The sequence below is a fragment of the Amblyomma mixtum genome, chromosome 4 (assembly GCF_055824585.1).
Source record: "Amblyomma mixtum isolate Tamu chromosome 4, ASM5582458v1, whole genome shotgun sequence".
NCBI classification, from domain to species: domain Eukaryota; kingdom Metazoa; phylum Arthropoda; class Arachnida; order Ixodida; family Ixodidae; genus Amblyomma; species Amblyomma mixtum.
Genome location: NC_143015.1, coordinates 130,819,027 through 131,107,384, shown reverse-complemented (window position 1 = coordinate 131,107,384; position 288,358 = coordinate 130,819,027). Strand labels below are relative to the sequence as shown.

The 288,358-nt window shown below is 47.8% G+C and overlaps 1 protein-coding gene across 1 annotated transcript; it reads right to left on the bottom strand.

Annotated features, from left to right (window-relative positions):
- Positions 1-111,412: 111,412 nt before the first annotated feature.
- Positions 111,413-269,514, bottom strand: LOC149348223 (uncharacterized). Its single transcript, XM_089588015.1, has 4 exons — positions 269,300-269,514; positions 207,519-207,658; positions 149,179-149,332; positions 111,413-112,848 (listed from the first exon to the last, which is right to left on the bottom strand). The coding sequence occupies exons 1-4, from the start codon at positions 269,366-269,368 to the stop codon at positions 112,804-112,806; spliced, it is 408 nt and encodes a 135-aa protein (XP_089444141.1). The 5' UTR covers positions 269,369-269,514; the 3' UTR covers positions 111,413-112,803.
- Between the last annotated feature and the right edge of the window lie 18,844 nt (positions 269,515-288,358).

Here is a 288,358-nt window from a genome sequence, read left to right as displayed (position 1 = left end):
TTGGTCTCTAGTTCCTGGCATTCGCACCCTGGAAGTTGTGCTGAATGAGGCTGCTGTACGAGCTTGCCGCACACACGTGCCCCTGAACGAGTGTATCCATTGATTAAGGGTGAAATAAGTTTAGTAAACATCTCCGGATATTAACCTTCATTGTGTGCAACGTCTCCACCAATGAGGCGCTGCCTAGAGCGTCGACGAATGAGTAACGGAAGACAGCTTTCACGCTTCATAACTCTCGTGCCGTGAACGTCTGCATACGATTCAACGAAAGCCTAAATGCAAACATACAGGGTATGCACAGTATAACGAGTAAACAAGCGCGAATACACTAAACCAACCTATGGTTCTGCGGCGCCATCGGCACTGACATGCGCGCCGTCTAGCGGCCAGCCATAAAGCTAAACACAGACGTTCCAAGCGCTAACACGGAAGGCAGTGAAAAAAAAAGAAAGAGAATACGACGAAAAGATGTATCGCGATTTTCTACGGCGCATCGTCTCAGCATAGACGAGCGGGCGAAACAGCGCCGCGCGTCGCTTCGCCGCAAGTGTAAACGCGTTAATGGCCTCCACGCTGATCGGAGGGCGTCGACAGGCGCGCCACCCCTCGGCCGTCGTCAGAGCGCCTAGAAGGCGTCTTCCGTTTACGGTGCCTCACTACAGGGGAAGGAGGACGCGAAGGAGGAAGAGGTCTCGTCGAGCGCGGAGGTCTGCTTAACGTCGGGTTTAGATGCCGCGCGCTGGGGAAAGAAGGCCCGACAATGGCGGGTCCCTGTGAAGACTGTATACGACGGCGATGTGGCGGCGGTGGTCGCCATCGTCGCTGCCCCCCCCTCCGCTAGGAGGCGAGGGATACGATACCGGCGCCTGCCCGCGCGTGTTGTGTGTGTATGCGAGGATCCTATACGCCTCGAGCGCGCGCGTTCTCATATCAAGGCGAGTTCCTTGTTTGGCCGCGTGGCGGCCGGAAAACAAGGACACCTCTTTGAGCCCGCGCTTCGAGGCCTGTCCCATAGCTCCTCGCCGGCCTGAGGGCCGGCGCGTCGGTGCAGTGTTGTTCAGGAAGGCCCGCGTGTGTGTGCGTGTGTGCGTGAGTTGGAAACGGGCTTGAACCCTGCGATGCGGCCAACCAGCTAGGCACCCGACCGGCCGGCCAGTCAAACTAGAGTAGCCGAGCCAATCCAAGCAAGCGAGTGAAGTAAAGAATGACGACGACTTCCGCCGGAAGTGAGGAGAGGGGGTGGGTGGGTGGGTTTCGTTCTCCCGAGAAGCTGGAACGAAGCACGCGTCCGCTGTCTCCTTTCTGCTTACGCTTGCATGGTGATCTTCTCCGGGAGGATGTTCTGGTTTGTGGACGGCAAGGGCAGTTCGGTCTCGCGGCGAAAGTGTGCGCGCCCTCGATGATCGGTGACCGCGAAGTGTGTAGCGTAGACTCCGCGGTTCGGCAGGAGTCTGTTGATTTTGTTTTGTTGTTCCTTGTTTTCTTAGGTGCTATTTCCGGAGCCTTTTGCTTGAATCACTCAGCTTGCAGCTGCGCTTTAGCGACGACGAGGTGTGGTGCGAAAGAGCTGGAGACCGTAACTTTTGCCGATGCCTTTTGAGGACGGCTTTCACCGCGTGGTGATTTCTTCATGCTCCGAACAGAGAACGGCGCTGGAACGAGCCACGGCATTCGTCTCTAACGGCCTGTTTGGTTTGTTGCGAGTGAAACCTTAATGAGAACTTTTAAATTCTTACATCCGCCGCCGCATCACCAGTCTGTGCCTGCTCCTTAAGGGTCTCATTGTCCACTCAAGCATCCCCTTAGAAAGACCCACCTGCCCTCATATCCCACCGCTATTGGCGTCCCCTTCGAATTGCTAGACTATTTCCTAGAACCGTAGTATTCTGGTTTGTTCCCTTAACAGCTGTCGACCGAAACGACCTTTATCTTGACGTCGCAGCTATCATCTGTCGATCGATATCTTTGAAGACCATGGCTTCTCAAATTCAGGACTGGTAGTCAGCATCATTTTGTAACCACACCTTTTTGCATCTCCCAAAAGCGATTTTCATTTATTGACGTAAAATAAATGTGGAATGAACATTGCGGGGCTACCGCCTGAGATCTTTCCAAGCAGTCCACTTAGTTTACTGAGAGAAAAATCATTAATGCGGAAGCATTATATGTCTCATTAGCACGAAAGCCGTCGTACGCCATCCGTCAGCGCCTATGGCACGAAATTTTTCAGTGACGTCACCATGATCTCGCATGATGTCAGCAGTAGGTCATAAGACAGTGGCGTGAACAGCAAAGAGGAAAAAAGAAATTTGTTCTGAAGGTGCAGGGAATTGAACCAAGGCCTTTCAGATTGTAAGGTGAGCATGTTAACCGTTGGCCTCAAAACCGCCTTTTTTTTTCTTTATTGCCGGTCTTCGACACAGTACACAAAACGGAAATTTACATTGTACGCCTTTCAGGTGGGCATCTCACACTCAACCATCCGCTGCTGGCTTCGTCATGTTAAGTCCCTAAGGGACACCACGGGCTCTATCCTCGAGAGCCATTCAGGAACGTGATCAGCCGTTTTTTGTATTTCAAGAAACCATTGCGCACTCTCACGGAAGAATATTCCGACAGGCCTCGCATACGGTTCACAGTGGTATCTAACCACTCGTGAGCGCCAAATAGGGTGGAGACCCAACAGCAGTGTTGTATCATAAGGCACGCCTTCTTCATTTTTTAGAGAGAGATGCCGTATTCCATACGTATCTATAGAGGCAAGTCTTTCTTAAGTGTTCTTTGCAAGACGTCCCAGAAGTAGACGCCTCCCCTGCAGTGCAAAAATGCAGGATCAATTGTCTCTGGCTTCTTGCAAATCAGAGGCGTCAAAACCGCTTCTATTTTAAACATGGCATTTATTACAATGACGTATTGTTCTATGTACATGAAGTATTTGCAAAGAGTTTTGGAACCGGTACGAAAGACATCTCAAAAGGAGAGCAAAAGATAGAGGCGGGAGCTAAGACTGAGACATCACCAAGCGGTAGTGCCACTCTGATTTAAAGTGGGTCGGTTCATACACTTCCCTCAAATTAACAGCCATTTGGCAGAAATTAGACTTTGTCGAAACAGTTGCTTCACAGTGCCGGCTCATCCTAATTTTCCATAAGCTGTGCAATCCAGTCAGAAAATCTTATCAAGAGGTTCATCAACTAACTGCACTTCGGTGAGGTATCGTATCGTATGAAAAGTTTAATAAATACGCTTTTTTAGGGTCCACTTCAAGGCATCCCAGAGCAGAATTGCGTCCTTACAAAACATGAAGCGATGTTCAATTGTTTCGGGAACATCGCAGAAGCAGCAGTTCACAGATGACAGAAAAATGCCCTTTTTCTAAAGCCAAGTCTTCGCGGGCGATGTTTCCGTATGCAGCTTGTAGAAGACACTCTGAACCTATTGTATTCGTTTCCTTACGACTGTATGCTAATGAATAGGTGCGACAATAAAAAGGAAGAAATCTATTGAACCCCGCAACAGAGCTCACGATGAAACGATGCCTTTGTATTCAAAGCACGTAAGCAGTGTTAAGTGTTCTCTGCAATTTTTTTTCTCAGCAAGGAAATAACAGTAGGTTAGGATATAGCAGCGCACGCCTATTCTTCTGTTTTATTTTGATGCTGGAGTTGACGGCTGTCCGTCAAAGTGACCGAAGTCATCTTCGAAAAACGTAGCGCGAAAAACAAGACACAGGTAAGGTGTAGACAGGACACGAGCGCGTTCTCACGACTGAATTTTTTAGTGAGATGGTGTACCTCCAATCGGTTGTCAAGTAACAGTGCACGTGTTTTTTATGTTGCTATGCTGTGTACACTCTTCCATCGCCGGCCTTTTATCTCCTCGTCTTGTTCCTTTTTTGAGTTGTTATTTTGTTTTTCCTTCTTTCTTCTTCGCTTCCATATCTATGGTATATATTCTGATATCCTTCCTAATAAAAAATTCAGTCGTGAGAACGCGCTCGTGTCCTGTCTACACCTTACCTGTGTCTTGTTTTTCGCGCTACGTTTTTCGAAGATGCAATTGCTCCGACTAGCCCAGTTTAGCTTACTTGTGCAGACCGAAGTCATCTTGGGGTGTGAGTTAGGTATTAATTATCGCGCCTGTGATAACGCGTGAAGAACCTTCTTCCAAGTGATATCCAGAAAACATAAACATTTGATGGATGATCACTGCAATTGATCCGGCTTCGCTGCGATCATTGGCTTTTACTGATTTCGCTTTTGCGGCATTATTTGTCTTTTGGCTGGGGCAGTGTGTTCGCGAAGGGGGTGCCGCAGCTGTGTGGGGTTTTCGTGTCAGTGGTGACGGGTGACAGATCAAGACTTTCCTGTACTCTTCCTCCCACGGGGAGTCGCAAATTCTTCTCCGTCTTTCAAACTCATCTGGATAAAACGGATAGCATGGGGCCATATTATGCAAGAATACAGCACACAATATATCGTAACAAATATGAACTCTGGAAAAAATTTCGCCGGTCTGCGTAGAAACCTTGAGGTAATTTGTTACCGACAACTCTCCGTAAATCATAAAATGAAAAACTTGAAAAAGAAAAACGGACAATCTGTACAACGAATTCCGTGTCTCAAACGACAGAAATTACGTTTTGTTGTGTACCGCGGCCAGTACGTAACATGGACGATAGGAAACAATCTGTAAAATGAATTCGGTATCCCAAATTACGGAAGTCACGTTTTTTGTGTACAGAAGCCAGTACGCAACACGGACGCTGGTAAACGGACAATGTGTAAAACGAATCCTGCATCTAAAAATGACTTATCACTTTGTTAAATTTAGGGGTATAGCAGCCAATACGTAACCCGGTCGCTGTGAATTAAATTACTGAGTACGTGAAACTTTCAGAAAAAGCAGATGAACTCAATATCAGGCCTTCATACAATACAAATGACCTACAAAGGAAAATCAATGGGCCATGCTTGCTATGTATGAGCAAGCTAACATTTTTCTAATGTGTATTCATGCAAGCATGTAATGAGGAATAGAGTCTTAAAACCAGAGAGATTGAAATTACATAGCAGGGGCCGCATTTTCTAACGATTTATTTCGTTTTAATTTCACACAGTCCTCTTTCATTGGCTGCTGCTCTCAGTGACGTGAACCGTCGGGATTGACGTCGCTCTGGCCGTGGCTGAAACGCCATAATATAACTTACTTGCTTAGCGCACATTTGAGGAGCGGCGTCGGCGCTGATGAATGGCGGAGCACGACGATGCGTTTGACACGCCTGGCCAGTTTTCACGGCGCCAGTCCCCACATGGGAAAGGAACTGCGCGGTGACTGCGTGACCGGTTGGCGCAGCCCATGTCTCGGCCGGATTGGATGTTATGACCAAATAAAATGAAAACGAATATTCTCGTACTTAGTCAGCCATGAGTACAGCGTATATGCTTACAAAAGAAGTTGGTGCCATTACTTTTCTATCGAGAATTAGCTCTGAAGTACTTATGCAATATCGGCTCCGTAAAAATCAGTCGTAGAATCCTTAGAATGCAATTCTTCATCGTAAACGTCCTGGCATGCTTACTCGCTTGTATGTGTCAATCACAAACAAGCCAATCTTTTCTTCCCTATCAAAAGCAAAGTATTATGTTGTACCACATAACCTTCAACAGCGCGCTGCCGCAGTGACAGGAGGCGCTTCCTCAAACACACACGCGCCTGCTCCCACACTCGCACATACATGCTCCAAGCACAAACACCGCATTTGTTCGTAGCACGAGACAAGCACCGTGCGAAAAAAGCGAGCCGTCATTTCCTGCCCAGCAAGACAGCGCTCAGGTCGAGCCCCGCTTTGAACGAGTGGTGCCGTCATCGTATACACACAAATCTCATCGTCACTCGAGGAACGCCGTCTTGTCGGGCATTCCTCGAGGCTTTCGTCGCTCGGGACGATCAGCGGTTTCCTTTGTGAGCATGTTCGTGGTACTACGAGATAGGAGGGTAAGCAAGGCGAAGACGACCGCGTACCGCTAGGAATGCGCCCTTTCTGAACCCCCTGGGCCCCTAGAGCTCCCTCCTACACAACCCACACTCAGCTGGCAGCTGCCGACTTCCTGTCCCAGGCCAGTATGGCGGCGCTAGGCCATCGTTGTAGAAGACTCAATTTTTCACTAGCAGAGCAGCTGCAGCGGGCGAGTGTTTTCCCTTCTCAAAGCCGGCGAGCCGCCTTAACATTCTTCATAGCATGAGCGAGGTCCCACGCTCCGCCCACTTCCACCAAACGGAACCGGCGTCCAGGATTGAGCTAAGCCTAACGCTTCAGAGCTGATGGTTTCTTCCGGCGGGAAGCTCCAACGCGTTTCCGAAAGCGACCTCTCATATCCGCTTCGCCTTCAACACACATCGTCGTTCTCTCCTCCGGCACACCTCAAACGGCGAGGAGGTACAGCTCCTCGTGAGGTCCTCCTCCATCGTGACGGTCTTCGAGGGTTGCGTCCCGAGAATCCTCAAGACTCCACCGGCGCCGTTGCTGTGTCTTCTCCATCGAAGCAGGGTGAAGCCGCATATATGCTGGAAGCGTGGAGGGTGGGGAAGTGGGCGAGGCAGAGTTTGGGAAAGGAGTCGCTAGCACGCAGGAGCGAAGCGTCTCGAGCGCCTCAGCCGACGACGACGTAGACGACGTTGACTTGCCTTCCCGAGTGTCTCGTCGCGCGGTATGGCGAGAGGACACAAGGCAAAGGTCTTGTATACATAGTGTCTCCGGGAAGGATGGGGGTCGACGGTGGTGTGGGGGCGCCCCAGGAATGGAGACGGAGGAGGAGATCCGAGGAATGGAGCGTGCCATCGTGCAATGGGCCCTCGGGTGGAAGGGGATTCGGACCCCGGGCTCGCATGCGAGCCGAGTCTCATTCATCAGTGTCACAGCCACGGGCGGTTGCCTTGGCACGCAGCGCGAGCCCGGACAATGGGCCCCTGTCTTCTTCCTCGCCGCCGTGCATCGTCTGAGCTCCCACAGGCCCCGGGATACTCTGCGCCTCTCCCTCTCTCCTTCTTTCTCACTCTCTGGCAGTGTCTTCTCCTGAAAGCAGCGGTCGGGCCCTCTCTGCTTCGGATGGCCCTCGCGGCTCAACCAGCTCTTGCGCGCCCTGGGAGTGCAAGAGAAAGGGAGGTGTATTCCTGGAAAAAACGCCGTGCGCGCGGCTACCGGACCTGACGGCGTTTGAGAAGCACGCCCAGCAGCACGGACGGGCAGTTGCGTGCGCAAAGCTTGCTCTGAACCTGCCGTAGTTGAAGATTTATGCCCTCTCTCAAGCTTCGCGTGTATTTCCGTGGGACATTAGTGGTAGCTACTGGCACTCCGCTTGACTCGAACAACGAGAGCGAGAAAAAGAGGAAACACATTTGAACAGTGCGCATTGCTAGATCCTACTTGTTGTTGTCGAGCTTACTTGTGGTTCCTGAGGTACCTACCATTGCGAAAGAGTTAATGACGTTTCTTCTTCCGCGGCCGACCGCAGCGGTGGCCTACTGCTTGAGTATCCGCCTCGCATGCGGGAGGTGTGGGGTTCGATCCCCTGTGCCGCCGGGTACCCATTGGTGACGGGTACCAGCTTCCCCAGGCCTGGTGCTCGGCTTAATCAGGGTTAAATGCTTGTGAAATGGGTCTTTGACCCCACCTTGAGCAAACAAGAGTACCTTCTGCCATGACGCTCTTTGGCCGCTCTTTGGCCCTTGCACCATAAAATTCACTCTAATCATCTTCCGTAGCCTTACTTTACTCCACAGTGTTCACCACTGACCACAGACACGTGTCACTGTAGATGGTCAGCAGAAGATTCTCGCAAGGTATTCACGTTAATGTAGGCCCTGTCGATACATCTGATACATCTGGCTGATTAAATCGATGTTCACTCGTTTTCCATTTTCTCTCTCAGGCTAGACAACGAAGTGCCGGCAACACCTTTGACGCAACTAATGTTTCCGTTCCCCTCAGTGCGCCCGATCCCTGTGACCACATGGCCATAAGGAAAGCATACTGAAGAGTGTCCAATACCCTGGTGACATTTCCAATGCCGCTCTGGCCCACCTGGGCAATATTGTGTTCGACGAGATATCACGACAGCAGTACCTATGTATATTACGCCGGCGAAGGTCCTTCTTTACAGGTACGACCGTAATAACCGGCGTATATTTTGTGGGCATGAAGTTTGTTTCTTAAATCAGCAGCTCTATAGGGAGCTTTCCCTGGCGTAAATGGCATCAGTATACTTTTTCACAACCAAAACTGCCACGCTCCCCTTTCCGCTAATGATGACGATGATGAATATTAATGGCGTAAGGACTGCTTTGGATAAACAACGCCTTGGTAAAAGGTGTTGTGTCTACACAACACGGGCTCAAAGACCTACTTTCCAAGCATTTCACCCCTGAGAGGTCGAGTGCAAGATAGGGGGAAGCTTTTACCCACTGAAAACCGGTGGCACCTGGCGGCACTGGTACCTGCGGTGGTACCTGGCGGTACCACGCATCCTCCACTTATTAGGCTGGTGATAAAAACACTAAGCTTCCGTTGCGGTATTTCGCTAATGTGAATGCTATCTAAGTAAGCCAACAAGTAGGCGCTTCTAAGAATGCCCTGGGGGTGTGTATAGTTAAAAAGGGCAGGGGCATTGTGAGCATTTGAGTGACATATGGGCATTCTTAAAAAGCATGGCGGCATGTGCCAGTGCATTGGACCGCAGCAATTATTAGAACCCTATTACATGGAGCCTATTAGCGCATGGGACCATCTTAGTTGGCACTTGTTCGTACCAGGGGATTGCTTAAAGTTTGGGGCTCTTCTTTGCTTTTCTTTTTTGCTTAACGTGTTAGCCTCAGTAGGCAGCAACACATGTCAGCCTGCGTTCACGGCATTCAAAAATCCATTACTGGGACGCAACCACATGCAGACACGATCTCCAGCGACAACACTGCAAGCAACAAGCTTGCTGTTACTCGATGGCTTCGGCTTCTGGCGGCCGGAGGCACAACAAGGTTCCATGGGATCCCACGCCGACTCAAAACAAGGCTCACCGGTTGTCCTTGTAAAAGGCCCCTCCCTCAAGTCGACATGGGTGTTCCACCTCTCCTCCACATCCCTCTCCCATCTTTCCCCGCTGTCGGCGTACTTCTCAGGTCCCGAAAGAAAGCTTCCCTCATCCCCTGGCTGAGGTCTTCCTTTGTCGTCGTCGACGGCTCACGGGGCGCGAAGTTCTTGCACCGCTCTGGCGTCTGCGACCAACAACGACGGGCTCGAGCGCGCAGTTGGGGCCCACACCCGAAGTTTTCGTCCGGGAGCTGGGAATCGTCATGAGTGGACTGGCTTTGTCCCGCGGGGCGGTGTTCAAACCCTTTTTACGGCGGGAGGGACGGCTCTTTCCAAGGGGGTGATGACATCTGTGGTCTTTTCTGGTCCACGAGTGTCACGGTGGCGTTTACCGTATACAGGAGAGTCTTTTTATTGCATTCTCACTTCTTCACGCTGCGCACACACACCGCTCCTCTGTTTCTCTTCGTATAAATACCGCCTGCTTTCATTCCGGGCTTACGAGCTTTTCCAAGCGCGATATAATGGCCGGCAATTGTTTGGATCGTTTAGGGACGCCGCGCTGGTGTTGACGTGCACGCGTCGCTTACAATGCTGTGGCACGCTCAGCTCGCTAAAGGACCACCTCTGATAGTTGCAGTCACAGTAGCCCCTGGACGCATATTCTCTATCCCGCCGCTCAATTCGTTCTTTCAGGCTACTGTAACACTGATAGATGAACTCCGTTCCGTCAGGTTTGATAACTGGCTAGCTGTTTATGTCGCTGGCTCTGGGTCAAGGATGGCAGAGAGTGGAAAGAAATGAATCATTAAAAGAGCGTTGATAAAATACGGCTTCTTGTTGCTGGCTTTGTTTCGGCTTTCCTGGGTTGGAGTGGTGTGTGCTGGGCGGAGTTTGTTGCGAATTACGAAGGGTTATTCTGTCTTCAATGCACTTACTGAGTCCCTTGTGTGCTACGGTTATTAAGCTGTGGAGGGTTATGTTATATAAAAAAAGAAAACCTAAAATACACGATGCTTCGAGAACGTGTAGGATATAGTATTCAGTTCACAGAGTTCGCAATTAAATGCTTACACTTCAGCCGAGGCGTCTGGGAACATTGTCCACGGTCGGAAGCCGAGGTAAGGAGGAATTAGTTTTTTATTTAGTTAGCATTAGAAGTCTTATTAGGTCAAAATGCCGCATCGGTCATAAAATTCGCGTATTCGCTGGAGGTAATGACGTCCCTTCTGGTAAAGCATCAACAGCTTCAAATGATATCACATTGCCAACATATAATGTAATTAAGTATCCCTGTGAATTTTTAGGCGTTTTGTTTAGAAAGCTTTATTGCTAATTATTCCCTAGTAAACGACGTGCAATTTACATTCGGCTAGACTATGTGCCCTTCAAAACCAATGAAAACTGACTTCTAAACACGCCAAGCTCTTTCATGAAAGGCAGCTTCGTTGAACAATACCTTGAAAGTAAGACTCAGAATAACCCTGTTTAACTTTCGTGGCCCCGATGATGTTTTTCGGCAGCAAAAGGACTTAGTGGCGAGAAGGCTAGATTTAAGAAAAAAAAATGCGTAGGGTTTTAACGTAGTTAAACCGATTAGACGTGAGAAAGCATGTGTTTAGCCTGTGTGGCTCATGGTTTTGCTTTTCTGGGTCGTCGGCACGTATGGCGGCAATATTACTTCGATAATAGTGATGGGTGGTTTATTGGAACGTGGGAAGCACCGGCAACAAAGACTCCTGCACAAGTAATCGATGATTTTGTGGGGCGAAAGGCAGGCTCACAAGGAGCAGTTCCCAGCACGAGCGTCAGCCGGCCGCCTCAAGATGTTCGTCGTGGTTGGCATCGGTGTATAATCGTCATCGTCATTCCAGTATTAGTAGTTGACGAAGATGACGATGTCCAATGTACAGCGTGAAAATTGGTTGCAGTTCAACACGAAACCTGATTGGCTGCAGCGAGAGCATAGGGCTGTTGTGCAGTGGCCAGCGAAGCTGATCTGTTCGCGCCACCACGGGTTCGAATCCCAGTCGCGGCAGTATTTATTTATTGCTTGGCCAAGGTCATCCTCAAGGTCAAGCTTCACACAAACTCGATGAGCCGGTTTGACCTCGTAAAGTAGTGCTTTCGCCTAAAATTTTCCCGTCCCTCGATTCAAACTGATGGCGCCCATAGAGAAAATGACTCCGTGATCATCGTTTTAAATATATAGCGATGTGGTCTATAGCCTCAGGGATCTCCGGATAAAAAAAAATTATTCCTGTCGAGGCACCGCAATATACTTGTTAAATCGGCTGGTGATGGTGATACCTGTATTTCCTACCTCGGCCTTTTCCAGCTTATAAAGACTTCCTTTTTTAGTGAAAGTAGTGCCTTCCCTTATAAAAATGGTCTATAGACTTTCTATAGACTTTTTATAGACTCTATAGACATCCTATAGACCTTTACTTTTGTCTATAGACAGTCTATAGAAAGTCTATAGACTAAAGTCTATAGCTGTCTCAATTTCCTTTTGTCTATAGACTGTCTATAGACTCTCTGTAGACTAAAGTCTATAGGAGCCTCAATTTCTTTTAGTCTATAGACGGTCTATAGATTCTCTATAGACTTAAGTCTATAAATACCTCAATTTCTTTCGTCTATAGACGGTCTATAGACACTCTGTAGACTAAAGTCTATAGCTGGCTCAATTTCCTTTTGCCTATAGACGGTCTATAGACTATCTATAGACGAAGGTCTATAGCTGTCTCAATTTACTTTCGTCTATAGACGGTCTATAGACTATCTATAGACGAAGGTCTATAGCTGTCTCAATTTCCTTTCGTCTATAGACAGTCTATAGACTCCCAATAGACTTAGGTCTATAACTACCTCAATTTCCTTTCGTCTATAGACGGTCTATAGACTCGATATAGACTAAGGTCTATAGCTGTCTCAATTTCCTTTCGTCTATAGACGGTCTATAGACTCCCTATAGACTTAGGTCTATAACTACCTCAATTTCTTTTCGTCTATAGACAGTCTATAGACTCGCTATAGCCTAAGGTCTATAGCTGCCTCAATTTCCTTTTGTCTATAGACTCTCTATAGACTAAAGTCTATAATTGCTTAAATTTCCTTTCGTCTATAGACGGTCTATAGACTCGATATAGACTAAGGTCTATAGCTGCCACAATTTCCTTTTGTCTATAGACGGTCTATAGACTCTATAGACCAAGGTCTATAGTTGCCTCAATATCTTTTTGTCTATAGACGTTCTATAGACTAAAGTCTATAGCTGGCTCAATTTTCTTCCGTCTATAGATGGTCTATAGACTGTCTATTGACTAAGGTCTATAGCCTCAATTTGCTTTCGTCTGTAGACGGTCTATAGACTCTCTATAGACTAAGGTCTGTAGCTGCTTCAATTTCCTTTCGTCTATAGACGGTCTATACACTCTCTATAGACTACAGTCTACAACTACCTCAATTTCCTTTCGTCTATGCGCTGTACACTATAGATAGTCTGCTGTCTATAGACCAGTCTATAACAATCCTAATTTTATCTAACAATGTTCGATACACTGACTTTCGACTAAGTATAGAACAATGTCAATTTTTTTTTGCACTGCATGCTGCGGGGACCTGCATCTGGTGACCGCAACTATGTCGGGAGTCCTCCACCTCCTTCGCTATTACGGAAATTAAAAAAGTATTGCGTGAGGACATTACAACACCCTCCTGTATATTTTCAGGAGCCTTGACAAGCTCCTTTTCGTTATATCGTGACGTATATTGTCAATACAGTTAAATATTTAATGCTAACAAGTAAGCCGCGGAAAGGCAGCCGTTCCTGAAGTAAGGGCGCCGCAAACTGTTTTACATCAATGAATACGCTGTCCCTTAGAGTAATCGCTCGACACAATTCCATTCCATCTTTCGATCGTTACTGTCCAACGCGCTGAAATCAGAAACATTTCATCAACGCTTCTACATTTATCTTTAAAATGTCCTGAAAATAAAGGGGGAAAGACGGGTGTGAGAATTCAAGGAAGCGCCCATCCCTTAGAAACACCTCAGAATAGTCCTCTGTGCGATTAACATCTCCCATTTATACCTTTGCAGTTGTATTCACGTGAATAAGTGCACCGACGCAACAATCACAAAGCCAGTATTTTTTCGTTCCTACCCTTGCACCTGTTGCTTCGGAGCCGATGACACGCTGATGTCGAGCATATCAGTTTTCTAAACACGAACACACGCAAGAAAGACGTTATGCTATGCAACATTATAATTATTATTTGAGAATTGTACCACATACTATTCGGTGGGAGATGCGGCGCGTATACGGTCAAGCAGTTAGATTTCGGTCCTGTTTTCACGAAAACAATAAGGTTTTTAGAGGGTATGCGAAGAATTTACGCTTATAAACCAGTTGCCTTCTGTGGTCTTGGATATCAGATCAAGCTGCACACGGCAAGAGTGCGAGCGATAAAGATACGACCGTGAAATGGGTTTCTGTTTCACGTTTTACCGTTTTACCGCGAGACGGTGGAAAATCATTCGGGCTGCAAACAACCCTGTGCGTGGCTGCAGCGGTGGCGTCGGCGTTTTGTTCGCGGATTACGTTTTCTTCAAAATCCAGCTTCATCGTCCGCTTACGGTAAGTCTATACGTTTATATTTTATTCATTTGGTCTCCTAAACCACTCTAAGCAGAGTTGTGTGTGCAGAACAGATTATGTGCGCAGTGACAAACGTTCTATCTTCGTCTCTAAGGCGGAAGCCATCGGGTTCTCGACTAATGCCGCTTATCTCTGTGCCGCTGTCTTTACTAACGCGCAGAAAGGCAGTCTGTGCGATACCCTTGATGATAAGCCGCTCCTCGCGAGCTGTCTGCTAGAGTTTTCGTGTTTCAAGGTAGATGCGCGGCCAGAAATGTCGTTTAGCCTGTGAATGACGGCCGAAATGGAACTGTGCGTTAGTTAGCGCCGTGGGAGCTCAATTTACTTTGCACCTCCGAAAAAGTACTTACATACACTCTCGTTCTGTGGTGGATTACGTTTATTTTCTAATCTTTGTGTTATCGCCTGTCTGGACCTTGGAGTGCGGTTCTTTTTGAGGTGTGCATTTCCTTGCCACGTATGGACGCTCGCTCGGTGCGCGTCGTGGACGCCGACGTTTCAGCAAAGGTGTCTTGTAACGCTACAGACTGGAGCGCGAGACGCTTGTCAAAGTTGTAGTCAAGCGGCGCTGGAGGAATGCTTATAGCGTGATGTTATAAAATTCATTGCCGGTGCGAATGGCCGGCGTGCTCAAACACCGCGAAGAACCCACGAGCTCCATCCCGTCTCCCCTTCGTTGCACACGTACGGATTCCTCCATGTCTGTCATCAGAGCCGTTGGCCGCCCCCGCTTGCCTGCGGGCACTTCATTTTGAAAGCTGGGTAAAGGTCGGCTCGACAAGAGGTGGCTTACATTTCGTTCCGAGTAGTTCGTTCATGAATCCCGCTCACGCGTGCTCAGATTTCTCTAATACCATTGCGCGCGAGAGGCAAAGTATGTGTTTCTGATTTCAGACTGCTAAGTTACGAAAGCGCCGATGTAATTCGCCGCTTATTTGCGCCTAAAATTAAATTAAGCTCTCGTGTTATTATAGCTGCGCCTGTTTAAGGCGTTAATTGTTTCATTTAAATACTTCCTACTTTGAGCGCGTTCAATGCTTTCGTTGATTTTTCTAGCAGCGTTGGGTTAGGCTACCTCCATGCAAGAAACACTCCTCTTTACTGCGCTGTTGGGGCTGCACTTGAAGGAAAAACTAAGTGAATTTCAGGCGGTATTTTATCGTGACAGTAATTTGTTGTCTCAAACTCGCGACTGCTTTTGAAACGGCGCAGCTGCAGCCTCTGTGTGCTGTATGAGTTTTGTGAGCGCGGCATGGAAGCGCTGCAACCCGCTTGTTTCTAAGATCGCGCGCAGATGTATGAGTATGCTGTTCCATCTTTGTGCTTCAAGTTATAGGCGCAAATCTGTGGTGGACTGGTTGCTTCTGCCTGCCTGGTTTTGTATAGCTTGTGCCCGTTTGTGTATCGGCTTGCGTACACCCGGCCAAATCTTTAACTGGCTCTGGTGTTGCATCGATAAATGAACCTTGTAAAAAAGGTGCCTTTTGGCTGCACTGCTGGAATATTCATGTTGTAATTTGACACGTGAGATGGGATTTCATAGTTTCTTTTTGTTAAGATAGCGTTTGAGTGGAGTACTTGCGTGTTTCGATCAAAGTTATCAGAAATGTTCATCGTCTGCTGCTACGAACAGCCGAAACAAGCGGAATACGCAGCAATGGTTCTGGTGGCGCATTTGCGCTTACTCTGGGTAAACGACTTGTCCGCCATGAATGGAGTGGTAGTTTACCCAGAGGATGAGGCCGTATGGACCAGATTCATTGCTGCGTCTGCCGCTTGTTTCAGCTGTTCGTAGTGGCAGACGAATATTTCTGATAACGTTGATCTAATCACGCAAGTACTGCACTCAAACATTATATGAACAAAAAGGAACCATGAAATGACATTTCACTCGTCAAATTACAGCATGAATATGCCAGCAGGTGCCTAAAAGGCACCTTTTTTACAAGGTGCATTTAGCGATGCAACACCAGAGCCAGTTAAAAATTTGGCCGGGTATACCAGGCTTCACGCAGGGTATTTTGAAGTGCTTCTTCTATAGCGGTTATAAGAATAAATGCTGCAATATTCTCCTTTTTGGATCCCTGTGTAAGGTGCACTAAATCTGTATTTTATGAAGGTGGCATTCTTAACAACTCCTTGCGAGTCAATGCAGATATGTGGCACAATTGTTCGAAGTCTTCTGTTACAAATAATGTAAAAGGATTTATTGCCATACAGAAATCAGTATCAGTACTGGATTCAGAGTAGAGTGCTCCAGGGATTATGGGTCTTTGTTACAATGTTTTATGAAGACACTTATAATCTGTCGTGTATTTACTGAATTTATTGTGCCGGCGTGATAGCTCAGTGGCTATCATGTTCGTCTGGCGACCTGAAAGATGCAGGTTCGATTCCGGCTTAGGCGGTCGCATTTTAATGGAGGCAAAATGCTAAAGGCCTGTGTACTCTGCACAGTTGGCTGAAACTATTCCGCAGCCTTTCACGCAGCCTGTCGCCTTGGGTCTTTGAACCCCATAAAACCAAACCAAAAGATCAAGATTGCCTTTCTAGAATGGCATAGCCAGGATATGCCTTGCATTGTAAAGCACATGTGTAGAGATGGAATGGGAATTTTTTTTTCAGTTCCTCTGTTATTTTTTTCCTTTGTGCTGTACAGGTGAACATGCCCGGATGATTGACTGCAGACAACAGGCCGCAAGAATGCTTCTGAGGAAACTAGCCGGACTGTTACTTTCAACATTTATGTTATTGTGGTGCATTCTTATGGTCCATGTATTGCATATTCCCAGCCTGGATAGCTTGGAAATAAAACTAAATTTGTAAGTATATTGATTGTGTCATTTGTGAACTCTGTCTGGTGACTTTTTTCAACGGTTGTAGACTGTCTATAGGCAGTTTATAGATAATGGTCTACTAATAGTTTAGTAGACAGAGGTCTATAGACTGTCTATAGACAATGGTCTATAGCACTGCCAGGCCACACACCTATGGAATGTCTATAGACAGTCTATAGACATATGTCTACTGGACCAGTAGACTTTTGTCTGTAGACTGTCTATAGACCGTAATCTACAGGAAGTCTCTGGCCATAAGTCTATAGGTCGTCTATAGTCCGTCTATAGACAAGTGTCTATAGACGGTCTATAGACAACTCTATAGGAAATGTATGACCATGAGTCTATAGATCGTCTATAGACTGTCTATAGACATGTGTCTATAGACTTCCTATAGACCTATAGACTTTCAGTAGACATTTGTCTATAGACTGTCTATAGACAAAAGTCTACTAAAAGTGTATGGCCATAAATCTATAGACTGTCTATAGACCAGTCTAAAGGATTTGTCTATAGACAGTCTATGGACTTCATAGACTAAAGTCTATAGACAGTCTATGGACTTTCTATAGAAATTTTTATAAGGGTTTGTCGTTAGAACTGGTAATCAGTTTGTCCCCCAGTGTATCTTTAAATATTACAAAAACCAGTGATTTGCAGCCGCTCACACAGTGGGATATTGCCAACAAAGCACAGCAAAAAGTATATGAACTATTAGCTGCATGAATAAAGTGCCATGCACAGAACATCTCTGAGCAAATATTTCTATTTTCTGGTAGCTCCTTCGCAAAGACTATTTCACTTTTGCTCTGTAAGCACTGTTTCACTGAAGCCTGCCCGCACAGAACTTTAAAGTAAGACAGAAGTGGCTTCAATATTAAAGGGAACGATCACTTCGCACACAATAACGAATCCTGTTGCTAATGTTGAAAATGATTGATGTATATTATCCATCCAGACGAAGACTATGCTGAAAAAAGGAGTGTGGTTCACACTCACTCTTATGGAGCAGTCGTTGGTTGAACGAGGATCGCCTGTTCATTTTGACATTGAAGCTAACTGCATCCTTTACACATTTAAATGGCTTCAAATGGTGTTCCTGTAATAGCAATAGAAAGAGAAAGGGAGAGAGAAAATAGAGAGTGTAACCTGCAGAACAAGGTTTCGTCTGCCTGCCCGACACTGGGGGAACGAAAAAAATAAAGTGTGGTAAGGCGAAAGAGGGAGCAATGGGATGAGGTATGAAGCGAGGACGTCGATTTAGGACGTACGTGATGCAAAGTCACCGCATAAGCTGCCGATTTCTTGTTAGCCGCAACCTCGGTGCCTGGGCGAGTACGGGGTGCAGGAGTGCTGGCGCAGAACAAGGCTAATTGGAGATCAATGGGGGATGAACTTCTACTTTCAGCTGATGACAGTGATTATTAATATTCTTCTTCTTCGAGCAGTGATGACGATTGGACACCGAAACAAGGAAAAATGCTTAATATGCGCTGTATGTACAAATCCAGGAACTGTGCACAAATGTTTTTCGTTTTCAAGGATGCCACCAAGTGCATTAAGGATAGTTGCCGGGCCAGTTGGTACATGATCACACCGCTGTGTGTGTGCGTGTCTTCTTTCTTCGTCCCGTGTAAGCGCGCTGTTTTGCGGTGTGACCACCAAGTGCCGCATGACACTGAACACTCAAAACAAGCGCGGAAATTTCGACTGTTTGGCAAAGAGCATTGATATTTAATGGCCGTCAGAAATAGTTGTCGTGAGCTCGGAAAGCATTCCATAGGTCAGATTTTGCTGCGAGGACGAAGAGTCGGCCATAATAGACACTACGTTCGCTCGGAGCCTCTCGAGGCTCTAGTTTTATCAACATAACAAATTCAAAATATCCTCATTGAGTTACGCGGTGTTCGCTACTGACGGCCAAAAGATGGCGCTAGCTGTTGAATGTCCGGGAAAGCTGGAAATGATAGCAATGCAAATGATGATGATTATGATGCGTTAATATGTCTAGTACGGTGCACATTCTAAAGGCCAACAAAAAAAAAGAAAGCTGCAAGTTTAACACTACAGCTATAAAGTAATCGTGCACATGATTAAAGATTCCTCACTCGGAGCTACAGCAGCCGGCGCACAGGCCTCTTCGTCGTCGTCTTCGCAAACAAGCGGCGTTCTTTGAGGGCGCTCGTCCCGGAGCACAGCTCTCGCCCTCCTCCTCGAATTATTGTAGCCCCTTGCGAGCGGCCTCGAATCAAGAGGACGCCTTTGTGCAGCGCCTCGAGCCGGGTGGATGATGGGGAGGGGGTTGAGACAGATATTCGCTACGAGGCAGCTGCCCACTGCCTCCTCTCTGACTGAGAAGGTGACGATGATGAGCGATTGGCAGTCGTTTGCTGCGCTCTCCTGACTACCGCCCCTTCCCCCCGAACATCCCATAGCTCTTAGCCCGTGCCTCTGTGATGGAAAGGAAAGAAGCGAAGAAAAGAGAGAAAGCGGGGGATGAAATTTGGAGCACGCAGGGCTTGGCGTTCTGCGTCGACGCTTTGCGGAACGCGTAGGCAGCGCGCGCATATGGGCTCCGCTGCCGTCGCTGTTGCGGCGAGATTTCGGGACTGTTGGCGTCGTGGCCTGTGCGTAGAGCGGGACCAGCTTTCGTAGTTTGCGGCGACACATGTGAATGGGGCCTGTTCTTGTGTGTGTTGCAACCTTAAATTATCGCATTCATATGGGAACTGCTAATAATGTAATCAATGTATTCATGCGTCGCAGGTGCCCTGAATATCGGAGAGAGGACACTCTTCAGTATATCCAGTATGTGGTCACGTGGGCCCACCAATGTCACGCAAGGTTCGCGTCGTTATGCGATCCCGCTATGGGGGGGAGTGGACACTTACGACAATGTCCCATTTACGGTCACATGATGGGCGTGGCCTTGCTCATAAAGGTCAATCGGTCCGAGCAATCCACCCTGTGCAGTTTGTCTCATCACCTTGTCATGTGACACAAATGGGGTTGGGCTATAAAATTCATTTTGTCCGAGGAGTGTGAGCTCAATACAAAGTACATTACCATCTTACAAGAGTTCTTATTCAATGGTTATTTTATTTCCCTGCCAGAGGAACATATAAGCAGTGAGGCACACCGTGTTTTGGGGGGCTCCAGAATAACTTCGACCACAAGAGGTTTTGTATTGTGGATCGAAATTTTATCACATACAAGGGTGATTTTGCATTACGCTTCCACCGAAATGCGTCCGCTGTGGCTCAGACAGCACTCGCCAATTTGTTGGCCAGCAACCTAGCGCCAAAATCACTAAACTACTAAAACCACTAAAATCATCAAGTGGTGTAATTGCAGCACATTTGTGCTCCTATAGAATGGCATTGCATGAAAAATTCAAAGAAATCGAGCGACACTGACGCTCCGCCTTCAAGGGTATGATGCGACAGCGATTCCTCTCGCCCACGCAGGCAAGGGCATCGTTCCCTCTCTGTCAGTCATAATCATTACGTGAAAGACCACACGACATATATATATATATACATATAAACCGCCACGATGGCTCACTGGTTATAACGCTCGGCTGCTGACTCGAAAGGCGCGGGTTCGATCCCGGCCGCGGCGATCGCATTTCGGTCGAGGCGAAATGCTAGAGGCCTGTGTACTGTGCGATGTCAGTGCACGTTAAAGAACCCCAGGTGGTCGAAATTATCCGGTGCCCTCCACTAACACGTCCCTCATATCCCGAGATGTTAATGAGTAATTACACCCTTTCATGAACCTATACTCTACCTTGGCAAGCTTACTCTGATTACTTTTTGTTATTCTGCCCCGCCGCGGTGGCTCAGTGGTTATGGCGCTCGGCTGCTCACCCGAAAGACGCGGGTTCGATCTCGGCCGCGGCGGTCGAATTTCTTTGGAGGAGAAATTCTAGAGGCCCGTGTACTGTGCGATGTCAGTGCAGGTTAAAGAAGCCCAGGTGGTCGAAATTATCCGGTGCCCTCCACTAACACGTCCCTCATATCCCGAGATGTTAATGAGTAATTACACCCTTTCATGAACCTATACTCTACCTTGGCAAGCTTACTCTGATTACTTTTTGTTATTCTGCCCCGCCGCGGTGGCTCAGTGGTTATGGCGCTCGGCTGCTCACCCGAAAGACGCGGGTTCGATCTCGGCCGCGGCGGTCGAATTTCTTTGGAGGAGAAATTCTAGAGGCCCGTGTACTGTGCGATGTCAGTGCAGGTTAAAGAAGCCCAGGTGGTCGAAATTATCCGGTGCCCTCCACTAACACGTCCCTCATATCCCGAGATGTTAATGAGTAATTACACCCTTTCATGAACCTATACTCTACCTTGGCAAGCTTACTCTGATTACTTTTTGTTATTCTTCCCCGCCGCGGTGGCTCAGTGGTTATGGCGCTCGGCTGCTCACCCGAAAGACGCGGGTTCGATCTCGGCCGCGGCGGTCGAATTTCTTCTAGAGGCCCGTGTACTGTGCGATGTCAGTGCACGTTAAAGAAGCCCAGGTGGTCGAAATTTCCGGAACCCTGCACTACGGCGTCCCTAATAGACTGAAATGCTTTGGGTCGTTAAACATTAATAAACCAAACCAAATCAACATTTTGTTATTCCAGCTAATATCCTGAAATACCGTGAGGCGCTACTCTATCTTACTCTTTACGTCCTAGATAACGTTTTTAAGCTGTTTTTATCCACTCAGCCACTGAAAGGAGGGGTTCTAGAACGGCCATGGGTCGAAAACTGTGCCGCCGAACTCGAATTCAGCCCAGGCTATCACCGCAGCTGACCTACCTTTGCACGCGACCGACTCCTTTGTACTTCGCACATTTGAAGAAGATGCGCGCGGGCCCGCGTGTGCTCTCGTAAAGGGGTTCCGGCCGCGGGTTCAGACATGAAAGAAAGCCGCCGGGGCCGCTGCTTACACGATCCCCGGAAACCGACGGCACACACACCCTCCCCCAGAGGAAGAGAGAGAGAGGGGAGATGCAAGCGCATCCGCGGCCGAAGCCGCGCACGTGTTTTTCGCGCCGCGGCCAATGCGCGCGTAAAAGGGAGATAGCGAAAAGCGCGCGGTTCCGAAGCCCAAAAAGAAGAGGCGGGGGCCCGTTTCTAAACAAACTTTCGCGCTGAACGCGCGCCGCGCTATACGGCGCGTGTAATGCCCGAGCAAATCAGGAAAAACACGAAAAAGGAGAAACAAACGTCGGGGCGAAGTGGCGCGGGTATTATCTTCAGAAAGAGCGCGAGCGCTCACACGTGGCACGCGGCAGAGAAGAGCGAATACGAGGAGGAGGAGGAGGAAAGAAGCCCTGGACGTTGGAGCTGGGGTGAGAGGGAAAGACAGTTCGGGTCGGCACAAAGGAAACGACCGATTGTGGTCGGCTGAGCAATAGTTGGATAGAAGTAGGATTTAGCGGAGCGTGTACACTATTCGGTCAAGCGAATGTCTGATGCTGAAAGCTCTTTTTCCTAGAGTTTGGGCCGTTAAGCCACTTAGAGCCACATGTAAATAGCAGCACGACAAACGGGGCAATAAGGAAGAGACACAAACCACTAGCGCAGTTTTAACGCGATGACGCCTCAAGCGACGATGCCACCTAACGCGATGACGCCACCTAGGTCACGTAACCTTGTGGCATCATCACAACCTGCCCTCCTGTTTGTGAGCAAGCTGTTCAACGTGTCAGGTGCCTGGTTAATTAATAATTAATTGCTCGCGAAGAGCAACCAGGGTCACACAAGCCCCACCGCTGGGAGCACCTGCCATCGCAGGGCAGTGGCGCATCGCTTAACCGCTGCTGCACCACTGCTCCAGGAGCGGTATGAGGACACACGGAACTATGGATGTTAAGAAAATGCGCGAAAATGCATAGATCCAGGGAAGAACGTTTTTTTTTTCCGTTAAACTTGTTATAGGAAGTTTGACGCTTTTACTAGATTTGGCTGCACCTCATACATCTATGTGGATAGGACCTTTTGGGATGGTTGTTGCTGTTTATGCTCTCTCTCAAATGAAGACGGTGCCGATGTTTCTCTTTCACGCTCCAAAGATCGGACGGATCTTAGAGAGTTTACTGTAGTGAAGGCGGAATGAACAACATCGGAGAAAAAGAGTTGTTGGTTGATGGTTTATGGGGGTTTCAACGTCCCGAAGCGACTCAGGTTATGAGGGACGCCGTAGTGAAGGTCTCCGGAAATTTCGACCACATGGGGTTCTTTAACGCGCACTGACATCGCACAGTACACGGGCTCTCGAATTTCGCCTCCATCGAAATACTACCGTCGCGGTTAGGATCGAGCCCGCGTCTTCCGGTTCAGCAGCCAAGCGCCATAACCACTGAGCCACCTCGGCGGCCTAGAAAAAGAGTTGATAAGAGCGGAAATGTTCTTAGTGTTATCGTCATCTCCTGGTTCAATCAAGGACGCCAATAACAGTGCCACGCTCTCATCTCCTCCCCCTTCAACTTGAAAGAAGGACAGTACATATGCGAAATAATTATAGTAACCACGCAAACACGTCAATCAGAAAATATTTTTAATATCGTTCTTATTTTAAAGCACAAAATGGGAGACTCTTTCTGCGCTTGTTGTCAGTGCGCTGTTTCACGAGTAGCTTTCTGCCTTTCTGAACGCTTGAAACAGCGCTGAACTGAATATTATTGGAATACTGTGTTCAGTTTGTTTCTTCTGGGCAGTGTTGCATAAGATGCGTTTTCGTATTTTGTTGCCTCTGAACTGGTCCCGGTTAGGGCCCTGTTTGGGCGCTCGTTTTTATGTATGTATGTATGTATGTATGTATGTATGTATGTATGTATGTATGTATGTACGTGTGTATGTATGTATGTATGTATGTATGTATGCATGCATGCATGCATGTATGTATGTATGTATGTATGTATGTATGTATGTGTGTATGTATGCATGCATGCATGTATGTATGTATGTATGTATGTATGTATGTATGTATGTATGTATGTATGTATGTATGTATGTATGTATGTATGTATGTATGTATGTATGTATGCATGCATGCATGTTTGTATGTATGTATGTATGTATGTATGTATGTATGTATGTATGTATGTATGTATGTATGTATGTATGTGTGTGTGTGTGTGTGTTTGTATATATGTATGTATGTATGTATGTATGTATGTATGTATGTATGTATGCATGCATGCATGCACGCACGCACGCACGCACGTATGTATGTATGCATGTATGTATGTATGTATGTACTTATGTATGTACGTATGTATGTATGTATGTATGTATGTATGCCTGACATGAATGTACTAATTAAAAATAAAACTACATGAATGCAAAAATAAAACAGAACAAAAACAACAAAAGAAAACACACGACTGGCAACGGCTCAAGACTTGACAACATTAAACACACCATTAGACGTCCGGTGGCAGAGGCCGGAATGACGTTCCTCTCTTGCGTCACCACATTCTCCAAGAGCCGAGGAAACGTCTTCTGAGCAGCCCCTGCCGTACCTCAGATAATTTTCGGATGCGCACTGGGTCCCTGACAGGTGCCGTAGTGTTGTTTTCTTTAAATTTGAGTATGCTTACAAGCTACTGTTCGCTAGGCGGACCATGCTTGCCAAGGGCTAATTGCGAACACGCAGTGCTTAAGCATACAAAACAACCTCTAATTTTTATTTCTGTTGCACAAGTCGACCATCGCAGAAACCTGGCGCCGTCGTCGTCTAACGACTTAATGCCATCTCACAGTGTGCGCAGTTGCGTGGAAGTTCTACCAACCACGACCCAACATGCACTTTCAGCAGCGTGACGGTACGCCACCAAGAAGGCAGCGGAGGGGGAGTCGAACGAGGAACCTGTCCTGCTGTTTCGCTAGCGAGACGGACTGGAAGAGCAAGTAAATGGACGCAGAATGAGCTGACGATGCCCGGCGGGCGGTAGCGAGCGACGAAGCGCATACCGCGTGCGTCCGGATTGACGGGAACAGCTGCTGCTCCGCGTGCCGCTTCTGCGTGCGTTGCACGCGAGCAGAACGCGGCAGCAGTCGTCGACGTCGCTGCCGGCGTCCCAAAGCGGGACGTCCCAAACGGAGTCGCGGAGCTTGGAGCGGACGCGCGCACGCTGGCCCCAGTACTGTCGGTCTTCGGGAGGGTAAGGGCGTAGAATAAGATTCTAGAGAGAGAGAGAGAGAGTAGACGAAAGCATTAGCGTAGACCAGACATAACATTGGGAGAACATGGGGGAGCCAAGCGGGGCCGACTCGTCTAGGCGGTGTCGGCGCGACACGCTCGTGCATCTTTCTGGCCATGCGTGTGTAGTTGGTATAGTTTACGTTATCATCGCCATCGTAACTAAATTATTTTATGTTGCCCTCCGTACCGAGCATCGCCGGGGGGTGGGGGGGGGGGGGGGAAGGGATCAAAATAAGAGAATATCTGTAAAATATGCAGCACAAGGAGCCTACTCTATCTTCACAATGCACAGAAAGACTTCCTGCGGTGGCTGAATCAGTCACGGCTTTCGGCTGCTACTAACGAGTTTGCGGGATCGAATCCCGGCAGAGCCGCGTTTTGATGTGCGTACTAAACAAGTGGGTGGTATAAATAAGTTCGAAGCCATGTATTCTACGGCGTCACTCATAGACGGTATGCAGCTTTCTGACGTTAAATCTCACTTACCATACGACGTTCCGCAGTAAAACGGAGAAGATAATCCAGGGAACTGAGGTTGTCTACATTGCAGAAAAAGTAATGATCCTCGGGCTATTGAAGCAAAGACCGAGAACCGTAGGTAGTCTAGACTGCAGTGGGCCTCCGGGCGCCCAGTGGTTTCCAGCAGGCACAAGATTTTCCCTGGCCTGGTGCTCCGCTCTTTTGGGAGGAAGTGCTTGGAATATGGTTCCTTGAGCCCCCTTTGTGTTGAAACAAAAGGAACACAGTTGCCTTTACCGCACGAGGCGGGTTTCGGTCACTCGAGGATCGATGACCCCTAGTAGGCAAGCCGGCTGACCCCCACAAGCATCATCCACGAGCCACCTCCCAGTCTCACGTCCACTCAGCAAAAGCGCTCCATAGTGTAAAAGCAACGAAGTAATTGTCGAGCACAAACCCAACTGCTATCCTGGCTATCCCAGCGCCAGCTCTATAATTATGATTCAGTTTTTTTTACGCATCACTTATTACGATTCGAGTTTCTTTAGAGGCCAGCAAGGGTGCTATTTCCATCCTTTTCATCGTCCTTCATGCAAGTTCATTCGTTCAGGTGTTGTCCCTGGGCCTGTACGTATGCCCACTAAGCCATGACCTCAAGTAGTCCTAACCACAATAATATGTCGTCAAGAAAAAGTTCTCATGGTCTCAACAAGCCATAGATAAGTACAGAGAGGTTTTTTTTTCCAGAATCATAAACAGCGCCAAGAAGAAGGCGAGGAAAATGCTGAAAAAGTTGGAAAGGGGGAAGTTGAAAGACGGCGACTTCAGCGCAGCACAGCACAACTCAGTAGACTAGTATAAGGAGACGAATGGTTCTTTAGGGTATACTTGTACATACGAAAGACCTATAACAGTAAATGACGGTTGGCTGCGTCAGTAACAGAGTAGTGATGCAGGTTATCGCCAAAGTGCTCGCTGCTCTCTACGCAACTATACTGCCGCCGCCTCCGAAGTCAGTGAGCTTCAGTCGCAACGTCGCTGCTTTCTTCCCGGGGTTCCGTTCCCCACCTCCTCTCTCTTTCTCCTCTCCTTCTCTCACCGAACGCCCTCCTGGGTCCTGGGCGGCCGAGCCGGCGCGCGCACAAGGGACCTCCCTTGTCCCTAATGACTATTTAGGGCGCGTCATTAACTGCCGCCGGCGGTAGAGAGGCGGCATCGCCAGATCTCGGCATGCCCGCTCTGCGGGGACTGACGGCAGTGGCGGCGAATGCTTTTTGAAGACCGTCTAGCGTATCCATCCTCTCGACTACTTTCCCTCCTCCCCCCACCCCTAACCTACCCAGCGTCCCGGGACCGTTCCTCATCCGCGCGTTTCATCTCCCCTCGTTCTCCAGCCAGCGTCAGCCGCGGTCTGAGACGTCGGTCCGTGCCTGACACGATGCCAGAAGACTGCTGGAAGTGGAGGGATTATACAAACTCACAGAAGATGCGACAGTGAAATATGCGGCTGGAAAGGAAAGAGAACGAAAAGAAGAAACAAAAGAAAAAAAAAACACATAAACACGTGTGATCTGAACGTGTGATTTGGGAGAGGACACAGCACACGGTGCACAAGGAAGAGTCGGAGACCCAGCAGTGATTCAGCATCAAGAGACGACGGTGGAAGGCGAGGATGGTTGCACGCAAAGATCAGAAATAGATGGTCATAAATGCACAAACTATAACATGTCCCGACAACACGCAGATTAGGCGCCCGCATGGTTTATTTATGCGCTCTCTGGTGAGAGTTTTGGTCGTCTCGGCCAGTGAACACGCCAACGCGTGCAAACTTGGCTCACTTGGGACGTTACTCCTTCGCAAGACTGTAGCCCCTGCCCGATTGAAAAATGAACTGGCGCGCCTTATTCGTGAAAGGCTTGCTTAGATGCGCTGCAACCGCGTCTTCTTGTGCTCAGTTACGCTGGTAAATTGGGGCTGCGGATTCCAGTGGTCGGGGAAGTGCGGGCCCAAGCAGCCTTGAAACGCAAGCAACGCTTGGTCGCGCCCTTGGAGTCCCTGAAGGGATTTCAGAGCAGAGTACTTTTTTCTCTCAACGCTGCTGGGTTAGGGGGAAAAATTAGCAAAACGCTGAGGCAGCGTATGAGTATCGAGCGTTAGCAATATCGAACGGATATTGCGTTATTAGCCATCTTCGCTGTATCCGGTAAAAATGTTTCGTTATAGCCAGATATCTAGTTTATTGATGCCAACTTATACAACGCAAGAAAAATCGTTTGACACCACTTAGAATGTCGTACGTCTATTGGTTTGGCGTTAATGGACGTTTGAAGTTCAAAAAGTCATGGTTTGGGGAAACAAGGGCCATCGGTGCGCACCCCAGTGATGTGCTACACTTTGATTCGTCCAGAAATCTTATGCTCCCTAACCCGCTGAATCGCGCCGCCGCGGTGGCTCAGCGGCTATGGTGCTCGGCTGCTGACCCAAAAGACGCGGGTTCGATCCCGGCCGCGGCGGCTAGAATTTCTTTGTAGGAGAAATTCTAGAGGCCCGTGTACTGTGCGATGTCAGTGCACGTTAAAGAACCCCAGGTGGTCGAAATTTCCGGAGCCCTCCACTACGGCGTCTCTCATAGCCTTAGTCGCTTTGGGACGTTAAACCCCATAAACCAAACCAAAACCGCTGAATCGCGTGATACCACTCCGAACATTCTACGCCAATTAGGTGGTCCACAGTCTGTGTACCAAGGGTACCGCCACTGGTTTCGCTTGAATGACTGAGTTTCATACTAACGCGACCTTAAGTAACGCTAGTATTAGAAATAGCGAGCTAAGGCTCTACCAATGTGCTACTTCTAAACGTTACTAACGCAGGAACCTTTGAGGTACTCTATATCATCTCGTAGTGGCAACGCCACTAACATAGGTAATAAACTTGATTACATTGCTTCGGGAATGTAGTTTCAATGGTGTTCAGAAGAAAACGGAAAAAGATTTTGCCGCAGCTCATTTAAACTGGAGTGTGTGCATCAGTGCATGTTCTGGCAGAAAGTTAAAGAATTAAAGAAGAAAGTTTGGCTGATTGGTGCTGAGTAACTAGTTGTTACATGTATTAACTAGCCCGAAAAAAATTAACTCAACCGCGAAAAGAAGGTGACGGCAAATACGCTAGACGCTACAGAGAGACGCTAGACGCCAGATAAATATGTGAGGCATATGGCATTGGCAAAGCAGGGGACAAGGGCATGGTCAACCGTTCAATAGCCCTCACGGTAAAAAAGTTGGCTTGCCTGCTTCAACGTGTTCTGCTTTATTCTATTTTTGTGATTGCTTGATATCTTCGATAAGAAGAAAACAATTCTCTCGTTCCCGTTTCATTTCTTGCTGATAGTAAATCCCAGGCGTGAATTTAGAATTTATATAATCATCATCATCAGACTGACTACACCCACTGCAGGCCTGCAGGTCACTGCAGCTGAACTTCATTGTGGATCACTAGGCATCATAGCTCCGGCTGACCCTTACCAGCTATCGTTCCTAGCACTAACGCCGTACTTACGAACGGCTCAAACATTGAAGAGACATATCTCATCATTGTAATCTCGGTAGGCTTGTATCAGACGTTGCACATTTAAAGCAAGAAGCACAACTGGCTATTGTAAGGAGCATCAACCATGAAAGACAAGGTACTATGTGCAGCATTGCCAAGCGATGAAGTTTTTTGCTGGATGGCCTAGACTGCACTTCTCAGCGTGGGTGTCTCGTGACACTCACCTATTCGCTATTTGTGCCCTTGACGTCATCGTGTTTGTCCTCTCTTGAGTGCCTTTGAACCCCCTGACAAATCGTCACTGTCATCTATGTGCCACTTCCGACGTGGTCAGTACCGATATAGGCATCCTAGAGGCAGTGCCTCAGTTTCGCTACAACTATTTGACTTCATAAAATCAGCGAATGATATTTGGTGAATGAAATCTCTGCGCCAAGTTTTAATTTAAAGATCTCCATTTGCCCCCTCCCCTTCTCCCTCTCTCTTCCCTCTTTTTTTACAGATTAGTTTTCTTCCGGACTCTGGCCCGGTGCATATTTTTGCCAAAGCGACTTGGCACGGCTGTTAGTTTCGTTTGTTTTCGAGCGCCAAGTCTCCGCAGTAAACAAGGTTGCGTAGCTTTGACAGCAACCGCGTTAGAAGCCGGCAATAAAAAAAATCATTATAACAGAAAAAAGAATAGTACACCTCAGAACGACTAAGAAACCTGCCAGTTTGCCAATGCAGTCAGAGGCAGGAAGCTGGAAATAAGAGACCCCGAAGAGGGCGGTCAGCACAGTGTGGGGAAAGGAAAAAGGCGGAGGGAAGCCCGAATTGAAGGGCACCGTGGGTGTGTGTAAGTGCAGGGTACAACGGAACGACCGCGCCAAAACAACGACACCCCCCCCCCCCCCCCCCCCCCTTCAGGACTTTCCGCAGAGCGCCCTCTCACTTTGAGGCCCTAGCGGCTCGGTCAGAAACCACAAATCAACGCTGGAAATGATCTCCGGGGGATGACGTTAATGGCGGCATATACGCTTGAGATAAGCGTCGCACGTGCGATATCAGGACGGTTTCCCTTCACCTTTCTTTTCTTTTACGGCTTTGGGTGCCGGGCGTAAACCGCCATGGCAGACGAAATCCGCCCGCACAGCGCCGTGCCGCGCGTGCAGACGACAGAAAACATGCGCCGGCTTCGAAGCAGACGAACGACCACGTCGGGGCTGAATACGCCTAGGGCGGTGTGCCTTAACGATTACTATTTTCATGTGATTCCATTTCATCCTTATCATCCGCAGCGCCAGCTGACTGGAAGATTGAGGTGATAGCAATGGCATGGCATTTCTTGGCAAGTAACAAAAGAAAAAAAAAAGATAAAATAGAATGTGTTTCATCATTCCGTCCCAGGTGCATTAATTTGGTGTGATTCTTTTCTGGAATCATTATTTATTGCAATCAAATCATGTAGCCCAAGCCAAATTATGTAGCCCGAAGAATTCGGCTAAGGCTATAACTTCTTTTAGGCTGTTCTCCCAAATCGAATAAACTACAAGACAGCCAGTTGCACTGCACTCCGGTATGTTTTGGCCTGCACCGTGCCCCTCGTGTTATGCAGGAGTATTGCACTAAAACATCATCGTAAGCTCCTGTATCCTGTATTTATCGGGCTAGTGCCTGCTCCAAAAAGTGAGAAAGGTTTGCGTCAGAGGATATTGTTTCAGCAGCCTAAGTGGACAGCCTGATATCGTGAAGGGCAGCACCCGCTTGCGTAAAGGGCTATGGAAGGTAGCACGTCACAGAGCTGCAAATTCGATACTTCTTTTTTTATACGACAGGTGCGCCTCAAGACGTGGAGACAAGTTCAGTACTTAAGCCCGAAAAGAATATGCAGGGCTAGTTAGCATAGCACGCTACTAGGCTTCCTTGGAAAAGAGAAGAAATAAATAACTGACAAAAAATTTACACCTAAGGTAAGAGGTTCGTTAACAGCAGAGGGCTCTGCATTCTCAAGTCGTGCAGATCTTGAGTGGAATAAAATAAAAAAATTAAGTGCTTTCGCAGATTTTCTTTCTCTTTGCGAAGACAAGTTTTATTACAGTCACTCGTATTAACGCAAACAGAAAAGTAAATAAAAGGGTGAGACCAGGACATAATAACGCGACGAAAAAGCAACTGACGTTAACGACAGTCAACGCCTCCCAGACGCGCCCCGTGCCTTTGGATCGACAGTCTGTTTTGCAGATAACGAGAGTGGCGAAAGACTTTTACGACGACGTGGATTTGTTTGGAGCTCGGGGGCATACTTGTTGCAGCCCAGAGTCGGTAGGCTTTTGACGTGCGCTGTCTCGTGAAAAAAAAAAAAAACTTAGGTCGTAAACCCTGCTAGGGATAAGCGTGTCAGCTATCCTCGCTTTGTATACCTGCATTCATGTGGCGGACAGTGTCAGGCACTTGACGCTACAAAGCCAGAAATAAATAAAGAACCGGTAATCCGGTCATCCGAGAGTCTAGTGTGGCGGAAACAAACCAAACAAAAACCAGTTTAGAGCAGGATAGATCGCCAGCTAACACTCTTCCAGTTTTTCGCTTTGTGATCTCACGGCAAATATCTACTGCGATCAAAACTTATCCTGAAATAGATAAGCAGTATATACAAGGGCGTCCGCAGAATTTTTTGCAGGGGGGGGCCCATTGGTTGTTGGCGCCGGAGGGGGGGGGGGGGGGTGGGGGGTATATTCGTAGCGAAAAGGCACTATTTGCGGAGTAAATTTATTTATTTATATATAAATAAAATATAAGTAAAATACACACATGAAAGAAAATTACAAACAGCAAATTAAAGCGCGGATTGTAGAGATACATTGGAGTTTATCAACAAAGAAACAATTAAAATTAATAAAAATGCAAAAAGATACTATCAATACTCGAAGTGCTCAGTCTTACTGCATACGGGTTCTCGACTCACCCGAATTGATGACCAGCACACAGCGCAATATGTTCACAAACACGCAACCACAGTCACTCAGTCAGTCTTCCTTGAACAGCAACTGTAGGCGCCTCGGATTTTTCTGGGCGAATTGCGTAGTTAACGGGTGATAAATTCATTTCTGTGCTTCATTACACGCTCTCAGTGCACAGTCATCATATATATTGATTGGAAAAATGGTTGAACGAGTACGTTGAAAACAAAAGATGACTATATATACAACGAAAACTTATTTACAAGATAAATGCACGCTCGCAGCTTCATACACCTCGCTCCATCTTGCTCGCGCATCCGCACAGTCGAGCAACCGCACACACACTGCTCGCCGCTCGTCGTTTTCTCGTCCGCTGTCTTGGTTGTTCTCACCTTCGTTGACAACCCGCCACTAAAAACACCGAAGCACAAGCACAGAGGCGCGCACACGTGCAAGGGCTTACTTGCCACAATATCCACGAATGCGCACTTTTGGGGTGTAAGGAACGCCGCGCGACTTCCGAGGGGAAGGGACACCCGCAACTAATTCGGCCGGAAAATTTGTTTTTGTGCTTTTATGGGGTTCAGAGCCCCAAAACGACTCAGGCTATGAGGGACGGAGTAGTACAGAGTTTCGGATAATGTCGACCACCTGGGTCTCTTTACCATGCACTGACACGCACAGTACATGGGCGCTGTTGTGATTTGAGGCCCAGCCAGAGGTGACAGGCGAGCCAGGCAGGCGCCATCGGGCTGCGTTGACCAAAGGCGCTGGTTTTCGGAGAAGACGCAAGGAACGCTGGTGTGGGGGCGCCTCTGGAGACTGCGTCGCCGTGAACAAAAGCAGCTAATCCCCTTTGCCGAAGGTTCTGAAAGCGGCGCTTCTACCGCACCGAGCTCTCCCGTGGATCGGAGGAGACAGCGAGCGGCGGCGGCGCCAACTCGTCGCCCGCTTGCCCCTGAGCAGCCCGACAAAGCGGGGGTGGACACGGCTGATTTGTCCTTCCCCCCTCAAGAATTCATCGGTGGCCGGCGTACGAACGTATCATGATTATAGCGAGCGACCTGTGCCCTGTGCACTGTCTGCCTCCGTGTCGCTATCTCTCTAGAGATCAAAGAAACAGACACCCATCTCAAGACGGCTCGAAACACATGCTCGCCGGTGCCGCTGCATGTCTGCAACAGGTCGTCCTTCAGCAGAGCTGGCGGTGGCGTGGTTTGAAAACGGCGGAACGACGCGCGCCCGGACGCGGCATTTCGCAGATGTGACCAAGCGTCGAAGCGGGGCTGCTTTTACCCTTTTGGCTGAGCGCACCACCGCCCCTGGCGTGCGGCCATCACTCACGGTTCGAGTGAGTGATTTTCCAGGGGGGTGCAGCCGCCCCCCCTTGCCCCCCCCTCCGGACGCCCATGAGTATATACAAGGGCGTCCGCAGAACTTTTTCCAGGGGGGTGCACCCGATGTCTGGGGATGGGGGAAGCGGTAGGTTTGTAGTTGTTTTCTACTAGGGCATAAATAATATCCGTAATTCCAAGGGGGGGCAACCGCCCCCCCTTGCCCCCCCTTCCGGACGCCCATGAGTATATATACCTACGGTGAGTTGTTTAATCGTGCACTGTACATTTTAGGCTCAAAATTTTTGCTTCGAATTATAAACGAGCTTATCGCGTAGTCTGCATGCACCTTTAAGCTGAGGATAATGGAAATTTGGCAGCTTAAGCTTTTTCAAGCTTAAGGCTGCTTAGTGTTCTGACGACAAAGACTGTATTGCCTTTGTCAAAACTCAAGAGCCAGAAAGATTTGCTTATAAGACATGTAGCGGAACTTCTGCGGTATCCACGGAGGTGATAACTTTCAGAGGGCAGAGAAGGGGAGTTCCTCTCCACTTCATGAGATTTGAAACGCTGGTTATGCATAAGGAACAACACTGCATGACCTAGACGCAAACTCCTTGGGGCTTTCTACTTCTGACAAAGACTGTCCTTGTTAAACTAAGGTTATTACGAACAATGCGGTGGACAGCTGTGGATAAAACACGCAGATATAAAACTGTCCCTGTCATATAAATTCACCACTTAAGTGCCAAAAATAACTGTGGTATAAAAATTTCGTTAGGAAGTTTCTATTGAATAGTTCAGACTGACTTACGTTGGCGTCATATTAGCTACCCCAGTGAAGGAGGTAAATGTTCATCGAAAACGAGTACTTTAACGGAACATTGTCAATATTTGCGCGCTTTCGAGCGAACCTTGTCATTGCGGCTGCAATGACTGACCACCATGTCGACCAAAGAACGCAATTTTACAGTCGTATTTTAAAAGATGATGCCGCACGACAAGCCTTTACACTGAGTTTGTGTGGGGCATCAGTTTTTAGCGGTGACATAACACGATCAATAAAGTAGCAACAGAAAAACTGACAGCAATATATCATAATAGGTGGCACTAACGTAACGCAATTGGACGCGCGCTTTTTTTTTGCGTAAGGTATGGCCCGTTATCCTGGTAAAAACTCAAACGAAGGCAGAGAGGTCAAGACATACACATTCGCACATGCATATACAAATCAATGCACAATGTTATTGCCCTCCCAAACGGCAATACCTCATTTCTACTGCTAGCAGCACCTGTCTGAAAATGTTCAAATCAAGATATAACTGAGCTTTGGTTTCTTTGGGTGACACCACGGTCACAGTGAACATTGTCCTCACCGCGATAAAACTCTCATCAAAGAAGCAAGTCATTAGCTCTGTGGGAACTCCAGAAGAAATTTAATTTGGCCATGTTTGTTGTCTACAAAAAGACACGTGGCGCTACTTATGTGTCGATATTCCTAGACTAGAAATCTAGAGCTGATCATTTCATATCTCATTCTACACGCTCTGACTTAGGGCCCAACCTCACAGTTTCTCGAAGCCAGTCATGTGTCCCTAGCAATATTTAAAGCAACTGCAAGCCCTCTGGTTATTGGCAGTTGTTCACTTACGTATTCAACTGTGGATTCTTCGCTATCATCATCGTAATACTAATTACGTACACTGTAGTAAAAAGGTCTCTCGCTTTGATCTGCAGTTAACTATATCCTGCGCCAGCAGCAGTTACCGAATTTCCGCCCTAATCTCATTCTCCCACTTGACTCACTACCTCCCTGCTACGTCGGCCTTCTATTAAAATCCACTCTTTTCCTCATGGAGACCATCAGTTAGTTTCTCTTCTTGATTTAGGCTATTAAGCCATGAAATTGCATTATTTCTGCAGTCTTTCTAATTCTAGGTTAATGTGATTTCATTTCCAGCGTGTCGTCTGCACCAGCGACATCGGCCATAGAGTTTCTTACTATTACCCAGAGGGAAAGCTGGCGGCGCTGCACTTCAGCCACCATGGACACTGAAAGCATCATGGGGCAGTGAGATACTTGTTGCGGGACAGTCGTATTTTTTTGGCAACACGGAGTGGCATTACTAAGATGTTTCATTCCGAAAACGGTGTTCGTGTGTGCGCAGACGGCTTCGCGCGGACGCAGTGTGCAAAAGCCATAGTAATGAAAACGCAACGACACACGACGCCAATAAAAGGTTTCACTTTTCTGAAACGCCATTAAAAACCTCTTAAAGTGTTTAAGCAACAATATTTTTCTGAAAACATATTTACTTTTAAAAGTGCGCCTGTTAATTACGAAATATTAGTTTTTTTAGTGTTCATTACTTGGCCAATAGGAGAGCTAGTCATTTCTTATTTTGGGCAAACATTGCACTTAAATGCTTTCCTGCTCGTTTGTTGCAATTTACAGACAGGATATTGGATGTTAGGACATTCTTGATTATCGAATAGCGTTTATTTTTGCATTATTTTTTGGCCAAAAGTTGAGGTTCTGCAGTCGGTAGCTCACCGCCCCATGATGTTTTGAGCGCCCATGGTGGCTGAAGTGGTCTCGAGGGGCCTCCATGCAAACTCCCATAGACGGGTTGCCAGCTTTCCCTCTAGGTAGTAGTAAGAAACTCTACGGCATCGGCAGCAACAGGCACCATCGTCTGAAGCCTCCTAACCACGCCAAACCCGATGTTGCAGACGATCAAGCGAGTAGCAGACGAGCGACCGAGAACAGAACGTATCGAGTTTCGAATCTCCGTGTCATTTTTGTGCGTGTGCTGGGATTGCGTGAGCGGCGCCTGTCTCTTTAAGGAGTGGAATGCACGCCGCCTCCTCTTCTCGCGATCATCCCCAAGGCTCATGGGGCTGTCTCGGCGCAGCCGAGAAAACACGCTTGGACGAGGCGCAGGCGCCCAAGTCAAGTCGTACTCCTCGCGTCGCTCCGACGCGTCAGACTCAGAGACCCAACGCGGCTAATTCGGCGCAGTATTGGGCGAACTCGTGGAGCTTTAAGGCGTAATGTCCCGTGGCTTCGGCAACAGGCACGGCCGCAGATATGAACGATACAAGAGCAGGCTGGCGCTAAACTTAGACGAACTGTTTATGCTGCACTACATTCATGCTATAGACAGGGATAACGCAGTCATCATCATCATCATCATCACTTTATTTCGTGAAACCAATACATCAGAACTTTATTGGACCCATAGCCAGCTCGGCTAGTGAAAAGTCCAAATACAAGATATGCACAAAAGAAATGGCAGACATTCAAACTACCTGTACAAATGGGCGTGAGATACTACAATCGCGTCATTGCAAATATGTAAAGCGCATAGATATTCTTAAAAACAAACATACTCTGAAATGTACTAAACCAAAAAAACTCATTTAGTCCCACAGCTCTGAACAGACAAGAAAAAAGTTTTTCAATAAGGCCATAAAATTATGTTTCAGTTTGATGTCATCGGGAACCTCATTCCATATCTGAGCACCATTGTTATCGCGAAAAAAAAAGGACATAGCCACCCGGCTTCTCCTCGTATCAATCGTAATCTGAACGACGCACGATACCCCTAACAGAAGAGTGGTAAACGGGCCATTGGCTTGTACGGCATCGGCTTATATGGCCATTGGATTATATAGTAGTCATGTGACAAAGCATGACGATAAGTTACTTGCATATGCGTGTAAACTACGTTTTGACAGACTTATGTGAACAAGGGCCTCTCAAGGGTTCCTAAACTTCGTCATCTATTGATTTGGTCGTGAAATGACTGCGTACATTCAATAGAACACGGCTACATAACGCCCTGAAAGATCCCCACTACCACAGAATCTGATGTATATGATTTAATACATCATATGTGGACAAGGGATCCGTGGGGGTCCCGAAACGTCATTTGTTTTTACCCTATTGTTCTTCAATTTCTTGGCGAGTGTTAGGTTTTTCAGTATGATGATGTAATCTTCCTTCCAGAATGATCTGGTAGTGTCTAGAAGGCGCCCGATTGATAGCTCGCCTCGAGTGGAAGCGTGCTGAAGACGCGTGCCGCCGGAAAGAGAGCAAATCCGAGAGACAAATAAAGAAAGTTTTGTGACAATATTTCTCCGTGCATAGGATGACTTTGTTCTGAAACGACGCAGGGTTTTGAGGTGGTAATTTCTACTATCTCTCCTCCCGATTGCGGACAGCTTAAGAACTGGGAGTTGAAAACCTCCCACTGTCGATGTACACTCCAGGGAGCGATATGAGCTTGCTCTTGCAGTGCGATAACTTATTAATGGTTAAGCTCACCACGTCTCAACAAACCTTGTCTGTTTCGCCTCTCTCCACGCAATCTCGGCAGCTGTGGGCATGACGTCTCTTTGCAACTGTATGACGACATCTGATCTCCATTTACTTCACGAGGACTTTACCACCTCCAAATGAAACTTGCGGATCTAATTGGGCTTCTAAGGGTTTTTGGCTTTTTGTTGACTATGTAAAATTTCATGTTCTTTTTCTTTGTCATTGTTCTATTGCCAATTCTTCAATGCATACACCACAGTGGTAGGGCCTTTGGCTGTTTGTGAACATCCGAAAATGAATCAATAAATAAATAACGAAGCTTCAATGGATGGTACCTCCTGAACACAAAATATACGGCAGATGGCTGTATTACTAATCACGCGACAATGCTCGCATGGTTAGTTCCTGTGAGGGCATCTACGGGGTCGAATTGATTCAACCTGGTGGATGAATTCCTAGCGCTCTTTGAAATCGATCCAAAGTAGCCTGATTAGGCTTCTGCGTACAAGAAAGCCTAAAAACTATGCAAGATTTCTCAATGAAGCCCAATTTGCACCGGCTCATCTACAGGAATAGTGACAACTACATTATCTGAAGATACCAATTATCTTCGCCGCACGTTCACTGCTACCGGGGTTGGTCTTTTTCGGGCCATATTTTTGGCAGTGATATTCCACCCCCCCCCCCCCCCCCAAAAAAAAAAAATTGTTGAAAGCAGAGGAGAATTCAAACTTTCTTCTAAGTTATCTTACATAGATGCAAACAGTCTGCTGCCGGACTTCGTGGCGTACTAATGCCGTTTTGAATGTAAACAGTCATCGCTGCTGGTCATCACTACAACAGCGTGAGAGGTCTTTCTTCATGCACTAACATAGTCTAACGTAATGCATGCCTACATGACAACTGATCCCCTGGTCGATGTCTAAACGCTTTCAGATCTTTACCGTAGGTTTTGCACGCTCTAGAAGTCCCAGTTTCGCTTGCAGACCTGAAACCGGGCACATTAAGAATTCGAACATAGTTGATCTTCAAACGCTTGCAAGTCTTCAATTTTACTGCTGTTTTCAGTCATGCATAGCTGCGGATGTTTCCAAAGATGCTATGACTCTAGTGTCAGTGCCTAATACTGTTGCTACCCTTTTTCAGACTGTCGAGGCTAGCATATGATAACGCCAAGCCGTGCACCGAACTGCCTACACCCGCCCAGACGAGGATCACGAGGCGCCGACTAGTCGTCGTCAAACGGCGCGACGGGGGACCGTCGGATGTCGCCCGCACTTGGCGGTGCTTAGATCGGGGCGCTGCGTTTCGTCGGTCCTTTGTTTCTCTTTGTAAAGCTCGCTGCTCGCGGCTTGGACGACTGCTTTGGCGCGTATCAGAATTCAGCCGAGCCTCGGAGGGAACCTGAAGGGAAAGCGATGGAAGCTGGGCATGATGCCGAACCCTTGTTGCTGGCAACTTGTCGCCTTGAAGTATGCATGTCCAGGAAATTGTTCAGCAGTTAATGCAGCGATTGAGCTGCGGGAAGTCACTCTCTGTAGCGGACTTCTTATTCGCGGCGGAAGTTAGTGGATGAGTGAAGCCTCCTGGCGGGTCACGTGACTCAATTTTCAACGGCTGTATTATTATTATTATTATTATTAGTACCTCAAATGCCCCTTGGTGTGGGGTATTACATGAGGGATGGGCATAATGTTCAAGTGAAGAGTGGTTCGATGGCAGTCTTGAAGGAATGTGGGTCGGAGTGGCGCACAGCGTCGACAGGCAGTTTGTTCCAGTCCCGAGCGGTCTGAACAAAAAACGAACGAAGATGTGCTGTGGTCTGTGCTGGGGGCGGATAGACGGCTTTAGGATGGCTGGTGCGGCTTGACTGTCGATGAAGTGGTAAGATTGCTGAAACATTAAGTGGCGTATGGTAGAATTTGTGAAAAAGGCACAGCCTGAAGATGCAGCGTCGCTTTTCAAGATTAGTAAGATTAGCCCGTGATTTGAGTGCAGTGACACTGGAATGATAGGAGTAGTCTGAGAAAATAAACCTGGCAGCGCGATTTTGTAGAGCTTCGAGGGTGTTAGAAAGATTAGCTTGATGGGGATCCCAGACTGAGCATGCGTATTCTATTTTAGGTCTGATAAATGTAAGATAAGTAAGTGTTTTCACGGATGCAGAGGCTAGGCGCAAGTTTCGACGGAGGCAACCAAGAGTGCGATTGGCTTCGTTAGTAACTTTCATTATATGCTCTGACCAGGTTAGTGTATCTGAAAGGGTGACGCCAAGGTATTTGTAAGAGTGGACAGATAAGATTACCGAGCCACAAATGGTGTAACTTGATGCCTGATAGTTTTTCCGACGGTGAAAGGAAAGCAAAGACGTTTTGTTAGTGTTTAGGCACATTAACCATTTGTCGCACCAAGTTTCAATTCGTTTAAGGTCATCCTGTAAAATTCTAGAGTCAGAGGTGGTGTGGATGGGGCGGTAAAGTACGCAGTCGTCTGCGAAAAGGCGGATGTTAGAGGATATGTTACTAGGCAGGTCATTAATATAAATTAGAAACAGCAATGGTCCGAGTACTGTACCTTGGGGGACTCCGGAGAGGACTGGAGAAAAAGACGAGGAGCAGTTGTTAGCGTACACAAATTGCTTTCGGTTCGTAAGGAAATTAGAAATCCAATCTAATACAAGGGGGTTAATGCACAATCTTGAGAGTTTAAGTAGTAGTCTCTGATGGGGAACTTTATCGAAGGCCTTTTCGAAATCTAAGAACAGCGCGTCTACAGGTATGTTCAGGTCTAGGTTAGAGCTTATGTCATTTATGAATGAAGCTAATTGTGTATCACATGAGAGGCCCTTGCGAAAGCCATGTTGTCTAGGATTGAAAAAATTAACAGATATTAAAAATTTTACTATGTGAGAGTAGAGGACGTGTTCCATTACCTTGGAACAAACACTTGTTAGTGAAATGGGACGATAACTGGAACATAAATGTGAAGGACCTTTTTTCGGGACTGGAACTATTTTGCCCACTTTCCAGTCTTCTGGCACCACTCCTGATGACAATGACTGCTGAAAAATATTGCATAGGATCACACTTACAACAGTTTTTGTGCTCTTTAGTACTTTAGTGTTGATACCATCAATTCCGGATGAGGATGTTAGCTTTAGTGATTCAATTATTTTGGCTATACCGGAGGCATTAAAAGTGATGTCGGACATGAATGAATGGTGGCACTGGGGAAAATCTGGTAAATTATGATCAGGTTCTTTTGTGAAAACAGAGCAAAATGCGGTGTTAAGTTCTTCGGCTGCTTGACTGTCTGGAATCGGACATTTCTGGCTGTCGTACAGTTTTAATGGCTGAGAGCGCTTTGGGTTAATCGTATTCCAGAATTTTTTAGGATTAGTTTTTATCATGTTCGGAAGAATTTCAGAATAAAAATGGCGCTTTGTTTTGTTAGCTTGTGATTCGAATTCCTTTTCTGCAGCGTAATACTTTTGCCAGGTGCACTGCGTGTTAGTTCGTTTAGCAGAGCGGAAAAGTCTTTTCTTTTTATTATTGAGGCGTTTGAGCGCATGATTGAACCATGGTGATGACTGTTTTTCTGTTACAGTGATAGTGGGTATGTATGTTAGTACCAGGTCACGTATTTTAGTCTTGAACAGCAACCAGTTAGTTTCTACGGAGCGTATCGAAAAGTCACGAAGAAGCCAGATGGAAAATTCTTCGAGTGCTGTGTTAATTGCAGAATAATTGCCTTTCTCATAAAGTGTTATTGTTTTTGTTATTTTCGATGGATGCAGTAATTTACAGTATAAGGAACCATGAACAACAGAATGATCGCTAAGACCAGGCAAGTATGTGATTGGGGAAAGCTTGTCAGATTGAGTTGTAAGTATCAGGTCTAACGTATTGGATGAATTTATGCCAGACCGCGTCGGCTGTGAAACTACTTGTGTTAGTCCAAAGTTAAGGCATGTGTTTACGAAATCGCTTTCAGCATTGTAAAACCAGCTGTGAAGAGAACTGGCAAAAGCCCTGAAGGTTGGGGATGTTATTATGGCCCACCCTGACATGGTCCATGCCCAAACATGGCATGGAATGGCGGGTTCCTGAAAGGTTGTATGGCACGTTCCCACCTGGCCTATGCCAAAATATGACATGGAACACCGGAAATTTGATCTTGAAGTGACCTTGGCCGAAAGCGACTAAAGTTGGATGTGCGTTCCTGAGAGGTTGTATGGCACGTTTCCACCGTGGCCTATGCCACAATATGACATTGAACACCCAAAATTTGACCTTGAAGTTACACTGGCAGAAAGCGACGAAAGTTGGACGGTGGGTTCCTGAGAGATTGTATAACACGTTTCCACCGTGGCCTATGTCACAATATGACACAGACTTGCCAAAATTTCCTTTGAATGACATTCGCCTAATTTGACTGCCAGTGGATATGAGCGTGCTGTGGTGGAAGACAGGCTCTGCCTAGTCTTAAGAAGTAAATGGCCCACCTCCAAAAATGAGGTTGGTCAACACCGAAATTTGGGGGGGGGGGGGGGCTACCTTCGTAAATTTGAAAATCGAGTTGACCCACGGTCGGAACTACCTAGGACACTACCAAGACGTGCTGGGCCCACCCCAAAATTTGGTCGGCCACAGTGTTTTCGGACAATACTTCGTGCATCGCGATGCTAAACCGAAAGTCATTTTTTTTTTGTTTTGCACAAACGAGTAATCCTCAAAAGTCTGAAACTGAAATTGCAAAAAGTGCAAGAAGTCTTCAAGTATTCTAAAAAAGATCATTGAGACAACTCAATCCAATTTACGTTCTTAGTGCAGCGAAACAGTTAGGTCGACAACATTAAGCCAGAGAAGACAAGCGTTGTTGTTGTTGTTGTTGGCGCGTACCCACTGAGGGAAATTGGCCAAGACACAGGCGGGAACTTATCGGTACTCAGAATGATGAACAAGTAAATAAATGAGGGGGAAAATAATGGTAATAATGATAATAGTAATAATTAGGAAATAAAATGAAAGAAATTCATATGCTTCGACGTCAGACTACGAGCTCGTAATCGTCTTCATCTGCTTCCATGTTGTCAGTTTAACTTCTTCGCTACCAGTGCCTGCTGGGTAGATTCTATGCTCTTTCTGGGTAGGTTGATGTTTGTCCAGCAGCAAGAGGGGTTTATTGCTGCGAAAATTGCCTTTAAAAATTTTCTCATCACTGGATTCGAACTCCTGACGTCTACACCTAAATGGGCTCCGTGATCACCGATTTGCAGTCGGTGGCGGTGTAGCCTAAGCTCTACCACCTGCGCCCAAAACACAGTGTTGACGCACGGCAGTGTACTTACGAAATCGTCCCGTGTCGTTGGCACATGAGTTTATTTTTTTGTTTGGACTTTACTATTTTATAAAGCTCCGTTTGCATTCAAAGAAGAATCTATGTGCAAATAAGAATGTGGAAATTATTCTACCAACACAGTTCATCTTCAATTCATTCTTAATGTAATGTTCTTTTAAGATAACCTAAAACTTCCTTAAACTAATTAAATTTTTCTAAAAGAACAGCCTAAAAAAACACCTTCCTAGCCCAGGATAGCCCAGGACGAAGACTTGGCGCTAGCTATGCATAAATCGGATGAGGGCTCGTCTTAACGGATCAGGTAGTGTTGGAAGGTCTGAGTCTCTGAGTCTCTTTTCTTACACTCAATGTTCCACTTCCGAGAAAGCGGCCACGTCAAAGTCTCCGCTGGCCTCCGCTCCGCTGCATCACTTAGCCGCATAGCCTTGTTATCCGAAGCGCCCACTCTTCGCTCTCCTGGACAAAAATCCAATTGGGAATATTAGCATCGTAGGCAATGAAGCAAACATCATGGAAATATAGACTAGAATTTAAGACTGAGGAAGCAGTGCGAATTGATTTTCAGGCGGTAAGTTATGTTAAGATATTTTATACGTTCTATGTTATGTTAGTTCATGTGATGTTGTGTTATCTTAGGTTGTGTTATTTACTGTCATGTCATGTCTTTTTATTTTATGTGGAATTTGACGCCCTGAAGCTGCACTTGGGCTATCATAGCCTCCGAAGTGGAGGAACTGCGAAGTATGGAAAGCCGCACGCGTCATCGCTTGCAACCGCGACGGAATGCCACGGACGACCCCCTGCAGAGCGTGTAATTTGCGAGGCCGAACTTCAGGCGAAATACTTAGGATGGCGACGCACAACTGGGCCGGGTGTCGCAGGATTTTGGTGATATTCACGAAGTCCTAGCCCGTACCCATGATTCGAGCATGAATAATGCCGCATAGTGCGTCGTCGGCTTGATCGTACTAAGCTAGTGGAGAGTGCGCCATTTTATTAGCCCGTTCTCTCAAGTGCAGTAGACTTCCAGACGTATGAATGAAGGAATAAATCAAAGAAACTTTCATTAAAAATGAACTCAAAGGCTTTAGAAAGCTCCATGGACGTATCTCGTGGGCGCATTATCAAAGCTTGGCAATGAAGGCTGAGTCATTTGCATCAAAGCGAGGTGGGACCTCATGGGAACGAAGGACAGAAAGCATAAGTAAACGCATTTAAAACAACATATGGTACAGCATAAGTGACAGCCATGCAAATTTATGATCCCTGGAACTAAGCGTGAGATCGAAACAATGATTCAGAAATTTAAATAAGACAGCGCAAGAAGGATCAGAACAAAAAAAATTCATGATCATGATCAGGGAAACTTCCGCATTAAAGAGTGCCCTTTGTTCCTGTTCACTGACAAAGCTTTCCGTATAAAGTCTCTGTCACTGCGTCTCGGTGTGACGTTGTCACTATCTTCATGTGCGCTGTTCTATGCAGTTTGTAAACAAAGAAAACGATAATAATGATTTAATATCCACAGCTGCCCCGGTTCTTCGTAAAACTGGCACAAGAAAGTATGCTAAGGCCTTCCCTTACAAAAAAAGTTTTGAGCAGTCTATAGAGTCTGTAGACTTCTGTCTATAAAGTCTATAGACTGTCTATAAACAAAAGTCTATAGGCAATACAAATGCCACAGACACTCTATAGACGATCTCTAGATTTGTGGTCATACATTTTTAGTAGACTTTTGTCTATAGACAGTCTATACACTATGAATACACAGGAAAGCAATATCTATAGGAAGTCAATAGAGTCAATAGGAAGTCTATAGACTCTCTATAGACCATTTTTATAAGGGTAATGCATTTGTGCGTTCTTGAAATACAAATTGCAATTTTTTAAAACGAAATTTCGTAACCTTCAGAGCCATCGATACTGATTGAAAAAACAGCCTGTGGGATGAAGGCAAGCAAGGCGCTAAACAGCTCACTCCTCGACTTCACAAAATATCCGCCTACTTCCAACCCGTCCTCGAACGTGTCAGTCTCTTCTTTCTTTCCCAGAGCTGCTGGGCGGAGACAAGACAAACCTCGACTTACAAGAACTGGCACAGATTCGTCATCGACTGCGCAGAGAAGCGTGCAACAGGGGGCGCTGAGGAGAAACACCGCCGAGAACATATCACAAAGCAAAGTAGCCAGAGGAGTCGTAGTTCAAACCCCCTCTTCAACAATAACAACAACAGCAGTTACGGAAGGAGGTCGAGAGAGAGACACAAGAGAGAAAAGGAAAAAAAGAAGAACAGTGGGGTGTGGGGGGGGGGGGGGGGGGTGTACGGCAATTAGTCGCCGTCGGAGGCAGTGGTGTCGGCGGCGCGTCTGTCCATTTTCCGCGCCACGTGACCTTTAACGGTGCCGCCATCTTTGACGCGTGGACGGCGCTCATCATCGTCGTTGCGAGACGAGAGCAGTGGGGAAGGGAGCACTGAAGCGGGCCTCGGGTACGCGTGATCGGGTTTCAAAAAGCGCGCCGCTTCTGCCGCCAGGGCGGCGCTGGCGTCGCTTCGCGGTTCGCGTGGCTGGATGGCCGAGCAGGGAACGCCTCCTCCGTGCGACAGCGGTAGTGCCGTGCGAAATGTCTACTGGAGACGGCGAGCACAAGTGCGGCGTTTTTGAGCAGGGCTTCTAGACTTTTGGGCCGCCGTATGGGTTACGGTTTCTTACAGTCCCAAAGAACACCGCGTTGATGACCGCTTTTGTTGCGCTTGTGTGCATGCGCGGAGGAGGAATGCCGGTCATCAGGCCGATGTCCCCGTGCGCCATGTGTCTTCAGTGACGGCTGCTTTGGGGACTTCTATGAAGAACATGGCGCCAGCGTCGCAGGCGTATGTCCGAAAGGAGACTTGTAGTCATGTCCGCGCTAAAGCTGGATTACAGCAAAAATGCGTTTAAAGGTATGAGAAGATCACTATGTCGACAATTCCTTCTTTTCATTGCTGCGGGAGCTTCCATATAAGTGCATGCATTCTGTCGAGTCTGTTCTCATCTTCATTCACCGATTCCTCTTATTCTTCGTTTTCTTATTCTAGCAAGCCCACATAGATAACTCGGATAACCTAGTCTCCTGTCTAGTCTAAGCAGTCATGCAGGCTATGTACGCTTTTAAACAACGGGTAGTGCTGGTTGTCCGTGTTCCCTTGTATAAACTGTCATCCAGGTGGGGTCGGCTCCCACACAAGCTCATGTTTTATATTGGCCTTTGTTTATGCCTAAAAATTATACGGCTGCTTACTTATCTACTATAACTAATTCACTGCTGCACATTTGATTTCAAATACATCCAATTTTTGTTTGTACTTTTTATCTTGTTCATCTACCTAACGTGTGCGTTGATTTTCTTGCACTTGATAATAGAAGGTCCTCCGGACAGTTTAACTTCGGGCCTCCTTCTGTATTAATCTTTTTGTGGAGCTTTCAATGATCGGAATTTATTAATGCGAAAGCACAAAACGGATCATCGGCACCGGAACGCGGGGTTGTCGTAGTTAACCGTAAAAAGTGGTCTCGAAAAATCCCGGAAGACGCACCGTGGTATCAAAGAAAAACAAAAAAAAACTTCTTCCGAAGGTGCAGGTAATTGGAAGCAGGACTTTCCGATTGTAGCCGCCGCGGTGGCTCAGTGGTTATGGTGCTCGGCTGCTGACCCGAAAGACGCGGGTTCGATCCTGGCCGCGGCGGTTGAATTTCCAGAGAAATTCTAGAGGCCCGTGTGCTGTGCGATGTCAGCGCACGTTAAAGAACCCCAGGTGGTCGAAATTTCCGGAGCCCTCTACTACGGCGTCTCTCATAGTCTGAGTCGCTTTGGGACGTCAAACCCCATAAACCAAACCAACCAACCAACTTTCAGATTGCGATGCGAGCACGCAACCCATAGGCCGTGAAACCGCGTTGCTTCTCGGCGAATAATGGTTAATGAAACGTATGCGTTGCCTTACGACTGTACGCTAACGAGCAGGTGTGTCATCAGAAAGGAAGAGGGAAAACTTTCAAACAAATAACAACTATAAATGGAATAAAAATAAAAAAGCGATGCTTTCGCATTCAAAGCACGTAAGTGACCCAAGTGCGCTCCGTAATTTTTAATAAAACCTGAAAAGCTGGAGCCTATATTCTTTTTCTTCTTCGATTTCTTCGTTTTCTTCCAGAGCAATGAGGTTGCGAAGCTTCTTATAAGCTCACGTGGACAACACGTCTAACGCATCTTCCTACCTGTGCGGCCGTAAATGCGCGATACATACACATGGCTTAAAGTATGCAATACGTGCTGTTTGCTGCGTCCTGATTTTATGTTTGGTTTAGTTTGGTTTATGGGGTTTAACGTCCCAAAGCGACTAAGGCTATGAGAGACGCCGTAGTGGAGGGCTCCGGAAGTTTCGACCACCTGGGGTTCTTATTTATTTATTTATTTAGGACATACTGCAGGCCCAGTGAAGGGCCCTGGCAGGAGGGGCACAATAAACACAATACAAAAAAGCACAAAACAAAAAGTACAAGGCAAGTAAAAAAAAAAATCAATGAACGGCCTGTTCAATGGCAACAATGTCAACTGTTGATGATGGTGGCAACTGATTCCACTCGTTAATGGTGCGGGGAAAAAAAGAGAATTTGAATATGTTAGTTCTGGCAAAGTAAGGTTTTAACGATTCAGTGTGCCTGTTTCTGGTTGACCTGGACGTTATCGGTTGGAGATACAAATCGGGGGCCATTGACAGTTTGTTAGTTTTCAATAGAAAGAGAAATCTTAACCTTAGTATTCTACGCCGAGTTTCAAGGGACTGTATATTATGTTGAAGCAACAGAGCAGATGGTGAGTCAGTGGTGCGATATTTAGAAAATATAAACCGAACTGCTTTGCGCTGAATTCTTTCAAGGGCATTAATGTTAGTCTTTGTGTGAGGATCCCAAACAGTGCATGCATACTCAAGTTTTGGTCTAATCATGGTGTAATATGCCAATTGCTTAACGTTAGGGGGAGCTTGTTTTAACTTGTGCCCAAGAAAACAGAGATTGCGAAACGAAGAAGAGCATACGGTTTCAATATGTTTATTCCAACTAAGATTATTCGTTAGTGTTACTCCTAGGTACTTGTATTCTTTGACTTCTGAAAGGTGCCGAGTGGAAAGATTATATGAAAAAGAATGACTGTTTCTTTTATTAGTGATCCGCATAAATACTGTCTTGTCAGCGTTTAGTTCCATCCCCCATTTAACGCACCATTCACTAACATTCTGTAGGTTATGATTAAGTAAAATTTGGTCGCCTGGAACTTTAACTTCATTAAACAAAACACAATCGTCGGCAAACAACCTAATTTGAACAGGATGAGAGATGATGTCTGTAATGTCATTAATATAGATTAGAAACAGTAATGGCCCAAGGACACTGCCCTGCGGGACACCAGAAGTGACTGGGAATTTGTTAGAACAATGACCTTCGATACTAACATATTGAAATCGGTTAGATAAACGTGCACTGACATCGCACAGTACACGGGCCTCTAGAATTTCTTTGGAGGAGAAATTCTAGAGGCCGGGATCGAACCCGCGTCTTTCGGGTCAGCAGCCGAGCGCTGTAACCACTGAGCCACCGAGGCGGCTGATTTTATGTAGTTTGACCCTTGCGCATACGAAAGGAACAGGAAGTCCCAACTGACTTTATGTGGAACTGAACAAGCATTTCATCTGTTCTCCGCTGTAATACGCCTTTTGCGGCGACGCATGTAATGACAGTCTCGTCAAACGCAGTAAGAATACCGGGTGCTGCTGCAGAAGCACCCATCCTTAGTTGCTTTCCATTATGCAGCGACGGCATTCGGCGCCGACAGGGAGGCTGGACTTGCACACTTATTCATCTAAACAAAAAACTAAAGGACATTTTTTGCAATGGTTCTTTCGATGATTAACTCCATTCTTAGTATTCTAGAGGCCCGTGTACTGTGCGATGTCAGTGCACGTTAAAGAACCCCAGGTGGTCGAAATTTCCGGAGCCCTCCACTACGGCGTCTCTCATAGCCTGAGTCGCTTTGGGACGTTAAACCCCATAAACCAACCAACCATTATTAGTATTAATCGTCATTCACCCATGGCTTTTTTACACCACAGCTGGTGAGAATCAAGCCTGCCGTGAGACCTGATGTCACATGCTGGCTCCTGATGTCATAGGCACAACTTGCAGCTGCTAAAGGAGTAGAATGTTTAATTGAGGAAATTATCATTATTAAATACGGCTATGGATTCTTGAGGAATGTACTTAAGCCAATCGGATTTTTCCCCAAACATAATGTTAGGCACACTTTGAAAGTGTTCAGCTGTACTCAACTGAATTTTGAGAATATTGCAGTTCTGTGTTTTAAAAATTTATGCATTGATTGCTGGCATGCATGCCTTTTACAGCTTAACTAGCTTCGTGATAACCCAACAGTTGTTTCTCTGAACTATTGTACAATTTTCATCAAGAAAAAGGTTTATGTTTAGATCTTTTCTGAGTCTCGCGAGACAATACCAAACCATCTCTCACCAAGCCACCTCGGCGACACCGGATGTCCAGTGCCCATTGAGCTTTTACCAATGGGCGCTTCGAATAAAATCACACATAAACAGAAACACGCACTGAGAACGGGCTTCATGCCCCGCCCACTGATCCCATCGCCAGCGGAAAAGACCTCAGCCGCCGCCGCTGAACGGTCACACAACAGCTCCGCGGCGGACGTCGACGCAGGAAGCACCTCGTACGGAAAGCCTCCCTGGGAGGACCCCGTGACCCCAGGAAACGAGTGAAACTGACCTCTCGCGTAAAACCTACAATCCTCGACGCCGCTGCTCCAGCGAGGTCCCCACCGGCAAGAACAGACGGCGAGAACCTCCAGGAGTGCCGCCTTCTTTGAAGGTCGTACACACGCTCGCGGAGTTTTGTAGACTAACGTCGGCGTTGCCAGAGTTTCTCGGCTTGTAGACATGCACGAAATATATCGTTTTAAGCTTGCTTTTTTTCTGTTTGCGTGTTTCCGGTACACTCTCGTCGATTTGTCTTTCAGCTCGTTTCTTGTTCGGTCCTTTGGCTGACCACCTCGTCTCGTCTTCGCTTGGGTCGTGATGCCGCGGCGATGTACGTGAACTACACGCACGAATGGAGAGTAACGTATTCGCGAAGAGAAGGGGGCCGCTGCGAGAATGGCTTGAAAAGGTGAGCGCGCTTTCGCGCGCCGATAGGCGGCATAGGGCACGAAGGTGATGCGCGTACGTACCGACAAACAGATGCTTCAAAGGAAGCGGCCGCTGTTCCTACCTGCTTCGCTCGCTTGCGGACCCCTGTAATCGAAGGGAGCGCTATGGGGGACTGTTCTGAGCACGAAATGGGCGCTCGCCGGAAGTTACGCGTGCGGTATCCGGCGCCCACTCTACGGAAGGAGGTGAAGTACTGTATGACATCCTCGGGGATTTGTAAAGCGTGGTGCGTCATATTCTTTCTTTCTTTCTTTCTTTCTTTCTTTCTTTCTTTCTTTCTTTCTTTCTTTCTGTCTTTCTTTCTTTCTTTCTTTCTTCCTTTCTTCCTTTCTTTCTTTCGTTCTTTCTTTCTCTCTCTCTCTCTTTCTTTCTTTTCTTTGTTTCTCTCTATTTCTTTCTTTTCTTTCTTCCTCTCTTTCTTTCTCTATCTTTCTTTCCTTCCTTTCTTTCATTCATTCTTTCTTTCTTTTTTCTTTTCTCTTTTCTTTCTTTCTCTCTTTTCTCTTTTCTTTCTTTCTTTTTCTTTCTTTCTTCCTCCCTTTCTCTCCTTCTTTCGTTCTTTCTTTCGCTCTCTCCTTCTTTCTTTTCTTTGTTTCTCTCTGTTTCTTTCTTTCCTTCTTTCTTTCTTCCTCTCTTTCTTTCTTTTCTTCCTTTCTTTCATTCATTAATTCTTTCTTCCCTTCTTCCTTTCTTTCTTTCTTTCTTTCTTTCTTTCTTTCTTTCTTTCCTTCTCTCTTTCTTTCTTCCTTTCTTTTCTTTCTTTCTCCCTTTCTTCCTCTCTTCCTTTCGTTCTTTCTTTCTTTATTTCTTTCTTTTTAATTTTTGATACTTCATTTCTCTCCTTTTTTATCGGTTCCTTTAACTAATCCATACCGTACTTGTTTTCTTGATTTTTAATCTTGTTTTTTCTTTGTCGAAATCTCTGGGAGCATTTCTCGCTTATTTCTTCGAGACCCCTGTCGGCTCCTGGTAGGTTGATATGATATTGTTACGAAGAAGAAGAGGGCAGTGGCGCAGGACGGAGCTATAGTGCCTAGAATATAACGGAGCGCTCGCGCGAGGCCCACAACCATTAAATCATATTATCATCTGTCATCATGTCGTCCTTTTGCTAGGCTTGCCACTTCGTAATAATATTGTTACCGGTGAACTGGTTACTCAATAAGTGAACGAATCGTGAACGAAGAAGTGGCGGTGCGCTGGACGACGACGACGTTGGCAGTGGGTAGCTGGGCCGTCGAAGTCTGAGCATAGTGCTGACCATGTCAGAGCAGCCGCCAATATATACTTACCGCCGTAACATCCCCGTAACAATATAATGAAATGCCACAAATTTATCCTCAAGCATGGCGCCGTGCAAATACGAGGGGTATTCGAGATTCTCACCCGTCTGAACGCCTGTAGTAAGGGAAAGCATATGCCAGCAGAAGGGCTACTGGAGGCTCAATGTTAGCCCTGAATAAAGTTGATTACTACTACCCTTCCGTATCCGGGCTTCCACTTGCTTTTCATCCTACGTTTACTGGCTCAAGCTATAAATTGGGATGATTATATTAATGACGAAACAGTTGTTGATACAATGAGCTCCAGAAGTGGCCGATGAAGCGGTCCCTTTGTTCGAGCAGCATTGGACGCCGCACTATCCAGCGAGGCGCCCATTACTGCCAATGTTTGGTCTCTTTGCGAATGTTTGGTGCCAGTGTTGCCAATGTTCAGTGTGTTTGGTCTCAATGCCGGGTGTACCCACAGAAAGTGGTAGATATTGGCTTCTAGTTTCTACTAAAAGAGGGTTGAAATCAGTTTTACACATAAAACAAATGAAATAAATGTTATAAATGTCATCTTCCCCAGAAGCGCGTTACTTTCAAGTTATATCTCTCAACTTGCGGCGCATTTGCGCCAACGGGCATTATAAGTCCTACACGCGCGATGAGAGGAAGGGTTTAGTTCCACCTATGTAACAGCAGGTACATCGCGCAATTGTACTCTTTGTTGTTTCCGCATATCATCGGGGGGAAAGCCTGAATGGTACGCACTTCGCCTATGACATCAAGGCCACCAATCCAGTGCATATTGGTTGTCTTTCATTGTTCCCCTCGCTTTTCTAGGGTAACCTGACGGCACCGATTACGGAAGAACTATGCCGAAGAGTAATGCATCCCTAGAAAAGAGGAAATTACAAAATATATTCTGCGCATAAAGCCCTTTACTTTCATCGCTTGATAAAAACTTAGTCCTGGAGTCAGAAGTTGATGAACGCGTATCTCTCGAACATTAATTACACAGCGTCATGCCAAAATGTTCTTCAACCAACCAAACGTGGCGCGTTCAAGGAATCAGACTGGAAATCAGTGAGCCGAAAGGAAATCTTGGATCATTGTCTTCCATCCCCACCCGTTCACTACAGGTTCCGTCCGTGCCAACGGACTGCCGGTGGCGCCACACCAGGGCCCAGTTTATCGTCAACATCTTTCGACGTCAACTATTGTTGCTCCGACGGTGGTCGCACCCGCTGCTTGATCCACACTCGCGGTGGACAGAAACCACGAGCAGGCATCGCACACCACCGTTTGCGCAATAAAAGCTCGAGTATAGGACCCGAACCACTGAAAGCTCACGCCGTCTTATTACGTGTCCAGGACCGCGAACCTTTGAAGATTACAGACTCTCCTACAGAACGATGACGCCCGCGCTCTTGCGCTGGCTTATACCGAGATAAGGAAGAGTACGAGGCAAAGCGAGGCGAACGAATACTCCAGGAACCTACCCATCCACCCAAGTTCTACAGCTGAGAGATCTGGCTTCTCGAGCCTCACCGTCGACGTCGGGCTGCGTATATGCAATAACACGAGCTCACGGACGCTTCGGCATAGCGTTGCTTGGCACTCTCATATCGCTCGGTCACATCAGGTGGTGCTCACTGCCCTAATCTGTTGGCGGGACCGCTAGCTATGCGGCGGTATACTCTCTCTCGAGATGAGTCGGCGCCCAGTGGTCGGGCCAGTTGGATTCCCTCGAGATGCGTGCATGCGCGGCGCAGGGCGGAGAAGCCCGCCCTCCAGCAATCATAGCGTTTAACGCTCGCGCCGCGGTCGCCGACAAGGATCGGGGCGCTGGATTCGTGAGACTCCGTTTTCCGGGGCTCATCCGTGCATCACGTTGCACTGGTGGAGAAACTAAGGGGGGGGACGCGAGAACGAAGGGGAAAATGTCGGGGGGGGGGGGGGGGGCGTGGGAGGAGAGAACAACAATGAAGGGTGATGACAGGAACTGTCCCTTGCAGGGTGGTTTGTTTTGAGCTGTGCCACTTAGAAATTTCATTCGTTTAATGGCGAAAAAAATTCACAGGTTGGTTACTAACGACAGACTGCCACAACTGGTAAGGTATTTACATTTTACGATAAGTTAGGCCGAGAACATGAGAGCAACTTAATATTTGTATAGTCCAAGAGCACTCGTTGGGAGATATTTATAACGATTACACAGTAACCATAGTTCTCCATAAAGTCAGCAATAAAATTCCAGTAAGGAAAGGTGTCCGGCAGGGAGGCATGGTCTTGGCAATGCTATTCACTGCCTGTTTACAGAAGGTATTGCGGGGCCTTCAATAGAAACACTTGGGGATAAAAGTTAGAGAATACCTAAGTAATCTGCGATTCGCTGATGACATTGCCTTGCTAAGGCACTCGGGCGATGAACTGCAAAGCATGATCAATGAGTTACACAGGCAGAGCAGAACAGTGGGGCTAATAATTAACATACAGAAGACCAAAGTAACATTAAAGTAGCAAGAGAAAAGCAGTTCGCAATTGATGGCGCGGTGCTGAAAGTAGTAAGAGAATATGTCTATTTAGGGCAGGTAGTGACAGTTGATACGGATCATGAGAGGGAAATAACTAGAAGAATAAGAATGGGGTGGAGCGCATATGGCAGGTTCTCTCAGATCATGAATGGCAGTATACCAATATCCCTCAAGAGAAAAGCATAAAACAGCTGTATCTTACCGGTACTCACCTATGGGGCACAAGCATGGAGGCTAACAAAGAGTTCAGCTTAAGTTAAGGACAACGCAGCGAGCTATGGAAAGAAAAATGATATGTAACGTTAAGGGATCGGAATCGGGCTGAGTGGGTGAGAGAACAAACGCGGGTTAATGACATCCTATTTGAAATCAAGAGGAAGAAGTGGGCTTGGGCAGGCCATGTAATGCGAAGTCAAGATAACCGCTGGTCCTTAAGGGTAACGGAGTGGATTCCATGAGAAGGCAAGCGTAGCAGGGGGCGGCAAGAAATTAGGTGGGCGGATGAGATTAATTAAGAAATTTGCGGGAATATGGTGCCCGCGGCTGGCTAAGGACAGGGTTAATTGGAGAGACATGGGGAGAGGCCTTTGCGCTGCAGTGGGCGTAGTCAGGCTGGTGATGATGATGATGACACTTTTTAGTTTTCTAGAGATACTCGTTTTTCGACTATCTCGGGAGGCGCGTTTCGCAGCAGCCGCCGCAAATGGACCAGGCTGTATTCCTCGACTCTCGTCATACTCTCCGTTCTCCTTTCATAGTAACTACCCTGCGGTGACGCAACCGTACGCTCTCCCCCTACCATCCTCCTTTACTGTAACTCTCTTCCTCCTTCCACGGTAAACACCTTCGGGACGATTCGTGGGGTACACCACCCTCTAGTTACGGCTTCCTACGCTCTTTTCATGCCATACTCTCCCCTTTCAAGGGTAACCACCATCCGAACGGTTTCCATGACAACCCCCCCCCCCCCCCCGGTTGCGCCGATGAAATACTGCTACGACGACACAGAACCCAGAAATGGGAGTTTTACAGCTGTCGCTGTATAACGTATTCCAGACTTTCATCCGCTTTTGCCACCGAACTGCAGAGTTGGCCTGGTAGTAATTTTTTTTTATTCGAGATGTTTGCCATTAGGCATAATGAAAAAGGGAAAGAAAGTTATAAGAAGGAGCGTAAACAAGTACAAGCTAACCTGGATATGAATACAAGTTACCCGCCTGTTTAAAACTGTCTGCGTGTCAGGAACACAAGCCAGAACTTCCCTCATTCACGCTAGCAGCGCTTCCTCTCCTATAGCGGACAGGTGCGGCCCCTATAAGAGCGTGACGGCTGCCAACGGAGTCGGCGGAGAGCATGCAGGCGGTTGAAGGGGGCTCAAGGCAAGAACAACGGTTGTTGTCGTAAAACTAGATTTCCTCAGCTTTGTTTACCCGCCAAGGTGGCTCAGTGGTAAGGTGCTCGTATACTGAGCCGGAGTACCCGGGTTCGAACCCAACCGCGGCGGTCGCATTTCCATGGAGGCGAAACTCTATAGAGGCCCGTGTGCTGTGCGATGTCAGTGCACGTTAAAGATCCCCAGGTGGTCGAACTTATTCCAGAGACTTCCACTACGGCGCCTCTTTCTCTCTATCTTCTTTCACTCCCACCTTTCTCTCTTCCCTTACGGCGCGGTTCAGGTGTCCGCCGAGATATGTGAGACAGTTACTGCGCCATTTCCTTTCCTCAAAAACCAATTTACATATATATCAGCTTTGTGTTTTCCCATTCCTGGTCTTATAAAGAATCTAGCTGGAAATGTTTCTTTTCATTTCTGCTCTAGAAAGCGGGAAATTCGTGATTAATATAGCGTCTGTGACTGGCGATCTGATTCAGGTCCAGAAAAGCGAGCCGGGAGGCCGTTTCCCAAGGATCCCAAAGGGTGAATCCAATTTCTCAGCTATTAATGTGCTTTTGCTGCCGAACACATATCAACGTAGCCAGGAAGACTGATCCCTCTCCAGTATCCGCTTAATACATGTGGAGCTCCCCTGGCTTACAGCATCTAAGCATTGCGCTGGCAGGGCCGTCTTTTGGAAAGAGAATAAAAATCTGAAGGGATACACGGCATACCCCCCCCCCCACACACACACACACACACAAAAAGAAAGACTGCGCGTCACTGAAAGAAGAAAACGGAATAGTACGAGTCGTGAAAAGGACGAAAGCCACGCCCATCGGCAGTTATCTCGTTGAGGGTCCGTCCTGCACACCTCCTACGCCCGTGAAGACAACAATCAAGCGTACAGCCCAGCGTGCCACCTCGAAGAAATGCAGCAAAACGGTTCTGGAGCCAACGCATGGAATTACCACGCCTCCCTTCCACTTTTCCTCCTTTTTCTTTCTTTCTCTCGTCAGCCTTTCTCGTACGTCGAGCGAGAAATCACGAGAAGAAAAACGCAACGCCCAAAGATTCCACGCCTTTGCGCGTACAGTGCGTGACGTAGGAAGTATCATTGGCGCGTACGCCACGGTGCCGTCACACGTACGAGGTGCGTAGCCCGTGTATCGTAGGGTCCGATCTCTTCTCAGTCGGAGTGGGAAGCCGTCGTCGCCTTCGCGGGCTCTGGGGTGCGGTTAAGTGGTGGGTTTTACGCTCACGCTCGCGCACACTTTTGGATTCGAAACTGCGGCTGCGGACCGAGTGCCGGAAGGATAGGAAAGCCTGACTAGGACAAGACAGAGGAGAGTTGGAGAAAGAGAGAGAGAGAAAGAAAGTTTAGTTTAGATGCCCCGTCCAGCGCTGTACTAGTGCTTCTAACACTCCTCTCCCAGCACGTCGTGCACGGCGGATAAGTTGCTGAACCCGGTAACTGTCCTCCTCTCTCTTTCTCTGTTCCCCTCTATCGCTCTGTGCTCTCCCTTCCTCTCTCGAGCTAGTTTCGTCCCGCCAAATTATTAGGGAGAATACCATTGGTTATATATCAGCAGCCATGGATATTTTCTTTGCGTTTGCCCTATACATGTCCTTTACGCAATAGGATGCATGCTGCACCACACTCGAAATCGTCTCTGTACGCTTTGTACCGCTGAGGCGTACAGGGGTAGTAAAAAACTGGCTTGCGATTTAGCATTGTAAAGCACGGAATATTGTGCGAACGCACGGCTTATTTTAGGTGTACGCCACCGCCACGTACCTCAAAGCGCGATTGCGGTGTCCACTGACCCAGGGAGACAGTTATGCGCGTTTTCTTTTGTCAAAATCAACGAAATCCACATCGCTGCCGACGTCAATGAAAAATTCAAAGTGCTTTTTTTTTAAAGAAGGAAATGGCGAAGTAATTGTCGCACATATCGGTGGACACCCGAGCCGCGCCGTAAGAAAATGCTTATAGCTTTTATGGTTCTATGGGGGGTTTAACGTCCGAAAGTGACTCGGGCTGTGAGGGGCGCCGTAGTGGAGGGCTCCGGATAATTTCGACCACCTGGGATTCTTTAACGCGCACTGACATTGCACAAAGGGAACAAGGTGGGAGTGAAAGAAGAAAGAGGTGTCGTAGTGGAGGGCTCGGGTATGATTTCGACCACCTGGGGTTCTTTGACGTGTCCTGACATTGCACAAAGGGAACAAGGTGGGAGTGAAAGAAGAAAGAGGTGTCGTAGTGGAGGGCTCGGGTATAATTTCGACCACCTGGGGTTCTTTAACGTACCCTGACATCGCACAAAGGGAACAAGGTGGGAGTGAAAGAAGAAAGAGGTGTCGTAGTGGAGGGCTCGGGTATAATTTCGACCACCTGGGGTTCTTTAACGTACCCTGACATTGCACAAAGGGAACAAGGTGGGAGTGAAAGAAGAAAGAGGTGTCGTAGTGGAGGGCTCGGGTATAATTTCGACCACCTGGGGTTCTTTAACGTACCCTGACATTGCACAAAGGGAACAAGGTGGGAGTGAAAGAAGAAAGAGGTGTCGTAGTGGAGGGCTCGGGTATAATTTCGACCACCTGGGGTTCTTTAACGTACCCTGACATTGCACAAAGGGAACAAGGTGGGAGTGAAAGAAGAAAGAGGTGTCGTAGTGGAGGGCTCGGGTATAATTTCGACCACCTGGGGTTCTTTAACGTACCCTGACATCGCACAAAGGGAACAAGGTGGGAGTGAAAGAAGAAAGAGGTGTCGTAGTGGAGGGCTCCGGATAAATTCGACCACCTGGGGTTCTTTAACGTACCCTGACATCGCACAAAGGGAACAAGGTGGGAGTGAAAGAAGAAAGAGGTGTCGTAGTGGAGGGCTCCGGATAAATTCGACCACCTGGGGTTCTTTAACGTACCCTGACATTGCACAAAGGGAACAAGGTGGGAGTGAAAGAAGAAAGAGGTGTCGTAGTGGAGGGCTCGGGTATAATTTCGACCACCTGGGGTTCTTTAACGTACCCTGACATTGCACAAAGGGAACAAGGTGGGAGTGAAAGAAGAAAGAGGTGTCGTAGTGGAGGGCTCGGGTATAATTTCGACCACCTGGGGTTCTTTAACGTACCCTGACATTGCACAAAGGGAACAAGGTGGGAGTGAAAGAAGAAAGAGGTGTCGTAGTGGAGGGCTCGGGTATAATTTCGACCACCTGGGGTTCTTTAACGTACCCTGACATTGCACAAAGGGAACAAGGTGGGAGTGAAAGAAGAAAGAGGTGTCGTAGTGGAGGGCTCGGGTATAATTTCGACCACCTGGGGTTCTTTAACGTACCCTGACATCGCACAAAGGGAACAAGGTGGGAGTGAAAGAAGAAAGAGGTGTCGTAGTGGAGGGCTCGGGTATAATTTCGACCACCTGGGGTTCTTTAACGTACCCTGACATTGCACAAAGGGAACAAGGTGGGAGTGAAAGAAGAAAGAGGTGTCGTAGTGGAGGGCTCGGGTATAATTTCGACCACCTGGGGTTCTTTAACGTACCCTGACATTGCACAAAGGGAACAAGGTGGGAGTGAAAGAAGAAAGAGGTGTCGTAGTGGAGGGCTCGGGTATAATTTCGACCACCTGGGGTTCTTTAACGTACCCTAACATTGCACAAAGGGAACAATGTGGGAGTGAAAGAAGAAAGAGGTGTCGTAGTGGAGGGCTCGGGTATAATTTCGACCACCTGGGGTTCTTTAACGTACCCTGACATCGCACAAAGGGAACAAGGTGGGAGTGAAAGAAGAAAGAGGTGTCGTAGTGGAGGGCTCCGGATAAATTCGACCACCTGGGGTTCTTTAACGTACCCTGACATTGCACAAAGGGAACAAGGTGGGAGTGAAAGAGGAAAGAGGTGTCGTAGTGGAGGGCTCGGGTATAATTTCGACCACCTGGGGTTCTTTAACGTACCCTGACATTGCACAAAGGGAACAAGGTGGGAGTGAAAGAAGAAAGAGGTGTCGTATTGGAGGGCTCGGGTATAATTTCGACCACCTGGGGTTCTTTAACGTACCCTGACATTGCACAAAGGGAACAAGGTGGGAGTGAAAGAAGAAAGAGGTGTCGTAGTGGAGGGCTCGGGTATAATTTCGACCACCTGGGGTTCTTTAACGTACCCTGACATCGCACAAAGGGAACAAGGTGGGAGTGAAAGAAGAAAGAGGCGTCGTAGTGGAGGGCTCCGGATAAATTCGACCACCTGGGGTTCTTTAACGCGCCCTGACATCGCACAAAGGGAACCAGGTGGGAGTGAAAGAAGAAAGAGTTGTCGCAGTGGAGTGCTCCGGTATAATTTCGACCACCTGGGAATCTTTAACGTGCCCTGACATTGCGCAAAGGGAACCAGGTGGGAGTGAAAGAAGAAAGAGGTGTCGTAGTGGAGGGCTCCGGTATAATTTCGACCACCTGGGGTTCTTTAACGTGCCCTGACATCACACAAAGGGAACAAGGTTGGAGTGAAAGAAGAAAGAGGTGTCGTAGTGGAGGGCTCTGGATAATTTCGACCACCTGGGGTTCTTTAACGCGCACTGTCATTGCACAAAGGGAACAAGGTGGGAGTGAAAGAAGAAAGAGGTGTCGCAGTGGAGTGCTCCGGTATAATTTCGACCACCTGGGAATCTTTAACGTGCCCTGACATCACACAAAGGGAACAAGGTGGGAGTGAAAGAAGAAAGAGGTGTCGTAGTGGAGGGCTCCGGATAATTTCGACCACCTGGGGTTCTTTAACGTGCCCTGACATCGCACAAATGGAACCAGGTGGGAGTGAAAGAAGAAAGAGGTGTCGCAGTGGAGTGCTCCGGTATAATTTCGACCACCTGGGAATCTTTAACGTGCCCTGACATCACACAAAGGGAACAAGGTGGGAGTGAAAGAAGAAAGAGGTGTCGTAGTGGAGGGCTCCGGATAATTTCGACCACCTGGGGTTCTTTAACGTGCCCTGACATCGCACAAAGGGAACCAGGTGGGAGTGAAAGAAGAAAGAGGTGTCGCAGTGGAGTGCTCCGGTATAATTTCGACCACCTGGGAATCTTTAACGTGCACAGACATCGCACAGCACACGGGCTTGCCTTATTTTGCGTTTCGCCTCTACTGAAGCGAGGCGGGGTTCGAACCTGGCTATTTCGGCTTATCATCCTTGACGTAAGAAAGAAACAATTACTGAGTGGCTTCCGAACAGAACGGGATAGACGGATAGGCGACCCTGGCTGGGAGCTGCCCTGAATTCCTGGTAATGGGAGGGTTTTGGGTTTCCTCCGCTTCACAGCCCCTCGCCACACAGGGTCAGTTGTGTCATTTTAATGGTGCGCGTTCACGGAAGCTCACGGTGGAGTTAAAGACGCCCATTATGAAGAGTGTAAATGCTGCCGCAAATGTTGACATTGGGATGAAGAAAGAAAAACAAGAAATTCTCGCAGCTCTGCTTCCTCAGGCGCATTTTCGGTTAGGCTTTTTTGGAGACGGAGCAGGCAGTAACGTTTGAGCAGATGGCGATATGCATTACTTCCGGAAATTACATTAATCCAGAACTAGAAGGGTTAAGGAGAAAACGCCAGTTGTTTATATTCTCGCTGAAATCAAGAAGGAATCATCATGGGCAGGATATGTAATGAAAAGAGGAGATAACCAACGACTCTTTGGAGTCGTTGGTTACTCAAACGTTGTTAACTTAGCAGGAGGCGGTAAGAAGTCATTTCGGAGGATGAGGTGCGGAAGTTTGCAGGGATGAAGACCGCAAGTTGCGCAGCACAGGCTTAATCGGACGTCACTGGTAGAGACATCATTCAAGCAGTGTACGCATAGTTGGGCTGATGATGATATATTAGTTGCCATCAAATCCTCACCGACTCCTCTTGCACCCTCTGCAACCACCCCACCGCCACTTTTGCCAACATTCTATTCCAATGCCCGACGGATCCTTCCCCGTGGGGCCTGGAGCTCCTCACCAGCTGGGAGGATTCGGAGACCTCGCTGCGCTCTGAGGACCCGGATGCCGACGTCATGAACCGTGAACATGCGCGTTTGAGTGTAGTGTGGTCGTTGCGGGGGCCCAGGGGCCTGCGTGCCCCAAACTCCTATCTGTAATTAAGTTTTGCCTTCACCTGCTGGCTGCTTGGCTATAAAAAACTGAAGCTAGAAGAAACACACAAACTAGGCGCCAGCCGGGCACCCAAACAGCCCGCATGTAGAACTTCGTGTCCTTGCATTGCGAAACTTCTTGACGCGTGCGGCCCGGCATACTCGCGTGGCGCGCATTCTTGCCTCGAGAATGTATGCTAAGAAAAGCGACCCACGCTCGAATGGCGCAAGCGAGTCTCCAACTGAGGACAGCGCAGCGGAAATGAATAACAGCATGGCTAAGAGGAAAGGGCGGCCGCACGAGGCGGTGCACCAACTCTCCATATTTTTCACGCAACTCAGTCTAGCTTGTAAATATAGTTTATAGGGGCTTAACGTCCCAAAGTGACTCAGTCTATAAGGGAAGCCGTAGTGGAGGGCTCCGGAAATTTCGACCACCTGGGGTTCTTTAACGTGCACTGACATCGCACAGTACACGGGCCTCTAGAATTTCGCCTCTATCAAAATTCGACCGCCGCGTCTGGGATCGAACCCACGTCTTTCTGGTCAGCAGCCGAGTGCCATAACAACTGAGCCACCGCGGTGTCTGCAACTCAGCCTATAGCGTTCACGGCGAATATTGGCAGTCGAAGCTTGGAATATTCCCTTATAAAAGTGGTCTCTAGACTCTATAGACTTCTTTTTGACTCTACTGCCTTTCTATAGATATTTCCTTTTATCCATTCATAGTCTAGCGAATGTCTATAGACAATAGGCTACTAAAAGCGCATGGCCATAATTCTGTAGATTATCTATAGACTGTCTATAGAGTTTTTTTATTTTCTGTAGACGACTATAGGATTTGTCAATAGAAAGTCTGTAGACTTCATAGACAAGTATCTATGGGCCGTCTATAGGCTGTGTAAATAAATTTTTGTAAGGGTTGACTGATTAAAATGCGATAGCATTAAAGGCCCCATAACCTAGATAATCCGGCGTAGGCGTTGTCGGCGTCGTGAGCGGAAAATTGAATTGCGTAGGGCGGCCCTGGTGGCCGCCTCCCGTAGAAGCAACCTAGGAGGGCCACCTAGGTCACGTGACCTTTTGGAGTCATTACAGCCTGCCCACAGGATTGTGAGCAAACTGACTAGCTTGGAAGGCGCCGGTTAAATCAGTGACTGATCGCGAGATGTTGCTAGGGAAGAGCAACTTAGGTTGCACCAGACCCACTGGCGGCAGCACCTGTCATCGCAGGGCAGTGGCGCGTCCCTGAACCGCTACAGGCCTACATATACATTTGACAGCACCACAGAAGCAAAGAAACGAGGTGTTTCTTAATTGATAGAGAACATAAGAAAAAATAACATCAATGTTTTAGTAATTTCTTTCACACAATATAACGACTATTTAAAAATAGAGAAGTGTGTTAGAATTAAGGCAGGTGCAATTACAAAACCAGTTTAACTTACAAGCAGGGATAATAAAACATCCAAGACCGATGACAATGAGTCAAGAAAAAGTGACAAATAAATTAAGCATATTTGTTGCTTCAAACAAAATTCGGATAAAATCTGAACACATACAAGTGGGACAGTCAGGATAAAAAACGCACAGAGAAAATAGAAATTATATGAGAAACAACCTAGTACGTGTAAAAATGCTGGCGGAGTGCTTTAAACTTTATGTTTTCAAGTTTATATGTTCATGATTTAATCATTTAACTAACCGGGTTAATTTATTTTGGTGTCCTTGTAGGCCGTAAACTGTTTTAAACGTTCTCACTTTCCAGGGCTCCGTGTAATGTGTCTGGCGTGTAATAGTGTTGAATTGTAACCCGGCTGGACGATGCAAAATTGAAATATATTTTACTTTTCATTCTTAGCGTCCTTGCAAAGAACATGATCGAACAGTTTGGTAACAGGGTATACGTGTTACTTGTCAAAAAGGAAATAGGTATGTGAATGAAAGGGCTATTTTTCATTACTGTCACAAAGATTCTCTGTAACTTGCTAAGCTTTTGCAGATTTCTGTGAGTTCTCGTAGAGCCCACTAAGTGATAATAACTGAGTCGGGAGGAGAACATAGAATTAAAGATTAAGCTTGGAGAGCGCAGAAGAAAACGGCCTACAATTTTTTTAAATGTGCTGAAGTTTCTTGAATGTGTGATCATCAAGTCGTAAGTGTTCTTGATGTAGTCTGTTTAGTAACCTCGGCAATTTGTTTTGTCTTGTCTGTAAACCATACCGTTGTTTTGAAGGTTCTCACTTTCCAGGACTGAGTGTAATGTGTCTGACGGGCAGTAGTGTTTTCCTGTAAGTTGGATAAACTTTGTAAAACTGAGCTCTTCTTTTTTTGTTTTTAAGTGTTTTGCGTAAAATATTGTCACGACCAGAGGAGCCGCGAAGGTAGGCGTCGGCAAGAACCCAAGACTGGGAGCGGGAGCCTTCTTTTAATTCTAGAGCCAGCTTCCACGACACCAAACAGAACAAGCGCGCCGCGAGAGTCCACCGCCGCTTCGTCGTCGTCTTCGATTCAGCGCGGAGGCCGCGCGGCGCGTTAGGCGCGTGGCATTATTCCCCCCCCCCCCCCCCCCCCCCCCCCCCGCGAAAGGAAACATCGTCTCGATGTGGAATGGGGTATGTACAGTGAGAGGAGGAGGAGCAAAAACAAGAAGAATAGGGGTGAGGTGAACTATACAACTTGCGCTAAATGAAATGCGGCGAGAGTCAAGGTCACACGTGGGGTAAGGGGAAAAAGGTAAGAAACACAGCGTGAACGCAGCGCTCAGTCACGCGAAAAGTACGGCTTTAAGCGCACTACATGCGCAATTTCAGGCCGTTGACGCTGAGGGCCGACGATCACAGTTCCATGGGGTACAACTTCGTAGTTGACGCTGTTCAAACGGCGCAGGACTCTGTACGGGCCAAAGTACCTATTTATAAACTTTTCGCACAATCCCTTGCGGCGCACGGGTGTCCACACCCACACGTGGTCGCCGGGCTCGTAGTGCACGTCCCTGTGCCGAAGGTTATAGTGTCGGGCATCGGCGGATTGCTGGTCCTTGATGTGCAAGCGGGCCAGCTGACGGGCCTGCTCTGCTTGCTCCACGAAGTGGCCAGCTTCAGGGGGAAGCTCTGTGTCGCCGTACGGCAGCATGGCGTCTAGCATCATGCGGACCTCTCTGCCATACACGAGACGAAACGGGGTGAACTGGGTGGTTTCCTGCGTCGCGGTATTATATGCGAAGGTGACGTACGGCAAGACCTCATCCCAGGTTTTGTGTTCAACGTCGACGTACATCGAGATCATGTCCGCCAATGTTTTGTTGAGCCGTTCCGTTAGACCATTGGTTTGGGGATGATACGCTGTTGTTGGTCGATGAGCAGTATGGCTAAGCGCTAAGATGTCACGTAGTAGTCGGGCTGTAAACGCCTTGCCTCGGTCAGTAATGATGGCCGATGGGGCGCCGTGTCTAAGCACGATGTCGTGCATAAAGAAGTGGGCAACTTCGGCGGCAGTACCTCGCGCAAGGGCCTTCGTTTCAGCGTAGCGGGTCAAGTAGTCTGTGGCGACTACGATCCACTTGTGGCCGGTAGACGAGAGAGGAAATGGCCCCAGAAGGTCCATGCCGACTTTGTCGAATGGTAATTGTGGCGGCTCGATGCACTGAAGCAGTCCAGGAGGCTTGAGCGCGGGTTTTTTTCGCCGCTGGCATTGCCGGCATGTCCGGACATAATGCTTGACACTTGAAGTTAGGTTGGGCCAGTAATAGTTCTGCCGGATTCGGGATAAGGTGCGAGAGGTACGGGGATCGATACCCCGCACCTCCACCAGTGTCACGACCAGAGGAGCCGCGAAGGTAGGCGTCGGCAAGAACCCAAGACTGGGAGCGGGAGCCTTCTTTTAATTCTAGAGCCAGCTTCCACGACACCAAACAGAACAAGCGCGCCGCGAGAGTCCACCGCCGCTTCGTCGTCGTCTTCGATTCAGCGCGGAGGCCGCGCGGCGCGTTAGGCGCGTGGCAATATAATCAAACAGTCTGGTAACCGGTATAACTCTGTATTTGTCAAAGAGGTGATGTGTGTGAGAATAATGGGCAAACCTTCTAGTACCCTAAAAAAATCTTTTCTTCAACCTATGAAATCTTTGCATGTTTCTGTGTGTAGTGGTAGACCAGATTAAATGGCAGTAGTTAAGTCTAGAAAAAACAATGAATTATAAATTAACATAACAATTTTCAGTGTAAGCACATGACGATTTCGGTTTATTAACCAAATTATTTGTGCAAGCTTAACTGCGCACATAACTGATCACGTTACAGATCAACTGCACAAGCATTTGAGCCGTGGTTTCTTTGAATACCAAGCCAAAGTTAACAGCACTAAAAACAAAGCATAGTAAAGCCTTCGAAGAATGCGATGGCGACGAAGAAAAAGCGTCAATAGACTAAGGCGAAGAATGCCCCGCTAAAATACAGGGGACTTCTTTGTGGGTACTCGGTGGGAATGCATTTCTGGACCTGCTGCACCCTGCATTTCTCGTGTAGCTGCAAGATTTTTTTTTTTTAATGTGTTGGCATCACTAGCATCACTCACTCAAAGTCTGTCCGACTGGTGTTGTGTGATGCCCCCTTCGCTCGCAACACATCCACCTTTGCTCTGCTCTCCTTACGCCAGAATCCTCCCGTCATCACTAAACAACCCACCTTCACCCGCCACAAGCTACACCCGCCACCACACAACCAACCTCCTCCCTCCAAAAGGTTTCACCCGCCAACTATCCAGTCCCAACCGCTAGACGACCTACGAGACGCCCAAGCAGTACTGCAACATAAAAGCGACGATGAAATGCAATTCAAAGCAGCATCGGGAGGGCGATCGTTTTAGCAGCCAAATATGCAACCAATACAGCTAACGCAGTGACATGCACCACCTCGTATGATCTCCTGTGCTTTTCTTTTTTTTTTTTGCCATGGATGTGTAGCACTTGCTTCGGGAAGATCACAACTGCGAATATGTTTCACCTTGCTATGGAACACGCACTTACTGTGTGATGCGCAGGGGAGTCCATTTTGATCGCTGCGCCCTTTCTATCGATGTCTACCTAGCCCCTGTATTGAACATGGCGCAGCGTATTCAAAAGGCACTGCTCCGCTGTGGGAAACATGTATGTACAACCATACGAACTCAAGCGATTCCATGAATTTAGAATGCACTTTCCTATTTATATTTCAACAAGAAAAGCGAACAGCCCGGGGAGAGGGCTGACAGGTCATTGAAAGGAAGGACACGAAGAACATACAACCCTCACAAACAGCACAAATAGAAAAAAAGGCCGGTGAAGAGCTGCTGGAGCGTGTGCGTGAGGTTTGCGTGAATTGGGGTAATAAGCGTTCAGGGGAGATTTAGCGGCAGGTAAAGCCGGACGATAATTTAGTGGGCGCCGAGTAGTCGAGAAGCAGGGGAGGAATAATCCCTCGGCGCCAACTTGACGGCCGTTCGCGTCGCGCATTCCAACAGTCGCGTTCTGTACACGACGCTCAGCTTGTGGCTCGCTGTAATGAGCCATTTGTTTTCCCATGAACGGAGACCACCCCGAGCTGCGTCCACGCGTACACAGCCGATGTTCAGTCTCGACATTTTTTGGCCAGTTTGGAGCTTTACGTGTCTGAGGGGTTACTTAAAATTGGCGACACTGTGGACAAATTATTTATGCCATGTTCTTCTAATATCATCATGCTACTGGTTTACACATAGCATCGTCTTCGCCATCAATATAATCATTTTTTCGTCGCCGTCATCATCAACATAATGGGAGCATCAGCATGATTAACTTCGATTCACGGATGAATGATGACGAATAATCCAAATGATCATTGTTACTAAAGTCATAATCAGCATCACTTGCCGCCAACATCTTCTTTAGTGCATCGGTGATGGTGTTCAAGGAGCTGCAATATGAATGGGAACACAGCGTCGTCATCATTATCATCAACGGGAGCATCTGCATGATCAACTTGGATTCACTGATGAAGGATGATGAATTATTAAGATGATCGTTATTACTAAAGTCATAGTCATCATCACTGAGCGCCAACATAATCTTTAGTGCATCGATGGTGGTGCTAGGATAGCGATGACGCTTCTCTTCAAGTAGCTCCAATATGAATGGGAACACAGTGTAGGCATTCAACCAATGATTACTTCTAAGCTTGAGCGACAACCACATTTTTAATGAAAAAGCCCTAATTCACACGTTCAAACCCAACCAGGAAGTTTGTGTGAAGGTTGACCTTGAGGTTGACCTTGGCAAACCTGCACAAATAAAAATTGGAGGGGAAACTTCAGCTCCGCCTTAAAGTTTCGCCTTAAGAAGGTCATCCTCTACTTTACATTCATAGATTCCTCGGAGTCCCCATACCGCTCCTGGCGCAGTGGTGCAGCGGTTAAGCGATATGTGCCACTGCCCTGCGATGGCAGGTGCTGCCACCGGTGGGCCTTCTGCGGCCCAGGTTGCCCTTCCCGAGTGACCAACCATTCATTTGACTGCCACCTGCTTGATTACAGCATTCTAACGGCAAAGAGGCCTCCCTCACGTAAAGCGGAGCTGTTATAAGCTAGGAAAAGCGAAACGCCAAGTACAAATGCCATCACCAGCCGTTTTCGCAAGTAAAATACCGGGTCTGTTCTGAAAGTAGTAGGACTGATTTTTTTTAATAAAATTTATTCATGAGAATAGTACAAACGATTAGAATTTTCCGAAGTAGCACCCTTCCGCACCTACACGCTGCTGCCAATGAGTTTTGCAGTTTTCGTACGCCTCCAGGAACGCCTGGACCGTAATGCTGTTTAGCTCCCTCGTCACGGCCTGTTGAACCGCCTCTACCGATCCGTGATGTTTCCCCCTGAGCGTCGATTTTATTCTCGGGAATAGAAAAAGGTCTGGCGGGGCCAAGTCGGGGCTGTAGGGAGCCTGAGGCAGCGTTACCGCCTTGTGCTGGACAAATCGGGGTCCTCATTCACATGATGAAGAAGATCCTGACAGATCGCTTTCCGTTGCGGGGCTAGTTGGTTATGCGTTTTCTTTCGTTAGAATTTAAGCAGCGCTAACTTTTAGGACGAATACACAGAGGACATGACAGGACGGGCGCTGTCATGTCCTCTGTCATGACGTCCTGTTATGTCCTCTGTGTATTCGTCCTAAAAGTTAGCGCAGCTTAAATTCTAACGAAAGATCGCTTTCCCGTTGGCCTTTTGCTCCTCTGACAGCACCCCCGGCGCCAACTTCGTGCACACTTTCCTCATGGCTACGTTTTCTGTCACGATCTCAAAAACTTGAGTTTGAGGAATGCTCAAGTCATCAGCAATCATTCTGATACTCATCCTGCAATCACTGTTCAGCAAATGTTTCACTCGCTACACATTTTCGTTGGTCTTGCCGGTCGAAGGACGTCCGGAGCGGTCGTCGTCTTCCAATATTTGCTGACCTTCTCGGAACAGCTTGTGCCACTCAAAGAGCACCTGATCTACCCATGGCAGCGTCACCGTAGGCCTCCTTAATATTGTCGTGAGTCTCTGCCCGTTTTACCAAGATTTACACAAAGTTTGATCGCGTGTCGCTGATCCAGAAAACGGTCTATGATTCTGCGTGACGAGACGTTTCGACAGGGGTTCACAGTACAAGCGACCTGCTCTCTTCAACGGCCGACTGCCGACTTTCCCCAGCATTCCCAGCATCCCCAGCATTCCCACAGACCGCCTCTCGTCCGCCCGTCCGCACAGGAAAAAACCAGTCCTACTACTTTCAGAACAGACCCTGTACGTGCGTCTAAACTTTATTGGCATAGGTCCCTGATAGTAGGCAGCGCGGCCGTTCACTTTAATACGGTGGAAACCAATCCGTATCGGTGTAGGCGTCACGAGTTTCAATCGAGTGGGTAAGGGGGGGGGGGGATTTTTAAATTCACTTTTCTCAGCCTTAATTGCGTCTTTTCCTGCCGGACAAACGACGGTGCATGCCCGGAGGAAGCCCCATAGCCAATTTCTGCTAAAGACAATATATGAATGCAGTTCTCAGTGACCCTTTAAGAGGACTGGGTAAGTTCAGAAATATTAGGACTTTTAGAATAGAGTGACCCCATTGGTTACGGGCTTAGAGGAATAACGGGGCGCAATTGCGTATGCGCAGGACCGTAACCGCAGGGGCGTTACTGTCTTGCGCAAACACACATGGCGCCTCGATACTCCCCTATGCCCCTAAGGATTTTTTAGGATATTATGGGGTTTAAAGTCCCAATTCGACTCAGGCTATGAGGGATGCCGTAGTGAAGGGCTCCGGGAATTTCGACCACCTGGGGTTCTTTAACGTGCACTGACATTGCACAGTACACGGGCTTCTACCATTTCACCTCCATCAAAATGCGACCGCCACGGCCGGGGTCGAACCCGCGTCCTTCGGGTAACCAGCCGAGCACTATAACTACTGAGCTACTGCGGCGGCTCTATGCCCCTAAACGGCAGGGTGCCCTTTTATAAAACTCTCTGATACTGTGACAGATTTTAACGTTAATGTGATAGCCTTAAGCAGCATTTTTATAAGAGGTGTGCACAAAAATGAGCCTTTGGGAGCCTTTAGGTCTAACAAGACCCACCGCTGGTTGAGCTTGAAACGTCCGCCTGCCAGTGCAGTGGCGCATCGCTTAACCACTGCACCAAATGCGCCAGTGGCTGCACCAAATGCGCCAAAAGACTCCCTGTGACATAAGAATTATGAAAAAAAAAATGAGTACTTGTGCGGCAGGGATCTATATAATGCAATCGCATTCTACTCATAAGGGTATGTTAATTGCCGTCCAAGTTTTTTACGTCATATTGGATGGAATATGGAGGAGCCGCTTTTCAAGGAAATCTATGGAATAAGCGTTTCCATACATATATGCACTTCTATTCATATTTTTAAACATATTTCTGGGCTATGCTGCTTTTCTTTGCAGTTACTATTGTAGTTCTTGAAAGGTACTTTTCTGCTGAATGATCAGTTTTGTTTTGTAGTGTTTTGTGTTTTGCTGCTAACTAGGAGTTACTGGCCGCTTTCTGTACACTTATATTTCTGTTTCTTTGCTGTATTTACATTGCTGTAACTCCATTAATATGTGGTCCCCAGAATGGCCTGTAGGCTGGTTTGATTAAATTTTCTGTTTCTCGCCTTCAAAAATGAGCTATTCGTATGATAACTTATTCAAATGATACATACCCCAGCAGGCCACTCTTTCAGCAGCTTCGTATCTTACCCCTATCAATGGCATATAAACTGAAGACAGCTGAAATAGTAAACAATGTAATAAAATCTAACAACCCCCTGCCCCTTAGTTTATTTAGATTACCAATGAAACAAACAAGACCTGCAACTAACAATCTATTTAATTTACCACCTTGTTACAATATGTATGGCCGGAGACTCCTAGAATACAGCGGAGCCCATGTGTGGAATGAAATCCCGAATGAAGTTAAAGAAAAAAATAACTTTTCGGCATATTTAAAACACTATTTAATTTCCATGGAAATGTAGGAATCAACTGTGTGTGTTAATTTTGAAGTTTTTTTATTTTACGCGGTCTGCAGTGGTATTGTGCTTGTTTTGTGTTTGGACCCCTCACTAGCCATAAAGGCTATGGGTCCAACCAATAGTTTGTCCACTGTTTCTGAGAATAAATAAAGAAAAAATTCAAAAAACATAGGTACTCGCCAATAGCCTTAAATCACACGTTCGTTGTATTCTTGCTGCTCTTTTTCGACTCCTCGTTTCTCAACAAAGTGGTGTACGAAGGACGGTTTCAGGTTTCGCAGAGCTGACGGCTGACGTAAGTTTTTTGCGCCTATTCCTTGACCCTTGTCGGCGTTTCGAGAAAAAGCGAAACTTAAAAAAAACAAAACTACCCGAGGCTTGCAGCCGATGCGCTGCAACACTAAGCTGTGCTAAAACGTTTTCGACCTCCCGTCCAGCCGCACTACCTCCCATCTTTTCTCATCCTCGGTTATATCCATCTCTGACGCTGACTGCAGCCCGGCACGCAACAGGCATTACAAAGCGAAGAGATTAGCGTGCGCCGCAGCAAGCCTGTACGGAGTAGCAGTACTCTTTTACTTTGTGCAAGCAACGTCACAGTAAAGCAGTTAAGCAGTACCACATTTATTGCTTCCTTTCATGGGTTAATTTGCTATAATTAACCGGCCTCATCTAGCATGCACAAAGGGTCTTGCAGATTGCGAAGATTATGATGATTAATTGTTATTTATGCCCTAGCTGCGGCTAGGGACTTTCTCCGTGCTGATGTGTGGCGTAGTATGTCATCACCAGAAAATCTTGAGTTCTCTTCATGGCCTGGTACAGGCCAGTAAGCGGCCGCGCTCGGGAATACTGCGCGTATGTTCACATAATTAAGATTTCATTTGCAGTGCGCGTTCCCATGAGGTTATGTCGATATATGGAAAACGTGGTACAATATACCGCTGTCGCTACTGAATGTCGCTACTTTGAATGTCAACATTCCGAGATTACTTTTGGTTTTGCGAAAGACGAGTCTCAAAGGCTTCACAATTAGTCGGATACAGCTCATTAACCAAGCGGAAAGTGACTCGTGTATCTCAAAGGGGATAATAAACCATGACGAAAAGTCCTGAAAAAAAAAAAACAGTGTGCACGTAAAATAAATCAGCGATATTTAACCGAGTTGTGGTCGCGTGTTAGGCATACACTGATAATGGTTGGTTTCACCACAAGATGGCTTTCTATGCGATTTTCAGTGCTAGATTACAATTATAAATCCTTGTTTCTTCAATACTGCAGTGCTAAATTCTTACAATATGAGGGTGGTCTTTTCATTTCCGCCATAATGTCATGACACAGTTTGGTCAGGGATCGGTTTCTTTAATACTGACAATAACAGCGCTCTCAGCACAGAGGGGTAGACTACCGCGAAGGTGCCTCTTGAGTTACACAACAGAATAGTCGGATATAACTCTTGAGCGGGGCTGGAAACGTCCCTCACCAATGGCTCGTCCCATTGTCGTGAAAGCCGCCGCGGTGGCTCAGTGGTTATGGTGTTCGGCTTCTGACCCGAAAGACGGGGGTTCGATCCAGGCCGCGGCTGTGGAATTTAGATGGAGGCTAGATTCTAGGGGCTCGTGTTCTGTGCGATATCAGAACACGTTAGAGAACCTCAGGTGGTTGAAATTTCCGGAGCCCTTCACTACGGCGTCTCTCATAGCCTGAGTCACTTCGAGGCATTAAAAATTCAGTGAAGAGGAATCTGAACTCGTCTTTTTGCCGCGGGAACTCGATCTACACGTTCCGAGCATTCTTAGGAACTTCGACTTATTGCCCTGTGTGGCCGATTTCCCTAATTAAATCAAATTAACGTCCGGCTCCCGCCTTTACTTTTTGAATTCTCCCCGTACGGTGGGCGGAGTCGACCAACGCGTGGAGTGCCTTTAAGCCAGCTCCGTGAAGGCTTTGCTTTCGCTTTATTTTGTTTTTCAGGTTTCCATGAATAAATACTTTCATTCGCAGATAATATAGGCGCAAAATAAGCCCGCGGAAATAAAAATACGCGCGGACTATTTGTTACTACGGATTACTACGTATTACTCCGCCGATGGCGGAGCGGCAAGCCGCCACGAGACTTGGTCAAAGGTACTCCACGCGTTGGTCGACTCCGCCCATCGTACGAGGAGAATTAAAAAAAAAGGCGGGAGCCGAACTTAATTTGATTTAATTAGGGAAATAGGCCACACAAGGCAGTAAATCGAAGTTTCTAAGAATGCTGGGAACGTGTAGATCTAGTTCCAGCGGCAAAAAGACGAGTTCAGATTCCTCTTCACTGCACCTTTAAACACCACAAACAAAACCGGACCAAACTATTGTCATGAGGTCGCGGTTAGTCGCCTTGCACCTGCCAGCAACCAGCGATGTCATAACTCCCAGGTGCAAGGCGATTGACCACAACTTCATGAAAATAGGTCGAAGCAACTGTTGGTCAGTGGCTCCTTTGAAGGGCATTTGGCACTGCGTTCTTAAATTGTATTCGACTACCTGTGACAGCAACCAGTTTTTGAAGAGCGCGCCACACCGGACTGCGGTGAGAACGATGACTCCGACGCATGCGCACTTTAAGTCCGCCATTTTGCCGCCGCCATCGTTTTCTCTCCTGTATGCACTCGCGTGTTTCGCGGGAGCGTTCCCTCCGCAGCGGTGGCGACATGTCTCCGTCCTTTAATGCCGCGATTTACGCGACGGTAAAAGAGAAAGGGAGAGGGGGATGAGATGTACGTGAAAGAGTGTAGGGTAGAACCGATGAAGCGGACGCAAGTAGCGGATAAAAAAAAAAGTATTTATGGTGGCGCCAGGAAAATGACGTAAAAAAGTTAAGTTTCACGGGGGGAAAGGTCTTTGCTGATAGCATTTACTTGAGGTCGAGCACGACCGCTTCGCGGCATTATAATGAAATATGTATCTCTGGTGGAGGAGAAAGAAAAGAGAATAAAAAGAAGAGGAAAAAATTTAGCCGTGCTTAGTCTTCGGTACAGGCGACGAGCGCGAAGCCGTCACGGGCATTATGAAAGTTAAATACGTGAAAACTCGAAACAGGCAGACAAAAAAGCAAAACAAAAACAAAAGCGCTTCAGAAATAAACGCCTCTAAGAGGGGATTATTCAGGCACGCTTTGTAAAAGAAATGACTCAGAAAGCTTAGCGAGGTTGCAAAAAAAGAAAACGGTATTTTAAAAAAGCCATTGGGAGAGAGATAGAAAGAGAGAGAGGGAATGAAAGAGATAAAGTGCCTGAATATGAAAAACTGGGCAGCAACCCTAATAGATTTCCGGCGAGCATTCCACAGGCGCCCGGTCATCGGCAGGATTTTCCACGAATTCGAAGATAAGGAGCTGAGCAGTTTGTCCAGGCGCCTATATGCATGCTCAACTCAAGAGAGTGGCTCGAAGCAAGACGTGCTGTTCTTGTTCTTGAAATCACATTGGTTATTTTTTTTACGTATTCATTGTTTATTTAGCGCCAACTTATTTCTCACGCTTTGCAGGCCCGCTGAGGTCTTGAGTACTGGGAGCCAAATAATAGTAATGTAGATAAAATGTATGACAAATAAACCAAAAGTCGAAAGAATAAATCTCATATGGAAGTTGCAGAGTGTAGAATGAGTGTCACACGGGTAGAACGCAGAGCTCAGGAGACAATAAAGCAGGAAATTAGACTGTTTTGCGGGTCTATGCCACTCGACTTTCGTACAAGCCTTCCGTATATAGAACCCAGCAGATGCGGCAACTTTCCCTTTGCGTGCGAGGCAGTGCACTGCTCTGGAACTGATAAGATGGACGTTGAGTGCGCGGTCGGCAGCAAAAGTTTGCGGGAGGTGGCTGCGTGGATATGCAGGAAAAAAAAAAGTATCTTGGCGCAGAAACGCAAGCTCATCGCTTGGAATGCCTGCAGGTCTAAGCGGATATTCATACTGCATTCGATGGTATCAATACGAGTTAACAGCTGGATAGTAGGGAAGCGCTGCAGTATATTAGTTGCCGAGACTCAGAAGCGTTTAGTGGCTACTGCAAATTAATTTCAAATGCTAGATGGATACAGGTCACCACGGAATCACAGAGAGAACTTAGAAAATACTTAATATGTCTGTTGCAGACATTTCCATCGCTCTATATATGCTTTGTGCGCTGTGATTGTGTGCTGTGCCTTTATATTACTATACGTTTGGCCTATGTTCTTGAAGTTTGCCATGAATTCTGACTTCTATGTGGAGTGTAGACGTTTATTGCGCCGTGAATATTTGCTTTTATGGAATGTGCGGGAACCTGTCCTTTCGGAGTGATGGCCATATTGTTTCTGTGCCCCTGTTCTTTTTGTGTGCGCGCGCCTGTGTCTGCGTGCGTGACCCGGGATAATCGGCTTCGAAACTGCAGGATGTCAATGGCTCTAACGCACACAAAATATATAAGAAAACCACATCAGCGGATGCTTGCACCGCACAGAGAACAAGCAGTCTGCATAGGTAGAACAGTGCTGACAATTTACGAAATAATACATGCAGAAACACAAAGGAGCGAACAAATTGCGGTACCCAAAATGCTATCTTATCGTATACCAGAGTTCTTAAACAAACATCCTTTTATCAGACAAATGCTAGAAGAGAATGCTGCAACTATTGCTTTTAAGAACACTCTCCTTGATTATTTACTGTCATTGCAAACTTAGACTGATAGCGTTTTTTGAATGATTTAAATTCTGTTGTGCATATTTGCTTGTCTTTTAAGTTCTTAGACTTGTGCTTTATGCCGTCTTAAGAAACATGTTAAAGAAGCTTGCCTTTTTTTTTTTTTTCAGAATGCCTTTTCACTTGTATAATGTGCTTTTAAATAAGATGTTAAAATTGTGTTTGAAGCTTTCTCTGTGTGCTGTACCGGTGCTCGTACTGCATTGTCTGAACAAGTGTCAACTTCTGGGAGGGGGGGGGGGGGGATGAGGGGGATGGCGCTTTGTCAGGCATCTCACTGCCTTTTCGCCATTCTCCCAGACACTTGTACCTGTCTAAATAAACTTCTTATCTTATCTATCTAATGACAGTAGCCGCAGTTAGCAATAGTGAACGATTCCACCGACGCACACTAATCCCTTTCTTGGGGCCCGTCCCGTCCGTAGCATAAAATTAAAACATAAATATCAAAAGCTGCGTTTGTACACATACCTCTCGTACCGTGTTCGATGATGCCAATACAATGATCGCTCTAAACATTTCTCAAACAAGCACGGCGCGTTCACAATATTCTAGTTGTTTCCGTGCCTCTTTCTGGCTTATCTCGCCTCCCGTTTTGTTGAACATGTACAGCGTTGCGTAACAAAAGCCCCAACCTGTCAATCGTGCCACACGTGCCTTTGCAACAGTGCTATGCGCACGCTCGAAGCAGGAACGAGTGGGGTGAAAGCTGCGAACGCATAGAGGGAGATAAAAGGTGGAGAGAAAAATAAAGTTGGAGAGAAGCAAAAATGGCGTCGCCATCTTTGTTTTTCCTGTTAGCACTAAATTTCCGGAGCCCTTAATCCGGACTCGGAGAAGAAGCGGCGCAGCGTAGACGGTGGACGCATCGCATCGCCTCCCTTGGCGCCAGCGCGCAGGGAGAAGATGGACATTACGACGCCCGGCGCCGACGCCTTCCTTCTCTTTCCCCTCCTTCCTCCTCTCTCTACGAACGTCGGTTATATCGCCACTGCTCTTATTTTGTTTCCTATTCTTTTTCTTTTTAGTTACTCCGCATAGAGAAAGAATCCCGGCAGTAGGAATAAGGTTGAGGAGGAGATTGGTTTTTATGTACACTCCGCCAGAATGCGCCGCTGCTCAAGGCGCGTCTGCGTTTTCTCCCCGATCAACTTCCCCTTCTTCTTATTCGGACGATGTTTCTCCAAGGCACGTCGGCCCGTTCTCTTTATGCGTAATCCCCCTTGCCGCTAGAGCAGCATCAACTGTAGTCCTCTAGCTGCGTTTTCTGTTTATCTCCATCTTCGCCTCGCCCTACTCTCTCCCGAGTTCCTTCGTGTGTCATTTTTTTTCTTTTTTTTCGCTCTCTCCTTCTTTTTACGTTCTATCACGGGCGGCACCGAAGAAGGCGTATCCCCTTTCTGGGTCGCGCCGGCCATATTAGGCGCAATTTATGATTCATAAATTGACCGCTTACATCCATCCATACGTCTCGCTTGGGGGGAACGGGCGCGTTCCGCGCGCCCTCTGTGGGCAGGAATAAAAGGAAACAAACTGAGCGAGTGGCGGCGTTGGGAACGAACGAAGAAGCCCAGCGAATTAATAACCGAACAGAAGGAGGGCGCTAGCGAGGCGCCGTGGCAAGTATGAAAAACGGTCGAACGATAACAGGAGTCCCGGGAAGACCTTCGGTGGCTCTGGCGCCTGCGTCGTTTTTGGGGCCCTCGGAGCCGCGCATGCGCTCTCTGTCGATAAAAGTGTGCAATGCCCTAGTTGAGTCTAGAAGCAGCTACAGCCAATCAGAAATCGAAAATCGCAACAGCACGCGCAATCTCCTTTCCTCGGATAATGGGTACGATCATCACCATGAAATGAAATCGGAATTGGTGCTATCAGCAACAAATGACACCCGAACAGAGAAATGAGAAGGTTCTAGTCTGGGGAAGCTCAACACTAGAGCAGAGCAGGTTAATTTCACGTAGAAGACCACGAGACTCTCCTTTGGAAGCGTTAATCAACCTGATTTTTATTTCCTCTCCAGGAGCTAATATGTTTTTGTGTCATTGCAGGGATCTTTGATTTCTTGTTCCGGTTTCATTCGTTGTCAATAGTAAAACTGCAAGACGAGGACAGAAAGACAAAAATATTAGCTGTTGTTTGGTTTAGTTCAAACTTGAAAAGACGATCTCCGAGTATTCATAGTGAAAATCAACTCCGCAAAAGATCTCGTTTTGCTTTCCCGTTTATATTTTCCTCGGGTGACGTTTGACCTGACGCACCAACGACTACGTCGTCAGCTCTGTAAAGAACATGGACAGACGACATTGTTGGCGTCCAGAACTTGAGGCTGATTCGCTCAGGAAAATTTCAAAATGGCTAACGTGCAATGCATACCTTCCAGTATGAAGGTGGCTTACTGGATAGCAGCCACTGCACACAGAAGTCTGATATCTCAGCTTTGCTCAGTTATATTATCAAGTTAGTTAATTATCTAATCCATGTGTGTTTTCATGTGTAATTGATATGTAATTGGCCGAACACAGGTCTTAATACGAACTTTTCTTATTACATTTACGGTCGTACAGTGTTTCAGTACGGCAATCGAGTGCCGAACATATCATCGGTCCTTCATCTGGTCGTGACAAAAAGTGCAGGAGATGCCCAAGTTCGACAAAGCTTTCACCTGTGTAATATTGTAATCACTTCCTCGGATACCTCCGCGCCTTCCAGAGTGTTGCACCCTTCTATCGAAGCAGAGTTTCGTTTCATAGCCGGGGGAGGGCAGCGCGTGCAGACCTGAGGAAAAACAAAGATGGCGCCGCTGCCGAGTGGAAAGCAGACGATGAACACTTTGGAGTCGTCTGCTTTATCGTAAGCGAAGCTAAACGCAATGCGCTATTGAGTAACGAGCGGGCGACGCCTTTCACAATGCGCACCTTTCAGGAGAGCCTGCGCGAGGCTTGACAGATTTGGCAGTGATGTGCCTCTTGACAGCCCAGACTGATTGCGACGCCTGGTATTGATAGACTGTGGATCGTTTCTTAGCGACTTGCTTTCAACGCAGCCTTCTGTTCGCTTTCCAAGATGATGAACGTCTCAGGGAGTATTATTAAAGCCTTATAGTTGAAGTGCCGAACCGCGGCTGACTGACTCGAGGTGAACGGAACACAGTACGCTTCATTGCAGAGCGCCCCGGATTGTTTACTGAGGCATTACCGGAGTGCATTGTCATCGAACGCGATCCATGTAAGTTCCGTCAGCTGCTGCTGTCACACTTAAAAGCCTGATGTTGATTATTCTTCTCTTTGTGTTTAACTACCGTTTTATATATGTTTGGTCACTCTCTGTGAAGGGTTCATGCACATTTTTTTTTATATCCTGCCAGTATATGTATATGGCACTAATTGTGATCTGTTGTATTATTGTGATGTAACGCCCCCCCCCCCCCCCCCCCCCCATGTAATGCCCCACCACCCAGGGATCTTTAAGGGTCAATAAATGATGACCGTCCATTTGGCCGGTCCCGACTAAAACGTTCCGTATGCGCTGCTCGTATGGAATTATGGAAATATGGAGTCCATAAATTATGAAAAAGTATATAGCACTGTTTTTTGCATGGATTCCATAAAGTTTCTGTATAATTTCTATCTGCTTTTCATAAGTGTACATGATGTCATATGTTGGCCGTAAGTATCTATACAAGCTTTCCATATGGTCCATATCGACTCTATACGCCCCATACCGACTCCATATAATCTATATGCAAACATTTAGAATTATGGGAGTTGTCTAATGGAAACTTTCAGTACGGGTGGCCTCATACCTACGCTGCAGACTGTGTGCCCAACAGCGCAGGTCCTTAAGCCCCGTCAAAATGGTAATTTAGGAATATGTGCTCTTTTCTTATTTCTAGAGGCCCGTGTACTGTGCGATGTCGGTGCACGTTAAAGAACCCCAGGTGATCGAAATTTCCGGAGCCCTCCACTACGGCGTCTCTCATAGCCTGAGTTGCTTTGGGACGTTAAACCCCATAAACCAAACCAAAACCATCTTTTCTTATCCATCTTTCGCATTTCATCTTCATCGAAGCTTTTCCAAAGATCGCACCTATGTTTAATTGCATAAACGTGATGAATTGATTAGTGAACGGCACTCAAGAAGACGAAGGCCGCATATAGAAAACGAAAAGTCAGGCGTCTGTGGTTAAAGGTGGTTAAGCGCAGAACGAAGGTTGTTCCAAACGTCTATCGCGCCGTCACAATTCGCGCACAGAAAGACACTCAACCTCACCGACTTCCCGTATCGACAACCTTTGAAATCTGTTCGAAAAAAATATTTGTTGTAATTCTTAGAGCAACATTCTTAAAAACATTGCGCTAAGGCTACCTATCATGGTACCAGAAACGGCCCACAGGAATCTAGTCAGGTTGGCGTGACCGGAGAAGATTGTTGTTGCCCGACTAGCAAGGCCTGTATTGGTGTGCGAAGGTGTTACCAAAATGGCCGCCTAAAGAATGTGGAGGGAGTATGCATGTGGAGCGGGACCGCCACTTCCGCTCTAGAGTCACTATGTGAATTCTACGGCATTGGTCCTTCTTTTCTTTTGACGCTGCCCTCGTCTCTTTGGTGCAGTTTCTGGTTTGGCTTAGGTTTATTGGAGTTTAACGTCCCAAAGCGACTAAGGCTACGAGGGAGGCCGTAGTGGAGGGCTCCGGAAATTTCGACCACCTGAGGTTCTTTAACGTGCACCGACATCGCACAGCACACGGGCCTCTAGAATTTCGCCTCCATAGAAATTCGGCCGCCGCGGCCGGGATCGAACTACAGATGCCAAAGAGAGGTCCATGTGTTGTTATAAAGAGAGTGTCACGTGTTGTATGTTATGCAGTAAGCGTATTAGATCACTTTCTGCCTTCTTATGCGAGCTCCGGAGTATTTATTCGTTTACTAAACGCAGATTAACAGAATACGTCTGGTTACTTTAGCGCGCCGAGTTGGTAATTGAGTGAATTAGAGTCGTCCCCTCTAATATCTAGCATTCATTTGATTAATACCCAGAAATTATATGCTCATTGCGTTTGGCACAATTATGAGCAGTTTTCGAAAGTTTTTCCGCTTACGTTATTATGCTATTTGCATATATATATATCTCATCTATATATAAAATAATTCTCAACGACACTTTGAATTCTGTTTGTTGGCCCTAAGCCATAATTTAATGTAATGTTAGGGATGACGTCATTGATTTCTTCAAAGCGCGGGATGACAGCGACCTGGGCCGCCTTTTTAGAGAAAAAGAAATTACTTCAAAACTTGCGCGAAATACAGTGAAAGTAGAGTAGTGATACTCAACTTCAACCTTTTACATCAAATGAACGATGCAAAACTGTTCTTAGCGTGCCTTGAAGCTCTCTTTCCGGGACATGTATACATCTGGACATCACCAACTACAGCCATTTATATTGGCCCCCTTGTAGCAACCACTCCTTAATCCAATTAATGGCGATATTTCCGCTTTTAATCGTGAGAAAACTACGAAGTGCAGTGACACGATGCGCGAACGTGTTATTATGAAGGCCGGCTCTTCCAACCTGCTGCAAAATCGAATTTATAAAATGCTTCCCTCGTCCACACCGACTAGTTGCGGCGACAGAAAATCAGTGGGGTGTACCTATCGTTCATATTTCCCGCTGCAGTTCTGAATGTTCAGCGCTATGCGACACGCGGTGGCAGGCACTCAAACTAAATGCGTTTCAGATTTCTTGGGCTTGTTAGCTACAGACTGGTACCAATTCGCCCAATTTACCCCTTTAATTAATTTAATCTTCTATATTACGGCAACTAAGGAAGACAATTTTGCACGCAATCAGCCATTCCTGTAGTGAAAGTTCTTCTTACAACAGTACTCCGACGACTGGAAAAATTTCATCACCACGACGAGCCTTCAGAAGACACTTGGCTGATGGTGTCAGCCGGTGTCCTCGGCTTATCAATCGAAAGCTGCAATAATTAATAGGTTTATGCGAGCCAAAATTAAGTGAGTGCCTGTAAAACACACTTTTATAGTTCACCAGGAATTGACTCCGACCTCCCGGAATTTTTAACGGTCGCCGAGGCCAGGTTTAAACCAGCTGACTCGTGCTAGCAGTCTGTAATAACCGCAGCTTCGGAAGGGCAATCAAACTCTCGTAGACGGCAAAGAAGCTCGCCACTAAAGTCACTGCGCCGCCGCGGTGGCACAGTGGATACGGCGCTCGGCTGCTGACCCGCAGGACGCGGGTTCGATCCCGGCCGCGACGGCCGAATTTCGATGAAGGCGAAATTCTAGAAGCCCGTGTGCTGTGCGATGTCAGTGCACGTTAAAGAACCCCAAGTGGCCGAAATTTCCGCAGCCCTCCACTACGGCGTCCCTCATAGCCTGAGTTGCTTCGGAACGTTAAACCCTAATAAACCAAACTAAACCAAACTAAACTCAGTGCTGCGGGCCAACGTTGAATAGCGACCGAAGACGGTACGCCGCATAAAGTGCACCGCAGTTGAATTTTATCGTGGAGGCACAGTTTGCATCGTATCGATGATTCGGCAAATCAAGCACCGCCTATACTGACGATACCTGTAACGGTTGTGAAGTCTTTGAAGTCTACCCTTACAAAAAAAGTTTTAGACAGTCTTTGGAGTGTCTACAGACTTCTGTCTATAAAGTCTACAGACTGTCTATAGACAAATCCCAGAGAACAGTCTATAGGCAATACAAATGCCACAGACGGTCTATAGACAATATTAAGATTTATGGCCGTACTCTTTTAGTAGACTTTTGTCTATAGACAGTCTATAGACTGCGAATAGACAAAAAGCAATATCTATAGGAAGTCAATAGAGTCAATATGAACCATTTTTATAAGGGTAGAAGAAAAACCCAACGAAAGTCGCGCAAAATATTCACACAATGGTGAGAAAATCTAACCCATTGGAAGAGCTTGCGCTGCTTTGGCCTTCGATGAATTTCGTTCTAAAAAACAGAGCCTACGCCGTAACTATACATATAAAGATGGTAGTGAGCAAAAACATGCTTTTAAGACAGCCAGGACGAGTATACTTTCATCGTCACGATTCCTGCGTCCACAGCAAGTTTTCCCACTGGTCTCTAATCAGCTTTGTTCTGTACCCGCTTGAGCCAATTTATCCCAGAATATCTCCTTATGTAACCGCGTCACCTTCGTTCCCTTGTTATCTGCTCTACCAACCCAAGAGGCCATCGGTCTTCTCCATATTATATTTTGCGCACAAGTCTATGTCCTCCTTTTGGAAATCATCGACTTGGATCTCATTACAACTTCAGAAGGGTTGAAATGCGGGCCAGTTGGTACATTGTAAAATGAAAAAAAAAAAAAACAGTCACACAAGACAACGGACAAGAGGAGTGTACACGCTACACTATCAACTGAAGTTTATTAGAAAATACATAGTCCCAGCATGGCCAGCAGAGCATGCGCAACAGCAGCATCACAAATCACAGAGCATAAGACACAAGAGACAAGAAATCTCATCCATTCGTGATTGACCTCAAAAGGCAAATTCTTTTTCGAGTAAGCGCACCGGGGTTGTGCTAATACAATCATGGCCTGACAAACCGATATGATACGCTTCCAAGATCTCTCGCTCTTGTTTCCCCTTGCCTCTACCAAGAATCGTGACATTGCTGAACAAAGGATAACAGCCACATTCAATGCAATGGCGAGGCAAGTTTGTGGCATGTACACTCCTCTTGTCCCTCGTCTTGAGTGACTGGTTTTTTTCCTTTTTAATTAGAACTTGCCAAGCGGTTTCTAGAGCTTTTCTGCCGCGGTTCCTCCTTTGTACGTACATCGACGCTAAATCTGATCAAGGGATGACAGGCTCACACACACGTAAAAAGAAACTGAGAAACTGACAGCCTTCATTGGCGAACGTTCTCAGAAGTCCCACTAACGGCTATCGTGGCCGTCCCGGGCATGTCCCACAGTCCTGGCCAGCCCGTTCCGTATACCATGGCACGCTGCCTCAGCCGGCCGCAGCGACGGAGGTGGCATCCCCGTATCGCACGAGAAGATGGCAGCGTCCGGTTCCGCGCACGAGTGATGTGCAGGGAACGGCGAGCTCGAGGGGGAAAGGGTCAAGGCTTGCTGCTCCTACGGCGGCGCGCGCTCGAGCGGACGTCAACGGAGCACAAAGGAAACGCCGGCTTGATTTAGGCTCTGTCGGCAACGCCAAGCACGTCGCCGTGCGGCGGGTCCTTAAAGAGAAGTCCGAGGAGCAGCTTCTCCGTTCGGTCGGTGCATCCTTTGTTGGTTTGGGTTTTCTTTTCTTTTTTTATTCGACTCGAACGTTTGTGCAGGCGTCGTGCCCTTTTGCGGCGCGATGTCCACGTCGCGTCCGCCTCGACCGCCGGTGGCCCTGCGCCGACGACGTGCCGGCTCAGCGGCGGCAGCGTTTCATGAGCGTATACGTAGCGGTGGTACACGCGTGCCGTGACGCCGCCGCCACGGACCGTTCGCAGTAAGCATCGCTTGGTTACGACAACGGTCGCGTGCAAAGAAGAAAGGAACTCTATGCCCTGTCGGACAAAAAAGGTCAAGGCGGGGGAGCAGAGGTGTACCAGGAGTGGCAGACAGGCGGTTTGCACAATCTGTAGCCAGGATCAAGAAGGTGCAGAAGCAATCTACAGCTGGCAACACGCGGGTGTCATGAGAGTTGACAACGGCGAAGTCACGTCAGCCAGACGGCTGAAAACCCTGCTAATGTATATAGCAGGGGGCGGCAGAAAGTTAGGTGGGTGGATGAGATTAAGAAGTTTGCGGGGATACGGTGACCGCAACTGGCAAAAGACATGGTTAATTGGAGATACATGGAAGATCTTTGCCCTGCAATGTTCTTAGTCAGGCTGATGATGATGAGGATGATCACAGGCGATGGGATTGCGCTCAGCCCACTCGCATAATGTAAATTTTTTCGGACGGATGCATAGGGGAGCACAAAATTGAACAAAGGATTCTATTGCCTTCTAACATTTTTCATGCGTTGCACTGAACTTGACGGGTATGGTGTCCGCATGCTAGTATGGCATGGTAGTGCCCTTTCTCATGTACAAAAAATGCTTACACGAACACCTGCGCGTACACTGCGCCTGAATACTTCCGTGCTTTGCCGTCCTATATTCGGCTCTACCACTTCACTTTACGAACGTAAGCACAGTTCGACCCCTCTTCGAAAACATCAGGGAGTTAACATCAGGCTCACGTTTCTTGTGATAATAAAAAAAAAGAAACAGCTTTTTGCTATTGACTATTTCAAAAGTTGATAGCATACCCTGTAAATCCGCCGTTAATGTCATCATGCTCTCACCCAGACCTATCTACGTCCCCTCCAGAAGTAAACACTATCAAGGGCTGACGCTGTTACGCTGCTGTACTAAACGCGATGCCATACAAAAAACACTGCAAGCTGAAAGAAGCTTTAGCGAATGCCGTGACAAAACAAAAGCAAATAAAGAAAGTACGAACGAAAATACTTGTGGCCGACTGAACTGTCTCGCGCATACGCTCAGAATCCGCCAAGAGGACTTCCGTAAAACCTGATTCTGGTTAGCCGGGTGGAGCCAGGGAGGGGAGCAGTGGTTATGCAATGCTTACGTCTTGGTGAACCAGTAAACTAAACAGGAAAAAGAAGCCTAGACCACCCAGCAGGCTGTCAGGCAGTGTACTATACAGAAGAGGAGCTCGGGGCTAGCTCAGTGGTAACTCGTACATATGAATATTGGATCGTTCTTGAAAACAGTGCGAACGACAACATGAAACAAAAACATGAAGAGGCGATCATAGCATGTCATGGTGGCAAATCGGCGCCACCATTATTGGTTGAACATTTTACTAAAACATTGACCTCGCTACTATTGTGTCTGTATTTTTTCGGCGTGAGCATGACATGGCTGGTGGTCTCAGAGGGTGGAGGGGGGTGAGTAAATGGGTGGAACTTGTTGAGGAGGGGGAGATTAATTTTTACCGCTGGGTTCCCGGAGTTTATGCGTGCCCTATGGGGGCATGCATAAAGGCAGCAGCCTATAGGCGTAAAGGCTGCTTGTTTTCGACAAAAGGAGGTCTCTACTGCTAACGCAGTAAAATTTGGGGGGGGGGGGGGGGGGGGTAATGTCCGAAATTTGCAAATATTGAATCGAATACCCTCCTATTCGGTTCGCTGCGCAAATCAAATACTGAACATTGAAAAATATTCAAAAAACGAATTTAATACGATGTCTAGGGTGCGAATAATTTTCGACTGACCAACAGACAAAAGGTTTGAATCGGGTATGCTGTAGTTTTCTTCGACGGCTGCTTACAAAACAGGCCTCATTCCGACGTCGCACAGCTTGCTGCCGCGATTGGTATGCTCATTATGCGCAGCATAGCGGTCCATTGGTGTGGCGGCATTCGTGATGTTCAAACATATTCCCTTCAATGCTAAGCGACGCGACAGGGTCCAACCATGTCCATCAAACCCTGCCCTCATGCCTGATATCAGAGGCCGTAGCTCATAACTGTCGTCCCTCTCACCAAATCAGATGTGGCGACAGTTTTTTCGCCGTCGTCGCCAGTAGAAAATGGTACTTTTCCGAGGCGTATGAAATGACGCTCAAAGAGTTAGTATACTGAGTTCGTGCAGCGTATGTCATAGTGGAGATCACTGTTGAGTCTTTTGACACCCACAACTTTGAAACACTACCTCCAGGTCTTCGCTGTTTCGTATAAATACTGGCTTTGTACGAATTTTCGCCCTAGTAGGGAATAATCATAGAAATACTATATCCGTATTCGACTCGGTTTTTGGATAAACTATTTGTATCTGATTCCGTACCGAAGCAAGACTATTCGTATTCAGTTAGGTTTGGAACCCGAATGCAAAAAGTACTATTCGTACAACTCTAGTTAAAACGGACAGCACGAGCGCTGACGTGAACAGCCGAGCTCGAGACGAAACCAACGCCAGTAGCGTTGGGCGCAAAGTTGGATTGTAAATAGCACGAGAAACGAGCGATCTAAAAGGACCGATTTGGAAGAAATACTTTGCAAGAGTGTAGAAAGCTTGCCTTGTGGGCTACTGGTCGTCCTTCGTGCTGTTTTCGAGAATGAACATCGCTGTCAAACAGAATTACTAGTGCCGAAATCGTTGAAGTCACTTTCTCAATTTGCATATTTGTGCTAAACTGCATATTTGGGAAAACTGTCGGTTTTATGCTGCACTTCCAAAGCTTACTTTGAAAGCACTCTCTGAGCCGACATTTTTTGGGGAACAAGATAAAGTACTTTTCATGCTTAACTGTTAGGTTATTATGGCAAAGAGAGACGCATTTTTAAATACCACTAATAGCTAAAAAGAAATCACTTTTCAGTGATGTGATTTTCAGAAAAAGTAGTCATAACACAACGACCCTTTGCAGGTTATCCTGTACACTCCAGACAGAAAGGTGTAAAAAGGGTGTAGGTTGCCCTAGCGCACACCCTGTTTACTCCCATATAGGTGTTTTCGTGTTTACAGTGTACGAGCGACTTTCCTGGGATCATCAATGCCAAAGAAATGAAAAAAATTAGAAATTTATCTTCAACAATATTTTTTCTAAACTCAGAATCGTCATAAACACATAAACACTCCTCATAAAACATCATAAAGATGACGTACACTTACTTAGTTGATATCGTTTGCATAGTGACTGCTTTAAGCACTCATTTCCCCATTACCAGCTATATATTGGAACAGCCTTAGCCCATGAATTACTAATAGTTCATCACTAACAAAATGTATTGTTGCAGTTGACACTGCATCTTTTTATTAGCAAATAATTTGAATGCTTGTGCTTTGCAAATATTATACCTCGCTTATTTTCTCTTATTAATGATTAAATTTTTCTTCGACATATGCCGTGTTACATAAGCTTCTGCAGCAATTATACATTCATGGCATTTGCAGTGTACTATCATAGCATTTATTGTACGTAATCTTTAGACATAATCATTTAGGTAACTTTTCCTTCCCAACTTTGTTGTTTCTTATATAAAGTTACTCATAGTAACCTTATTTCATGACCTATTTCATATCACAGGTTTGTTGTATTTGTGTTTTACCACTTGTTGCTGCTTCTTAACGCACTAATAATTTTAATGTTCTTAATTTTAGATCATTATCTTGTTAATCCGACAACGTCCACGCACCAATACCAAATAAGGTTAGCAGAATATGCAAACGTATAAATAATTAATCTCACAAAAGCGCAAAGGATGCGCTGCGCTTCAAGCTGATGCCTCGGCAAAAGTAAACGAACGCAGCGAAATTTAGGTACGAAAGGAAACCTCACCTAATGCTCCACCACCACGCGAGAATGTTGGTAAACGTGAACTGTATGCTGCAACACCAAAAAGGCCATGGAGAATGGAAAATAAATACATACGATACATACGGCACTGACTATCAACAAGCTGTAATCGCTGTTACATTACGTCTTTGAAGTCCTTCGCATATCTCTCACGTGACCTCACATGAGCGTCCAAGAATTCCAATTCCTTATCATGAAGAATAAGAAGTCAAGCCGCCCTATCACATGAACTTTCGGCTTACTTGATAGATCCCCCTGGACTGCCTCGGGCTTCTTGCAACCATCTGTACGTTTGAGGAACGCCGCGTTCTGCTAGGACGGCAAAGAACCGCATTTCCTGCGCTGTTCGGCAAGAAGTCCTGCAGATTTTGTTTCCACTGAGACAAACCATCTGATTAAAATATCGACCTGCGCAACAAATGGCGATGCGGTTGAAAAGGAAGGAAGGAGGGAAGGAAGGAAGGAAGGAAGGAAGGAAGGAAGGAAGGAAGGAAGGAAGGAAGGAAGGAAAGAGCGAAGGAAGGAAGGAAGAAAGGAAAAGTGAAGGAAGGAAGGAAGGAAGGAAGGAAAAAAGGAAGGAAGGAAGGAATAAAGGAAGGAAGGAATAAAGGAAGGAAGGAAGGAAGGAAGGAAGGAAGGAAGGAAGGAAGGAAGGAAGGAAGGAAGGAAGGAAGGAAGGAAGGAAGGAAGGAAGGAAGGAAGGAAGGAAGGAAGGAAGGAAGGAAGAAAGGAAGGAAGGAATAAACTACGCTTGTTGTGCAGTCATTGTTTCACGTCACGTGACCCGGTGGGCAAGGATCTCTTTTCCTCTCGCCGATCTATAGGCGTATCTTCGACCACTAATAGGACTCAGTAAAACTAGCAGCCATATGCTCGAATTAAGGTTGCAGACGGAAGGAAATTGCGAAGCTTCTTTATTTCATATTATCGATTACTGGCCTGTGATCTTGCGGTAAAAGCAAAACACTCAAGCTCCTCCCCACTCGATCCACGGTTCTGGGCGACTGTCGGCATAGGTGATGGAGACAGGGTAAAATGCATATGCACTACGTGGACTACTTTTGTTCGATAATGTCGGTCGATGAAACGTACCCTGTATAGCTCCACAAAAACGTGAGGGAAGAGTAACGGCGAATGACCAGAACTATTTTACTGCTTACACTTCGCACGTAGTGAGCGAGTTGTGGAAGTTCTGCAGTACCTTGTGGACACGCGGTTTGTCAAAGACGGCGCCCAGTTTAAGCATCTTTGAGATAACCCACGATTCGCCGAACGTTCCGAGTTCCTGCACCAAATAGTGCTTTTCGCCTAGCCGTATCTTGGCGCAGTTTAGACATCCGAAATACGGAAGCCGCGACGGTTCAAAAATAATCAAAAATACTCAAAAATAACCCACTTTGCATTTTAACTTAATTTAAGAGTTCCCCAGTCAAAAAAAAAATGAGAAAGAATGTTTACAACATTCGTATATAGTGCGCAAGCTCGACGTGTCCATATATGCAGAGTTGGTCTTTCTCAAATAAACATTCATGGATCCCTAGGAGTCCGCATACCACTCCTGGTGCAGTGGTGCAGCGCTTAAGAGATGCGCCACTGCCCTGCGATGGCAGGATGCTGAGACCGGTGGAATTTGCGTGACCCGTATTGTCCTCGGACAGACAAATGCTAAAGGATTTTGCTAGGCTCTGAAGCTTCGGATTAGTGATCTTGCATTGATATACGATGCCTACGCTGGCACTCATAGTGACCACTGGGGCGGCATCTCATAGACGCATATTTCCTGTTGATTACTAGTGCACGAATGCCCTCATTTAGAATAAAGTAGAGCGTTCCGTTTATCTAAACATTTCCACGTCCGTTTTTGCCTTCATTTCTATTTTGTGCCAGTTTAAAAGCCTAGCCTATGAAAAATTACAGATTCGGTATGGTTTCCCGGTTTTCGTATTTGCATGGCGGGACCATGGTCCGAGTGAGGGTCTGAGGCCCACAGAGTCCTCTAGCAAGAATGGAAGGGGGACGGGGGAACGCGGAGGGACTTGAGCTTCCATCCGCCGAAGGACACCCTCTTCGGCAGTCCAGTCGCCATTAATTGCAAATATATAGGCGTTATATTAATATATTGGAATATATTCATGACTTTCTGGTGAGGTCTACGCATTCAAACAGCGCCGCAAACGCAAATGAACGGTGCAGGAAGGCGTACCGTTAGTTATGCCACAGCGTTTGCACATTTCACTTTTCTCCAGCAGAACTTGTGCTCGCTTAGTGCGAGGCCTTTGAACTCGGAAACGTTCTGTTGTTGGCTAACAAGGGAAGCATTACTGCTAGGCCGCAAAATCATTCGCCGTCGTACTTAAACGCATGTATTTCCATGCGGTTCGAAGAACAGCAATGGTTTTTGGAGGAATGACAGGGGACGACTAGTTTTGACGGCGAGGTTACGGTTATAGCATTCCAGTGATTTCAACGTACTGCCATAAGGCGTTCGGATTCCTTGATACGTTCCTGGAATCGCTCCCTGTCGTCGACAAGGGGTTTGCAGTAAGGCCTCTTCAGTGCAGTTCAACGTGGGCCTTCTTCAGTGGGTCAGTGTCAGCTGAATAATTTAATTTATGATTCCAATAGAAGCAGAGTCCTTTCGGTAAGCGATCGCTTGCAGCTTAGCGTTGCCACATAGGCGAATGGAAGTGGAACACTCGCCTTTCAAATACACGGTTTCGTTATAATTTTGCGCTTATATTCAGGTGGGGACACGCTAGGGAGCGCAAGGTGCAACGCATTAGTGCCAGTGGATTCTAGTTCACTTCACCAGTGGTCTCATGAGGGTCCAACCCCGTCTGGCGGTGAATGCGAGAATGTATCCTAAATTTGCGCGGCCTCCAAGACTTGTACGGCTCACGGAACGAATCTTTATCACTCCACTTGTTGCGATATTTCTCACTTCCTGGATCGTTAAAATTGTATTTCAAAATTAATTGCGTGAACAAAGAGGACGAACAAAATTGGAATACTGGCATGGCGTCCTCAGTTCTCTTTCCTAAGCTTTTAATAAAGATTTAGCCGACTATAATGGATGAAGAAAGATCAGAGGAATCCTATCCCGAAACTTTATCCAAACACATAAAGCGGGCGTACACCTATAGACATTACATTGCCGGATGAAAACCCCGAACCGCCGCCGCGGTGGCTCAGTTGTTATGGTGCTCCGCTGCTGACCCGAAAGGCGCGGGTTCGATCCCAGCCGCGGCGGTCGAATTTCTTTGGAGGAGAAATTCTAGAGGCCCGTGTACTGTGCGATGTCAGTGCACGTTAAGGAACCCCAGGTGGTCAAAATTTCCGGAGCCCTGCACTACGGCGTCGCTCATAGCCTTAGTCGCTTTGGGACGTTAAACCCCGTAAATCAACCAACCGAAACCCCGAACCAGCGTCAAAGTGGTCTGGTTACGGGAGAAATCACTTTTGCTTTGCGTGTAATGGATAAAAAAGAGCAAAGGGATCTCCTCAATGCCTGTCACATTGCCAATAATGAATTAAGCTTTTCTTCTAGCTGTTGTCACGTGATCCTGATAGGCCTTTCCCATGCTGCTATACCGATGCCACCCATGAAATCTGCAGCGGTGCGTGTACAGCTGTCACATCGTAGCACCCGAAGGAGGAGACAAGTCGACGCTCATCTGGCTGAAATAGTTGCGTGTCACTACCAAGTACCAGCAGTAAATGGCTTTGCTTATATCTGAATTAGTGTGCGGCACCCTGGGTAAATGTTCCTTTTTCTTTATTTCAGGTTTCGCGGGCCGGGCTTGAGCTGATGCTAGCTGCGCCCTCACCGGTTGCTTTGAATGCGCGCGCGGTTCCGTGAAGCCCGCAGCGCTCCTTTACGCTCCTTGGTCTCTTGGCGCCCTCCATTGGTGAGCATAAGAACTTGTGGTTCCTCGCATGGCACAAAGAGGGCAAAGTCGGCGGCGCAGTGGACGCGCCAGCTTCGAACTTAGACAAGTAGGTTTATGAAGCGCCATGCTCCCTTGCCGACATGGGAGCATGGCGCTTCATAAACCTACTTGTCTAAGTTCGAAGCTGGCTCATCCTCAGCGATTCCAAAATGGGTATCAATAATTTCGCTAAAGGGCGAATTACAAACACCTCCCTTAGAATCCTTAACGCAACCAAATTCTCACCAAATTATTCCGAATTGATATGGGTCCCAGCCCATTCGGGGAATCCGGGGAACGAGGCAGCCCACAATAAAGCCCGAGGTTTCGTCGACCGGGCAGTGGATGAGTCTGGCTCCCTGAATTTCACGAAGGACTCCATGATCACATATCATGATCTCACCAATCATTTTAAACTAGAGAGGAGAATTTTCCCCCCTCCAGACAAAAGACTTACTAAAGAACAAGAGGTTACGTGGCGTCGTCTACAGACGAGATCGATACGCACCCCATCACTCCTCGCGCACATTTATCCAGATCTTTACAACCCAAACTGCAAACACTGTGGCCAACGTGGTACCTACGATCACATCCTGTGGGACTGCAAAATAGAGCCACCTCCGGGTGATCTAGTTACAGCTCCTTCTCTCGAGCGGTGGGAGACCGTGCTGGCTAGCTCTGACCCCAGAACGCAAGTTTTGGCGGTGGAGTGGGCTGACAAAGTCGTCGAGGGCTATGTACTCTCGACCACTTAACGCGACCTCTTGCCAAGCTCTTCCCGGCGAATAAAATGTTTTACAATCAAAAGCGCCATGCGATGGAACTTCTGTATATTCACCCGTGTACAGTACAACACCTGCAAGATGTACATTATCTTTGCTGCTAGAAAAACATTGCATACCGTGGCACGCGCAAACACTGAAAGGTCGCGCCCACGCCATTTAGATGTCATCTCTCTCATTTCACCGGCCTTCTTGCTCCAGACCGAATCGCTTTCACGATAGCAATCAAGAGGCACCCCAAGATATGTGCTCGGTGTAGTGGACCAGTGAACATTTTCAAATACATCTGGAGTCATGTCCCATGCGCCATGCCACAAACCAATGCACTTATCTATGTTTAACATGCTCCCACTCTGGGCACAAAAATCCTGTGTTGTTTTCAGTATAGCCGTAATGCTTTCCCTGTCCGATGCAAAAAAGGCAACGTCATCCGCGTAAGCAAGCACACGAACTTCACACGTGTGGAAGCCAAAACCGCGTATTTCTTCATTCTGCAAAATTTTCTGGCAGAGTGGTTCAAGGAAGAGTGAGAACAACAGCGGCGACAATGGACAACCTTGGCGTACAGATGAGCGTACATCTATACGGCGCGACAGTTCACCATTTGTGACAAGATTTGTGGTGCATGTTTCTCCGCGAAAGAAGAAACCCTTTCCTCCAGTGTTTTGTTCAGTTTATGTTGCCAAATGCACTCCCAGACTTTGTAATCTCCTCTGCCGGAGGTGGTCGCTACAGTGTGTCCCGTTACCTCCGTGAGGTTGTCGCATCTTATCGATTCCTTGTCACCCGTTTTTCCAGAAAATATTTGGCAACTGTGACGAAAAGGCAACTTAAGAAAGACTTATTACACGTCCTTTTTCCCGCTCCCTTGTATCGGTCGGCCTTTGGGGCCTCACCGGGACAAAATGTGTTAAAGAGGGTAAGAAGAATGTGGGTAACGCCTTCAGCAAAAACTTTCTTTTTTCAGCTGCACACAGGTACCTTACCTGTTAAAAGCTGGTTACATGAAAGAGACATGTACGTCCCGTGGGGCACCCATTGCCTTCTGTGCAGGAAGGAGGAAACAATTGACCATGTTTTTGTCGACTGTAATAATGCAATCTTCTTTTGGGACGTGTTGCAGCGAACCATAAAGAAAGATTTGCCGCTCACTCCGCACGCATTAGGTTTCTGCCTGTCGCAGACGGTGCAGCTCCATATGACACCATTTTTCTGCTTGGCTTGCATGCAGTGTGGCGTAGTGCCATGGCATATCGCCATTGCGATCCTGGAGCCAGATCTGTGTATCAATATTTTGTTGAGAGTGTCCTGAAAATTTACTATGTGTTAAAAGACCGAGGTTTTGACGAAGAAATTGTATCCCTTTTCCAGAAACTATCCCAACTGAAGAAGTTGGAATGGTCGCTGGAAGCGAGGAGTGCTGTAGCCATGTAAATAGCCATGTAAATAGTCACATATGTTGTAATGCACTGTATTCCCACGCCTTTGAAGGCAATAAAGAAAAAAAATGAAGCGCCATGCGAAAAGCGCCTCAGCCCTGCAACTGCAACGGAATCGATGGTCACCAGCACGTAGCGAACTTTCCACACGCACACACACTAGCACATAATGACAGTTGCTAATGTCTGTGATCTGTTTCTTACGATTAGGCGCCAAAAATATGCGCCGTGCGCCGTGCATGCACGTACTTTGTTGAAAATACCTAAGCCATTGTCTTTGCTACCGTGGAGCTCTCGTAGAACCGGTAGATGTCCTGAGCTCAGGAGAAATGAGGACGAGGGTCCTCACTTTACAGAAAATGGGAGCTCTCTCAGGGCAAGACGAGCCACGCTGAAAGGACCAGAAGTAAACCAGTACAGCGGCATAGTTTTGCCAAATGCTGTACAGCGAGGTGTCGCTCGAACGTATGCTACTTGAACCAGCATTGAAAAAACAAGAAGGACCTGATGCCTCAGGTTGTAAAACTGTTCGTGACATTGAAAGCAGGTCATGGTGGGTATGATAAGAATACGGGTGAAACCAACTATAGACGTATACCGACCGGCTAACTTGCCAAGAAGTCAGCGAGGCTCATTTGAATCGACGTCACAAAGATTATGGTTTATGGTTTATTGGGGTGCAACGTCCCAAAGTGACTGAGGCTATGAGGGACGCCGTAGTAAAGGACTCCATAAATTTCGAACTCCTGGGGTTCTTTAACGTGCATCGCACGTGCATCGACATCGCACAGGACACGGGCCTCTAGAATTTCGCCTCCATCGAAATTCAACCGCCGCGGCTGGAGTCGAACCCGCGTCTTTCGGACCAGCAGCCGAGCGCCAAAACCACTGAGCCACCGCGGCGGCTACACAGGGAAAGGTGCCCAGAGAAATGCACTCGTTTTATGCAGACTAGAAGAAAAAAAAACGCTAAGGAATCGGCTCCGACGAGCGTGCCCCATCCTTTCGGGTGATGCCAGCAAAAAGTGGTGATCCGCGAACATCTTGCTGTGCAATGCAAGGAGTTCTTTTGTGGAAATTCCTTGCATTGTATAACTATTGCGTAACTTTGCATTGCATAACTTTTGTGGACCAGACAAAGAGTAAAAAATTCGATAATGAATATTTATTTGTAATCCGGGATCCTCACGGAATAGCGGCAAAAAGGCGTCAAGGCAAGGGCGGATATGTAGGTCGCTTTTGAGGGGGGCAGTTGGGTAGGGGCGGAGCAATTTTAAACATGTATGGCTTGGGCAATTTTTGGTCGAAAAAAATAGTGGTCAGCATCACTTTTTTTCATATAACATTTATACCATTGGGGCGACGACTGTAAATTAACTTCGTGCGGTGCAACTCATCATCCGGTCATCCGTAGGTAAACATTCATTTTGCAGGAGTGCGCTAACTTGTAGGCCATAGACTGCAGACAAGGCGAAAAAACGGCACGCAACAAATGAGCGGTAAACTTGGGCAGACCTCAGCCTTAGCTAAAAGAGTCTCTGTAAACCAAACTCAAAACGTAAACACGATCTGTTGACGCCTAAACTGCGGTCAGAGTACAGAATATAGAGCAAATCAGTGCGAAAACATATATGCTGGAAGCAGGCTCAAATCCATGTAAAAAAAGTTGCCACAGCAAGAAGCCACAAACAGGAATTCAGTCCGGCATGGTATGCATCCAAGTTTAGGACGGCGTTAGCGAGACATTCGGCGAGTAAGCGACACTGTCAGAGCGTGCCTCTCCCAAAAATTCAAGGTTGGAGTTCGATTTGGTTAAAAGGGGTTTAACGTCCCAAAGCGACTCAGGCTATGAGGGACACCGGAACGAAGGGCTCCAGAAATTTCGACCACCTGGGGTTCTTTAACGTGCACTGACATCGCAGAGTAGACGGGCCTCTAGAATTTCTCCTCCATCGAAATTCGGCCGACGCGGCCGGGATGGAACCCGCGTCTTTCGGGTCAGCAGACCAGCGCCATAATCACTGAGCCACCGCGGCGGCGTTTTGTTTGGACTTCATACTGGGGACTCATGCTAGGGACATTGAGAGAACAAAACCAATGCGAAGTATGCGTCTAACATGGCCCTGATATAAAAAGAGCAGCGTCTCGGGACAAATACAAATTTTTTGCTTGCTTAGCATTGCCATGCCATCTCAAAACGCACTCCTTTTTTTTTTTTTAGGAGGACGGTGGGCTAGCATATAAGGGTGAACTTTTTGGGCCATTTCCGCTTCCAGTCGAAGAAACAAACAGAAATATTGCGCCCGCTTATATTGCGCTTCTACACATTGCCTATAAAGTTTAAGTAAAAAACACTGAAGCACAGTTAATACTTACAGATAAATTTATTAATTCGCTACTTTCATTCAGGGATATTTTTAGCTATCTATTTAAGAAACAGCGGAGACATTTGTATCTATTATTCCTCAGAAGGCGAACTTTGTTCTCGACCGAAATTACAATAATTGGCTTTAAAGCTATTTCAAAATGCTTTTTTTAAATACCACGGGCTCAGTTTTCGCACTTTGCAAGTGTTAAATTCTTTATAAAAATAAAATTTTCAAACAAATAACATTGTTTTAGCTCAAGGTACCAATGTGAGAACAAAATCGAGGGAAATAGTCTCTTATTTGCGTAGAAAATGTTCCCTAAATCCGAAAAAATAGTGTTCGTACGAATGGCGTTTTGTAGTTTGGTCGCGCTATCACAATCTTAAGATGCACCTGGTGCGCAGCATTCAGCGTCATTTCACTGAACTGTTTTATGAAGCTGTTGCTGCTGTATTTCTTCACCTTAGTCTCTTCTTTTCGGTAGAGGCCCGATAGTTTTTCCTTATGATTCAGTGACTCTATACTAAATACACCTCGTGAGGACAACTGGTTTGCTCGAAAGATGCGCCTCTTTCTTCGATTGACTGAGAAACGGCGCATCACTGTACCTCTGTAAAGCAGAAGGCAGCTGCCAGCTTTCGCAAACCCCAAAATAAAACGCGAGCGACAAGCAGAACAACTAATGATGTCGATTCAACTCTAACAATGAGAAGCAATGTGCTTAAAAGTGAAATATTTCAAACAATTGAAAACTTACTAACATATTTAAAACTATTTAAAAACTATTTAAAAATATTTAAAACTACAAGTTTTTTCTCCGGTATGTTTTCTGAAGTGCACACGAAAGAAACATGTTTCAGAAGGTTTTTATTTGTTGTGAAGCCAAAGGAACAGCTGCGGAAAAAGATGACGGCCTCAAGTCCTACCTCATATAAATATTCAGTAGGTATATAGGGTTGGCGCCATTTTAAATATATTTCAGCTCTCGTGTGAGCACGACGTATGGAGAACATGTTGTTCAAGAACCCTGGCATTTTTTAAGCACTGAATTTAAAAAAAAAATTAACTTTTTCGAGTAATTTTACCAACAATACTCTATTAACACAACATTTCTAATATCAGGCCTCCGGTTCATCTTCGGGTCGCGCATGGCACGTAGGAATTTATCCACTCAGTCTGTGTGACTAGATCTGAGTGACGTATTAGTGAAACGCAGAAAGGAGGCACTGTTTAGAAATCAGAGAATTTTGTCTCTGATTAAGACCAATTTTGCATTGTCCAGCCAGGCCTCAAGAGAATAAAAATATGCTTGAAACTATTGCCGCTGTTCATTAAAGTTTCCAGAATTTAATTTTGGACCACACTAAAACTTTTGCAGCAATCCAAAACTTCACTTACTACATGAGCACTTAGGCTGTTGCATAGGTGGATCCTCTTTGCTTATGTTGTGAGATTATAAAAGCGCCAAACTTGCCGTTAATTAGCGAGTTAACTTTCTTTTATCTTTTTTTTCTGAAGTAGCATGCTAGGATTATAAACCAGGCAGCCCTTTCCTGTAATGATTAAAGACTCTTACTCATCCTCCTTTCTTTTATTAGTACGCAATTATGAAGTAAACTATTACTTCTGAAGGAAAGAGGTAAGTACCCTGTAAAACACATTTTGTGTCTGTGCATCACAAAAACAAAAAAGAAATCCTCACCACAGTACACAGAAACACTTTCTTTCAGAAGTAATTTTCCTTTCCTCCGTCACATTAGCCCGACTTTGTCGCCAGCAACATGGGCACGATTCAGCAACACCATTTTTCAAATGCTGTTTAATCCTTTCCTTCCGAAGTTCTTTGTGGGCTTTCTTTTTCGCGCTGTCGTATTCTTTCTTTTTATCTACGAGCCATTTTTTGTCTCTTGTAAAAGTTTGCTTCGTTGAAAAAAATATTTTTATATCCGGCATCCTACTAGCTCGGGGCGACCACCATTATCAGCCCAGCTAAAGGTACCTTCTCATTGTTCTCCAATCAGCCCTGTCAGCTGCGGCAGCCTTATCTGTGCAAACTTCCTAATCTCATTTGCATACCCATCTGATTCTGTGCCGCCCCTGCTATGCCTGCCGTCTCTTGGAGTCCACTCCGTCATGAAAGGGGTCATCGATTACCTATCTGCAACATTCAGGGACAAATAATTTTAAAATGGGAAAATTGTAAGACATAGTTATGGAAATATTGAAGTTAATGGTCCATAGCGCTGATATGCAGCAAAATCTCTCGCTCAAAGTGTTTCCATCGACTGCATCAAGCAGTTAAGACTGACATAGAAAACCAATGACATACAAAACCAACCAAAACCAATAGAAAACCACTTGACATAGCCAAAACGCTAAAAGAAAAAAAAAATCAACACTGCCGTCGGATGATCTGCGGATATTGATTATTAAAGTGAAATCTTACATTATACGGAAAAAAGTTGCGTCCATAAATGGTTTCGCACTGAAAAAGGATTTTGTCTAGAATTTTTCGGTATGTACCGCCGCATTGCATTTCCTTCCCATACCCATTCGATCCTTTTCTTGGTCTCCTGTAAAACGAGCTGATGAGCTCAAATGGGACATCATTAACCCAAGTTATTCCCTTCCTTGTTCTGCTCCTTTCCTGTTTCATGGCGTTACCCTTACGATTGTCGTTTCCAGAGCTCGCGGCTGACACAAGGGAGTTATACTCTTTCCACCTCTTCCTCGTGAAAAGTATTGGTAAGTTGTTATTAATGACTTCAGAGTGCACCCCAAATATAATGCACTGAATCCTTTGCCTCATAATTTTTTCAGAGCCATGGTCTAGGTCAGCTTTCATTACTTGCAATTGATAGACGTTTTTCCTTGTCACTTGCAATATCATGCTGCGAACTGTACATTTTTCTATCTTAAAACTGTTTAACATTACTTTATATTCCCTTCAAATTAATTTTTAGGCCCGGCGTTCTGCTTTTACTGCTTAGATCCTCAATAGCGCGTTCCAATTCCTATCTTAATTACTTAGCAGAGCTATATTGTCAGAATATTCGAGTTTACTAAGTAATCATTCATTAACTCTTATCCCCAGCACTTTCACCAACTATATGTGAATATTTCCTGTAAACACGCTGTGAATAGCAGCAAAAAGATTGTTCCTTTTGTCTGAGAACTTTCTTATATTATATCGCTTTCTTCTCAGTGACTATGGTCGCTCTAACGTCAGTAGATACTATGTGCAGGATGTTTACTTGTTCCTCCTCCACATCCTGTAAATACAGCCTCCAGTTCGCACTGCTTGAACATCAGGCGACCTTGCTTGGGAGCATGCAGTCGAACTCTGGCACAGTTTATATTGCTTCCAGAGAGTCCTAGTCTCTTCCCTTCGCTCCACGTCACTTGCCCTTGATTTGAAGCTTGACTAAGTGAAATCTCAGCCTGCAGTTTGAGCCTGGCTTTTTTAACACCACCACATAACTATCCCTCAGCACTTTGGCTTAGTACTGTAATCGGCGAAGTGCGTTTTGGTTAGCTCGATCACCATCGTATCGAACATGGCACGACATAAATTAAATTTTTAATCTGGCCACTTCCTACAGCATTGAGCTACAGGATCGTTTTATAATGGGTGCAGAATTGCTCACGTTCCAGGTACTCATAATGTTCCTAAATATACAACTGCAGTGTGAGTAAAAAACTTTTTTTAAACTTCAATCTGTGCATAAGACCAGTCTATGACCAGCCTTCGTTCCTTGGCTCGTACAGTTACTGACTTATGCTGGGAGCAATAATCACAGGAGAGGCGGTTAAATCTTGGAACCGGACGTTTATGAGCAAGTGATGCTTGATCTTGGCGCTGTGGCTTGACAAAATTTGGCTTTTTTTATTAGTTACATGCGCCGGAAAGGTTGCTTTGCCTGCATGCTTTTCGAAAGCGCGTGTATTTTGTCACGATGTAGCAAAACTTTTGTCAAGCCCCAGCGCCGAGGGTAATCGCATTTTCGGAATTCTAAAAACTTGTATGGCTATTACTAACTACCGACTACAAACCTCTATTTGCACCCAGTTGCCTAGATGTGATAGTTAAAAAGTTAATTATCAGAAAGTAGTTAAACAGCTTACTACTTAAGACTATTCACTGGCTTTTCAGAGTCCTCCAACACTAGTAATACTACGCCGCAAGATCCATATTTTCACCCTGGAAAGCCCATTTTTAAAATCACTTCGTCTCCATTGCAGCACATGGTAGGTAGGCATTGCAGCGTCAGTGCCTGTAGTCGAGTGTAATAAATGTCGCCGGCGCCACATTACTGGCGGCCATAGATAGCCTTCGAACACCTGCAACCGGCACAGCACAGCATGCCCTCGACTTCTCGCCTTTCGCCACTTCCTCTTCCGCCACATATGCCACGTCATGGCACTGGACCTGAACAGTGGAACTTGCCAACCCGCAGCAGTTCTTGACCCGTTCTACGTACCGAATCCAGAGATCTGATTCTACCAGCCAGAAGCGGCCTTCTGCCTTGACGGCGTCGCAACAGCGACAGCGGAGTGTCTCGTCATCTGCAAGCTCATGTTTCCAGGTGTCTTCAACCGCCTTACTCTTGCACCATTTGAGGAGCTCAACTACGATGCCCTCAAAGACGCTGTTCCTCGTGTTTACGGCGTCGTTCAGGCGTTCTCCTTACCTCCCTTTTATGGCGCCTCCCTCCCGGAGGCACTTCACCGGCACCAGCAATCGCACTCATAATCACACATTCTTCTACGCCTTGAGCGCAGTTCATCGGTTCACCTGCACAATGACCATACATCCGCTACCCCGTCGATACATCCAGTTCACCCCGTCCTGACTGCTGCATCTTTTTGTTGTGCATGCCGAGGCTCGTTCCTTCATTCACAACGTGTTCTCCTAGGGTCAACGCAATACTGTCTCAAAGGCGGCTCTGTAACGTGACTACCTGGACTGGCTGAACGTAGGGGTGGTTGCCATAGGCGATCAACCCTGCGATCAGCTGCGAGCGACGATCCTCCGCTGCTGTTATGTATTGCACTTTCAAGACCCGCTCGATCCTTCTGCGACTTCCGCTTCCTCAAGCCACGCAGCTACACCTTCTTCGGCTGGTCAGAGTCGGCTAACTGAAACCCACGGACATGTCTCCGTCTGCTGCCCTCGCCGCGTGCGGCGCCTTGACAGCTGAGACATGTGTTCCAGTTAAGGAACCCATCCTGCAGTGCAGCTCGCTGTCAGATAACTTGTGTTTTAGACTGTTCTGCTGATGTAGCTGCACTTATTCCTTCAGTATAGACCTCTGGTTAGCTTCTATTAATCAGCACACACCTACCAGCCGTGCGCTTAGGCACCCCATCAACATCAGCACCATCTCGCTGGTCGCCCCATCTTGTGTCCCAGTGTACGGCTACTCCTTTACGTTTCTCCAAGCACACTGCTTTTCAACTGTAGGTGTTCCAGCACACTGCGTTTACACTGTAAGTGTTCCGGTCGTACAGACTGCACCAGTACAAAGCGTTTTTTGCCCCAGCTCTAATACTTTGATTCCTGCTTCCTGTGTGCTGTCCCTGTCAGCCCTGCTCATGGCCGAAAGTCGTCTCACCAGCGATTATCGCGCCGGAGAGCACGTCCACAAGCCACCCAAGATCGCGCCTGCAACCCAAGAGCTTCAACTGCCAGCAGTGCTGCTTTCAGTGTCACATTCCAATGCGGCACTTTCCAGGCTAGCTGAGTGCCACTCGCACAAGCATTATCTGGTACCCAGCTTCTGGTTTCTGAAGGGTATATGCTTGGGCTTGTTGGTTCATATTTGAAAGGTAAAAACGTAGCGCAAAGAGACAAGGACACAGAAAGACAGACAACACACGGCGCTAACTTCCAACACTGGTTTATCTCAGAAAGGAAAGGTGGTTTTTTTTTATCGACATCAAGACCAACACGCCGTCAAACCATGCGCTAGCAAAGCGTATCAGCCAGATATGCGAGCTCTTTTGCCAGCAATGAAACAGAGGGGGTACTAACACAATCATCTTTCAAAAGTGATATCCATTCCGTTTCTATGATTTCTCGTGTCAACCGGTTCGGATCCCACCGGCGGCATGTGGTTGTTTTTTCTTCTGCTTTTCTAATCAATTACCTTTAGGCGACAACATATTCATTAATATTCGAAATTGATCAGCACCACAAAATAAATAAATAAATTAAAAAGTACCCTGTGCTCCTTGGTTTCTGTGGCTGTTGGCTTCTGTCATATTTATAACGAGCCCCTCATTCCCCTTCTCTTGTTTGCTTAGCCGGTTATTGTGCACTTTTAAAACCATGCATTGTTCAAGAAGCGGTATGCAGTGACACGAACGGCAGTGGGCTGACAACCCTTTTCCACGCATATCATCTACGTCATGCCCATGCTCTCGAAGCCTATCATTCAGGCATCTGCCGGTTCGCCCTACATACTGCTTGCCACAGGAAAGAGGAATCTGATAAATGACATTTGGTTTCTGCCTTTTAACTCCCTGTAGCCCTCCCTCGCCAACAGTTCTTTAGTCTTGGCGGACCGCAAGAGGCCTGAAAGTCTCTCCAAAAGCTTCTCCTTTATATCCGACCTTGATTTCTCCCCGGACATTTCGTGCTCTCCCGATTCCACTGAGCATCACCAACCTTGCACTTAACTCTCTTGAGCATACCATCCAGTCGTGTTCTAGCGCTGTTTTGTGCGTTTCGTTAGCGCAGATCACCCTGTTGCTCGCCTTTATTTCGTTCGAACATGAACTTTCTTTCTACGGGGAAACCTACGTAGCAGTAGCCATCACCATCGCGGCACCGAGAACTCTCGTTGGCGAGCGCAAGCATAAAACGCCGAGCTCTCTTGGACTGCGAACGGCTCGGATGCTTCTCTTCTCAGGTGAATAGGCCTCGCTACACCGGTGCCCACTGTCTAGTGGAACAAACGTGGGCGGTGCCTCAAAGTCATCACTATGATGTCTTGCCCAGCCATTACTGCAATTTAACAGGCTCCCTTACGATTCCTCACGATTAGATGTGCAGCTTCCCGAGAAATACCACATCATCGTCGCATAATACTCACACCTACAAAAATCCTGGCTTTCAGCACATTCTCGTTATCTCAAAAGCGGTGATATCAATTCCCGCGACAGGCAGCCACCTTGGGAGTCGCGCCTCGTTCCAGAGCTACCAAGTTTTCCCGCCGATATTCTCGTTGGTGTGACATCTGTGTTTCAAAGCAAAGCGGTTTCCTTAGGACAATTTATTTAATTATTTTATTTTTTAAAGTACCTACAGCGCCCGTGAGACATTATTGTAGGGGGGATATTACTACATACAATAACACATGCAAAGAAGATCTTGGGAAACATGTCAGCAAGGATAACACAACATACTAAAAGAAGACTAAATGAGTTCAAAAGCAGTATGAGTGATAACACCTCGGCACAGACTTATATTTTTTTTTATAACGCCCAACAAGGAACTCTAAACCGGAGAGAAGACCAACGTGTACGTCGACGTGTTCTCGCAGTCTTATACTTAGTGGTGAAGCCATGTTTACCTGTTCTTGAGAAGCATGATGCTGCGTTGAAATACAGTGCACTTAGCGAAAGTGTGGTACTATATACGACGTAAAAATAACTGCCTTTACGAACCAAGCACCACGTCTTTATGCCAAAACACAGGGCGGGTGGTGCGAAACAATCTAAATGCCACGAAAGGCCGCACGCGAGGTTTTGTGGAAGACCTGTCTGCGCTGAAGCTGCAGTTTCTGCGGTTTTATTCTTCGAATGCAGCTTAGGCTTGTAAGCCAGTTGTTAAAGTCGTCTGTTTTTGTATGCGAGCACTTCTGTCCAGAATTGAAAAAAACTGCTAGAAGTGACTGCTGAAATGAAGAAAGAAGTAGACTGGCTGTTTGTCTCGGCGAAATACGGAGAGGTTTTGCTAAGACGGAATCCTCACGCACGCTGCCCGCAGCACACGTCAGCAACCTGGAAAAGATTAACTGAGTGTATCTGGTGTTTTACTTTATCACAGCTTCAGACACGGGTTAGTTGCAGCTTACTTCCATTCGAGTGAAGTTCTCGCGTTTGTGTTGTTTGGTATTTCTTGTCCGTTGTCCTGAGTGAGCGTATTCTTTTCATGAAGTTCGCGCTTCGCGCGATAAATCTCGCTTTAACTGTTTTAATAATATTAACGCTCAGCTGGCGCGAAGTAAAGAGGACACTATTCTTGTTTTGGTCGCTTTGAACTCTCGGGAACAGTTGGCAATGCTTCAAACTAATTTTGCGAAGACCTTTGATCACCTCCGTGAAAATTTTCTCTTTTCACATTTGGAACATAGAACTGTAGGCTTGGCAGTCTACAAAGGAATACACCTTTGCTACAGTAACTGCTCTACCCACTTAACTGTTAGTGGTTGTCTCTCAAAACGTGGGTCCATCTTTCCCTCTGTCAAACATGGGTGTCCGTTGTTACCACTTCTGTTTCCAGTTTACTCACAGTCATTCTGCAGAGTAATGCCATTCGAGGTTTCCGTATCCTGGATAAGGAGATCAAGTGCTAGTTTATGCAGATGATCTGAAGATTTTTTGCTTAGACAAGCCCCCAGTGGATGAAGTTGTTTGCTTTAGTGAGCAGTTTGGCTCAGTTTCAGGTGACCAAATGAACCGTTCAAAAAGTTGTGATTTGTGGTTTAGATAGCAGGGGTCTACTACACCAGCTGAATGAGCTGGTGTACCGTGGACCTGTGCGTCACCCAACTACAGGAGAGCAGACTCGGCGAAAACTATTAGAAATAAATGATATCGATTATACAGCGCTACACTCAGACATATATTCCCCACGGAGTGTCAATTTTTGGCATGACTTACCACCTTTAACATGCCTTTAGAGACAAGAATATATTACATTTTGCATATTATTCCCTGCGCCGGGGTTTACATTAACCTCTTTCGCAGTGTATTTGTAACTTTTGTGTGAAGTTTGTCCCTTCAGCATATGAGACGCTATTACCTTATCCGACCAGTGAGCGCTGGTTGGCTTAGTATAGCACAACTTTTTGCGTGACAAATTGTTGCCTTTTTTGTTTTTCTGAGACGCATCCCGCCTGATACTTCGTGCGTTGCTGCAGAGAAAGCTAGTTAATGCTTCGCCTCGGTAGGCTGGAGGGGGGCCTCTGCAGCAACTGAGTATAAAAAGCCGTTTCTGCGGCAGTTGCACGCAGCGTTTCGCGTGTAGTCCAATAGCCGGCTATACGTAATTGTCCCAAATAGCTATAAACATCTCCTCTGGCCGTCTATAGCTGTAGTTTTAGGCGGATTTACTTTTCGATAGAAAGCTAAAAACAGTTGTACGATTCCAAAGCTATAGCTCTAGTGGAATAGATCTTTCAATAGCTGGCAATAAACACCGATTTGGGTGTGTATAGAAGCTCACAAAAGGCCAGGGACGGGCATAGCTTTTTCCATAGATGCCTGTAGGCCATTTTTGTATGTGATATATCTAAATTTTAAGCATGAAATGCTTTTTGCCGCCGTTATTGGCGCGCTGCGGTTGGAACGGAGGAGAAACACGGAGGCAAACCTGAACGAACTTTGGCAAAAATTTCAAACTTTCCGTTCCCTGTGCAGCTGACGCTGTATAAATATGTTATGAAAAAAAAAAGAAAAAGAAACCTTGCCGCAGCTACAAATGCGGCTTGACTGCTCTAAGCTCGAAAGACAGTACCTTCAAGAAAATAAGGCGGAAATCCAGCGTGGCGAGAACTCCTTACAACTGTAGAAATTCTCCCGAGACTTTACAATGTCCCTTCCTAAGCTTCGTGTAAGCGACAGTTCGTAGGGAGAAAGACGCAGCAAAACTAAAACGCACTCCAAGAGTTGCATGCTATGCAAAGATCCGCCTTTATGTTTGTTATATATAGGCATTAGTATATTCGCCTCATGCTACCAACTTCGCATTATCAATTACCAGCGAAACTGCCAGAGGTGCTCGAGAAATTTTGCTTCCGGCTTCGTAACTTTTTTTTCCTATTGTGATGGAACTGAAAGATGTCGCTTTAAAATGAAATTTTAAAATGCAGTTCTTCTGAAGAGCAGTCGATGCAGTCCCCCACCTTCGGCGATAGAACAAATCACTAATGCGTTAGAGTAAACCAACAATCAAGCGCAAAGGTCAGTGTGTTTGTCGCTCTAAGCCTTACCCAACATCTTTCCATTTCAATGATTTTGTTTGTGTGTATGGCCACCATTCTACTTTCTTGGCTGCTAAATACATGCCTATTCTGTATAATTCCCTCAGGGTAACGACAATACACTTTAACAGTGCCGTCAGCCTCTGCTTGAGCTGGAAAAGGATGAGGATGACCGTATTTTATAATAGTGCACGATTTCAATACGCTGTGCTAGATGGCGCCACATGTCACCAGCTTCACTGACAGATAATTACGATGAAGGCTGTTGAAGGATGACGGCATGTGGTGCCATCAAGCACGAAACACAGTGCACAGCCGGCACACAGGAATACGAAACTGTAGACACCAACAGTAGCCACGACGCACTGCATGGATATATTCCTTGTGACCTCTTCGTCGGACGCAAAGAGCGACCCTTCAGATGTTCCTTCTTAGGAGAACAGCTATGGTCATATACAACCCTTATATACCCGTTTCCATAAGCTTTATCACCACCCATCCCTTCGCAGTGGTTTGTTTCAGTCACCTGATGCTATATTTCCACGCCATGATCATTCTTTCAAAGTTAAACGCATAAACTGTCATTCATCGTTTTATGCCAATTCATTCATTCCCCGTACCATCACTGAATGGAATAGTTTGCCATCAGTCATCGACACAGAAACTGACAATAAAAAATTCCAAGAGCTTCTTCACTGTGACGGAAATGTGTAAAAGTTTGCTGTTTTTGTTAGTGTTCATTTTGTCTTTGTGTGATGCCTGATGTTTTAATTAACGTTTTTTGTTACACTTATTTGTTAAAATGTATCGCGATTACTTATGATTGTACCCCCCTCCCCTATGTAATACCCTCTTCTGGAGGGCATTTAGGGGTAACTTGAATAAATAAATAAACTCAAGAATTAAAAGAATGTGCCCCTCAAAAGAGGCCCACCAGCCTATGACGTCGACCGATTTTCATGACGCCGCGGTCAGTTCGATTAAGCCGTTATTAATACCCTTTAATCCGCCGCCCCATGCGATGTCACACTAGCATGTCAAAGGGGATTAACTACGACGTCATAAGAATTGGCAGATGCCATTAGCTAAAAGGCCTCTTCTTAGGGGCCGTCCAACCTAATTAGCAACCGTCCAGCCTAATGCGGCCTAAATACCCAACCTAATTAGGAACCGTCCGCTTAGATATCGTAGCAGCTGCCAGTAACATTTGACGCAGGGCGAGCAGCGAGTGCACTTTTGAGATGAAGTTAACCCTACACAAGACAAACCCGAAAAATGAACTTGAGTGTTTTCGTGCGAATAGCACTGTAGCACTAAATTCTTCAGCACTATAAATGGACCCGCCGCGGTGGCTCAGTGGTTACGGCGCTCAGCTGCTGACCCGAAAGACGCGGGTTCGATCCCGGCCGCGGCGGCCGAATTCCGATGGAGGCGAAATTCTAGAGGCCCGTGTACTGTGCGATGTCAGTGCACGTTGAAGAACACCAGGTGGTCGAAATTTCCGAGCCCTTCACAACGGCGTCCCTCATCGCCTGAGTCGCTTTGCAACGTAAAACCGCAATAAACCAAACCAAGCTCTAAATGTCTGAGAGCCAGTTAATCACACCGTAAGACCGTACGTTAAGGTCAAGAATTAAACTTTCTGTTCGGAATGATGTCATTATGTAGGATTTTCTGAAGGGTTGACAGTACAGCCGTGGTATGTCGTGGCCGAGAATTCGCAGCACGATACTTAAACATCGCATCATTATCATCGCCCCCCACCAGCCCAGCAACGTCCACTGCAGAACTAAGGCTTCTCCCATATCCCTGTAATTAACCCTGTCCGGCGCCATGTGTCCTGGCCACATTATCCCCGCGAGCTCCATAACCTCGTCCGCTCACCTTAATCTCTGCTGCCCCCTGCTACGTTTACTTTATCTTGCAATGCACTTCATTACGCTGAAACAGCATTGATTGTCTTGCCTTCCAATTACATAACCTTCCAATTCTCGTTTCTTGTTGATTTCGACTAAGATATTATGAACTCGTCTTTATTCTCTAATCCATGTTACCCTTATTCTCTCTTTTACCATCATCCTACCACTTACCTTTCCATAGCTCGCTGCTATGTCTTCGATTTAATTGGAAGCTTGTTCGTCAACCTCCAAGTTTCTGCTCCATATGCGAGCACTGGAAAGACCATCATCACCATCAGCAGCAGCAGCCTGACTGCGTCCACAGCAGGGCAAAGGCCCTTCCCACATCTGTCCAATTAACCCTGCCCTTCGCCAGCTGCGGCCAGCGTATCCCCGCAGACTTTTTAATCTAATCCGTCCACCTAACTTTCGGCCGCCTCCTGCTACGCTTGCCTTCTCTTGGAATCTCCTCTCGGGTCATTGGTAAGCACCAAGTCATAATCCCAGAATGTGCTTACGTAAATGCACTCCACTCTGTTCTTATAGTAACTTTTAAGGTCGCGATATGCACTTAGTATTCCACATCACTGCAGCGTAAAAAAGGGCGAGCACAAAGGAAGAAAACACCTTCCTTTGTGCTCGTCTTTTGTTACGCTGCAGTGATGTGGAAGCAAAGTAACCAACTTGCCCAGAAGCTCGTTTTACTAAATGCACTTAGTAATTGCCCTAGGCAGATGGATTCCTCGGCCACTTCCAATACATTTTTCACTAACGTAAGCTGCTCTCTGTTCCCAATCTGTTTAACATTAGTTCTCTTTCACATACATCATACAGTTATCACTGCGCATCCTTCCCCGCTCGTCACACTGCCGGACACTTTCTGAGCACGCACCAGTTTTTTACCACGTGATCCATACCTGGTTGTCAGGGTGCACATTGCTTAGAGGCTGCAAGAGAGACAGGACGGGGTGCGGCACAGTTGGCCTCTTCACTCCACCCCTCCTCGGAAGAACGGCCGAAGTCGGGGAGCTCCTTTTTTTTTGTTTATTAATTTAGATGGGATTTGAGGAGGTACTGCCATCTATTGTCTGAGACGGCAACTCCTTCGCTCGTAATGTGAAAAATTCGTGGTGAAAAAAAAACAAATATGCATAAACAGAAACGTCATCCCAACTCTGAAAAAGACAAAAGCAGGCACCATCACAACTTTGAGAAAAAAAGAACGCTCCGCCGACACCGTACATGAATAGGAAGGACAAGCAGTCGGGCTAGTTGGTGCTGATACATTGCCGTTGACAGCGCTTAGACACAAAGACAGGGGACAGAAACAGAAAATATGGCGGCACAGGCGCTGACAGTGCTTAGACACAAGGACAGGGGACAGGAACAGAAAAGATGGCGGCACAGGCGCTGATGCTTCAGCGCCTGTGCCGCCATCTTTTCTGTTCCTGTCCCCTGTCTGTGTCTAAGCGCTGTCAACCATATTGAACATACCGTACAGCCCCGCTCAAAAGCCTTAAGGCCAGCGGGTTTGGTTCTGAACAGAATATTCGGGCACCTATAGCATCTCAAGTTGAAAAAAGGCTGAAGGCGGGAGGACAAAAGTCTTCCTCTCCCCGCGGATATTTATAAATTTTGGTGCTTCAAGCTGCACAACTTCTCGCTGGAAAGCAATTTACGCAGCCCAGACATCTTGGACCTCGACTGTACATGCCACGCAAGCCACACACAAGACACATAGTCCCCACATAATAAGGGAGTAATTACTCAATGGCGTCCACCCAAGCGCAGCCATACGGCTACAAAGGAAAGCTATACAGCTTTCTCAGAAACTTCATAGTTAAAGAAAAATTCGTCCTGGTCCTGGGTTCGAACCCAGGACCAGGACGAATTTTTCTTTAACTATGAAGTTTCTGAGAAAGCTGTATAGCTTTCCTTTGTAGCCGTATGGCTGCGCTTGGGTGGACGCCATTGAGTAATTACTCCCTTATTACAAATTTACTCCACCTGGGGGGATTCCCCTAAACATTTGACCAATAGTCCCCACATGTACACATGTGAACGCCTTACCTTGTTCATAGATTCGAGAGTAATACGCATATTGAAGCCAATTTATTGTCACAGTTATTTCTATGTATTCACCCATGCATATGGTTGAAAATACCCGCAAGAAATGAAGTCATGGCTGCAGAGTTTGCGTTATGCAGATATGCAGATCACACGTAGTCCGTGCATTCTAAAGAGCTTGTTCGTTCGTGAAGCGCCGATGCCGCTGCTTGGTCCCGCCGTGGTCTTGTTCGTCGGCGCGTCCTCTTCCGGTGCTTCCCACGGTGAATGGGTCAACAAAATCAGCTTTCACAATGATCTCAGACATGGAATACCATCTGGACGATCATTGTGAAAACCAGTTTTGTCTTGGGTGCGATGCGGCGATCTCGAAGAGGCCTTCAAGGAGTTCTAGTAGGGGGACCTCCCAGGTCCCGTGCTCTACTTGAGTGGAAACAAAAGTAAAAATGAAGTGCATATCGGGGAGTACAGAACAATGCCCGAATGCATGGTGCCGTCTTTGCCAGAAGTAACCGGGAAGCAGTCGTTTGTTTCTTAGCCGCGTAGGGAAGCACTTATGGCAGCCCTTAAAGGGAAACTGCATAGGTTTTAGAAATCAACCAGCTTAAGAGGGTCGAATGTGTGGAACTTGCAGATAAAGCATGCGAAGTCTTTTTGGGCTAGCACTTGAAATAGTGAAGTAATCGCCGATTAAAATCCGGACGCCATTCCAGCTTTTCCGCAGCGCACAACGCCAAGTGGGAGGCGCATGATGACGTCATCGAAGGTATGGGTACATCTCCAACGCACAAACGCGTGCTTTGAAGGAAAAAAACCAACGCCACCGAAGGCGAACCCTGCCGAGAGTTGTTTGGCAGCGTCTAACGCGTCAGGGCAGGGTGTGGCTGACGACAGCGGTAATTTGAAATCATACCTTCCATGACGTCACGCTGAGTTTTCCTGCACTTCTCCGGTGCACTGAGGAGAAGCGCAAAATTCAATCGTCGATTACGTCACTATTTTAAATGCTAGTGAAAAAACACTTGGCATGCTTTACCTGCAGCCTATAAAGATCTGTATCCTTGAATGTCGCGAAATTCTCAAAAAAGTGCTGCAGTTGCCCTTTAAGCTCTGAATCTGTGCAAGGTAAGGTGAACTATTGTCCTCACGTTTTGACACCTTTTGGGTGTTTAGGAGTGCCGTAACGACTCCATTATACGGTTGAGAAGCAAAAACCTGTTGCTCAGTTACTTTTGGCAAATGGAGTGCATGGAACGCGCAAAGCACAAAAGTAAGGTGAAAAAAAAAATGACGTCGGAAGAGTACAAAAATGACCGTCTAGGTCATTCGACACATGTTTGCGGCGGCGTAGACGCCTGCGTGCGTGATGAAGTGCATCTTAATTAATAACCATAATTGCGTTCCTTCGCTACTGTCAGATGTCTACCTTTATTTACTTGCCCTGTCGCATTGGCCGGCACATTTGCATATAAGGAGGTCACCTAAGGATCCCTCCCCTAACGTACCCCCCTCTCACAGCACGAATCTTTTTGTGACAATAGAATAAATTATTAATAGGCAGACTTTTACGTCACAAGTCTGGAGTAATACATATACGTTTCCTCGTGAATATACGCTGATGTTCCGGGAACCACTAAGATGATTTTTTTTTATTACAGACTTTCATATATTTGTTCTTACGCTGCTTTTCACTTACTAACCTCATTACTGTTAAGTACGTTGCGTTCGGAGCTTCGTAGGAAGCAGATCACGTACTATGAGATCAATACTTACCACGTAAGTAGAAGCAGTTTATCGTAGCTTGCACGCGACTCATTTTCTGATGCTGACGTCACTGCCTCTCATTTCTTTTTTTTGTGTGTGTATGTGGGGAGAAACGAGGACGGTCATCAGTTCTGAACTAGTGAAAAATCCCCTCGATGTTCATATTTCTGGCATAAGCATGACCACCTGATTGTTAACCGATATTAAGATATCAGCAAACAAATTAAAATAAATAAATGAAATTCACAACTGGTCGGTTAAAACGATTTTTTTTTTTCTAGAGAAGCAGGTCACCAAAAGACAATATTTTTAAACTGCTGCAAATTTCGTTGTTGTTCTCACCGCCTATTCGATGTTGAATCTCTTTGGTGTTTCCATTTACAGATGATGGCTTGTCCTCCTAATTATCTTGCTTGGGCAAGCCTGCAGCAGAAAAAAACGTTGAGGAGATGCAACGACACAGCACTTTGTAGCAGTGAGCGAGACTGACAGTGACGAAAAAACTGTGGCACATGCAAGAAGGAAAAAAAAAACAATACTGTGTTCGAAGGACGGAGTCTTTCATGAAAGTAAGACCAAATAATACTTTAGGCAAAAAGAAATGTGTAACTAGTCCTGGCTTTCAGTTGCACTGCGCTCCTGAAGTGTTGGCACCTTGTAAAGCACAGGAGCAGAGCATGGAGCACCCTTTACAGGGGCCTCGCCTCTAGTGGTGTCGGTCTTGACGCAGCAACGAAATAAAAAGGAAAACAAACAACTGAAAACAGCAAACATTTGCGTCTTGTTCTGATTTCTACAACTATTGCTATCATACGGTGCCACCACTTTGACTTCAAGGTGTGCCACATCCCCACTGGTGTCAGTGCCCTGGTAACAGTTGTGAATAGATTAATGAAATTTTTCGCCCTTTTTCTCGCTTCAAATCTGAAAGTGTTCCTGACAAGTTTCCTTCTTTTTTTCTATTGTTATTCCACTGTCATTAACCATGAAGCTCGTCTATAGAATGATCTCGCTTACCTAATTACTTTTACGTGAGTCCGCGCTTCATTGAGCACGCTGGTTGAAGCACTGCATGATTACCCAGCCTAGAACTAAGTCGAATGTCATGCTACCTCGGTGCTATCATACAGTGCGACTGTAGGGATACAGTCACACGAACACAGAACAGGTCTCGCCAAACTCTGAATAAGTAACGAAAGCACTAACCATTAGGTAGACACCAAAGCCGCTGATTACGCTGAATGCGGCGAGCTCTCAAAATGCGGGAAAGTATACTGTCAACAGCTAAGAAGCTATATAGCAGAGAAAAATGACATTATGAAGCTGTAACACTCCTCTCTGCCATGACGCCACAATGATTTATCAATGCAATTGCGTGAAACCTGAATAGGAAAAAATTCGTGTTTTAAATGGCATAACAGGAAGCGTATGACTCGAAGAAAGCCGACATACGTGAGGTTAAACAGTTACTTTACCTTGCCCTGAATGGATTAATCGCGGTAATGGGAGATGGACCTCAATCTTGACTTCTGGGCTGGCAGGTGAATGGGAACTTTCGATAATGGGCCATATGTGATCATGTAGTCAGACCTGGCTCGGGTATGGGCGCGATAATGAGGGCAGTCATATGGGCAGCGCTACAGCCATCGCTATCGCTGCCAATTTTCCATATCATGGCAGAGTGAGTTCTCTTAAACCGTAAGCTGTTGAAAGCGTGTTGTGCGTAGATGGCGTCGTTCACACGAAATGAATTAATAGTCACGTGGATAGGTCATGTGGCTTGTGATTAAACTAAAAGCTTGGGCAGGGTTATCTTACCAAATATATTGGTGATATCACTGTGCTTAGGTTTTGTCAAATTATTAAAATAGCACAGGGTGAAAAATACGGACAGTACAGCAATACCAGTAATTTTGCCTGCCATTAGCACTCGCCTGAGAGAAGCAAACAGGCCACGGTTCAAAGCAATGCGTTGGGCGGCGTAAGGAGCGATGTATGGTCACTTCCACCACAAGGTATGGAACCTTATTAATTCAGAATCCAGAATTAATGCAGAATTAGCCATGATGAAGCAGTTAATGCAAACATTAAAATCCTTTCTTAAAGGTTTATGTGAATACCTACGAATGCCTTCTCTGGACTATGGAAGTCGTAAAAAAAAAAATTACAGACTGACGCAGGCATGTTCAGTAAGAGCAAGCTACATTTTGCGTGAGGAGTCGTTAATAAAGATTTGATCAGGTTGAGTTCAAGCAGGACAATATTTACCGGAAGTATCTAATGACCAACAGTAAAAAAAAAACAAAGAAAATCACACAGGCATTAGCAAATGTCGAATCATTCCTTAGAACAGGCGCCTTGGAATAAAACTGATTTTTAGACAGTTTAGTGTTAAATCCTAAAATAAGAAACAGCAAATTAGCAAGCGAGTTCTAAGACATGTGGCACGAGATTTCGAAAAGACATTCTAAGAGGAAGAAAATTGCTGGGAACTGAGAAAACTGGTTTCGTTTCTTCTTGGTTTTTGATTTGTTGAATTCTGTTTATTTATTTTACAATACAAGGTCATTTGACATGTAGTGCCAAGGTACTATGTCCGCTTCACTAATTAATCCTCAAGCTCATCGCATTTATCCCACAGAACCTAGCAACCTTCACGGTCATCATGTAACACCTGCAATTACGACAGCAGCCCAGCAACACAAAAGTGCAGTCCTAGCTAGGCTGTAGACGATTCAAGCCAAGTTGTCACCCCGACAACCGTAGCGAATCCTCGTGACGTCAAACTCCAGGGGCATTACCACACAAAAGTACTTTGTTTTTAAACAACACAGCTATCATCTTCCTTGTACGTCCCTTTTCCTTTTTCACGTCCGGTAGAGTGTTCGCAAACTTACTCAGCTTGGCACAAACAAAAACGCGCGCCAATCCAATGTCAGCGTAGTTACGCATCTCTCTGACAGGTGGCGCCACTATTCTTTGTAGTCATAGAGAGGATATTTTGATTTCATTTCTTTTTTTCGCGCGGGCCGCACTTTTCGAAACACGGCCGCTGCGGACGGTTACTACTTACTGCCATTGAATCTTATTATATCCATGGATTTCTTTTGCAATCCTAGTTTTTTTTTTCATACAATAGGATAGGTTTTGCCGCTTCATGCGTGCACATTGAAGGGGAAGAGGATTTGTGAGATCCTGTGGACTGCGCCATTATGTGAACCAAGCAACATACGCTGTCGTCCCTTCGAAGGCCGAGCTTTAACCCACTTTGTCGTCTTTTCCGCTCTCTCCACCTGCTAGCTAGCACATTTCGTCAGCGCAGAATGTATTCCCAGTAACTGCCAATCGGCCGCTTTGTCCATACTCCGACAGTTCCGGCCCAATTCGTGAAAAAGTGCGTGCGAACCTTTCCTTCTAAGAACAGCAGCCACTGTGGTTTGGTTTTGGTTTTAGAGTTTAACGTCCCAAAGAGGATTCAGGCTATGAGAGACGCCGTAGTGATGCGCTCCGGAAATTTCAACCCCCTGCGGTTCTTTAAATGCTCTGTCACTGTATGTCGGTCCAATTTTCCTCTTCTTTCCTCAGTTTTACAGCCTCCTCTGACTTGTTTCTACCTCTGGCTGATTAAGTTCTCGTTTTCTGTGTTCTTCTTTTCATTTTTCAATTTTAGCGTCCAGTGCCCACCCCAATACAGTAACTCCTCCTAACTGAAGTGGAGGGCTTTACACTAAACCAAACTTGGAGTGCCTCGTATTGTTGTAGTTTTAACTGAGGACCAATTCGACCAACTTGGAAAACAAGCACCTAACTATTTGAACACGCGCTTAACCACGTAGTTTATAACGAACCCCATAACGTACGTTGCATATGTATGTAACTATCACGTTATCACAGTAACCTAACGCAGCTGCCTCGCAAAAAACGACCGGTATCTCTAGCTCCACAACGCCACAACGATGCGACTGGGATCCTCACTTTTAATTACGAGCGAGTTGCGAGTGCTGTACGAGGCACAAATAGCAGGGAGGGCGGGGAGAGAAGTGATGGTGGTGGGGTGTGGGGGAGGGGGGGGGAGAGAATGAGTGCAGATACAGAACCTGAAAGCGCGCTGAGCATGAAACGAGCGCCGAAAAATCTCCGTCACGCCTGAGCTACGCTCAATTACAGATCTCACTATGCACACTCGGGCGCGAGGATACAATCACGAACACAGCAGCAACAAAAGCGCCAACAGGTGGCGGGGCACAACAAACAAAGCAGTCTGGGACAAAGCTAGCTACAACAAGCCACCGGAGCGAACGGGTGGCGGTATGAGCATCTATCCATTACCAGTGTAATGTCGCCTCTCCTCCCCAAACCCCTCTTTCCCTTCACCCACCCTTCTCTCCCGTATGAGGTCTGGACGACTCCTGCCAACGCTCGCGCTGCCGCCTGGTGCGCATCGTTGGCGATGCTAGCGAAAAAAAAAATAGTTTCATCACGCACTTTCCTAGAAAATCGCCGGGGCAGCAACAGCAGACGCGACGTCAGCGGGAAACAGCAGCAACACAAGGACCCATGGGGGTCAGCTGTGTCTATGCGCGATATAAATAAAAAAAAAAGACGAGAGAGAAGGGAAACAGAGGCAACAATAATGCAGGCTTGAAACCTGTTCCGGAAATTCGTTGTAGGTGTTTTGTTTGTACACAGAGAACACAGACACAACTCCCTATCGTGTTTGTCTGCTGTTTTCTTCCATTTCTCTTTCTCCTCTGAGAAGAAGCTGTGCGCCGCCTGTTTCGAAAGAGAGCGAGGGAAAGTAAAAAATGAAAGAGAGAGAAGGGCACAGGAAGAATACCACACCATCGGGCACGTGTTTCGAGCGAATGTGGTCTCGGAAGCAGCTGTTTTTTCTGGCAACAGAAGCAGCCGCCCCAAGAAACAATGAAAATAAATATAAAGATAATGGCGACGCACCAGGTATATATACGTTATCAAGCGTCCTTCCCCTTCCCACCCCCCGTCGGGCCAGCACAACAGGCAAGCCTCGTATTGTGGCCACTTCCGGTTATTGCGCAACCATCCGCGCGGTTCACGACGTGAGGAACCGGGCTCCGCACCTGCCTTCTATAGTGCATAGGCTCCGCTTAACGTGTTTTTCGAGCGCACTCCGCTTAATGTCACTTTCGCATCCACCGCTGCTTTTTTCCCTCCCCTGCTTGGAGGCTGCGGATTGTTAAAGGGCGAAAGAATCACGTGACACAGGAATTGTGACATTTGCGCTGGGAGCGCCGGCGCGGTTCGCCAGCGCTGGGCGCTGCCATGGTCAGAGGTCGTGGCGCATCTGTTTGCCAGACTATTTTTTTTTCGCCTTTTCCCCATACGCTCGAATTATATACGGTGTGTGCCACAGATCGGGTATAGATCCGGGATCGTCAGTTTGCTTTGCGCTTGGGGCCAATGCAGACATAATTCATTAGCCGCTGTACTAATGTTTGGCTATTTTTTTGTTTTATTTCTTCCCCGGCACTGATTTACCACACGTCGGAAAACAGGTCTGTTATGGTGGTGCGAATCTAAGGCACGTGTAACGGAAAACAAAAATCTAATCTAAAGCATCCGATACGCGGCGGCGGTGGCAACAGCGAAAATTCTGCCAACTCCTGAAGTTCCATTGCATAGCAACCATAAGGAATTTTAGGAAACTGAAATAAGCCGGGGAAGCCGCTGCCGAGAACTTTGACCTAGGGTGTGAGCGAGTGCTGAAAACCCCGCATCATAAATGCTTGAAGCTAGCACATTCCGTGTGTGCAAAAAACAAAAAAAAACCCTCTCACAGTGCCAAGAATGGTGGTCTTTGCGTCAGAGAGTCTTCTATGGGCTTTTTTTTACGTAACATTGTTTACTGAGCTTATTTACAGAGGCGAGGTCAGTTCCGAGGCCTAGTTACACGAAAACAAAGGAACGTGCGTTTGTGACGCTCTTGCAGCCTTATCTGAAGAGCCGGTATCTCCTGGCTCCTTTATAGCAGCCGTTCTTCGAGAGCGCGTCCCCTGTCCCGGCTGGTCGGCTGTCAAGGCGGATGGGAAGGAGCAGGTCTATATCGCGGAAAGCACTGCCCATATACGACCACTCCTGAGACCGACGAAGCCTCAAAGCGGACTGTTAGCAGCACTGACAATCAGGAGAAACGATAAGCTCTCCACCATCTGAAAGCCTCGCTAGCTTAGACTTGGGTCTGCAGGAGATTCGAGATAATCATCGCAATCATCAGCCCAAAGACGCCCACTGCAGAGTGAAGGCCTATCCCACATCTCTACAATTAACTCTGTCCTGTTCCAGCTGCGGACATTTTGTCCCCGCGAACTTCCTGATCTCGTCCTCACACCTAACATTCCGCCGCCCATTGTCGCGTAAACATTGCCTTGAAATACACTTCGTTCCACGGAAGCATTATGAGATATCTGCTCTATGCCTAGCATGTTCTGCTCGTGACCGGTTATTCTTCTTGATTTCGACTATATGACCAAATCACGTTCGTCCCCCAACCATAACTTGTTCCCTTACTGTGAAGGTCATCATCATCATCATCCTGAAGGAAGACACATAGCAATGTCATTTCATTTATGGCGCTGTATATTATAACTGGACTCATTCTAGATGCCAGTCGGTGGCATGTTACAAAGGCGTTCTAAGCGTTTAATATTTATAAGGTTGGTTTGGTTTATTGGGGTTTAACGTACCGAAGCAACTCAGGCTATGAGGGACGCCGTTGTGAAGGGCTCCGGAAATTTCGACCACCTGGGGTTCTTTAACATGCACTGACATCGCACAGTACACGGGCCTCTAGAAATTCGCCTTCATCGAAATTCAGCCGCCGCGGCCGGGATCGAACCCGCGTCTATCAGGTCAGCAGCCGAGCGCCGTACCCACTGAGCCACCGCGGCGGGGAAATTTATAAGGGTTCAGGGAACTCCACGTATTGTACGGCGAACACCAAAATAGCGTACAAAACAGAAGTTTACTGAGCTTGTACAACGACGGAAATTTACATTAATGCTATGCTTAAAGTTGCCCGCACTGAAATCGTCTGTATTAGCCTTGCTCCGGTATAGCAGGTTGCAGTTAGTCCGAACTCGCTTAACTCGAAGTTCCGGTTTATTCGAACTGACACTTTGGTCCGATCAAAATCAAGTATTCAAATAAGCTACCGTTATTTCCAGCCTCGCATGATTCGGACATCATTTCTGGACCGTTTCAGTTTGAATTATCGAGAGTTGAAAAATTCTCTGCATTCCTTAAAGGTGCACTGAAGAGGAATCTGAACTCATCTTTTTGCCGCGGGAACTCAATCTGCACGTTCCGAGCATTCTTAGAAACTTCGATTTATTGCCCTGTGTGGCCGATTTCCCTAATTAAATCGAATTAACGTCCGGCTCCAGCCTATATTTTTTAATTCTCCCTCGTACGGTGGGTGGAGTCGACCAACGCGGGGAGTGCCTTTCAGCCAGCTCCGTGGAGGCTTTGCTTTCGCTTCATTTTGTTTTTTAGGTTTCCGCGAATAAATAGTTTCATTTGCAGATAATATAACTGCAAAATAAGCCCGCAGAAATAAAAATGCGCGCGGACTATTTGTTTCTACGGGCTACTACGTATTACTCCGCCGATGGCTGAGCGGCAAGCCGCCACGGGACTGTGTGAAAGGCACTCCCCACGTTGGTCGACTCCGCCCACCGTACGAGGGAGAATTAAAAAAAAGGCGGGAGCCGGGCGTTAATTCGATTTAATTAGGGAAATCGACCACACAGGGCCATAAATCGAAGTTTCTAAGAATGCTCGGAACGTGTAGATCAAGTTCCCGCGGCAAAAAGACAAGTTCAGATTCCTCTTCAGTGCACCTTTAAGATCCCGCATCCTGTGTGGGTAGTAGAAGTTTACCCCGGAGATAATCAAGCACACAGCTGCGACTGCAGAGGACTGCGCCGCAGAGAGCTGTGCCACATCGGAAAAACTGACGTCCGCTCAGCCCAGTGGTCTTCCTTTTCGCAAGTGGCATCCCCTTGTACAGGTCGGGCGACAATGGCTCGTTCCATTTAAAGCTCTGAGTCGACATAAGGCACGAGGAGAGCCAAGCAACCAGCTGTCTCCACGGATATAAAGGCGCCCGTCGAAAAAAAAAATCACGGATTTATGTGGTTTGATTATAGTTGCTCTTTGCGCTCCAATTCCGTTTTAAGTACCACTTCTCGTGAACATCTGGTGATCCAATACACCGCGTTCTCCACAACAAGCGCAGCAGCGGGGACTGCAATATCGAGAAATGTGGTCATAATAGTTCGAATACGCGTGTAGTAGCCGAGTAGGTTACACCTGGCGCTCATCTTAACGAACAACAAAGCACCGTTTATAGTGACAACGCGGCGAGTATTCGGTGTTCCTAGTATTGAGCGTTCCACTATAAGAACCGTAAAAGCTACAACACTGTCCAGACTGTCCACACGTCTCGTTTCTCTGCAAAGCTGGCGAGTTTGTATCACGCGTTGTCAAAGCAGGCCTACTGTTATATACAGCGGATTGCATATTAACTGAAATGGGCGGACGTTTACAGCGCCTAATGCTGGGCTTTCTTCTCAACATGAGTTGCGGCCAGTTGGAATAAGGGGCTACATTACGTGTCCACATAAACAAGAGCCTTCACAATAACCGAGGGCGGCAAGTATTCCATCTTTCCCAATGAAGCTGAAGAGAGAGCACTGTATGGAGAAATGCGTGCGTATAACACGGGCATTCACTGTAACCGGGAATACCTCACATGTTCCAGATGGCAGTCCGCATTCCTCCTCTCCACCAAATTAGAGCGGTGACCCTAGGGCGCCGCTCAGACTGCAGAGTTTTCCTTTATACGAACATGGATGCTATAAAGAATGTTGCGGGGGGGGGGAGGTCGTCACGGACTATTGACGACCGAGACACGTGGCCGCTCGCGGACAACATGCGCGGTGTCTGCAGATGCTTCTAGTGCCTCTCCCTCTCTCAACCAAGCCGAACGAACAAAGCGGACAGTGGGAGAGAGGGAAAGGATGAGGCATGGTTGCGTACGTGACAACAGGCAGGTAACAAAGAATGACACTGCGAAGGCTATGCCCTGGAAAGGGGGGCCAGCACGTTACCTGGAAGCTTTCCACCGATATAAATGTCACGGAGTCTTTTTGGGAAGCCGAAAGCGCGCGCCGAGCAGAGAATGCCTTCGGCCAGAGTTTCTAAGCCTCGCGCCTCCGTCGATGCATGGGCACTCGCCGCTATGGAAATCACCGTCATGCGCTAGCGTTCGAACAAGCGAATCAAAGAAAAAGAATTAGTTGTTGTTATAATTGTTTTCAATTATACAACAAGTATTCAACATGTATTCAAGTATACGACAGCTGTATCTTACCGGTACTCACCTATGGGGCAGAAACATGGAGGCTAACAAAGAGGGTTCAGCTTAAGTTAACGACAACGCAGCGAGCTATGGAAAGAAAAATGATAGGTGTAACGTTAAGAGATCGGAAGCGGGCGGAGTGGGTGAGGGAACAAACGCGGGTTAACGATATCCTAGTTGAAATCAAGAGGAAAAAATGGGCTTGGGCAGGGCATGTAATGCGAAGGCAAGATAGCCTCTGGTCCTTAAGGGTAACGGAGTGGATTCCAAGAGAAGGCAAGCGTAGCAGGGGGCGCCAGAAAGTTAGGTGGGCGGATGAGATAAAGAAGTTTGCGGGGATAAAGTGGCCGCAACTGGCAAAGGACAGTGTTAATTGGAGACATGGGAGAGGCATTTGCTCTGCAGTGGGTGTAGTCAGGCTGATGATGATAATGATGATGATAATTCTTTTCTCTAGTTTTGGTACCTGCTGTCTGTGACGTCATGCTTGTTACAGGGGCGGATTTGTGTGCAACTCTAACAAAAGGCAGTCGAGGGGGGGGGGGGGGGGGGGGGTCCTATTTACATAGTGGACGTCTCGACAAACTTTGTTCTCTTCAAATATGCGGGACAATTTTGTTTTCCCACGAAGAATTGCTCGCTGCGAGCCCCCCGGCACTCTACAAACCATTTATTTGAAGTAAATTTGCCCCTGGACCGATATCTGGTAAGCTACTCCGCTAGCCGGGCCCAGAATCAAAGGATGCAGATACAACAAAATGATGTTTAAAAAAAGGTAAAATATGTGGTTTTAGTTTGCCACCCGATATATAGTTTAGGAAAGGAGGCGTCTTCCTTACTGCCGGAGAAAAAGGCGAAATAACTTTATTTCACTTCACTGAGAGGCTGGAGTTTTAAACAGTACGAAGGAATGGAGCTTCTCATGCCTGAAAGAAAAAAGAACTTTTGCAATATCAAAACGTTTCCCACATCTCTCAGGCATCACTGCTTAGAGCGGTGAAGCGATGGTCTGGGCTCTGTAGTAGGCGAAAATTGAAGCTATTCAGCTAATACCAAATTATGTCTCGTTATTGTTCACAAGATATGATGATGTAACACACAGGTGTCGTCAGCTCGATGTGTCGTAACGCAGCAAGGCCGTCGGAAGAAAATATAAATACCGTTCCCATGCTTCAGTAGCCTAAGACTAACTCTGGACAGCCTGTATTTTGTGCGGACGAGCGGCTTCAAGAACTGAGCCGCTAATCACCAGGTAGTGTACTAAGCTTGATATACAGACCAGACAGCAGCTGGTTGGCGCAGAGCAGTAGTCAGAAATATTGTATCGCGCCGAAGATTGCGCAAACGGCATGACGCGGCTCAGTGGCGTATTGACGTTTTCTTTTTTTTTTTTCGTTTTGTTTCCTCGAAGTACTCCTAAAGGCTCATGTAACCAGTGAGACTCACGTTAGCCGTGATGACGGTGATTTTTTCGATGAGATGCATGCCAAAACCCGAATCCTGGACGGCAGTGTTTGTACAGTTTACACTTTCAGGGCGTGACACCCGGCTTAAAATGTCCAAAGCTCTTTAATTGCTCTAGTTAACTTTTCGCAGAGAGAGATTAAACTTTTATTGGACTTTACCTTTTCACAGTTACCTCTTTAGAAACCACGCGGTTGAAAAGACAGCACTTAAACACGCCGTCATTTCACGGTCCAAAGATAGTTGCGCCCCCTAGGGGCTTACAGTAAGTAGGCACTGTTCCGAAGTTGCTGGCTGCGAGTGGCTCATGCACCGATTGAGAATGTTCAAAAGGCGGTCGTTACTAGATGGCGCCTCAGTCCGCTAGCTGCTCAAAAACATCGCATAGAGGTGCGGCCAGTACCAAAACGAAGTTGCGCAAATCGTATAATTCCATTAGAATCTCTAAAAGTCCGCTGCAGACATTATTAGCCGCGAAAGCCAGCTTCAAAGTCCTCTACATTGTGAGACGGGTTGTTGCGTGCGCAGCAGTGGCGCCTGCGTCCTATGAGTAACAAAAACAATCATGCGCCAGTCCAGCAGAGAATATGTACGTTCTAGTAGTCTAATAACCACCGACAGATTGCGCCACTATTTGTCTAAGACAAAGTCTTAGTCAAGCACGTGGCCTTTCTTTTCATGACTGAACAAAGACTTTCTTAATGGCAGGCTTCCCTCAAGAGCAACACAGCTACTTGGCAATCTCAGCCAAACACACAGACTAACATGGACACCTGGTCACGAAGGACTAGCTGGAAATGAGGTAGCCAACGATCTAGCCCTAGATTTAACCCACCGGGCGGATCCTCATCCCTACCCCACGCCCATGCCTAGCACCTATGGTGACAGATTAGAACATATTCGGCTGGAGCGCAGAAAGTACCCACCCCCTCACATAAAACTAGACTCCTCCGCAGCCATAGACTGGAGGAAAATTCAGACCAACACTTTCCCTAACTTGTTCATCCTACACAAGATTAGCCCCACTAAATATCAGAATACATGCCCTTGGGGTGGAGCTTGCCCTACGCTCTACCACATATCGTGGGAATGCACAACGAAACCAAAACACTTAACTGTATCCAACTCGACATATGAGCAGTAGGAGGTGGCCTTGACCAGCGAGACCCTGGATCAGTGACTTAAGTTGGTTCAGCAAGTCCGTCAGTCAGCTAAAGCCAGTGGCGCCTTGGACTAGGGGTGCCACCCAAGTTGCTCGAGCAACCTTCCTCAATTTAAATGAAAGTCTTCTCTTTCTCTCTCTCTCTCTGCATTTTATCTACTGGCGTAATTGAAACATTGTGGAGGGCACTTCGTATGTGCTGTCAATGCCAAAGCATGCACGCGGGGCGCTGTGCTGCGGTGATGGTGTACTACTCTAATGCAGTGGCCAGCCCAAATTGAAGTTGTTGAAGACATCATCATACGACGATGCCCAAACACAGCGCGAAAGACTGGCAGTTTGGTGCTGTGCTGCGGTGATGGCGCAAACCAATAAAGAAAAAAAAATTCGGTGATGCCGCAGTGCTTTACTGAAGTGGCTTGCGAAGCTGCTCTGCTCGCGCTGGCCTGGGTTCGACAACCACCTCGGAAGAAATTTTATATAAGAAGTTTAATTTTTCTTTATTTCCTGATGATGTAAGCACTGCCGATGACATCATGAGGTCACGTGAGCTTTCGGACTGTCTGGCGCGGAAAACAACGCCGGATTTTCCGCCTTATGAGTCATAATGCTTTCGCATTAATAATTTTAAGCTAAACGTTGGCGGCTACATAAGAGGTTCCCAACTGACCGCCTCATTCGGGCACCTGTTCTTCGCTGGTCAGACAACGAACGCGGTGGACAAAACCGCCAGCAGGCAGACGACGGGCCTTCGAATGAAATAAAAGTAAAACGAGAGAGGTGCAATTGCGCAACGCCGTACTATATCAGGTTGTCGAGAGTGCGCGCGCGTCTACGCGTCTAATGAGAACGGTATTTAATAACAACATCCGGCTTTTTAATGCCTCACCGTTGCGGCGTGGCTAGGACGGCGGCTCGCCTTTGAGCGCAGACGACGCAGCCGACGCAGCGGCAGCGATGATGACGTCGTCGTCGTCATGGCGTTCGCAGCGCCGCCTCGCGCCGTCGCCCGCGTCTGTTGCCGACCGACAGCATGGCGCGGCAGCCGCCGTCTGGCAGACGAACGACGACGGACCGTTTTGGCAGACGCTGTCGTCGTCTGCAACCGTCCTTGACGCGTTTACGCCCCGTGCATGCGCACACGCGCGTTGTGCGTGCGTTTGTGCGTTATGGGGGCCTTGCGCAACGCCTTTCCTTTTAGCCTTCTTGTTCTTTCGCGTTTCTCGTTCTTCCCAGGAGAAAAAAAAAGAAATAAGACGACGGCGCCGACGGCGCGAGCGCTGGTGAGACTGAGGCGGCAGGCCCCATGGGAACCCGGTTGCAACCTCGTACGCACCGCTAGAGAGAAAACCGGGCGCGCGCGAACGCGAGACAGACACCGACCGCGCCCTGGCGTAACCTCGCGAAACGGACGCTGCTCAACTGAAAGAGGAAGGGACAGCCGCTTCTCGAGTGCCTTTTTGGCCTGCAAAAGGTTCCGGCAGAGCCCGTCCGGTGGCGCTTCGCGCTGTCGGCTTCGCTAGGCTTCGCGTCTGGCTTCACGCTTGGCTTGACGCTTGGCTCCTTCTGTACGGGTGGCCGAGAAACGATTATGCACAGTTTACAAGACATGGAGCGGGGAGCAGGAAAGTTGCATTAAAGGTAATCAGCGCGCGAGCTATTAAGTATGACCGGTGTAACGAACGATGTTAACCACCGTCGGCTCCTTTGAGACTGCCTGGACAGCAGACAGGACGGGTAAAGCGCAGAGATGATACTACGCTAAGCCTCTAACAACGCCATCGTGGTACAGCCAAGGATTCTCGCAAAATTACACATAAAATCAACCACGCTTTGATTAAACTAGGTTCAAAATCAGTTTAAAGGGAATATTTTGTACTTCTAAGAAATCTGACCTAAACAAGGTCAATGGAGTGTTGTTTTTTAGGGGCAGTCGCGGTGGTGGTTAGAATTAAGTGATCGAAAAGATCGCTGATGCTACATTAGTACACCCGGTGTCTGCTGAGTAACGGCTGGTTTCCAATAGGCGTTACCAAAACGGATGCCATTACAGTTGATATGAACATGGGGAGAATCCGCTTGACAGTCTTGCCGCTGCTTTTGATCTATAATTTGTATATTAAAACTATGCAGGGGACTCCGGAACGGCATGAATAACATGCACGTGCCCTCTTAAGTTCCCGACGTTGCCGCTGTTCGGAAGCAATAGTTTTCTTGTACTGGTGACGGTTCGCAATGGGAATTTTCTAAGTTTCGCGAATTTAAAACGTACAGTAGCTGTATTTCGCAAAGTTGCGGCCACTCATGAATTGAAAGGCGTTCTCACAAGACGCCAAACCTTGAATCCTTAGCCATGCATGAGGGAATGAGTAAGGTAAAGAAAATAAATGAAGATAGCAAGAAATATGGGATGAAAACAAGACAGCAGGAAGGAAAAAAAAAGAACAAAATGTCGGAAAGTTTCGAATAGCTTCCGTTTCAGTTTCGACTGTCGTTCCGGCAACAGTTTCGACCAGAGTTCCGACAACAGTTCCTTCCTACCACAGTTCCGACTACAGTTCCTACCACAGTTCTGACAACAGTTCCGTCAACAGTTCCGACAACAGTTCCGACAACAGTTTCGACAACAGTTTCGACAACAGTTTCGACAACAGTTTCGACAACAGTTTCGACAACAGTTCCGACAGCAGTTTCGACAACAGTTCCGACAACAGTTCCGACAACAGTTCTGACAACAGTTCCGACCACAGACTCGACCGCAGTTTCGACCACAGTTTCGACTAAAGTTGTGTATAAAGTTGTGACTTCTGTTTCAAGTTCAATTTCGGCGCCGGCTTCGGCACGGTTTCGGAAGAAAGGAAGAAAGAAAGAAGGAGAGATAGAAGGAAAGAAAGACAAAGAAAGAAAGAAAGAAAGAAAGAAAGAAAGAAAGAAAGAAAGAAAGAAAGAAAGAAAGAAAGAAAGAAAGAAAGAAAGAAAGAAAGAAAGAAAGAAAGAAAGAAAGAAAGAAAGACGCAAGGCAAGCGAGCGAGGCAACGGAAAACAGCATCTTCAAAGTACGAGTCCGATAAACCCGGAGCCAGAATAGGCCACAGGAGGCCACGCGGAAGAGATAGGCCGCGTTCCCATCGCAGCACCAGGGTGGCCACCGTGTCGCTCTGATGACACAGCTGAAGCGCCCACTGAGCCAGCGAGCAGCTTCCTGTTTTCAGGGCCCTTTCACACACGACTCGTCTTTCCCCTGCAGGACGACGCGCCGCTGCTGCCACCGTTCAGCCAGCGATGGAGAACTGCGCAGACTGGGGCAGTGCGTAACGATGTTTAGTTTTCGCATTATATCTGGCAGATACCGCTATCTGGAAGGCCTTAGCCATAGGGTCAAGGTGGACATGACAGGGGACACTCTCGACAGCGTTATGTGATCTGCGGTCACGTGTAGCTGTAGTTTGGGCTAGTTGGTTCATGATTCAGGAAGAAAACGGCGCAAAAAAAAAAAAACGTGGACAAAAGAGACAAACACGACAGGACCAGCGCCAACTTGCAACTGAACTTTATTTCGCACCAAACCCGCCTTTATGTAAGCCAACACGCCGTAACATCCGTGTAATCACGCACAGGCAGTAGAAAAGATCACTGTACGATATCTAACACATGAAGCGCGATAGCAACCACGTAACATACTATCATGGCTAAAAAAACCCAACAAATGTATAGCAAACAACACTAAAGCGGTCATGGCGAAGCAACTCTTAAACACCAAAAATGATACACACTCATGAGTGATGTCACTACTAATGATGTCACTAGGTTTAGTGTCACTACAGCTATCGCTTCTTCGCCATGTGTGTGTGTGGGGGGTGAGGGGGGGGGGGGGGGGATCGAACGAGATATTGTTCCTTCGAACACGCTTAAGCAGAACTTCCGGTTAATACGAACTGACGCCGTCATCCCATCAGCAGCAAGTGTATTAAAAAGCGCCGCCTTGATTAGAATTTCGCAGTGTAATTAAAACATAAAAATTCGATCACTTTCGAGTTCCAGTTATCGGAAGTCGATTTATAATTTCTTGTTTTTCTATTTCAGTCTTCACCACTCATTGCACGGAATCGCAAGAGTTTTCGACGCCTGTCATACAAAAAGGGACAGAACTAGCCGCTACGACATGTCAGGGGCGGAATGACACTGCGAACACCAACGATGACAGCGCCCTAGAAAAGCGCCGGAGTCTGAGTGAATAGAATGCTCGAATGCCGGCATTATGATATCGCAGAATTCGAACTTTCTGATACCAATTGTTTAATTTAACGGAGCGCCGGGGGGGGGGGGGGGGGGGGGGGGGCATTCGATGGACACACTGGACTGTGTAGTAAGAGCCCTTCCTTCCAGCTCTTAAATGCCAGTCATTCCTGCCGGGGGTCCCAGCGTCATGCCCTTTGATCCCTGCACTTTGTGAAGATCTCCAATGGAATTGCTTAGGCAGCTTGGTTTAATTGCCACCATTTTCGACGTTTTTGAGGTCGCAACGACATCTCATCGAATTTCAGCGGCATCTCTTCGAAATTACTTATTTCGAAATCACTTGATGGCTCATCGACACGAAAACACGGCGTCACAAAAAAAAGTGGCGGCGTTACAAAACTAGCGATTGGTCGAAATGGCATGACGTCATCAAAGGCGGGAAACTACGAAACGTTAGCTAGCAATAGTCAGTACTAGTACTTATTAAATACACCAACTACAAACGAAGAGAATATATTAAAATAGAATTGAAATAAAGTTGCAATAAAGGTAGAATGGAATTGGAATAGAATTGGAATGGAATCGAGATAGAAATTGACTACAATTGCAATGCTTTAGCAGGTTGGTTGGTTGGTTTATGGGGTTTAACGTCCCAAAGCGACTAAGGCTATGAGAGACGCCGTAGTGGAGGGCTCCGGAAATTTCGACCACCTGGGGTTTTTTTACGTGCACTCACATCGCACAGTACACGGGCCTCTAGAATTTCTCCCCCAAAGAAATTCAACCGCCGCGGCCGGGATCGAACCCGCGTCTTTCGGGACAGCAGCCGAGCACCATAGCCACTGAGCCACCGCGGCGGCTGCAATGCTTTAGCAATACTCGCACGTAAGTTCCTTATGTGCCCCCGCTAATTTCTTTTCCGACGAGGTCGCCAAAGGGCAGCGACCTTGCTGACGGTTTCCCGACGCGTTGCCGTCCACAGGAATAAAAAGACACAACTGAACTCGTGAACTTCGGGGGTCTGAATGTGCTACTAGCGAATAAACTGCATTGAAGACGCCCAAAACAACGCTTTCCTCTAATAATAATAATAATAATAATAATAATAATAATAATAATAATAATAATAATAATAATAATAATAATAATAATAATCATCTTTACGGCGCAAGGGCGTGTGCGGCCAGAGAGCACCAAAATACCCATTCCCCAAGCATTTCGCCCTAAATAAGTCAGGGGAAGCTTGTACCCATGGTATCACTACTGGATACCCGGAAGCACTGGGGATCGATCGAACCCCGCATCTCCTGCATGCGAGGCGGATGCTCAAACGACTTAGGCCACCGCTGCGGCCCAATGATAATAATATCAAACGCGTAGACACTATCTAACTCGGGGTACATTCATCCGAACCACCCCGTGAGGGAACAGATGCAGGAAGGAATAACAGCAGGTAGATAAAACGAGGCGCTGTAGTGGAGGGCTCCGGATTGATTTCAATCATGCGGTGTTCTTTAAAACGTGCAAGCGACATCGTAACAGCCTACGGGGAGTGCTTTTCATTTTGAAATTGAAAATTGGCTTTTGTAAGAAAGTAAATGGCGCTGTATCTGTCTCACATCTCGGTGGACACCTGAACAGCGCTATAAGGGAAGGGATAAAGGGGGAGTGAGAGAAGGAAGGAAGGAAGAGGTGTCGTAGTGGAGGGCTCCGGAATAACTCCAACGAAATGTGGAAACCGCGGTCGAGATTCGATCCCGCATCCTCAGGCTCAGTACCCGAACGCCATAACCACTGAGCGACCGCTGCCTTTCTGAGCGCGTCCTTCTCAAGTCTTTTTGGTGTTTGAAGCGTTCTGAGTGAATGCAGCATCTTACTTAAGCCTGCATGCTCTAGAGCTCCTCTTGGACTCCGAACAAGAAAAAAATATCAACCGAGTAAGAGCCGTAATGTCTTTTTCATGCCATTCTTCGCTGTGGTATTCGTAGTCTAACAAAAAAAATGCGCTCCGACATGCTCCGTAACATCATATCGAAACCTGAGCAAACGTAAGCAACCCTTTCACTACACGGGGTCGACAGTCTACGGACGGCAGAAAACGATGCACCGTGAGCATTATGCGAAGCAAATTCGACGCAGACAACACGGTCTCCTTTCTGGACCGACTCACGAACGCAGGTCGTGCGACGACAACGTCGGCATGACAGCACAAGAAGCACGTTCCAAAGAACAAAAAACGGAAATAAAAGAGAGAAAAAAAAAGGAACGCGCCCGAAACAGCAGACGCGCTCCATCGCGGCCGTTGACCAGAGCGCGTCGTCGTGACACGATCATTGCGGCACCGCAGATGTGAATGGCGACGCCGAGACTGTCCTATGGCGAGACAGAAAGCGGGCCAGACAAGAAACTAAAAAGAGGATAGTCCGGCATAGTGTTTCTTTTCCTGTTTTTTTATGTTTTTTGTTCGCTAGCTTGCCTTTCTTTTTTTCGGTGGCGTCCCGAGCTGCTTCTTCCTAGCGCAACAGGTCAGTGCGCCGTATCAACCTGGCGCCATGCAGCTGAGTGAACAAAAGGCTTCGGCGGGCGAGCAGACGACGACCCTTCTTTTCTGTTTTCGTCTGGCCGCGATCTCGCGCGCTCTCGCGCCGTCTCGACCGAGCGCGAGACATGCACGCACACAGTGAGTGAACTAGAATTCCAGTTCGTTGTATGCCTCTCGGCGTGAGCGGGGATTCCGTCTTTGTCCTTTCAATCTTTCTATGCTTTACTTTTTCACTTTAAACGCGGCGTCCTCTCTGTCTGTTCGTTGGACTGAACTCACGCGCATAGGGTTTAATTTTGACGCAGACGAAACTTTTTTTCCCCGTCAAAAGAAAAACACAAGGATGCACAGAAGAGAGAATAGAAAGAATCACATTGGCATCCGACCTGAGCCATGGCGCTTCGTGTGGCACGGATTTTGTGGAAGAAAAAAAAAGGGGGAGAAACGGCGTGACCACAGTGATGCGAGCTTCCTTCCACGCATGTGTACGGTGAAGATGAAGACGCTTCGCGCCGTAATGGCGCCGACAGCCGTCGAAAGCAGACGACAACGCTCGCCTTCCCCGCGCAGCAGACGACGCGGCTTGATGGACGAATGTCACGCTTCACGCCGCGCACGTCACGATGCAGTGCGACTGCCAGCGCCGCCGCTTCACGAGTCGCTTTTTTTTCTTTTTTGTTTTACGCAACGCTCGGGACCTTAGTGGCATCTTTTTCGTTGTGGTTTTTTGTCGTAAAATGTTCGCGCTCAATGCAGACAGTCGTTTGACCTGAAGCGTAGTCTTGAAGCCGGGAGACGAGATTAAAAGCAAGAGTTGAAATGTGGTTTCTGACGGGAGTATGAATTCGATTTGTCCTCTCTAGTTCCCGCGGTGGACAACATCAAAGGCACAGGTTAAAAATATAAGTAGAAATGCGGTTACTGATCGAAGAATAACTTCGATTCAACCATTCAATGTCCCTTCTACCAGCCTTCGATCGCGTGAGTGCGACTTGAGCTTCAACTTTGCCAGATAAGCCAGCTTTAATGACACCTTCAAAAGAAGCATGGGAATTATTCGAAGGCTAAGAAATACATGACAAAGGTAGTAGACATAGGGTCTCTCATAACGCCTACTCTTAGCAGATAAAATGGTCTCCTTTTGGTTCTTTACCAGTGAGAAAATAAGAAAAAGCTACCCCATCCCAGCATAGGACGTCCCATTTCAGGAATGGGATCGGCAGAGCGCCCGCAAATAATAATACTAATCGTAATAGTAAAGAAACGGTTAAAAGGAATGGAAACGCGCAGTAACTAACTGCCTCACTCAAAGTGGACACCTGAACCACGCTGTCAGGGAAGGGATGAAAGAAGGAAAAAAAGGGTGAGAGAGAGAGACGGTCGCCGCATCGCAGGACTCCAGGTCAAACGTGCACTGACATCGCATACCACACAGCATCTTTTGCATTTCGCCTCCATCGAAATGTGGCGCAGATTCGATCCTAGGACCCGCGCCCGGCAGCCGAATGGCATGACCACACGGCTATGCATACATACATGGTCATGTGCAGACATGACCACGCAGTAATGGCATAGGTGGCCGTGCAGGTTGGGGACAGGCTATACATGTTATCCAGGTGAGCTCAGACAGAATATGAATATGGGGAAAAAGGCTTGATGGAATACATGGGCTTCTATGGGAGTGCCGGTAAGTAAAAGAGGAGAGGAGAAGCGCGATGAGTTGTGACGCCATCTCCTTTCCTGATTAGTGTTTGTGGAGGCCATTCCTCTTCTGCTTGAGCCAAGTGAAAAAAGGTGAAGTTTGAACTCAATGTTGCCCAATGAGACTTGATTCCAGAAAAAAAAAACAAAGCAGAAAGAGCTACATGAGGAGCTATTGCAACTGGAGCGAATAGGTTTTTGTAGCTTTTGCACTTATTGTTTCGCGGGTGTATCCGCACTCTTTCAATATCTTTTTTCCTCGTGCCTCGTCCCAGCCAGAGTCACTAAGTTTCACAGCGGGACTCGAGTGATCTCTGGCGAAGAATCGAACCCGCGACCTCTGAAAATCGTTATCAGGTAAGCAACATGCAGCTGCGTAAGCAGAAGATATCTTCCACTCAACCACGGCACGCTGAACGTCAGCTAGCAACTGCTGCGGACATATACAGGAGCTTTCGAATAAGCGTTACCTGGGCGTCGCCATTCTGCCCCCTGGGCTGTTACGTGCACGTGACGTAAGCGCAGTGGAAGCGGAACCACTCTGCAACAGCCCAGAAAAGAGGCGGTTCGGCATCACCCTCACCCTATGGAAAGCTCTGCATCCGCGCCTTACTTTCTTTTATTGCGAAAGCAATACTACTTGCACTTTCACGCCTTAGCCGTGCCGCGGCGGTGACCACCATTGACCTTCATTTGACCTTGATTGCATTAGATTGGATTAGATTAGATTGGATTTCACTGGATTGGATTAGATTACATTGGATTGGAGTAGTTTACATTGGATTGGAGTGGATTGAATTGGATTGGAATGGACGGGATTGGATTGAATTGTATAACCGATGCATCACCACAAGTCTAACCACAAGCACCACCACCAGCTACACTACCAGCTGAACCATGGCGTATGTACGAATATTGCTTTCGCAATTACCGGGCTTAACCAAGCTAAGCCACAGCGAATTTTTTCTGCTTCGTCTTCAGAACATGCCTCGCTTACACTCGGTGCCTTCTCGCACGTTGGAGACGCAAAATATAAAGAAAACAACCGGGGATGAGACCCCCCCCTTCCAATCTAGCGTCGAAAACACGCGGAAGCCGCTGCTTTTGATCTCCAGCGATAAGCAGCGTGCAGGGGCGCGCCTTATCGGCCAGTAGCCGCTATCGAGGCTCTCCATTATCACCGCGAAAGAACGGATATGACAGCAAGGCAGTTCCGCGGGCGCCGTGCACCTGCATACTTGTATGAGCTGCCTGAGGCCAGATAGGTAGGCAGGTAGATGGAGAGATAACGGGAGGCAGGTGGGGGGCGACAGCTGACCATATCACTGAAGTGTAAAAGGCACGGCCGAGTGCTTGGTAACTGTAGGCCAAGAAAGCCGTTATTTCCAGCTTTTTTTTTTTGCCGAATTACCTCCTTCTAAGCGGAGTTTAAAATTAAAAGTAACAGAGGTTCGTAACTAATCCACCAACGATATGCTTCGGACAAAATGTAGGGCGATGCGAAACTTCCATATTGTGGCTGAGTTCTAATTTTAAAGGTGCAACGCAACAACAAAAAACACTGCTGCGGCAATTGTTGATTCTGGATACCTCCCAGGGTGCTGGTTGGTTTATTGGGGCTTAACGTCCCGAAGCAACTCAGGCTATGACAGACGCCGTAGTGAAGGGCTCCGGAAATTTCGACCACGTAGGGTTTTTTAACGTGCACTGACATCGCACAGCACACGGGCCTCTAGAATTTCGCCTCAATCGAAATTCGGCCGCCGCTGCCGGGATTGAACCCGCGTCTTTCGGGTCAGCAGCCGTGCGCCGTAACCACTGAGCCACCGCGGCGGGGCGAATGCAGAAAAGAGTGCGATTTAATAACTGGATTGTTCCCTTGAATCTGAACACTGGAAATAACTTGCGGCGCCTGGTGGAAGACACTAGAAGTAATGGCTCGTTCAAAATAACTGGCACTATTAAACAGCTTTTTTTTTTTTCCTTTTTGAGGAAGGGGCAGCGACTATTTCGCAGCTCGGCGCACGATTAAACGACTGCCTGTTCACCTTGATTTTACGTAACCATTTCGTACCCATTTCATAACGCGCTCGGCCCGGCCGCGGTGGCTCAGTGGTTACGGCGCTCGGCTGCTGACCCAAAAGACGCGGGTTCGATCCCGGCCGCGGCGGTCGAATTTCGATGGAGGCGAAATTCTAGACGCTCGTGTACTGTGCGATGTCAGTGCACGTTAAAGAACCCCAGGTGGTCGAAATTTCCGGAGCCCTTCACTACGGCGTCCCTCATAGCCTCAGTTGCTTTGGGACGTTAAACCGCCATAAACCAAACCAAACCATAACGCGTTCTTTTTTTCTGAATTTCGTTTGCAATTCATTTCTTCTTCTTTTTTTTTTTTACTCCACTGAAAGGTACAACGCACACGGGGCAAGACAACCTTTGCCTGTCCAGTTTGAAACTGTTCCTCAGGCATCCCAGCCACCATCGCCCCCGTTCATTCAGACCTTCCCTCGCGCCGAGGAGTTTACTACGACACCCCTCGACTCGCGTGCGTATTTGCTTTCGCGTGAGCCCTGGAAGTCAAGTGCCGCCAACTTTCCGTCGCCGCCAACGACGTCGGCGGAGACGGGGAGGCGGTTCAGTTTCCGCCGAACTTTTCCGCCCCGCCGCCATAGCCTGGCAGCAACGTGGAGTGGGGGGAGAGAGGACGCGTAGAGGAGGGACTTCCTACGCTTGACAGGGGGTTGATAGACTCGGTTACACAGGCGGTCGCCCCGCACGCACGCAAGCAAGCGACAGCAGCAGCCGAGACAAGAAACGAGGCCAAGGAGACCGCCGTCGACTCGGAAGTGAACGGGAGTTAAGATAGACACACGCAAGCGAAAAGGCCAAGGAGTCAGAAGGGGAGAGCGGAGACAGATAAAGGAGGCAGCAGCCCGCTGCTTGTGAGAGCAGTGGACGGCGACGATGGGCCTGCCGAAAGGGGACAGCGGGGGGTGAGTAGGCGTACGCTGACGTCATCATGGCGGAGTCGGATAGCGTACATGGAGAGTACGCCCCCGCCTGCTCTGTAGTAGTCGTAGTAGTAGCGGTATCGTGGCCGTAGTACGCGTGGCCGTCGGGATGAACGAACAGTGCACGAGCGACCGCGGAGCCACCCCGCGGCCAGAAAGAGAATGAGTGAGGAGAGCAGGCTGCTCGGGCTGCGGGCCAGTCAAGCTAGCAGTACAAGGGCGCTTTGAAACCTTCATCAGTAAGAACTCCGCTCGATGTGAATGAGACGTCGGCCTAGTTAAACTCCGTAACCATAACCTGTCCTTCTCACGCTCTGACCAATCAGAACGTCGTGCGAATGGTCTACAAGAAAAATGCATCATTTATGGTCGGCTGATCTTGAAGGCGCGCAAGAGGACCGTGGTTTGAATCCCGGTGCCGCGCAATTCTTGGCCGAAAAAAAAAAAATCCGCGCGTCGATGGAATTGCATAGCGAGCGCTGGGGTGCGGTCTGATATCGGTTATCGGAGCCGACAACTCACTTCCTCACCAGAACAGGATTTGGCCACGCCGGTGTAGTACGTTGGTCAACCTCGAGGACGCGGCTGGCACAGGACAGGGGTTATTTGGAGATACATGGGAGACGCCTTAGCCTAGCAGTTGGCGTAGTCAGGCTGATGACGATGGTGATGATCTTGGCGGGCTTAGACCACGTCATCAGCACGATCACGGCCTCCACGAGTGGTCTTCAGTGGTCGACGTAGGCGCAATTAAAACACGGCTTTGGGATCAATTTGACTAGGTTTCAATTAGTGATTCTTGGAAGCGCGTGAAGTAGGAAATTTTCTTCATAGCCCTTTCAAGTGCAAATGATTCATTACTGCACCGCCAACAATGATATATATTCCTTTCGACTGATGTTCTAGGCCAACTTTTCGCGGCGGTACAATGTCAAAGATTCCCAATAAGCTGTGGGTTTAGAACTGTGCGTATTGAGGAGGAGGAGGTGGAGAGTCCAATATGAACATAACACCAGACAAGAGGCCAACCAAGAAGACCCAATGCTGATCCGCTTAGATTCTGCCCTCAGTTTAAACACGTAGCAGACCGGAACTATACCGAGCTAAGCCTACTTTTCAAGAGATTTTCGCGGGCGCGTAATAGAAATGCGGTATGCACAGTTGGGGAAGCACCATGGGACGATCAGACCCCGAGACTTCCTCGCGAAGTACATCTAACCGTATGACTGCACCGGAAGGACGTTCGTTCTTCCTTTTTGTGTTACTTTACGAACAATAACTACATTCATGGGATTTTCTTGAGTTAAAGAGCGTTGGCTTCGGCGCCGTATGTATGTCGTTGCCGAAAAATACCCCTTTTCCCAGCTGATCAATGATAGCATTGCACGGGTGAACTGGAAGCATAAAAGACACGTGGAACGTGGATGCTGTCGAAAATGTGTCACCTGTGGTTATTGGGTCAACGCTGGCCTTTATATGGGGACATGGGGACTGCTATATGGGGAATAAGTACGGGTGCGATACAGTTTCTACTCTCACCTCCTCTCACAAAGAGAGGACGCAAGGTACGATTTCCCTTCTTTATTTTCTGTTTCCTTTCTGAAAGGGTGCCTGTAAGAAATGGACGTGAAGTTCTACACCCCCTCTTATAATTGCGCATAGCACGCAGAAAGCCTGCCATTTGGTCAGTACTGTTTTTTGGCGCCTCCAAGAAATATAGAGGTCCGCGCTTGAGACTACCCGCCACAGCAGGCCATGCTAGGTCCCCGGCTTCAGCACCGCTTACGTGTAACTGGTGCGACAGCAAGCTAGCAAGTGTGAACGCATGCGCTAATCGTGCTCTCCACCAAAGCGGTGAAAAAAACTCGCAAAGAAAAAGGCTGGCGCTTTTAACGAGGACAATCTTGACGCAAGCTCCGCCTCCGGGTAAACCTTGAGGCGAAAGCGCATTCCTAAAGCGCCCCAGCAATTGGTTGCATTCTTTCTGTTCTGAAAACCAGTACAAACTGTAAGGAATCAGGCCACTGTAAGTTGGTCATTGTAAGGAACGTCGTCATTGTAATTTGGTCAGATTCCTAGTAGCCTGCCCCAACTTAGCATTTCATTCTTGTCGGTGGGTACAGAGGACGCGGTAATTTAGTTCGTGGACTGGTCACTTAACATGCGTCTTCATCATCATCATCAGCCTCACTACGCCCACTGCAAGGCAAAGGCCTCTCCCATGCCTCTCCAATTAACCCTGTCCTTTAGCGTTTAGAATGTGATGAGCCAAGTCCTCCCATTAACTCGATTCTCAACAATTTGGGCTTGAACCGGACCGAGAATTAGTTTCACTTAAGAGAAGAGCGAATTAGGGGGGGCCCTTTAAATACACTTGGTGCTCACGGGGCCAAAGCATCATTTCGAATGAAGCGGAAGTTCGGAATAAGCGAGTTTCGAGTTAACGAGCTTACAGAGTGCTGAGACGTACGCCGCCCGAACTATCACTGCGGGCGCTTCAAAGGTATATGCGGGCAGTGATTAGGTTGAACGCTAGAACACCAGTGAACGAAGAGCCGCTTTGGAAGATATTCTACAAACCAGTTGCTTGGAGTCTGTGCTTTTTTTTTTACTAAGCTAGTCCTGCATCTTCCTGTAACACGTACTCGCAGCAACTGTTCATGGACTCACTTCAACCGTTAGGCGTCCTCTCTGATATTATTACGCGCGTGGAGCTCGTATACACAATTAAGCTTAAACTTCTAGACATGGGAATTCACATCCCACACGCGGCAAAATAAATTTTAAATCACAACCTACAGCTTTAGTTCAAGGGTCAAGTTTATGATGTCTTCCTTAATATGAGAGCAGAGCTGGAACACTAGTTCAAAGCAAGCCACTTTCTCTGCATCCTCTGTAAAGTGCAAGTCGTTAGAGACCTCCCAGAAAAACGAAAAAAGAAAGCAGCGCCATTTCCCGCCAGGTGAGGTAACTTTCGAAGTGAACAAAGCTATGGACTCTGAACGCGGCATATCTATTGACGAGGAAGGGACTGCGAACTAAAACGGCCACTGTGTGTCACCACGGTATCACTTGGTGTCAGCGCGGCTTCAAAAAAAAAAAAAAAAACGTGCCTAACGACCACGCTAACGACGCTTTCCGCCTGCGTTATTCTCAGACCGCCTTTAACCACTTGACTCATAATATGAAAGGCGACTCAGACAAAAGCTGCAGCTGACGCAAGGATTAGTAAGCAAAACCACAAAGCGACGCTCCCGTGAAATCTGCCGCTAGCATTCTAATGCGTTTACAGCACTCACGCTCAAAGATAAGGCACGTGGGTGGCGATGCGTAATCCAGGAGCAACGGCAGGAATTGGGTTTCGCCTGGAGTCGACACGTGTCCTTAATAAGAATGCGGACTTCGGGAGTCCGCTGTATAGGCACGGCCATATCATAACCCACGCAAGTATTACTAACCTCGGATGAAAACGACGAACGCATATGGCGGTGGAAAAACCTCAAATGACTCAGGACCTTGGAACGCCAAGAGGACGTGCCTTAACCACGAGCAATGCTCACTGCTGGTTACCGAAGCGTGAACGGCACGATCGGCATTTGAACAATCCTTCCCGACATCCGTCTAAGAGCTAGCAATGAAATATGAGAGGCACCTTGAGTCTGGATGCTTTTAACCACGAATACCTTCTTCGAGTGAGGTGCGAAAACCTGGCGTAGCCGGCACATTCCTTCGAAAGAATGCGGATTTTTCAACTCTTGGAAGTGGGTGTTGCGTCATGAGACAAATCTTAGTGACTGCGCTGAGTTCGCAAAATAAAATGTACCGCTAGGTACTAGCAGTCGAATGAGCGAACGGTATGCAATGCAGAGTGCAGGTTAGCACCAAGATGAGAGTGTCGTGCGTGGGATCGGGTGTCTTTCAAAGAAGCCGTGCAACGGGAATACAATCGCCGTTTGCAGCAGCGACAGCACAGCGACAGTGGGCGGCATAGTAAGCTTTCAGGGAGGCGCGTGCATTCAGCAAAGAATCGTGGAACACGCCTTCCGTTAGACCATCGGGTCGAGCCGAGCAGGCGGGTTCAAAGCAGGCAGGCTTGGTGGATTGAAATCGCATCTAAGCCTATATTTGTAAAACAGCAAGTATGTAAAGCAGGAATTGACCTATAGCGTTCTTTTTTTTAAATCACCCTTATAAAAATGGTCTATAGACAGTCTATAGACTTCTTACCGGCTCTATTGACTTCCTATAGATATTGCTTTTTGTCTATTCGTGGACTATAGACTGTCCATAGACGAAAATCTACTAAAAGTGTGTGGCCATAAATCTATAGATTGTCTATAGACTGTGTATGGCATTTGTATTGCCTATAGACTGTTCTCTAGGATTTGTCAATAGACAGTCTATAGACTTTGTAGACAAGTCTATAGATACTCAATAGAATGTCTGAAACTTTTTGTAAGGGCTGCATGACGTTAGAACAGCGGCACGGCGCGTATCATTCCGCTGGACCTAAAGAAGGGAGAAAAAAACTACAGGGGACGCTTAAGCTCCGCCTATAAGGTATGGCGGGATAGCGTATTGGGTTCATTATCATATCTGCAGTTCATTCTGTACTTTACATTCGTAGATACCTGGGGATTCTCATATCCCTCCTGGCGCAGTGGTGCAGCGGTTAATCGCTGCACCACTGCCCTGTGATGGCAGGTGCTCCCAGCGTTGGGTCTTGTGCGGCCGAGGTTGGTCTTCTCGATCGACTAATCACTAATTTAACTGCCACCTGCCCCGGTGGGCAGTTTGCTCACTATCCATTGGGCAGGCTGTGATGACGTCACAAGGTCACGTGATCTAGGTGGCCCATCTGCCTCCTAGGTTCTCTCTGGGAATCGCCTGCCAGAACCATGCCCGTGATTTTTCGCTCACAACGCTGACACCGGATTTTTTGGGGAACGGAGCCTTTTACGCTATTGCGCTAAAACAAGTCAAGTGTGACCGATGGTCGAAGACTGCTAACTCTTCTCTCTACTAGTCTAAAGCCAGGGGCCACAGCTCCTTGAAAAATAATGCGACCCCATTCAGCCAACTGTCCACATAGTCCTCATTGGCATCTCCTAAATGTGTGTATAAAACAAAGCGCTACCCACCCATCCCACCTCCTTCCAATCGCGTCATAAAGAAGTATTGGAGAATGGTTGCTCTTCTTGGAACAAAAGCGCGGAGGGGAAAAACCGGGATGACTGAGATTTGTGAAACAAACACCGACTTGTGCGCCCGTCACCGATTATGGCACGCAACGCGGGTCTAATATCTCAATACAGATATTATTCTCAGCACGTCTGCCACACGTCCCTTTCCCTTAACTCATCTATTTTCTGAATCACGGCCGTATATCACGAGACCCCGCGCTTACGCAAGCCTGTGGCAATTCGAATACATGTTTAAGCAAGCCTGAGCGCACAAACAGCCGGCGCACAATGACTTCCGCTTTTTCCTCCTATAGTTTTAAAAAGTTTCGCAATGACCCATGATTTCACGTCACTCCATGAGTCATACGAAGAGCAGGTCACGAGGACCGGTGAAATGAACGGCCAAAAGCCGTGACTGGGATAGTGCAAGGCTTGTCGCATGAGATCTCGATGACACAGCCGGCTGACTCATGGTGCTGAAACCTCGCTTTCGGTACAGGCCGAAATACGCGGGATTTTAAGCCTCCTCTAGGAAAACGAGGAGCTGCGGAGGGTGAAGATAGCGCTTAAGCTATTCACTTATGGACAACTAAGAGTAACGGACGAATCCCGAGTCTTTGTGAACAGAACAGGGAGGGGCTATTTGAAAGCGGCAGTCGTACGAGGGGCTTTCCCAGGGGCAGTATAGGCCCGGGCCGATTTATAGTAAACTCTTTGAAGGCGCGGGGGTGCTGTCAGGGTTGCTACTACTTGCATCATGTAATAAGGGAGTAATTACTCATTGGCATCTTCCCTCTGATAAAGCTGAGAAAGCTGTATAGCTTTCCTTTGTAGCCGTATGGCTGCGCTCGGGTGGATGCCAATGAGTAATTACTCCCTTATTACAAATCTACTCCACCTTGGGGGATTCCCCTAAACATTTGACCTACTTGCATCATGCATTTCATGCACTTTTTTCTCCCAGGGATAAGGGGGCCAAAGAGTTTATCCGATGAGAAATCATCGCTGGAATGGAGATCCCCCAGCCCCCATCCTTCGCCCTCCTTTAAATTCGTTCCTGCAAAAGGCGCCACCGCAGGCGCTATAGGCCGTTAACGAAAACTCCGGCGCTCATCTGCCAGTCAGTGAGAACACTGTCCAGCATTGTCAAGGGAGAAGGGATGCTCTGAGAATGTTCCATGTGTGGTTATGTGGTCCTGCTGAAACCTGGACCTCAGGGACGTTGAAGTCGGTGCTGTCCTCAGGCATGGAGGCATGGCTGTCGCTATCGATTCATCCTCCGACAAGCTGGAAGGCGAAGAGTTCGGGGAGTTTTCCTATCTGTTTTTTTTTTTCGGATAACTCAAGACAGAGTGTGCTTATGACGTCATGCTGAAGGGACTCGTGAGCACCACGATACCGCTCCTTCACAAATTACCTCGCCGAGTTCGGACCCCCCTTACGTGCATTTAAACATTCGCGTACGTTAAAATATTTTGCGCTGGGTCCCGCTGCCACTCCAGGGGGCGCAAGTGCGAAGAAAGAGGCTGGTGAACCGGAAAGCAGGTTGGTTTCGCTGCACAAGAAAGAGACATCACTCGCCACCGCGAATGGGGTTAGCTTCGAAAGAACAGCGAATGTCCGCCAGTCGGAAACCATTCTTCAGGTGTGACGTCAGCGGCTCAGAAAGAAGGCTGTCTAGCGAAAATTCGCCTCTTACACTCAGGCCATGAATATAGCCGGCTGAGGATAGGGGGCAGTACGTTGTCCGCTGCTTCTGCACGGTAAGCTTAAGCTCAGCGTTTTGTTTTGCCAGCAGCTGAGGACCGCTTGGATCGACGTGAACAAAACATCGCTGAATATCGCAGTGACAAGTATATTAATGGCGGGAGCCGCCGCACATATCTTAGCAACCTTTTGCCTGTTTTTCAGCCCAGCACACTGTCTACTGTGGTGTCGCAGAACGCGATTACCAAGTGTACAAGCTGACAAGATTGCTGCAGGAGGCATGGACTGCAGCAGTTCGCTCTCAATGTATTTTTTTTTTGGCAGAACAACTCACCTACCTCACGAGCAGGTAGAAGTGTTGAGCTTCTTTTCAGCGCATTTTCGTTTGGAAACCCGCCATTTATAATTATTTATTCTTTCAAATAGACGTTTCTGGACAGAGTGCTGTGTCCTTGTACTCTTTTCTTCTCCCAGTCTTAGTATCCACTGTTTGCTTTAAAAATTTGCTGATTACCAGCTAAGCGCTGTCTTTATCGCTTTTCAGATTCGTTTTCCAGGTAAGAGCAGTTTATGCCGCGGGGTATGGGATACGTATTGTCATACTACCTGGTAAGATCCGTGGGTTGTGCAGCGAGGTGGGGGGGGGGGGGGGGGTCCTGAAGCGACTCAGGCTATTAGGGACGTCAGAGTGGAGGGCTCCGGATTATTAAGACCACCTGGGGTTGTTTAACGTGCGCTAACATCGCAAAGCACACGGGCGTTCTTGTATTTCGCCTTCATCGAAATACGGCCGCACGGCCGGGATCGAACCCGCGACCTTCGGTACCAACAGCCGAACGCCAAAGCCACTGAGCCAACGTGGCGGGTTGGTGGGATCCGTAAAGGTATTCTAATACGTTTCACTCTTTGCGAACGTTTCGCTAAATATTAGGGGGCTTAGGATATTTTCGCGTCCTTGGTGCTTCTGTCGCTCCTACTGCTTCTAATCTCTGTTTCTGCCCCGTTTCAACACCGCTTATCGCCGCGCTCCGCGTGGCGAGCCACTCAGAGCCTCGTGATGACCTGCTTCCGGTCGGCCCCAAGGCCTCGAGCTCTGACTTCCGCTTTGTGGCGAGGGGCGGTGCAAACCATAACGCGCGGAGCACTTAATGGACAGAACGTGCTTATTCTGCACGTTGAGATGCACAACAATAAATTTTAAAATAAGTATAACACGGGCCCACACTCCGTAGAGCTACGCTTTGCGCCACTATTCAAGCGAGCTCTTCAGAGAACGTCAACAAAGGGCTCGTCAATATTTCTGAGGAAAAAGAGCCCAAGACTCTTCAACACTGCAAAATTCTTTCCTTCCACATTGCTGAGAACGACTTGAGGAGTCTGAAGCCGCGAATCATGTTAGCTGACGGAAGATCTTCGCAATGCCGCACTGCTGTCCTCTGTTAGACGTCCGCCGGATGTGACGTTCCAGGACGTTATGAACGAGCTGTTAGATGTATCCTGTTATGTACACGTGTGCTTCCGCACGCTGTGGTGAGGAAGTAACGTAATTCTACGCTCATACTACCACGGCAATTATTGGGAAGCACATGAATTAGACACGTGAGCCGCACAGAAGCCATTAGTACATCCACAAAGTACCACGAGTCCGTTGGAGAAATATACGTATATACAGTCTTTGCCAAAAGTAACCCGGCACAGGTGGTTTGTTAATTAGCCACGTAGCGAAGCATTCATGGCAGCCCTTAAGCTCTGATTCTGTGTAAAGAAAGGTGAGAGCTTGTTCTTACATTATGGCACTGTTCTCTCTTTAGGGCTGCAGTAAATGCTCCGTTATACGTTTGAGAAGCAAGAACCTGTTGCTCGGTTACTTTTGGCAGAGACTGTACATCTAGACTATCCGTTACCCTGTTGACAGCCTCTATGGCCTGCGTCTACGTCACGAAAGAGTAATGTTTCTCAAGTATAAGCATCTCAATGCTTGTCGAGCAACAATTTTCAGCATAACGTCAAGGCAACGATGGGTCAGAGCTCACACAGAAAGGGCGCTGGGTTCAGGCCATCGAAACCATGGCAGCAAATTATCAGCGCGAAGTATCAGCAAGCTTCTTCGGACCCGCGGTTCTCAGTGTCACTTTACCAGAATCAAATCGCGCAACGCCTTCGGGCTCGTGGCTCTGATAGATATATCTTCTCCGCCGTCCATACGCCGAACGTACCATAACCCTTTGTCAGACCGCGATGTACACACATACGCGTTGGAACGGTTACCGCAGCCCCCCCCCCCCCCCCCAGATATTTTTTTTTCCCCGGACTCACGTGAGCAGCCGAAGGTCTACCGCCTACTACGCAGATCCTTGGGCCGACGGGGGAGGTTTTCCACGAAGTGAGCTCGGTGCCAAGTCTTCGCCTCGAGATGTGAGGAAAGAGGAACAACTGGGAGGGTTGGTGCGTAACAAGCACTTCTTCGGACGGTCGACTATCAACAGCAGCGGGGTAAAAGCATGACCCATTCCTATCAAGCCTGTTGTCATTGGTGGAAGACCCAGTCCGGAAGACGTTGGCGTAGGATACAGCGGCACCGTTGCGATTAAGAACCGTGAAAGGATCACGTGTCTTTAAAGTCCTTCCCCGGTGAATGCCTCGCAAATAAGAGGTGCACTTACTCCGTTCCTTCACGAAAAGTCATCGACAATAGGCATTGCTGGGACATTGCGCCGTGGGACAGACATCCGCCAGCACACAGCCCCTCTGGAAGTCTTGAGACCGACGCCAGGAAGGAAGACACACAAAGTGGAACAAGCGATGATCTCACCGTCGTCCCATGGGCTCCGCTCTCGGGGGGGTCTTCACATTCCAATGGGGGCGCAGAGGCGATAGGCCTTAATTCTCGAGCGGTCGGACTTGTAGGTTCTTCTGCGCCTTTCATCCCGCTGAGGTTCAGACTGCTGCTAGGGGGGCGTTCCAAGCAGAGCGTCGGGACAGTAGAGAAGTCCGACGAAATCGGCAGCGCAGCCGAGCTAGACGGCGAAGGACGCGAAGTCCGGGCGACGGCAACGGCGGAACGACGTATATACCCATGAACGACGACGACGCTGCCACTACTACAACTACGCCACACCGAGGCCGTCGCCTGGACTCGCCCTCCTCTCGGCCTGCGCGTCACCACCACTCTGCTGCTGCTGCTGCGGCTGCTGCTGCTGCCATGCGGCGCCGAAAGAAGGGAAGGAGGGAGGGAGCGCGTCCCTCGCAACGCGAGAGGGGACGCGAGTGCGATAAACGAGGCTCCTGCCGCCGCCGGCTGGGAAGAGGACGCTGCCAAGGCGATCGTCGGAGAAGGGCTAGCTAGGCAAGGGGAACGGCGTATGGAGGAAGCTCTTGGACCGAGCAAGGAGGGGGTAGGAGGCGGGGGGTGGGGCTCTTGTAAAGGGGCAGGGCTACTGACTAAAGTACGACGTCACGCTCACAATGCGTGGGATAGTAATACTAGTAATAGTAGTGGTAGCCTTCACCGCGACATAGCCACCTCCAAGGAGAAATTCCGCACCGTCTTATTGTTGCAGATTTCAGTGGGACGCCACACTCCTGGTGCAGACGGGACTTCTGAGAGTTCAGAAGCAGCAGCGCTACCAGTAGTAGTAGTAGTAGTAGTAGTAGCAGTAGTAGTAGTTCAAGGGGCCGTGTTTTCCCTCCGAAATCCGTCCCTGAAAGAGGGGAACACCAATCTCCATTCACCATCCCAAGCCCTGTGCGCTGCTTTCAAACACGACGCTGGATACCGGATGAAGTACATCACATCTCTTTCTGGGGGTGGCCTGGGCGGAAACATCTCTGATGACTGAGTACGGCACTCTCCATTGCGGCAGCGTGCCCGCCAAATAAAGCGCCGGCGACGTCGGATCGTCGTAGATCGTGCAGGCAAGCCGCTCTTGCTCCGTAGCTTCGTCGGAACTTCAGAGAGTTCCTTTGGTGTCCCGGCAGTTGCGACACAGGCACCAGACACGTATCAGGACAGGAATTGCTTGAGGGGGAAAAAAACAACAACACAACAGCGGGAAAAGGGTAGGTGGGTGGGCTCTGACCGAAACGGACAGCGGAAGGGCAAAGGCGTCCTCGTGTCGCCTTCTGAAAAATTCATGACCGAGTAATGGAGGACTCACGAGTACACCGAAGCGAGCATAACACAAATTCCTTCTTCCTCTCTTACTTCGTGTCTGCTCGGATTGGTGGCGGTTCGCACACCGACCGCGCGATGCGCTGAAACTATGGAGGAGAGACTGAGTGCTCAGTCGTCTTATTATACGCAGGGAGAAATATGGGGTACGGCCGCTCCACGTTGGTGGTGGGATCCGGAACCGAAACTCGGGTGTGGAAGGAAGGAAGTGCGGTGTCCAGGAAGAGGGCGGTAGGCAGGCAACTGGAGGCGATACGATCCGCTTCTCACCCTCCTCCCATCTCTCCCTCTTTCTCACTTTCATCCCTCTCGCTGCCACACACGCAGCTTGCGGCAGCAGCGCGATATGACCAGGCGCGGAAGCGAGTCGAGCAACGTATGTATACGCATACCGGAAGTGACGCAGACCATTGACTCCGGCCGCTCGTGGTGGCCGAGGAGTGGAGAGGAGGAGAGCGATGTGAGGATTCCCCGCTGAAGAGCTGCAGCAGCTGAAGAGGCAGAGAAGGAGGAGGGTATGTGGCTGCCGACTGCGCACGCCGAGGAAGAGGCCACGCTTACTTTCGTTGTTTTTCGGCATCGACGAGGACTTTCGCTTTCTGGGTTTGTCCCTCACTCTCGTTCCCCCTCTCTGCCAGCTCCGACCAGCCAAGTGACCCACCCTGCCGGAGAGTTGTTTCGTTCTCACTCCCGCCGCCAGGATGCGCGTCAATCCAAGGCTTTTTTTTAAATGGTTACTCGTCCGAACTAGCGATAAAAAAACTCTGGCGCTGCTCTGCTCACACGGTACGCGTCGAGACGTTACATCATCCGCTAAATCATCATGCCGCTACATCATCAGTGTAGAAGTACCTTACTAGCACCATCCAACCGGTGGCTAAGCCTGTGATGCGCACGAAATTTCAGCTCTTTCTAAGAGATTAGCACGGAGATCCCAGCACCCAAGGTGGACTGCGATATGTAACTGGCGTAACATAACGAGGGTTCCATCTGGCAATATATCCTATACCCTCATACAGCATATCCTATACGTACCATATTATACGCATGGTACATAGGATACATCGTACTTCTTATGTAGCAGGTCTAAAACACAAGTATCTCCCATATCCTATATACAACATACAGGAGGATATCCTGTACGTGGTATATTATATCAAGAACACAGGGTATCCTCCCTTCCTCGGTACACTGCCAGGTCGATCCTTAATGTTCAGAGAGTTCTGAACAGTTGGCCAACGAGTACAAGTTCCTGTAAAAAAAGCCGTCAATGAGGAACTGGGTAGCTAACGAGCGACAACGTCATTTGGGTATCGCGCCTCCGGCTTCACCAAGTTACAGGGGCACTGACGGGAAATTTATGTTGACCTATGTAGATTGATGACCCCGCTCCAACAAAAATAGGCTAGTTTCACTTAAAATGGAACCAGCATAAGCTAGAAAAGAACAAAAGAAATTGGGAGACGGCTTGGTAGCGCGACTATACGCCGCTTTCACAAGCAAACTGCTGTGACTTCTAGAGCTTGAACTTCGGATCTTTGAGGCCAGTTCGCACCCGGATCTCATCTCCTAACCGCGATCACGGAGTCCCCGATGCTCGCGACGTCATAACTAAGGTCACTAGTTCGAATAAGGGCGGCGCGGCAAAAATATTCGCGTGTACAGAGCCACAAAAAACTATACACTATCGGATTTTACCGGCATTCACAACTTCGGTGCAGTTGTACTTACAATTTCGTTTTGTTGATAGCTCCTCTCCCATTCCACCAATACAAATTAAAAATTCTCTCAACTCATAAAAACATTTGTGGGTTGACATTCCGGGCAATTTAGATTGTCTGGCATAGGTAATCTATTTATGTATCGCCACAGCTTAAGTGTGGGTGCTCCGTGCGTGTACTGGTACCACTCGCAACAGGAATGATCAGTGCTTAGCGCTGCTTCTAAGTGCAACGCCAGTTAGCGCTTGACGACAGGGCGATTTAACTTATCTACCGGCCAAATAGTTTCGGTTTTGCAAAGACTGGCGCTGCATATACTGAAACCGACGAGAAGCGGACACGCACACAAGTCTGTCGGTTATAGTTTCGGATTCGTTGCGCGAGTGGATCGAAGCCATCCGTAATATTATCCAGCTTATAGCCGAGCCCAAAATGCTAGGTAACATTCTCACCGAGCTTGGCACCGCTACTTCCGCCCACGGATCCGATGACTGTAACCATAGTCCCTTGGCATCCAACTCAGTGCGGCAAGTGACCGTGAAATGCACGTGGGCATAGAACATGGTAGGTTCACGTGAGGCATCCAGTGTAGTGGTTGCTCGGTCTCTGCGAAAGAAAACAACAAACAAAAAAATTACTTAGATATTGCCGACCAAGGGCACAGTAGACAGCACACAGCAAACGCAAGAAAGTACAGTTCAGATCGTACAGAACGTAACTTCAAGCTTCCTAGCAGACGACATAACAGCGGGCAGCCGCTGTAACCCTTCGCTAGTTGGTTACAAATTCCAAGTCAGTATCAGCGCACAAACTGTGGCTATCTGGGCACGTGTGTTGCTTCTGGCAGTGAACAGATAGGGGCAGATAGGGGCCGCTCTCTACGAGCTGCGCAGTGAGTATCGGCATCGACCTGTCACGGTTCTGACTTCCACGACATCCATCCTTCGAACCACCGTCGATCGTTCGTCTGAATGCCCAAGGGTGGCGTGACAGTCGGCTAATCACAGTTTTGGACCAATAAGTGTGCCGGATTTTTATTCACACCCTCTGCGGGCTGTTTCGGTACTGACATAATCGGAGTTATCTGGCATTAGCCACCAATAACAATAGAATAGAAACAACTTGGTATGGCATCGAAATTCGCTGATGAGGCAACCACTGCGTGCGCAGAGTCGGATTAATATATAAAGATGATAATATTAACGTAATTAAATCTACTTTAGTCTAAACCTAATCGCAATAACCGGCTCTGCTGAAGATTACTTCTAAAAGAAGACTAACAATACACATGCATTAGCCTCTTGGACGCAGTATGCTCCACCGTGAGTTTTGTTAAAGAGCGCGCGATAGTGACGGAAGAAATAACTGAAGGGGGCAAAAACAATAACGCCATTCAATATTTGTTCTAAGTAGAATTCTCACTGAATGAATTCTTTCGGCTCTCTTAACGTTAATTGGGCGGCAAAAGTAATATTAATTGCAGAGAAATTTGTAGTTCAGAACGCAGTGGCTTTTCCCTCAACTCAGCACAACCTCGTGACGTTGATGGTGACGTCAAGGTCATTTGGACTGCGTGATTATTGGCTGAGAGCGGATGGTCGAGTAGTTTTAAGTGAGAGTAGCTTAGTTGCCTCTAGAAAGCCGTAAGCTCGGCATATAGGTCGGCTTCAATTTAACAGCGTCCCTTTGATGACCTCGTGTGGCCTACGTGAAACCGACCGCCATGTACGTTCACACTGATCCCGACCGCAAATCGCCCACCACGCATTCGTTTCGCATGCTCTCCCCACTCCTCGGCGAAGCCTTAACGGAGCCGCGATACACATCCGCACACACAAAGAGAGGCACACGTGTCGATATCTCTGATTCCACCCTGTGACGACGCCAGCGCGAGCACGTGAACAGCGTGGATGATAACAACAACACTGCACGCAACTGTTGCGCAGGCACCGCGGAGCGTTAAGCACCGCACAACACACTCGACGCCAAAAAGGCTTCCCCCGGGATCATCACCGACGAGCGAGGAGGAAGAAAAAGCAGGAGGGGCAGGCCAGGCCGCCGCCGCCAGCGGCCGTGGAACGTTGCGCCTAGCAACAAGTGCCCAACTCCCCTCTCTACGTACGGACGAAGTCGGGCTCTGCCGCCGCCGCTGTCGACGCCAACGTTAAGAGAAACCGCTTGCGCTGGCGTCGATACCGCGTTCAAACTTCTATCACCTTCCGCGACCATACTAACCATACTATCCCTCCCCCTACACCCCCCGACCGCCATCTTAAGCGCCAGCCCTAGCCGCCCGCCCCCTCCCGACGCCAAGCCCCCCTCCCTCTCGACGCCAGCTTCCCACCGACGCTCGGCTCGACGCAATCCGCAGTCGTTGTCCGCTATTGCAACATGCGCCGCAGCCGCGGACGACTAAATTCCATCGCCGGCTAGACAACCACAGAGAGATAAAAGTTGAAAAAGATTCTGCGAACTCCAGGGATAACGAGTGGAGTGAGGGTTTGCGCTAACCCTGTTCGGCGCCATCATGTTACAGTGAAGAATGCTTGCTTAAAAAGACCCAAATTCAACAATTCGCTGCTTCAATAAGCGTTGGAATCTGCTTGGAAAGAATGTGTTTGTACTTCTGAGCACCCTGATCAAAAAACAAAAAAAAAATTTGCTCGAAAGCTTACTGCAGCGGCCATCATGATACAGATGACAATCAGCTGCTCTGAAGAAGTCGGCGATGCCATATTGGCGTGACCTGTAGTTTATAACGAGTAACGATTGACTATTAAGCGGTGTCACCCTAATGGCTGCCACCAAAGTTAGCAAGAATGTGGAGCAGTGTGCGCGGAAGTGCTGTTTACACTAGAAATAACTTCAGTACATCAGCTCTGTGACACAATGGCTGGTTAGGCAGCCTGACCAATAATAATGATAAAAAAGCACACATGCAGCCAAAGCTGAGATGGTTACCTATTGTACAATAATGAAATCCAGGTTGACAAGTACCGTTACCTTGGCCCTGTGCATTGTGTGCCGGAACTGGTTTTAACCACGGGAAAATGGTGGGATCACCCTACTTATGCTGATGCATTTAATCGCAAGCATTTAAATGTTCCTATTGCACAAGTACTTTTTTCAGAGTGGTATACGCTAACGCGGAAAGCTGTTCAGAGCAATGTAGTAGAGGGATTTATATTGAGACTTCAAGGCACGACTGCATGATTACCTTGCCGTTACTGCCCCCCCCCCCCCCCCTTTTTTTTTTCCCCGTTAATTCATTTTAAAAAAGTTGTGCGTCCCTTCCGTCACTTCCTTTAGTAACCGAGGGTGTGCTTGAAGCATATGTTGTCGACGGAGGCGCTCCGGTTTCTTGAGACAAGTGCACAGGCGACGCCGGCCGTTCGAGTCCTGCAGCGGCCGCCATTCTCCGAGCACCGGCGACCACGCTCCCCTTCTTGGAAGAGCAGCGGGAGGCCCAAGAGGCGCGGAGCCACATCTGGACACCGCTCGCCGGTTACCGCGGCCCCCTCGACATCCGGTCGGAGAGAGGGACACGGGCAGTGCCGTACGAACTCGCTTGCGGAAAAGGACATGCGTGCTGTGCTCCGTCTTTTCTGTGTTCTTATGTAACCTTCGCAGGCTAATAAACCTGCACATTTATTTGTTTTATCTGGACGTTTGTTGTGTCGACTACATCAACTACATCTTCAGAAGTGGGATTGAGACTGCCTTGCAAAACTGGCGCCTTCAACGAGAGCTTCGACCACGTAAGCCACGATGATGCTCCGATCGAAGCCAACGACGGAAGGTCCTGCGGGCAAGGTGGCACCACGACCGGGCCTTTCAACGGACAGCGACGCACCCAACGATGTGGGGGCAAGGGAGGCGGCACTCAGCGAAAGCGATACTCTACGAAACGACGAGGGGCAGTCTAATTCAGGGCGGGGATCCATGAACGCCGACACGGTAGACGGCCACGGACTGGACAACCCCAACGGAAGAGCGCCCGGGGCCTTCGACTTCCAGGCGCTGATGCAGGCTGCGGTGCAGACGGCAGTACGTGAGGCCTTGCAGGGAGCAGCCCAGCTTCTGCAGGCGGCTCAAACGCCACATCACCCACCGACGGGAACATCAAGCGTCGTGGATGGACGACTGGCCACGGCAAGCGCACAACTGGTGCCAAGTTATGACCCGTCATCTAACGACCAGCCAACAGTCGAAATGTGGCTGAACAAGGTAGACAACCTGGCTGCAGCGTACGGTTGGAGCGACCAGCAAACGACGTGCTTCGCACTCACAAAGCTGCAAGGTGTTGCCAAGACGTGGTACGACGGCCTGACGAATGTCCAGCGCACGTGGGCAGAGTGGAAACGCGAGTTGAAGAAGGCATTTCCGTCAGCATCCAGTTTCCAGCACACCTTCCGGGACATGGAAGCACGCAAGAAACTGCGCCATGAAAGTATAGAGGCGTACTTCTACGACAAGCTGGCGAAAGCAAGGCGCTGCAATGTCGGTGACACGGCCTGTATGGAATACCTGATCACTGGACTCGACAATGAAGATCTTGTGCGGTCCCTCAGCGTCAGAGACTACGCCAGCCCCGACGAGTTGCTCAGGTGCATGAAGCGGCTCTACGAGCGTACAGAAGTCATAAAGGAAATTAGAGCCAAGACGCTGTATCAACCACCAGCTATTCGGCACCCTCATCGCGTCCTAGGAGGAAACAATTCGTCACCAGCGGCGCCTCAGCTTCAACACTGCGCTGGCGACAACGGATCGACGAGGGCTCCCCGACGCAAATTCAACGACAAAGGCGAGCCACTTTATTTTAATTGTTCTTCATATGGACATTTCTCGGCAGCATGTCCAAAACCCCAGCGTAGACCGCGCTGCACGAATTGTGGAAAATCAGGCCATGAGAGCAAAGACTGCTATTCGAGGAAAGGCTCGACAGCCAGCGACACAGCTAAAACAGCCGTCCTAGCCCAAGAAAGCAGCAGTACAAGTGGCAGCATGGTGCTAAATCAGAAGTACTTCATGGATGCCAACGTGAATGGGAAGGCGATCAAAGCGTACATCGACATGGGCAGCCAATGCTTAACGATACGAGAAAGCGAAGCGGAAAAGTTACACCTCTCTTATGAAGCACTCAGCCGTCCATTCACTATCAGAGGGTTCGGAATGGGAAAAACAACGCCCCTGGGAAGCTTCGAAGCGAGGCTGACGGTGGACCAGGCTACGGCCGACGTCAAGGTACACGTTGTCCGCGACGAAGTGCAGGCTGTCCCATTGCTTGTCGGTCAACCCTTTACTGAGCAGCCTCACATTACGGTGGTGCGCCGCAAGAACACCGTGCGCATTTTCGAGGAGCGTAACGGGTCGGAGGACGAAGACGGAACTCTTGCCAATCTTGCTATACCGGCCCTACCTCCGCGACGTGTGAACTTGTGGGCGAAGGAGGCCGTTGTCATACCTCCTAATTACGTCGGGTTCATTGCGCTTGGGAGTGACAACGTTACGCACAGCGACATCTTCGTTCGCGGCAGGCTGCACGAGACGAGCGGCGAGTATGTGCCAAGCTGCGTATTAAGAGAAGATGAACTGGGCCAGATATGCCTGCCCGTGGCAAACGTATCCGAATCTCCTCTGATTGTCGCTCAAAACCAGAAGATCGCGAGAGGAACGTTGTGCATGGAAGAAGAAAATACCGAACCCTCCCTGATCGCAAACAGCAACGAAAGAAAACTGGTTAAGGCGATCTCGGGTGAAGGTTTGACGGTTGGCACAACGATTTCTGCCACGCAGAAAGAGGCACTCGTCGCAGTGATTAACCAGTACCGCGACTGCTTTGCGACGTGCCTTTCAGAAATCGGGTGCACGGCCGCGGCGCAAATGAAGATTGAGGTGACCACCGATGCTCCTGTAACGTACCGCCCATACCGCCTAGCCTACTCCGAAAGGCAGGCTGTGAGAACAATGATTGACGAACTCAAGGAGGCTGGAGTAGTAACGGACTCTAACTCTGCTTACGCGAGCCCTATCCTGCTTGTTTCAAAGAAGAATGGCGAGAAGCGGCTTTGCGTAGACTTTCGAGCCCTCAACAAAATAACGAAAAAGGACAGGTATCCGCTACCGTTGATTGATGACCAACTTGACAGGCTACATGATAAACGGCTGTTCACTAGCCTAGACCTTGCGTGCGGCTATTATCAGGTGCCAATCGATAAAGAGAGCCGAGAGAAGACAGCGTTCGTCACTCCGGATGGACACTACGAATTCACCCGCATGCCATTCGGACTTGTCAACGCACCGAGCGTGTTCCAGCGCATGATAAACACTGTCCTCGGCTCCCTTAGGCACACGAAGGTCATGGCCTACATGGATGACCTGCTGATTCCATCGGCTTCGTTTGAGGAAGGATTAGACAGCTTGGGCGAGGTACTAGAGCTCCTTCGTTCGGCTGGTCTCACGCTGCGCTTGAAAAAGTGCTCCTTCTTCCAAGAGAAAATTAGCTACTTGGGTTATGAAATTGCCGCATCGACCATCAACCCCGACAGCCTCAAGTTGATAGGAATTGCAAATTTTCCTACACCAGCAAACGTCCACGACCTCCGACGCTTCCTGGGCCTCTGCAGCTACTTCCGACGTTTTGTGGCTGGATTTGCCATGATAGCCAAGCCACTTACGATCCTGCTTTGCAAGGGAGAAGAATGGCGCTGGGACGACGATCAAGAGACTGCATTCAGGCAGCTACAAATACAGCTGATGAGCAAGCCAACGCTGGCACTTTACGCACACGGAGCGAAAACGGAAGTGCACACCGACGCTTCCAATGTCGGCCTCGGAGGAGTGTTGTTGCAAGAGCAACCAGACGGCCTCATGCACCCCGTTATGTATGTTAGCCGTAGCACCACGCGAGACGAGGAACGCTACCATTCATACGAACTGGAAGCTTTAGCCGTTGTGTGGACAATTGAGAAGCTTAGACCATACCTGTACGGAACCGAGTTTCTTGTTGTTACGGACTGCAACTCATTGAGAACTGCTTTGTCAAAGCGAGATCTGGTGCCACGTGTCGGCAGGTGGTATCTAAAGTTGCAAGAGTATACGTTTGATGTAGAGCATCGACCAGGAGCTAGGATGAGCCACGTCGACGCCCTCAGCAGGGCTCCTGCGTCGGAAGCCGAAGAAGTTGACGTTGCAAGTGGCATTAATGTCTTTGTAACAGAGCTCTCCAACGAAGACTGGCTAACGCTAGCACAGAAGACGGACGTAACATTACAGTCGATCGTGGATTCCCTAAAGGGATCATCAGAGACGAAAGAAGCTGAGCGCATCAGAAAAGAATATGTCCTGGTTGAAGGCAGGCTTTTCAGGAGAACGTGTGGCAACAACGGCGACGAGCGTCTGCTATGGGTAGTGCCACGAGCGGCACGTTGGCAGGTCGTGAGACGATGCCACGACGATGTGGGTCACTTTGCAGTTGACAAAACCATGGCCTTGCTCGAAAGCAAATACTGGTTTCCAAGAATGCGCCGGTACGTGAAGCGACATATCTCGTGCTGCTTAGAGTGTTTGTATCGAAAGGTTCCGTCCGGAAAAAAACCTGGAAAGCTGCACAGCATCGAAAAAGTGGCCGTGCCATTCGACACCATTCATATGGATCACTTGGGCCCATTTATCCGCAGCAAGAGTGGCAATACACACGTGATTGTGGCAGTGGACGGCTTCACTAAGTTTGTGCTCATTCGGGCCGTGCGAAGCACCGCGTCGGGCTTCGCCAAAAGCTTTCTCAGGGACATCGTCTCCATATTCGGGGCCCCACGACGGTTGGTTACCGATCAGGGAACTGCCTACACCAGCCGACAATTCGAGCACTACTGTAAGACTCTCAGCATAATCCACGTGAAAAACGCAACTTGCACGCCTCGTGCCAACGGACAAGTCGAGAGGTACAACAGAATGATAACCCCTGCGATTGCCAGCTTATCCGAACGAAGCGACGGGAAGGACTGGGACGAAACGCTCACGCAGGTGCAATGGGGAATCAACAACACGGTAAACCGAGCTACGAAGACGACTCCATTCACTCTGCTTTTCAACTTTCGCCCCCGGAACGTGACAGGGGACTCAGTTGACGACGAAATCGCACTGGAGCTGGACGCCAGTATGCTGAAACTAAGAGAGAATGCCATCGACAACATACGCCGGGACCAAGAAAAGCAGAGAAGTAACTACAACAAACGAAGAAAGACCGCGCCGAGCTACCAACCGGGCGACATGGTGTTGCTGGAGAGGGAACCAGCTGCAACGGGGGAGTCCCGTAAATTGTGCCAAAAGTACAGAGGCCCATATATCGTCGTGGAAACACTTCCCAACGACAGATACAGGGTGCAAGACTTTCCAGAGGTCCAGCGGACGCAGCGGTTCTACGAAGGCGTCGTGGCGGCGGACAGGATGAAGCGCTTTGAGCTGGGAACGGTGGCAAGCGAGGATCATTCGTCGGACAACGACGAGGGTGAGGAAACTGAGGCTTGAAAAAAGAAAGCAGATGAAGCGAAGATGCACACCAACCGAGGGCGGCTGGAAAGGAAAAGGATGGCCGACTGTTGTCGACGGAGGCGCTCCGGTTTCTTGAGACAAGTGCACAGGCGACGCCGGCCGTTCGAGTCCTGCAGCGGCCGCCATTCTCCGAGCACCGGCGACCACGCTCCCCTTCTTGGAAGAGCAGCGGGAGGCCCAAGAGGCGCGGAGCCACATCTGGACACCGCTCGCCGGTTACCGCGGCCCCCTCGACATCCGGTCGGAGAGAGGGACACGGGCAGTGCCGTACGAACTCGCTTGCGGAAAAGGACATGCGTGCTGTGCTCCGTCTTTTCTGTGTTCTTATGTAACCTTCGCAGGCTAATAAACCTGCACATTTATTTGTTTTATCTGGACGTTTGTTGTGTCGACTACATCAACTACACATAGTTCAATTGATAATTGAACAGTAGGAGGAAGACTACTACGGTTGCCTCCTAAAACGCTGTGCTCAACTGACAATGTCATATAATGCTTTCACAGCACAGCACCGGTGTACTGAGGCGAATACACGACCAGGGGGATCCCTATGACGTCGCAGACGCGGTCGCTGACCGAGAAAGCAAAGAAAATAGGCAGAAAAAAAAAAACACGAGGAGAGGGTAGGAAGGGGAGATACAATGCTTTTCGTAGTTGCTTCGTTGCAGTAAGCCTGACGGAGTAGATACTAAAATCGCTGAAACGAGCTGAAATCAAAGGGCGACATTATTTTCTTTTCTTGTCATTCGCCCCAGTTTCTCACGAGTGGAGAAGGCAAGAGCACATAGAGAGGCTGCAAGGAGGGGGCGTCGGATAGAGGCGCCGACGGGGGTGGTCGCTGCCGCCATGAGACCACTCCCGCTTCGGCGAAATTTCGTTATAACGCGAGGCGGAGGCGTCTTTTCCGCTCTCATCTGTCGTTTGTTCCTCGAGCTACGCTTTACTTCTAAATATGCTTTCGCTTTCTTTCTTTTATTTTTCACTTGTTTCTGAGTGCAGAGAGAGAAAGCGGCAACGCTTGCTGCCCTTAAAATATCGCATGGACCAAAACAAATAGCGACAGCAGCCACTCTTCTGAGGAAAAACATTTAGACGCAGTCTTTTTAAATGTACCGTTTCGAGCTTTGTTCTGATGTTGTTTTGTTTCATTCAGGTTTTGTCTTCAAAGTCACATCGTAGCGACGAAAACGTGATTACTCGCTTCCTCGGCTCTCAGAAAATAAAACAAATATTATGGTGAAATTCATTGCTCCGTTTCATAGACGGAGGTCTAAAAACTGTGCCTCAAGCAAACACAATAGCGTTAACGCAAAGACACGGGAGGAAACTATCGGATTGTACGAAGCAGCAGTTTTCCAACTGGGAGTATGAGACTTGGAACACTTGCAATGACAGCAGTCCGAATTGGTCGCTCTCGTCCACAACAGAACGCGGCGAACGCCCGACAAGGAGGAGGACCAGCAAGCAAACAAACAAGCAAACAAGCAAGCAAACACTACAATTCAAAGCCCCACTCCCCGTTTCGAGGAAAATGGCTGCACCCGAAATTCTTCCACTTATGGTGCCAAAAAGGCGCTGAAACGTGAAAAGAAGGAAACGAAAGACAGAAAGAAAAGAAAGAAAGGAAGAAAGAAAGAAAGGAAAGAAAGGAAGAAAGAAAGAGAGAAAGAAGGAAAGAAAGAAAGAAAGAAAGGGAGAAAGAAAGAAAGAAAGAAAGAAAGAAAGAAAGAAAGAAAGAAAGAAAGAAAGAAAGAAAGAAAGAAAGAAAGAAAGAAAGAAAGAAAGAGAGAAAGAAAGAAAGAAGTGTGAAAAGAAGTCAGAAACTGCACTCAAACAGCTCCTCACACCCCCAGCTGTAGCCACCATGGATGCTACTACCCCCAGCACCCCTCGGCCCGCCCGCACCCCTACACAAGCAAACCGAGCAGCTGTGGCGGGTATTCGCTGACTGACGAAGAAATGTGGGTTTCCTTTCCCAAAGAGCGCGTGTTTCGCATTCCGCACGTAGGCCTCATCGCACAGTTGAAGAGGAGGAGGGGTCTAGTTAGCGTCTTCTCGGTACAGAGGGCGCTTGAGCACCTTCCGTCCGTTTGCTTTATTTTGTTTTGCTTCCCAACCTCCTCCCCCACTTCTCGCAGCCTTCTCGACGCCTCGGAATGTGGAGCACATCGAAGGTGTAGGCGCGGTGGCATGGGACATGCAACGCTCGAGTAGATGGGGACGGATCACGAGAACAACTCGCTGGCGTTACAACCGTTTAAAGTATTCTGACATGCGCTGAACGCGTACGGAGCAGAGTGCAATGCAGGCGGAGTCAGTGATCCGTTCGCAATTTCTAAGGCGAAATCACGATCTTTTGTGGTCAGCGCCGTTCTATGTGTGTATTCCCTTTGGTACCTCCAGCACATTAGACCTGAAGCCAGGAGCGCAAGACGTGAGACGGTGTAAAGTCGAAAGTGATGATTTGACTTTAATGTAGCAAAGGCAGATTCGCCGATGAGATCAAGGTCTCCGCGACATTAGATAAAAGATCAAATTAATCACACAGAGACCAAGCACCAAGCCAGGGGAAATCTTGTACCGACTGGAAAACCGGTGGGCGCCCGTTGGCTGTGGACATAATAAGAGGCAAATGTTAAACCCATTAGGAGACGGAGTGCACTACTGCGTTCTAATTTGCAGATAAATGCTGTGCTTGGCATTTATATTGAAAAACACTGTCCGCTTATTTTTTTTTGAACTGCTCACTACTCTAAGCGAAAACCCCTACTGAGGTCCTCATCCTGGGAAGCCCAAGTTGGCTACTGTGGCATCGTATTCTGTATTAACAGAAAAACTGCCGTTCACCAGCTGTCGAACCATAATGTCAACGAGCCAATATTGCTGACAAAAGCGTTATTAACATCAATCTTCAGAAAGAAAGCGAACAGGCACAATGAACGGAGCGTTTACACAGGACCCACGCTGGGGAAGCAGAATCAGTACCAACTATAGCTCAACTACCGGTATCATAATCATCATCATTCAAGTGGGCCGCACGGTGGGTTCTCTCATGGAGTGGAGAGAGGCAGTGCTGGAGCTATTCTTGCCAGTTTCGTTGAGGACGAAACATTTGAGCGTTTTTACTGCAATGCTTCGCTATTGTGTGATGCAGCAATCTTTGATGTAGATGTAGTACAGTATCGGTGTATTTATCGGCAGCGAATTTCATTGCTTCAACATACTGAAATGAAAGCCCAGGAAACGCGCAGAAAATGAAACTAAAAGGCACCAATCCTTTTTGATAAAAATGCTTTGCGAAATTGAATACAGCAAAGAACATGTTATGCCAAGTGATCGCTGTAGTGTATCATGCCACTGTGTCATTTGGTGCAAATTTGTGCGAATTTTTTTTGCGGATTTTTGTGAATACATTTTGTTACTTTTGCACCCCGACTGTAAAGTTGGTATTGCTGCTGTTCGGGGCCTAAGGCTTTGTCAACCTGTCGTTACAAGAACAGTTTCGGCTGTGCTTCCTCCACACAGTGTATAATATGGGTAGAAGCAAAACGTGTTATCAGTACTATTAGCACAGGATACGAAGAAGTGGGAAAGAATGAGATTACGAAACAGCCCGCTCCTAGCGTGGGCAGCGCCCACCAGTGTCCCGCCCGTGCTAAAGGCGCATCCCGTAGCACACGGAAGGATCCAAAGGCGAGGTGGCAGGAATGCGTTCTCTCTCCACACAAATAAAAAGAAACACGGGGAGAGGGAAGAGAAATCGAGGGGGAGAATGCAGAAATCAGCGGGGGTGTTCGCGGCGTCGGCGGTCGCGGCCACCACAAACAGCAGCAGCCAGGAGAGACAGAGCGAGGGAGCCCTGTAGGAACAGCAGGTGATCTCCCAGGCCGCCGAAGCAGGCAGGAGAGCCAGCAGCGGCGGGGCGGAAGCCCCACGACAACCGCCGCCTCCCGGCGCGGCCAGCTCCGCTCGCTGCTGGTTCATTCACCCCAGCGGCGGCGCGGCACAAACGGCCCGGAGCTACCCCAACCGCCGCCGCCGAACCACCCCCTCCCCCTTCCAACGCCACGCACACAACCCGGAGACACACGAAACTGGCTTCCTCCCCGTCGCCCCCCCACCTTTCCCCCTTCCAGCCGACACCCCAGCAACCATTCTCTCCTCCTCAGGCAGAATTCCTCTCTCTCCCCTCTCCCACGCCACCCCCTTTCCTTCTCCTCCTCCTCTTCTCTACACACGGTGCAAAAAAGAGCGTCAACCTCCTCTTCTTCTCATGCTGGTGCAGCGAGAGGAGGAGAATGGAATTTGGGCGAGGAGGTTTTGCCATTCAGAGAAAACCCGGTCACGTGGGGTTGCCTGCGGTGGTCTCAGTCAGCCGGCTGCTACTGCTGCTACCCTCTGCCACTTACCTCCCTCTCTTTCAGTAAGCCTCCTCACCCTCTTTCTTTCGTTCATCGCTCGGCGGAGGCGGCGACGTCAGCACCGCCGGCTGATGACGTCACATAAATGCCTTTGCTGAGTTTTTCTTTTCTCCTTTCTCTCTCTCTCTTTCTCTCTATACCTCTCTCTTTCCTATACACGCGCACTGTATCGTTGCCCCCACAGGGAGGAGGGCACGTGGTGCCACCGGATCTTGTGACGTCGACTTAGCTACCCTAGAGGTTGAATTGCAGTGTGCCTCTGCTGTTGCTGCTGATGCTCGTCGCGGTGACGACACAGCTGACGTCACCGACTCCGTTCATCTGCTCGCGTGTCGTGCGAGCTCTTCTTCATCACATCCTCCTCACCACTTTGCTACGGCTGTGTTCTCCGGTATGCCCATGTTTGCGGTGACTGGTGATTGGCGGGACAGTCGGCTGCAGTGAGATGCGCTTGCACAGGAGCATAGCCACCCGTTGACGTGACGTAGGCCAACGACCATTAAGCCTACCTCAGTACTTTATAGGTCAACCTTTCCTTTTGGTATGAATGCTAGTTGAGCTGAGTACATTTACATGTATTACATTTTTACGTCACCCCAGTCGTAATTTTTAAAGAACGAAACGATGGCAGTTGTGTGCGGCGTCCCGGGGTCAGCGGTTGGAAATGCGAACTCTGAAGGAGCGTCCACAACATTTCCGCGGCAGAACGTCGGTGTCTCAAGCTAAATATCACAGTTACGTCACAGGCCTAAATCAGCCATTTTGTTTTACATCCGGCATGCATCTCATAGACACGATTCACGTTCGTGTCATGTTTGGCTTGAGGAGAATGCGCTGCCGTGCGTGCCAGCGTTACAGAAGGCACGGACGGCAAAATAGCGCAACAAGCGACAAAATAAAGTCGCAAGGGGGAGGGCATGGCGAAAGGAGGAGCAAAGCTTTGTGAAAGGATTTTAACCTAAACAAAAAAAAAAGCTTGCACGTAAGCTGCCGCTTCTCTAGCTTTCGCACTGCATGTTACTCCTGATTTCCTAATAGCCAGTAATTATTAGCTATTTAGTGCACCTTGCGTACCTACTTAATGCAACTGACCTATGAATATATGTATTCGGACGATAGCTTTGTTGTGTAACGTATTTGTTACGTTGATATTGCTTCGCGAATTACTTATGTGCTGTATCTGTGACAGAGAATGTTTAAACTACTCTAAATGCTGCGTGTAACCAGCTCCGCGGTCTCGCCAAGCCATCTTTGGAGCCGCTGGCCGGGAAGCTGAGATTAAAGCTCTGCTAAACAAAATTAGTACTATCTCTAACGACACCGAATGTCCCTGTGTTTCACAAGCATGAGTAACGATACGACAACAGCTAGGAACGGTAGTTGAGGTGGTAGACAGGAATATGTTCCGTTAACAGCTCCGCCGCCTCGTCAAGCTATGTTTGGAGCCGCTGGCCGGGGAGCTAAAATTAAAGCAGTACTAAACTGAATTAGTATTATCCGTAACGACACCGAATCCAACTGTGCTTAACAATACGACAACGGCCACGATGAGTCGCAATTATGCGCGTTCACGATCAGCAGTGCGTTGCTTGTTCCGTATGGCAGAAAACCATTCTGTTCACCTGGTGCATAAAAAGAAAGCATAATGTTAGGCGTCAGCCATGCCGGCAGGCAAGTGTGGACGCTGTCTCAAATGTGCCAATGTCATGTGGTCCTACAGAAATGGTAGCGCCATCTATGGGAACACGAGCCAAGTGCTGCTGAAGTCATACAACTGTTGCTTCGAAAGTAATGCAGATCATCCGAATGCCACAAGTGGCACGACAATCTGATAACCTCCTGATTCTGGCCCATTCAGAGCACCAAGTTTTGATACATTGGCCTTATGGTAAGTTTCGCGATTGCTGCTATCAAATAGCTCTGTGGTACATGTGGCGCAGTCATGGTGCAATCATGGTGCAGCCATGGAGCGTTGGGATGGGATGGGAGAAGATGAAGTAAGCATGCCACTGTCACGAGTCAGAACCAAAAAGATGTGAAAAGCCTCGTGCTTTCGCCAAGAGCACGTCAGGATGACTCACAGACAAATTCGATATCGAACCTACCCCGCCTAAGCTGCTGCACAAACAAGCAATTTTTTTTCTTTCTTGGCAAGGACAGCTGTTTACGGCCCGGAAGGCTTATAGATCGTCGCTGCGAACAGTTCACTGAGGAAGCGTGACTCTTGATGATCCATGCAAGCGCGTGAACGTGAGTCAACGCGAAGGAACGCAACAAGAATGCCCACGCAAACACTGAATCAAGCACCACGCTCAAATCCATTCTATACGATCCCCCATTTGGCACCTGGACTTGTTTTCGACCGTCTATAGCGGTCAGCGCAAACACTTCTTCCTTCTTCGAATCAAACATTCCATTCAACCCATCGGCGTTCTTGACCGCTGATCGGGACGTACGCTTCACGATGACTCACGCCAGAAACACCGCAGGAACTCCGACCGTCACCACGCAGTCACGCCAGGCATCTAAGTTGCTGCTTCTTAGGTCATAAAAGAATCAACGGCTGCAAACTTGAGCGTCGTTTGGCAAGGCGGCGAGTATTTATGCCCACAGCGTGTGTGTGGCTTCGGTTCATTCATTTCTTCCTTGTTCTTGTTCTTCCTTTTCCGAGTCGGCGCCGAGTCGCTAATCAAGCTTCGTCCCTTGCCAGGGAGTGAATGAATGACTCACCCAAGGCCGTACGAGCGCGCGCCGCCAAAAAAACCTTAACTGGCTTCGATTTGAATGACGCCCTCACTCACACCCTGCCCGTGCACGCGTTACGCGCGCAGCGAATTGCTCTCTACCCCCTCTCCCCCCTTCGCGTAGTAAGAGAAAAGCGCACACCCTTTTTTTCTGTACGTCTCAAAAACGGGTGCCAAGCGAGCAGTCAGCCGCGTCTTTGGCATGCGAAGTGAATGGTCGCTAATTTCTGTTGGCCCTAGTCACTGTCGCCTTCTTTGCGAATGAATGAACGAGCGAGCGCGCTTAAGAGCAGCTCCATTCATGGAGTGGAGTAACGGGCGCCTGCGGAGAAGGTTACAAAATAAAGAAAAGAGAGAAATAGCGTCGAGTGAGTCACCACAGGCAAGGGCCAGCGGCAGTCGAGCGCGGGCAAGGCAGAGCAAGCCGAGAAACCTACGCTGCATACTCGAAGGTTTGTGTGTACGCGAATATTTGGCAGAGCTGACTACGAGGACAAATAGCCCGTCGCTGACGTCACGGCGTGACTCGTTGGGGATGTTAGTGTGTAGTAGATAGTCGTGTACGTATACGTAGTGCTGGCGTATTCAAGAAGGCGGAGAGGCAGGTGCGAACGTTGAGAGAGCCGAAGACGATGACGAGGTCAAAGTCTTTCGCAGTCGTGTCGCAATGGGTGATCTGTCATTGTGTCCCAAGAGAGGACCTAAGATAGCGGATTTTGAAGAGTGGCCAAGACTTTGGCTGAGACGGCGCCGAACTACGTCTGTGGGAGGTTTTGTTAAACTGCGACTGTTGCTTGCTGGAAGGATCCCACGTCGCTAGGACGTGGCCTGGTGCGCGAATGCGTGTGTTCAGAGCAATCACGTTGAGATACGCGCGGACGCAACAAGGGCGGTCAAGGCAAACTGGGTGTGCTCGAGTATAGATGACGGAACGCGAAAAGGATTTGCACCTCACAGCAGTAGAGGCACCACTCTCGTTCAAACGGGATTGTGCCCGCTGCAGTAACAGGCGTGTCCATCTGACAGCTCGCGAAATTGCGCATTCGCTAGTATCGAATTAGTCACGGATACGCGGCTTGCATGGCAATTTCCACTGAACGCGCGCAGTTGGAGCGTGGGATACAAGCGGCCTTTCCAGCTCCGGAGAGGCGGATTACTCGCTGTAGAGGGGTGGTTGAGACTTACGAAAGCTTTGGGTGAGAAAAATCTGACACCATAGGCTTTTTCGTAACTGTTTCTGTGAAATCTTTGACACATTGAAGCCAATACATTAACGTGGTAGCGGCATAATATGTACTAAAACAATTCGTATGCGTCCTAAAGGGTTCACTTATCGCAAAAATTTAACCGAGAGTCGATGGATCACACTCAGCATGTAGACTACCTGTTTACATTGTTGTAGGGGATAGATGCTTTCAGTGCTTCCCTTAGGCATGTTTTCATTCTGATATGTGCTGACAACAGAAAGTTACCTTGTGCCTGCCTTCGTTTAGTGCTGTTACGACAGCTGAAGAAACTACCAATACCGGGGAGCTTCTTAAGGAGTGCTTTGAAACAACTAAACATTTCTACCCATATCACACTTTGGTTTGGTTTGGTTTATGGGGTTTAACGTCCCAAAGCGACTAAGGCTATGAGAGACGCCGTAGTGGAGGGCTCCGGAAATTTCGACCACCTGGGGTTCTTTAACGTGCACTGACATCGCACAGTACACGGGCCTCAAATTTCTCCTCCAAAGAAATTCAGCCGCCGCGACCGGGATCGAACCCGCGTCTTTCGGGCCAGCAGCCGAGCACCATAGCCACTGAGCCACCGCGGCGGCATATCAAACATTCGACATTCTAAGCTCCCTATCTGCCTATGACCGTCTTTCTGAAAGTGTTTTCTGTCAAATGGCAGCCACCGCTTTAAAATGAATTGGCATTTCCCTTGTAGAAATTGGCTTAGAGAGTGACAGACTGCCAATAGACTTTGGTCTACAGAGTCTACATAGTTTGTATAAGGAAATTCAACAGACTATGAATAGACGAAAGGACATCTATAGGGAGGAAACAGACTATAAAAAGGCTATACGCAATTTTATAAGGGATGTCCCGAGTTAAAAATAAGTGTGAGGGAAAACTCCTTGGGCGCGGCCATCGCATGGTGCCCCCATTTGGCGCCCAAAGTGGGGTAAAACACCTGCTGCGCGGTCATCGCTTCGAGACCCACGTTGGGTGCCAAATTCCAAAGAACGCGATATTCTGTTCTACACTGGGATTGAAAATGTCTCATGAACATTATTAGTGCAGAGAAAAGCTATTTCGGCGGAAGAACCATCCTTTTACCCTCATCCCTATGGAGGAATCATCGGTTGAATGCGGATGTGCTGCCTTCAATGTTGCAGCTATCTGTACATGCTACTGATGCATTGGCCTTCAGCTCGGTGCTAGGTCACGTACTATAGGTGGGCGTAGCCTACACAGCTACTCACACCAGACGCGATAGGGGGCGCATGCAACCCCCGCGGTCACCTCCTCGCACCAGAACACGGCAAAAATTCTTTGACTGCTCGTATGATCTAGGTCAACTTTTACGTTGCAGAGGGTACAATGGTGAGTGCTAGAGGCGATATGATGAAAGCCTAGGCTATACAGTGTGCATTTGTGATGCGCATACAGGCCTTCAGTCAATGTGCCCTTGCTCTCTGCGGGCGTTGCCGTGAAACTTTCGGTCCTGCATCACCAAGGATGAAAAAAGCTACACTATGTCTTGAGTTCACTCGGCAGCAAACCCGTTTGATCATTCTCACAGTCTGCTAGCACGTTCGGAGTATGTACGGTTGTCTCCACTAATCTCCATCTGACGTAGGGCTCGTTATAGCTTGATACGCTATTTGCTACTTCTAACTCCGAATGCCATGAATGCACAGCAACAGCCACTACTGCTGCTACTAGCAGTGCTACTAATAAAACTACTGCTACTAATACCCCTGTTAGTGCTCCTACGGCTACCACGTGCTGCTACGACGATAATGTAGGCGTAAATCCTCCAAAAAGCCTATTTGACGCAGCTATCCCTGCAAAGCCGAGCTCCAAGCTACCAAAATGCTTGAGAACCATTCGCGTACTCTTGACACAGGAAGCAGCCGCTTACAAGGAACACTACATGGTCTTCGAGACTGCTCTCTACTCGCTTTGTTTTCTTTCCCGGGCTTCATCTCTCGCGGATACGTTCCATCCCGCTTGCAAGCAAAGACAACTAAACGGTCCACCCAATTTGCTTACGCCTCGGAGCGAGCAACGCCTCCCCGGGCGACGTAAGTAATGCCCGTTCGCCGTCGAGAATGGCGGGGCGCAAAACACACAAATAGACGCACATACACACACGCGCGCGCAGAGGGAGGCGGCAAGCCCGCGACGTTTCGGCAAGTGCGCGGAGAGGAGTGCCCCCCTTCTTCCCACCATTTCCCAGAGAAGAGGCTCGAGTATTAGGCATGCCGAGGAAGCATCAGAGAGGGAGCCTAGCTGGCTGGCTAAAGTGGCAGTGGGGGGGGAGGTTGCACGGACGGCAGTTTAGTTCTTTGGCATCGGCGGCGGCGGCGGCAAGCCAAAGAACCCGGATGTGTGACGTCGCGGCGGCGACCGGCGGAGTGGCGGGGCGGTTCGCGCAAGGGGTCACGTGACAGCGGGTTGCGCGATCGGGAGGACCGCATTCCGATGGCGGTGCTGGTGGTGTAGAAGGAGGGAGGCCCTGCTCCGCGGCGGCATCTCCTGCCTGCTGCTTCCGCGTCGGCCCCGCAGCGACGTCGTTTCCTTGCCCCTTCCTTTTATTTCTGCGGCGGCGCATCTCTTCTTCTTCGGCAGCCCCCTCACCCCTTACCGTCTCCCCCTCGCACCCGCTCCTCTCGGAACCACCACCGAATACGCAGACGCGCGTGAGAAAGCGTCGAAGAAGACCGCTGACGATCGCAGCTTCATCTGGCCGCTCACACGTCGTTCGTCCAGTACGCGCAAACACAACCTAAACGCAAGGTGCGACAACTGCAGAAAAATTCATGCCGACCAGTTGCGCACAAAACTTCATGTATTCTTTCGAACTATTTTCTCCTTCAGCATCTGTTCTACCTCTTCTTCCAAGCTTACCAAGTTAAAATGTACAACTGAGCCTCCTACCTATGTCGCCATATACAAGGTGCGCAGAGTGTAGTACACACTTCTACGCTTTTAAAGTACAGTCCCTGTCAAAAGTAACCAGGCTGCATGGTTTGCTTCTAGCTCGTAGAGTGGAGCCCTTATACCTTCCCTGAAGCTGAAATGGTCGTTAAAGGTAAGGACTGGGGGTCTTCTTACCTTCCAACACTATTCGATCTTTAAGAAAGCCACAAGGGCTCCACTATACAAGCTAGAAGAAAACCATGCAGCCTGGTTACTTTTGACAAAGACTGTACGTTTTAAAGACATGGAATGGGTGGCCTTTATAGTCTCCAGGGTGAGCTCAGATATACATTGTTATCCATATGAGTTTTGCATTGCAATCGCAAAAGCGCTGCGGCGAAGTTCTCAAGTGGTTGGAAATCTGGCGTTTACGTGAATGCATTTCGGTGTTAAAAAAACAAAATAAGCAAAGTGATTCGCACCATGTTCTGCACTGTTTGTTTCCTGCTCGGCACAGGAACCTGTGCCACGAACTGCTGTTCCACTGCCGGTGCCATTGCTGCCTCTTAGGGGGCGTGGTTGCAGTCACGCCAACGATGTCGCTAGCCTTTTTGTAGCGTCTTCCGCAGCAAGAAGTGGTGCTGAATAAACTTGTGACTTAGCCTGAACAAACACAACTGATTATGCCGAGGATCAGGGAATGTACTTAACGATTCGTCAGGTACTCAGCTTCTTAATCCTGCAGTACAACACCTGAGCACGCAAACACCGTGAGCTATTCGCCTCTTGTCTGGATACGTTTCCTACATTTGTTTTCTTTACATGTGACACCTCCGTGCTTGCCGGCCCGCCTTTGTTGCTTTTGAGATTACAGCACGTTTCTCAGTGGGTCGGCGCTTCTCTGAACGTAACGTACGAGTAACCTGACTTAACGCATTTTTTTTTCTACCTCACTTAATTTTCTTAACGACGACAGCACCTACCATTGAACGAGAAGCTCGCATATGCAGAGACAGACATAGTCTTTGCGGTCTGCCCATACTTTCGCCATCGCTATGGCAGCAAGATTACGTAATGACCTACGAGCGTTCCAACAACGTTCCACCTCTTTCTGAATTGTTAGGTTCGGCACGCAGAAGTTCTGCCCACTGGTCATTACCTTTCAGCGTAGTCTTAACAGGCGCGGCCGACGATACCGGTGGAGCAAACCAATCTAAAGACGACGCTAGACATAACTTTGTATCCTGGAGTGCATTTGGCTCTAGCATCTCTCCATCCTTCTGCAACGTCCCAGGAACGATAACGGTTGTTGCTAACAATTTCGAAGTAATAACACGTTCTAGAGACGGGGCGCTGAAGAACGGATCTCAACTGATGTGTCGCGAGTAAGGTAGCCTTCCGCGGTCCTACTTGCTACAACTGCCAAGGGACATCGCTGAAGACGGATGCTACGACTTAAAAGCCAGGAAATAACAATAACAACTTAAAAACCATGAAATAACAATCTGAATTTTTTTTTTCTCTGCCTGCCAGCTACCGGAAGAGCTCGCGGGTATTGAAAATGCGTCTGGCACGAGGAAGTATTTGGAAGGAAGCGAACCAACGGAAACTCAAACAGGATGTTGCACTTGTTCATGCGACGGTCTCGTTCCACCCTTCACTGAACCAACCTCGATCGCAAAGCGTCTAAAAATAGCAGTGCTCTGTTAAAAACAAAACAAAAAGATCCTACAGAGAATGCTAGGACAGGGGCACGGAATCAATTCAGGATAACTATTGCTTGCAGGGAAAAAAAAAGACAACGGAAAAAGAAATACAGCACACACAGCACAGACGCTATAACTTACACCTGATTGACGTCCGGAAAACACACGGTGAATCTGACACAAGCAGCGCAAATGTGCAGTGTCTCTATTGAGCTGCTCCCATAGTTACGGAATGCCAACTGCCATACATCTACCGTCGCGAAGGGTAATGTGGAGACTCGTCGAGACTGCACATACACACAGTGCCGAGCTCAGGTAAAGCTGCGATCCATCAAAGCTAACAAGAGCAAAAAGGCAACACTCACAAGCATCCCGGACAAAAGCCTCGCTGAGCAGAATGACAGTGATGCGGTATGTGCCGTCTCCTTCCCTCACCCCTCTTCCCCTCTCTCCCAGTAGTCTGGACAGGGAGGGGACGCCGCGACGACCGTGCCCTCCGCTTCCTTCTCCGTGGGGGGGGAGGGGGCGTCCTCTCTCACATCCTCCTCTTCCTTAACGCAGCACTGGCTCACACGCACACACGCACGCACAGAGCGAGGATGTCCTGACCGGCAGACCGTGTCCCGCATCGAAGTTCAACCGGCGTGCCTGGAAGCAAGGAATGCCGATGCCGCGGCGCAGTGCTCCGGCTGCTCCGGCCTCCGCCGCTGCTCTCGGGCATCCACCCGCGGAGAAACGGTCCTTTTCTTTAAAGGGAAGGAGGAAAAGGGGGGAGGGGGTGCGCTGAACCCGCCCGGTCACTCGCGGCTGCTTCTCTCGTTCGTATTCAGATCGGCTCGCGGCGACCAACCGGACGGCCGCCGATGGAGAAGTAGCAGATCGCTGCGTGTGTGTGTGTGTGGTGGGGAGAGGAGGTGGTGGAGAGGGAGGGAAGGTTTGCCGAAGAATTTCGGGCCCCACCATTCCGCCGGAGAGGACCACTACCACCGCTGCACGGCTCCAGGGAGAAGAAGCACACCTTGCCTTTCGGAGATGAACCGCTCGCTGTAAATGTGGCGTTCGTTCAGTCGCTTCTTCTTGACCAAGGATTTTCGAAAGTACATGATTAAGGAGTTCTTAACCGGAAAATCTGCGGTGTATGGTACGTGGTTGATGTGTTCATTGGCCAGGGTAAAGGAATTGTTGGTGCGAGAATTTCTTGATCGTGTACCAACCGGCCCGATAAAACATCCGCTCAGATTTCGAAGATCGCCGGAAGAGAGAAGTTCTGTTGATAGAACTTCAATTTGGATATGGCTTTAAACATGGCTTCCAGCCTCACAGCCTACCGTGACTGCCAGTAAAGGCTCCACTACTAAACAGGGCCCATTCGGTGGAAAGTATCTTTACCGAGTGGTAGTACAGAAATGTTTTGACAGCTGGCACTGAGGATGTGTCATTCCGAATGTCCAATCCGGATAGGTGATGGAGTTGATACGAAAAAAAAAATGTCGTAAAGGCACCCTTCTTGAGCTTTTTCTTGGTGGCCAATAACCATAAGCATAAGGGAACCCCGATGGCAATACTGCGTCGCCAATGCACATCTGGGACAATCGAGATGAAGACCATGCCATAGAGAACGTAGTTCCGCATCATTTTAGGCAGTATGAATGCAGAGGTACACCGTGCAACGTCCCCACAAACAAGAAGGAGTCAGGCAGTATCAGATACACCCACTGGGCTGTTCACTCCTCTGTTGTTCACAACGTCCTCAACGCTTCTAGAGATACTGTCTGCAGAAAGGAGCCGTTCATGCTTCAGTCTTTTCACCCCTCATCTTACTTCGCCATTCTAAGTTCACATTTTGGATCTTTTGATTTTATTTCGGTAACTGACGCTCTTTATTTTTCTCTCTGGCTTTTTTTTTTCGTTTAAAATCTGCTGAGTAAAGTTCGGCTCTCAACAGTTTCCTGTGTGGTTGTCAGTAATTTTTCGAGGGTACAGCAATACAGAAAAAGAGATTAGGTCCTCCGAATAATTACAACAGAAAATTTTAAAAGGAGCAGCGGTTCTCTCTCACAGAGCAAGGGTGCAGCAGCCGTCAGAGACGGTGAGCGACAATTCACAGGGGCTTCCAAATTTTAGAGTAAAGAGGCAAAGACGGATCTGCCTAACAAAACAGGGAAGCTCTCCCTGTCCGCACAGCCGAATATGCCGAGCACGTAACCCTAACCGAGAACGCCGGATCACGCTAACGGACTATGCTTTAAAGGCCTGTTCTAAAGTCCGACTCAAAACCTGTCGCCATCTCTCAGCACAAAACTTAAAAAGCGATTGGTTCGCTGAATTGCATGCCACGCCCTTTAACTTTGACACCGTGGAAAACTCTCTCTCAAAATCAACCCTTACAAAAATTTCATTAGGTAGTTTATAGACTGTCCATAGACTTCTTTCTATAAATTCTATAGACTGTGTATAGACAAATCCTAGAGAACAGTCTATGGGCAATACAAATTATATAGATAGTCTAGAGACAATCTATAGATTTATGGCCATACACTTTCAGTTGACTTTTGTCTATAGACAGCCTATAGACTACGAATAGACAAAATGAAATATCTATAAGAAGAGAATAGAGCGTACAAAAAGTCTATAGACCATCTATAGACGATTTTTATAAGGGAACAGAGTAAAAATATCAAGCAGTCATATTCTCTTCCAAAACGGCGTACCATGTAATCTTCGGTCTTCCTGCTAAATTCAATCCAAGTTACTGTTAGCCTGCTTTCGCTCACAGCCCCGATGACTATACAGACAACGACGCGAACAAAACAATAAAAACACAGCTTTGGTCAAAAACTCGTCACTTTCGCTCCACTCAAGGTAGAAGCAAGCGGCGAATCTTAACGGCCCTGAGCTGTTTGCACCGTTTGAAGCCTCAGAAGCAGATTATTTATTGCTTCGGTGGTACTATAGCAATGGATCCCGACAGCCTTCGCTCCATAATGGACGCGCCATGTGTGTTTCAGCCTGTCGTTCAGCGCCCCCTACCGACGAGTTTATTCCGTCACTGCCACGCATCCTGGGCCGATGTAACCGTGAAGGCGCCTCTGCAGGATCGGCCTCCTAACTCGTCTTGTTCATCTGCAAAGTGCGACATTTGCCCCTTCGGCAGGTCGGCCTCCGACATAACACACCGCCGCATAGACCTAAACGCGATACGCCTATATGGAAGTAAAGAAGGCAGTCCACTCCCTTTATACTTATTTCAGTTTAGAGTTTGTATGCTGTCCGACGCAGTGTCATTTAGGGGCGCTTGCGGCAAGCACTCCCAGGTCTTCTGTCCCGGGCATGCATACATAGGTACCCTGGCGGACCCCAGGCATCGTTGTAGCAAATTGCTGCCCACGGATGTAGCGCTACTCTCCAGATTAATCAATCCTCAACACCCGTGCTTCAAAGCAGAGATCTTCACTCAACACACCGGAACACGCAAATGCATCTTGTTGTTCGTCCTCGCACCGTTCCTTCGAAGTCAAAAAAAGTTTCAGCTAACTAAGGAGCCCAAGCCGGAATTTTGACAGGGCGCCATGTCACTTACAGGCTTACAGCAACAACTGTACAATGGCGAGACATCGGTGAAATCGAAAGAAGGCCACGTCATTCACGCTACGCCGCCGGTCGCTGTTCTGGCGTTCCAAAAGAAGAGTTGTAACATAGGCCATGCCATATCTGGCCGCTGTTCTATGGGCCAAAAGCAGTGAGCTGCTTAATTTCGATAAGGAGATTAATCAGGATAGCATGTACAAGAATACACCGGTATAGGCATGTTCCAGGAAGTGTGACATTTGGGATAGATGGTTGATTCCAACAGCTAACAGGACATGGTCTTAGCGCTATCAGACGAGGCCTGAAGACGACCAAGACATGGACGATGGTTAAAACCGAAGAGCTGCATAGCGAGCGACAGACTAAAGGGCCCCCAAGCTGAAGAGAACAGCGAACGGCAACCCGAAGAGAATGGCCGGTCCTGAAAAACGGCGCGGAGATATTTGTCCCACCAGAACAATCAAATGTCTCGTCTCAACCTTAGGCCGGTAGTCGTATTCTGAAACGACCGCCCTCACAATATATTTTTTGTCTATTTTCTAACACGTCAGAAGCGCATTTGAAGCCAAAGGCGGCGATTTAATTTACTTTCCAGGTGTCATGATCATGACAACGCAACTGGCAACAACCCATAGGAGCACGGCGGAAGGAAGAAATGGTAAGCAACATGCGGTCCCTGATGCTGCAAAACCAGAGTCCCGAAGGCAGACGACAAAGTTAATTCTACAGGGTCAGCCACGAACGAAAATTTTTAGACTGCACAACACAAGAACAGCGAAGAGAATTTTAGAAGCGAAGTTCACCTGAGGTACGTACCGGTGCGGGCTAGTTGGTCAGGCACACCTACGTAATTCTAAAGCGCCGACCACGAAAGACGACTCTGAGGATTGCACGACCCAAGCCGCTGAATGGAATGGAAGACACGCGTCCGTCGAATGCCGTTTCTTTCATCAGGCGGAAGCTATCCCGCAGAAGAAGAAGAAATTTCGCGAGCACACGTCGCCCTGCTACTATCTGTTCTTTCCTGGACAGCGCGCGCCCGCGGTCATTGCAGAAGAATCCCGTTGCCAGAAGGCATCTGGGCGAAGGACGAGCCTAGCGGTCGCGTCGTCGGCATGTCGCCCGACTGGAAGGACTCGTTTTGTTCGTATTCAGATCGCCTATAACCCTCCCCCCCCCCCCCCCCCTCCACCCCAAGCCACCCGCTTTCCGCAGCTCAGCACACTGCACACAAAATGTCTGTACATGTATCCAGAAGGCTCGAACGGCGGCATTACAGAGAAAGAAAAAAAAAACAACCTCCCAACGTTCCGTAACAGACGAGTACGCGCAGAAAGACGACGGCGTGCCGACGGTACTATTTCACAGAAATCGGTACTTTGGAAAGAACGAGTCCCAGGGTATACCAGGAGCTACACACTATAGGCCCGCACTGGAAGCCACAGAAGCTGCGCATTCCTAGTACGATATCGACAGGAAATGCCATTGTGAGCCATGGAATCTCGCGTTTCCGCATAGGAGCGCCTCGTTCTCTTCTGAAATATAATGTTCCCACGAATAAAATGCATTGCGGAGTTAAACCACGTCCCAGCCGCTTCTCCGGACGCTGCCGACGCAGTTGTGACGTCCTTGGAGGGACATTGAATGGTATGCGATTGGCCCCTCGAGCGATCCTTCCAATAGGTGTCTATTTCCTCCCGTACTCGAATGCAAGAACGAACAGCGTCAGACCCCCCCAATACCTGCAGGCTACGTACACAACGCTCTTAACAAGGACTCTGTCATCAAGACACTGGACATACACTTAATGAGGCGGTTGTTCTAAGGCTTTCCGGGGCTTAACCTGAGGCTTCAGATTGCCTTACAGGTAAAGGCAAAGCGGCGTGAGACTTTACTAAGCGACTCCTATTCCAACCGCGGTCTTTGCGCTGGGTTATGGTGTTAGTGGCCACAGCATATACTTTTAAGGCCTCTGTTTGCAGGATGCAAGTGATGCGCCCTCCAGCTATGGTTTCCATGGCAGAGGGAATGCTCTTACACTCCTACGAGTAAGACGTATTCGGCTTGAGTTTTGTCGCATGAAAGGCTACCGGAAAGAGAGTAAATATGTGCAGCGAGTGTAACGAAATATATTGTCTATACCGTGCTCTTCAATACAGCGAGTTTATATTTCTGGACATTTCGAACTTGCATCTGGCGTCGTGAAGGAGCGTTCCAGACAGAGTAAATGAAGAGAGATTGCACCCCTGGGCGAAGACCTTCCTTCCAAGATCATGCTTACTACAGTGAAAAACCATACCCGCAACACTGTACCAGTAATATAGTGCAAAAGGGGCTAACCTAGTCCCGTCCCAACGCGAACGTTATGTTGCATTCTGGACGTATTGTACAGGTTTTCTGTACTAAAGACGACGATGCTTTCAGAGTTTAATGGCTCAATGCCTCCTATGGTCTGTGACTGCACCATAGCTACTACAATCATATTGGCATGCTCTTAACAGAACGTCAGTGTAGTTCTGCTCAATTTTTATATTCTCTGGAAAAGCTTCCATGAATTTCGCGCCCCTATGAGACGAAGAGGATTATGTGACCATATATGGAGATGAATCATACCCCTGCTCCGCTACCCTACAGCTACAGCATATGGCACGTGACCATATAATACAGATGGTTCATGCCCAAGCCCCACTACCTCTCCGTGCGTGGCCCAGTAGCAGATTGGATTTCATGAGAAAGCAAACATAGCAAGGAACGGCAGACTGTAAGGGGGGTGAATGAGATTCGTAAATGATGTGCATGTGGCTGCCGCAAAAAAAGTAGGGAAATTAGAGATCAGTAGAGAGATGCCTTTCCTTGCTTTCTTGTAGTGGACTTGACTGGGTTGACGATAACGATAGATACGGTACAGTTTTCCGAGCTTGCAATCTCTGGCGCGCATGCTGGACTTCGTTAACCTCCGTCAAGTGACCACGCAGAGGATGCTCTCGAGGGATGCTTCTCCAAGGCCTACACACACTGGTAGATCCCGTCACCTGGATCACAGTGCCGCGAAGCTCAGACTTTTCATTCCAAATGTAAGTGGTATCAGGCTTGTGGGGATACACATGAATCCCCTGCCCCACTGTAGCGGCCGCGCGTAATTATCACGCGATGCTATGCGCGCGCCGTTCGGGAGGTTTTGCGAGGGAGGGCCCTCTCGCCACCCCCGCTTCCTTTCGCTCCCCGCCGTGGAGACTTTCCCTCCTTCCCCTCTTACAACGGAGAGACCTCCTCTCCACAGCCCGGGAGGAGACGCGTTTCTCCCGAGGCTCGCTCGTCTTCTGGCGGGAGCCGTGCACACGCACGGATCAGAGATCTGCCACGGAGACCGCTGCCCTTATCGCCCGGCCACCGTGTGTGACTTGACCGCCGCGGGCCGTGAGCGAGGAACCACGCGAGGTGAGCGGAACCTTCTTCCCCCACATTTTTGCGTGCGTTCTGCCCTTTGTGTTTTCCACCCCTGTACGCGAGCGGAACACTCGCCCTCGTTACGGCGGTTGTATTGTTGCTGCTGCATTGTATTGCTCGGGAGCAATAAACGCTCCTCCGAGTAGCATACTCGTGTTTGTCCCCTCTGGCCCGAACCCGCCGTGGTTGCGACTTAGCGCACCGCGGGTTGGGGGTCACAGCTCTGACTGCTAGGACTGGCACGCTGGTGCTAGAGAGCGACAACTGCTTCTAGCCCTTTGAGCGTTACTACAAGAATAGACCCCCATAGGCTCCACCACTCAAACCACCACTGAATGATGGATACGAAGTCAGTGGTATCCAAGGGAACCTGATACCACTGACAGCAATCAACAAGTCAGCGCGAGGATTTCCAGTGAGGAGAAACTACTGCGGCGTTATTGCCTTTCGAGAAGGACCCCCAGGCCTCATAGAAATGGGCCATACACTGTCTACAGATTTCACACAGACTCTTTTTGACTTCCCACAGATGTCTCCGATTGCCTCGGTCCGTTCAAAGTCTTTAGAGAGTCTACAGACGGATGTTGATAGGCAATTTAGTAAACTTTTGTCTATACCCAGTTTATAGAGTGTATATAGAGGTTTGCGGATAAGGAATCTATTAGACTTGTCAATTCATAGTCTATAGTCTATCTATAGGCTAAAGTCGATATGGGACCTATTGGATTTTTGTCCGTGTATTCTTTGCAGACAGTCTATAGACAAAAGCAGATAAGAAGACTATTAGATTTTCGTCTATTTACAGTCTATGGACAGACGATGCACCTTTTCATTGAGGCCTTCCCGGGCGTTGTCATACTCACTCTAGACTGCGTTCTGCACCTGGCGCTAGTGCGGCGGAAGCGGTAGCGGAACCTGTTTGCTACATTCCATAAAAGAGGCGTTTCTCTGTGTCTTCAGCCGGATGAAAAGGTCTATTACGGAAAACATTTATTAATATAGAAATCGGTATTAGATATTGTACTTTTTGTCAATTCACAGTTCGAAGTCTATGCACGCAAGATCATAGAAAATATATTAATTTCAGTCTATTCGAGGTCTTAATCTCTCCACGGAAGCAACTTTGTAAAGGAGTGTCTGTTTCCTCTGTCCATTTGCAGTCTACAGACTAAAATTGAATGAGGTTTATTTCACCTCTTATAAACTATCTGTGGGCACTAGTCAATCCCAAATTTTGCCGTATGTACACTCGTATCCTACACAGACCATACATCTATCGCTTTAAAATGTCTTTAGACTGTCTATAGACGAATTTCGATGTTAAACCGATTAGACTTTTGTCTACACGTAGTGTTTAGAGTGCATATAGAGGACTGTGGGTAAAGAACCTATTAGACTTGCCTATTCATAGCTCATAGGCTGTCGTAAGGCGACAGTCGATAAGCAACCTATTAAAGCCTTGGCCATATATATTCTAGACAGTGTACAGAGGAAGCTGATAGGAAAACTATTAGATTTTAGTCTATTCAGAGTCTATGGGCAGTCTGCAGGCTCTTTGCTTTGTAGGCATCCCATGCGTATCGCTTTAAAATATCAGAATATACAGCCAACGTCGAGAATGCAATGCGCGTAAAGAAGAAAAGTCCGTCGACTTCAACCCGAAAAGGCTGTTACCACGAAAGCTGGAGAGATAAGGTCGCCTGTCAACACATCCACGAAGCCGGAGGAGACCGTCTCTTCGCGTGAATCATGACGAAACGGCACGCAAATAATCGCTTCGCGCAGGTCGTCTACGCAGCGTCACAGCGTTCTCTGCGGGCGAGCTTCAGTCGTTGCCCTAAAGCTGCAACGGGGCGAACACGTATTACGGACAAGGCGCGACCCTGTCACGCTCCTCGCAACTCGGACAGAGCAGCCCACCGCCGACGTTCATGCAGCTCTCTTGAATGGTCCAGCGCGGAGCCAGCGGGCAGGCATTGCGAGGCGCGCGCAAAAAAAAGAAACCGTGGGAACCGCTTTCGGAATGCGTCCTCCTTCTTTCCCCCTCCCCCACCGTCTGGCCATCAAACAAGCGAACTAAAACGGAATGCGGCTACGGGAGGCGAGGGAAGGAGGTATACAGCGGAGGGGAGGGGGGCACAATCAAGACCGCGTTCCAGGACCCTCAAGAAGGGGCGGTACGGCGCGGCGCAGTGCGCGGGCATAACAATTATCCCACGAGCCATATAACGGCTGTTCGACCGAGCGGGGTGTCTACTAACCCTTTCCCCTCACAGCGTAACCCTTTCCCTTCCCCACCGGCACCTTCTCTCCGAGCCGTTTTCATTCCTCTGGGCCGAATGTTCGCCACCACGGGCATGTTCTGCAGTACACCTGGCAGTGTAGTATAGGGGACCCAAGTCCGTTAGCCTTGTCCGCACCTCCTCACTCTCTTCTTATTCCTCCTCACCCACGACGACGTCGACCCACTTTGGGAGGCCGGCCGTTACACTCCACGGCGGGACGCTTTCGCACGAGACGACGGAGGAGAGAGAGAGGTCAAAAGACGCCGACTTCCACGGGCACCGACCAGGACAGCGAACACAAAGGAAGCACCGCCGACGCTCCAGACGAGGGGCCGTTATAGTTGGACGACTCGCCGAGCGCAGGAGAGACGCGGCGTTGCGCTCGCAGGCCATTCACGAGCCGAGACGAGACCGAGCCAACCGGGAGGAACACCGAGGCGACGCAAGAAGCCGGGAAATAGGCTCGAGAGACGTGAACTAGACGCACGGCCTCCTCTCACTGAAAGAAGCGGGTGACGAAGAAGGGTGAGAGAGAGGGTAAGGAAGAGGGGAGAGACACTATAGGTCGAAGAGCAGACCAAAAAGAAAGGGGGACGCAGACATATACGTGACCTCGAAGATGGCACGTGGCAACAATCGACTGTTGTGCTGGTAGAGACAAGAGACTCTCAAGTGCAGTGCTGGAGCTAACGGGAACGATTGTTTCCATGAGCCAATTTTTTTGTTGTTCTTTGATTCACTGACACAACAGCGTCGAAAAAGCTGTGTGCTCTTGAAGATTGGTTTGAGGTTTTGTGGGAGTTTGACGTCCCAAAGCGATTAAGTCTATGAGGGACGCCTCCAGATGATTTCGACCATGTGGGGATCTTTAACGTGCACTGACATCGCACAGTACACGGGCCTCAAGAATTTCGCCCCATAGAAACGCGACCGCCGCGGCCGGGATCGAACCTGCGTCTTTCGGGTGAGCAGCCGAGCACCATAACCAATGAGCCAAAGCGGCGGAAGAGACAAATTCTTCTCGTACTTGCGCCTGTCCCTCGAGTTACGTTCAACCAGTGGCAGATTAAAGCAACCCTGAAGAAGACACTTTCGGCGTTTGCAGACGAAACTCGACCAGTGAACAGAGCTGCGTTAAGGCCCGACCTCCGCCAGAGCTAGGAAAGGTGACTGCGGTCATTCTGAGATGGTTAATTTATAATAATGTGCGGAATGCATGGCGTCCGACATGTTTGCGAACCACAGATCTTCTATATACGCTTCCACCACAGTACCATTGTGTTCCCTACCGTCCGCGCATCTCAGTGATGCGCGGACGTACATCTGTACGCCGGTGACCTCGACCGAGGTGAACGACTGGTCTTTCACATTCTCACTGTCTGTTCTAGATATGACTTGTCGCAGAGATATGAACTAAGCCTCTCAATGTTCAGTTCAGCCACCGTGATTAAACTCTTCGAATATAGCTAACACAATGAAGAAACAAGTTTGTCGATACCATGTTAAATCCTGGAGCTAGTGCCTTGCTACAACAGGAAAACAAGACCAGAAGTGTAGTTGGTGGATTCCGACAAACGGCGATGACTCAAGACCGTTTGGCTTGTTGCCCTGTATTGTGTCATCTTCAGCACAACTCAAAGTGTCATGGGCACATTAAGCACAAAATGGGACAACGGAAATGGACACTAAGATTGTAACATTTTGACTGTTCGAGATCCAATGGTACTGCAACAGGTGTAGGAAGTTGCGCCTGTTGGTATGCGGAAATTTGAAACAGCGCAATGGATGGGTCAAGGAGGCAGACAGATACCAGGGGCACTCGCAGAGTACTCTTCTTTTTGGTGGGGGGGGGGGGGGGGGGAGGGGAGGGAAGGATATACATGCCCTTTCTAGCGCTCTCTGAGCTCTTTATAGCCGCCACCTGTGTGTTCCTCCTTATCTGATAATCCGCCTTATCAGTTCTTTACACAATGTAGTCTTTATACATAATCTACCCCAGCACCTCCTCTTTCATTCTGTCCGGTCTTCTACATTTTTCGGCCGCGGAAGAGTCGTTCAGTGAGGCAGTTAAGGTGCCTGTGGCCAATTCTTCTTTCTCATAAAATAATCCTTACTACTACTAATATCAATATTATTTGTCGCATAATATATTTCCAGGAGGCCTTCGCTCACGGCATATGCGATGACATCTCTTCGTAAGTGCACTTTTCGCCAAAAACAAAGAGAAAAGGAACTGGCCAGTCTTTCACACTGGGACTAACTGCGACGTCCCGACTCCAGCAGTTCCTCAGAGTGACAAGTCATGAACCAAATCGGCAAGGTAGCCCAGATAATATAAAACGTTCGGCTGCTGGTTCGACACCGTGTTCGATACCAGTCGTACCTGGATGGTTGATACATGCAAAAACAACCGCGGTAGATTTATATTTTGGTATCCATTTACAACAGCACTACACCAACAGCTCATCTTAAAAAGTCACGATTGACGTATTGACCTTAATTCTATGTCGCCGCGACTTTTCTTTTTGTGTTACAGTGTTATTACATTATTATTCGTTATTGTAGAGTCTGTATATTTCATTGAACGGCTACAGTTTGATTTCAGAGTAAAACTGCCGAACTTGTTTCCAGAGGAGGGATTTGGGTCACTCTTGGACGTGGAATGTGTGCGTATTGGGGGGGAGGCTTAAAAATGGCCTATAGGCTGTCTATAGACTTCTTATATCCTTCCTGCGGCGGCTGAATTTCTTTGGAGGAGAAATTCGAGGCCCGTGTGCTGTGCGATGTCAGTGCACGTTAAAGAACCCCAGGTGGTCGAAATTTCCGGAGCCCTCCACTACGGCGTCTCTCATAACCTTATACCCCTGTCAAGCGGGCAAGTTAAGTGCACTTAAGGAGAGTGTACTTCGCTGTAAGTACACTTTGCCGCATCTAAACGACGCAAGTGGAGAGTCACTCGCAGAAGAGTGCACTCCTCTGAGAGTGCGTTCACGGACCACACTTTGCTGGTCGAGTGCGTAGCCTCGACGCCAGCGGTTCCAATGTACAAAATTTATAGTGCATAAAAAGTACTTACAACTTTATTTTACGTGCTATAATACTGCTTTCAGAAAAAAAGTTCCTTTGTTAAAGCTACAAGCGAAGCAACAAAACAAGTAAACGTGATCAGATGCAACATTGCTGCCCGCCGCTATCTTGTTTGTTGTCAAAATTCTGGATAGTCTTGGCTGGTCTTGGCTTTTCTTCTATTTTCATTTTTTTCATCGCTAAAAACTGTTGAACCTCGTTTTATTTGCACTATCACGTTAAGTAGTCAAATATTATGGGTCTTTTTTTTCTTTTCCATCGTCCTGTTCAGAAATTCCGCTCATTTTCTGTCGCCATTTTTTTTATTATGAGTGCACTTTGCTTTCCCGTTTAGCACCGCGTAGCCCAAAGTGTCACTCGGGATGCCGAAGAGCACTCCCCGTAAGTGCATTTAACTTGCCCACTTGACAGGGGTATTAGTCGCTTTGGGACGTTAAACCCCATAAACCAATCTTATATCCTCTTAGTAGAGCAGAATGTTGGGCCAGTTGGTGCAGCGACATATTCAAGAAAACTTTGCGCAGAATAACACAAGACGAAAGGGAGAAACACGTACACACACACACACGAGCGCAAACTTGCAACTGTATTTTACAGTAGCAAGTTTACAGTTGCAAAAATACAGTTGCAAGTTTGCGCTCGTGTGTGTGTGTACGTGTTTCTCCCTTTCGTCTTATGTTATTCTGCGCAAAATTTTCTTGAATATGTCGCTTATATCCTCTACAGCCTTCCTGTAGATATCTCATTTTGACTATTCATAGTGTATAGACTGTCTGTTCACAAAAGTTTACTAAAAGAGTATGGCCATAAATCTATAGATTGTCTGTAGAGTTTGTATTGCGTATAGACTAGTCTATAGTATTTGTCAATAAAAAGTGTACAGACTTTATAGACACAAATCTATACAGTCTATGGCTATCCAAATAAATTTTTCTAAGGGGGTACTGCATGAACGATGATTCTTGGGCTTTTTCGCTCCTGCCCCCCCCCCCCCCCCCCTAAAGAAGACTACGGAAAATTCCCCCCCCCCCCCCCCCCCCCTTCAGCTTACGGCAAAACCAGCACCTTGAAAACCGCTACTGACGATAACTGTGTAAATCTATCCGGACTCACGGAGCCTTCCACTACGACGCGCCTCAGCATCACGCGCTTACTTGAACACACGCAAAGACCAAAAAAATTGAATCACTAATGATTACCGGACCACCAAACGCATAACTTGATCCCAACAGACCTCGGCAAGGTCCCGAAAAGCCGGATTTTATTAAGACAGAAGCTCAGTGGAGTTGTCTACAGTATTCCGTTAGGCTTAAGCAACACGAGAGCTAACCACGCGATTAAGTTGAATTAAGCAACCCAAGGAGCCAATCGCAAGCGATAACCCCCCTCCGAGAAGAGTCGAGAGCCCTGAGTGAGGCAGGAAGTCTCGCTCCGGCGGAACCGTGCGGTCCGCGCGGCGGCGAAGGTTGATGACCCGGGACATTCCTTGACCTCGGCCGGAACGAGGTGAACATTCCAGAGGTCGCCCGGACAAGATGGCATGGCGCGTGCAGCCGTCGAATATCGAACTTGCCAATGCTCTCTCCTCTTTTATTATTTATTGTTATTTCGAAAAGAAACAACAATGACCTGTAACTATAATAAGATCCTCGGATATTTGGAGTTCATTGCCAACGTACGGTCGTACGCAAAATAGAACAAAACAGCGCTACTTGACGGTAGTGGAGATTCTGTGCTGGTAGAGCTTCCGTCGAATGCAAATGCTACGCCCCCCCTTTGGAGTTTGTTTCATGTGTACGCGCGGCGGCACTGGGAGCGCTCAACTGCTCGTCAGAGTACACAGTAAAATTTATAGCTCCAACTGGAAAGTGGGTTTGAAAGTCGCCGCGCCCGGAACTAGAACGGAGAACGCGGTGAGGCGACAAATTTCCGTTCAGACACGAAACTTCAGAGACGACGCGCTCAGTGAATAGTCGAGAAAGGAATAACGGTGGCGAAGCGGTGGTAATGACGGGTCATCCCAGACAGGCACCCTTGTCCTAAACTTGGGAATGGCGTCATCCTGGTCTGCAGTTTGCGGACAGCAGATATAAACTATACAGGAATACAAGAGAGAATCCTATGAGATTTGAGAAAAGGACAGGCTACCTACTTTCATTCCAAGGAAAGCGGCGGTAATAGAATCCAGGGAGCCAAACTCGGCAGCGACCATCTTTAAGTCAGTGGCGCACAACCAGTGCTGACAGCTGTTGCATGTAGTGTACATTCAACGTTGACAGCTTCACGAGTTTTAGACATGTAGACAGAACATCAGCTGGCAAACGACAGGGTTAACTGGAGGCGTATGGGAGAAATCTTTGCCCTACAATGGGCGTAGTCATGCTGGTGATGATGATGAGATGGAACACTGACATTGAACCCCCGAGGAATGACTGTAATGCATAAAGGCGCGCGTGAAGAGGAAGAAAATCTAAAAATATGCGCGGAATGTTATGCATGAGGAGCTCCAAGTCTCAAAGTACTATCAACTGAAAACTTTGGGTAACGTGCTACCGTGGGCGCAATCTAATCTGTTGTCGTCACGGTATACTTCGGCGGCCTCAGTACCCGACGCATCCGGCTGCAGTGGCTAGGTCCTGCTCAGTACCGCATTTTCCGGCGTGTAATCAGCTGCCTTTGCTCAAATTCTCTCCTCCACGACTTAATATGGAAAATTTTATTTATCAACGGAGTCTATACGATAGTACAATACACTCGTGTTTTTGGTTATTCAACACGTTTTATTAATGGCTTTCTTCGCGTTTTAAACTAACTTTATTACATCACTATAAAAGCGCCATCGTACTATGTCCAGCTTGCCGAATAAACTGGCTGAATGGGTAAGAATTCGTGGCATTCATTCCATATCGCAACTATTATCACCGGATGATTCGAAGTCACAATGAACAGCGTCTATATCCACAAAAATTGTATACAAGGTATCAGCAGTGACTTCGACTGTTAAGTCGGCTGTGAAAAATAACTTCCGTGTGTGTGAAGGTGATCGTAGTAATACTGTTTACTTGTTTAAAACTTGGCATTGGACCGCTTTAAGCTTAAAAATATCCGTACTGCCCGTCAAGATAAATAAAATTCACCGTGCTGATGGATTGGTAAAAAAAAGAAAAAGTAAACTTGGCTTTTGGGCATGCATATTTGGCCACACAAGTACAGGCAGTTTCTATGCACGACCGTGAAAAGGGTTTGACTTATACAAGAAATCTTGTGGTATGAGAATGGAATTTATATTTTCTATGTCACTTTTGTCACGTAAAAACGTGAAAATCCGATAGTTGAGCTTCGTCCGCTGGTAAACAGAGCTGCAACTAGCTATACGGGCCGAATTAGTGACTACCCATAACTGGAAGCACGCTAAATCACACACGACGTGAATTTAAGCGCGCACCATATGTGACGGAGGTGTAACGGACGTAGCGTAAACAGAAACAAACAACCAGTCGCAAGGAGAGCGAACCGGAAGTGATAGGCGCGGCGACTTCCGCCCCTCGTAGCAGACGACGTTCGCACACTGCGCGCCTCGCGTGCAGAGCTTGGCCTCCGCAACTACACACTATGTCGTGCAACGTACTGAACCGGAGCCGAAAGAAAATGAAACTTAATGAAAAAAAAAGGAGTATAAAATTCCAGTAGCTTTAAGCATACAACTTTCGCGTAAAAACCCTTAAAATACTCAGGAATGCGGATAAGTGTTAAGCACTGCCTTCAGCGGATCTCGCAGAATGGAGTGAGGGCACTGACCCCGACGCAGTTGTAGCAGCTCCACCAGTACATCCGCAGATTCTAACCTGGTCATTATTTTTGAGAAGAATACGGTTCTTGCCAAAGCAGAGACACTTCGACCAGTCACAGAGAAGTAGCCAGACTTTCCCCTTCTTCTTGAAGTTTTTTCGCCTTTCTATCATTCCAGGTAGCGAAAAAATGTACGAAGCTCAGAGAAGCCCTCCTCCCCGGCATTTACGCGACAAAACAGCAACGGACGAAGAAGACGCCCACCGCAACGCGAAACCTTTCTCTTCTTCCTAACCGCACCGGTGGTGGCAATCCAAACCCAGCATCTACTATTCTTTTCTGTATCGTGTTGCCCCGTCGAGTTCGGTACCACCGCAGAAAACAACTCACCAGAGGAGAAGTACGCCTCTCGGTTCCCTCTCCTTCAAGAGATGAAGCCGACGGCCCTCAGACGCCTCCGCCGCAAGCCTCCGTCTCACTGGCTGCGTCGACGCGAAGTCGCCGAGGGCTCAGATGAAGGCGAAGGAGGATGGAGGGAGGGGATCACTGACGCCGTCGCCGTGACGCCTGGAATCGACCCATCGCTGCGGCCGCGCGACGTCGGAGTTAGGTTCGACGCCGACACGTCGCCGCTGCTGCTGCGAGCGCCGGCGGGCGGCACACCGACGCCGACGCGCCTCACACAGCGTCGACGTCGCCGTGTGGAGCCACGGCCACGAGTAGAACGGCGCGGAGGGGTGGGAGGCTCTGGAGTGGGTTGCAGCGGGGAGGGAGGCAGCGTTCTCTAGCGGTGGCGGCGGGAGCGAAGGAGACGACGGGTAGGAGGAAGAGGAGGAGAGATTGCCTGGACGAGGCGGCGGCGGCCACGACTGTTTCATTCTTTTTCTCCCCGGCAGAAACGAAGGGGGTGGAAAAACAGAGGAAGAAGAAAGAAACCGTATTGAGAGAAAGAGAGAAGCACGTGAGTCTCCTCTCCATATACCGAGCATCGCTCCATTGCTCGTGTTTCCCTCTTCCCCTTCCTCGCCGTGGGGAGAACGGGTGTTGTATACGCCGCTAGAGAGAAGAGGAGGAGGTTTCGGCGCTCGAAGCCGGGTGCTGGGGGGAGAGAGCGGAGGCGGCTACAGGGAAGTAGAGAGAGAACGTCGACCAAAGCGGAGGTTCGTCGAGCAAGGGATGAGATGGAGGGTGTAGAGAGGGTGCAGTGGGAGGGGGGTGGTAGTCTTCTCGTGCGAAGAAGAGGGGGGGGGGGGGGGTCTCAGACAGCAGCAGCCCGCATAGCTGGCATTCCACCGAGGCTGAGATAAAAAAGGTTCCGCGGCGCGGCAACGGCGGCGGACGAACTGAAAGGAGGGATGAGAGGGGCGCTGCTAAAAGAAGCAGCCACAAAAGGAACAAAAAGAAGAAGCGCGAGACAACGGCGTTGGCTCGCAGTGGTGCAACGCTGAGCGAGGAAGAAGAGGTGAAGACGAAAAAGAAAACAATGAAGACGCAGAAAGAAAACGTACGTCCTTTTTCTTCGTCTGTATCGGGCATGCGGAGCGAGGATGCCGGCTGAGGAGGAGGAGGGCACACACACACACACTCCGAAGAAGCGGCTGAGTGGACTGACCGAAGACTGTTCGCTCGACGACGAAACGATCGTAAGAATGGGGCAAGGGGGTGGCGCACTGGGGAAGAGTGGATGACGGGAGGCGGAGGGGGTGGCGAGGTTGTTGCGAGTTGTGGAAGGCGGGGGGTTGTCGGGGGGGGGGGGGGGGGGGGGGGGGGGGGGGGGCGAATCTTTCTCTCAATGAAATGGCCGCCACAGCCGCGCGCCAGCGGCCCGAAAAAAGACGTCTGCGCATGCGCCCCACTCGCAGACGGCGGCGAGCTCTTCCAGCCAGCGTGCTGCGCCCCCGGCAGACGACGCCAACGACCGCGGCTGAGCAGACGACGCGCTAGTTACGCTCCTCCGAGGGTCTTTATTTTTAATCCATTGTAACTCCCTTTTCTGTCCTTATTTTGAATTCGTGTTTTTTTTTCGCTCAAGCTTTCTTGTGGGGAGTATTCCTTCGGCGTAGGATAGGTAAAACTTGAGGAGGAAAGAGAGGGGTGGAGGAGAGGTTGCTTCGGGCCGTTCTCTCGAAGGCATTTCGAGGTCGCGGCAATCAGGTCGTCGTCAGCGCTTTCTGAGCCGGCGTCACGCTACGGATCGGTAGCGTCAGCCGGCCGTTTTGGGGCTGGAACATGCGTGAAGCAGTCGGAAAATATAATGATTGGAGCAAGAGGGAGAGACAGGGGTAGAAGCGTAAAGGAAATTCACAGCGAAAGAGTTGAACAGCGAGGACAGGAAGATGTAGATACTCCACGGGGATTGGATATAGCGAAGTTACACTATAAAGAAGAAAATAGAGGAAAAATCATTACGAAGGAATGGAGTACGGAGGGAGGCAGAATTGAGCTAGTTGGGTCGTTCTGACCGAAGCTGCATACGTGAGTTTTATCCGACACCATCAGCGGCTACGGTAATAACGGTGAAAAAAAAAAAAAAATAGGAGAGGAGAGGAGCAGCGGTATGCGACCTGCCGTTTCCTGTGTGGCTGTGTTCGCGTGACTCTTTGAAGCTCCGATCCGGTCATTGACTTGATGGAGAACGGTAAAGCACTGACACCCCTCCTACGAGCAACCCTTTCCCACGTCCTTATCCTCATATTACGTGAAAAGCACTAAGCCGAACCTGCGGCTTTTCTGTTATACCGCCCGTTCCACCGGAAATTGTACATCGTGTTGCGTAATAAATATACCGTGCTGAAATGGGCGTACGCATATTCTCACTCACAGTGTACGTCCATTACGGCGAGGAAACGACAAACTTTATGCCCGTTTCAACAAGAACAAGCAACAAGACCTGCCAATATCGGTTGTAATCGATGCAAAAAGTTCAGTGCGTGATTTCCGATTAGGCCTCAAGGCACGATGAAGGCATTGAATGATATGACAAGGAATGATCTGCTATAGGTTTCAGAAGGAAAAGTTCATACAGAATTCCTCCCTTTCTTGAGTCGTGGCCAGAGCCCCATATAAGAGGGCCCCGGGACGCGGGACATCCTAAATTGACAACTTTAGAAGAGCATGTTAATATGACACGGCAGTAATTACTAATTAGCCACAGTATGCCATAAAAGAGTTGCATTCTTTGTCGATTGCAGCCTGTGCGCATTGCTATGAGATTGTATAAGGTGCGTAAGAGTAAAAACACCGAATAAACCTACGTAAATGTTTCGTTAGAAATATTCTCCGCATCTTTTACGTGCGGTTCACATGGAAACCAAATGGAACGAACAGATACTAAACAGACGCTCCGAACGGGAAGGTCCAAATGTATACGGATTCCGTATGTCTTCGTGCACATCATACAGAAATCAAACGGAAACTATAAACAAGGATATAGCAACTATACGGACGACACATGGAAGGCGTCCCTCATAGCCTGAGCGTATTGGAACGTTAAACCCCCATAAAGCCAAAGCGAAACATGGAAGGCGGCCCCCATAGCCTGAGTCTCTCGGAACGTTAAACCCCTATAAAGTCAAAGCCAAACATGGAAGGCGTCCCTCATAGCCTGAGCATACTGGAACGTTAAACCCCTATAAAGCCGAAACGAAACATGGAAGGCGTCGCTCATAGCCTGAGCCTATTGGAACGTTAAACCCCTATAAAGCCAAAACGAAACATGGAAGGCGTCCCTCATAGCCTGAGCCTATTGGAACTTTAAACCCCCATAAAGCCAAAGCGAAACATGGAAGGCGATCCCTCATAGCCTGAGCCTATTGGAACGTTAAACCCCTATAAAGCCAAAACGAAACATGGAAGGCGTCCCTCATAGCCTGAGCCTGTTGAAACGTTAAACCCCCATAAAGCCAAAGCGAAACATGGAAGGCGGCCCTCATAGCCTGAGTCTCTTGGAACGTTAAACCCCTATAAAGCCAAAACGAAACATGGAAGGCATCCCTCATAGCCTGAGCCTATTGGAACGTTAAACCACCATAAAACCAAACCAAACCGAAACATGGAAGGCGCATGGGTATCGGCATATTTTTCGTTATTCGCAATGCGCAGATCATTCCTAACGTTTTAAGCTGATAGCGTGAAAGGCCCCGCTGTTCAGGAAATCCCATGTTGGCGTTGTCGGCTTCGGCGTTGACAGCGAAAAATGACGAGCATGACTCTGGCAGCTGACGGCCGGAGAGCAGCCTAGAAGGCAGTCGAAGCACCTAGGTCACGTGACCTTGCAGTATTGTCACAACCTGGCCACTGGACAGTGAGCAAACTGGCCACCTTGGCAGGTGACAATTGTGTTGTGTTGTGTTGGGTTTATTGGCGCATAAGCAGCTAAGGCTATCATGCGCCAAGAACAAGGTATGGAAAAAATATGCTTGAGCAGAGTTTGAAAACAAAGTGGATAAAAACGGTGGTGTAAAGGGCCTAAAAGTTATTTTACTAACTAGCTGATAAAAGACAAGAATTTTAAAAATGTCTGATAGAGCAACTTTTAAAGGTTGGGTTACCTCCGCAGACATCCTTGGCTCGGCAAGGATTTCGAGGCTCCCAACAACTCAGATAAAGACCTCAGCCTCCTTCTCATGATTGAGAAAGTGGCTGAGATGTATAACTGTGTGCAGTGAAGAACAGGGTGAGTAAATTAGAGTTGATGAAGAATACTGGCTTCCCTTAAAAAGCTAAAAACACAGGGTATACTGACAAGTGCATCTTCGCCTAAAATCAATGCTGGATGAAAAGGAATGTGTTCTTTGTAAAAGGTAGTAAAATGTTTTTTCCTTAGTGATTCAAGTTCTGTACATGAGAATAATATGTGGTTTATTGTTAGATCATCTCCGCACTTTTCACAAACAGGTTTGTGTTCTTTTGTAAGTAGGAAGTTGTGTGTGAGATGTGTGTGTCTAATACGGAGGCGGCATAAAATAACTTCGATGAAACGTTCTTGGTGGGAGCATGACTTCCATTCTTCTATAAATGGTTTTACTAAGTGGAGCTTATTATTACCTTCAATATTCCATTCAGACTGCCATTTATCTCCGAGCTTAAACTGTACTAACTTCATGCCATCTTTGTAGGGAATGTTCACTTTCTTTATTTCTTTGTTGCGAGCTTTTCCAGCACATTCATCTGCTTTCTCATTGCCAGCGATTCCAATGTGACTGGGAACCCAGCAAAATTTTGTCTTGTCCCTGTATTGTGGCACTCGTTATGTTATGTATGATATCCCCGATTAGTGGCATCACTGCATTGCTATGGTGAAGTGAGGTTAGTATAAATTAATTGTTGGTCGCTCTGGAAGAGCAACCTGAGCTGCACGAGGCCCAAAGCTGTGAGCACCTTCCATGGCAGGGCAATGGTGCATCGCTTAACCGCTGCACCACTGCGCCCGGAGAGGTATGAGGATTACCAGGGATCTGTGCATGTAAAGTAGAGAATGACATCCTGCATTTATGGCAATTAGCCCATTACGCTATCGTGGCATGCCCTTTAGGCGGAGCTTAGGCGTCCCCTAAAATTTTTCAGCTAGTGAGGGACAGTGAGTACTCTCTAGATAGGAGGGACAACTTAGCAGGGGACGGCAGAGAGTTAGGCGGGCGGATGAGATTAGGAAGTTTATGGGGAAGCTAGAGGCGGTTGACGCACGAAAATATTAGTAATAAGGGAGTAATTACTCATTGGCATCCACCCAAGCGCAGCCATACGGCTACAAAGGAAAGCTATACAGCTTTCTCAGAAACTTCGTAGTTAAAGAAAAATTCGTCCTGGTCCGGGGTTCGAACCCGGAACCACCGCCACACCGGAGCAGTCGCTCTACCAATTGAGCTAACCGGGACGGCAAGCTTATGGTAGGGCGAGAGCGAATTGATCAGTAACTCGAAGTGGGAAGAGTTGAGTGGATGCCAATGAGTAATTACTCCCTTATTACAACAACACTCTTCCCACTTCGAGTTACTGATCAATTCGCTCTCGCCCTACCATAAGCTTGCCGTCCCGGTTAGCTCAATTGGTAGAGCGACTGCTCCGGTGTGGCGGTGGTTCCGGGTTCGAACCCCGGACCAGGACGAATTTTTCTTTAACTACGAAGTTTCTGAGAAAGCTGTATAGCTTTCCTTTGTAGCCGTATGGCTGCGCTTGGGTGGATGCCAATGAGTAATTACTCCCTTATTACAAATCTACTCCACCTTGGGGGATTCCCCTAAACATTTGACCAACGAAAATATTAGCTGGAGGTCATTGGGATAAGCCTTTTTGCTCTGCAGTGGACGTGATGACGACGAAGAACGGCATCTTAGTGCACTCTGAAGAGAACATATCCCGATGAGAAATGGAAAGACCCCCCCCCCCCCCCCCCCAATTGAGTTAGTATGACGACACTAAGCGAAAACAACGCTTGCCCTTTCATGGAGACCCTCACCACATACTTAATAACCGTGGTGGCAGCCATGATAGAGACGCCCGATGGCAGCCTACCGCTGTTATGCTTAGCATATACGTGATTTGCTAATCTGCCAAGTACAATCTTCACAGATCATGTGATTCTAAGCTGTTCCACTTTGATACTCATGTCAAATTTTCATTACATAATTCAGAAGCACAAACATAACAATTTATTAACAGATCTCAGCACTTGCTGAGGCGGTGAATCGTTAATTATTTGCGTATTTTTTGTACATACTTATTGGCAATACTAAGATGACTTCGCAAAGGGTGAACAAAACAACCTCCCCACTTTGCATGCAGTTCATGGTCTCCCACTTGAACACTAGCCAACTGCAAAGTTCCGCGGCAGAATGGTAAAATGAATGAGGATATGGTGCCTAATCATTTGATTAAGCCATGAAGCCTATATAGTCAGATGAGTGCAATGATGAACTTTTTAGGTGTCTTTTTTGAATCGACATGGTGGCGAGAGCTACCGTGTTCAGTAAATATAAGCGGCGGTCCTATTCACTTCGAACTTTTTTTTGTTTACTTTCAGACCAAACCTCGTACTCCACCATCACGGTCAAAGTTTCTTCCTGTGTTCTAAGCTATAATATTTATATTTCTGTGATGACTCATCAATTCTGCTTCTGCGTCACCAGTGTTCATCTTCTCTTGCTCATCTATAATGTGTTAGTTATTACGTCCTTCTGGATAACTGATGTATAGTTTAAAGCAAAAGAACGTCTCGCTGGGCAAGTTGTAACTGTTCATCTTTGGTTACAGGCGCTAAAAAAGACACAACACAAGGCAGAACGCAAGGCAGGCAAGCCAAAACACACAACACAAGGTAAAAAGACGGGACGAAGCGCCTGCCTGCCTTGCGTTCTGCCTTGTGTTCTGCCTTGTGTTCTGCCTTGTGTTCTGCCTTGTGTTCTGTCTTGTGTTCTGCCTTGTGTTCTGCCTTGTGTTCTTCCTTATGTTCTGCCCTGTGTTGCGTCTTTTTTCGCACCTATAACCAAAGGTCTATAGGTTTAGAGTCTGTCAGATAATGTTTAAGGCTCTCTGTACTGCTCCAAATGCGTAGTAATCCCAATGCTGTCTGTGCGTCAAGCGCCGAGCTAAGCGATTGGACTTTAGGAAAAGAGCGCCTGGAAAACTCGGATGGTATATATGCTTAAATAGTAGAGAGATGATGTACAGCATTAACATTACGCTAAGACTACTACGATACCAACAAGTTTAAGCGAGCACACAAGAAGGCTTATGGAACGCGAATGCCAAATCCAGTTGGCCAGGTATCGCTCCCTGATGATGCTTGGATCATTACTTGTCTAAAATGACCAAAGGCCAGCTCTAAATTTTGTCCTTCAATCAACACAGGACGAGTATAAACTACCGCGTGTCCAGTGACGTCACACACGCAAGGTTTTCTGTACAAATTGTCCCCGATTGAGGCCACGAAATGGCAAATTTTAAACACTTTTAAACGAAACACTGCGCCGCTGCGAAACTTGGCACAAAGAAACAGAAAACTACGGACAGAGCGTTTCAGTAAAATTAAGACGAGTAAGAAACACGTCCGAGTTTCCCTTTAAGGCACGTTGCAGCAATGTTATCTAAGTTTCAGTTCTAGAGGAACAGCGGTCATCATATGGCAACGGCTAGGATCATGTGATCTATGGATAGTGTCATAACAGAATCTAGAAGAGTGAGGTGAGGGGCTAGTTGGTACGACATTAAGAGAACAAAGAATAACTGCGCAAGAAAAGGACGGGACAAGAGAAAGAGAACCACACGGGACAAACGCAGCGTTTCGCTGCAGAATCAGTACATTAAATGAGTTCCAATCATGACATCCTCACCTTGCATTAAATTGTTCGCGAAGTTGAGTACCTGACATTGTCGTAGTTCTTTCCACAAGTGCGAGTTTAGTTTCGTTATAAGTTACGAATATAATTATATAGTGCATCCATCAGTATATAGTGCATCCATCAGAACAAGCAATGATGAGCCCATTGCTGCCTCCACAACTGCGCTTCAAATCGCAAGTGCATTCTAGAGCTTGAGACGCAATATCAGGCAGGTCGTCGTCGCCATGGTTGTTCTCAAATGCCTCACTAAATGTCGGTGCCTGGCTCGCCTACTCCGTGGCTGTCGTCAGGTCACGATTTTAGATACATTGTGTCACCTGCGCCCGACAAAGCTTTCTCGTCTTCTACTGACAACTTCTCTCAAAGTCGACAAACTGCATTTCCTTTGTTGTTGGGCGGAAACTTCCCACCTGAACATCAGCCACATGCAACGTTACGAATACATTTGGCATTTGGTGGTTGAATGAGTTGCGAGACAAAACTTGCTATGGCGCGAATGACATTACAGATTGGAGTAATGTCATCTCTGTGGCTTGATGCCCCGAAACGGCATTCGTAAATGGCAGTGGGAAATGGAATTCGGCAATCGGCGACATTTTTAGATCGGGACTTGGTATAAGGACTCCGCAGCTACGTTGCGATTGTGGCGTTACTAGACGGCTGTCGTCGATCATGCTTGCGGATAGACTGAGACGTTGGGAAACTTTGTGTTAGAAACTTTGTGTTATTACTGTCATGATTTCGTGCATGCTATAGAGAACAGCACCATAAACGAAGGGATATATAGGCTAAGTGATAAGTGATATAGCTTGCGTGCATGCTTAGAACAGACAATAATGGAAATATCATTTTCCGACACGGATCAATTTGATTCTCGACTATCAGCTCCGTTCCAGTAACGTCTACAGTTCGGCTTACCTTACAGGCTGCCCCAGTCGGAGATGGCAGCGAAAACGAGCGGTTCAAAAGAGCAACGCAGGGCGGCATGAAATGAAGCTTCAAAACTCTTCGCCACTACTTTCGGGCCTGAGGAAAAAGAGATGATCTAAATGTGGGCTTTTACCACGTCGGAAAACAGCTGCGTCTGCCCCTTCAGATGTCCTGAAAGTGTCGGGCAAATGGGTATCACAGGTGTCTTGTACACCTGACGTTAACCCACAAATTTTAGCGTATACGTGGTTTGCTCGCGTACGCATCCACCCTAAGGAGATTTTGCAGGACAGGATTACTTCTGGACTATTTTCCCAATGATACCGCGGGATTTTGATATGTGGGCTCAACGAGGAGTTGAGAACCTGGTAAGATTTCTCGAGAGGAAGGTGTGTAAGGGTTGTAGCTTGCCAGGAGTTACGTAAGGTGCAGGAATTAAGAGTTTAACAAAAAGTTGGGTTGGTTTGGTTTGGTTTATTGGGGTTTAACGTCTCAAAGCAACTCAGGCTATGAGGGACGCCGTAGTGGAGGGCTCCGAAAATTTCGACCACCTGGGGTTCTTTAACGTGCACTGACATCGCACAGTACACGGGCCTCTACAATTTCACCTTCATCGAAATTCAGCCGCCACGGCCGGGATCGAACCCGCGTCTTTCGGGACCGCAGCCGAGCGCCGTAACCACTGAGCCACCGCGGCGGGGCGTGTAACAAAAAGTATAGAAAAGTATTGAAGTATTGAACTTGAGAGCGCAGAGTTATGGAATGGAGAACGGTAAACGAAGAGGGCGGAATAGGTCGGAGAACAAACGGGGATGATGATATCCTAATCGAAGTCAAGAAGAAACGGGCATGCCCTGAGGCAAATAATATGAATGAATGAATGAATGAATGAATGAATGAATGAATGAATGAATGAATGAATGAATGAATGAATGAATGAATGTGTATTTAGAGAGTCAAGACATTAAAAAACACGGGCATGGGCAGGGCATGTATTGCCAAGCAAAGATAAATGGTAGTCCCTTACGATAACAGGGGATTTCCAGGGAAGACAAGCATAACAGGGGTCAGCCCAGAGTCAGGTGGGCGAATGAGATTAGGAAGTTTACGGGGAGTGGAAGGGGGTGGGGGAGGGGGGGGAGGGGGGGGCGTATTGGGTGGCCGCAACTCGCACATGAACAGGGTCAACTGGAGTTCATTTGCAGACGACTTTGTCCTGCATTGGACGTAGTTAGGCTGATACCGATGATGATGATGACCAGAGACCCTCCCGCACTAGCGGGCCTTTCGAAAAGCCACGCAAAGTCCGCAGCCAGCAGGCGACGCTAGTCCGCGCCACGTCATCGTCGCCGGCCGCGGCTGAAGCGTCCGTGGGAGGGTGAGGCTGGGCTCTCGCAAATAGCCCCGGTCCGGCGGCTCCGGTCTGTTTATCGGCGCCTTCCAAAACGGGCGTCCGCCGCCTCCCCGCGCAGCCATGACGCTGCCCAGGTGCCCGACAGGGACCCAAAGCAGCAGCCCCGTATAACCGCGCCCAGCAGTGCACCGCTATAGCGGCAGTGCAGACACCCATGCATCCGGAACATGGGAATAAACCCTAAGAACAACGGCTCGTCTCACAACCGCATTGAAATGAGAATAGTGAGGTTAAAAGACGTGCGGCCGACGGAAGTGATGAATGCTCTTGCTTTGACACTTTCCTGCACAGCAGCAAAAAGCGGTACTTTTGAGAAGAGTTTTTTTTTTTTTTTTGATTCGAGATGTTCGCCATGAGGCATAATGTAAAAGGGAAAAAGTTATAAGAAGGAGAGTAAACAAGCCTCGCTTAAAAAGTGGCAAAAGTTCACGATAAAGCGATTATCATGAGTCCACTTGTGATAGTCTTTGTGCTAGCACAGATTGGAGTAATATTTTAAGACAGGAGGATGCATGCCAATCGTACACAAATTTTATATCTACTATTCAAGAACACTACAATACTGCATTTCCGCAAGCAACGCGCAGAACTCATAGAAAATCAAGAAAGCCGTGGATTTCAAAACAACTGTATGACCGCATCCAGGAAAAGAACAGACTTTTTTCGCGTTTTGTGAGAACAAAAGACACTGACATTCTCCGTCAATTCAAAACGTTCCGCAATAAGTTAGGCGCTGACATTAAAAAAGCAAGAAGTGATTATTACGCGAGAAAGTTCTCCATGTCTGATGGCTCGAAGGGAACATGGAATACACTTAACGATCTTCTAGGTAAAAATAGAACCAATGCACCCGTCTCACTCCACATTCATGGCGCGAACTATGATGGCGCTGACCTAGCGAATGAATTTAATGGGCATTTCTTATCTGTTTTTCCGCCAAAATCAACTGATGGTCCACATCAAGATGCCTCAATCTATATAACCAGTAAACAAAGTAATTCCATGTTTTTGTTACCATGCACAGACTCAGAAATAATTACCATTATTCACTCCTTACGCAGTAATAGTGCTCCAGGTGTCGATGGCATAGCTCCAGTCCCGATCAAGAAAGTAGCAGATGTCATTGCGATACCATTAGCACATATAATTAACCTAATGTTCACGACAGGCACATTTCCACATCAGTTGAAAATAGCTCGTGTCACTGCCATTCACAAAGGGGGTGACATTAATGATTTAAATAATTATCGGCCGATCTCCGTTCTTTCAGTTTTTTCTAAGATTGCAGAACTTGCAATCAACACACGTCTTTCTCAATATCTCGAGAAAAACCATGTCATCTCCAAGCAACAGTACGGATTTCAAAAAAACAAAACAACTGAGGCCGCCTTACTGGAAATCAAAGAAAAGCTAATTGAAAACATAGAAAATAAACTGCTAACAGTTGGCATATTCCTTGATATGAGGAAAGCGTTTGACTCCGTTAACCATAAGATATTGCTTGAAAAAATGCAGTGTTATGGAATACGCGGCGTTCCTTTAACCTTATTTGCTAGCTACCTTGACAACCGATCTCAAACAACTATCATTAACGGTATTTCATCTGGGATCGGTCAGATTGTGTCTGGTGTGCCACAGGGCTCCGTTCTAGGACCAACGTTGTTCTTACTATATATTAATGATATCGTCAACCTTCGTCCAGCAGACAACATTATAATCTATGCAGACGATACTAACGTATTTTTTTCAGGGCAAGATAGTAATATTTTGCAAGCAGCCTCCAATAGTTGGTTATCCCAATTGTCTGTTTGGTTAAAATCAAATAGGTTAGAACTTAATGTCAGGAAAACAAAGTACATACTGTTTAGAGCCAAAAATAAGGAAGTTCCGAACAACTTCCAAATTCACTTCGAACAAGCTCCTATAACTCGTGTCAGCTCTACAATGTTCCTTGGAGTCATTTTTGAAGAACATTTACTCTGGACAGATCATGTAATCTACGTTTGCACTAAAATGGCTCGCTCTGTTGGTATCCTAAATAAATTTCGCACAATACTGCCTCGGAAATTCAAACTACAAATTTATTTCTCTCTAGTCTTTTCGCATGTACAATATTGTTTGTTGATCTGGGGAACGACTACCTCAACCAATCTTGTGAAAGTACTTACTTTACAAAAAAGAGCTGTACGAGCGATTGATAATTTACATTACAGTGAGAGCACGGGTCTTTCCTTCCTCAACCATAGACTGCTAACCATCACGGCCGCTTACCACAAGAAGCTTGCTGTTTATATCAGAAACCTTATGAAAAGAAACTGGCAGACTTTCGAGAGCACATATTTAATTGCCCAAACAGCATACAGTCTTAGGCACCCTCAATACCATGCATCAAAATCCCGTACAAACTATGGGTTCCAAAAACTAACTCACATAATTCCTCATACATTAAACACCTATCCATATTTAACAGAATTGTCACTACAAAATATGTCCGAGGTCAGATTTAGGAAAACTGTTCATGAATATTTTTGTTATAGCTAGTTGTGGTGTGTTTTTACCTAATCAGTTATTGTCTTTGCTATGTTTTGATCTTAGTTTTGTTGTGCTTAGCTCTATGCATGCCTGATCTCTGTTTCGTTGTCAGTATATCCGCTGCTTTTCTAGTTTCTGTTACTTACGAAAACTTTGTACCATTGCCAAGTGCCACTTTGTTTTTGTTTTTGTTTTTTTTACATGGGGAGGGCAGGCCTCAGTCAGGCGCTACTAGGCGCCTTTAGCTTGCTCTCCCTTGTTTGCAGTCTCTGTACTGGCCAAACAAAACCAATAAATGAAATATAATTAAAAATTAATATAATTATAGTCGCCTGCAACGTCCCATCGCATGCCTACCTTCTTTAGGAAGCGTCGTCTCACGGAAACTGTAGCCGGGCAAGGCAACAGAGACTTGCAATGAACTTTCTATTTACATATTTAAAAGACATTGGACATCTCGATAAACTCTAAATTCACTTGCACGTTACCTTCATGCATTCTTCATGCAGTGAACTTCGTCAGCCCATTTGTCGGACTATGCACTCCATCATTCCATAGGTTACATCAATACTCGCCATTGCATCCTTAGTACCCATCTCATGGCCGCATTTTATCTTCGTTTTTTTTAACTCTTCCACACTGCTCTCCTTCTGTCTTTATCTCCCAAATTCCCCTCCCTACGCAGAGTAGCATGCCAGCGATTTTTAAACGCCGGCTAAATTCTCTGTATTTCATTAAAGAGTCTCTCTCTCTCTCTCTCTCTCAAGTCCACAGCAAGGGTTTTTCGTCACACTGGTCGGGCGCAGCACCACAATGGGGACACTTGTCAGTCACTTCGAAACGTTTGTCACGCCCCCGATGACGCACAGAAGGAGTCAGCGCCGCTCCTGCCCGAATCCGGCGCACAGATACCTCCTCCTACCGAGTGAGACTCCGGGGGAGAAGGATGACGGATGCTTACAACGGGTCCGGATTTTGCGCTGCACGTTACATGCGACGTCATCAGGTATTATATGATGTCTTTTGGGGCTCTTGGAAGCAGTGAAGACGTTAGGAAAAGCTTCTGCTGCACCGGGATTAAGAAGCGCTCACCATGTGACAGCTACGCCACAAATGTCTCGTCGTGTCCATCATGCTGCGTCCGGTTCTTTCAACGTCAAGTTAGTTAATGCGTTTTCAAATTTATGCATACGTAAGGCTCCCCGTTCTTCCTTGCTATCGCTCCCTTATGAACTACGCCTTGCTGTATCTCCCCTTCCGTTCATATTTCCCCCGGCCGCAGCTAGATTCACAATAGGGAGAGCGTATGGGTAAGGGGGATAGGGTTCCCTGTTCTAATGCTTCCTATTGGCAGCTGCTGGGACTGGCAATATTTTTTCATTCCTTTTTGTATTTTTCGAAATAATAAACAACTGCTACCACTACACAAGGAACTACGGCTTCAACTACTTAAATGAGTAGCTCTTCCATAAGAAAATGTTGTGTGATAAGCTGGAATATAGATTACTTGGTTATGCACAGCCACAGAATCAGTTTTACCCGCAGTATAAGACAATAAATATACGCTTTTGTCATGTCGCACTCAATCTCGCAGAAAAGCGATGCCGTATAGCCAGTTAACCAGTTTATTTCGCAGTCAAGTTAAAAAAAACGTAAGTTCTAAATTAAGTTCATCGTGCTTTACGGCCACACAGCTATGCTGGAGATGGGATGCATACAGCTAACTTTCTTCCTCAGCCGCTGTCAAGGAACAGTTCTCAGGCTACTTAAAGCTGCCGACTTGATTTGGCTAGTACACTGTGATTCCTTTTTTCTTACGTACAAAAATCGCGAGAAGCACTCGCGTTCATAAGCAGGTGCGGGGTAAAGTGGTAGTCAATGCGAGATGTCTAGCGCGCATATCCAGTATAGGAGGCCAAGTATGAAAATGTGGCTTGTGGTACATGGTGCTACTAACTTAAAGTGCTCGAGCAATGGAACACCGTACGGGAACGTCTAGTAGATTGCATGGCATGGTAGAGGGCTTGGCACATTAGTTCATTGTGATTAGTTTAGTTTAGTTTAGTTTATGGGGATAGGGGAATCCCCAAATGTGGAGCAGGTTTGAAGCAAGGGAGTGGTCACTCAGTAGCACTCACCCAAGCGCATACGGCTACATAGGAATGGAAACTGGTTTCTCAGAAGCTTCGCAGTTTAATAGAAATTAGCCCTGCCCTGGAGACCGAACCCTGAGATCAGCATCTTTCCGAGGCAGTCGCTGTACCTGCTAAGCCAACCAGGTCGGCCAGCAGATGTCATGGGCGAGGCCGAATTGATCTACAACTCCAAGTGGAAACGGTGTTAGTGCACAGTGTTTAGGGGAATCCCCCAAAGTGGGGAAGATTTGAAGTAATGGTATGGTAGGTGACCAGGTGAGATGGATGACCAGAGAGAATATCGGCTGTTCAATTCAACAACAGCGCTAGATTTTCCCCCTGGTGTCATAGGGTGGAACTGTACAGCTCAAAACATTCAGGGCAGCACGCCGATGTGGATGACGACACCGCTAACCTTAAGCCGAGCCTGGTACTTTGGCTTGACGCTCAACCCCCGACAAACTGTGTTTAGCAGCTCAATAAAAAGCTCTGCCGCGTAGGTAAATATCGCCAGCCCAGTGTACAAGACCACCCGCTCATGAAGCGGACTGCGGACTACATTGGGGGCAGAACGCGGTACCAACGCGCTTGCATAATAAGACCTGTCCAACAACAGGTAAACTGTCTCTACGAAAAGATTATTACTGCGCGAATGGGACAGGACAGGAGAACGAGGAGCATAGACGACAACACAGGTGTTCCTCGTTCTCCTGTCCTGTCCCATTTGCGCAGTACTAATCTTTTCTGCAATGAACCAACTAGCCCGCAAGAACGTTCTATTGTGTCTCTACGAACACGCTCCCCATCTGAACGCCAACAAACCTCTCAAAATCGAAGCCTGAAACTAACTAAGTCAAATCCTGCGCAAATTTCACAACGGTTTCATCACAGAGTTATCGCCTACTAGTATAACGATATGTCCGATCGAATACTTCAAACCAAGTCTCATTTTTACAACTCTTGTCATTGTTTCGCCTCTGCTACCGTTACATAGCAATATAAAATTTTTGGATCTGATGTATTTATTATATTCATGAAATAAATACTTAGATTCCAAATGCAATGGGGTCACAAACACTCTGTCACGGTAGGTATACACGTGGCGTCCTTACCTTTTATTTATTATTATTTTTTTACCGCAAAGTTCGCTGACTCTGCCACGGATGGGTGAATGGAGCATTCAGTGGAGCTGCTACTGAATGCTCGATCACATTCTCGCGTGTTGCGAGCGGCGGCGCGAGAGCTGTTCAAGCAACGTTGCTTCCCCCGGGGAGTGTCTGGAAAATGGCTGCTTGGTGTGTCCCTTTTCATGGCTTGTTAACCTCGCCGACGCATACTGTACACTGTTTAGGGCGGGAGTGCAGAAGTGGAGGGGGGCGTCGTATGGCGCTGAAAGGGCGGTTCGCGACAAATTTCTCGACGAACGGGCACGTCTGCAGCAATCGCGTCTTGCACGAGGGATATTGCACGGATGTTTTGCAACGATGTGGTACGCAGGAAATGGTAGAGTGGAAGTAGTTACGCGATCGTGCCCCAGGCGGACGGCAAGCGGGGTGATAGATTATGCATTAGTGGCGCCAAATAAGCAAATCAAGCTAACACCTCCCCCCCCCCCCCCCCTCTTCTTGCGGACACTAACCATAAAATTGGGCGCACTACCAAGAAATCATAAATGGAAAGTAACGAAGTAGTGGTAGCGAACGTGCAATCGGTGGTTATGGTTATTTTTTTCTCATGCACGATCTACAAATCTCTCGCAGTACAAGCCTTAGAAGAGCTACAGTACAACACTCCGTAGACTCCAGAGGGTAGAGGGGCGGGTAATCTATAGGAGCGAAATCCTTGGTAATACCTTTACGATCACTGTCCATTTAGCAAAACAATAATTGCCAGTGGATCAATACCCAAATTTTCTGTTAACGACGGTATTATACTGATCCCAGAGCACGCCTTGTACAGACCTATGGCTGCAAAAAAAACAAAAAAAAACAAGCAAACAAACAAAATGAAAAGTTTTAGTTTGGTTTATTGGGGTTTAATGTCCCAAAACAACAAAGGCTATGAGGGACGCCGTAGTGAAGGGCTCCGGAAATTTCGACCACCTGGGATTGAAAGGGAATGCTTGACAATTACATTGGGAAGGTAATCAGCGGTTTGGGTGAATATTACGCCCGTTTTCGCATTTCCCGCGGCTTTTGGACACAAAGATATGCGCTTTAATTAATGGCAACAAAAGACCGTCACTGCGGCGACATTCGAGTGACACGACCTCCGCGAGGACCCGGTAAAGCGAGTACGCCGCTAGAGCATCTGTGGCAACTCCTCCAACCCCCTCTCCTCTCTTTCTTTCCTTCACCCCGCCGCGTCTCTCCTCTCCGCTCAGTCTTCTTATTCTTCAGTCAGCACTGGCTCTTCTTCCGAATGCCGGGGTACTACCCCAGGAATGCGGTTGGTATGCGGCCACGCACCTCGTGTGTGTCCCCGCTCGCGGCACTCACCCGGTCAGTCCAGAGAAGACGGCCAGCCAGCCCGCTGGCACTCCCCACAGAGCAGCCACGCACCCTCACTGCCCGCCGCGGCAACGTCCTCCTCTGGCGCGCTCATCGCCGCCACCGGATCCAGCGCTCCTCGCAGTCGTTCGACCTGTCCCTTCGGGCAGCAGCAGCAGGTATCGGGAGGCCCACCGCCGCTTCACCCCGTACACTGTGTGGTCCGCTGTTCGCGTACTGTTTTCATCGACTGTAGGAAGCCTAGTACCACCACCGTACAGGCAAGCACAATCCCCGAGGCTCAGATGGCAACAGATCGGATGACCCTCAAGACGACTGAGGAGGCGGATGTCCCGGATCACGTGACTACGCGAAGACAACGCCTCAGCCGTCGCACAGGGCGCTGCTTGAGGTCGCACCCCCCACCCCGTTCGAGACATCCCCTTCCCTCCCTTCCTGGAGCAAGCTTGCGAAGCGCGACACGGCGCCCTTCTTGTTTATAAGAGTAACGCCCACCACAACGGGGGGGTGTACGCCTCTTGAGGGCGTACGAGTCGAGAGGGAGGGTGGAAGAGTAGAGAAGGAGACGGTGAATTGAAACGGGACATTGCTATGCAAAGAGATCGCAGCCGATTCAAGAGGAGACCGCCGTCGTTGAAGGAGAACCGAGCCGCACGAGAGGTCGCACAAGAGTTCGACTTCAGCACTATAGCAGTTCGACTTCGTCGAGCCGTTGGATTTTGATTCCTGTGACTGAGTATTGACACAAGCTTGCGAGGCCAAAGTGTCTACGCGTGCGCCGTTACGTTCATTGTATTACACAGATGCCTCCCACGAAGCTTCGGTAGTTATTTAGACCGTGTATTAGCTTTAAACTGTGCGGCGTCTTAAGACGCTATTAAAGCGAAGCAAATGAGTTAGTCGATACACAGTATGGCATAAATCGAAATGCTTGAGGCTTAGGAGCCGAAGTTTGTATGTTTATATCCTTAATAGCACGGGCATCATGTAGCAAAGGAAAAGATATAGTTGTCTGAAACATTTTGACGAATTCGAAACTTTGCAGATGAATCCGAAACTTTGCAGATAGACCTAAATCGGGTCCGAGAAGAAGGCACTGTATTGGTAGTTGCTTGCTCCTGACTTGAGAAAATACGCTGCCACGTCATGATCATTGACGTGGCAGCGTATGGAAAATAAGCTCTGAGATTTGTCTCAGTCACCGTTTTGTCTCGGTCTCGGTCACAGATTTGTCTCGGTCACAAAATGAGGAAACTTTTTGCCCTAAACATTCGACTATCACCTAGGACCAACAGCAATTGTGAGGCTGTCTTGAGGCTTTGATGATAAGCTCTGAATGCATCACATGCACACGTCTTTGATCTCTAATGCTCCGCACTCGAAATTAACGAGTCTCATATTTCCTGACAATCGTATTATTTTTTCTGTTTAGTGGTGGTACTCCGCCAGGATTCAGGGAGCACAGAGGTGGGTGCGGGCAAATGCTTAGGTCATAGCATCCGTGTTGTGTGGCTTCTCTCCATTCGTTCTGTCTTGCTGCAGGCTATGCACTTTTGATAATGTATGTCACAATATTTATGAGACCTCTTCCTTCTGCCTGCCAAGTCCTGCCTTCTTTTAAAAAAAATCCTTCGTACCCTTTAATTCCACAAAAGCTTTGTAAATTAACTGTCTAAGATACGACAGCGTTGACACTCTTTCAGTTTTAGCCAAGCACGGGGTCTGTGGAAGCTGACACTTCTGTGACGTCATATATCTGAACCCAATTGATGTTCCTGCATTTTGTTGATGCTGGATGGTACGAGACAAGAGGCAATGGAAGAACGAAGCTTCCGCTGTTTGAACAGACTCTAGCGGACGCCAAGCGCTGCCTTGTGATCTCGCATGACGTCTTGCTTGTCGGTGGCGACGGATTGCAAACAAGAGAATTTTGCACCTTTATTCTAATACCAAGCATTTTTTCACTTAAAATTACAGTAACGAGAACATTTGCGTTCCTGTGGAGCGCTTCTAACCCTTGTGTTGTTTCGGGCGTGAGTCGGGTACGCCCATTTGGTGAGCCGGGCCGGGCATGGTAGGAAAGTGTCGTCGGGCTTGGGCCGGGCTCGTGCATGTATTAGAAGAACCACAATCGGGCTCGAGCGGTAACGGTAGACGGTACCGGGTCCGGGTCAAGAATTACGGCCCGCGCAGTGCTCTAGGAAAGCTTCTTTAGAGTCCGTGCAAAGATTAAATACAAAACTTTTCCTTTAAGCGAACAGACGAATAGAGTATGAAGGTTGTTGTTTACACATCCTCTTTAGTGTGTAACTTTAAACGCACAATGGCGGCACCAGGACACGCCGCGAGGATAACGGTGACCATATTCCGTGGTGGCGACCACTGGAAATCACCGCATGCGGTTACTGCATGCAAAAACCGTTGAAAACAATACAAAAAAGTTAACGTACCTTGTATCGCAGAGTATAGTCTGTTGGGATTTGCCACGGAGGAATGACGATCAAAGACGATCTATGGACAGCATCCTTGGATGGAATCAGAGCGTTTTTCTGATCCGGCATAAAGGCCAAACCAACGTACCAACGAGATCACTGACCATCCAAACTTTAGGCTGATACGTAACAACTCGTTTCTCTTTGAGTGACATCAGTATGTCGAGATTATTTCCGACCAGCCGAGAAGCGTGATCTCTGAGCAAGGTTTCGAATCGACGGAGCTAGTGGTCTCGGCAACCTATATTGTATCAAAGGCTATTCCAGCTGGTTCACTACACCCTGTACAACCGAGTGCGTAGCCACACATTCGTCTCTTCGCACCCGAAAGACCGACCTGCATCCACTATTCCAGAGAAGGATCCATGCCACACACAAGGGAAAGCCGCAGAGTCTGCGTGCTTTTATGCAAGCCACAGGCGGCGCAATACAATATCGAGGCGTAATGCCCGTAACCCAAGAGGCGCTATCGGCCTCCCTCCCTTCCCCCTCACAGCTGCATGGGTGTCACTCTTTCCCTAAGCTACAGTGCCAACACCGAGACGACGTTCCGCTACGCCCGCTACGCGGCGTTGATTGCAGCCGGCTTTCGGCTCGGACGAAGCGTTCCAGCAGTGACGGAGGGTATCGAGGGGTATCCAAGGGGGGGCGCATCCCCCGCGGCGCGCAGGTGTTAGGACTCACCGCCGAGCCGTGGCAGTAGTGGTCGGACGCCTGGAGCCACCCGACTCGTTTCCGGAGCCTCCAGCGGAAGACAGCGGGATTTCGTCCCATGGGTCCTTCTGGTCTTCTTCCGGCGGACGGCGGGACATGTGGGCGCCGCTCTGCAAAGACATCAACGCAAGGTAAATTAGAACACTAATGATGATTTTATTGTAATAGTGCCACGGCTAACATGCTTATTCTGCAACAGGATGCAGATAGAGAAAACAGCTATGATACTAAGCGGTTGGATGCGAGAAAGCGCTATAGCGAGTGATAGTTATTGTAGTTAACTGTGGCTTATCATGTGCTTTGATGGAATCTTTTATGCCAGGGTAGATGGATGCCTGCAAAATTTACCGTTTTCCGTTCTTTCTGTCTTCGCTCTCTATGAGTCGAGAGCGCGCTTTTGTAAAGATATGCTTGCTAATACTGGCCGCTAGTATTTATGACACCCATGAACAGCCCCCGCCACCCCCCCCCCCCTCAAAAAAAAAAAAGGAGAAAGTAATTAAAGTATATCGTGCCTGTCTACTCTATATCCTTCCATGCTCTTGTCTTCGCGATGTATTATTAGCGCCAGCATGTTTTCTTCGAAACTGTACGTTTACTGTCCGCATGAATTTAGCTATAAACATTATATATAGTTCGCACATTTCGCCGAAAAATAACGGCATCAGTAATCTTTCCCTTGATAAGCTGTCTACGAATGAGTCGGGTTAGCCCGTCCAAGCGCAAACTGCGCCGGAACGCATACACATCAACTATAGGAAGATTAATGCGCTCTCAAGGGGTAGTGGTTGGAACTCGGCAAGGGTACTAGGCTTCTCAACATATCGCAACAAACCCGCGCGGCATAGTTCAGAAAGCTGGCATCAAGGTATGAGCCACGACCGAGTAAAAAAAATTAACACTGAATCTCATAGCCTTAGTCGCTTTGGGACGTTAAACCCCATAAACCAACCAACCAACCAACCAAGTATCTGTAGTTCTCTGGAGTTCAAAAAAACCTATCATCGCCACAGTTTTAGCTACGAAACCTTTAGTGCTCCCATCTATTAATGCAGTAGTTATACATTCATCATCATTATCATCAGTCGGGCTCCTCCATCTGTTGGACAGAAACCATCCCCAGTAATACCTTAATAGCCTATATAATTAAATATCACTGTTAGCGTCATATGAGTGAACTTTTCATTAAAACAAACTTTTGAAGGTTCTTCGTCGAAACGACTATTATATCCAATGCAACTACTGTCTGGTATGCTGGGGTAATGCGTTTAAGACTCATCTAGCATCTGTATAAACAATACAAAATCAAGCAATTAGGCTTTTAACATTAAAGCCGTGCGATGTTTCGTTAGAGCCAACAACATACTGTTAATTAGCAATGCCGGCGGCCTATGCTCTAGTGCCACGTTTCTGCAGCAGCCTTGTCAACGCCAGCGCGTGCAGCGCACATTTCTCTGACGCTAACACCATATAGATCAGAACACGAATATTAGTTTGATAGTAGTAATAGTTGATGAAGAAGACGATGTGCAGTGCACAGCGCCAGTATTTTCTCCAGTTTAACACGAGGCAACAAATAAAAAAAAATACGGCGATAGCCTAGTGCTCTGGCGCAACGACCAGCGAAGCTGATGTGTGCGCGCCGCCACGGGTTCGAATTTTAGTCGCGTTGTTTATTGATTTATTTCTCTTTATTTATTTCACTTGGCACATACCCACAAACATCGCAAGATCTTGTATGGGGTGAATTCTTTGAAGCACGATGGAGTGGTCTCGTGACGCCTCGTAGAGTTTACTCTGTGGCTTAGAGCCAGAAATCGGATTCACTTAAAGGAGTATATAGACTTTTGGGTGCGTGCTTTCTTGTTTGCAATGATGCGTAAGACATTATTATACATGGATTGCCACCTGCTATTCTCCTACGACCGCTAAACAATTTATAATCGAATTTCGTTCTCGTGATGTTTCGGTTCCAACCGCCGAATGAGGACTATGACGTCAAAGTGTTTTCATAGGTCACGTGCAGGCATGAAAAAGAAACTGGATTATAACCTCTGCTTCTACATACGTTGCCATTCCGGCTTTGAAGAAGACTGGCTTCAGCACTGTAGTTAATTAAAACCATGAAGCAGCGATTATATCGCAGTTTTTCCATGCCCCACGTGACGGGAACCGCATGACGGGAAAAATTCGATTATAAATTATTTAGCGGCTGTAGGTGAATACCACATGGTGAAGTATGAGCAGCAGTGTCTTCCGCATTATTGTAGAGAACATTCCACCAGAATTAGATGTCTATACTCCTTTAACGACATATTTCAAATAAAAATAGGTTTTCGCTCTGCTGTGGGACGTAGAAGCGGGAAGCGAACCCTAAGCGCCTGAGGCCTGACTTGTGATTTTCACCGGAACAGCGCGCACTAAGACACGGACAAGAAGGGAGACACGACACACACGAGCGCTGTGTGTGTCGGCTGAATGGAACAGACAAGCTCGGTTTAACAGCGCTCGTGTGTGTCGTGTCTCCCTTCTTGTCCGTGTCTTAGTGCGCGCTGTTCCGGTGAAAATGAGTTACCAACTTGCCCAAGCATCTGTTCTGACTTGTGAGTTACGAGTGGACCTTCTCCGAGGCAGAGCTAGAGGGAATATTGTCTCCGGGCAGCAGGTTTATCATAAAGCTAATGCACTAACTGTGGATCGAAACTATCGCGGTCGATAGCCCATCGCCCACCGTTACACTGCGGACAATATGCGGCATGTACACAGTAAACAGAAAGGAATAAAAAGGGAGTAATCCGTCCTCTATACGCACACCCTTTTACAATTGTATTAAACGGATAATGTGATTTTAACCGGTACTATGTTGACGGTAAAGATAGTGTATGTATAACGTTTGTAGCGTCAGGGTGCTCGAAAGAGCGAGAATATTCGGTTTAAATACACTCAAACGTTTGTAGAACCAACGACTCATCGATTTTCTGTCTCCTTTTGTGCGAGCACTCTTGGTAGTACTACGATATTGATGGCGCCGCACGGGATTACCTGAACCTTCTCTGCAAGTTTTATCAGCGAGAGCTGCACGGCACACTGACGAAACACCCTGGTAGAGATATTTCTAAAAAAAAAAAAAAACCTGCCAGATTAGCCCCTTATGCTGGTACCAAGAAGGGAGAGCCACATATTTGTCGCTTTCCAACCGATTTACGAGACAGCGGTCAAAGTTTCGAAATTTTTGCTATTGGCCCTCGACTACTTCTCGTTCTTTTGCAAGATTGATAGCCAGTAAGCTAGCCGGTTTCTTTTTGGAAACTTTTATAGTACTCGTATAGTACGAGCAAAACTTCGGCAGCAGGTTACCGCCGACGGCGGACTAATTCAGCCCCCTTAAATATCCCCAGGCACAAAGAGAGGAGGAATGAAATAAGAACAATCCTGGACAAAACAAACCGTGTCCTTTACAGAAAAATGCTCCTCGAGGTGTCAGCTTCATCTCTTGCAACAGAATGAGTTAAAGCGGTGCCCAAGGTTGCCAGACCTGTTAGCGCCCATTGGAGAATGCTTCGACTTCCAGAAAGGCCGTCACTCGGTGTGATAGCACTCTGAATGCCACACTGTCTGGATGGCTACACAATAACTCCAGTCAGCACGTCGCACGTCAACTCCCCAAGAGCTAGGTGTCCTTTCAACTCTCTCCTGGCCTCTTTGTAAGCGCAAAGGGCGCCAGCTGGAATTTGGCGCGTTGCTCAGAAGCGAGTAATGCTTGCCCTTTATTGGTTTATTGGGGTTTAACGTCCGAAAGCAGCTCTGGCTATGAGGGACGCCGTCGTGAAGGGCTCCGGAAATTTCGGCGAACTGGGATTCTTAAACGTGCACTTACAGGCGCGGACAAAAGTAAACGGAGCACGCAACTGTCTTCGAATATCTTTCACGCGTCACCTAATTGAAATTTCCAGCAGTGGGGCGCGCATGCTGGTAGCGGAGGTTGGCGGGCTTACTTGTAGACAAACAACGCTTCTCCATTAGCAATGGAGAAAGCGTGATTGCACTTCGAACGCAATAGCGTGCTCCGTTTACTTATAGCCGCGCCTGTACATCGCACAGTACACGGGCCTCTAGAATTTCGCCTTCACCGAAATTCGGCCGCCGCGGCCCGGATCGAACCTGCGTCTTTCGGGTCAGCAGTCGAGCGCTCTAACCACTGAGCCACCGTGGCGGAGGTAATGCTTGTGCATCTGAAAACCCTATGAATTTGTGTCGAATAACAACCACACCTACCTAAATACGGGTAAAATGCACCAATATATCCCAAATTACACCATACTGTCTACTCTCAGGGTTGGTATGCCTTTTTTCGCAAAATAACCATTCCATTAGCGCTGATTGTGTTCCGTTCTTATCACGCACCATGCAACTTCATTCCGCAACGCCCTAGTTATCATTGCATTTCATTCCTCAATGTGAATAGATTCCGGTCAAATGCATTCATAGCAGATCTGTACTTCATTACCGCATTCTAATATGAAGCATATCACCTAGTTTACTTTATTTGAAACACACGCACAGCCCGCCTCAAGCAGGTGCTCTTGCCGGAAATGTAACTAAACTTGCACAGAGAAGTATGCCTACAATCTGGTATAAATCTCTGGTGGAAAAATACACCGAATTAAACGAGAGGCTATGCAGCAGAGAATAGATTAAAGAAAGGCATAATCTAACCATTACTACCGACCGAGTGTATTGCAGTACAGGTGTTCAGAGCTGGATCAGGAGAAGTTGGGGTAAAAGCCAACTGACAACACCTTAATAACCGCCGATTTGCTTATTGCAATGTTTTGCTAAATAATCTAGATTACGAATTGCAACGAATGATCCAGGACCTGAACACTCGAAGAAAGACGGTGGTACTGAAAGCTGATGTGAAGGAAACTAATGTTTACCAGTCTTGGAAGAAAACGATAGGCAGTGATAGGTAGCGTGAGCACATCTGGACAAGAAGAGTGAAATAACTAGGAGAATAACAATGGGGTAAAGTTGACCGGTACTCTCACCTTATGAATAAGAGCTTACCAATATCTCTCAAGAAGAAAGCATGCGTAGCTGTATTTTGCCATTGCCAGTATTCGTCTTTAAAATGGAAAATTGGAGGCTAATGAAAAGGCTTAAATTTAATTTGAGGACAGCCCAGCAAGCTCTTAAAAGCAAAATGTTAAAAGGACACGTTAAAATACAGGAAGAGAGTGGTGTAAGGGATCGAATGCCTGCGCGGAATGGCTTAGGCACGCTTCAGAAAAGTGGTTGTCTCGATACGCAGGGATGCAGGCAGCATGGGCACGCGCGGCGTCAGCGTACGCGGGCGGCAAATTGTAAGACAGTGCCTGAGGCTGCTGGGGAGGCAGATGCCGCCAATTTGGGATGGCCCGACAGGTCTAAACGATGACATGTTTATTTATTGCACAGACTTTCCCGTGGGACCGCAGGCCTGGCCTTACACGCGGCAAAGCACTCCAAGACGGCACGGCGTCAGACCACCAGGGGTCAGGGGACGCAGCGCGAGGTAGTACATTCATGGGGAACAACGCCTGCGTGTGTACCCTCAGGCGGCGGGGTACAGTGCGCCTCGAAGAACAACAAGGAGACGGCGTGAATGCGCGGGCGGACATGTTCGCGGGAGCGAGTTCCGATGCTCATCCGCACCCGGCACGCACCCAGCTGCAGTGGTGCGACAACAGCGGGGGTGCGACAACAAGCGGGGGTGCGACAACAAAAGGTCCGCGGCGCGACCACAGAGCGCGGTCGGTCCTTCGAACCGCCAAGACAATAGGCGGCGTGCTTCAAAAGCTTCAGAAGGAGCGGACAGCGAAAGTTTCGGCACTCGGCCCTAGCCACCTTCTATCTCCGTGGCCCTAGCTGATAGGAGCGCGGTAAAAGCGCCGAACGTTTGACGGCGGTTCCGCTCGGCTTTAGCTCTCCGTGGCCCGAGCGTGGGAAAACACGGATTTCAACAGCTCTCGCAAACCGAATTTTTCGGGAAAAGAGGGAACTGTGTGCTACATGCGTGGGAAAAGAATTTTGCTTTTGAATGCTTTGACTTCGAAAGAGGGTTTCAGTAATACCACCGAAGTTATAGGGCATGGCGCAGGATTCGATTAGTCAATTGTTTTTTTTTTCTGCAGGTCACTGTAAGCTTTGCGTTTTGCATAGCTTGATGATACTCTGAATGGGTGTGTTTTGGGGACGGGTAAGCACCACATTTAGAGCTTAAATGTGCGACAATCAGTAATGGAAAAATTATGCCGTGATAGGATGTCTGCCAATGAGGATCGGGCTCCTAGGCTTTAAAACAGAGCCTGGAAGCAAGGTAAGTGGTTTCAAGTTGAGGTTTACGTGCTATGCATCTTCGGCTATACCAGTAGGGAGACTTTTCCTGTTCGTTATCCAGTTACGCTTATTTTTCTCTTCACATTATATGTCTGTGAAATAGTAAATAGGTTATTTCCTGCATAAAAAAAGTTCTGACCGTGTCAAGTCTGGTGCAAGAAGAGGAATGGCTTCATGTCTTCGAGAACTTCAGGTTCTGTCAAACTCAGACTTCGGACAGACCGGAAAAAGCTGGTAGGAGAAGAGCCCAGGGAGTACTTCACTACCAGATAGGTTAGGCAACAAACGAGGATTAATTATGTCCCACCTGATAGAGAGAAGAGGAAATGGGCATGGGTAGGGCATGTAATGCGAAAGGAAGATAACCCATGGTCCCTAGGGGCAACGGAGTAAATTTCAAGAGAAGGCAAGCGTAGCAGGGGGCGGATGAGAACAAGAAGTTTACGGGGATAACGTGGTCCGCTGCTTCCCTAGGACACGGTTAACCGGAGGTGAAAGGTAGCCCAGTATAGGAAGCCAAAGGCACCGCCAAGAGTGCCAGGATTTGAAGCTGTCGAGCTCAGGCGGTGATATTTCTCATCATTCCTTTCATGCGAATGCGATTGTAGTTAATTCACCCGCGTCGATTTCACTCCATCTCATACAACCATACTCCGTATCATTCTGGTTTGGTTTACGGGGGTTTAACGTCCCAAAGCGACTCAGGCTATGAGGGACGCCGTAGTGAAGGGCTCCGGAAATTTCGACCACCTGGGGTTCTTTAACTTGCACTGATATTGCACACGCACACGAGCCTCAAGAATTTCGCCTTCATCGAAATTCAGCCGCCGCAGCCGGGATCGAACCCGCGTCTTTCGGGTCAGCAGCCGAGTGCCGTAACAACTGAGCCACCGCGACGGGGCTCCGTATCATTCTATTCAAGAAACCAAATGACAGGCGGTGTCCGTATTGGAAGTTCTTTTCGCTAGGATTTCAGACAGTCGTGTTCTGGTGCTCAAGAAACACTTTTTGCTGGGCTAGTCGGTGCAATACATCTCACCATCCACTTCATGCGAATGCGATTGCAGTTAATTCTGCCATTTCAATGGCAGTGCGTTCCTACAACCATACTTTATGCCATTATATCCAAGACCATAGGGAGTCACTGAGGCTGGCCCCATTCGAGATTGTCTTGGCCACGATTTGAGACTGCCTTGTTCCAGCGGCGGTCTATCTCACCATCAGCTTCATGACAATGCGAATGTAGTTAATTAATGAAGGTTCGAAATGTGTCAGCACCCCGCCTGTCAATCTATCAAAAAAAGAAATGTTGTTCCTGAAGCGTGGTCTTGCTACTGCGCTTGTGTGAGTTTAACATTTTTGAGATGTCTTATATTGATTGTTTTTGGAATAAACGGCAGTTGAAGACTAGCGTCTGTCCTATGTATTTGTGTTCTTGTCTCGTGTGTTCACTAAGCGCTAGCAAATATGATTCTAAACGCTTTCCAACTAGCCCAAGTTCCCGCCTTAATAAGTAGTTAATTCACCGATGCTAACTGCACCGCATCCCGTACAGCCCCACTCCGTGTCATTCTATTCAAGAAACCAAATGACTCGTAGAGGCTGCCCCTATTCAAGACTGTGTTGTCCCTCGACGCCTTCACGCGCTTCTCCTCCGCAGTGCAGACGGGGCGCGACGATGGAGCACCCAGACGAGAGCGCGCTAGTAGCCGGGCCGCATAAACAGACACCGCGAGCAAAGAAGTGGAAAAAAGGGGCGACCTCGTTACCACTGCCGATAGCGCCCTGCCTCCTCCAGACAGTGCGTGGGATGCGCCGCTGACGCACGACTCTACCGGAAGCAGCTCCCGGTGGAAGACACAAAGCAAAGGGGGCTCGAAAAAGTGCGCCCCGGGGCCGCCGAGCGCAGGTCGATCGCAGCTCGAATTCTTGGCTGGCGCCCAGGCGAACACACAGCGTGGTGCTCGGCGAAACGCTTTAAATACAGCCACTGTCATGTACACACACGCACACGCACAGAGGGGCAGCGTTGGCTGGACGAACAGGCGGACGGGCGCGCTCTAGCTAGCCGGACTGCTGCTGGAGAAGCTGTTACAAGCACAAAAATAGAGCGAGCTGAGCACGCCTTTCTAACCCAGCCCCTCCGCTCCTCACGGTGCGGGTGATGACAAGATGTTCGCTGCTGGTGGTACAATGAACGAGAAATCGATCGATCGATCGATCGATCAATCAATCAATCAATCAATCAATCAATCAATCAATCAATCAATCAATCAATCAATCAATCAATCAATCAATCAATCAATGAGCCAATCAGTTCAGCAATCAGTCAGTCAGTCAATCAATCAATCAATCAGTCAGCCAATTAGCCGTCAGTCAATCAATGAGCCAATCACTTCAGCAATCAGTCAGTCAGTCAATCAATCAATCAATCTAGCACAGCTTAAAAAGATAAGCAAACAAGAATTGGACCACTGCCTTTTATTGTTACTGGATAGGTAACAATAATGTACAAATATAGAAAGTAAGGGGCGAAAAGCGGCAGTTTTCTTTCAGATGCAATAATGCCAGCGCCGCGTCCGTTTTTTTTTTTGGAGTGGGGAGGTTGCCGGGGGGGGGGGGGGGGGTGAGAGGCATCCACTCTGCGGTCGGGAGGCGTCATGTTTGAAATCACAAGTTGCGCGTATAGCTAGTGTTGATATTTTTTTTAAGCTTTGTTTAGCCTTTTTTGCAATCTCAGTCTTGTTCTCAGCCTGAAAAAATTGTCTGTCTTCATTTAAAAAAAAAGAGCTAAAAGGGAACGATCCTATGATGATCAAAATCAATCCGGAGCCCCCCCGACAGCAATACATTCTTATTTATTTCTTCTTGCACCCCCTCCTGCATCCCTTCCTCCACGGCGTGGTTTGGGTGTCCATCATCATTGAGGCACTTATTATCGCGCCTCTCCTTTCTTTACAATCAATTATCGTTGTTATTATTGTTAACAAACAATAATCGGTGTCTGCTAACAACGGGTTCAAGTTGTCATATCTATCCATCGATGTCTGAGCCACTCGCACAGGCTGGCTGTTCCGGTATATTTACTCCGCACTCAAGACGTGGAACTGAAGGGAAGGCGTAACAAGCGGGGATTAGCCTCGTTGAAGACGCAGCTACGTCCACACATGTGGTCGAACCTCAGCAAACATCGGGATTTCCTCAACACATCACCTAAATTCCCGAGCACGTCAATTAGACCCTTGTGGGAGCCGATTTTCTTTTTATGCACCCGTTATATCCGGCTCGTTATTTGTTGCTTTGAGTACTGGCTGTACCTGATGTTTTCACTGTCATAAATGACGTGATTGTAAAACGTATTTTTTTTTTCGACAAACTCGCCCAGAGCAGAAACCTGATTCAATGGAAACCAATCAGAAAACAAGAATAAAAATGCTTATCTATTATCACCATTCCCCAAGCGGTTGCTATGCATGCATTCTTTCATAGAGCCTTCTTAGTGCTTTTCACAACAAATCTGCTTTCTGTGGCTTGCTTTTTCTACCGCACTGGTTCTTTGGCGCTGCTGGCCTTAGCCGCGGATGTGGAGGTGGCGGACAGGGCAGCACAGGGATCTTAATGTTCTGCTAGAACACACGAGAGGGGGGTCTGTGTTCGTTTGCCACCTACAGTGCGCGCACGCGCACGCACACGCACGCACGCACAGCCACACACGCGCGCGCAGACCTGCATAGATTGAAATCGAAGCGAAAAGACCCGCCCCGCCGGTCTCCGAAAGGACACGATGTATAAACGTCGCAGCCCAAAGACGGCATGGCACGTCGCGAGCGGGCGAACTAGCTCTCGCATTCGAAGACAAGAACGATACATCGCGCTTTAGAGCCGGCACGTGGCAGCACCAGCAGAGGCCCACTAAAGGAACTGCGCTGGAAACGCGAAGAGCAGAAAAGAGTCCGGTTAATAGAGATTGCAACCCTACCGCTTCTGGATTCGCCGACGAAGCGCCGTTCAAGATGGCGAACGCCGATAAGAGTTTGAGATGCGAGGATTGCAGGGACAGCAACCACGCGGGTGCGCTTGCCTGATTTTGGCGCCCAACGTGGGGACCACTTTTTTTTTTTTCGCTTCAGTTTCGACTTGCCTTTTTGTGCGGGTGCGTATCCGCATTCGTAATCGGGATTTGTCTTAAATGGAGACGTGCTTCGAAGCAGGCCTAACGTTTCCTTCCCCCTTCTCTCCATCGTCAACCGCATCTACGCCCTCCCTCCCTCCCTGTACCCTCATTTGACACTGAATCCAACTTCAGGTGCCCTCGAACTGCACAAAAAAGGTGGGAGAGGAAGTTGCTAACCAACAGCACAAACTCGAACGCGGCTGTGCTGGTTATGCCATGAAGCACACTCTTGAAGTAGCTGTTGAATCCAGACGAAGTTTCAGGTTTCAAGTTTGTTTTATTTATATCATAGATGTGGGTAGGTCCGGGTAAAAAATTGATCGCAGATCACTTGAGGGACCCCTGAACCACCCTTTATATGGTATACAGCAGCAAACATCGGAAGATGTTTTTGTGACGCGAATGATCTAGCGTTCGCTGGCTTGTGATCGCGAACAAATGGAGACATATTGGAGTTTTTACACTACCGTGGGCGCTATAACCACTAGACCACCGCTGCAATGACCGAGCGTAGCATTCGCAGAGTACGCGGTAGGCGGTTGGCTCGTAGGTGGGTGGCGAATTTTTTCCGGTGAACGCCCGGCTGTGAGCTCGCGGACGCCGACGCCAACAGCGCAAAACTGTGGAAAGAGCTAATAACAGCTAACGCTGTGAAATAATGAAGATAATGGCGAAGTGATCACCATGGCGCATGAACAGCTAGGCCAAAGAACGCCTTGGCTAATATATCATCGAACTGCCCAAAATGAGGTCAAAGACACATTTTCCCTAGCATCTTCCCGCTGGATACGTCGAGGACCAGGCGAGGAAAGAATGAATATATTGGGAAACAGGTACGTACAAGCCCGGCGACACTAGGGATCGAACTTCGAACGTCCCGTGTTCGATGTTCAGGAAAGGAGACTCCAAATTTCATCTGAGTAATGTTAATGTCTGACCCTGTACGAGCAAGGGCCTAGGCCCTTATAAAAATGGTCTATATAGAGTCTGTAGACTTCTTATTGACTCTATTTAGACTTCCTATAGATATTGCTTTTTGTCTATTCATAGTCTATAGACTGTGTATAGACAGAAGTCTACTAAAAGCGTATGGCCATAAATATATAGATTGTCTATAGATTGTGTAGGGAATTTGTATTGCCTATAGACTTGCCTAGGATATGTCTATAGACAATCTATAGACTTTAAAGACAGAAGTCTATAGACACTGTACCGACTGTCTAAAACTTTTTTTTGTACGGGGGGCAACAAAACGAAATTACTGCTTAAGGAAACCGTTAAGCCTACCCCGGGCAGCTAACCTACTAAGCCTGATCGAGACGCCATTTCATCAATCTAGAAGGTGCGTAAATACACAGTACAGTGAAGGTGCACTGCTTGAACGACTTGAAGGACTAGCGTGAGAAAGTTGGAGGGAATGCCTATAGAGGTTGTGCAAGCTTCTTAGAAGCAACGATTAGCTACAGTAAGTTGTGCGGGTGCACCACCGTGGACCTGACCTTTCGCAATATGACGAATCGTGCGCTTTGAACAGCGCGATTATAGGGGTACGTAGGTAGAGAGAGAGGGGAAAGGAAAACGGTGTTTGTTATTCGTTTCGTGGTGTAACATTCACATGGAGTTGCCACCTGCTAACTGTGTAATTATTTCGGCGGTACTGCAATTAACGACTCGATAAAATTGCTTGCTCCTCAGCACATGGCATCAGTATGCGCCGAGCGCCCAGACAGCATCGCTTTCGCAGTGAATTTCTGCTTTTTCTTGATTTTATTTGCTCTACTGATAACTAAAATACTAGGAACTGCATCCTAGTACAACAGCTAACGCGTATAAAGAGCAAGAAATTAAATTATAACATGCAGATAAATAGAAGAGTTATGCAAAGCAACAAAAGAATTGTTACACAAAGCGGCGCCTTCTACTGCAACACGAAGCTTGTGACGAATAAATGTTTCTACTACTACTATTACGAAGCTTGTGGTAGTAGCTGACTGTGCTATATGCACAATAATTGTGATTTCTCGCCCCCGCATACATGAACCTGTCTGGGAACTTATGAGAGCAGCGGAGGTGGTATTTCACATCCACTCAATAAGTGATCGCAACATTCTCGAAGCTTTGGGGGTGGTAGTATTAGGCCGCGTTTACGCGAATGCGACAGAACGCGTCTTGAGTCGATTTTTCGAGAGAAAGATCAAGTTTTGAGAAGGAAAGGCGTGACTCGTGCTATACTATCTTCCTCGACGTTTGTGCACTTTCCCCTCAAAAGTGGACTGAAGTCGACTTCTGTCGCATTCATGTAAACGCGACTTCATTATCGTGCGGACATTCGCTGGGGACAGGCTAGTGACTACTTCGTAACATATACCCTAGCGAAGCCACAGGGCTGCAAACAAAAGCTACACACCTATCTCTAAATTTTACGGGATAAAATTTATAGCAAATTATTACAGAGCTTTCTCAAAATGGTAGCCTATATCTATGGTCATGTGGGTGTTAGCGTTTAATTGTCCCCCTGATTGATCCCTACCGTCCGTTAGTGTACTCCTCCAAAACACTTTGGATTATTCCCTCAAGATAGCGGCAATGTTTGTTTCCTTGAAAGATTTGAAACTGAAAGCAACGGAGTTCAAGTAGCGAACGTTAGCGGCTAAGGACGAGTCAAAGTACCGTAATTCCTGGTACAGAGTCCACACCTGCTGTATAGTCCGCAGCGCTAAATTTCGGCTGACTAACATATGCACTTCACTTTGGACATTTCGTGCTGCATTGGACGATACTGAAAAATAAAATGATATATATATATATATATATATATATATATATATATATATATATATATATATATATATATATATATATATATATATATATATATAGTCCGAGGGATATCTAGAAATTCACGGCATTCCTCGTGCGCCTCTCTCACAATAAACCCGAAGGTGTGTCTCTGAAACTTGACTCGTCTAGATTCCCAACCGACCAGATATCGGGTAAAGACAACCATTCCGAACTGGTTTGGGCAGTCCCGATAACCGAGGGTGATTTTCTGTGGCTTAGCAGTCCTGTGCATTGCGTTAAACATTTCAGACCGCAGGGGACTGCTGCACACGTGATTGTGCGAGCACTCGCAACTGTGGAAATAATTCATAGACGTTGTAGGTTATAAATTATACCAGACCACTGCTTAACCTCTCCCCTGTACCGATATCTTGGTTTATGTAGGACCGATTTCAGCAAATGTCCGCATCCTTTACCGGAGCTACCTACTAATCCTCGCGTAATATGAATACGCAACAAAAATACACTAAAACGTCAGCCAAACTTCTAAACTTATAAAGCAGGCCCCATCGTTTCTGTTCTCGCTTCTTACGGTGGAAGAGCCACAGCTGGGGCGAAGTCCGGTGACAGTATATGTATACTCCTTAAAAGAACTGCACTTAAGAATGGTTTGCTGGTTTCACCCCATCAAGTCCTACCAAAGAACAGCAGGATGTATAGAACTTAAATTGTGCACCAAATTACTAAATACGATGCCAGACAGCGCAGCGAGTGTGAATGAAGAAGACACGGAACGCAACACGACGGACGGATAGCGGGGGGTGGAGTGGGAGAGGGGAGGGGGTTGCACTTTGGACACGTCCTCGTGAAAAAAAAAACGCGAGAAAACTAAACAGCAGAAAAAGGCACGAAGAAAGACACGAAGAAATAAAGTAAAAAAAAGCAAAGGCAGGACGTTAGGTCCTTCGAAACCTTCACTCCTGGTAGCCTCGAAGGTGTAAGAAGCAGGTGACCCCAGAAGAAGCGTAGCAAAGATAAGTGAACGCAGTGGGCATGCCAAAGAATCACGATTCAAGAAAAAGAGAAGGAAAGGCTAGCAAATAGCGAGATAGAAAGAAGAAGCGAAGAAACAAGAACAAAAAAAGAAGAGACCCTGCGCACGTTTACAGGGACAGACGTTATTAGGTCTGCCGGCGGGCGTCGGGATTGGTTCGGCCGCCGTTGCCGACGACGTCGCCCTCGTCGACGCACGCCGCGATCTCGCCGTGTGCGCCCTCCGACACGGCCACGTAGTAGCACGTCCTCGTCTCGGGCACTGCCTCCGTCTCCCCCCCCCCCCCCCCCCCCCCTTCAGGGCATCGCCTCGGGCCATCACTGGCACCACGCCGTCTGGCCCTGGCACCGTGCTCGCCGCGAGGAGAGGGAGAGGTCAGGAGAAGAATGCCTGGGCCGACCGCTGCCTGCACGCCCTTCATTTCTTCCTCCTTCTTCACTTCTTTTCTTTCTTTCTTTCCTCCTCATACTCTTCTTCTTCTTCCTCGTCTGGACGGCAGAGAAGAAGCAGGGAACGAGGGCGAGGGAGGCGACCTCTATATAATAAGAGGCCCGGGATTTCCCTGTATCGTACAAAATGAGTGTCGCGGAATCTCTCATCTTTTTATCTTTTTTTGCTTGAATTTCTTATCCTTTCTTTCGTTCCGACTCAAGGCCGCGATGTTACTGATCCTCCCGCACTTGCTGTGCCTCTGGCAGAACACACGTGCGCGCATGTATTGGGGGAAGGAAAGAGGGGGGGGGGTTCCCATGCGCGGTCGCCACGCGTACGGTAATCAAGTCCCCTTGGAACTTGGTAAACGCCGAACACGCCGCTAGGCAGAGAATTCGCCCATTCACACTTGGTACTCGGCCCGCGGGACTTGAGCCTCTTAAGCTTTGCCATCAAATCAAACGTTAGGCAGTGGAAATGTTGGACTTTTCGCAGGCGCAACGCAGGTAAATTGGGCGCGTAAAAAGAATGCCGTCCTGGGGATTCGCAACGGTAGGAGTCAATGACCCGGTTTTCCGAGATGACGGTGTTGTGTTACGCAACTTCACCGCTAGCGCCTCCGGACTTGACCAGCGTGGGAGTCCATCGACGACAAAGTCGTCGCCGGTGTACGCAGCAGGGAAGACGGAATTTACAGCACTAAAAAAACAACGCCTGCCAAAACTGCCAAAGTGGTGTTCCTTCTCAGACACGCACTTACCGCACACAAACCGTCACCGATTCTGCTGCATTTCGGAGGCGTTGATATCGACGTTAGAGCTCTGCACGGGCTAATTCTGAGGCCCGAGTACGGCCCGAGCCCGACACAAGATTGCGGTTTCAAGCCCGGGCCCGGCCCGGGCTTATCGCTCCGCTGAGCCCGACCCGGCCCGTAAAGCTCGGCGTGAGGCCCGGTCCGGGCTCGTTCTGCAGGCACCACAAGAGGCAAATTGCTCATTGCGTGCAAGTAGACTGCTCTAGACAAGTTAAAGAAGCGGCAAGCAAAAAAACGTTTAAAAATAGTCTATAGACAGTCTATAGAGTTCTTATAGACTCTATTGCCTTTCTATAGATATTTCTTCTTGTCTATTCATAGTTTATAGACTGTCTACAAACAAAAGTTCACTAAAATATATGGCCATGAGTCTATAGACTGTCTAGCGTTTGTATTGCCTATATAGTGTTCTCTAAGATTTGTCTGTAGAGAGTCTATAAATAGATAGAAGTCTATGGACAGTCCATAGACTGTCAAAAAATTTTTGTAAGGGAAAGGCACTGAAATCTCAATAACGCTTGAAAAAATTGTCTTCGAAAACACAAAAAGCAGAGAAGATGAGGCAGGTCCGCCTACTAGGATTTTTGAACAGTGATAGTATTTGTGAGTAGCACTGAAGTTCTAAGAGCGTTATACATTTAGGTTTTTAATCACAGCCATTTTGTTACGGCTCGCGCGATGCCCGAATATTAACACGTCCTCGCGGCCATAGCAATTATATTTTTTTTCGCTAAACACAATTTCACGAATTGATATCATGACCGCATGCACTGGCCACGTTTCAATTGAGAGGAAAAGAAAAATGCATTTTCATTGGGCTGTGCGTGTTTAAAGACCCGTAGTGCCCTAAACCAATACGCTCTTCCACAGCGGCGTTTCTAAGAGCGTACCGTGTATTTTGAGAGGTGAAGCCTCGCAGTCAAATTTGATCAATATTAAGCAGCGCGAAAAAGACGAAGACTGAGACAAGCACAACAACACGAGCGCTCGTGTTGAGCAGCGATCGTGTTGCAGCGCTTGTGTAGTGCTTGTCTCAGTTTTCGGTTTGGTTTGGTTTGGTTTATGGGGGTTTAACATCCCAAAGCGACTAAGGCTATGAGGGACGCCGTAGTGGAGGGCTCCGGAAATTTCGACCACCTGGGGTTCTTTAACGTGCACTGACATCGCACAGTACAAGGTCCTCTAGGATTTCTCCTCCAAAGAAATTCAACAGCCGCGGCCGGAATCAAACCCGCGTCTTTCGGGTCAGCAGCCGAGCACCATAACCACTGAGCCACCGCAGAGGCCTCAGTTTTCGTCTTTTACGCGCTTTTTAATATGGATTATAACAAATTCGCCCAGCTTTTTGTTTTTCAAATTTAATCTTTGGAACAAACCTCTGCGTGTCAAATGAAGGTGAATCGGTAAATTCATCACGTGACTAACGTCACAGGCTTCACCACACACCGACATTTTCCAGGTTAGGAGGTCAATAGTGCTTTCACACCTAAATACAGTACTGTTTCTCAATTTTTTTTTTGCGTGAAGACACTGCAACTATAGCGGACGCCGAAAAAAAATTTAGTAAATAAGACTTGAGTAATCATTTTTTTCTAAGCCCACACCGAGGCCCTGTCTCATCCGCATCAATACTAGAACGCCCCAAATGTACAGGGTCATCCCCTGCAGTGCGTTCGATACAGTCGCGCATGGAAGCGAAGTGGCACATGCTAAGAGAGACATGGAAGGACACAGTGGCGCTCCGAAGAGCGCGGCCAAGCATTCGGGTTTCTACATTAAGAGTGGACGACCCTGTACTTCACCCTGCAGCAATAAACCAAAAGCCAGACACAGGCCCTCTATGTACGGGCCCGAGCCCGACCTGTGCCCGCAACCTCAAAGCGCATTTTCCTGCCCACTCAGGCCCGTCGGTCGGGCCGGTTTCGGGCTGTTGGGAGAAACCAAGCCCGTGCAGGGCTCTATAATCTAATAAGACCAGCTCACGAAAATACTCAAAGGAGTCACTACTGATGTGACTGATGTGATGTGATGAGCCACAGGGTCGGTTTCCACCGAGGAGTAGCCTCGCCTCTACATATATAGGGCACAGTAAGTGCTCCGGTACTAGGCTGAAGACGAAACCGTATACTTTTGCCTGAAGACCATAAGCCCTGACGGCTCTTCTAGAGCGTATTCTCTCCTCGATTTCATGAAAGCCACGTAGGCCGGTTATGGCAAATCAAGCTCTCTCCTACCACATTTTCTTGCGATGGATATAGCACCCATACGGTTAGTGACAGCGCAGCGAGCTATAGAAAGAAAAATGACAGGTGTAACGTTAAGAGATCGGAAGAGGGCAGAGTGGGTGAGGGAACAAACGCGGGTTAATGACATCCTAGTCGAAATCAAGAGGAAGAAATGGGCTTGGACAGGGCATGTAATGCGAAGGCAAGATAATCCTGATTTGAACAGCGCGAACTACAAGGGACAAGAAAAGAAGGGACACAGGACGAGCGCTGACTCGCAACTAAAAGGTTTATTCACTGAAACCTTCTTATATGAAGAAACAATCAAAGGGAAGAAACACAAAAAAAACAAACACAAAAAGCATGAAACGCAACATTCGTCAGGTGCTCCCGAGAAAATTCATCTCCCTATCGCAAAGGAAAACAGATGGTTTGCTGACGCAATTCAGTTGCCCTGCGATGTGAAAAGCCTCGACAACTTCTCGTGTCGTCTGATCACTGTGGGTGTATAGTACACGCAGGTGTATAGTTCACATCGCAGGGCAACTGAATTGCGTCAGCAAACCATCTGTTTTCCTTTGCGATAGGGAGATGAATTTTCTCGGGAGCACCTGACGAATGTTGCGTTTCATGCTTTTTGTGTTTGTTTTTTGTGTTTCTTCCCTTTGATTGTTTCTTCATATAAGAAGGTTTCAGTGAATAAACCTTTTAGTTGCGAGTCAGCGCTCGTCCTGTGTCCCTTCTTTTCTTGTCCCTTGTAGTTCGCGCTGTTCAAATCATGAATATCTACCAACTCGCCCAACTGAACGTTTTGCTAAGATAATCCTTCAGGGTAATCAAGTGGATTCCAACAGAAGGCAAGCGTAGCAAGGGGCGGCAGAAAGTTAGGTGGGCGGATAGGATTACGAAGTTTGCGGTGATACGGTGGCCGCAACTGGCGAAGGACAGGGTTAATTGGAGAGACATGGGAGAGGCCTTTGCCCTGCAGTGGGCGTAGTCAAGCCAATGATGATGACGGGTTATGTAGTAGGCGAACAAAATTGTGTACTCTTTTTATTCGCGAAGCGAAGCTTTAAAGGGATGAGTTTACAGCATTCGCCAGCCAAGTCAGCGACTTGCGCTAGGGCGTAAAATCACCGCTCCGCACTAATCCCGCCACATGATGAGAAGTAAACGAAAAAAGGCCTCCAAAGGGATTTCACTTCAAAGCTACAGCGATGTGGCTGGCTTTGAAATACAGAAAGTATTACCCTTGCCATCAGCCTTCCCTTTGGGCCATGGCCATGGCGGAGGCGGGAGGAACGGTGTAGTTAAAGTGACAACATGCTGACGTCATTTAGTACAGTGATAGCTCATTTGCACAACTACTGTTATAAAACTGTTATATTTGCACAACTACTGTTATACCTCATTAGACCTATTCCTGGCATACCTTCGCAGAACGCCAGGACGGCAAGTCGTAGAGCGCTTTACGGCGCCCTTCAAAACGCGGACTGCCACCGCCTGCCTCAACTCCTCAGAGCCCCCTTTACATTTTGATGTCTAATCGAACAAGAATATTTTTGCAGGTGACGTCACCAGCCGGATTTTTTTTCCCTCATGGATATTTACTTCGTTTTTACAGGTTTTTGCTTATAGCTATTTTTTTTTGTTATTCTGCGTTGTGCTGAAATCTTGAGCCTCGGTTGAACTTCTACGGCCTGCATGGTTTGCCTGTAAGCCCCTCACATGGAAGTCCTTACGGCATCACTACAGGTCAAAAGGCCTTGAATGGCGAAAAAGAGGGCTCTCTTCTCCCTGGAGATATCTCAAGCTGCAGATGTACCATAAGCTCCGCATAACGGGGCTGAAGAGAGTCATGAGAACTGACACGTTCTGGCGCAGGACGTGCATGCACTGTTATTCTAATATTAATTATCCCTCACTGCACAAAAGGCGAAATAGGGCGCTCGTCAGTACACCGGACTGCATTGAATTAAGTTGTGCTGAACGTAGTGAACTTTGCTCACAGCGTTTCTTCGTGTAAACGTACGTTCACGGCCTGCTGCTCTGTACGAACACCCGGCATGTAAAAGCTCTTCTCACGCCAGATGACCAAAAACTCTTTGTTTGAAAATAAAGCATTCGTGAAAACGAATAAACTTCGTCGCCGTGTCTTCTTCCTTCCTTGGATTATATCGCAGCTATTTGTGCGAGGCCACTATTCCTGACATATTTCCTCCATGTCTTCCTGTCCTGAGCTGTAATCAATGACAACCTCTTCCCCCAGAGATCTATTTCCTCCAGTTCTCTACATCCTATTTCATCGCCCCGTGCCTTCTTTCCTGCGATGTCCATCTCTGACGTCCTTCTCCGACATTATCCTCGTCTTTCCTCATCCCATATGACTAAACCAGCTTAGCCTGACTCCTGTAACTTCTAGACTGGCTGTACTAACCATAGGCGTGCGCATTGGGGGGGGGTTGGCCTCTAGGGAGGCCAAATTTTGTACCATATTGTTCCCTGCGGCCCAAAGGCATGACCGGTTGCTACCATGAACTTTGGTCTTCCCTTATGGAGAGACCTGTGCACGCCTACGGTGCTAACAGATTGGAAAGGAGCCCTCTTTATACAGCATGCAGTGTACTGCACTCAATTAGGGCCAGCCGACGGGGCCCAGACGGGAAGCACGCGCGTAGGAATGCGCTCCGGCAAGAAGGGCTCTCCTCTTCGCGATGTCGGGCCGTCTTTCCCCTCTCCCCCTTTGGTGGCCCGCCGCGGAATCCGGCGAGATTCCGGGCGAATTCCGCCGACTACGTCCTCCTCCGTGCTTGCCGCCTCCGGAACGAGAATCGTCGCGGGCGGCGGAGGCAAAGTGTCAACCACCGCCGCGACCGGAAGCGCTGTGGCCCCGGCAGGAGGTAGAATGAAAAAAGAATACTCCAGTCGTTTCCCCCTCTACCCCCACCTCCGTGGCCAGGAAGCGACAGTGATAGCTTTGCGCCACGCACTACACCACCCCCTCCCCCCAACCCCGCTTCCCATTCACGTAATGAGACGTCCTCTCCATGGTGTGCATGCGCCAGGTTCACCTGGATCACCGCCATCATCAGCTCCCTCAGGTCTGCTGTAGGGCGAAACGACCTTCAAGTGACCTTCAGTTAGTTTTATCTTGCACCAGCTGGGGCTGCTCCTATTTTATCCCCGTATATTTCCTAACTTCGTCCCCTTACCTTACTTTAGACCACAAGACCACATCACCACAGTGTCGTCATCCGAATCATCTGGACTGTTAGGGTCATCACCATCCTTGTCCCCTGCTGGTCAGAGGCCTCTCACATTTCCCTCCAATTAATCTTGTCTTAGGTCAGCTGCTGCTGTCTTACCCCTATAAACTTCCTAAGCTCATCCGCCCACCTGACCCTGACCCGTTACCCTTAACGACAATCGCTTATCTTGTCTTCGCATCACAGGTCTTGCCCACGGCCATTACTTCTTGATTTCGACAAGGATGTCGCTAACTTGCGTTTCTTTCCTGATCCACTCTGCTCTCTTCCGGTCTCTTGCGTTAAGATCATATAGCCATAAAATCGCACCCGAGAGGATGTTACCGGTGTGGCCAATGGTCCTATCTAATCTGTCCGCCTTACTCCAGATCATATGACCACAGCATCATTGTGCCAACACCTCTACCCCATGTGTCATACGGCCGCAAAAGGCACTTTCGATGCACAAGATAATGCGCCGTGTGGTTTCATGCGATCTGTCCTGAGGTCATGTGACCTGCATGTCACATGACATGGTCTAATGTCATACGTGTCTTTTACCCGACCGTGTACGGGAAATATACCACCGGGCCCGGTAAACACACATGGTGCATGAGGCGAGTAGGAAAGGGCTACCTGCATCACAGGGCCACACTATCGGTAGCCCTCTCCTCGACCGTGTGGCCTAGGGTGTGGGTGCACGCGTTATCTTGTCGCAGAGAGTAATGGCATTCAAAGATGATTGTCGCTTCATTTCCCGATAATAGGGCGAGAAGTTTACGAGTACTTTTCTCTACACGATCGTCGTTTCCACGCACTGAACCTTGCGGTAGACGTGACGCAGTCACTAGCCGCAGTGTATGCTCTAATCAAACGGGCAATCTACACAAGCAAATATTAGTTGCTCTGACAAGCCGCAGCCCCCCCCCCCCCCCCCCCCCCCCCCTCCCCTAGCCATGCTGTAGTATGGAACTTCTCGCACGGTGGTTCGAGGAGCACCCGCTAGGAGTGCCGCTGTTGTGAATGAATAATAGCTAGCTGGAGATTCACGGCCGAACCACTCGCTTTTAACAGTGTCGCTATATAGGTCGCAGCTGCCGTAAGTCAGGTAGAAGTCCTACCTGTTGCATATTCTCATGTCGGCTCTTATCTGTCAACGTGGCGAGGCTGAGGTTCTTGGAGACAGCGACTACACCTTCTGAAGGCACCTGTGACGAAATAAAGATAAAAGTTCAGTATTTGAGACGATCACGTTGTATACGACGGATGAGTGAGATAGTTGGCCGCGTGAAATTTCAGACATCACAGAATCTAAAAATAATAGTAAAAATAAGTCAGCAGTGAAGTACAGCAGGAACGCTTGATTTTAACAACTGAAGTCCAATCTTTGTCCTGTGCGTGCGTGTTAATCGCTTTGTTTTGTATCATCCGGTGGCCAGATTTGACATGTTCATAAGAAAAACGCCTTGTTTACTAACAGAGAAAGAAATATTGTTCTTTTAGTGGTTCCCAGGATCGATGGGCGCTTATAATGCTCACAGCCTTTCCAAATCAGTTACCCATATCCAGCTGAATAAATCCGACCAATCCTATCGCTGGATCCCTTCCAAACGCGGCCCAAGCGGTGTGTAGAGCGACGCATATCGGCTTTCAATCGGCGTTGAACCGAACTCGGCTTTATAGAGATGATGTCATCGGCGACAGCCGCTGAGAATTTGGCACTGAATCCAGCTGTGCTTAGTATACAGCATCGTCTTTCATGGGCGCCCGTTGGCGTGCGTGTGCGATCAAAGCGGCGCACCATGTCGATATAGTGGAGGCGGAGCTGGCAGTGAGCAAATCGGAGAAGCCGTTTCTTTTTCATTGCATATGGGCAACTCGATCCTTCAGGCTGGTGCACCACACCCTTAGAGTAAAACTTGCACTAGGTAACAGGTGGATTTCTTGAGAGACTGTCAGGGCTATCCAATAAAAAACTGGGACAAGTGCCTTGACAGTTCTTTACTTGCGTTTGCCTGAGCGCCTTGTCCAGTACTGCTTTATCTTGTTTGTCTCAACGTCTTGTCCTGCGTTCCTTTCTTGTATTTGTCTGAGCTCTGTTCTTTGTTTTGTTTGCGTAAGCGCCTTGTTCTGTGTTCCTTTCAGATGTTCGTCCAAGAACCACCCTGCGTTTTTTTCTTCGGTTCGGCTTGCGTAGCTGTAACTTCATCCCAAGAATTACAACTTTTTCGTTTTTACGCCCGGAGATTCTTCTTTTTATAGGGGCCTTTATGCTATTAGGAGCCATCATGGATTACGGGAAGTCAAGGCAACGCTGCAAATACACGATTAGTCTTAACTACATCTGAACCTCGTCAAGACAAAGTTTCACGATGAACTTTAAGAATCGGGGGCGGCGTGATGACATGATCAGACGTAGGATTTCTTGCTGTTAGGCATAAGGCTACAAAAAGTTAATAGTTGATGGATATTTACGTGCCAGAGAAAACTATGCCCAAGAGGTACAGCGCAGTGGAGGCTCCGAAATAACTTTGATTCCCTGAAGGACTTCATCGTGAGCAAAAATCTGAGTACACAATTTTTTTTTCTATTTCGCTTTGTTCAAAATTTTCTCATCACGACCGCATTGAAACCTACAACTTTGCACTCAGTAGTAGATGCCAAATCCCGGATCCACATTGCTGAGCTCTAGCTGTCCATTTGCTTGAAGGTTGAAATATTCCACTGAAGAACTAGTTCCGGTGCCACATCGTTAAGCTCGCAACTGCAGCAGTTGGAATACAGGCAAGAGATGGGAAGCTATGGCAATTTTTTTTTAATGCAAACTATCTACAGCAGATTCTCATTTGTTACGAAAGCAACGAGGAGGCTGAAAGCTTTGGCAGCGTTTTGATAACGATGTTGCTAAGGAGAAGCAGAATAACAGTTCGTGCTTTCAAACGATCGGACGTCACAAAATCATAGAACATGATTAAGTCATAGAGTGGCCATACCTGAGGTAGTAGGCGGCACGAAACGTTCCCGGTACATACTTACAACACTTTTTGGAGGATGTGTAAACGGGATATGCGCAAGCATATCTGAATTTCGCTTTAGGCACCGCGGGCGCAGCTTATTGTAATCTGAGATCATAACCCCCCCCCCCCCCCCCCCCCCCCCATTCTTCGCTGTCTACAACTTTCTATCCTTCCTCACTGTCTTCCAGGTGAAAGTACATATACTGGCACTAGGCAAGACAGGGTCACGTTCCTCTAGGTAAGACGAGCTATAGGCCAGTTCATTTAGAGGTAAGCTGCATGCAAGAGGAAAGATCATTAGGGCAAGACCGGTACATCAGAGACTTGTTCATACAGAGCTGAGTAGCTGGCACGAGGCAAAAACTTCCAGAGACCAGCTCATCAGAGCCAAGTTTCTCCATAGGCAAGCAGAAAGTTGGAGACAAGCTCATCAAGGCAAGCCAAGTTCATTAGAGGCAAATTCAACCATAAGCAAGTAGCAGGTCAGGGGTAAGTACTTACTGAGCAAGTTAATCAATGGAAGACAAGTTCATCATCATCATCATCATCATCATCAGCCTGACTACGCCCACTGCAAGGCAAAGGCATCTTCCATGTCCCTGCAATCAACCCTGTCCTTTGCCAGCTGCGGCCACTGTATGCCCGCAAACTTCTTAATCTCATCTGCTCACCTAACTTTCTGCCACCCCATATTACGCTTGTTTTCTCTTGGAATCCACTCCGTTACCAAGACAAGTTCATCTAGAGGCAAGCAGCAGGCCAAAGGAAAGTACATCACGTCAAGTTAAGTTCATTTAGAGGGAGGTTCAGCCAAAAGAAAGTTCCACATGTAGGCGTGTCCATCATTCTTGGTAATAAAGTTTCGGTTTCCATACCTTCTGTACTAATACTGTGAAACGATTAATAAAAGAACATCTGACCAACACCAAATCGCGCGTATAGATTACACGGTGCTACTACTGCATTCAGCTTTGCAATGCCCCTGTCTGTGCACTTTAAACTAAATGCATGGAGCTGTATTCTTGCAGCATTCAGAACATGTATTCTCAACACTCTGGCGCAGACTACAGACACACACTCTCCCCTCCCCCCTTAACCTAGCCCACTATCATCCCTCCTTCCCGACTCCGGCATGCGCCCTATGCCCAGAACCCTTCGCCTCTTCCCTCCACATCCTTTTCCTCTGCCCGGCGGACCCTCCCCCGCGGGACCTAGGGAACCTCAAGACCTGGGAGGACTGGGAGACCCTGCTGCGCTCGGAGGACCCGGCCGTGCAGACCATCGCCACCGGCCGGGCTGCCAGTGTTATGGACCTTAGAAACAAACACTTGAGTGCAGTGGGGTCGTGCGGGGACCCTGGGGCGTGCCCCAAATTCCTGTTGAAATAAAGTTTTTCTCTCTCTCTCTTCTCAACATTCCGTAAGTGAAGCCTTTAGTGCTATCGGCTGGTTAGACAGGCATGGAATCGCTCTATCACGACTCAGCCGTTCAAGCTTGTGTCTGGGTCATCAAAGTCTGATCTGAAAATCAGAGCTAGAATAATCAGTCTGCTCACATCTTCGTCTTCTTGGTAATCTGAGGCGTAATTTTACTTTTCTGAATGCACTCAAATTTGCTGGAAATGTGTTAATACGCACAAAATTACTCTACACACGTATATTAATGCCCTGTACGGGCTTCAGGTCCTCTTGAAGCGTTTAGCACCAGCTTTTTTTTTTCGCCCGGTGATCCTCAAACGCTTTGTTGCAAATTTAACGTTGAACGCTGAAAATTCCAAATATGGCCAGCTCCGACGGTGCAATGAACAGCACGTATGAAGGAGTTGTAGCGCCTACCGCTTCGGTGGCCGCGGCGGCAGCAGCAGCACAGACAGGGTGAAGCCCTACTGGGGGGGGGGGGGGGGGGGGGGGGGGGGAGGAGGAGAGTACGGTTGCTACAGGCGAACGAGATGCCGCATTCCACAGCGGCAGGAGCGAGAGAGGAGGTTGACTTCCGCGAGCGCCGGTCGGCCACCCTGAACGACTGGCCTCTTCGAGGAGCGGACGCCGTCTATTCTTTATATCCTCTTCTCCCTCCTCCCTCTCTTCTTCTAGACACCGAGACCATCTTAATACTGTACAAACAACGACAATAACGCAACCCTTTCTTTACCTCTGCCCGCCTCACTCCCACCTCTGGCTTTGCTTGGACTCAGGGACCTCGAACCTACTCCTTTTATCGCACTTTCCTAAGCACAGTAATCGACGTGACCCTTTCCCATTTCTCTTCCCTTTGCACTGACTCGAGAGAATCGATCAATGCTCCCACCCTCCCTCCTAATTTTTTTCCTCCTCGACTGCAAACACTGCACACACACACGCACACACAAACACACAAACACACACACACGCACACACGCACACACACACACACACACACACACACACGCCCCGCCGCGGTGGCTCAGTGGTTACGGCGCTCGGCTGCTGACCCGAAAGACGCGGGTTCGATCCCGGCCGCGGCGGCTGAATTTCTTGAAGGCGAAATTCTAGAGGCCCGTGTGCTCTGCGATGTCAGTGCACGTTAAGAACCCCAGGTGGTCGAAATTTCCGGAGCCCTTCACTACGGCGTCTCTCATAGCCTCAGTCGCTTTGAGACGTTAAACACCAACCAACCAACCAACACACACACACACACACACACACACACACACACACACACACGCACACGCACACGCACACGCACACGCACACACACACACAGCCGCCGCGGTGGCTCAGCGGTTATGGTGCTCGGCTGCTGTCCCGAAAGACGCGGGTTCGATCCCGGCCGCGGCGGCTAGAATTTCTTTGGAGGAGAAATTCTAGAGGCCCGTGTGCTGTGCGATGTCAGTGCACGTTAAAGAACCCCAGGTGGTCGAAATTTCCGGAGCCCTCCACTACGGCGTCTCTCATAGCCTTAGTCGCTTTGGGACGTTAAACCCCATAAACCAAACACACACACACACACACACACACACACACACATACACACACACACACACACACACACACACACACACACACACACACACACACACACACACACACACACACACACACGCACGCACACGCGCGCGCACACACACACACACACACACACACACACACACATTCTGTATCTGCAATGCGAGGCTCTGAGAACCTCTCGTTCGCACTTGCAAGAAACAAAGAAATGACAACCTATTAGGGTTGCACGGTGGGCGAGTACTCACTCCCGCGAAAACCACACCGTGTTTGGCTTTGAGGTATACCGGGTGCGCGTCTACCACCGGGAACGAACGCGGAACCGACCGAGCGGAAGGCGTTCGGTTCCTACCACAGCTCCTCCCTGTGTTTGGGCGACGCCGTACATTTCTGCATTCCAATTAGGCGGTGAAGGTCGAGCTGGCCTTCACTCTTTCTCTCCGATGGAATGCGGGTAAAGGACGTCGAACGCATGGGTGGGTTGAACAGGGAGGACGATGGGGAGGCACCGACCTTCAAGGGGCAAATTTTAATGCGTGAAATAAATTATACGAGGAAATTTCAACTTGCCCGTGCTCTGCACATGAGCTTATCGTGTTCGCAGCTGCAGCTGTGTGGGTGCTAAATGACGGGAAACATCTCTCACTGAAACAGAGCCGTGACACACGGAATTCAGTGCGAGCCGACCTTACATTACAAGTTCATGTTCACCTCGATTACGGAGGAACACCAATGCATTTACAAGCGTAGATGATAGCCTCGAAGAATACATAGACCTTTGTGGGAGATCCGTTAAGAGAAGTGCTACGAGAAAGCACCTTCTACATAAAGGAATTATCGCATATCATAAAGCTGGCTAATTCAGGCGTAGCGCGGATTATCCTTAACTTTTTGTTGGTAAAGCACTTTTAACCCTATTTGTGCCATTTGTACTCCGATAGGCTAAATGTAGAGGGCACACTCATGGGAACAGTTATCGCAATCGCCTCTTCGTCACAGTACGAAAGCGAACTGTACGGAGTTATGTCGAAGCAGTTGCCCTTTATATAACAGGAGTTGAAATGCACAAGTGATGCTGCGTGAGACGGCGTGTCGTCCAGAGTTCATTTCAATGGGTGTTCGTGGCCAAACCATATTGACTATTGGCGACGTATGTCGGTATTAAGGGCTGCACCTATGCTAAACTCGTTTTCTCCAGATTAACCAAGCCAGCTTCCTTTGCTGAGGCCCTATCACTAATCCCTGTCTCCTGAAGTCTGCACCCCTGCACTAAAAGTTCTCGATTCGTATAAGCCTAACTACGTGGTGCGAATTTAATAAAGGACCCTCTGCCGACTGAGCCATTCTTCAAAAGTGGACCGTAACCGTTCAGGAGGGACGCAGGGCGTGCTGCAAGAATTTTTTTCCCGCTATGTAACTATGTAACAACGCACATTTTGTTATGTCTCTGTTTCATGGTCTGTGTTTACTACCCCCGGATCACTGCGTTATCACATTCCGTTAGGTACTCGAAAAGCGAACAGATCGCTCTGGAACATTCATGATGATGCGCAAAGGCTTCTCCGATATTCGGAATGGTTCGGCGTATTTGAAGAGCATTATCTGCAAAGTCCCCACTCATCTTGAGCACGGAGTTTTAGACGCATTATCTTGAAAGTTGGCACTCATCTTGACCACGGAGTTTTAGACACGTTACCTTGAAAGTTCGCATTCATATTGAGCACGGAGTTTTAAACGCATTATCTGGAACGTTCCCACTAATCTTGAGCACGGAGTTTTAGACGTATCATTTGGAAAGTTCGCACTCATCTTGAGAATGGAGTGTTAGATGCATTATTTGGAAAGTTCCTGGTAATTTTTAAATGAAGCGTGGCTGACAGGCCAATCTGACCCCGACGACAGCCATGATGCTTTGTTTCCTTTGAGAGCACAAATTGTTCCTAATAAAGAGCTGATCGCTAGATTCTTCCACAGAACAGAGAGCTGGGCGAGTGTTGGTGGGGACTCCCACTGAAACATGTAGAACACATATGAGAACACAGAGCGGAAAGTACCGCCAATTCATCTGCGAGCCTGACGCACCGATCACGGCATTATGACAATATAACATAATTTGCGACGCCCTGCATATTCTCAGGCGGAGACCAGCAGACCAGTCTGACAACGTGGCAGTACACTGTCCCTTTCGCCATGTCAAGTGACATACTTTACCTTTCACTGCTTTTCTCATTGGTAACTGCAGAAAATGTCCTACAGTTACGAAAAGAAGGTGACACCTTATACTTCAAACGGAGAGCTGCGAAATGTCACGTACTCCTCGTAGACCTCTATCATGGTTTCTTATTTAGTGTTTTGCTGAATAAAATGTTCCGAAAAGAGAAAAAATGCGCAAGACAAACGAAAATACAAACATTGCAGTACTATCAATCAACGCTTTGTATACTGCGGGTACCATTTCGCTCTCTGTGCTATGATCTGCGTAGCCCTGCGTAGCCAATTTTCGCCCCTCAGCATGTTGCACGGGTCATCGCAGCATGACAGTACAGCATACTTTTCGCCATGGCACGATATCCCAGTGATGAGGGCCCATCTCACTCCTTTTCACTCAAATGTCCCCAGCATATACTATGGCGCAACTCCGGACAATACCTTCGAATTACAAAAGAAGGTGAGGACTTGTACGTCGGAGGAAAAGCTGCGAAAATGTCAAGCACTCTTTCTACATGCTTACGACGGCGACCCCTTAAAGGTTTTTCAGGAATAAAATGTCCCCGAGACAGAAAAAAAATTAAAAAGAATGAGATACCAACAACGAGAAGCGCACATCAGTGAACGCAGCACGTGAGTCGTCGCAAGTGTCCAAACCGAGCGGCAGCTGTGTGGGATCGCGCAGGCAACCAACCCGTGAGTATCACGCGCTTTGCCACAGATAAATAGAAACATGGAAAACGGAGCGCAACAACAGCGGCGGCCACGATGCTCAAGTCTCGACTCCTCGAGAACGGAGGTCGTGACACGAGGACAACAATACGACTGTCCGAGCTGGAGAAGCAAGCTCTCGCTGGCGATTGCGTCATGCGCGGTGTACGGTGACGTGAGAGGGGAAGGCTGCCTGATATAAGCAGCGCCCACCTTTGAGGCCTCTAAGGATGTGTTTGCTACTGGTTTGGTTTGGTTTATGGGGTTTAACGTCCCAAAGCGACTCGGGCTATGAGGGACGCCGTAGTGAAGGGTTCCGGAAATTTCGACCACCTGGGGTTCTCTAACGCGCACTGACATCGCACAGTACACGGGCCTCTAGAATTTCGCCTCCATCGAAATTTGCATGCTGCGGCCGGAATCGAACCAGCGTCTTTCGGGTCAGCAGCCGAGCACCATAACCACTCAGCCGCGTACCACGGCAGCGTTTTTTTTACTAGTACTCTAAACTCCTAGTACTATATTAATGACAGCTGCGTCTTAGATATAGCAGCAGTGGCAGCAGTGATAGCAGCAGTATTACAAGCGATTGCACTAGTGGTAGTGGTGGAGGTAGCAGTGGTAGTGAGTGAGGGTTCGTGATGGCGGGAATGCCAATAGTAGCTCTAGCGGCGGTTGCAGCGCAACGCCAGCACTGATAAAATAGTGCTGGTAAAAGGAACAGCCGAGGCAGTAAAGGTGGTGGTAATCGTAGCTGTGGTGGCGGCAGAATAATATATTAGTACTGGTAGGGACCGTACCAGTAGATATCAAGACAGAAGCAGTAGCCGCGGGTGGTGCTAGTGTTCACAGCAGTAGTAGTAGTAGGGGTGTACTGGCGGGTATGCTAGTGTTGGGCCGAAGTTGTGGTGGACTGTGGCCCGCCATTCACCACGGATTTTAGAGGGGCAGGAGGGAGGAGGGGGGGGGGAGGAGAGAGATGAATTTTACTTAGGAAAACCATGCTGAACCAAATTTTCTTGACCAGTAAGGTCCAAGAAGTATACATGGATCAATAAGGACTCCCCCTTTTAAGGTTTGGAGAGAAATCCGAGCTTTAAACATATAATACGCAACATCAGTTGAATTTCCTTTGCATAACTTAAATGTGCAGCTAACAGTTGAATTCCTGTGTTGGCCCATCATCTCGGCCCTGCAGTACTGAAAGTTTTGCTTCAATATTACCTCTTAATTCTCTTCATGTTTTTACTTTGCTTTAGGCACTGACTGCGATATTTTCGAGAGTGCACCTTTCCGGGCATAAGTGTGCTGTATTCAAGCAAACTCGTTAATAGATGGTGACCCAATAACGCTGAGGAAAAAAATAAAAAGCAATTATGCTACCTCGTAAGCCGGTCTCACGGGCCACACTGATAAGCATTCATGCGATTCACGGGCTTTTAAAGAGGCCAGGCGCTCCCCTGGTGTGCTCAATGAGGAGAGGAGGCAGGGAAAGGGAAGTGTCTCTACCTCTCTCTCCACCTTCATACTACGCCCTCCATCACTTTTTTTTTTTTCCGCGGGTGATGTGGTTTGTTCCTGCCGAAAACATAACGGCAAGGGCAGTATGGAGTGTGTGTAGAAAGGTGGTAATAGCGGTACCGCACACCCCATCTGCGGTGTCTCCCTGCTATGCAGTCGGCGCCGCTACGGGGTCATTGCTGCGACGACAAACTCAGCAACATGTGGTTCGCACGCGAGCTCTCGGATATTGACGTGTGCGATGTTCGCTAGCGTGTGTGAGTTGAAACATATGCGTCGTAGTTTTTTCTACCCTTTTAAGCGGTAAACTATGGAATACGGCTGTTCAGCGCGGTGTGTGCGTTCATGCGTACGCATGCGCACAAAATCAGCTGCACTCCGGTTACGAGACCTCAGAACAACAGCCGAATACAAGTAAACGGCGAAAAAGAATAAGCAAGGAAAATACGTTGTCATATGCCTATAATAGATCCTAGGTTCAGCTGCGCATGATCTCCAGAGGTACACAACTCGGGTGGAGACGCTAGGCGGCGCGCACTGACGAATTTATGTCACAGGCAGTGTTGAAAGCGTCGACCCCGGAAGACTGTCCCAACTCGCAGACTCAGAGATTCGCACGTCGCCCAGTTCTCGGAGGACATGTTCGAGTGCACAAAACGAAGTGCTCAAGCACCACCTTGCGCACTGACGACATCACCGCCATCTCTTGGCGCAGCGACGCAGTTAACGAGGCACTGAAGATAGCTATATCAATTTTTTTATTGCAAGCAAACGTGTATGGTTTCGTTCTCTGTGCCTCTTCTGACGTTCGCTCACCAGTCAAAGACTATTTTGGGTGAGAAATTTCGAGTTGCACTTGGAATATTTCCCCAGCACTTGTGGTTTGGTTTGGTTTATGGGGTTTTAACGTCCCAAAGCGACTAAGGCTATGAGAGACGCCGTAGTGAAGGGCTCCGGAAATTTCGACCACCTGGGGTTCTTTAACGTGCACTGACATCGCACAGTACACGGGCCTCTAGAATTTCTCCTCCAAAGAAATTCGACCGCCGCGGCCGGGATCGAACCCGCGTCTTTCGGGTCAGCAGCCAAGCACCATAACCACTGAGCCACCGCGGCGGCACCCCAGCACTTGTGGCGTAGTCATAACCTGCCCACCGGATTGTGAGCAAACTGCCCGCCGTGGTAGATGAAGTTCAATGAATGATTGGTCGCGAGAGGCAGCTAGGGAAAAGCAACCTGGATCTCACAAGCACCACTGGAGGCAGCATCTGCCATCGAAAGGCAGTGGCGCATTGGTTAACCACTGCGCCATAAGTGGTATGAGGACTCCCAGCGATCTATGAATGTAAAGCACTGATTGACCAATTCCACGCATATGAGCATTAACTATTTTACGCTATGGCGTCATACCCTTAAGGCGGAGCATAAGTGTCCCTCCTCCAGCTTTGGTAAATTGACTGTCTGATCAAAATACAAGCTACTCTGCGTCGGGAGACGCAGCGGTCCGCCGCGGAGCGAGCGGCTTTCGACCACCGTTTGGAACTCTAGATTTCAATCCGAATCACCCACTGAAACTCGTGTTCGGGCTTCGCACAGCATGCAAACGTACTCCAGAATGTGCCATAAATGCATAGATGCATAAACAATTGAAAAGTATAGAAAAGTTCCATCGTAGGTCCCTTGTAGGTCATTCACCTTTGATAGTCCCGAACACAAACTAAAAGCCCTTTCTATGAGCTGAGCGCTGCGAAGATGCTCAGAAATGAAGTCACCCTTTTGAAGAAGCAGTTAATTTGAGAAAATACATGAAGCAGAATACGAGTAGCCCGGCTGGGTATAGCAGCATTTAAACTGCTTCCGTCAGGGTGCGCCTCTTTGCGTTACAGCGAATATCGAGTTTGAAAGAAAACTTTAGATTAATCGTATAATGCTGAGGCAACGAGAATACTCTTTTTACTCGAGTAAGACCCGCTCTCGTATAAGACCCGCACCTCCACTCTGAGGCGCAGAAATCGAGGGAAAAAAAAAATAAAATCGAAACCAGCACGACCCAGTTCTTCAGTGCGCTACTAGATGGCTCTAGCAGTGCGCTACTAGATGGCTCTAGCTGCTTTCCGCCGCCCATCATCATCACTGCCGCTGCTGCTCGGCTGCCTAATCACGTGATCGCACTCTTGACGGCTCCGTATTTATTTTTTGTGTAGAATTACCCAAAAGAATCATCCAAAAGAGAGAAAAGACGTGGAATTGGTGTGGGTACCGGCTCACATGTCCAGTCCGGTGAATGAGGCAGCACACGATAAAGCTCGATGATCTATCGACCGAGCTGTGGATGCTAACTCGGACGTCGGAATGAAAAGAGACGGCCTTGCTACCTATCGCGAGATCACTCAGCATTACAGGCTAGAAAGGTGAACTTTCCCACCTCCGCATAAAAACCTAACCAAAGAACAAGAGGTACTGTGGAGACAACTCCCAACTAAAACTCTCCCTAACCCCGCTGTCCTAAGCCATGCGTACCCGGATATATTTAAACCGAAGTGCAGCAAATGCCGCGGCAGAGCCGCCGTAGACCACATCGTCGGGGACTGTCTGACAGATCCCCCACCAATATCGCTTCAGAGGCTCGTGCACCCGCGCCGTGGGAGACCCTGCTGCTCAGCTCCTATCTGGAAACACAAGTACAGGTCGTGAAAAGAGCCCAAGAGGTTGCCGCCAGTCTCCACTGACGGCCACCTACTACAGGATCAATTAATCCACTTGTTACTCAAGCCGATAATATTAGTTTTACCAATCCAATCCAACTGCGCACCCCAAGTTAAACATTCCCAGGTGGTCGAAATTAATGTGCAGCTCTCAACTGCGTCACCCGGGAGGACTGGGAGGCGATCCTGTTCGGCTGCCACGACATACAGCCGGGCGCGCCCGGGCGGCGGCCACCGCCACTGGGGTCCCATACTACGGACCTCCACCTAGTGATTGTAAGGATCGATCCCTTACGGGCTGATCCAAGCATACCTCCTGTGCCTTCCTAATAAACATTTTCACCACCACCAGCTCTTTCTTCTCTCAATCCTTCCTTTATTTCTTCCCTTACACCGCGGTTGAGGTGTCCATCAAGAAGTGAGTCAGTTACTGCCCCATTTCCTTTCATTAACACCAATTTTTCGCTCATGTGATCTAGGGCCACACTTGGAGGCGAAAGTCCTTTATGTCGATGGCATGCAGCGTTTTGTGATCGTAAAGAGTCTCACGATGCGTCTACGTTCGAGTTCGAAATAACAAAATAAAGCTTACAGCAATGTTCACGCTTCCAACTTATACATAGGAGTTTCAGCTGTATCACAAGAACAGACATACAGCACTGTCGTATGCGACAGTTGCAGCTCACGTTGAAACGTTGCTGTCATTATTACAAGAGGGAAAGCTGTTGTCAGAGCCCAACCCGGCGGCGCCGCTCGTGAACATCATGACTCTGGTATCCGTGCAGCGGAGCAGGTGGTTGTCATGACAGTCAGCTGCTGCTCCGCCCGACATACGCCACAAGCACAGCGACAGCTTTCGCTGAGCCTAGTGCGTTACGCAGTGAAGCGAAAGCACTAGGCTGCTTTTACCGCGTTAGCAGTAGTATAGGCCTGTTTCAGCGAATAAGCGTTTATCAGACTGCGTGTGCATGTCTGTGTGTGTGCGTTAGAGAGAGAGAGTGAGTTAAACTTTCACTCCAGCGCCCCTAGCGGATCGGAGAGAAGATCGGGGTCACTGTCCCGGCAGCCTCCGGATCAACGGTAAAAATGCATCTCTACCCTACAGAAGCGTTGCAATCGCCCACCGCTAGCCTCCAGTAGCCTCCCCCCAACGGAAGCCCACGCCACAGCGAAACGCGACGGCGAAATCAAATTCAAAATCGCAAAGGGAAGGTGTTTGATGTAAAACCAAACTCTGGTACAAACAATACCGCTAACGCAGACTGTTCGCAACAAATCGCATGGCCACCTGTGAATTTCTTTATGAACATTATTCCAGATAAGTCACGCTAAATGTCGTGCTGTGCAGAATGATAGCCATTGTTTGCATTTCATAGGGTCCGTGTAAAGCAGCATAACTTCGGAAGTGCGAACGCTGACTGCAGGTCTTCGTCATAACTGAAGGAAGCCGAATGGAAGCAGTCAAGGGATCTTTCGATAACACCGAGAGCGGAAACTACACGCACAAAATGCAAGCTACTTAGAACCACATTAGAGGCTCACTGAGGACCAACAATGATGGCCTGTATTGACAGACTGCTGCGTTATAACGATATACAGATGAACCTCGTTATAATGAAGTTGAAGGGGTCCGGCGATCACTTCGTTACAGCCGAAGCTTCGTTATAGCCCGTGCTGACCGAGCTTCCAAGGGGAATCGTCATTACTTCGTTATATCCATTATTTCTTTATAAACAGTTTCGTTATAACTAGGTTCGACTGCACGTTAAAACAAAATTTCATCGGCAAGGCAGGCCAAAAAATAATATACGGGCATCACAAGCTGTACGGTTTTACGGTTTTCACAGGCTGACTGCGGTGATGTCAAGTAAATTTTTGCTGCGCATATCTAAGGCCTGGCTACAGCAGAATTTGCTTCCAGAAGGCGATTATCATGGAGTTCACTCGTCATTAGCGCCAATCGTACGGATCGCTTGGAGGATAAAGAATGTTACATTTTCGAATTAATTTTCTCAGCAGTAAAAGGGTCTTTTGCTTCCAGACAAATATAAAAATATCCAGAAAGAGCCACGGAATTGGCTACTCAGTGGTTACGGTACTCGGCTGCTGACCCGAGAGACGCGATTTCGATCCCGGTCACGGTGGTTGAATTACGATGGAGCCGAAATTCTCGAGGCTCGTGCACTGTGCGATGTCAGTGCACGTTAAAGAACCCGAGGTGGTCGAAATTTCCGGAGCCCTCCACTTCGGCGCCTCTCATAGCCTTAGTCGCTTTGGGACATTTCGGCACTGTCTCTCTAATCAAGACTTGATTATTTACACGGTGAAAAAAATATGGCAGCCCTGATATCCAAAAGATAAAAAACAACATATGAAAGGCTTTCGTGTCCACAGACAGCACGGGAGGTCCAAGTGGAGCGGTCAGGGACAAGTTAGACCCCCCTCGGCTCTTTTGGTGTGCACCAGAATCCAAAAACACGCCAAAGATTCTAATGTTTTTCCTAAAATTGTTATCTTTATTTACTCTCTCTGTCTCTATCTCTATCACATTTCGTCTAATCGAAATGTGACCGCCGCCACGGCCAGCTATCGCATTCCCCCGAAACTAAAAGAGGCAGCCGCTGGAGAGAGGCGGAGAAGAGATAATGAAGCAATTGCGTCGTAAGGCGGATTTACTTCAAATATACGGGCACACACCCTAGCGCGTCGTAACGTTACACCGGCATTCGCCCGTAGGCAGGCGCATAAAACCGTTTTTTTATTCCTATTTTTAATTTTTTCGTGGGGCGCTAATCGTCTGGGAGCGGGCGACCCCTGGAATTCCAGCAATGCTGGGGCCCTCCGATACGGTCTCTGTGACGCAAGAATGACGCAGACATCGACCAAAAAAAAAAACAAAGACAGAGATGACGTGCAGGAGTGGAGGTTAGAGGCGTAGAGTTTCGTACCATAATGCTATAGGTCGGATCCAATTCAAGAACGAAGCGGTAACCGCCCCTCCAAAGAAGTCCAACTCTAGCCAATGGCAACGACTTATTGTCATGACAATGTGGTTAACCGCCTTGCTGTTCCTGCAGTGTTCCCTTGCTACCAGCTGTGGCAGGTGCAAGGCGGTTGAGTGTGACGTCATGACGATAAGCCGACGCCATTGGCTGGAGCCGGACTTCCTTGGAGGGGCGTTTGCCGCTTTCCTCTGAGTTGTGTCCGACTGCAAGAAAATGGAAACTGGAATGTAAATTGAGGAGTCCTCTGGAAACAAAAACTATAGGTGTAACGTGAAGAAACACGAAGACAGCAGAATTAGTTAGGTAGCAAAACGAAGCTAACGATATGCGAGCTGAGATCAAAAGGAAATGTACAGCCTTCGTCAAAAGTTTAGAGCCCAGGGGGTTTGCTTCAAAGCACTATTGTGGCGCTCCTGTAGCACTCATGGAAGTCCTACGCATCGGAGGGAGCAGGACGAAAAATCTTCTTACCTTCAGGAGATTTGGGATTCTGAACGCGCATTACGAGCAAAGCAGTATGGCCCAGAAGCAAACCCCCTGGGCTGTAAACTTCTGACAAAGGCTGTACATGGGCGGGACATGTAATTGGCGTGCAGACAACAGTACGGTTCATTAGACTAATGAAGCGGATTCAGAGAGCAGGTAAACTTATGGGGCGGGTGGGGGGTGGCAGAAGGTCAGGTAGGTAGGTGGTATTAGGAAGTTTCCAGGGAAAGGGGGGTCACAGTTTGCGCAGGATATGGCTCATCGAAGATTACTGGAGTGGGTCCTTGTCCCATAGCAGACTTAGCCCTGATGACTGCCGAACAAACTACTGTTCTAGAAGTTTCCCACAATCTCGTGGTCAAAACACAGCCGGTCCTCTATGAACGAGGCACGCGTAAACAGTGCCGCGCATGTGTTTAAAGAACAAGCAACTTGCGAGGGCGACTGGCCCGAGTAAATCAGCAAGTTTCCACTTCATTGTAATACAAACACAGCCGAAAGCAAATAAGGAGGTCAAAGGAACAGGCGTGGTCAACCTGTTCCGAGGCGTAGGCACAGCCATATTACATACATACCGTGTTAGGGCCCCTGAATAACACATATCCCTAGTGGCTACGCGGCGGTCGCTATTTTTCTTTTTGGTGGTAGTACAGCGATAATGAGCTCCCTGGTACTCGACATATTGCCCGGTTGTAATACTTTGTCTACTTGCAGGACAAAGGCCTCTCCCCTATCTCTCCAATTAACCCTGGCACTGGACAGGGTTAGTCGGAGAGATATGGGAGAGGCCTTTACCTTGCAGTGGGCGTAGTCAGGCCGATGATGGTGGCGAAGATGACGGAACTTCTGTGGAAGAGGGTGAAGTAGGTACGTTAGCTGAGGAAAAATATGCTTCATAACGTGTCCGGTACTGGTCATTGGTCATGTATACCGCTACATGTATAGGTTCGTTCGCGGTCATATGTAAAGTGCCAAACGGTCAGCCATATATTCGGTTAGAGACAGCTTTGGAGGTTCTAGACTTGCCAACGCCCCTTAGCTACTGCGCGGCTTGCTCAGGTGGGCTAGCTTGGATATGATGAATGCGTTTCCGGGACTGTATAAGAAAAAAAAAAGTGTAAAGTGTTTACAGGGATACAAAGTAATTGCTATTGTTGCTTGGCCGGGGGACGGCAATGGGAGAGGAGGAGGGGGAAGAGTAAGGCAGTGTGACGGAGCTCTTTCCTAGCCTCGGTTTGTATGGACATTCTGCAAGACAGAACTTTAAGCCTGGTACACGTTACCACAGCTTAACTGTGCTCCAGGACTAACGTGGCACTGGGACCAAGACAATACGGATGCCGCCAGCGTTACCCTCGTTGTTGTCTGGAGTCTCCCTCCCTTTCTCTCTTCCTGTGCGTGCGAGCCGTTCGCAAGCTCATCGTGAGACGACGGACAGTGCAAGACAGGGCCAGTGGCCGAGGAGCGAGCGCACGTCCCCTTCCTTGGTGTCTTCTTCGACGTCACGGAGCGGCCGGCGTGCACAAAGCCGAGCCGCTGCTACGCACACAGAGATGGAGGAGGCAGAGGAGGCGGGGGGGAGTGAAAGAGAAGAGAAGTACGGCCGTCGGCGATGGACGACAGACAACGATGCCGCCGTTGCTGCTGCTGCTGCTGCCGGCGTCTTCTTCTTGGGGCCCTCCTGTTGGCGGCCCACACCACGTTTATTGATCCCTTTGGCGGACCCACACTGGTGGTGGAAGGGGGGAACGAGAAGCCAGCCTGGATCGAGCCGACAGAGAGGCGCAGGGGCGCGGGAGTACGAAGAAGGGGGGGAGGGGGGTTAACTCTCCCGCTGGAATCCGGAAGTGGAGGCCGGCGGCCCACCCCTGAGAAAGCGACGGCCTCGCCGCCGCCGCCGCAGCAGCTCGCTCTGGGGCTTCTTCTCGTTCCTCAAGGAGAGACTTGCCTCCGCCGCGGCGAGGAGCTGCCAGCCTTGCCTCCTGCCGTTGCATCGCGTGTGCCCTTTGGGGCCGAGCACGCGGCTTTTCTTTCGCCGCTCGCTTTGCTTTGCTTTGGTCCTTGTCCGGAACCGCCGCTCTCAGCCTCCCCTCGGTGGTCGTCTTCTCCACTGGCGTCCTCACTTTTTCCTCGTGCGGTTCAGCGACGCCTGCCGCAGTGCAGCCTGCTCCTTGCTCTTCTTTGCCTCCTTAGACATAGTCACCCACTGCACCTCTGCCTGCACCCGCTCTAAGGTGTCTACCGAAATGTGAGACAGGTACTGCGCCATTTACTGTCCTCAAAAAGCACCATGTTTGTTCCTGCTGAACTCCGCCCAACAATATGGACGCTTTCGGCGCCCAACATCATCTACTTGTTTAGTAATCACCACACCGTGCCGAGGTGAATCCTGAATCAACCGGTCTTAACCAGCGACACGGGCCTAGGGAGTCAAATAAAGTTTTTTCTCTTTCTCTCTGCATGCATCATCGCTTGAACCACTACCACAGCCCCAATCAATCAGTCAGTCAGTCAATCAATCAATCAATCAATCAATCAATCAATCAATCAATCAATCAATCAATCAATCAATCAATGCACTGTGCGATGTCAGTGCGCGCTAAAGATCCCCAGGTGGTCGAAATCTCCGGAGCCCTTCACTACGGCGTCTCTCATAGCCTGAGTCACTTTGGGACGTTAAACCCCATAAAACAAACCAAACCAATCAATCAATCAATCAATTATAAGGGGATTTCGCGACCTGAAATGTGCGTGCGACAAGCCAGCACCTCTGATGTCACGTGTTACAAAGCTCGAGCTCCAAGCCCTAGAATGTGGTCGGCACTGTACTCATCGTTCACCTTCACCATCATAATCCCCACCGACGCCAACTGCCGCAGCTTAGCGGCTGCAGGGAGGGGAACTGGGAGGTGAGCGAAAAGGCTGAAAACTGAATTGAGAACAAGGCAGGGAGCTAATGAAAAGAAACTATTGTGAGTGACATTAAATGGGCTGTGAAAGGGGGCTCTCAACAAAGTTGCTGTATGTATACCCGGGGCGTTAAAGGACGCCGCTTCACGAATACACTCCAGCAAAAAGTTTTTCAATGGATTTGTTAGAAGCTGAGTTATCCATAGCCACAGCTTGAATTTCAGCATCTTTAGCGTCTTTCCCTCTTCTCTCGTCACTTTTTTCACGCTCAAACGTCGGCGCTGCTAAGCCGGTCGCACCTCTTCTCCAGCCCTACCCGCCTCAACTACTATTCTTCTCTCCCCTACCTAGCACAGCCCAGTTGTGGCGACCCCTACAGCTACAAGGAGGCACCTAACGGGCTGTTCATTCCCCATATTTCCATCTTGCACACACCCTGCACGACCTACAAATTAATTAAGAATGACCCACTCGGCCCTCAAGGGTTGCCGACGCGCGCGGAAATTCTTGAAGGGGGGGGGGGGGGGGGGCGGAGCTTCCTGATTTACCAAAGCGGCCGACTGATCGCGGCCACGGTAGCTGCGTGACGTCTGAAAGGATCTAACCAATAGCTATCTCTTAATCGACATACGCAGGACCGTGAAGCGGAGGAGGGCGCGAGTATGAAAAATTCGCTGGAAAGGGCTCGCCAGCTTTAGCGTGCGATTGCGGGTCCTCTGCATGCTGCGTGTCGAAGTGTATCATTTGGCTCAGGTGTCCATGGCAAGAAAATGAAGATATTGGGCGAGTTGATGTACACTTCTCATAAGGTGTTTCAGGGCCCCTTTAAAAGATGGGAAAAGAGCAGTTAGGATTAGGTAACAAAGGAGAGTTGGACCAGGGAACAAAGGAGAGTAAAGATATCCTAGCTGAAATCATGAACAGGGAATGGGTATCGGCAGTGCATTGTTTCTCTGCTTTTGTTTTTTTTTCCCGGCTTCCATTTTCGGTATATGCTTGTGATTTAAATGACTGACTCTACCCCTCCTGTTAGGACCACACATGGCTTGAGTATTTGAAATAAACAAATAAATAAAATTTAATTTGGAAACTATCCATTAGGGCAACTCCAAGAGGAGGCAAGCGCAGCAGGGGTAGCACAATCAGGTAGACGGATGAGATCAGAAAGGTTGCGATGATAAGGTGGCCGCAGATGGCACAAGATATGGTTAAATGAATGTCATTTGGAGAAGCCTTTGTCCTGCAGTGAATGTAGACGGGCTCATAGTGATGACGATGAGGGTAAAAATTTTATTCCCTTTTGTAAGAAAATAAGCTTGTGCAAATTTCCATCTCGAAATCTGCGATTTATAGTGATGTTTTCAACTACCTCTCTGCACCTCACGGCCTATTTCTTCGGTGTGAAAGCCTATTATCTGTGATTTTTGTCTTCGCAGTTAGATTGCTCTGTCAAGCGATTAGCTTCATCGAAGGAACAGAGTTGTCTTAATATCAGACGCTTCGTTAGGCGTCTGACACTTCGAAATCACTTGCGGCCTCTAGCGGAAGACACATTAACTATGGTCCTATGCAGCTCATGAAAGAAGCGGCTTTTCCCCAACAAAAGAGCCCCTTCCAGCCAGTGGCGTTGGCAGATACTCATGAGCCTGCAAGTTCATGACAATCAATACAGCGTGACCTGCTGCATTGTCACGCAAGTACGAGGGGGTACCCAAAAGAAACCGGACTTATTTTTGTTTGAACTTATTTGTTCACATTTTCAGCACAGACCTTCAATATCCTTCAAAGTACTCTCCACTTACAGTGATACGTTTGTCGAATCTTTCATTCCATTTTTCAAAACATTGTTTAAATTCATCTTTTGTGATGCTTGATAGTCCCTCCGTCGTTTTTTTCTTCACCTCAGCAACATCAGCGAAACGCTTTCCATTCACCTGTCTTTTCATTCTACGAAACAAAGAAAGTAGCACGTGGCAAGGTCGGGTGAGTATGAGGGTTGAGGGACAGAGGTCATGTCATTTTTGGTCCGAATTTGTCGTAGAGCCAGGGCTGTGTGAGCAGGGGCATTGCCATGGTGGAAAAACCAGTCACCCGTCTGCCACAAATCAGGCCGCTTCCACCGAACACTCTTGCCCAATCTTTTCAAAACATCCAAGCAGAAATCCTGGCTAACTATCTGACCCTGCGGAACAAATTCTGAATGGACGAGTCCTCTCACGTCGAAAAAACAAATCAGCATTGCTTCGAGGTTTGGTTTCACCTGACGAGCTTTCTTGAGGCGAGGTGAATTTGAAGTTTTCCATTGGCATGACTGTTGCTTTGTTCAGAATTTAATTCAGGAACACTTGAGTTGTCCCCATAGCATCGTCCTTGAACGTCTTTCTGAATATTTCAAGAGTTTCCGTTCCACTTTTTCCGAGAAAAAATCAGAATTTCACCGGCGCACGCTGTTCACGAACATCAGCCATTGCAAAAACGACGCTCACACAAAACAGTCGTCACTCTAAAACTCTGCCTGAACTAGTCTGACCTCCTTCAGCGACGGCACTCGGCTTACTGACTCTGAAATGTTCGTTCTATGCGCTCCTAGCGGCAAAACGCGGTACCACAGAAGCTGTGCCGATTCAAAAAATTAGTCCGGTTTCTTTTGGGTACCCCCTCGTAGGTTCATGAGAATCGGCCGACGCCTTTGGCTGGAAGGGGTGCTTTGTCGGGGACACTGACTTGTCAACAATTTATCATCTGAGAGATTCAAACGTCTCGAAGATGATGTTCGAAGAATTAACCGATGAGAGAATGCGTCACTCAGTCATGAGAACTCTAATGTGCTGTGTAGGAGAGAAGTTACTGTGAAGCACAGAACTCAAGCTTTCTTTTCTCCTTTCCTAACCTACACATACTTAATAAGATGTTCCCGACACAATACAGAGCCACCTGCCCTTGGTGCGATGCCACACCTACACTTTATCATATCACGTGGGAATGCGAACGCAACAAGGCATTCCACCAACACGAACACCCGAGTGCGGAGCAATGGGAGAGTCGGCTCACCAGCGGCGAGCTCGCGACCCAAAGGGCCTTAGTGCAGCACGCGAATGATGCAGCACGACTCAGTGGAGCCTTGGAATAGGGGCCCACCCTTGCTGACGAGAAGCCTCAAGTCGCCAGCGCCAGGGAAGACGACGGGGACTTCACAACCGCGAAACCCTTGAAAGATCCAATAAAGTTTTCACTCACTCACTCGTCCGAAAGCGGTACAAAAAGAAAGGCGAGTTAGCATAGCAGCAGCTTTAGGTACTATGTTCTGAGGCATCGCGTCAGTCTATGTCCGCAATAGTTCCGCGGACTGGCAGCTAGAGCGCACTGTAAGCGCACCAAAACAACCAAAATAAGGTTCGCGGAGACGCCACAAGGCGCGCTAGTCGTGCCACCACGCAGTCGTGACGTCGCAGAGGATTCGCAGAAGACGTACTATTACAGTAGAACGTCTAACTTAGTGACATAATTTACGCATCACCTCCTTGCTTTCCAGATCCGCCCGAATGCACACTGGCCCTCAAAAGTTTATGGAAGGCAACTCTGTCGTAGAAATTAAATTTCTATACATCTGAGTCACGTCGCGTAAGATTTAACGGTGCATCGCGTAAACCGCGAGATAACAATTAGCATGTGTATATCTGTTCCTCGGTGAATAGAAGGACATAGATAACATTAATTTTTTGTTTCTCAAAAAATGTTTCCCTTATACTGTAGACTGCGGCTGTACACGTCGATAAACCGGACAGTCTGCATCACGGTTTCTATTAGCACGAAATGCTATTAACTCCCAACTTCGGCAAACTGAGGCGAATATCGTCCTGGACCTGAAACAGAACCTAAAGCCGAACCTTTCTGCTACATTTTGAAACTATTCGCCCTAATGGTACCCAGCACAAAAAGAAACACTTTTCCATACGACAGCCCCGAGAGGGATTCGAACAGCGCAGGCTGTTCTTGTATGGGGCACAACATCAAAAGAAAACATAAATAAGATTTTTTCTCTGCAGAAGAAAGCCCTTCGTCACGTAGTCAACATTCCAAGTGAAAGCCCATTACATAATACCTATTATGAATACAAAATTGTACCTTTTCCAACATTATATGACTTTAACCTGTCGATGAGATATAAACATAGCTTAAAAACTAATAACAATGCATTTTTGTCTTTATGTAGTTTAAAAAGCCTTCCTGACAGGGGGTATGTATTTCGGAATAAAGGAACATGGCACGTGCCATTCACCAGGCTAACACACGGGCTAGATAGCGTCGAAAATCGCCTTCCGAGATTATTGAACAAATTATTAATGATGGAAATCGACCTGCAAACAGCCACTAAATGTAATATAAAACTTCATTTCATCAACCAGTTTCATGGCGTTTAACAGTGTCAACCATCTTCATAACCAAAAACAGAGCTTTTGTAACACGTCATTTCATCCCAGAGTACTGTAGTTGTGTCCATTTGTCTTTACTATTTCTTTTCCCTTATATTCAGGCGAGTTTGTTTATTAACATTGTCATTTTTCAGGTCTGCTATCACGCGAGTGTTTGTTGCATTTTGTTGTATTTTTTATATTGTAAAAGACTGCATTTGTAACATTATTCATTTCCTGCGCGAAAATCGCATGCGCTGTAAATTGTTCTCTTTTAAACACTCAACATTTCATCCATAACTGCTGCACAAACTGCCATGTAAAGGGGGTGGGGACCCAGTCAAGCTTGCCTCAGAGCAGCTTTTTGTCCCCACTCCCTGCATTTTTATTTGTACTAAAAATGCAAAATAAAGATTGATTGATTGATTGATTGATTGATTGATTGATTGATTGATTGATTGATTGATTGATTGATTGATTGATTGATTGATTGATTGATTGATTGAAATAGCTGCTTCCCATCAAAAGCGCCAAGTGACACCGAGCGTGCTGTCCAGTTGGAAGAGAAGAGACCGATATGGCGGCATCTCCACAAGCCGCGAAAGCAGCCATTGGTACTATGGTGTAGAACAATTCGCAGCACAAACGAAACGCAGGCACAGAAGCAGGAACAAACTAGATAAGACAGCGTTGCACTTTCAACTGGTTTTATTCGAAACGATTCCACGTTTAAATGCATTAAGTTCTAGTGATGTAGAACCTAACCGCAATTCTCCGAAAAAGCCCTTTCATTTTCAAGCAAGGATATTGAAAACGTGCTGACGCAATTTTTACCAGTCTTTCTGATAAATAAAGCTTCGATGATTTTACGCTCAAACTTGTCATTAGCGTAGCCTAGAAACTGCGTCTTACTGAACATGGATCGACATTCGCATTTCCAGCAATGGACACAATGATGGCCACTAATGCTATCTTTTACTAGACTGAAGGATTCTAGAGCTCTTTCATAAAAAAAAAAAAACGGCCTGTTCGGCCAATGTACACTTTACTACAAGTAAGGGGAATACTGTAAACGACCTTTATGACGCTCTGACACCTGCTCATGTGTCTGCGTATCATTTGTGATGCCCGTGTACTCTGCGATGTCAGTGGACGCTAAAGAACACGAGGTGGTCGAAATTACCTGCAGCCCTCCACTACGGCGTCCCTCATAGCCTGAGTCGGTTTCGGACGTTAAACCCCATAACCCAAACCAAACAATTTTTCTACCAAGCGCGCTGCCGAAAGAACAGCCGAAAGAAGCGAAAGAAGGGGCAGGTCCAGCAGCTAAATGACCTGGCCAATACTCGAGTGTCACTACCGCCATCTATGAGCGGCCCTAGAACGCGCTACGACTTTCCAGCGATGAAGTTCACGCTCGCTTATCCCTGACGTCAGCGTTGAGCGAGATGCAAAATTTTGCTTAACGCCCACTACGTTTATACCAGATAAAATTCTTAACGCACTCTATTCTCGATACTTCCAACATACAGGACCGAGGTGGGAACTTGTTTCAATTATACGAGATTTGAATTAAGCGAGTAGCAATTAACGAAAGGCATTTTAACACAATAGATGTTTACAAGACCACAGCTTCAGTTCGAACAAACCGGCTGTTTGATTTAAACGAGTACAAACTAACAACAGCCTTTTTAACACACTACTATTGACAGTACAGCGGCCAAATCTTTAGCTGGCGTGCGCGACGGTCCCTTTTTCTGTGCTCCTGCACTTTGGGATGAAACAAACTTGCGGAAAGCTCAATATTAAGCACGGGCTTGGTGAGCCTGTGCTTAGATGTGGTATTTTCGAAAGTTTTCTCTGTCACAAGGTGCAGGAGCACGGAAAACGCGGCCTTTAGGCACGCCAGCTAAAGATTTGGCCGGCTGTACCAAAGTTTAAGTTGGAACAAACCAGATGTTCGCGAGTACGAACTAACGACAATCCACTTTACAGCAATCGCTGCAAAAACCGCGCCCATCTAACTGCCGTTAAGCGCGTCCGACAGAGGGACATGAACGACCATGCGCTTGAGAGTACATTGACCGGAACGTCAGAGTCCATTAGTGGCAAATCACACTCGTCTTCGGCTTCTTTCAATGAAAATAGTCATCTCGGGTGACGCGCCTTTTCTCGTCCGGAGAACGCGCCAACCAGCTCAACGAGATCACAAAGGTGACCGAAAATGGCCGCAGCGTTCAAAGAGCCATAAGCGCGAATAAGAATGGGAAGGAAGCTGGAATGAACGTTGCTAAAAAAACCTGCGGCCACTGCGTCGCTCGTATTTGCGTTTTCTGCCGCTTAAATATTGTTAGCTCGGTGCCGACGTCCTAACCCGTCGCGCTGGCTTGGTGGCTATGATGTTCCACTGCTGAACTCAAGGTCGAGGGATCGATTAATGGCTGCGTCGGCTGAATTTCGATGGAGCAGAAATGAATAACAGCCGGTGCTTTGCTGCCATGTCAGTGCGCGTTAAAGAACCCCAGGTGGTTTTAGAGTGAAATGCTTGGGAAATGGGTCTTTGACCCCACGTCGAGAAGACGAAAACACCTTGCGTCATAGAATCACAATCATAATAATCTCTAATGTACCCTATCCTCCACGAGTTTCTGCCCCCCTATCCTCGCAAACTTCCGAACAACATCTGCCCGCCTAACTCACTGACACCTATTGCGTCTATTAGAGTAACAGACTGCATTCCAAGGAAAGGGAACCATATTCGGTGGCAGCAGAAATTTCTGTAGGCGGATGAGATTAGGACATCTGCTGGGATAGGGTGGCCACTCATGTGCAGGACAGGGTTAATTGGAGATCGCTATAAGGGACCTTCGTCCAGTAGCGCACGTACACAACGTTGTGCCATTGCTGCTGCTCATGATGATGATAATGAAAAAAACAGAAGCAATATGCGGTAACAACGGTAAAAAAACACAAGATGGGCCCATTAAGGGTCCTTCAGCGTCGTCTAGGAGTCACGTTACTTATGAAGGCATAAAGCTCGGACACAGAGGACATGACTAAGTAGAAATTAAACATTGGACAGAAGCCGCCATAACTCAGTTGGTACAGCAACGTACGCGACATAGTGAGGTCGTCGGTTCGGGTCCCACTGGCCGCAAGTGGTCGTTTTTTCTTCCACTTGTTAATCAGATTTTTCAGGTAAGAAAAGATTACATTGCTAATTTCACCTCCCCACCGCTACAAATTAAAAAAAAAGAAACAGATTCCCTTTTGTTTTTGTTTTTTTTTTGTTTTCGGCGACTGTTGACTTCTTTCAAATTTATGTCATAATCAGCCCTGATGTCCCTACCCTTGACTGCTCAACCGCCTGCATAAGAAAGACCTAAGGGAATCCTTCCGGAACGAACAATACGCCGTGACTGAAAGCATGCGATTAAAAAAAATGCAGATCGAGGTTATACCAGAATTTCTCGGCCAGTTTAGAGCAGCCATGGGTGTTCACTGGAAAGCTACCCGCGCGTGACTTCATACAGTCTGACGCGGTCTTCATCGCCGACGCACCGTCACGATGCTTTGCCGTGAAGTGGACCGTGTAGAAGCACATCTGCATAAATATTCAACGCTGTAGGGAGTCGGCGTGGGAACTGGTGGAAGACGCAGAGATTTTAGGACATTACTATCTCTTAGCGAGGACTGCAACGCTTTGAAAATTCCCATTGTATATTAGTCGTGTGCTTTCAAAGTCACATGTCGACGGATGCGAAACGCAAGAACTACCTCTTTACTCAAGCTCTGGTTTGGTTTGGTTTAAGAGGTTTAACGTCCTAAAGCGACTCAGGCAATGAGAGACGCCGTAGTGAAGGGCTCCGGAAATTTCGACCACCTGGGGTTCTTTAACATGCACTGACATCGCACAGTACATGGGCCTGTAGAATTTCGCCTTCATCGAAATTCGACCACCGCGGCCGGGATCGAACCCGCGTGTTTCGGGTCAGCAGCCTAGCACCATAACCACTGAGCCACCGCGGCGGCATTTACTCAAGCTCTGGCGCACAGTAAAAAAATCTAGTTCGCCGAAACAACCCTGAAGTCCCTGCATGCCTTATGCAGTCATACTGCACAGTGTTTAGCTCTGGAACGCGAAGCTCCATTGACAAGTAACCTCTGTGGACTGCTATATTATTAAAATACTTCCGCTGAAGCTGATAAAGTTTTTCTTTCAGAAAAAAAAGCGTATTTGTCGATCATTCCATTCTTGTCAGCCACATACTCACAATCCTCACTTAGATGGGCACGAAAGGTGAAAAGCACGCGTGTTTTGAGAAGTCAGTATACGTTGAAAGACCTCAGAGGGTTGAAACTATATTCCGAAGTCCTTCACGCTGTACCTGTCAAAGCCGGCAGTGTTGGTTAAGAACATCAGAATATGCTGATGTCTAGCTTCCAAAGGACTCTTCATAATTTCCATCGAAGCTGAGCAAATAACGATATAACAGTAGACAGAAAACACCAAAGATGGCGCTCTAGGCAGCAAAAACTTCAGCAAGGGGGCAGCAGGAAAGCCTCAGTGCACCGACCAATGTTTCGACAATTACTCTCTGACGTAAAAAAGGGAGTAAACGGGACTAACTGCTGTTTTTTCTCCTCACGAGGATCGGCCCGTTCGCGGGGGTGGCTGTGGCGGATGTCCCTTTGCAGTTAGCCCCTAAGAGAGTAATCATTGCGCTCTAAAGGATTAATTGTAATGGCAATGTAGTTAGTCAAAGAACTAAGGTCTTAGCACTTCTTGTCCCTACTGGATTGCAGTGCAAGTATAATAAGGGAGTAATTACTCATTGGCATCCACTCGAGCGCAGCACGGCTACAAAGGAAAGCTATACAGCTTTCTCAGAAACTTCGTAAAGAAAAATTTGTCCTGGTCCGGGGTTCGAACCCGGGACCACCGCATCACCGGAGCAGTCGCTTTACCAATTGAGCTAACCGGGACGACAAGCTCATGGCAGGGCGAGAGCGAATTGATCAATACCTCGGGTGGATGTCAATGAGTAATTACTCCCTAATTACAAATCTACTCCACCTTGGGGGATTCCCCTAAAAAAGATTTGACCAACAGTGCAAGTCTACTTTGTCAGCTGACTGATGAAGAGTTCAAGAAAAGAAGTTTTTGCCAGTAACTCCATTCTCGTTCACTAATGCGAGGTGCTCGGGGGGTTTCTCAGATTTACGTCGCCTTCGTATTTTGTAGCAGAAAAAGAATTACAGGTACACGTGAGGCACGCTCGGCACGTACAGATGCTGCAGAAACGCATTCCTCCCCGATTGTCCATTAAAGGTGCGCTGAAGAGGAATCTGAACTCACATTTTTACCGCTGGAACTCGACCTGCACGTTCCGAGCGTTCTTAGAAACGTCGAATTATTGCGCTGCGCGACCGATTTCACTAATTTACATCCGATTAAACGTGCCGGCTCCCACCTTTTATTTTTTTAATTTTCCGCAGACTGTGGGAGGAGTCAACCAACCTTTCAACTAGTCCCATGGCGGCTTGCCGCTCTGCCATAGGCGGAGTGATACGTAGTGATCGGCGAACGCAGAGTCCACGTGTATTTTTATTTCTACGCGCTTATTTTGCGGCTATATCGTCTGCGACTGAAACTATTTATTTACGGAAACCTAAAAAACAAAAAAAACGAAAGCAAAGCTGCCACGCGACTGCCTAAAAGGCAATCCATGCGTTGGTCGACTCCTCTCATCGTCTGCGAGGAACTAATACAGAAAGGCGAGAGCCGGACGTTAATCTGATTTAAATTAGGGAAATCGGCCGCACAGGGCTATAATTCGCAGTTTCTAAGAATGCTCGGAACGTGTATATCGAATTTCCGCGGTAAAAAGACGAGTTCAGATTCCTCCTTCATTGTCTAATGCTTCTTCCCCTTCGATACGTTCCCAGCCTTTCAAGCTCGCTTGGATAACGTGTATAAGTTATCCCCCTACCTATGTAATTATGTAGCCACGCCATATATGCAGTGTGCTCTTTAAACGGACACTGAGAATAAATTGGAGTTGGCCTGATCGATCAGATATTGCGTTCTAATAACAAAGCGACCACTCTAACCGAAAACGGGCTTTATAAGCTTGAAAAGATCAGATAACGAAATACAGACGTCGCCATCATCGACCGACCTCGCAAATAAAATGCATGCGGCGACATTGATGTTGAGCCGCGGATCCCAAACCACATCGCCATTCACTTAAAGACGGGGGAACCAGTGCCTTTCAGTAAGCCCTTGGAAGAGACTCAGGGCAAGCTGAAGCTAACCTGCATCTATAGATTACCGCGTTCTAATCTCACAGAGGCTGCTTGCACAGAAATCGGAGCTTTTAAAGGCCAGAGAAGGTAGAATAACTAAATACAGGGGTCGCCACCATCGGCTGTTTTCATAAGCAAACTGCAGCAGCGTCAAGGCATTAAAGAGGGTATTTGGAATAAATGTGTCCAGTATGGCGCGAGATTGTCAGCATACACTGCTAAACCTATCAGGTCGCGGCACCTTTCATGGTCATCAGGGGGAGACGCCCGGTATAGAAGAGCTCGGGCATGCCTGTGAGCGGCTTCGTTTCCTCCTGGTAGTTCCAGGTGACCGGGAAACCAGATGACTGAGGCTTGGTTGGGTGGATGCTTAGTCAGCAATCACAACCCCCAACACCACACATATCCCTCAATAAGTTAGAAGAGAACAAACACCCTTAGGAGACTACAAACCAACACATACCGAACACCAGCTAAATTACACCAGTGGTACCCTAAACTATACTCTCCGCAGTGCCCACACTGTGGAGAGGTAGCTAATCTCTACCATATGGTGTGGGCATGCCAATTTAATCCCTTAGTTGACCCCATTCCTAATCCCTCGGAGGAGCAGTGGGAGGCTATTCTGCTCAGCGATGATCCTGACCGTCAGCACTGGCTGGTGGGGAGGGCCAGCGCAGCAGCAGCAGCCAATAGACTACCGGACTAGGCGGCCCACCCACATGTTCTGAGAATATTTAACAAATAAAGCTGTGTTTAGTCAATCAATCAATCAATCAATCAATCAATCAATCAATCAATCAATCAATCTGTCCATCCAAAAGAAGGCAAGCGCACCAGGGGGCGGCAGAAAGTGAGGTGGCTGGATAAGGTTAAGAAGTTTGCGGGAATACGGTAGCCGCCGCAGGCAAAGGACAGGGATAATTAGAGAGACATGAGAGAGGCCTTTGCCCTGCAGTGAGCGTAGTCAGACTGATGATGATGATGGTGCATTAAATTCCCGAGTTGACAGGCAACGCCTTGCAGTGGCCTTTCACCAATGAAATGCTTATTCCTCCCGCCCTTGGCAAACAGAGGCGAACATCGTCACGAAAGCATTGCGAAGTGCACGCCGAATCTGAAGCCGGAGCTTTCAGGGTGAACGGTATCCAGTGAAAAAAAACCTTTCCCATCCCAGAGTCGAGCGCGGGATTTGAACCAACGCAGGCACAAACAGAGCCCTTTCATTTTCAAACGCCTCACACCATATAGAGTTTATGTATGTTATCCAGAGGGAAAGATGGCGGCGCTGCGCTTCATGCACCATGGAGAGGCGCAGGAATGCCGGGAAGTTGAGGTTTCGTATTTGGCTTGGCTATTAAGGCGGAAGCCTTTAATGGCTCATACTGTCGTCCGTTAACAAAGCGTGTCGCACGCGCTTTACTCGGGAGCTAAAACAGACAGAGGAAAACCAACGGTTGCTTCAGATAGAGGAGGAAAAAATGAACCTAGATGCCAAGTTCGATGACAGTGGGCTAATTTGTTAATTAATTATGGGCAAAAATGTCGAAATTGCGTCGATATAGCCACGGGAACAGTGCGACGTCACATCCACTGGAAGTCATTACGGCATAGTAAAAATTGTCACAGAATGGTAGGAAAAACGTCGGATTTGTGTCGAATTAGATGAAGAAATGTGTATTTAAGTGTAATTAACACTTAAGATCTCCGAAAGATGTACAGTTTGGGAATCGATACAGCCACGGGAACGGTGTGACGTCACATACACCGGAAGTCGTCACGGCATAGTGTTCTCGGCTTTTGCCTCTCAACACATTAGTTGCCAAAGTGTCCACACAATTTTTTTTTGGGGGGAGGGGGCATGAAACGTGGATCAAGCCGTAACAATACGACTCTTCTCGCGGCAAATCTTAGAAATGCCGCGAATGTTTTCATACCACAAGATAAGCGAAACACGCACTATTGAAATTTCATCTGTGCGCAAACGCGAGCCTCACGGCACAGCTGCCGATTTCGAGGTATAACACACATTTTCGGTCCAACAGTAGCCAAGACAAGTAAGGAACTTTGTCGTCCCGGCATTCACGCAGTAGCTGAAGTGCTCTCTAAGAAACGTGCATAGACAGTGGCGCCAGCTTTCTCGCTATAGGTAACATTGAAAAACTCTATGCCTCAGATCACTTAGCCATGACCCTGACGCGTCGCGTTGTGTGTTCTAAGTGGTACAGTCTTTGTCAAAAGTTTAGAGCACAGGGGGTTTGCTTCTAAGCCTGGCAGTGGGACTCCTGTAATATTCGTGGTAGTCCTACCCATTGGAGGAGGCAGGACCAGAAATCTTCTTACCGTCAGTAAATTTGGAGCGCTGAAGATGCATTACGAACCAGACAGTGTGCTTCAGAAGCAAACCCCCTGGGCTCCAAACCTTTGACAAAGGCTGTACACATCACTTACTATCATCACACTCGTTGCCATCTTTGATCTGTTCGTTCTGCGCTTCCAAACAATTGGCGGAAGAAGTGGTACAGCCGTTAACCGTGCAGTGAATACGGACGAGTCAGTAGATAAAAAGGCTTAGCACACGAAGGTGAGAAGGCAGCCAGAGCGGCCGAACGCGTCGCTGAGACTGAAAAACGACGGGCGAGCGCGTCAAGAACAGACAGCAGCCAGGAGCCCCGAGCTTACTGTCCAGCACGAAAAAGAGCAGCGGCTGAATGCGGCGGCACGTAAAGCATCGAAAGCAGCGAGGGGCACCAAACGCGCTATTCAAGTGGAATAGAACTGGATGCGGCTCCTGAAGCCTCGAAAGCAGCCAAGGAGACCAAGAGCTCTGCCCAGCAAGCCCGAAGAACAGAAACAGAAGAACGCAGAGGCACGTCCCATAGCCATGGAACATGACCGACACGCGAATCCGACTGCTGCCATCTATGAGCCGTCCTATAATGTGTTAGGTCTTTCCTACAATGGAATTCCTGGTTATGCCTACCTTCAGTGACAAGACAGAATGTTTTCTGTGAGTGATTTTCCATCATTAAGTAATGCTATGAATCCTCGAAAGTTCTTCCAGTTTTTTCTTTTACGAGAGCAAAAAGCATGACAGTACTTCTTGCTTCGGAGGGGAAAAAATAGAAGTGCCTTCTAACCAAAAAGTAGCCGTTCTTATTGGTACACGCTCTCCTGCTACAAGCACGCATGAACATAAAAATTCACGAACGTCATTGGATTACATGCGCTACGGGTGCGAAGTGTCTTCAGTGCAGATGATCATAAACAATCGGCGCTGCGCGCCTGATTTATGCTCAGCCGGAATTCCCAGAATAAATGCACGCCGCTACGAAACTTTAACAAAATATATCATATGACACAAATGCCGAGGTGAAACCTTTTAACCGCAAATCTGGGACTCTTAGCAGTTCGCAAGAAAGATGTTTCCAAGAATTCACCCAATTGACGCGCAGTATGTATCATTCTGTAATAATTCAAAGCTTGGAAAAAGTCCCGTTGCTGCACGATTATGAGCTACTGTCCGCAACTCTGCCCTTAGGACGTTCAGTAACGAACAGCAGCTGTACTGCATTGTGAAAAGGTTAGAGCTTGAACTCAGTCAGTCGAAGTGGGGTTTGCTTAAGGTTTTCCCACTGAAAAACGTTATACTGCTAACACGAAGACGTCGTTAAAAGAAGTCGAACGGTGTATCTTTCTTCGCAGCTCTGACACCTAGGTGGTGAAATTAATTAGGCGTCACTATATATAGAATAGACTTGACCGTTGCTCCGAGTCAGGAATAGAGACCGAGGATTGCCTCTCTTCAAGCGGTTATGAGAGGAGGTTCAACAATGATTTCGACCATGCGCAGCGCAATACCTTGGTGCGTACATGGCTGAACAAACTAAAATAGCGAAATAAAGTTTTAAGCGTTACATACACGTCGCAAGACACTAAACCAAACAGAAAAAATGGAGCGCTAAGGAACTATGTAATCTTCCTTGACAACAGAAAGTTAGAAAGCCTACATAGTTCATCTCTTCATCAAATGTCATCACCTTCCGACATGACCAATACGATATTGACATTCTTAACCCACTGTTAGGCGTGACATCTCCACTGTCTCATCTTGAGACTGGCCGCAGGTAACGGCACGCCTCATTGACAAAATTAATTTAGGATAAAAGAAAGTCGCCTATTAAATTTAAGCAACCTATTTCAAATAAATCGGACAATAAACGAACGTAAACACTGATTGTCTACACTTTACGTTGAGTGTAAGCGTGACACAAGACAGAGAGCGGTGCGCCTTCGACTGTATACTGCCGTAATTTGAAGCAAGCTCAGAATTTTTGACGCTGCCTAGTAAATATTTATGGCAGATGTGGCTCATTTCAGGCAAGCACTATTACGCACCTATGTAACACATCGAACCGAAACATCGGGAGTCAATATTTAGGTGAAATATTACCACGAGTTTCTCTTAATACTTCTGCTAGTGAGCAACGCCACGGTGCTTGGGGAACTCATTTCTCCGTACAAGGGCAAGCTGCGGTTGTACAAATATTGCTTTTAGCACCGATACCTATCGGTATACATTACCATGAACACCCGAAAACATGATCGCAAGTTTAGCCGTGACAAAAGCGCGGCAACGGTAAGCCGCTTGAAGACCGGCGACTCGCCGGCGCCAAAGCCGTGGTGGTTTGGGGAATTTTTTCTCAACACATGGGCAAGCTGAGCTCGTGAAAATAATGTTTTAGCCTCGACGCTTATCGGTGTACATTACCGTAAACATCCGAAGTCATGATCAAAAGTTTAGCCGTGACAAAAGCTCGGGAACGGTTAACTTCTTGAAGACCGGCGACTCGCCGACGCCAGAGCCGCGGTGGTTTGGGGAATTTTTTTTCGGCACACGGGCAAGCTGAGATTGTGAAAATAATGTTTTAGCCCCGATATTTATCGATATATATTACCATAAACACACGAAACGTTGATCGAAAGTTCAACCGTGACAAAAGCGCGGGAACGGTTAACCTCTTGAAGACCGCCGACGCCAAAGCCGCGGTGGTTTCTGGAATTTTTTTGTCGGCACACGGGCAAGCTGAGCTTGTGAAAATAATGTCTAAGCCCCGATACTTATCGGTACAGATTACCATAAACATCCGAAAACATGATCGCAAGTTTAGCAGTGTCAAAAGCGCGTGAACGGTAAGCCTCTTGAGGAATGGCGACTCGTGGACGCCAAAGCCGCGGTGGTTTGGGGAACTTTTTTCTCGGCCCACGGGCAAGCTGAGCTTGTGAAAGTCATGTTTTAGCTCTGATACTGATCGGTATAAATTACCATAAACACCCGGAATCATGATCGCAAGTTTAGCCGTGACAAAACCGCGGGAACGGTTAACATCTTGAAGACCGGCGACTCGCCGACGCCAAAGCCGCGGTGGTTTCTGGAACTTTTTTCTCGGCCCGCGGGCACGCTGAGCTTGTCAAAATAATGTTATATTCCCAACGCTTATCGGTGCACATTACCGCGAACATCCGAAATCATGATCAAAAGTTTAGCCGCGACAAAAGCGCGGGAACGGTTAACCTCTTGAAGACCGGCTACTCGCCGACGCCAGAGCCGCGGTGGTTTGGGGAATTTTTTCTCGGCACACGGGTAAGCTGAGAGTGCGAAAATAGTGCTTTAGCCCCGATACTTATCGATATAGATTACCATAAACACCCGAAACCATTATCGAAAGTTCAACCGTGACAAAAGCGCGGGAACGGTTAACCTCTTGAAGACTGGCGACTCGCCGACGCCAAAGCAGCGGTGGTTTGGGGAATTTTTTCACGGCACACGGGCGAGCTGAGCTTGTGAAAATAATGTCTTAGCCCCGATACTGATCGGTATACATTACCATAAATACCAGAAAACATGATCGCAAGTTTAGCAGTGAGAAAAGCGCGGGAACGGTTAACCTCTTGAAGACCGGCCACTCGCCGACGCCAAAGCCGCGGTGGTTTGGGGAATTTTTTCTCGGCACACGGGTAAGCTGAGATTGTGAAAATAATGTTTTAGCCGCGATACTTATCGATATATATTACCATAAACACCCGAAACCATTATAGAAAGTTCAACCGTGACAAAAGCGCGGGAACGGTTAACCTCTTGAAGACCGGCCACTCGCCGACGCCAAAGCCGCGGTGGTTTGGGGAATTTTTTCACGGCCCACGGGCAAACTGAGCTTGTGAAAATAATGTCTTAGCCCCGATACTGATCGGTATACATTACCATAAACACCAGAAAACATGATCGCAAGTTTAGCAGTGAGAAAAGCGCGGTAACGGTAAGCCTCTTGAAGACCGGCGACTCGCCGACGCCAGAGCCGCGGTGGTTTGGGAAATTTTTTCTCGGCACACGGGCAAGTTGAGCTTGTGAAAACAATTTTTTAGCCCCGATACTTATCGGTGTACATTAGCGCAAACATCCCAAAACATGATCGAAAGTTTAGCCGTGACAAAAGCGCGGGAACGGTTAACCTCTTGAAGACCGGCGACTCGCCGACTCCAGAGCCGCGGTGGTTTGGGGAATTTTTTCTCGGCACACGGGCAAGCTGAGCTTGTGAAAATAATGTTTTAGGCCAGATACTTATCGGTGTACATTACCGCAAACATCCGAAACCATGATCGAAAGTTTAGCCGTGAAAAAAGCGCCGGAACGGTTAACCTCTTGAAGACCGGCGACTCGCCGACGCCAGAGCCGCGGTGGTTTGGGGAATTTTTTCTCGGGCCACGGGCAAGCTGAGTTTGTCAAAATAATGTTTTAGCCCCGATACTTATCGGTGTACATTACCGCAAACATCCCAAGACATGACCGAAAGTTTAGCCGTGACAAAAGCGCGGGAACGGTTAACCTCTTGAAGACCGGCGACTCGCCGACGCCAGAGCCGCGGTGGTTTGGGGAATTTTTTTCTCGGCACACGAGCAAGCTGAGCTTGTGAAAATAATGTTTTAGCCCAGATACTTATCAGTGTACATTACCGCAAACATCCCAAAACATGATCGAAAGTTTAGCCGTGAAGAAAGCGTGGGAACGGTTAACCTCTTGAAGACCGGCGACTCGCCGACGCCGGAGCCGCGGTGGTTTGGGGAATTTTTTCTCCGCACAAGGGCAAGCTGAGCTTGTGAAAACAATTTTTTAGCCACGATACTTATCAGTGTACATTACCATAAACACCATGAATAACTATCGCAAGTTTAGCCGTGACAAAAGCGCGGGAACGGTTAACCTCTTGAAGACCGGCGACTCGCCGACTCCAGAGCCGCGGTGGTTTGGGGAATTTTTTCTCGGCACACGGGCAAGCTGAGCTTGTGAAAATAATGTTTTAGGCCAGATACTTATCGGTGTACATTACCGCAAACATCCGAAACCATGATCGAAAGTTTAGCCGTGAAAAAAGCGCCGGAACGGTTAACCTCTTGAAGACCGGCGACTCGCCGACGCCAGAGCCGCGGTGGTTTGGGGAATTTTTTCTCGGGCCACGGGCAAGCTGAGTTTGTCAAAATAATGTTTTAGCCCCGATACTTATCGGTGTACATTACCGGAAACATCCCAAGACATGACCGAAAGTTTAGCCGTGACAAAAGCGCGGGAACGGTTAACCTCTTGAAGACCGGCGACTCGCCGGCGCCAGAGCCGCGGTGGTTTGGGGAATTTTTTCTCGGGCCACGGGCAAGCTGAGTTTGTCAAAATAATGTTTTAGCCCCGATACTTATCGGTGTACATTACCGCAAACATCCCAAGACATGACCGAAAGTTTAGCCGTGACAAAAGCGCGGGAACGGTTAACCTCTTGAAGACCGGCGACTCGCCGACGCCAGAGCCGCGGTGGTTTGGGGAATTTTTTTCTCGGCACACGAGCAAGCTGAGCTTGTGAAAATAATGTTTTAGCCCAGATACTTATCAGTGTACATTACCGCAAACATCCCAAAACATGATCGAAAGTTTAGCCGTGAAGAAAGCGCGGGAACGGTTAACCTCTTGAAGACCGGCGACTCGCCGACGCCGGAGCCGCGGTGGTTTGGGGAATTTTTTCTCCGCACAAGGGCAAGCTGAGCTTGTGAAAACAATTTTTTAGCCCCGATACTTATCAGTGTACATTACCATAAGCACCATGAATAACTATCGCAAGTTTAGCCGTGACAAAAGCGCGGGAACCGTAAACCTCTTGAAGACCGGCGACTCGCCGGCTCCAAAGCCGCGGTGGTTTGGGGAACTTTTTCACGGCACACGGGCAAACTGAGCTTGTGAAAATAATACTTTAGCCACGATACTTATCGGTATACATCACCGTAAACACCCGAAATCATGATCTAAAGTTTAGCCGTGACAAAAGCGCGAGAACGGTAAACCTCTTGATGACCGGCGACTTGCGGACGCGACTTTTACAACTTTTCGCGCTTTTACTTTTATTTTCTGTTTAATTGCGCAGCCAAAAATGAATGCCTAGATTGATAGACGTGACATCCGAACATATGCGTGATGTTTTCGTGTTGTCACGGTTTCAAATGAGCGCGAAACCTTTCGAGCAGGCACCACGTGGCCTAGAGCACCCAGCGGCGCCATCGAAGCCTAGCCCGATCAGAAGACAGGTCTTTTTTCTCTCTTTGCACAAAATGACACCGCTTAAGGTACGTAAAACGAAGGTATCTGAGATCACTGACGCAGTTTCCGCGATTCGACGCTCTCAAAACCGCACCGACTACGCCTCAAAAGGGCCACGTTGCCCGTTTGGCGCCAAACCACATTTCGCGCCAAAACTTTCGGGGCGCGCGCTCGCGCGCCAGCTCGCGCGCGTTTCCAGCACTCAACTTCTGCCAGACGGTGTCACAATATCCGAAACTACGTAGAAAAAGTGAAAGTGCATTCGGAACGACCTATCGACGAACCGCAGAACAGTGACGGCGTCTCACCACTTACCGCGCAGCATCAGCGACGACTAGGACAGGACGAGACACGCGCGTGATCGTATAATACCACCACCACGTGGCACCACTACTGCATGGAAAGTTCCCGCGCAATCGAACAAAAAATAGAAATAAAAAAAGTTTACAGAAACCGAAGGCGCCCGCTGGCAGAAAGTTTCCGAATTAGCGATTATAATTCTTGAGCACGCATTGTAACGCCGAAACTACACACGCCAGGGTGTGGCCAGAGCGGTCACCACTGTTGTAGTTGCGCGTGCGCAGTTTTTTTTTTCTTATTTTTTAGTTTGTCTGCAGCGGAGACGAAGGACAGTGAGGCGAGCCGCTGCTGCTGCTGCTGCTGCTGCTGCGAACCACGTGTAACACGCTCACATTCCTCCGTCGCTCACAGCGCCACGCCAACGCGAGGCGGAGCTTCTTTATCAAACGCATCGCCGCCGCCCCTGCCGCCTCCTTCTGCGACGCCATTTTTAAAAGCCCGTAGCGATCGCTCCGTCTCACGCTCGGACTCTGGCCCGTCAAGCCCCGTCAGCTAGGTCGTCGAAAACGCCTCAAAAGGCACCCGAAAATGACTCCAACGAACGACGCTGGGTATACCCGTAACGCAATTCTGTCTTTCTTTTTCGTCGGTTCTGACACTTTTTTTTTTTATTTGTTAGCGCGGCAGCTTGGCAGATGTGCGGCAAGTCTATATTGCATTGTCGCCCACCATACCTCCCCTCCCACAACCCCCCGCTCAGAATAAGCCTCAGATGCTGACTTTGCGCTAAAGCGTAGCGTTAAGGAACTGTCTTAGTCGCATTTCTTTTCCTGCAATGAGAATTCGTGATACGAAAGACTGACACGCATTTGAAGATAGCTGAGGCGCAATCTTGTGATGTGAACTTTCGTAGTGAGAGCGGCGGCCCGATATACAAGCCAGCCGAACTCTTCGCTAGCCCTAGTCCCATTCTGATTACAGACGAGAAGGTATCAGCAACTTCGGAGAGGTATCCGCCATTTTATTAAGCATTTTATCCATTTCTTTTTTCTTTTTTTTTTAGCCACAGTAACAAGTGACGGGCAAGTTTACGTGAACAAATCGCGTTGTCGCCCTCCCGGGGTTCAACCACTAAGAGATACTGTTGAAGTTCCTTAGCGCCACCGTGCGTCGTTCAGGGAAAGAAGACCAGGGCTCACACTGAGTGTCGAAAAAAAAAACAGCGGGCGAGCGTCCGCGCCCCAGCACGATAACAATAGCATGGCGTCGGCCCGTGAGCCGCGCAGACGACGAACGAAAGAGCGGGTGTGCTCGCGCAGCAGTCGCGCCGTCTGCTCCCGCACGGAAACAACGCCGAGGCTCCTCCTTGCGCCCAAAAAAAACACAAATAAAAGGAGTGGCGTCGAATTGGGGGCGAAACGGAATAAACAAAAGCGGCAACTCACCTGCGACTCCCCGAAAGAGAGTAGGGCCCGAGGTTGGTTCGGGATTCGGGCACGGAACGCTGCGCACATGACTGCTGCGACGTACTGCGGTGTGTGCTGCGGTGGTGGTGGTGGTGGGGGGTAAATAGCAGTCAAGGACAACTGTTGCCCCTGCGCGCACAGCCAGCCTGCCAGCCAGCCCCCCGACGCTGCCGACTTTGAACGCACGCAGACGAAATGCGCAGGAGAAGCAGACGACAGACGGGCACGGCGGCGCGCGCGCGCGAGCGCGAGCGCGGTTACCAATGTTGCCAACGCGCGCCGTGTTCGCCGCCGAGATTGACGGAGGCGAAGACCGGACTGTTCGGTGTTTCACTTATTTGGCGCGTCCAGGGTTTCTTTTCGGTTTCTGGGTAATTTCTAGGCAATGGAACTGTTTCATAAATGTTCAGAACTCCCCGCGTTTTGCTGCTAATGCCTCGCACTCTGCAGAAATATTGGAAACTGCTACCCTGAGAGCGGAAACACTAATACCGTATAAATAAAATTAGCACCTCGGAATAATTTGTGAAACTCAGGAAACGACAGACCTTCAGTCGTATACGCAGGAAAAGCTAAAAAATCAGTGACAAAATTTAAGATTAATCCATCACTTATTGATTGGTGTAACATTAAGATAGTTGAAAATTTAGGTTGTTTCTTGGGAGGCTTACGCACTGCGGTGAGTGATGTTCCATGCTTTTTCGTCTCAGGACGCCCGCATGTATATTTCGCTTTGTCAGAAAAGTTGGGAAATGTGGTTGATATAAATCTGCTACGATTAGAGATATTTTTCGAATAGAAACAGAAACTATTTGCATTTTTGAAGCCTGCATTGTACGTGATATGCCATGCATTACGGAGTCAGGTTAATACTTTGGAGCGAGCGTAAATAGACCAGCTGACTATAAGGGACGCCGTAATTGTGGTCTGCGGACTAATTTCGACCACCCAGGGTTCTTGATCTTCCAAGTGGATCTCAATACTATTAAAAGGCGTTTCCTCATTTAACGCAACTCCATCTTTACAGAACAGTGATACTACCCGGACAGGAAAAAAGCGAGAACCTTTGTACGCACCATGCAGGCAAAACACGTTATATGTTCCTCCGCAGTGCCCCCCCCCCCCCCCCCCGCACACCCCCGCATGTAGAATCGAAAAAGGTGATTGCCAAAATCGGAAAGAAAAATTACTTGCAGGCCTTCGGTACTCTGTGGGTGCATCTAAAGACAACTTTAGCAGACGAGGTACTAAACATGTAAAAGAAGCATTAGTACACCTAGGCTAATAGCTACGAGACAGGAGACCTCCGGGTTACTAGAGATCACGGCGATAAAGGTGAAGTGAAACACACTCACATAAAACTTTTGGTCACACGTACACACATAGGATTTTCACTGGATACGCATGAGATTCATGTCGCTGAAGAAAGAAAAAAAAGTGACGGGACTTTCGTTTCAAGTAACGCCGAAGCTTAATTACACCAGGATTTAAGTACATACAGCAAGTTGTGGACAGAGTACAGACGAAGACCTAATTCAGCTTTCACTGTTCTGCGTGATGAAGCAAAATGACTGCAGCTGCTTAGCAAGTGTTAAAGTTTTCCCGTACACCACATGCTGAGCACAGTGGACTCTCATAACGCCTATGATGATAAAAACAATTTCTTCGCTATTCTTCGCTTCCATCGAAATACCGCTACCACAGTGCCGCCGCGGTGGCTCAGTGGTTACGTTGTTCGGCTGCTGACACGAAAAACACGGTTTCGATCCCGGCCGCAGTGGTCGCATTTCGATGGAGGCGAAATGCTAGAAGCCCGTGTACTGTGCTATGTAGAGAGAGAGAGAGAGAGAGAGAAAGGACGGAAAGGCAGGGAGGTTAACCAGGCGATGCCCAGTAGGCTACCCTACACTTGGGGAGGGGAACAACGGGGAAAAAAAGGAAAAAGAGCAGCAATGAAATGAGTTTTCCAAGTGTCCAGCGACCACTATGTCACGGGGACAGAGGGCGCGCACTGAAAACTTAGATTATAGACGGGAATACAACCCCGAGTCCCTTAAGAATCTCAGGAGCGCTTTCACCGCTTTCCTTTGTGAGGAAGGTTGTGTCCAAGGCCCCAGAACATTGGACTCTCTTAAAGGACACGAGTCTAGGCGGTGCAGAGTAGCGATGTAAGTGCACGTTAAAGCAGCTCAGATGGTCGAAATTATCCGGAGGCCACTACGGCGTCCCCCAAAGGCTGAGTTGCTTCGAGAGGACTTAACTAAGAGATTATTTATATGTGGTTTTCCGATTAAAACAGTCAGTTGTAAGTCAGCGCGTGTTCGTGTCTCTCTTTTTCTGGTTCTTCGTTTTAGTTGCGCTGCTTCGTTCCTCAAAGATGCAATACCAACTCGACCACTATGCTATGCTGCTACAAGTCCTATAAAACTGAACCAAACAGCTACCTCAACCGGTATCGAACTCGCGAACTCGTCCTGTGCAGCCGAGCGCCACGGAAACTGAGCCACCGGCAGTGGCGATTTTCTTGCTTCGTACTTCTTTTCTCCGCCCTGTCCTTGCGGGTTGTCAGAGCCGTATCAAGCCGCGATAAGCGTGGTCGCGAAGGATGACGGCTTCGCGGGAATGCCGCTGGGCGAAGGAACGCGCACTCGACAACATCGTGGGATGAGGGCCGCAAACAGCCTGGAGTGACACTTGTGTCGTTTTCGGGGCCGTTAGCGACTGGAGAGCGCGAGCTGCAGCAAGAGCTTGTTTGGTTGTACTCCTCGGTGGTGTCCAGACTGCTGAGACAGAGAGGAGCCAAGCGGTTACACGTGATTCGCTGGCCATCGCGAAAAGCGATTGTCAGTTAATGTCGATTCACGAATAATCAGACTACCCAAAAAAGGGCGTATCGAACTAATGTTTGTTTATGGGGTTTAACGTCCCAAAGCGACTGAGGCTATGAGGGACGCCGTAGTGGAGGGCTCCAGAAATTTCCACCACCTGGGGTTCTTTAACGTGCACTGACATCGCACAGCACACGGGCCTCTGGAATTTAGCCTCCATAGAAATTCAAACGCCGCGGCCGGGGTCGAAGCCGCGTGTTTCGGGCCACCCGCCGAGCACCATAACCACTGAGCCACCGCGGCGGCCAAGTATCGAACTAATATCATTTTAGTCACCCTCTGCTATTACTCTGAAGCTTTCACTTGAGTTATGCAAAACAGATGCGTATACAGTTCTATATTAATGTTCAGATGCACTCTACATTGGGGCATTCCGGTAAGCACATTGGGCTAACACGGCTGGCGAGTACGTAAAAAAGGAACAAACCATGGTGGCTGGTACCGAAAAGTGTATGTTTTCGTATTTCTTATAAGTTTTGTTAAATTTAAAATTGTTTCTGATCTTCTTTGCAATGTTTTCGTGTAAGCGCACAACAGTTTGTAAGCGTAAATATTATCCGCTTTTATGATCTTGTGTATATCTTGTGTATGTATTCTTGTGTGTAGCTTGTGTATATATTCTTCTTGAAAGCAAGTGCCAGTTCATAATAATAAAGACGTCGTTTGTGTTGACTGGTTGGTCTCGACTCAACTTCACTTTGTTGGTGGCGGACTGTCTGCTCCTACCGACATACGAGGTGCGTTAGAAAAGTAATGAGACTAATTTTTTTGGTACCATGAATTTTATTCTTTTTACACTTCAAGGTTATCCCCTTCAAAATAGCACCCTTCTGCATTTACACAGCGACGGAGACGTTGTTTCCAATCTTCGTAGCAATTCTGGAAGGCTTCTGCTGGAATACGTTTCAGCACCTCTGTTACACTCTTCTGGATATTATCCAGAGTACCAAAGTGACGCCCTTTCAAGTGGGTTCTGAGCCGTGGAAATAAAAAAAAAGTCGCAGGGACTGAGATCCGGTGAATAGGGGGGCTGTGGAACCACAGGGACACTGTTTCTTGCCAAAAAATCATTAATGGACATTGCCGTGTGACAGGGCGCATTGTCGTGGTGAAGCATCCATGTTTGTGCAACGCCTGGTCGCACACGTGCAACTCGTTTTTGAGTCTTTCAAGAACTTCACGATAAAAAGTTTGATTGAGAGTTTGTCCTAGGGGCACAAATTCCATAAGCCTTTTTCAACTTTTCGCAGTAGCGGTTTTGCTAAGTTTCACGCAAAATTTAATGGCGCAGAGTTGCTCATACTTTTGCCGGTCCATATTCATAGCGAACATGACAGACGCAAGTTCTCTTCAGACGCTCTCAACAATCGTATGGCAACTGCAGCAAGTTCAAACTGGTGCTGAGTCAACGGCATGACCCAGCCTAACTGCCGTATGAAGGGGGCGACAGCAGCGTTGTAGGTTCCCGCACAGTGTTGGCAGTCTCATTACTTTTCTAACACACCTCGTAAACATTTATTTTCCCTTCAAGTCATGTGCAGATTTAAAAGAGGCGAGAGGGGGGAGATGCGTGAAATTTTCCAGCGGCAAACCACATAAGAGTTCATTTTTCAGACAAATTAGTAAAACAGAAGCATTATACTATATTAAACTATTTAAGCCACCCATAATTAGCCCCGACGAAGATTTTCGATAAGGCCATGACTTATCCTCGTCAGACTCCGTGCATATTATGCTGCACATTTGTATCTTCCGCTGTATATTCAATATGCATCAGTTCTGCAGCATGAGTGTCTTTGATTTCACCCCGCGGACAATATGATACAATTTTTTTTTACAGTATATTAAAGATGCATTAGTTTATAGGGTCACTCGTGCGTGGGGGATACGTTTGTATCAGCCAATTTTTGTGGCCTAAAATCCGTTGGACGTCAGTCTATACTCCCTGCGCTCCCATATAGTCGGGTCTTACAGATCTGCGTAAAAATAAAGCGCTTTGAGTAGCCTTCCTTGAAGTTGGTTGTTATATATAAATCAGGTTGCTGCTAACAGAAGCTAATTAACTTCCAAGTTTATCACACTTTACAATAAGTGTTTTTGCGTTATGGATCTAAATAGGCATTCTGCCGTCAATGTATATATCTAAATATGCGTCATTAGATTTTGGCAGAGAAAGCCATATTACAGATCGCGAAGAAATGTCAAAGTGAACAAAGTGCTCGACCTAGATTATCTGTATCACTGAATAAATGTAAAGTCCTTGTGCAGTTAATTAGCTAACTATGCGTCATTACACTTTTTTATGTTTTTGTAGACACTGAGGCCCGTAGCACAGACATGGAGAAATGTCAGAGCGAACGAACTTTTGGACCTATGACTGCAAAATTTTTTTGTGGATTCCTGCGAGCCCCAACACTTGAGAAATTAATTCTGATAAACACTGACAAACCAGACTTTTGCTCGGATTTGACAAGTTTATACGCCCGGATGGGCTGTAAAAATCAAAACGCATATTGTACTATTGGTTCCTGTTCAATAATTTCGCGTGATATAACTACGGGTTTTTCTAAAACGAAGTCTAAAACGAAGAAAGCCGGTAAATGTATGCTGAAATGAGTTTTCAAAATTCCACGTCTACAGCGCAACGAACGGGACAAGAAGAAGGACACAGGCAGGGACACAACACAGCGCTGTGTTGCGTCCCTGCCTGTGTCCTTCTTCTTGTCCCGTTCGTTGCGCTGTAGTCATGGGATATCGGAACCAACTCGCCCAGCAACTTATCTTGTAAGAGTTTTCAAAATTCAGTTCTAACCGAAAAACATCAGTAATCTTGACATGCAAAGCATCGCTAGCTCGCTGTTGAATACGATTTACACGTCGAAGTCGAAAATTAACGAGGTATACGGAAGCCAGGGCCGTGATGCGGTGGTGGGATTTTAGGATAAGCAGCGCAGTTGTGGGACTTGAGGTATTGCTGTCGGGGCAGAAACTATCCACCTTTCAGCATATGTGGTTTTCGCGTCCACAGTTGTTCTTTCCCATGAGTAGCGCACTAATGAAGTTAAAGATCAATACGAGATGATGGTGATGGTCCTGAAGAAGAACGTGAGCAGAGACCTAAAAAAAAACTCAGGTTTTCTTCTTAACACAGGGACGGAGAAACGACAAACCGTAATAGCTGAACTACACCCGCTGCTCTTCCAGCCCATTTGATGCAAATAACGCCCTCGCCCACATAGATCACATTGTCACCGGCAGCTAATTATCACTGGACAGATCGGCGATACGAATCGCATTCGTTGGTCAAAGATTACTAGAGGGGAGTCGGTGGTCTGTGTAATGCTCTCGTGCGAAAGGGCCGCGAACCGTGCGACAACATTATCACGCAGGCAGAGTTGTAAAGGGGGCATGACCGCAAACAAGTGCATCGATGTGTATCCCGTCATCTCAGCGGGAATGACCACTGGGCGCAAAGAAAGTAATTCACGCGAGTAAACACCGATAGCCTCCTCGGCGCCTGACGGGTCGATCAGATGAGTCAGTGGCTGTGGCAGACATGGGACACGGAAAAACCGAGTTGCGTTGAGGTCTTCCCACAGTCATTGATCGGTGCGACACTGGGTCAAGAAAAGAACCGCTTTGCTCCCCTTCGGTGGCGATGCCATCGATTGGGAAGAACACCGATTTGCACGCGTGAACTATACTCGGGGGAACAATGGCGGTTGCCGCGTCTGGGAGGCAATTAATCCAGTAAAATAATGAGGGTCGATTTTCGTTGTTAGGTCAGAAGCGAATTAGGTGCGCAAACTATTCGGTTTTCACTTTAGTTTCGGTGTTCAGATTCAGTGTTAGAGGATGGTAGTTGTTCGGACAGCGATAATGAGTTTATGTTCATTTTGGTCATACTCTCCTTTGCATTCACAGATCCCTAGGAGTGTTCATGCCAATCCTGACGCAGTGGTGCAGCGGTTAAGCGATATTAGACACCTTTAGTGTACCGTGTTATCGTTACCGGTACCGGAGTACCGGGTGCCCGCGCGCAGCCAATGCGCATGTGCAAATCGCACTGACGTCACCAGATGGCACCACGTACCCACGAGCTGCGCGCGCACCTGCAGCATCGGGGCCAATCAGCGCGCGTGCTCAGCGGCGGTGGGCGGGTTTCCGGTACTCCGGTAGCGGTAACGGTAACACGGTACACAGTATGTTAAAGGTGTCTATTCCCACTACCCGGTGGACAGGTGAGGAGCCTGACAAAACCGGTTTCAGACAAACAGACGGACAATCAGACAAACATACAACGGCTAAATGCGGGGAATACACATTATAAGTGCAATAATAATAATAACACTTTACTGCGCCAAATATTTAAAAAAAAATGTGGAAAAATCCGGCCTGCCAAAGCCCACTAGAAGGTTAGCAAAGTACTTAGGCTAATATTAAAGGGATACAGACATAAAATTTCGATCACAAACGAACGATACGATTTGTTTCATGGGTGTAAGGAGATTAGCTGCCGAGGTGGCTCAGTGGTTAGAGCGCTCCTCTACTGGGCCGGAATTTCCTGGTTCGAGCCCAACCGCGGCGGCCGCGGTTCGATGGAGGCAGAACGCAAAAGGCGCCCGTGTGCTATGCGATGTCAGCTCACATTAAAGATCACCAGTTCGTCGAAACTATTCCGAAACTCTCCACTACGGCACCTCTTTCTTCCTTTCTTCTTTCACTCCCAACTTCCTTCCTTCCCTTACGGAGCAGTTCGGGTGACAACCGAGATGTGAGACAATTATGGCGCCATTTCCTTTACCCTCAAAAACAAAAAAAAATCAATAAGGAGATGCGGTCTAGTAAGATTCATTCGTTGACTGGAACATAATTTGATATGATTTTGAATGTTATCCGAGGAGCCGCTCGTCATTTCTACCAGCATCGAGTGACGTCAAGGTGCACTTGTCCCAGATGGTGTGACGTCACTGAACCTAGTGCTTGTTCAGAGGAGCAAGCAGCGCTTGCCGGCGAAGCCGATCGGCCCTAACATCAAGGTGCACTCCTGAGCTGGCGCTGACCGAGATTGAAGCTGCCTGTACAGAAACGCTCCTAATTAAGTATTCCCACTTTCCACCGCCCTTTTCAGGTAATTTTCATGATCACATGGCCAGTAGCCTTATTTCAAGCCAAAAAATAAAAGCAACCAAGAACTTTGCGTCTGTGCACTTTTCATGTCTTGCTCAATGTTTCTCCACTTAAAATTTCCATACTTCTCTCTCTCTTTTTTTTCGCGCATTTCTTCTTTCATGACGTGATGCAGGTGTACGTATACACCAGGAATGAGATAGTTGCCGCGCTCTCCGTTTCTTAAAAATCTCCTCCTTCTCTCCGTAGTGTTCATTATTCCCTGGAACTTCTGCTGATAAGGAGATGCAGTAATTGCACGCAAAAGACGCCCGTGTGCTGTGCGATGTCAGTGCACGGTAAAGATCCACAGGGGGTCGAAATTATTCCGGAGACCCCCCCCCCAAACACACACACACACACACACACACACACACACACACACACACACACACACACACACACACACACACACACACACACACACACACACACACACACACACACACACACACACACACACACACACACACACACACACACACACACACACACACACACACACACATACACAAGTACACACACTTCGGTATCTCTTTCTGCTTTCAGTTTCACCTTCCTCTCTATCCTCACGGCGCGGCTGAGGTGTCCACTAAGAAGTGAGACAGTCACTGCACCTTTCATTTCCTGATAACCAGTCTACCCATTTCAGAACCAGTTTTAATTGCTTTCATTTGCACCTGGCGGCGCTCCAGTACTCGTGTAGTATGTTGGTAGAATACTTAGCGAGAAAAAAAAATGAAGGCTAGTATGGATGAGTGATAGTTATGTGTGAACATACGTAACAGTGCGTCAAATCGTTTGCTAGCCTTGAGTTGGCAATGCTGAAAAACTGAAACATACCAAACTAATTTTTTCATTTCCCTTAATAATGCACCCCATCTTCGAACTTTTTGTTTTTGCGCATTGTGCGATGATCGTGGAAAACATAGCAGCTATAATATTTATTATCGTCTTATATAAATGATTACTAGTAAACGGACTGATTTTGAGCCTCGACGCAACCGAGTGTTTGCGGAGCTCTTTCGAGGGAAAACGAAAGCAATGGGGAAAAAAATAGGTGATTTCGTGAAAGAAAAATAAAGAACTAAATCTTGTATGTATTCCACTGGCAGTGAGTTTCACGCAGATGTTCCTTTTCAGGAACACTGACGTCCGGCAGTAGCACAATTCAAAGAGAGGCGATGTTCCTATCTTAGCTTCTCCCGCAATACGCCGGCTGGCGTGAACGTTGTCCATTCTGTCTATCAAATTTATTTTTTATTTATTTATTGTTTCCTCAAGGGTCCACAGGGGACATTACATGAGGGGTGGGCAAACAAAAGAGTTAATATAAACACAGGTGGTCTTCAATGGCGGTTTTGAATGGGACAGGATTGATGATGGTCGCCACTTCGGATGGAAGGTCATTCCAGTCATTGGCTGTTCGAAGAAAAAATGGCATTTTATATGTTCCGGTGCGGGCCCGTTCGCGTGTTCGCCAAATGCAGCCGGTACAGCCAGCGATGACAGCGCCGCCCACCGGCAGGTAGCAGCCACATTAGGGCTGGTGATAAATATTCATTCAGAACGACGGCTTGACATCGCTGCTATGGCGCAGTGGATTAGAGGCTCGTTTTGCGTATGGAAGGTCGGCCGTTCGACTCCGCTCTCTGTACTGTAGTTTTATTGTTTTTTTTTTTCATTTTTTTCCATTACTTCCCTTTTAGGTCGCAAATCGTGATGCTTAGTGGCATATAACGCCGTTTAAGAGGATTTATTATCCCTTTTAGGTAAGGCGTAGTGACAATCTTCGGTCACCGTGATCAATTCACCGTGGTTTCAAGCCTTGTGGCTGTACAGGCTGCAGTTGGCGAATACGCGGCCCGCGTAGGGCAGACGGCGTTAGGGTGACTATTACGAGAAAAGCGATGAGCGCGTGTTATCGGGGCAGTTTCATGATCGGAAGTGTGATAAAATTTATGATATAGCGAAAGACGGGCGATTTTACGCCGAGAGGCCAGTGTTGGGAGATTAAGCTGAGATTTTAGTGATGTAACGCTAGTATAATGAGAGTAGTCTAAGCAAATGAATCTGGCGGCGCGGTTTTGGACTGCTTCGAGCGTGGTGATTAGGTTAGTATAGTGGGGATCATATGCAGCACATGCGTAATCAAGTTTAGGACGTATGAAAGTTATGTAAGCAAGAAGCTTAATGGGAGGGGGAGCTAATGATAGGTTACGACGCAAATACCCTAGAACTTGATTAGCTGAATTGGTGACGTGGTGGATATGATGCGACCAGGTTAAATCTTTACTTAAATGGATACCAAGATACTAGTATGAGTCAACGGACGAAATGTGGGCATGGATTTGCGGACGTTTTCGGGCAGTGCATTCGTGGGTAGCGTTCGAAGGGCATGCTGCATACGTTCTCCGCCACCTTCCGGCTACCTGCGGCATCTGAGAGGTGTTTCGAAGCGTTTGGGGCGTTTCGTGACCATGCGTCCCACCCTATGACGGCAAAGGTTGAACAAAGCGAGAAGCGGTGTGAAGGCAGGGTATTGTGGCGCACCCCACCTGAAGGCGACAATGTCAGCGGGAGGCACGTTTAAGGGATAGTCCAGAAGCATTGGTAACTGGTACATTCTGCGGTTTCGAATTAATTATAAACATCAGTCACTAAAACATAATCTCCCTTCAGTTCTAAACACGTACATATTTCCTACTAAGCCTACGATAAACCAGTTGAGGCAGCAATTTCTTAACACATTATGACAAAGTTTTAAACACTGCCTTGAATGTTTCTCACTTCAAAAATGTTGGTTTTGTTATGTCTAATGTAGTTGTTGCTTTTGAAATTAAAGATGTGTAAGCTGGTTTTTCTTTCTTTGTTATTTCCACTTATACATGCAGTATGTTTTCCTTTATGTGCCACATTAGAAAATGTCTGACTTCGTATTGAAATTGGTATAATATTGAACTTTCAAATGTTGTCTCTCCTGCATCTAGAATGTACACTGAACATCTAATGTAATACGCTCATTGATGACTGACTGCACTATTGCAATACTAACTGTTTGTCTACCTACTTGATTTGTATTGCGTGTCCTCAAGTATGAACATGTCAGCTTCGATTTTATATTTGTTTTTTCTCTCTTGGTGTTTGTATCGCCACCCTGGCCTGCCTTGTTGTGGTCTCTTGGGCCCAGTCAAGCTGCCTCGAGCAGCTTTTTGCCCAAGAGTTCCTGCCATGTATATGGTGAAATAAACGAATTGAATTGAATCAACACGGCCACGCGTCGGCCATCTTGGGACTTACGGCCATGGACAAAAATTCGCGGGATCGCGGTAAAAAAAAAAAAATTGTTTTTGTGAGACTGAGCTGAGGAGTTGAACAAAAGGCATTGAAATACAACCGTGTTCCACCTGGAAAAATGCCAGCTTTGAGAGAAGCAACACATAAATATTTTCCTACGAATCCGCATTGATAAAACTTTTGTTCTTGAGCGCACGTACGACAGCTATGCTGTAAAAATCATTGCTCAACAAATGCATTCCTGTCTATCACGGCTTCTGAAGCGCTGAATGCGATAAAGCTGACATGATGAAAGAACACATTATTTATTATTATTAGTGGATTATTTGATTATGCTGGTTATTTATTTTTGAATTCTTTGTATAGTTTAATTAGGTTTATGTGTGTTTTGTCGCTGTCTGCCAATTAGAGGTTCATAGGCCCCTGTCAAGTTGTTGCTAACAGCTTTTAGCCCCTGAACCTCTCCAGGATGTCACTTTTCGTTCTGGAAAAATAAAGAATTGATTGATTGATTGATTGATTGATTGATTGATTGATTGATTGATTGATTTATTGATTGATTGATTGATTGATTGATTGATTGATTGAAGCATGGTGGTTTTGTCTATAATTTTTAGACATTGCAGGCAGCTATAAGGTCGTCTACAGATAGCAAGAAGAAGAAATTTGCACTGCACAGACCATAAATGTTCTTTATTGGGAAACGCCATATATGAGAGCTCAATCTGTATGTATAAACGCCATCTATATATGAGAAACGCCCATGTTCTAAAAATATAACATGAAAAAAAAAGATGCTCAACGATTCCAGATGCGGCTATCTATATTTGATGGTTATTTTAGAAAGCATATGTGAATTATAAATATGAATTTTAATCTCGGAAACACTGCTTCATTGTGCGACGCTGAAAAGGTTAAGTGAGTCAGAGCTTTATAGCCTCGGCGATGACTTCAGATGAATCGTTGGTACTTGCGTAACGTTCTGAGCCGGCAAGAGAAACAGCCGAATACTGCGGGACCTGATCACTTGCTCCCAAGAATGATAGCGCGAACGAATCGATAATAAAATAAATGTTCATTATTGCACCACTCCAGAAATTGCGGACAAGACATTATTCGTGTTGCGGCGTTAAAGCACTGGTCAAGAGTGTTGCCAGCATGTTCTCAATTATATTTCTTCGTGTGCTTGTGTGCTTGGCTTTTGATTTTTAATTACTGTGTTAAAAAGATGCCCGGTGAATTGTGCCCTCTAGTTCTGGGAGAAAACTATTGTTCACTGAATCCAGTATAAGCCTTAGAGAGAATTAAAAAAAAAATGACAACGAGTGAAATGTGAACTGATGCGTGATCAATATGAACCATTGACGGACTGTGATGGACTCAGCCGTCATCGCACACCGCTTTCTTTCTCCATTGATAAAAAACCTCGACATAAAAGCCGCAGCAAAGACTCATTGGGTGCTATTTACCTTCGGATTAAAGCAAGCTTAAGCACAAATTTCATTCTGCATTTTGATTTTTCGCATCTTGAAAATTTGCAGCCGTAACTAAGGATACAATCCTTGCGGACCTGCACAGTAAAATCAGCATAGGACGAGTGTGTGTCGGTTCTTGGCAGTGTGCCACTGGAGGTCACGCTACTCAGATTTGTTTCGATAACTGTTAACATGAATTAATTTTTAAGGGAGTAAACACTCCTCTAGAGCGATCCCTAATAGGAACAGGGTTTGCTGCCCATTCACTAAAACACGAAATACTCCTGGTTGACAATGGAAGCAGATTTCCGCCTTAAAATATGCGATGTTCTTGCCTTTACGAATATTTTATTTAAGGTATCAACGTCCTGTCATTACAAACAACAAGACCTCCGTTGTCGCGGTTAAAAGCATCCTTCCATTGCTGACTGAATTAGCAGAGTTCGTTTTGAGATGGGAATACGCTTCCGTTGTTAACAGTATGCATTCGGTGTTTTTAGTGATAGAAATCTACCGTAGCGCTTGGGCGCTTTACCCTGCCTCAATTAGGGGGTGCGCTAGAGGACCGTTTACTCCATTACGGAGTAATAACTTCGCTCTTCCCTGGCAGGTGTAACACAAGAAAAGTTCGCTTTTCCTTGCGTGGGAGTACGCAGGAAGATTGTGATTCTTCGTTTTTATATTTTTTACAACCTCAAGTAATTGCGGCTTCCTCCTTTAGGGAGCAGCTGTCAGCTATTCGCGTCATGTCCGGCTGGTTGCCTGTGAAGCAACCAGGTAAACCTGACACACGTGATTCAGTCCCCCAACAAAGCTTTCACCGCTGTCATGGAAATACGTAGGCCTAGCATACAGGGTGCTTCACCTAACATGTTCTGGAGTTTTCTGCACTAAACCCCCGAGCCAACAGCGGGGGGTGTAGTGACCCATGGTAACAGTATCGCGGACAAGCTGCCATTCTTGCTGCTCAAGTTGCTCGCTCGGGAGCCACGCCGGCATCTTGCATGCAGCGGTGACATTATCGCCTCTATTGCCCTCGAGTTCAAAAAAAAAAAATTAGAGGGGACACTTGAGCTTCGCCTTAAAGATATGGCGCGATAGCTGATGCGTTAATGCCCATATATATGCAGAATTCGTCATTATCTACGTAACATTCGCAGATTCCAGGGAGTCCTCATGCCCCTCCTGGCGCAGTGGTGCAGCGGTTAAGCGATGCGCCACTGCCCTGCAACGGTAGGTGCTGCCAGCTGGTGGGGCTTCTGCGAACTATAGGTTGCTCTTCCCGAGCGACCTCTAGCGACTAATAATATGTTTACCTGCCACCTGCCACGGTGCGCAGTTTGCTCACAATCCGCAGGGCAGGTGGTGATGACGCCACGAGGTCACGTGACCTAGCTGGCCCACCTGCCTCCTATAGGTTGCTTCTCTGGGAATTTCTCGTGGATTTTTCGCTCACGGTCGACGACGGCGAATTTTCTATGACACCAGCTCCTTAGCGCTTGAAGTCCGGCCACGGAAGCTCGTTTCCCCGAAAACTAGTAAGCACATTTGTCAAATGCCAGTCGAGACTTGTCAGTGCGGTGACGTGTACAATACGAGCCAGTCGAGCGGCAAGTACCCGTCCGAGCACTTGCGGTGCATCAGTGGACGCAATATGACATGCCCTTGTCATGGAGCGCACCTGGCGGCCGAGCCTGCAATGCGTCGGTGTGTGCGAGGGTACGCAACGTTGCAAAATTTGTAGCAGTTCCCTAACTCACCGCCAGGGCGATGACTGAAGCCTGCGCGCACATCGCAGCTCATCCGTGTGTGTTGCTTCGTTGAGTGGCTGCGCCATGCTTTCCGGGCTTGTTTCCCGTCTTCGAGACGCCCGAGCCGATAAACGCGAGACCAAAGCATTGCCGACACACAAAGAAACAGGGGAGCTATTTCAACGAAACTAATTTCCTTAGTAGTCATTTATTAATTGCTACCTAGTGATTAACAGCTTAGTAAGTGCTGTCGTAAAGTATATCATATCATTACTAAATTAATGACCCAGAAATTAATGAATTACTTTACAAAATACAGAGAAAGTAATTGAATTACTGAGGTTTTACAACAGTAATTGAATACTGCTATGTCCGCAAATGAGTTGCACTAGGTAGAACAACTGCCATCGGAGTAGCTAACCAGTGTCAAATTACTGAAGTTACTTAAGAATTTCAGCCTCCCTAACTCCTTCGTGTATGACTGACCATATTATTCTACACATTCGTCGATATTTTATGAAAAAAAAAATGATCAAACTTTATGGGCTACTTTAAGCCCTCGGGGTGGTTGATGGTTCCAGCCCTTAAACTGACAGGATTTGCTCTAGGAGTACATAATACCCTCAAAGAGATGTGGGAAGCACAATGGCTCTCAAAACTCAATAGGCTCGCACTTACAACACCCGGCAGAGAACTGCTCGAGAAGATTCATGTTACTCAGCCCTATACAATTGACCAAAGGGAAGAGGTTCCACGCGATGTGAGAAGACGCATCAACGTGCACCCCATTCCGCGGAATATGCATCCCGCATATAACATCGAGAGGAGGAAAGCAAGAGGTGAAGCCCTGCAGAAGAAATGGGACAAGCAAACTAACACCCTTTACGTGGACGCAGCAGGACCAAAGAATGGAGTCATGACTATTGTAGTCTCAACGCCTTCAGGGTCGATGGTGAACTGCGCCTCGGTGAAAACATCTAACCCCACTCACGCAGAGGAGGCAGCTATTGCATTAGCTGTAGCATCTAACCCCAACGCCGTTGTGCTCACTGATTCCCAGAACGCCTGTCGCAACTTCAATTACGGATTAATTCATAAGTCAGGGTTGTCATTGCTGACTAAGCATCCACCCAACCAAGCCCCAGTCATCTGGTTTCCCGGGTCACCTGGAACTACCAGGAGGAAACGAAGCTGCTCACAGGCATGCCCGAGCTCTTCTATACCGGGCGTCTCCCCCTGATGACCATGAAGGGTGCCGTGACCTGATAGGTTTAGCAGTGTATGCTGACAATCTCGCGCCATACAGAACAGCCAGAAAGGAGTACCCAACACCACACAAATCCCTCAATAAGTTAGAAGAGAACACCCTTAGGAGACTACAAACCAGCACATACCCAACACCAGCTAAATTACACCAGTGGTACCCTACACTATACTCTCCGCAGTGCCCACACTGTGGAGAGGTAGCTAACCTCTACCATATGGTGTGGGCATGCCAATTTAATCTCTTAGTTGACCCCATTCCCAACCCCTCGGAGGAGCAGTGGGAGGCTATTCTGCTCAGCGATGATCCTGACTGTCAGCACTGGCTGGTGGGGAGGGCCACCGCAGCAGCAGCAGCAGCCAATGGACTACCGGACTAGGCGGCCCACCCACATGTTCTGAAAATACTGAATAAATAAAGATGTTTTCAATCAATCAATGCTACCTGTAGGCTATCTTCTTGCAAACTTCTGGCCTGCATGATAGGCTGTGACTAACGAACGCTGACCTTTTAGAGTGACTTCAGTTTTCTGCTACTCCCCTTTCTCTTTCATTTTTTTATCCCCTCACCCCCTTCCCCCCGTGTGGGGTAGCAAACCGATTATTATTTCGGTTAACCTCCCTGCCTTTCCTCTTCTACATCCTCCTCCTCCTATAGGCTATCTTCTTGTCACCTGCACTGGTGACTGACACTGATTCGAGCGATGGAGGGAATCCGGCGAATCTGGGTGAAACGTCCCTACAGTAGATGCAGTTGCGGGCGTTGGGTCTGATTCGTCACCCCTGGTGTGCCGACACTGGTGTCAGTAAGATCAGCTGTACCCAGTGCGGTGGCCCGGCGCTATACGCCGCATTTAAAGTACCAAAACACCAACTCCTCTATCCTCATGGTTTGCTTCAATGTGGAGTACGTTCAGTGTAACACATCACTGACAACCCAGCGAAACGTTACACCAGAAGTTCATATTCTTTTTCTGTAGCGCAGAAAAGCAGGTGCGTGCCACTTTTTATTTATTTATTTATTTATTTTTTTTTTTTTGGGGGGGGGGGACACTTGTGAAGAAATAAACAGAGCGAATGGTTTGCGACAGATGAATGTCCAGATTGACACCATAAAAATAAAGGGGCGTTTGCTCCATAAGAAATAAAAATTTTCGGTATGTAGAAACACCTGTAGCCCTGTTCTTTTTATTGTTATCATCGCCGTTGTAAACCAATATGCCCCCCCTTACGTAATGCCTTCGGGCCTTTAAGGGAACAATAAATGAAATGAAATGAAAAATATGCACACGAAAGGTTGAAGCGAGCGGAAGTGGCAGGTGCCGAAAGACTATAATGTAGTATAAAAGAGTGCTAGCTTGTTTGCGTCTGACATAGAGGAACCAGTGAAAAAAATTGCGGTGGTTTAGCATGGCTAATCACGAAATATTATGCGAAAGCAGGATTTTGCACGCGGACACCAACGCTTCGTACCTGAAATCCCGATTGAAAGCGGGTTTTCTTTCCATCAGTAACTTGAGCATAAATGGAAGTTGAAGACGTTGTGCAATGCACAGCGCGAGAGTGTGTGGCAGTTTAACACGAGGCTAGATTGGCTACAGAAACATTTATCTTTAAGCTACACACTGAGACATGACCAGTTAGAACATGGCTAGAGAAAACGGGTATTTACGTATATAGGGTGAACTGTCGCCTTTGTGATGCTCCTGAAACGATTGATCATTGTTTCATTCATTGTAAAGATGCAATACTCTTCTGGGACATCATGCAACAGATATTGAAAAAAAAAAGACTTAATTTGACGCCGCATTCTGTACGATTTTTCACTGAAAATTTGTTGATGAACCCTTAGATATGTTATTTCTAATTGGATTACACAGCCTGTGGATAACACGCATGATGGACCGACATTGTGAATCTGTTGTTTCTGCTAAAGACTATTTCTGTCGAATGATTATAGAAAAAGGAATTGTATGCCCAGACCGAGTATGAAACGGAGTGGTACTCACTTTTAGTGTTGCGTTGTTCATTGCCTTTTTTTCTAATTCTTTGTTGCTTAGATGTATCGTGTTATGAAGTATTAGCTGTGTGCTCCGCATTGACTCTCTTCTCGTGCTTCTTTGCTTATGTGTGGATGTGCTACTGTCTTCTTGATGTTTGTAGATAGCTCTTGTGCATAAAACATTGCATCATTGTAATAAATACGATGTTGAAGAAAAAAAGCGGCGATAGTGTAATGCTCTTGTGCAGTGGGCAGCGAAGTTGATGTGTTCGCGCCGCCACTGGTTAAAACCCTGTCGTGGCCATATTTATTTCCCCTCGTTAAAAGTCTAATTTACTTCTCGCCGTTTACCGCATTGCGTCACTAACTTCAGAGACTTCACCACACACCGATATTTTCCAGGTTAGGAGGCCCACAATGCTTTCACACTAAAAGCGGAAGCAGGAAATAAAGAGCGCTGCCCTGTGTCTATAGTTGGGCTGATGTTTTTTTTTTTTTTCGCTGGTTCCACTGACTCAGCGTAAGGACTTTACGAAGTTATGAACATGTACAAAATAACAGAACTTAATACTTCGACCCGCCGCGGTAGCTCAGTGGTTACGGCGCTCGGCAGCTGGCCCGAAAGACGCGGGTTCGATGCCGGCCGCGGTGGCCGAATTTCGATGGAGGCAAAATTTTAGATGCCCGTGTACTGTGCGATGTCAGTGCACGTTAAAGAACCCCACGTGGTCGAAACTTCCGGAGCCCCTCACTACGGCGTCCCTCATAGCCTGAGTCGCTTTGGGACGTTAAACCCCGATAAGCCAAACCAGAACTTAACACTTCGAGGAATAAATAAGAATAAACGAATCGTGAACCAAAACAAACAATGACAGACCGTGAGATAACGCGCTCACTGATATGCATAGGATTGATTAAAGAGGAACTAAAGAGGGATACATTTCAATGAAACAGCGAACACACAGAAAAGAATTTAACTTGTTGTTGGAGAAAGATAAGAGACTAGATTTCTGATGTATAGTCTCTGCTCTATTTAAACCTCAATAAATTTCAGCACTGGATCATTTTTAGAAATGGCTTCAACCATTTCTTAGAAGTTTCCTTTGCTCACCGCCAATCCGTCAGCCTTGTGACCCCGAATGCAAGAGAATGTTATGAAAGAAGCAGTGGAATATCAAGCAGCTGATGGAAGA

What these genes read in the sequence shown, in the direction of transcription:
- LOC149348223 (XM_089588015.1), bottom strand. Translation starts at nt 269,368, where the DNA reads ATGTGCGCAGCGTTCCGTGCCCGAATCCCGAACCAACCTCGGGCCCTA. An exon ending in TCTCTTTCGGGGAGTCGCAG is followed by an intron (nt 207,659 to 269,299) that starts GTGAGTTGCCGC and finishes ATGTCTTTGCAG; the next exon opens with AGCGGCGCCCACATGTCCCG. An exon ending in ACTACTGCCACGGCTCGGCG is followed by an intron (nt 149,333 to 207,518) that starts GTGAGTCCTAAC and finishes TTTCTTTCGCAG; the next exon opens with AGACCGAGCAACCACTACAC.